Below are 259,967 nucleotides of genomic sequence, written 5' to 3' on the forward strand. Positions count from 1 at the left end.
TATAGGTAGCTGTATTTTTAACTTTTTAAGGAACCTCCATACTGTATTCCACAGTGGCTTTATCTGTTTATATTCTCATTAACAGTGCATGAGAGTTCCTTTTTCTCTGCATCCTCACCAACACTTATTGTTTCTTGTGTTTTTTTTTATTTTTAGCCATTCTGATAGGTATGAGGTGATAACCTCACTATGGTTCTGATTTGCATTTTCCTGATGATGAGTGGTGTTGAGCATCTTCCCATTGTAGGTTGTCTTTTTGTTTTGTAGCTTGTTTCCTTTGCTGTGCAGAAGCTTTTTATTTTGATGTAGTCCCAATAGTTTATTTTTGCTTGTGTCTCCCTTATCTCAGGAGACATATCTAGAAAGGTGTTGCTATGGCCAATGTCAGAGGAATTACTGCCTGTTCTCTTTTCTAGCATTTTTATGGTTTCAGGTCTTAAAGTTAGGTCTTTAATCCATTTTGAGTTTGTTTTTGTGCATGGCATAAGAAAGTGGTCCAGTTTCGTTCTTATGTGTGTGATGTAACAAAGCTGTCCAATTTTTCCAACACCATTTGTTGAAGAGACTGTCCTTTTTCCCATTGCATATTCTTGCCTCCTTTGTCAAAGATTAATTAACCATATTAATTGTGGGTTTATGTACGGGCTCTCTATTCTGTTCCATTGATCTATGTCTCTATTTTTATGTCAGTACCACACTGAAATTTTTTTATTACTACAGCTTTGTAATATAAATTGAAGCCTGGAATTGTGATACCTCTAGTTTTGTTTTTCTTTTTCAAGATGGTTTGGCTATTTGGGGTCTTTCATGGCTCCATATAAATTTTAGGATTGTTTGCTCTAGTTCTGTGAAAAATGCTGTTGGTATTTTGATAGGGATTTCATTAAATGTGTAGATTTCTTTGGGTGGTATAAACATTTTAACAATATTTGTTCTTCTAATCCATTATCACTATTAGCATAGATGTCTTTCCATTTCTTGTGTCATCCTCAATTTCTTTTGACAATGTTTTATATTTTTATAGTATAAGTCTTTATCTCCTTGGTTAAGTTTATTTCTGGATATTTTTATTATTTTTGATGCAATTATAAATGGTATTCTTTTCTTAATTTTTCTTTCTACTGCTTCATTATTGGTATATAGAAATTTAACAGATTTCTGTACATTGATTTTGTATCCTATGACTTTACTGAAATCACTTATCAGGTCTAGTAGTTTTTTGGTGGAGTCTTTAGAGTTTTCTACAGATTATATCATGTCATCTGCAAAAAGTGAAAGATTTACTCCTTCTTGGCCAATTTGGGTCCCTTTTATTTCTTTTTCTTGTCTGATTGCTATGGCTAGTACTTGCAGTACTATGTTGAATAAAAGTGGTGAGAGTGAAGATCCTAGTCTTCTTCCTGAGCTTATAGGAAATGCTGTCAGTTTTTCCACATTGACTATGATGTTAGCTGTGGGTTTTTTATATGTGGCCTTTGTTATGTTGAGGTATGTTCCCTCTAAACCTACTTTGGGGAAGGTTTTTATCATGAATGGATGTTGTTCTTTGTCAACTGTTTTTTCTGCATCTATTGAAATGATCATATGGTTTTTATCCTTTCTCTTATTGATGTGACATATCACACTGATTGATTTACAAATATTGAACTACCCCTGTATCCCAGGAATAAACCCTACTTGATCATAGTGAATAATTTTTTAATGTGTTGCTGGATTTGGTTTGCTAGTATTTTTTTGAGAATTTTCGCATCTATGTTCATCAGAGATAAAGGCCTGTGGTTCTTTTTGTGTGTGTTGTCTTTGTCTGGTTTTGGTATCAGGGTAATGCTAGCCTCATAGAATGAATTTGGAAGTTTTCCTTCTTCTTCTATTTTTTGGAGTAGTTTGAAAACAGTAGATATTAACTTTTCTTTAAATGTTTGGTAGAATTTGCCTGTAAAGCTGTCTGGTCCTGGAGTTTTGTTTGTTGGGAGTTTTTGAAATTACGTATTCAATTTCATTGCTAGTAATTGGTCTGTTCAAATTTTCTATTTGGTAGGTTTTGGTAGGTTATATGTTCCTAGGAATTCATCCATTTCTTCTACATTGTCCAATTTGTTGGCATATAGTTTTTCATAATATTCTCTTACAATTTCTTTGTGTCAGGTGTTATTTCTCCTCTTTCATTTGTGATTTTGTTTAAGTCCTCTCTCCCCCCCCCCCACCTCATTCTCTGTCTCTCTCATGAGTTTAGCTAGAGATATATCGATTTTGTTGATCTTTTCAAAGAACCAGCTCCTGGTTCATTGATCTGCACTATTGTTTTTTAGTTTCTATTCTGTTTATTTATGCTCTAATCTTCATTATTTCCTTCCTTCAGCTGGTGTTGGGTGTTGTTTGTTCTTTTTCTAGCTCCTTTAAGTGTAAGGTTAGGTTGTTTATTTCAGATTTTTCTTGCTTCTGAAACTATTGCTATAAACTTCCCTTTTAGAACCTTTTGCAGTCCATACATTTTTACATGGAAAAGCTTCTTGAAGAAATGGCCTAAGAATAACTCTGTTCATATCCCAATTGCCCAATAGAAAGCATTTCTTTTCCATGATAATATTTCTAGCTATCCTGATAAAATCGTGTTCTTTTTCTGTATTCTTTGCCTGAGATGTTTAGCCAGATATCCCTGCCTATAGAAAAAAAGCAGAGGACTAGAAGTCATGAGTCTAAGTTTCCAGACCCAGCTTGGAACTAGCTCTGTGATCTTGGTCAAGTCACCTACTTCCTTCTGTTGTCATTGTTTTGTTTTTGTTTTTGTTTTTTAATTTTTTTAACATTTATTCATTTTTGAGAGGCAGAGTACAAGCGGGGGAGAGGCAGAGAGAGAGGGAGACACAGAATCCGAAGCAGGCTCCAGGCTGTCAGCACAGAGCCTGATGCAGGGCTCGAAGCCACAAACCATGAGATCATGACCTGAGACGAAGTTGGACACTCAACCAACTGAGCCACCCAGGTGCCCCTCTGTTGTCATTGTTGATTTCACCAGACAAGCACTTGGGCTATTAAAAAAAAAAAAAGTAAAATGTACAAAACTTGTGGTAAAGGTGCTTTTAGTGTCAAGAGCTGTGAAGGGTCAGGGCACCTGGCTGGCTCAATGGTTAAGCATCCGACTCTTGATTTTGGCTCAGATCATGATTTCATGTTTCATGAAATTGAGCCTTGCATCAGGCTCCATGCTGGCAGTGCAGGGCCTGCTTGGTATTCTCTCTCTCCCTCTCTTTTTGCCCCTATCCCCCTCTCAAAATAAATAAATAAAGTTTAAAAATATATTCTTTAAGAGAATTGTGAAGTGTTGAGAGACATTACCATACTTGAAATCCAATGAATTAGCCTGCCACAATTTCATGAATACTGGCAAAAAGACGCACACAAACGCACACACACACACACACACACACATACACACACACGAGACTTCTGGATCAGACACAAAGGACTTTATTATTATGACCTAGCAAGCAGCTTGAGCATCAGCATATTTCTATCACTTGTTCTTGCCCCCAAGTTGCATGGGTAAGACACAGATGGACCCAAAAGGAAGCCTGCACACAGTTGGTTGCATTTCAGGACAGGAACTCTGAATATAGGGTACATGAATCTTTTATAATGAGCCATAAACATGCCTGACTTTGCTCCAGAATAGACACTCTATTTCCTAAAGCTGTTTGCTATATAAATATCCTTGTAAATATAGTACAGAACAAAAAGCAATCAATGCCTTCCTCCTAAGACATGCAGAAATGGAAGAGACCCATGCAGAATTGTCCTCTAGAATTTGGCAACATTTGCATGAAGGAAGAATTATGCTTATCTATCATTTTATTGGGAAAACTATTTCCAGAAGACATACTTAGTTATGATCTTTCATTAGAATTCAAATTTAATGCAAATGATAGCATGCCTTTTCTATAAGCATATAGTAAAGCTTCCCTTTCTAGGAGCCCTATTCTCTCAAACACCAAATATTAGTATTATATCTATTTAATGGGATTTCATGTTGAGATATTAGCATCTACCATTACCTGAGGCTCTAATATGGACCAGACACTGTGCTAGGTAGGTGCTTGACCTGTATTATCTCATTTCATCTTCAAAAAATACTGCAAGATATTTTACTTGAGTATTACTTTAATATTTAGAAACTGAGGCTAAGTAAGTAATCAAAATCTAGGTACTTCTGCTTCCTCAAGCCATGTTTTTCCACAAACCTGTGGTGGCTTGGTAGCCAACCATTACCACATGGCAGTTGAAGTGGTCCAATGCCTGAAGCACTGTCACTGACAATAAAAGTTTCAGTAAGTGCTGCCTGAGCATCAGTCCTTCTCACTAAGCCGGTTCTTCAGTTCTTAGTGTGTACGAGAAATATCTGGGGGAGCATGTGAAGTGGCAGTCTCTTGGGCTTCAACCCAAGATTCTCTGATTCAACTGATCTTTTTTGTGATCCAATAATCTCTATTTTAAAAGCACCTTTTTTTTGATGTTTATTTATTTTCAGAGAGAAAACGTGAGCAGGGGAGGAGCAGAGAGAGAGAGAGAGAGAGAGAGAGAGAGAATCCCAAGCAAGCCCTGCACCATCAAAGCAGAGCCCAATGTGTGACTCGACCTCACCGAACTATGAGGTCATAACCTGAGCCAAAATCAAGAGTTGGATGCTTAACCTGAGCCACCCAGCCCCCCCCCCCAATAATCTCTATTTTAAGCAAATTCCTCAAAATGTTTTAACGCAGGTGGCCCTTGAACTTCATCTTAGAAACACTGTGACCCCAAGCTATAAAGAGAATGATATAAGACAAGGTTGCCACTCTAGAACAGATGACAGATTTCTTTTATGAATATGAGAGTGCTGATGAGTTTGGAGAGTCACTAAGAAGCTAATCAGAAAGGAAAACACAAATCAATCAATTAATTAATTAGAAACACATTATTATCAACTAGATACAGGATTTGGCTATAAAAAAATACAGGTAAAGATAATGTGCAAAATATGTAAATACAGAAGTGATCAGGCTAGTTATTTCATGATCTAAATTAAGGATTCTAGATTCTGGGGCACCTGGGTGGCTCAATTGGTAAAGTGTCCAACTCTTGGTTTCGGCTCAGGTCATGATCTCACAGTTTGTGGGTCCAAGCCTCACATCACGCTCTGTGCTGACAGTGCAGAGTCTGCTTGGGATTCTCTCTCTCTCTCTCTCTCTCTCTCTCCTCCCTCAAAATAAATAAACAAATAAACTTTTTTAAAAAACGGATTATAGATCCTGAGTCAGTTCATAAGGAAAATTTATTTCTCACTTCCCAAAGGTTTTATGAGAAATAGTGAAGATTGCCAAACAGAAATATGGTGAAATTTGCAGCCTCTCTGAGACTCAGCAAAATGGAAAAAGTAAAATCAGCTTCTTAGAGTTGTTATAAAGAGTAAAATTATTTTTCCAATGCCTAGCATAATGTCTCTACTAAAGTTTCATATAGTTTTCGAGTTTGTCTCTAATACAGCTGAATAAAATCAGTGATATTTAATGATTTTGTGTATTTTATAAATATAATAGATCTAATTCTAGAGAAATGAGACATGTATTATATTTTAAATGAAGGGTATAGATAAGAAGAAAAAGTAAAGGTTGCAATGTATTTTAGGTTGGTATTTAAAGGTTACTTGTTGTTCTGTGTCTGAAAGTTGCAATATATAGTCTATTTGCATTTGCTTTTTCATTTTTGCTGTTCAAATCCAGTCTTCAATACAGTGAGCTGAACGATTCCTTTCATGCCCTCTACTGGATATTTGAAGTTAAACGTCAATAACACAGCCGAGTAACCAAAATAATAATACACATGATCTTCAAAACCTTCTTTTATGGCTTTTGAATTTATTTATTTTAATTTTTTAAGTTCATTTTTTTGGGGGAGAGAGAGAGAGCGAGCGAGCAAGCACAAGCAGGGGAGGGGCAGAGCAAAGGAGAGATGGAATCCCAAGCAGGCTCTGCCCCATCAGCACGGATGCCCGATGCAGGGCTCAAACCCACAAACCTTGAGATCATGACCTCAGCTGAGATCAAGAGTCAGCTATGGCCCCCAGGCACTCTACAGCTTTTGAATTTAAAATTCAGCTCTGGTGGTTCACTGGTGTAAGAATTCCTTTTTCTGTGCCTGAGATGTAAATTTCAGAGTCAGCCCTTCCTATTGTGTGGAAATTATTGGGGAAGGGAGTGAGTAGATGTGGTTTGTATCACTGCCACCTTTGAGGAGTCTCTAAAGGGTACTGTGCTGCCATGATATTTAAGAAGGCTCTATTTAATTCCATCCTGGTTTAGTAGTAATATCTCCCAGCCCGTGAAACTTGTATTAGAAGGGCAGCGTGGCAAAGCCAGCCTATTACTAAAGAACTTCTCCCTACCAGCTGTTCGTCGCACACACAAAATCTGTCAGGAGGAAGGTAAAGGAGTACTTTACTCAGTCATCTGGCTGCCTTTGGCCATTCCTACAGAGTATGCCTGGGGTGTGTCTGGGAAGGTTTCCTTCCCACCCCAATTCAGCTCATCCACCCTTTCCCAGGGCTGATTTTAACTCAGCAGAGCCACACCAGTTATTAAATATTGAAATGTTTTTATAGTGGTCGGTCTGCACCCACTGCCCTTGTCCGCTGCATGCTTCTCACCACATTTTGACCTCTGGGACCTCCTCCGGGACTCCCTAGACTTCCCCACAATCAGGCAATTAAAAGGTTACGGGCTGGTCTGCTTGCTTCACGAAATTGCCTGACCAGTCCACCCAGCCCCTTAGACCCCTCTGGCCCTGTGAAGGTTATATGGATACAGTGCCGTCTGAAATTAACCATGACCTTCAAACTTCACTCCCATCGTGTCCCTGCATAGCTGCAATTCAGCAATGCCAAAGAAGAAAGGAGAGCCTCCAGTTCCCAGCTATGTTTTTCTCTCTGCATAGCAGTAATAGGTAAGATTTAGAAAGCGCTTCTGTGTCAGACACATATGCATTCTTTCAACCACTCTTTACCACAGCCTTACTTTACAGTTGAGTAAACCAGAAACAGCCAGTAACTTGCATGAGAGCCCACAGCTAGTGCGTGGGAAAGCTAGAATTTGAAGCAGATCTGACCAATGCCAAAACCAGGTGTCAGGTGAAATTCACCAATGTTGCAAACCCAAGACAGTCCAAAGAATATGCAGCAGGCTCTGAAGAAACTTCCAGCAAAGGAATTCCACAAATAATTTTACACGGAGGCAGGATCACTAGGGTGATTATAGAGTCACCCAGCCAGGGGTAGGGAGCATCACCCTGGGAGATGGACAGTCTCCTGCATTTTGTCACCAGATGGTCTCGGCTAGTCTCAGCAGCACCCTCTTCTCCCAAGAGGGCAAGGGAACTGAATTTCAGAATACCCGTGATGCAGTTCCCATAGAAGCAAAATGGAAAGAGGTCCCAGACTTCTGTTTTAATGTCGAATATTAAAGAAACTTAAAAAACAAAGTACAGTCATAGCTCTAATATAACAAACAGGTAACAAACCTTCCATTTAACTCATTAACTAAATGAGGAAATTAGTAAAATGAGGACCTCAAATAACTCAACAGGAAACCCAGTTAAATGGACATAACACATTGCTTGGTGGTCAAGAGAATAAGGCTTTATTAACAAGTAGTTCAGAGGAGAAGCCAAAAAGCAGAGACATTGATAAATCAGGAACACTGAAATGAATTTGCAAATGGAAACAAAACTCGTGCTTCTGGGGAGGGAAGTGGGAAGAAAGTCAACCCTCCACTGGACAGAATTTATCTGTATGTCTCTTGACATATTTGCATTGCTCTCTGTTATCTACAAGCTGCCTTTCTCCCTCCAGAATTACAAGATAGCCTAGTCAAAGACAAAGGTGCATATTACTGTAGGTGGATAATTCCCCAGTCATTATAACATTCCCTTGAAAAGATACTGATCTTGTTTGCTATTTCAGTGTCTTCAGTGTTTCCTTACATGGATCAAGTGGAAGAAAAAGGAATCGGATTGGTCCGTGAGCACTGTTTGGCCTGGGGAATAGGTAAGAAAAATCAGGAAAATTCACAATCTACTCTTCAGCACCAGTCCCTCAGAGTATTTCAGAAATGGGTTATAAAAGCAAAGACATTTTCACATGCATTCATTCATGCAATCAATTCTTATTGACACATACTATATGCCCCAGCTCTAGGAAAACCACGAGTCCACATGAGTTTCCAGAAAACTACTCAGTAACTGTGAATGGAAACATTTAACTGCAAGTAAGATGAGCTACAAGTCTGAAAACACACTGCGGAAAATCCTGTTTACCTGTTCACCTCTTAGGCAGGCTGTCTGGCCAGCTTGCTCATCCATTTTTTTCCACGACTGATACAACTTGTCTGTGAATTTTTACCATACTCTTCCTGCATCCACTCTTTCATCCCCAACCCTAATTCCAGAACATTCTTGGTCATGGTAAATGTCTATTAGAATATCTCCAGTAAAGTAGTAGTTCTTAAAGCTAATATCCTAGTGGGCTTGGGGTAAGATTTTAATATCAAATCATAGCCCTCTCCAAAAAGAGAACAAGTAAAGGGAATTAGAGGCCTTTATCTTTAGCCATCTTAACTAATATATTATTTAGATTTGATTTAAAGGCTGCAAAACTTCAAATCAGATCTGTATTGATCAACACACCAGGTATGGATGGGCAGGAGTGCCATTGAAGGGCTGGAAGAAAGGTGACATGTATCTACCAGAAGGTGGCAGTGTTGCTTCTCCAAATACCTCACAGATTAGCCAGGCTCTTGAATCTAAGGCTAGAAACAAGGTTAGGCTATTTCTGGACTTTCCGCACTTAGTTCATGTGTATGCTTTACAGAAAGGAATGTGAATTAGCTGTACTTTAAAGTTCACCATCGTAGTAATCCTCAAAATACACAAAGAAGTAAAATATAATAAGAATTTTTTAAAGCATGATATGAGTCTCAGTAGACATGTATTGAACCTTTGTGGAAGTTTCCTTGCTGGGAGTTCTATGTGGAAGACATAGAGAAGCCAAGGGCCTTAATTCTTAACAACTTTGGAATATACTTGGGAAGCAGAACTGTATTCATAAAATCATCAGAATTTCTCTTAGAATTCTGGTCCCGATCTAGATGCTCCTAGATCTTTCCTCCTCTGAGACACAACACTGGTTGCTTCCTGTCTAATCCGTAGGGTCTTTCTCCATCCTTAGCCTATCATGGCCATATTTGCTTTATCACTTCATCTGTTTGGCTTGAAATATCTCCGCACTCTATGTTTGGGACTGGAAGGCAAAGAAAAGAAGTCTTGGAGCAGCCGCACTCCAGTGGAAATAAAGGACATTTTGCAGCGTGTCTTCCCAGACAGCCAAAGAGCTCTGAACCCCAAGATTCTGGATGATTCCTGACTTGAGCCTCACAATCCTCCCAAAGCCAGCATGATATTTCCCGCAAAAACCCCAGCAGCCTGACCGCCTCATCAAAAGTTTAGTAGCCGAGAACTTAAAAAGAAAAAGAAAAAAAAGGCTACTATTGCTTATGCTCCCAACATCAACCATTTTACAAACTGCATTTCAGAATATTTGCTAACATGTTCTGACAAAGAATAATAATTAATCAGAAGCTCCCCAGCTTGCGTGAAGAACAACAACAATAATAGTCATTAAGAGCCTGTTCTGGGTCTTTCTCTCATGCTAAGGCTCGAGTTTGGTTGTGATGAAAAGAAAGTCACTGTAAGAACATTACGTCTACGTTACTCAGCTCTCACTCAGGAAGCTTATTAATCTCAGTGAGTAGATCTGGCACAACTTTGCAGAACTCTAGAAGTCACATAGCTGGAGTAGAGGGAGCGATTCTGTGTATGTTATTTCACCACATTTACAGACCATAGAAATAATGTAGCCAATCGACATGCCCTCGCTGACATCTAGTGCTCTGATTTCTCTCCACCAGCTCTGATTTGAGATGGTTTGACTAGTTAAAGCTCATTGCACAATGGCTGGTGCTACAGAGCCGGAAATGCCAGGTCAGCAACCAAACCACTAAAGTCATAAGCGCCTGCTGCATAAATGCCCATTTTTCATCTTTAGCGGGCTTCAAAGTTAAATAGCGAAGACAGACAATGCAAAGAAAAATATGACTGCGGTAAAACACGGCAACTACACGATGGCTAAAATTAAGTCTTCATATCAATCATGCATTTTTAATGTGAACATTTATGGAAATCTCTCTTAATGTTTAGGCAGTATTTTTCTTCATTGGTTATTTATGATGCTGTGAGCTGCAAGCACAAGCTAAATGGGAAAGCCAGAGAATGGGATTTGCTTAACAGTCGACAACCTTGTCCTACTGTAAATAAAAAAGAGAAAGCCCATCATCTCTTCAAGCGCATCTTCATAAATAAACTTAAAAAGAAAAGCCGTCAGAGTCCATCACATCTCTTTTCCTTCCTAACCTGGAAGTCCCTATTCCATAATGCCTGATTGGTTTCTTTTCTCTACTAGGGGCTCTCCACCATGCGATTTAGTTCACTGTTATTATTTGGCATGTGAATATCAGGGAAAACATTTTTTAATACAATTGAAGAGCTAATAATTGAATGCCTTCAGCCAAGTGAAAATAGCTCAGGGGGGGAGGGAGGGTAGTGCTGGAGTTTAACATAAAATCAGATCTGAGGGTAAAAAAAAAGGAAGGGGCTTGAGAACCCCAGGAGTGAAACTGGCCCCCTCGTTTGTTCGGTTCTTCAGTGTTGATGTTGACCTCTCTTTGAATGCAGTCTTTAGTTTGGAATGTGAGTGTGAGATTCCCTGGGAGAATATTAAAGGTCTGCAGTGGACATTGCCCTGGGACTGAGCTTCGGCAAACAAATTCTCCCCTGTAAAAATGAGTAACCGAGCCCACGTGCTGAGGCTCAAGGCTGGACCGTTGTTTATTTATTTGCACATCCCCCAAATGAAGATATATGTCCTAAACAGCCATCCAAGCTATTCTGCCACCTTTGGAGAAACTGAGACTTGATGCTGGCTCCAAGTCTTGAGAAAATGCATTAATGCCCACTTCATACTCAGAATAATCCCTAGAAATACCATAAACAGACTTAAGGTGCCTGGAGTAAACAGGAAAGCTGGAACCCACCAGAGGGAACTTGTGAGGCAGCTGACTTGTGTTTCAGGAGGTGATCCCGTGAGTCACTCGTGACCATTCCCATGTCTACAAGAGCCTTTCCAAGTTCTGTTTTTACAAAGCCAGGAGATTTTGCCCCCCAGGGGAAATAGAATACAGCAAACAAGATATAATAACTGCACTAAGGAGTTCCACCAGCCCGTTACCTGACAGGCGTGATGGCTTTCCTCTAACCAGACTGTCATGATTCCAAATCTTAAGAGCAGATCTGCTGATAAAGGTGAACTTCACTTAGCCCAAACCTGACAGACTGCGGGCCATGCTGATGTCTACCTTTTGTTGAGCTCATTTCTAAAATAGCACCTTCGGGCAGGGGCACCACCTGAGGTGATGCGTATTGCCAGAAGAGAGCAAGATAAGAGGGAGCAAAGCAAGTTAATGGAAACTACACGCACTGTCAGCCTCTCGGAAATGGCTCCAAATGGGAGCATTAGCTGGGCTGGCCCAACAGGCAGGCTGATTATCAACACAGAAGACGTTTGGATCAAGCAGATCTCCTTGCTGTGTAAACAGAGGGTAAAGACTTCGATTTCTAGAAGGATTTCCATTTCCATTTCTAGAAGTATTCTATAGATTCACACCTAGACTTGGTGCTAACCATCTGTGGGTCAACACATGTGACACCAAGAAGTGTTTTTAAAAATAAATCGCAATTATTTCTCATTCTGAGTTGTGTTACATGAACGTGTTCACTTTGTGAAAAATTATCGAGCTCTCCACTGAAAGTTGTGTATGCTTCCCTATACTTCAAGAAAAAGTTTACTTTTTTTGTTTGTTTTAAGGCAGAGGATTGCTCTAGATATGGGGCCAGCAAATCATGGTCTGTGGGTCAAATTCTGCCACCTACTTTTTTTTTATGACTGTGGGATACGAATGGTTTATATAGTTTTAAATGGTTGAAAAAGAACAACAAGAAAACATCGTGTGGCATGTGAAAATTATAGGAATCTCATAAGCTCATAAGTAAAGTTTTATTGAAACAGCCACATCCCTTCCTATCGCATATTATTTATGGTTCCTTTTATGCTGTAACAACAGAGGTTAGATAGTTGCGAAAGAAAAGTATGAGCTGCAAAACCCAAAATACTTATATTTATATTATTTCTATATTGTAGTATATTATTTATATTACATATAAATATTTGTATTTATATCTGGTCCAGACAGTGTTTGCTGAAGAGGGTCAGCAGATTTAAGGAGACCAAGAATATGAGACAACCAAATACATGATTTTTGACTGGACCTAGATCAGAAAAAAAAAAAAAAAATACTATAAAGGACATTTTGGAAACAATTTGGGAAATATGAGTAAATTCAGTGTATTTTATACACTGTGTTTTTATAACCATGTGTTTTTATAACCATGTGTTTTTATACACAGTGTTTTTATAACCATGTTAATTTCCAGTGTGATGGTGGTACTGGGGTTATGTGGGAGAATGTCCTTGATCTTAGGAGATACTGCAACTTGCAAATGGATGGGAGAGATGTATACACAGAGCAAACAAATGTATCACAAATGTGACAAATGTTAACAATCAGTAAATCTAGGTTAGGGGTTTATCCTACTATTCTTTAAACACTTCTTTTTTTTTTTTTAATGTTTATTGTTGAGAGAGAGAGAGAGAGACAGAATGTGAGTGGGGGAAGGGCAGACAACAAGGGAGACACAGAATCTGAAGCAGGCTCCAGGCTCTGAGCCGTCAGAACAGAGCCTGACGCGGGGCTCGAACTCACAAACTGTGAGATCATGACCTGAACCCAAGCCAGACGCTCAACCGAGTGAGCCACCCAGGTGCCCCTAAACACTTCTATAGATTTAAGAGTTTTCAAAGCAGAAAGTTGGCGAAAATGAAAAATACAAACCTAAAAACTATAACAACTTAAAAAGAAGTCACCAGGCAGGATATAAATGATCGATCGGTAGTCCACGCTGAGGGTCAACCAGTTAACACGAGTGGCTTGAGGTTTACGCATAAACCTCTTCAGCAGTTATACTTCATCTATCAGCCCATGGCTCTCATCCTTGTGGCTTTTCTGAATTCTCCTTTCTGTTTTTGCTGAGCTAATTCCAGACTGCCAGGGGTTTACCAAAGATTTACTTGTTATTCGATCTCCACATTCAATGCAAAAAGGATAGTGTTTATGCTGCCTTTCGAGAAACTAAAAAAATTACCTCCCACGTAAATGTAGTTTATAGTTTTTTCTGGCGGGACGTAGAAATCATCGTTAACTGTCACTTTGCCTTTTAAGAATTATTTAATTCCTTGAGGATTTATTATCTCTTTAATCAGAGCAAACTCAACACACCAGTAATGATCAGTAATGTACCAGTAATTATACACCATTTTCAACCTATATTTCATCTGAGTATTTTTATGGGAGTTTCTTTTCTAAATTATGCTTTTGTCTGTGGGCAGTAATTTTGAGGTTTAGGAACCAGCTGAGGTATAGATTATCTTGAAAGGTTGCATATGGATCTGCAAGGGCTTAGAAATTCCATCCAAAAGCCCTTGCGGGCAGGGGTCATGAAGGATTTGTGGCTCTGGAATGTAATGTCACTCTCGTGACATTATGTCATTGTCACTCTTCAGGACCAGTCCCTCGGCTCCCATGTTAACTTGTAATATAAAATTTCTCACAATTAATTTTGTCTCCGTTTGCCAAGCAGAGACTAGGCAGGTTGTAGCTTCTCAAGGAAACCAAATGTGTTTCAGCATTTGTTTTGTTAATGGAATCCATGGTCTCTTCAAAGCAAAAACGTACATCAGAAATTATTCTTTACCTACTGGCTGAGATTTAAAACAACTCTCCAACTGTCACAGAAAGGAACTCGGCTTAATTCAATGTAAGATGCATGAACCGGTTTCTAAAAATAAAGTTGGAAGTGCTTTAGTTGCTATAACCTTCATTCCAGGAAAGTGAGTTATAGGAGCGTCTTATATTGTTTTATGGGACTTGAAGATTAAAATGATTTTTGGTAGACATCATGTCGGCTTCCTATTTGAATCGGTCCAGAATGAAGCTGAATAGAATTATAGGGAAAAAGTGAATGACTATTACTGGCAGTGAAAGAACCAGGCATTGCCAATGACTTCTTAAGCGCATATATACACACTTTACACTCCCTTCAAATCTTTTATTGGCCATATCCACAGAGACTGAAGGGTCTATACCAGTGGCACCTCTCAGGGCTGATGTCTGATAGCTCAAGCTGCTTTATGGCACGATCCACTGCAAAGTTTGGAAGAAGATAATAGGAGTTGGCTCCTGGTGACCCCATTTCTCTAATTCCCGTTCAAGGGCAGCAACGGGTAACTTTATCTTCCACCTCCAAGGAGATGAAGCTCTGATGGAAATGAAATGTTTAGTGAGCCCTGTAAACGGCTTTCGCAAAGTAAAGTGCAACAGTTAAACCATCAGATGCATGTAATGAGTATAGTATTTTATATCTTTCCTTCTTGATAACTTATGTTTATTCTCCTTCTATCATTTATGCTGAATCTTTTTTTTTTTTTGAGAGACAGAGTGAGACAAAGTGAGAGTGGGGGAGGGGCAGAGAGAGAGGGAGACACAGGATCAGAAACAGGCTCCAGGCTCTGAGCTGTCAGCACAGAGCCCGACGCGGGGCTCGAACCCACAGACCGTGAGATCATGACCTGAGCCGAAGTCGGACACTCAACGGACTGAGCCACCCAGGCGCCCCTCATTTATGCTGAATCTTAAAGCTGAGGCATATTGCCCCCAGGGAAGAAAGGACACCAAAAATGCCAAGAAGAATGAAAGAATCAGATAGTAGTCTCAAAACCCTCTATTGAATTCCAAAACAGGTTTTTAAACCTCTGGCGGAGGCATGTTTGGGAGGGAAAAAAGAAAAGGTTTCTTGAGCTCTGGAAAGGAAAGAACATCAGGTGCTCAGGACATAGTATTTAGATGATAAAGCACAGTATCTGATTACGAGAGTAGTTTTCCTCAAGCACAGAGGGAAAGAGGGAACACTTCAGGGACAGAGCTGCAGAGACGGGGAGGGTGGAAAGACTGAAAGGGAGTGAAGGACGTGTGTCTCTGTAGAAGGGCCCTCGAGCTGCCACCTCTAGGTCCAAATCCCCAGAGGGTGTTGACGGCAAGCCCCAGAAAGATGTGGGAAGACAAAGCTGGAGGGGACTGGTGCCCAGCTCGCTGTCTGAGATGCTGGGAGGAAATGGCCTTCCAGCGAGCCCCAGGCCAACACCGAGTAGCCACAGTAAGACGGGAAAGATGGAGCAGGTGCAGAGAGAAAGGAAGTGAGATGGATCCACTGCGCACAGATGCTACCGTGAGTCTCCTACACCTGCAGCACCTGAAGGAAGCCCTGTGTGATCAAGGCCTTGACCACAGTGCCGGGTTACAGAGGAGGGAGAAGGCCTCCCCCAGTACAGGCTGCAGGCTGGGCAGCCAGCGCCAGAGAAGTGATGGGAAAAGCTGAGTTTCACAAGCTCAGCAGCCAGCAGCCAGAGTTGAATCAGAAAGAGTCAATAGGGGAGAAAGCTGAACCCAGCAGAGCAATTGCCCTGAGGCGAGCCTGTTGTGTGAATAGGCTTTGAGTTACTGTCAACACTGGATGCCAGCAGAGAAGCGATTGTAGCCCAAAGGTTTCTCTTTCAATGCCAAGAGTAAACACAAATCCCCCCACAGCCTCTGACCCCTCCTGGGGAGATGGGAAGGAGAACTGGGAAGAGGCGAAGTGAGGAAATGTGTATGTACCTCTAAAGAGACTGACTTTAAACTGGAAATGGCGATTCCCAACCAGGGCAATTCTGCCCCTCCAGGGACATTTGAAAATGTCTGGAGAAATTTTCTGGTTGGTACAATGGGGGTGGAGAAGTGACGGCTGGCATCTATCTAGTCAGCAGAGGCCAGGGATGCTGCTCAACATGGTACAAGGCACGGGACAGGCTTCCCAACAAAGAGTTCTCCTGCCCAAAATGCGAATAGTGTTGAGGTTGAGAAACCCCAAGTCAAAGTGATTGAGTTACCACCATCAGCAGAAATAAAAATATGAGAAATGTTGTTATATTTTTGCACACCCAAGTTCCTATAACTAAACACACGCCCACTATAATACAGACATGGAGATTAGAAGAAAATGGGGAGCGGAACTTCAAATGGTGAAGTGTAGTTCTGAGAACTGTCAGCATTTAAAGGTTAGGTGGGAAACCAGTAAGGAAGACTTGGGAGAGAGAGTACAAAAGGAACAAAGAGAGCGTACAGCCTCATCAAGGCCAAGGGAAAAGAATGGCTCCGGGACGGAATGGCCAAATGTGTAAAACACTCTGAGAAGTCAAGATATTTAGTAAAAAGTATATTGGTTGAATTCCAACTCCTGACTCTGAGGGCAGGTGGAAAAGGATGAGATCCAGGGAACAAGGGAAAGGATTAGCCCTGGATAGAAGTTCCTCCTTCACTCAAAAGGGGGGAAGAGAAGGGTGCAGGTACAAGTAAGTTTTTTTTTTTTTTTTTTTTTAGTTTATTTATTTTGAGAGAGAGAGAAAATGTGTGGGAGCATGCGTGAGCATGAGTGGGGGAGGGGCAAAGAGAGAGGGAGACAGAATCCCAAGCAGGCTCCATGCTGTCAGTGCAGAAACTGACTCGGGGCTCAAACTCACAAACTGTGAGATCATGACCTGAGCTGAAATCAAGTCAGATGGACACTTAACCGACTGAGCCACCCAGGCGCCCCTATACAACAAAGTTTGTAAATTTCTTTGTGAATAGATTGTGCACTTCGCATATCAGAGGCACAATCAATCATCTACTGAAACTGCAAGGGGACGTGGAAAAGAGAAGACCACGGTTGTGGGCGATTTGAACCAGCAATTATGGAGAGTTGGTGAGTCACTCAAGTAAAAAAACGTGGTAGGGTGCATGAGCTGCGTTGAGTGCCCACTTGAGGCTGGTGATCATGAAACCGTAGTGATAACACTCAGTGTATTATGTGATAATTTCCTAGCTCTTCTTAACTGCCTGGTGCAATCACAGAGGAGAGACAGAGCTAGATGTGCCAGCATTGGGTTTTGGTAGGAGCAGTCGTTCTTAACCAGGGTTTGTGTCATTACAAGTTTTTGGACGCCCTCACACACGTGAGTAGACTACCTCCTGGGCTCCATTAACCTGATGGTTACTCTGGACATTTCTGTTTAGAGGAAGTTCTCCAGTGATGTGCAACTTCCGGTGAAGAACCACTCATCCATCTGGGTGCAAACAAAGACAGACTGGCAAGGGAGTTCACAGGGAGGATTAGAATGATGCGCAGTAAAATCTAAACTAGGTTGGGAAGAGAAGTAGAGACAGTCTCACAGAGAGGGATAATAGATCATTAAAGATGGAATAGAGATCTATGAAGATAGGAAGTCTTCATAAAGTCAAATACCGTGTCCCATAGAGAGAGAGTTGTGATAGCAAGTTTTAGATTAAGCAGATTCAGAGTTTGTTTTCATTCTCACAATAAATTTTAATCAAGGAGAAAAAAATAACCTGCAATTTCCCATAAAGCTGTATTTTCTTATAAAATCCCAGGAATGCTTGTCATTTCTTTGATACTAATTAAACACTGAAGTTTCCAAAGACCAGTTTTGTCATATGATGCTGCCCGCAGGGGCTACAAGCATTTCCCCTACTAGTCACACACATCTTCCCATGGTGGATGAAAGACAAAGAGACAAACACACCATAAGCACTGAAAAAGGAAACCCATGATGAAAAGGGCCGTCCCCACACTGACAACTGGAGCTGTGTGGCCCTTCAATCATCCCACATAAGCCACAGTGTCTTGTTGTCCAAACCGTGAAAAAGTAACACTAAGGGAGAGGAAACTATGTGACTTTCTTATACAATTTGTCCTTCACTATTTCCCTATAAATTCACTTGCATAATCCTTTTAGAGTAAATAAAATGATTATTAAAAAGAACATTATTTAAGGATGGAGGCAGAAAGATTTGAATATCCAGGGCCCTAGGAAATGAATTTAGGAGAATTTTTATCTGTGGTCAGTAAATTATTTGGACAGATCATCTCTTTAAGACCAGTGAATCTTTAAAGTTGTCTGGTTCTAATTCAAGAATATTGGCGATGATCACTGACATTCTTATCCCTTCACAATCCTTCAGCCCAACTCTGCCAATGAGGGATTGTGGGGTAGGTCCAATGTCTAACTCAGCTCCAGTAGGGAGAGAACAGAGCTCTGTACCAGCCTGCATGGCTGAGCAAAGTCCATGAAGAGCAGAGGACACCCTCTGAAAATTGGCCTACTGGCCAGGTCCTGCTCTGACTTTGCTTGACTTCCCTTATTGGATTCTCCAACACTAAAGGGGTGGTTCCTTCTTGTGCCATTCTTTCAAGGACAAGTTGCTATACTAAAATTTAGTGGCACCTCAGAGTTTGGGGTTTTGTTTTTTGTGTTCCCAGGATTGGGTCCAAATTCACTGGAGTGGTAGAAATACTGCTGGAGGGCAGAGGGCTGGATCAGATGATCTCTGAAGACCCCTTCTAGTTCTGCTGTTTTGTGATTCTAATTTAAGTTCATTGAAAGGTTATGCCAGAACTGTGGATGCCTCACAATATCTTATAAATAAAAATTAGAAAAGAGGTGTCACTGGTCTTCATTGAGAAATCTCTCTCCAAAAATGGAAAAAAAGGAATCACTGAAGATATACACGTGGAGACACCAATTTCTAGACAGTAAAGAAGAGGCCAAAGTAATGCATGGCTGCAATATGCAGAGTGGCACCCAGAGATTTGAGAATTATGTTCAGGTGATGATCTATGGCTCTGGAGAGTCCAGGCCTGGGATGCCAGAATGATTTATGACTGCAGAGCTGTGTATAAGAAATTTATCTGGAAGTGGAGTAAAGAATGATGAGCTAGTATCTCAAGTGTAACCCTCTGAGAAATAGCTCAGTCCTTTTAAAGGTTATAACCAAATATATGAGCATTTCTAATCTTGATCAACCTTCTGGAAGTGAAAACATATTGAATGCAACCAGAATTATTGCAGATTTCAATTAATTTCATTCGTTAGGAAATCATCTTTTATTTCTGGAACTCATTTAGTTAGGTAGTGCCTAAACCAAAGCAAAGTACAGATGCCTAGAGATGCCAAAGCCTAGAGATATTGCTCGGGGTCACTTAGATAATAAAAAACTCCTGAGTCAAACTATGCCAGACTCCTGAATCTGGACTCTTACCCATTATGCAATATTAATGTTTTACTAAAGAATTCCATTCAGTCAAATGCTTCTATTGATCAGAGAATCAATGGAAGTTTTAGAATATAATCAGCTTTGTTTTTTAGAAAGCTCACCCTTGGAGTGGAGTGGGAGATGACCTATGTGGGGAAGAGACTGGTGGCGGGGAAACAGTTTAATGTGCTATTGCAGTAGTCCAAGCAAGACAGGAGAAGACCTCCGCTTACATAGTAGCAATGGAGATGGAGACAAGGAATCAAACTTAAATTTTGGTTTTATGATAGAATTAGTAACAGTGTATGCAAAGCAGGATAATGAGAGTTGAGGGAGAAGGAATTATCGAGGATGACTCTGTCCTCTAGCTTGGAGCTTGAGTGATGACATTAATGGAAGTGGGGAAATAGGGAGACAAAAAGGCCAAGAACAAGTTGATGAGGAGACAGCAGGATAATGAATCCAGTTTGGGCGCCTGAGGTTATTCAACTAGGTAAGCAGAGCTGAAGACCGTCATAGGTAGGAGTCACGACCATATGCATAGAGGTCGAAGTCAAGGGAACGGGTGAAACCACCCAGAGACAGTGTAGAGAGAGGAGAAAAAGTTCACAAGCTGGAACCCATGAAACACCAGTATTTACAGTATGGGCGAAAAAAGAGGAACCAGCAGAGGACATCAGAAGCAGAGCACTGAGCGGTAGGAGAACTGTGGAAAGGGTTCCAAGAAGGAAATGACGCAAGGAAGCCAAGCAGGAGAGTTCCAAATATAAATCTTTGGACTTATGGGGCACCTGGCTGGCTCAGTCAGCAGAGTCTGAGACTCTTATCTTGAGGTTGTGAGTTTGAGCCCCACGTTGGGCATAGAGATTATTTAAAAATAAAACCTTTATGGGTGCTTGGATGGCTCAGTTGGTTGAGCGTCCGACTCTTGATCTCAGCTCAGGTCTCGATCGCAGGATGGCGAGTCCAAACCCCACATGGTGCTCCGCGCTGGGCGTGGAGCCAACTTCAAAAAATAATAAAATAAAAAATTTTAAAATAAATAAATAAACCTTTGGATTTAGCCCTTAAAAAGCTATTTAGCACCACACAAATCGAGCAGTGGAAGTCAATGTCATCAAAGCCTGTGTGGAATTAGGAATAAACTACTTTCCTGATAGAAGAAGGTTTGGGGAGTCTTACTCTGGCTTTAAAAAAGTATAAGCCAGACATTTGGTATTCCTATAAATTGGAAAGCATGTGTTTAACTAGATTCAGAACACCAGCATCACTTGACCTAATTTTCTATTTAAATTCCAAGTCATAATAAGAGTGTTTCAAGATAGTGAATGCTTAACATCCCATAGTGACTTTTATGTAAGGAACAGGAGCGTGTTGTATAAAGGATAGATGCCCACAGACTTTACTGAATTCAGTACTCACATTTATTTCAAGACCAGTATTATTCAAGACTAGACCTGAATAGACAGAGCACATATTTTCATTTGCCTAAATGGCTAAAACGAAACTATCATGAGCCCAGCAACAGCGTCAATGATCCACTGAGCCCACCAGTTTTGAAATCAATGCTATTTGTGATACATTTTTAATTTGTGGACTCTCATCTCAATTTCTGTACCTTAAGGAAAACCTTTTAATTTTTATATTGTACTATTTGAATTGAGAGAATTCAAAGTAACCACCCTGTCTATATTAAATGTTACCTTATATATTAAATACCTGGATAGGCTTTTTAGAACTTAACATTTGACAAATTCATTGGAGAATACACTTTTACTTTACCATATTACTTTGTAAGCAAGTTCTATGCAAGTTATACTCGTATTATTTTCATTCAAGTATTAAAGTAATTTAATAACATCTTACTATTTGATACGCTTCTTTAAGAAGCTGAGAGGACTTGTAAGGTGTTTGTGTCACTTTGAACTAATCTCCACTTGGAATGGGCTGCCTACCCCAACCCAGTGTTTTATGTGAAGGACATAAATTACTCTGTTTTACGGTTGAGACACTGGGTCTCTGAGAAAGTGAAAAAAAAAAAAAACTTGAATTATGGGCAAGTCAACGATTAAATCAAACAAAGAATGGACAGATTTCTGTGCTTCCCGGCCTGTTCTTTCCCTCTTTGTTACACCGTAAGTAGGCTGCCTTTAGACCCAGAACCTGCCCTACCAATGTGATGGAATTAATTGCATTATTTGGATTTAAAAAAAAAAGAAAAAAACTCCTTGTCATTTTCATGTGTGTAACTGGTAAGATAACAATCTTACAGTATCTTGAACTAGCAGTATCTGTTACCTTGATATAAAAAAAATGCCAATGATTAATATGTAACAGGTCAACACTAACATGTTAACAAAGTTAACGTTGACGTCGCCTGGGAAAGAATGGCTCCATGAAGTTCGTGGAGCTGTAAGTATCCCATCGTCACAGAAAATGGGAGGGGGCCCTTTGAAGTTGGAAAGTCATTTAGTCTGGAGGCCTCAGAGGAGAACACTTCAACAACAGCAGCTGAGACAAAAGGAAAAACAACAACAACAACAACTTTTCATTCAGGATCTAATTCTGCAAAGACTGAGTCCTGACTGATTAGAGGGCATGTGACAGCCGAACAAGCTTGAATAATGAAACAGAGTGTGTTTTAGGTTTGGAACTAGGGAACTGGAGCCTCGAACTTTCTTTAAGGTCTTGCCAATGACTTGCAGCCTGACTTTACCTTAATTATTTATGCCCCTTCTTTCCCTCCAGTGTTTAGTCTCTTTGTCTATAAGAACAGGGGAGGGGGATCATTTGTAGCATGTTTTGTATGACACACACTGGAGTAACAAACTATGATAAAAAAAATTCTGCTCAGTCCTGGCTGGAGACTGGTAGATATGCTAAACCACCCAGAGCTGACTTAGAGCATGGGTGAATTCCTAAGAAGCCATTATTTTCTTTCCTTCATTTACATTTCAATTTGAAAAATATTGGTAAGTACAGAAAAACAAAAAGAATTGAAATTCACGTGAATCCAGAAATCATCACTGTTGACATTGGGTGTATTTCAGTTGTGTGTGTGTGTGTGCTTATCGCACACTCTTAAGACACACACCATTAAAGATGTTTTCAGTAAATGACAATCATACTACATATGGTGCTTTGTAGCCTGTAATGTTCACTGAATAGATAATATCTACATTTTAAAAAATAATTTTTAAAGATTTTTCATGGGTCCCATTTTATTCTATCAAATGCACCTAACATTATTTATTTAGTCAATCCCGTATTTTGAGATATTTAGGTTATTTTCAACTTTTTGTCATCAAAAAACATGCTGTATTAAATATCTTTGAACGTGAATCCATGTAGCCAAGTTGATTATATGATTAAGATAAATTTTGGGTATTGAAATCACTGACTAAGAGGATATTAACATTCTGGGCTCTTGATATATATATATATATATATATATATATATATATATATATATATATTTCCTAATGGCTTTCCAGGAAGGTTATACCAAATTGTGCTTACTTCAGTATTGTATGGGAGTGTACATTTCCCCGAATTTTCTTTTTGCTTTAATATTTAATAGCTTTTAAAAAGAGTGTTTTGCTTGTTTCAGTTTCTTTGATTATTAATGAGCAGTCTTATTGAAGTACGATAAATATCTGTGCATTTTTAACTGAACCCCTTATTTTTCAAATTAGAAGACACAATCTACCATCTCATCACAAGAATGGCTGGCAGAGCAAACTTGTAGCTTACAGTTAAGAAGGTCTTAAGGGCGGAAATCCCCAGAGGATACTCAGATATCTGCCAGCGATCTAGAACAGGAAAAATTGCGCAAATATATGGTGCCCTTGTTCTCCTTCCTGTCCCTCCGCCTTAACTGGCAGACGTCATTAAATGATCTGGCACCATTTTCTCAAAGAGCATAGATATACTCTCAGCAGTCTCCTCAACACCAGCTACTGTCATTCTGAGGTATTATCCCTCTTAGCTGGTACTTGAAATGAAACCAGTCTGACCTAGAGTTTAGCCTTCAGTTCTGTGGGAAAACATAAAGGCAGGAAACCTACAATGTTACCTGGCTGCAGCCTCTCCCTCTGTCCCAGTCTCCTTCCAAATATGTCAGCTACACATGAATGTTCCTGTTGTATATACACCATTAATGTACACACTGCACCTGTGGGAGTTCTTGCCCCTTTCCATGTCCTCCTTAGTTTCTAGAACAGTACTCTATGAAGTTATTCAATAAATAGCTGTTGGCTATCTGACGATATGATTGTCAGGATTCTTGCTAGATTTCTTCCTGCTCAGTATAAATTCCTCCTCCAAAGTTTGCCTTCACTGTCCGACATCCAGTTATGTTTATTCTCCCTTACTATTCCTTTCATTTTGATGTCCATTTTTATTTACTTTTTAAAGCGTATTTATTTATTTTGAGAGGGAGAGTGCACACAAGCGGGGAAGGGGCAGAGAGAGAGGGAGAGAGAATCCCAAGCAGGCCCCACACGGCCAGCATGGACCCCAACACAGGCCTCGGACCCACAAACTGCGAGACCTGACCTGAGTTGAAACCAAGAGTCAGGCGCTGTACCCACTGAGCCACCCAGGTGCCCCTAATGTCCCTTTTTAATGCAACTGTTACCATTCCCTACTAAAGAGACACCATTTCATGGGATCCCGAATAGCCATGTCCCAGAAGAGGATAAGCCCAGAAGAGGATGACTGCTGTGTGGCATCTTTAGAGATCAATAAAATCATTTTTATGTAGACCAGCCATCTTGGAGAAATGGTGCCCTTTCATTTTGCTGCAGAAGAAAGAAGCAGCTGGTGAAGAGTCAATAACGTGAGCTGCACGTTCGATGAGAAGCAGGACCGAGCCGGAGGAATTGATGCTGAATGACTAGTCAGCCTTTCTCAGAAAGGAGCTTAGCCTGGTCCCCAGTTTCTGCATCTCCCCTCTTCCAACAGCTTGGGCCACCCACAACCAATCCTGACCTTAGGCAGGAAGGCTGTTAAGATGTTCTAGTCCCATTTGAGATTCTGCGCATCTGGCTCTGACCTGGGCGCAAGAATTGATCATGGGACTTCCCATACATTCAATCAGTCATTCAGTTCTTCAACATTTTTGAGTATCTATGATGTTCCAGGCACACAGTGAGCAAGATAGGCATGCCAAAGACAATATAAGGAATAGTTTTGGGGAGCTTTTGATACCCCACAATCTCCATTAGCATTCCTCACCCCAAATAAATCCCCACCCCAAATAAATTTCTAGCCCGTCTTATAACCAGATTTTCTACTCAAATCCACTCTTATGGAAATTCTGGAGCTACTATTTGTCTGATCCCTGCCTTCAAAGAACTTAACATTTTGTGGGTCAAACACCAACAAGTAAGCCGTCAGTGACAACCCAGTACAACAGGTGCTCTGATGGGGGCACTAGCTATGCTGTGGATACTCAGAAAGGACACTGAACCAAGGTTCATGGAAATGGCATTCAAGATAAGACCTAAAGCGTGACACGACTTAGGTAGCAAGAGAGGTAGGGGAAGGAGTCCTCATCAGAGGATTCGGTATCTACAAAGGCTAGAAGGAAATAGGATTTAGTCTGAGAACTCTGAGTTTGGGAAGGTAGAACGTGAGTAGGTGAAGGGTAAGAGAAACAAGGTAAATCACAAGATATGAGGTTGGGGAAATGGGCAGGGCTAGGTGGAACAGGGCTATAGGTTGTGGGGTTTGGATTCTATCCTAAAAGAAATGGGAAGCCATCCTGTCTTTGGGGTTTTTTTTTAAATGTTCATTTATTTTGTTATTTATTTATTTTGAGAGCAAGAGCACGCATGAAGGAGAGGCAGAGAGAGAGAGATAGAATCCCAAGCAGGCTCTTCACTGTCATCGCAGAGCCTGACAAGGGGCTCAAACTCACAACCGTAAGATTACGGCCTGAGCCGAAATCAGTAGTCGGACGCTAAACCAACGGAGCCACCCAGGGACCCCGGGAAGCCAATGTGTTTTAAGCAAGCAAACGAACTGATCGGTTTGTGTTTAGAAAGAGTCCTCTAGCCACAGGGTGGAGAATGAAGGAGAAAAAAACAAAGCTGTAGAGGAGGGTTTCGCCCAGGCTGCAGATGATAATGTGGCTGGAGCCAGGGCAGTGGCAATAGAGATGGGAAGAAGTATGAGGCTTGTGTTAGTTTTCCAGGGGCTATCACAGAGTACCATACACTGGTTGGCTTAAAACAACAGAAATGTATTACCTCACAGTTATGGGGGCTAGCAGTTTGAAACCAAGGTGTTGGCAGGGCCATGCTTCCCCTAACGCCTCAAGCAGAGAAACTTCCTTGACTCTTACAGCTTCTGGCATTTGCCAACAATTCCTAGCCCGTAGATCCACTGCCCCAGTAACATAGCCACGCTTCCCCTGTCTCCATATCATCTTCCCTCCGTATGGGTCTGTCTCTGTGTCCAAATTTCCCCTTTATAAAAACACCAGTTGCATTGGATTAAAGCCCACCCTAATGACCTCATTTAACTTGACTACATCTATAAAGACTTTATTTCCAAAAAAGGTCACACTCCGAAGTAGTGGGAATTAAGACTTCAACATATCTTTTCTAAGGGATAGAGTTTAACCCATAACAGGGATTCTTTTTTTACTCTAAGTCCCATGCTCCACCTGATGCCCAGGGTCAGACAGGTGCCTGGTTCCCCGGGCTTTGTCCACTGTCCTCCAGAACAGCAGTGGCTTGTTCTTAATAGTCCTCATTCCAAAGGCCAGAGACTTGTCTCAGCCAGGGAAACGGGGTCTTTGGGACTTTCCTCCTGCTACTGCTTGCCAGTTCAGCTCTCAGAATATTCTCTGTATCTGAATTCTTCAGCCGAGGCTCTGTCCATCTTCCACAACATCCCATTCCCAGGAGGCAACATTCCTGTTGCCAATTGCCATCCCTGACTATCATCTGTTACCTATTTTGCAATCCACTAGATTAGTGTTTCTCAGAGTGTGGTCCACAGACAGACTACCTGCAGCAGAATCACTCAGGAGTACTGTTAAAAATGTCATTTATTTTGACCCACCCAACCCCATTGAATCAGAACCTCTAGGTGTGGGGTCCACAACTCCATGTTTCTAACTAGCTATCCTTGTGGTTTTTTTTTTTTTCCAACGTTTATTTATTTTTGGGACAGAGAGAGACAGAGCATGAACGGGGGAGGGGCAGAGAGAGAGGGAGACACAGAATCAGAAATAGGCTCTAGGCTCTGAGCCATCAGCCCAGAGCCTGACGCAGGGCCTTGAACTCACGGACCGCGAGATCGTGACCTGGCTGAAGTCGGACGCTTAACCGACTGCGCCACCCAGGCGCCCCGCTATCCTTGTGGTTTTTATGAACACTCAAGTTTCAGGGTCACTACTCCTGTAGGCTCTGCCTCTCAGAGATGGCACTATATCTGAACGCAGATGTTCTTTCCAGTCAGACCCATACTGTCATGGTTAAATCAACCCTTCCGAGCCTCCAGTTTAAGTCTCACACAGAGAGGAAAGAATAGTACTGAAATAAACCATCCCTCAGGAAGAAAAGACCCAAGTATTGGGATTTCACTGGGCCTTTTGGTAAAGATGTAGAATTCCATACAACTCATGAAAATGAGAATAAAACTATTTATTGAAGGACTCTTTAAGAGTATCCCCCGAAATTAAAAACCTGAAACAGTATCCCCAATAGAATCACCTAAAGATTAAACATGGTATAGGGGCACCTGGGTGGCTCGGTTGAGCGTCCACCTTTGGCTCAGGTCATGATCTCACAGTTGTGACTTTGAGCCCTGCATTGGGCTTATTGCTGTCAGCACGGAGCCTGCTTTGGATCCTCTGGCTCTCCCTGGCTTGCTTGCTCTCTCTCTCTCTCTCTCTCTCCAAAATGCATAAACAGACAAAACATTAAACATGGTATATGTATTTATATGTATAAAATGTATATACGTATATATTTTCTGTATATGTATAAAACTGATAGCAGAGATAGATAATCCAGAGCCCTGACTGCTTCTCTCAAGCCCACTCATTCCCCACCCTACTCCAAAAAAAAAAAAAAAAACATGTCATAGCCTGAACGTTTTCTATCACCTGATATTTAGTTTCAAAGAGCAAGTCTGCCTTATTCTTGCTGTTTTTTAAATTTTAGGCTTCTGGAATTTGGCTGCAATATAAGGGAGTTATAGGATAGATGTCAGTATGCAAAAAATACTAATTTTTAGAGTTTGGTTCACAAATGATTTCTTACAATTTTCCTTGAGGGATAAAGGTTCAACTCTGTTTAAGCACCAGAAGAGAGCAGGCATGGGGCCCAGTGCAGAAACAGCAATCCTGCGGGTACTGAGTAAATATTTGATGATGCTGACCCTATTCTTGCCCAAGGCTAAGAGACTGTCACCAACAGAGGGATAGATGATCATCCCTCAAGCGGTTTGGTCTTCTTTGTACATAAAACTCGTATCAGACTTTTACTTATTAATGACATTTTGTGTTGTAATGATGGTGGGATTTTCTAAGCACAGATGCCTACCAGTTATCTCCGTCTATAGAATAGAGTTGAGAAACTCCAAAACGATGCGTGGGTCGGCAGGATGACTGATCTCACCTTTAAAGTAAAGGAAGAACTAAAGTAGTTCTTTAAATAGGTCGAGTCTAAATAAACTGACTTGAACTTCAGTGATACTTCCTGGATATTTCAGCCAAGTTGGGATGTTATTCGCTTCATTTGCTCATTTTATAAAGATGAACCCACCACAATTACACTAACTTTAAAGGAAAGGATGTTTCCATTTATTTTTTTTTAATTCAACAAACTTGCATTTCTAATATCAACAACCAGCGTGTATGTAAACAACATCTGATATGTCTTATTAATCTGTTTTTAACCCTGCTTTCATAATCCAAAAGGTGAACTCCTGATTTTTTTTTTTTCCTGTGTTTTCACATGTGTGTTCTTTAAATAGTTGATGCTAGGGTGAAGGAGTTTTATAGTAACAGGCAAACCAGAGATTGTTGAACCTCTGACTCCACCAGAGACCTGGCAAATTTTACTGGAGTAAGGGGGAGCTTGTCTTTGCTGCGTTCTTGTCTCCTTTTTGACCTGGGACCTGCTATCTTCACAGCACTCTCTTCTGAGTCTCCCCAAGTTGTCTTCTGTTGTGCACAGCCTCTTTTAAAATATCATGTAGGTTTTACTCTCCATCACTCTCCCCAAGTACCCTGTAAAGTGAAAAATATAAAATGCCAGGGCACCTGGGTGGCTCAGTTGGTTAAGTGTCCGACTCTTGATTTTGGCTCAGGTCATGATCTCACAGTTTGTGAGTTCAAGCTCTACTTGCGATTTTCTCTCTCCTTCTCTCTGCCCCTTCCTGCTCTCTCATGCTCTTTCTCTCTCTCTAAAACAAATAAATAAAAACTTTAAAATATTACATTCTCACTTTCCCCATTCTATTTCAAAGTATTTTCCTTAGTTAGGAATTAAGAAAACTTTGCTGATTAATTAAAGTGGCTCATATTGGGTCACCTGGGTGGCTCAGTCTGTTAAGCATCTGACTCTTGGTTTCGGTTCAGGTCATGACCTGAGTGGTTCATGAGTTCGAGCCCCACATCAGGCTCTGCACTGATAGTGTGGAGCCTGCTTGGGATTCTCTCCCTCCCTCTCTCTGCTCCTCCCACATGCACATGTTCTCTCTCTCTCTCTCTCTCTCAAAATAAAGAAACTTTAAAAAAATTTAAAAAATAAAGTGGCTCATATTAATGTTATATTATAAAACAGGAATATGTTAGATTGAATGTAGAAAGAAAGACAATGAAATGGAATTCTCAGGAGCCCTCAGCATGGCTGGCTTCTTCATGGCCTTCCTTCTCCATGACAGAGAAACAGGGGGAACAATTGGGCAGCCCATCTTTGAAAGGATCCCTCCTCATCTTCCTATAATAGTGCATCCATTCCAATTCACTCTTCCCTGGTTAGGCTCAGCCTTTCACATATAAATATGACTATGCTTTGATGATCTTATATGGAAAGCTCAGAGAGAGTTACTTTTTCCCCCACTACCATAAAGCGTTCCTTCCGAAACCCAGAAAGAAGGTATGAAGAAAACTTTGGTTTTCCTTCATTTTGTCTTCTCTTGACACAGAGTCATTTTTCTGGTTTTAAGTACTGTTAGGCAATTTGGGAATTTCAAACTATGTAAATAAACACTCTCTTCTCTAAGTTTCAGTTATACATAAATTAAACTACTTCCTTAAAAGACTTTTTGGAAAGCAGTGGCCAGCTTGGAAACGTGTGTCAGTTTTTCATTGAACTCAATTCAGAAACAGCTCTGTAGCATGTTGTTAGTACTCATTTTTAAGGAGCAGCTCTAAAAGAATTCACTGGGACAAACATTAGGTTGAGTTTTAAAAGGCCAAGGTGAGGGGGCTTTTAGTAGTTGCAGATTTTATAAGTTTAAAAATTGTGAACTAGTGTCCTTTACACTCCTTATTTCTTTTCTAATGAGGCACTTTGAGTTAAGTTCTATTTTTAAATGTATCTGAGCCTATTGAGAAGAAATTTAAACAAGGGCCTAGGATGGGGCACTTGGGTGGCTCAGTCCATCAAGTGTCCGACTTTGGCTCAGGCCATGATCTTGCGGTTTGTGAGTTCGAGCCCTGCGACCTGCGTCAGCTCCTCTGTCCCCTTCTCTCTCTGCCCCAACCCCGCAAGCACACGCATGCATGCGCACGCTCTCTCAAAAATAAACATTAAAAAAAAAAAGTCTTAAACAAAGACCAGGATATTGGTTCCAGTCAAACTTTAACCTCCAAGACCAAAATCCACCCAAGCTGGCTGAGTTTAGCATTAGAACAAACTCAGCTTAGGGACAGTGCCATAACACAGGACAGCAACTGCACAAATCACGTTTCGCCAAGCAGCATTTTGAGTGCAAGTCTAAAGTACGGCAGGAAGGAAAGTTTATGGCATCTTCCCCCTCCATTTTGAGATTTAGCAACCGTGCTTCACAATAGAAGGAAAAATATGACTGTCATTGAATAGCAGAATGCATGTTTACAGAAGGAATTGTGGGTTTCATCATGCAAACAACCAATTCAGCATATAAGCATCTCAAGCTGATAAAAAGGTAGATCAAGAGGAATCCACAACTAAAGCACTCAGGAGGGGAGAGAGCCTGATGTAATACCGCATACAAGTAACATTTGAAGGCATGCTCACTAGTGACACTCTTCCTGTTGTTATGCAATACTAGAAGTCTGCAGAAAAACCTTTATTTATTTCTTAGTTTTTAAAATTTCTTTTCAATGTTTATTTATTTTGGAGAGAGAGAGACACATGGAGCCCAAGCAGCAGAGGGCAGAGAGAGAGGGAGACACAGAATCCGAAGCAGGTTCCAGGCTCTGAGCTGTCCGCACAGAGCCTGACGCAGGGATCGAACTCACAAACTATGACATCATAACCTGAGCCAAAGTTGGATGCTTAACTGACAGAGCAACCCAGGTGCCCCTGCCGAAGAACCTTTATACAGGTAGTGGTGATGGTTAGAATATAGATCAAGATACTATAACCCAACACTACAGTGGCTTAAGTAAGATCGGTTTATTTCTCTCACATGTTATCGGCCAGAGATAGTTGGCCATTCCAGGGCAAGTGGGGGGCTCTGTTTCAAGGTCACACAGGGAGCCAGGTTGCTTTGATTTTGCTGCCCTGCTTCCTGTTAAGATGTTGCTCTCATCTTCATGATTGACAGTGGCTCACTAGTACCAGACCATATGCCAACTATGAAGAGCAAGAAATGACAAAGTGGAGGGCAACCAACCTCTTTTTCAAAGACATGCCCCAGAAATGACATACATCATGTATCCCCGCCGCTGGATACAAAGGTGTGTGGGAAAATCTAAAACTCAATGGCTCTTCTTACTCAAAGGGGAATGGATATTGGCGTTCAATTCAATTCAATTCAATTCAGTTGGCTTCTGAATGTGTGTGTGGTGTGTGTGTGTGAGTGTGTGTGTATACACACTCTCATACACAAGCGTTTGTAAGAATAATTAGGGGCTTACATAGAAGGCAGTATTACCTAATGATTAAAATAGATCCATGGTAGATTTTAAGGCCAGGAAGACCTGAGCTTGAATGTTGGCTCTATCCTTGACTAGATATATAGCTCTTCTAAACATTAATTTTCTTACCTGTAAAACAGAGATAATTCTTACCTCATAGAAAGGTTATAAGGGGCAAATTAAATAATGTGTATTGTCGGATAATAAAGAATTTTTCTGTTCTTTGTCCTGGATTTCTGGCTGGGAGTTTCTAAAACCCTTGGAATTTCCCAAATGTCTTTGTTATTCATGAGCCTTTTGGGTCGCCCCCGAATTCGTGCTATCAAGACAGAGATGGTTCAGGATAGGGGCTGTTACCAAAAAGACCAAACGTGTGATTAGAGGGTTGGGGCTGTATAGCATGGGATATCAGCCAAATCTCCTGGCTTTTTTGGAGACTCCACAAGGAGACTCTGCATTTGGGATCCTCTCATTCCTCATCCATGTCTCTTCACTTGACTGGTCCTGATTTATGTCCTTTGCAGTAAAACTTTAATAATTAAGTATAGTGTTTTCCTGAGTTCTGTGCATTGTTCTAGTGAATTATCAAACCTGCGGGCATTGTGGGAACGCCCAAATTTGTAGCGAGTCTGTCAGAAGCACAGGCCTAGACACCCCCCAAGGTGTGGCTGACCTCCGAAGTGAGGGCAGTCTTGTGGAGAACTGAGCCCTTAACTTGCAGGGTCTGGGCTAACTTTGGGTGGTTAGTGCCAGAATTGACTTCCAGTACACCAGTTGGGGTCAGAATGGGTATATAATGCTTAGACCGTACCTGGAACATGTTAGAGCTTAATAAAGGCTAAGTACTTTTATTGCTTTCAATTATTGTTGTTAAGGTTGTCCCTACTCGACTGAGTTACTGGAATCCTAGCGATGTTGCAATGATATTTAACTATTATTCTGCAGTCCTCATCAGAGTTTCATGAGTGTTTTCCTCGACATGTGGCTGTCTCCAAGCCTCTTTCTCTGAATAGAAAGCTGAAATGAGGGACTTGGATCCTCATCAAGTTCGTGAAGAAAACTGAGTACATCACCAGCCCTTCTCTCAGATGACCACCATCAACAGCACCCAGTTGAAAGGCTCCCACACGAATGCCACTTACAAAGTACACAGGCTTCTGTGCCTTTCAGAATTTGGAGTCACCTGAAGGAGGTATAATTCTAGTCAAACTAGAGGTGACCTCATGTCTATATTCTGAGGGCAGCCACCATATGGAAGGGGAATCCCAACTCACAGCCCCCTGAATGGCTGAGGCCTGTGCTCAAAGCAGAATTACCAAAATTGGACGATGTGGGGAATGTGTTTTAAACACATAACGATGGTAGAAAAAAAACATGGGATCTGCAGTTTGGTAGAAATGTGTTCAAATGTAGTCTTTGCAACTAGCCAACTATATGACTGGGGATAAATGTTTTAATCTCCCTGAGTCTCAGTTTCTCCCCTACATACAATGGAATAACAATGAGTCACTTACGAGGTGGTTGGGAAGAAACAGCGAGACGATGCACGTATTTACCACAGCACCCAGCTCGTAAGAAGACACTGGATGTATGTGACTCCCTCTCCCCTTTGCTTCATGGGGCATGGTGAGAGGGAAATCCTTCCATTTGCTTACTATTTAAAAAGCCCAGTGCGGACAGCTTTCTAGGATTGGGTTACCAGTTATTCTTTTCCTGAAAGGCAAGTCTTAGGTTACAGTTTTATTGTAAACATCTCCAAAACACTGCAGGCAGAAAGATCAAGGAGATTTGCAGTTCCTAGAAGGTTGCATGAAGGTTTGTATTTCAGGGTTGATCTGCTGGTGGACGGGATTCTGTCGTCAGGAGTTTTCTTTCTCCATGTGGCTTCTCAGCAGATCATCTGACCTTCACAGTTTATTCCCCACAATTTGTACCTTTGTACGGGTAGTGTTTTTGATAACGTTGGCATTTAGAGAACATTCCTGTTCAGAATCCATGTATGGGATGGAACTGAACTCTTCCAGTAATGAAGAATCTTTTTATTTAGCCGGGGCTTTCAACTCTTCATCTCTCCTATCTCCCCGATGTGAAAATCCTGCCTGCCTTTATTGCCAAAACAGAAATGACTGCGAAGTTCGAGGTCACTTTCAACAGATAACTATTTATGTGGTGCCCTAGGGAGGGGGGATATGGATCCTTCAGAAGGAATGTGCTTTTATGGCACACAGGGTCTGTAAGTTGCTAGGCTTAAAAACATCATTAGACTGATACTAATCAATGAATAATTAAGTCTTTGTAATTAAGGATGTGTGCAAACATTAATTGCAAAAATAGTCACCCTGGTATTTCTCAGCGTTTCTACCTCATAAACTAATAATTCATTAAAAAGTAGTTAATAGTTATAGAATTCTGTATTAGCCATTAAAAGTGAAGTTGTACAAGTATATTTATTAACATATTTGTACATTAGCAATCTACATGTGCAAAATAATAAAATTAGGTACTATACAATCCCCATTTTGGTAAAAAACAAAATTGCGTATTGAAAATTAAAAACCGAATTAAAAACTACATTATCTGTAGACGAATACTACAAGGAAACTGTCTAAAAGGACATGCACTAAAATGCAAATGACAGAATGAGAGCTGAATTTCATATTCTTCTTTTTTCTGGAATATAGTTTCAATCTTTCTATAGCGAACACACATCACTGACATACTTTTTTTTTTTCTTAAGATTTTATTTTCGAACTAATCTCTACACCCAACATGGGGCTCAAACCTACAACCTGACGTCAAGAGTCACGGCCCACCAACTGGGCCAGCCAGGAGCCCCAGAAGCTGGCATACCTTCTTAAAGCTATTGTTAAAATAATTATTTTCTGATCACCAGACTGGGCTCTGGGAGGTGTAAGGCAAGCGTAATAAGGTTTCACAGTGAAAAAAGAGTTTACGTGTAACTAAAGGGCAGTGTAACTAAAGAGCCAGCCTCAGCTGAGCACTAGGATGCTTGTGTCCATCACAGACTCGCCTCTGCACGAGACAACCTTGGGCAAGCCACTTCTGTTCTCTGTACATCACTTTTTCCGCATGGAAAAAAGCACAATGACTTTTCACACCTTGATGTGATATCACAAGATTGGTTGCGGACCTCATGCTTGCACTGGGGTCGCAGGAAAACCCCGCACACTGTCAGCACCCTGGATTTCCATTCGTGATGTGAGCAATGAGTTTGTTGGAGTATTTATTTAGTATTTCTATTTATTTTTGCTATTATTAGATTATGTTCTGGAAACTTTTCCGTGCATCATGGAGAGAGGCTTCTCTGTGGGGAATCTTGAATTGGTAATCATTTCCATCAGGAGCAGTGAATCTTTGGCTTTTGCTTCTCTGTTAAGTTCGAGGCGCTCTTTTATAAGTCTCTGTACTGTTTGGTTTTGCAGGGCAGGCTTTACTAAAGTGAAATTTCACCAATAGCATGGCCTCTGACAATAGAACTGGGTAATTCAAGGGAAAGGAAGTTAAGAGTCTTTAGTGGCTGTTTAGACAATATGCAGGCCACGAAAGAGAAAATAGATCACAAAACACAGAAATATCATCAAGGCATACAAGTTGGTCTCCAGCTTTCATGAAGTCTTTATAATGTCTGTGTGAGACCCTATGGTTCAGAGGCTGGAGTTTTTGCAATGGCTAATGATATGGAAAAATGTTAATCTAATTATTTAAAAAGAGAGAGCAGGGGGATTGCTACCAATTGTTCCTTCAAATTAAACTTAGGGGCATGTTGAAACCGACTGGGTGGCTCGTTGGTTGAGTGGCTGACACTTGATTTTGATTTTGACTCGTGATCCCAGGGTCATGGGATCAAGCTTTGAGTCGGGCTCTGTGCTGAGCATGGAGTCTGCTTGGGATTCTCTCTCTCTCTCTCTCTCTCTCTCTCTCTGTCTTTCCCTTTGCCCCTCTCCCCCACTCACATACTCTCTCTAAAATTAAAAAAAAATTAAATATTAAACTTAATAAGATAAATCTGACCTTCGGCATTTAAATCAGAATAAATAACAATGTTGGTAAGTCTTTTTTTTTTTTTTAACGTTTATTTACTTGAGAGACAGAGCATGAACGGGGGAGGGTCAGAGAGAGAGGGAGACACAGAATCGGAAGCAGGCTCCAGGCTCTGAGCCATCAGCCCAGAGCCCGACGCGGGGCTCGAACTTGCGGGGCTCGAACTCACGACCGCAAGATCGTGACCTGAGCTGAAGTCGGACGCCCAACCGACTGAGCCACCCAGGCGCCCCCATGGTTGGTAAGTCTTAAAATAGGTTAAGATTGTCTTCCTGAATAGCTCTGTAACATGCACACTTCTACCTTTGGCAGAAAACTGGAATATTGAAATTCTAAGGTCACAGACGATCAATGTCAGGTGGCTGATCATGATTCATTTTTAATTCCAATCTAACCATTAGTTAAAGTAGGTGTCTTTGACTTAACATTCAGTGCAAGAAAAGCTTAAAAAGAAAACGTGACACACACACCCCCTAAAAAACCACCGCATGGTTCCACTATCACCTTTATATCTGCTGTTCATGGTAGCTATAGTAACTAGCATTTAAGACGCAAACACACAAAATCAAAGTCCTAGGCTGATGCAATAATTCTCAAATGGCTTTGTTCCACGTCTAAGATTTCCCTGCCTGCTCTTGCATCATATTTCATGTCCAAATCCTCAAGTGACTAACTTACTGCTTTGGGATGGGCAGGCGAAGGGGGAAAGGGTGGACGGGAGTCAGGATGCATTAGGCCCACCTGCCCTTTCAGAGAAAAAAAAAATGTAGATGCCCAGGGCAGTTAGAGAGACTCAGCCCCCTCCCTGTTCTGCTGGGAAAGAAAGAGGCTGGGCTGTGACAGCTGTTGCATTGTTGGGAGCAGTGCTTGTCCAGCCCCCTCCAGGAGCGTGGATGGGGTCAGCCCTGCCTTGTCCAGCCACAAACTTACCTTGCTTGGTAAGACCTTGCTTGGGGGCAGGGGCTGGAAGGTGGGGTGGGGGCGGGGCTTCCAATTTTAGCCCGAAAAAGGACAGATGATTTTCCAAGGGTTGAATTCAAAGCAAAGAGAGAGCAGAGTGGGAGAGGGAAGTTAAGCTATAAGTAATAATCTAAGCTTTTCTGAAACACAAATTGGGCCAGTGGTTTTTAGTGGGATTTAAATGAACATTTTGGTTTATTTCATCTATTTTTGTAGCAGATACGGGCAACGTGTTTAAACAGAAAAGTGGTGAATAGTCACCCTTCCATTCAGGTGTTTATATTTTCAGCATAAAGGCATCGCTGACAAATTGTATCCAAGACTGGCCTACTATGCTAAAAACACACTTTCCCGGTATTCCTGTAATTAAGAAAAATTAGGGCACTTCCCAAACAGGGGGAATTGCAGACCTCAAAATACCCCTCTTGGAAGACTATATATGACATTACATTACAGGGACATTAGCCTCGGTTGGAATAGTTTTACACACATAAACCCTTAACTGAATGATAAACTAGTAATTCCCAAGCATTTCCTTAAAGGGAGCTTAATATTTTGGTTGGCAAATGTGCCTGGGGAAGTATTACATTAATAATACTTGCTTTTTACACAGTTCCTTTCTTTACGTAGTCAGCATGCTTTATGGTGGATCGGATTCACAAATTGAAAAGAGAATGAACACACTTGAGCTTTTATGACTTACTCTGTCAAAAGAATGCTCTCAAAAAGCACAAAAGTAAAGCCCTGTCTCATGCCTGAGGAAAAGGCTAAACGATTAATGGCTTAAGAAACATAGATAAAATTGCAACAGATATAAGGTAATAATCCATTAATCAGATATGGGAAGATACATAATATTACTTTGTTAATGAAGATTATAACTGTAATCCAGCCTTGGACCAACCCAAATCAGGTTGGACCTAAATCCAAGGCCTGGGGATAAAAAATAGAAACCTATAACACAAATGTTCCATTTCCTCAGGCCCCTAGACTCAATCACATCTGTTGGGTGGGTTCTCTGACACTGCTAAGTGGAGAGATGACTTGGGGAAAAGAGTTCTAGAACTTTCCTGTATGCCTGAAGTGCCACATATGACATTTATGTCTGAAAAGCTCATTTATTCATTTAGTTCCATGGTCAGTGCCCATATAAAGGGTGGGCAAGGGGAGGGAACTAGGAGTCCCATTCCCATTATCTTATCTGCCTTTTCAGGGCTAAGCCTAAAAGAAAAAGCAGCATTAGTGAAAGAGGTACAGCTGTTGGAAATGCTTTTTTATTTCGGTCAATTGGAAGACAAGTACAATGTGATTTCTTAATGCAAAGGGACAGATGCCATTTAATGCAGCCATTACCAAAAGAAGGGTATGTCTTACTGATTGCCGTAGCTAAGAGCCATGCTGATAAATACAAAATCGGCATTAACAAGGCATTATGCCCTGAGCAGTCCAGATATTCACTACAGGAGACACAGGCAACTAAATCTGGGTTTCAGTTACAAGTGACTTAGTAAGGCTGCTTACCCGGCTCTTTTGAAACCTCAGTCTAAAAACACAGCAACCTTCTAAATAAAAGTATAGTGAAGAAAGTAGTCCAGTATCATTCTTTTGCATGTTGCTGTCCAGTTTTCCCAACACCATTTCTTGAAGAGACTGTCTTTTTCCCATTGGATATTCTTTCCTGCTTTGTCGAAGATTAATTGATCATATAGTTGTAGGTTCATTTCTGGGTTTTCTCTTCTGTTCTTTTGATCTATGTGTCTGTATTTTTGTGCTGGTACCATACTGTTTTGATCACTACAGCTTTGTAATATAATTGGGCATCCAGAATTGTGATACTTCCAGCTTTGCTTTTCTTTTGCAAGGTTGTTTTGTCTATTCAGGGTCTTTTGTGGTTCCATACAAATTTTAGGATTGTTTGTTCTAGTTCTGTGAAAAATGGTGGTGGTATTTTAATAGGGGTTGCATTAAATGAGGGGATTGCTTTGGGTGGTATAGACATTTTAGCAATATTTATTCTTCCAATCCATGAGCATGGAATATCATTCCATTTCTTTGTGTCATCTTCAATTTCTTTTAGCAATGTTTTATAGTTTTCAGAGTACAGGTCTTTCACCTATTTGGTTTGGTTTATTCCTAGGTATCTTGTTGGGTTTGGTACAATTGTAAATGGGATTGCTTTCCTCATTTCTCTTCCTGCCGCTTTATTATTGGTGGATAGAAATGCAATAAATTTTTTATTTTGAATCCTACAACTTTACTGAATTTATGTATCAGTTCTAACAATTTTTTGGTAGAGCCTTTCGGGTTTTCAATATAAAGTACCACATCATCTGCAAATAATGAAAGTTTGACTTCTTCCTCGCCAATTTGAATGCCTTTATTTCTTTCTGTTGTCTTTTTGTTGCTGTGGCTAAAACTTTCAGTTTACTACACCCTACACAAAAAAAATAAATTTAAAATGGATTGAAGACCTAAATGTAAGACATGAAACCATAAAAATCCTAGAGGAGAACACAGGTAGTAACTTCTTTGACATCAGTCATAGCAACGTCTTTCTAGATATGTCTCCTGAGGCAAGGGAAACAAAAGCAAAAATAAACTATTGGGACTTCATCAAAATAAAAAGCTTCTGCACAGCAAAGGAAACAGTCATCAAAACTAAACAGCAACCGGGGCGCCTGGGTGGCTTGGTCGGTTAAGCGTCAGACTTCGGCTCAGGTCATGATCTCACGGTCTGTGAGTTCAAGCCCCGTGTCAGGCTCTGTGCTGACAGCTCAGAGCCTGGAGCCTGTTTCAGATTCTGTGTCTCCCTCTCTCTCTGCCCCTCCCCTGTTCATGCTCTGTCTCTCTCTGTCTCAAAAATAAATAAACGTTAAAAAAAAATTAAAAAAAAAACTAAACAGCAACCTATGGAATGGGAGAAGATATTTGTAAATGACATATCTGATAAAGGGTTAGTATTCAAACTACATAAAGAAACTATAAAACTCAAAAACAAATAATATAATTAAAAACCAGCAGAAGACATGAATAGACATTTTTTCAAAGAGGACTTCCAGATGGCCAATAGACACATGAAAAAAAGCTCAACATCACTGATCATCAGGGAAATACAAATCAAAACCACAATGAGATATCACTTCACACCTTTCAGAATGGCTAAAGTCAACAACACAAGAAACAACAGGTGTTGGCAAGGATGTGGAGAAAGGGGAACCCTCTTTCACTGTTGGTGGGAATGCAACCTGGTGCAGCCACTCTGGAAAAGAGTTTCCTCAAAAAAGTTAAAATTAGGGGCACCTGGGTGGCTCAGTCAGTTAAGCATCTGACTTCAGCTCAGGTCATGATCTCATGGTTTGTGGGTTTGAGCCCTGTGTCGGGCTCTGTGCTGACAGCCAGAGTCTGGAGCCTGCTTCAGATTCTGTCTGTCTGTCTGTCTCTCTCTCTCTCTCTCTCAAAAATAATAAATAAACATTAAAAAAAAGTTAAAATTAGAACTACCCTACAATCCAGCAATTGCACTACTAGATATTTACTGAAAGAATACAAAAATACTAATTTGAAGGGATGCATATATCCTGATGTTTATAGCAGCACTATCCACAATAGCCAAATTGTGGAAACAGCCCAAGTGTCCATTGCCTGATGAATGGATGAAGAAGATGTGGCATATATATATATATATATACACACACACACATACATACACGATGGATTATTACTCAACCATAAAAAAGAATGAAATCGTGTCGTTTGCAACAATGTGGATGGAGCTAAGCAAAATAAGTCAGTCAGAGAAAGACAAATACCATATGATTTCACTCATACGTGGAATTTAAGAACCAAAACAAATGAGCAAAGAGGACAAAAGGGAGAGGCAAGCCAAGACAAAGACTGTTAACTGTAGAGAACAAACTGATAGTTATCAGAGGGGAGATGGGCGGTGGAATGGGTTAGATAGGTGGTGGGGATTAAGGAGTGCACTTGTTGTGATGAGCACTGGTGTGATATGAAAGTGGTGAATCACTCAATCCTACACCTGAAACTAATACAACATTGTGTTAACTAACTGGAATTTAAATGAAAACTGTTTTGAAAAAGAGCGTATAAATGCATCAAGGTCAGGTTTGAGAGAATCAAGTGCGCTGGCGAAGGGTTCATTCCATCAGGGTACCAAGAGTCCCATCAAAGCCAATACCCTACCTGTCTCGATCCCCCAGAGACACCCCAGACTGTAGGCTTAGAGGTGCCAGAGAGACTTGATTCCAAATCATACATGTGTGATCGAGGGCAAATCACCCAATCTCTCTGAATCTCAACTTCTCGTTGATTTACGGACAAGTAATAACTTAAAGTACACAAAGTGCTTACTTAGCACGGTGCCAGGAACATGTGAGGCTTTTCCTATCCCTCTTCAACTTCTCTCCCCTGCCATTTCTTTCTCTGCTTTAGACCCGCAGGGCTATTCGAAGGCTATTCTTCTGCTTATAGATACATTCACTTGCTCAGCATTTTGTCAGTTGTCGGTCTTCAGATTTTTCCACAATTGAGAAGCAACCATGAGAAAAAGCAGAATGGCATATATTCTTTATGAGGATAAAAGACGTAATGCAAATAAAGTACATGTGGGAGGTGGGCTTTCCTATATTCATTCTTTTTTTTTTTTATTATTTTTTAACATTTTATTTATTTTTGGGACAGAGAGAGACAGAGCATGAGCGGAGGAGGGGCAGAGAAGAGAGGGAGACACAGAATCGGAAGCAGGCTCCAGGCTCCGAGCCATCAGCCCAGAGCCCGATGAGGGGCTCGAACTCACGGACCGCGAGATCGTGACCTGGCTGAAGTCGGACACTTAACCGACTGCGCCACCCAGGTGCCCCAGAAGAGGTTTACTTCTTTTTTTTTTTTAATTTTTTTTTCAACGTTTTTACTTATTTTTGGGACAGAGAGAGACAGAGCATGAACGGGGGAGGGGCAGAGAGAGAGGGAGACACAGAATCGGAAACAGGCTCTGGGCTCTGAGCTGTCAGCCCAGAGCTCGACGCGGGGCTCGAACTCACTGACCGCGAGATCGTGACCTGGTTGAAGTCGGACGCTTAACTGACTGCGCCACCCAGGCGCCCCTCCTATATTCATTCTTTCTACACGTACTTGCTGTATGTGACTGTGCCAAGAATGGAGCCAGACTTGTCCCCAGCCTCTGTGGGGTGGAACAAGGGGATGGGACAGTGTTGAGGCAGGATGGGACACCTCGACTCAAGCACTACCTCTTTTTTAGAGGCAGTGCTTGAGGGGCGCCTGGGTGGCTCAGTCGGTTAAGCAGCCGACTTCGGCTCAGGTCATGATCTCGCGGTCCGTGAGTTCGAGCCCCGCGTCGGGCTCTGTGCTGACAGCTCGGAGCCTGGAGGCTGCTTTGGATTCTGTGTCTCCCTCTCTCTCTGACCCTCCCCCGTTCATGCTCTGTCTCTCTCTGTCTCAAAAAATAAATAAACGTTAAAAAAAAAAATTAGAGGCAGTGCTTGAGTTGAATCTTGTAGGCGAGAGTGGGGAGCGTGGGTTAGAACGCGGGGAGTGGAGAGGGAAGAAGTACCGGGTAAACACAACACACGTAGAGCTTCCAAGACACTTTTTAGTCTCCTGCTCTCAAACATGAGCAGCCGGAGATTGCCACCCTCTGAGGAAACCTCCTCACATAAAACAACTAAAACTAAAAAAGTAAAAAAACAAAAACAAAACAACAAAAACCCCCACTACTTTGAGGGAGAAGAAATAACGTAAGAAGAACTCTTCCAAAGACATCGTTATTAATAACTTCGTTGAAATTAGGGAAAATATCCTACCCATGAAACAACAGAATTCTGTAAACAATTAAAGAACAAACAAATAAAAAAACTCTCAAATAAAATTCTTCAAAGCAAGATCAAGGTAGATGAGATGTAGAATAAAAACTAAGCAAATGAGAGAATCTGACTTTTAAGGTGGACAAAGATGAAGGCTGTTACCACATTATAGATTTTTTTTTTTCTTCATAAAAGGCTACACACTAGAATTATTTCGAATACCCCAAGGAGCTGACTGTGAGAGAGTAGAAGATACCCCAAGGATAAGGGGCTGCTGAGAAGTAAAATATTTAATTTATATTTCTCAGTCTAGAGAAGGAAATTGATGTCTCCCATCCTGTGAGTTCTTGGTCACAAAACCATGTGGTAAAAGGTGGTGAGACTTTGTGCCTCTTCTGTTAAAGAATAGTTTTTACAGGAGCACCTGGGTGGCTCAGTCGGTTGAGCGGCCGACTTCCGCTCAGGTCATGATCTCACAGTCCGTGAGTTCGAGCCCCACGTCAGTCTCTGTGCTGACAGCTCAGAGCCTGGATTCTGCTTTACATTCTCTGTCTTCCTCTCTCTCTGTCCCTCCCCTGATCATGCTCTGTCTCTCTCTGTCTCAGAAATAAATAAAAACATTTAAAAGATTTTTGAAAAAGAATAATTTTTACACAACGATAAAATAATGCTCTCATATAAATATAAAATAAACACATGTGAAAGGTTTTTTCTCACTAATAATGAGGGAACCAGCAAGATATTATAATGGGTTGAGAAGAAAACTCAAAGTAATACACATTTGTAGTGATAAAAGGAAAGCAGAGATAAATTTGAAGGAAGAAACTCGAAAATGAATTTTATTTGCCTTAGTTTTTAATACCTGAGTCTGAAAAGAAGCTACGAAGTGTGTTAAAAATGTTGGGGCGCCTGGGTGGCACAGTCGGTTAAGTGTCTGACTTCAGCCAGGTCACGATCTCGCGGTCCATGAGTTCGAGCCCCGCGTCGGGCTCTGGGCTGATGGCTCGGAGCCTGGAGCCTGTTTCCGATTCTGTGTCTCCCTCTCTCTCTGCCCCTCCCCCGTTCATGCTCTGTCTCTCTCTGTCCCAAAAATAAATAAACGTTGAAAAAAAAATTAAAAAAAAAATGTCAGTAATATTTGCTCAGTTCTGAGCCTTTTTTATTTGCTTTTTTGTTTGCTGATTAATGCCTTTGCCTACAACATGAAAGGTTATTCTTTACTTTGAGAGTAATCTGCCTAGGTAGTAAAAATCCCGTGCCTTAGGAAAATTTTCGGTGCTCCATGTTCATTTTATTATATCCTTTATTACTTAAGTGCACCCCCAAAGAATCCTCACTTATGATAGAGCTATGGTTCCTTTTTTTAAGTTATTTATTTATTTTGAGAGAGAGAGAAATAGGTGGGGAGGAGCAGAGAGGGATGGAGAGAGAGAGAATCCTAAGCAGGCTCTACATTGTCAGTGCAGAACTCGACGTGGAGCTCGATCCCACAAACCATCAGATTATGAACTGAGCCAAAATCAAGAGCCGGACGCTCAACCAAAGCAGCCCCCCAGGCGCCCCTCTGTGTTTATTTTAAAATGTTTTATTCCCGCTTTGATTAAACAGGTAACCAAGTGCCGTACCACGTGCACCCATAAGCTCATCTTTACTGAATATCCAAATCTTCTCTGATAACTTTTTGGATTTTCGCCTCCTCGGAACGTGGGCTGACCCATGACAAAATTGTTAATTAGGTGAATTCTTCTTCAGCTCCTTCTTATTACATTCTAATTTCTTTTTTTTTCTGGTTCCACACAGTTCCTTTCAAGGACCCAACACCAGGAAGTACACTTCCGGTAGCCCAAGGTATTCCTTTTGTCAAGCAAAACCAACGGTGAAGGTTTTCCCTTCCCCAACTCCTCCATCAAAACCCACGTGCCCTGTGTTTCCATCCCTATAATTCCTGTTATCGCTTCATCTGATGAACTATATTCCATGGTAAGGAGTTATCATTTGCACAGCAGAAGAAAACATTAAGATATATTTAAATAGTGGAGTACATATTGAGTACTGTTGTATGTTGGGCATTATGCTCTACCTACATCAACAGACATGGTCAATTCCTAGACTTGAGAAGCTTATGTTCTATGAAATTAAGTCAATGTGGGACGTGTTACAGTAAAGTTGTATATAAAAAGTCCCAGAAGCCCTCACCTTTATGTTCAAGTAAATTTTTTAAATGTTTATTTACTTTTGAGAGGGAGAGGGAGGGAGAGAGAGCATGAGTCGGGGAGGAGCATAGAGAGAGGGAGACGTAGAATCCGAAGCAGGCCCCAGGCTCTGAGCTGTCAGCACAGAGCCCGATGCAGGGCCTGAACTCACGAACCTCAAGATCATGACCTGAGCCGAAGTCAGGCCCTTAACCGACTGAGCCAACCAGGCGCCCCAATATTCAAATGATTTTTAAGAAGGGTGCCAAGATTATTGAATGGGAGAAAGAATAGTCTTTTCAACAAATGGTACTGGGACCACTGAATATTCACACGTTAAAAAAAAAAGTTGGGTCTCACACACCACATGCAGAAATTAACTGAAAATGCATCAAAGATCTAAATGCAAGAGGAAAGTATAAAACTCAGGAAAAAAACGTCAGAATAAGCCTTCATTACCTGGGTGAAGTGATGGTTTCCTAGATTCCCCCAGCAAAAGCAACCAAAGAAAAAATAAGTAAGCCGAATTTCATCAAAATTATTAAAAACTTCTGTGCTTCAAAGAACACTATCAAGAAAGTGAAAAGACGGCACACAGAATGGTAGCAAATATTTGCAAATCAAATATATGACAAGAGACTTGTACCCAGACTGTATAAAGGACTCCTGAATAGATATTTTTCCTAAGAAGACATAACAATGATGAATAGGCATATAGAGAGATTTCAGCTTGCTTTTTAAAAATGTTTATGTATTTATTTTGAGAGAGAGAGAGAGTGCACATGCAAGAGAGCATGAGTAGAGGGGCAGAGAGAGAAGGAGAGAGAGAATCCCAAGCAGCTTCTGTGCTGGCAGCACAGAACCTGACACAGGGTTTGATCTCACAAACCATGAGATTGTGACCTGAGCTGAAATCAACAGTAGGATGCTTAACTGATTGAGCTGCCCAGGCGCCCCAAGATTTCAACTTCCTTAATCATTAGAGAAATGCAAATCAAAATCACAAGGAGATACCTCATCACATAAGTTAGGACGGTATCATTAAAAGGACAGACTGTAGCAACTGGTGAGAAGGATGTAGAAAAATTGGAACCTTTGTACACTGCTGGTGGGAATGCAAAATGGTACAGGCGCTCTGAAAAAACACCTTGGTAGCTCCTCAATCTGTTAAACATAGTGTTACCCAGACATTCCACTCCCAGGTATATACCCAAGAGAACTGAAAACATGACCACATGAAAACCTGTACATGAACGTTCCTGCCAGCATCGTTCATAACAGCCAAAAAGTGGACACAACCCACATGTCTATCAACTGATAAGTGGACTAACAAAATGGAGCATATCCCTGTGGTGGAATATTGTTTGTCCCTAAGAAGGAATGACATACTGTTGCATGCTGCAACGTGAATAAACCTTAAAAAGATTGCACTAGGGGCGCCTGGGTGGCTCAGTCGGTTGGCCGTCCGACTTCGGCTCAGGTCATGATCTCGCGGTCCATGGGTTCGAGCCCTGCGTCGGGCTCTGTGCTGACAGCTCAGAGCCTGGAGCCTGTTTCAGATTCTGTGTCTCCCTCTTTCTCTGACCTTCCCCTGTTCATGCTCTCTCTCTGTCTCAAAAATAAATAAATGTTAAAAAAAAAAAAAAAAGATTGCACTAAGTGGAAGAACTCAGTCACCAAAGGATAGTGTATGATTCCATTAATGTGAAATATCCAAAGTGGGCAAAACCATACAGAAAAAAAGTAGATGAGTGGCTGCTGAGGGGCCAAGAAGAGTGAGGGAATGACCACTAATGGATACAGGGTTCCTTTGAGGGGTGCTGAAATGTGTGGCAATCATTGTGGTGATGGTTGCAAAACTCAAAATATTCTAGAATATTTAGAACTGTATGCTTTAAAGGAGGGAATTTTCTAGTTTGTGAAATATATCTCAATAGATGTGTGTATGAAAAAAAGTCTCAGAAACCTGAAGTTTGAAGAGAAGGAGAAGGCTTTATGAAGAAAATGACATTTGACCTATGGATGAAAGGCTGAGGAGTAGTTTTCTGCATAAAATTAAAGGTCTTTTCAGCCAAAGGGAAAAGCAAGGGATGGTGAACTACAGCTGACCCTTGAACAACGCTGGTTTGAAGTGCGTGGGTCCACTTGTGCCCAGATTTTCCATGAAGGACAGTAAAGAATCATAAATGTAGTTTCTTTTCCTTATGATTTTCTTAATAATATTTTCTTCTGTCTACCTTGCTTTATTGTAAGAATGCAGTATAGAATACATATAATTAATCGACTGTTGTCAGAAAGGTTTCAGTAAGTTATTAGCAGTTAAGTTTTCAGGGAGTCAAAAGTTATACGTGGATTTTTTTATGTTTATTTGAGAGACAGAGACAGAGTGTGAGCAGGGGAGAGGCAGAGAGAGAGGGAGACACAGAATCTGAAGCAGGGTCCAGGCTCCGAGCTGTCAGCACAGAGACCAATGCGGGGCTCGAACCCATGAACGGCAAAAACATGACCTGAGCTGAAGTCAGATGCTTAACCAACTGAGCCACCCAGGCACCTCTACACATGGATTTTTGACCGCTCAGGATCAGCACCCCTACCCCCAGCTGCATTGGTCAAAGGTCAACTGTATTTGGGAAATATGTGACCAAGTCTTGCCTAGGAAAAGGTTAGTGGGAAATAAGAATGGAAAGGAGGGCCTGGATCAGCCAATTTCAGCAGGAAAGAGAGGGAGTGATCAAAAAGGAGTAAAGAGAATGTGATAAAGAGATGGATGATGGAGGTATGGACAGAGTTAAAAGAACCCGAAAAGGATCATGAAGCTTTCTCAGACCAACAACAGTAGGGAGTTGTCACAGTCCCTAAGCCTAAGGGTCCAATGGTGGGGAAAATGACCAGAACTTAGAGCTATAGCTATAGGAAAGAACCAAGTCAATTTGGATGTTAGGTAGAGGAAGGTAGCCACTGCCAAACCTTGGAGGAAAGAAGCCCAAAGGTGGGGCAAGGGATGGGATACAGTGATTGCCGTCTTTCCCACCTTCCAGTCTCCCGACACCTGACCCGGAAGGCAAAGCACAGAACCTGTTGATACAGTCCCTACAGGGCTGCCTCCTGGGGTGGAGAGCTGGGCCAAGTGTGAAGAGTGAGTCTGGAGAGGAAGCAGCTCAGGGCCAGATCATAAAAGATTTGTGTGCCTTGCCAAGCAGTCTGGACTTTGTCCTGCAGACAGGAGGAAACTATAAAAAGGATTTAAGTAGGGAAGTGACTGCGATGTGATAGTTTGGACAGGGAGCACTTAAAACCGGTTCTCAAAGTGTGGTCCCCAGACCAGCAGCATCCACATCACGTGGGAACTTGTCAGAAATGCAAGTTCTTGGGTCCCCTCACTAAATTACAGGAGGGAGATCCAGCAACCCATATTTTAACAAGCACCATCACGGAGAATATAATCAGATAATCATCCATAAGTATGTGTTTAGTTAATAAACATTGAAAGGACGCTTACCCTCACTACCCATCTGAGAAACTCGATGGAAAACAATAAGCTATATTTCATCCACGACACTGTCAAAGCTAAACATTTTTTTTCCGGTGGCAAGCAATTGTCAAGGTTCTGAAAATACAGATATGTATTGTTGGTAGGAAGCTATCTAGATATATCCTTTTTGGACGACAAATCTGACACTCTTTAAAAAAACCCTATGCTTACCCTGACCCAATGACTCTATTTCTTTGGTGTCTAACCTAGAGAAAAAGATACACATCCACAAAGAGAGATACAGAAGTACATGCATGTCCCTATATTATTTGTAATAGACCAAAACAAAAAACAAAACAAAAAAAAAAACCAAAACCAAACCAAAACCAAAACCAAAAAAAACCCAGAGGAGGAATAGGCTAAATTTCCATGCATAAGGAACAGATAAATAAGAGATAGTAAAGTTATAATATGAAGGATTTCTTTTTGGATTGGGTTCCTTTTTTGTCATTTTTTTTAATGCTTATTTATTTTTGAGACAGAGAGACAGAGTGCAAGTGAGGGAGAGGCAGAGGGAGAGGGAGACAAAGAATACAAAGCAGGCTCCAGGCTCCAAGCTATCAACACAGAGCCTGACATGAGGCTCCAACTCACAGACTGTGAGATCATGACCTGAGCTGAAGTCAGACACTTAATGGACTGAGCCACCCAGGTGTCCCTGGGTTTCTACAGAACTACATAGGAAGAGATTATCAAAAACATCTCTGAATGAAAAAAAAATTCAGAATGATATACGCAGAACAATACTGTTTGTGTAAAAAAACATAAGACTTTACTAAATGTTTTTTTTTTTTTTAATTTTTTTTTTCAACGTTTATTTATTTTGGGGACAGAGAGAGACAGAGCATGAACGGGGGAGGGGCAGAGAGAGAGAGAGACACAGAATCGGAAACAGGCTCCAGGCTCTGAGCCATCAGCCCAGAGCCCGACGCGGGGCTCGAACTCCCGGACCGCGAGATGGTGACCTGGCTGAAGTCGGACGCTTAACCGACTGCGCCACCCAGGCGCCCCACTAAATGTTTTTGATAAATATATGTTACGTATAAAAATGGATTACAATAGGCATCAAACTCATCATAGTTATTTCCTCTGCAGAGAAAGGAGAGGACCAAATTAGAAGACAGTAGCCAAGGGGAGCTTTTATTTTACTTGGAACAGTCTCATCTCTTTTTTTTTTAAAGAAGAATATTTGTATACTTTAAAAATATTTATATACATGGAAAGGCTGAAAAATAATGTGTTGAAACATTAATAGTAATTCATTTTGGATAGTGGGAAATGGGTATTAGTTTCTGCTCTCTATGTTTTTCTTCATTAAAAATTCAAGCTCTTCCCCCAAAGAGATGTATATAAGAAATCTTTACGCTTTGTTGAAGAAGAGGAAGGAGGAGAAGGAGGATGAGAAGAAAGAAGAAAGAAGGAAGGAAGGAAGGAAGGAAGGGAGGGAGGAAGGAAGGAGAGGAAAAAGGAAAGAAAAGAAAAATGGAAAAGCTACATAGTATGTCAGTCTGGCTGCTAGTTGAGGGAGGAGGGATGAATAGGAGGAACACAGAGGATTTTTAGGGCGGTGAAACTACTCTGCATGATATTATCGTAGTGAATACATATCAAGTGTGAGTACTAGTGTAAATTTGGGGCTTTGGGTGATAATGATGTGTCAGTGTAGGTTCATCAATTGTTACAAATGTACGGCTCTGGTGAGGGATGTGGATGGTGAGGGAGGCTCTGCATGTGTGGGGCAGAGGGGTATATGGGATATCTCTGTACCTTCCTCTCAGTTTTACTGTGAACCTAAAACTGCCCTAAAAAAAATAAAGTCTATTAAAAACAAAAACCCAGCTTAAAAGTTCCAATATAGAAGGTTGATAAAATTATGGTATACTGTAGCAGACAGTATCATTAAAAACAATAATAATATGAAGACATTTTTAAGCTTACAAAATTATAAGGTTAAAGTTAAAAAAAAAAAAAACAGGTGCACAGGTGCCTGGGTGGCTCAGTTGATTGAGTGTTGACTCTTGATTTTGGCTCAGGTCATGATCCCAGGGTCGTGGGATCGAGCCCCATGTCAGGCTCCATGCTGAGTGTAAATTCTTAAGATTCTCTCTCCCTCTGCCCCTCTCCCAGGCTTGTGCTCTCTCTCTAAAATATAATAATCGTATATAAAAATAATTTAAAAGGCAAGTGCAACAGAATTTATGTTACAAACCCATTTTGTGAAAACAAAGTGAATGTTTCTGAAGGGTGGATCTCTGAAGAAGTTTCTTTTAGCTTGTTTGTATTTTCTCACTTAATCTGAAGAGAGCCTTATTAATTAAAAAATAAAGTTGACAGAAGAAAAAGAATCTAGCAAGGATAGAGAAGAGAGATAAGTCAGTGGCACACCTAGTATTGCCCTAGGTGATACTTGATTTTTATTGGCTTCTATACATCTTTTGTTATTTTTTTTTTTACATTTATTTATTTTTGAGACAGAGAGAGACAGAGCATGAATGGGGGAGGGTCAGAGAGAGAGGGAGACACAGAATCCGAAACAGGCTCCAGGCTCTGAGCACAGAGCCCAATGCCGGGCTCGAACTCACGGACTGCGAGATCATGACCTGAGCCGAAGTCGGACGCCCAACCGACTGAGCCACCCAGGCGCCCCTTTCTTTTGTTAGTTTTTTAAAAAACACAACTTAGCAGCTCCTTTTCCCAAAAAGACACTGAGAATTTCACTCTGCCAAGGGAAACTTTCTGGTGGGCAAATAGGGTTCAAAACATAATTTCAAATGACAATGCAAGTGATTTATTACGGTAGCCCCTAATGTGGGACAGCTGAGGACACAGCAATGTGTTCTGTGTATAGGAACCTGTGTTCTAGTACCTTCCGTCATTTCTACACTGTAGAGAGCCAAGCCACCTGACTCAGAATTACCTGGAGAGCTTATTGAAAGGAAGCTCTGTACAAGGCCTGATGCTTGGGGCAAAAGGCTCTGTCGCCAGCAGAAGCAAACCCCGTGGAGGATGTCCTCTGCACTCCAAAATTCACAAAACTTTGCCAGAGACTAATCACCAAATCACTGGGATTTTTCAGAAACTTGGATTTGTCATCAAAGTGCCGGTCCTAACAGTTGCGGTGAGGATAACACACAGTAGTGTCTTTGAGCTTTTGCTTTGAAGAGTCCAAATACTGGGGAGGTAGAAGCTATTGTTATCAGTTTCCACTCCCGTGGAGGCGGAGCCTTGGCATTTTAGGGACGACCAGAGACAGAAGGAGATACCTCCAGAATGAATTATCTTTAGGTAGTCCCAGATAGGAAAGATAGTATGGGTCAGGGATTCCTCTCGACACAAAGCACAGAGGAACCATGCAGGAAGCTGGGGCCAGGCCTATCTCATAGGCGATGGTGTGCATGGACATATATCAAACTTCCTAGAATGTAGAGAATTCTTCTGATGCATCACAAAGAAAGTCTGCTTTTGACAGAGGGCCCTCTTCAGTCCCTAAGTACCTCAGGATGATAACAAGCTTTGCTAAATATTCCTGAGAAAACTTGAAAAATGATTTGCCCTATCCCTTTCCTGCCTCCAACCAATTTCTGGCTATAGGATATAGAGCTAGAACAAGAGAGTAAGATGTCTCCTTCTGGGTAAATATGAATTTTAGCACCCATAGAGCACCCTCTGGAGTGGAATGTTCTAGACCGACACTGTTCCCTAGGTAACCACTGGCCATGTGTGACTACTGAGCACTTGCAGTATGGCTTGTATGAAATGAGATGTGGTGTAAGTGTAAAATGCAGATTTTGAAGACAGTGTAAAGAAAGAATGTAAACCACTTAAGATATTTAGGATACATTTGGTTAAATAAAATATATTATTACAATTGATTTCACCTGTTTCTTTGTACTTTAAAAAAATTTTTTTTTAACGTTTATTTATTTTTGAGACAGAGAGAGACAGAGCATGAACGGGGAGGGTCAGATAGAGGGAGACACAGAATCCGAAACAGGCTCCAGGCTCTGAGCCATCAGCACAGAGCCCGACGCGGGGCTTGAACTCACGAACCGCGAGATCATGACCTGAGCCGAAGTCGGACACTCAACCGACTGAGCCACCCAGGCGCTCCTCTTTGTACTTTTTTTTAATGTGGCTACTAGAACATTTTCAAGTATCTGTGTGTCTCGTATTTCTGTCAGACAGCAGTGCTCTAGGACAAAAAAAGTAAGCAGTTGCTGCCTAGCAAAAAAATGTAAGTGGCAAGTGGGTACTCTCTTGCCTTTCAGCCTAGCCCAAACAGAAGCGTGGCTTCCATTGCAAAAGTGTCTCTCTCTGATCTTCTCTCAAATTGCCGAGATTTCTCTCCTTTCCTTTGGTGAAGTTCCTTGTGGTGAAATGAGAGATGTACTCTTACTTTCACTTTTTTTAATCTCTCAGTTCCTCAAGGTCAGGGGCCACGTGGCCTTCTGTGTTTTGCATGGCTCTGCACCCACTATGAATGCAAGATAAAGGATTTGACCCACAATGATCGCCATCTGTGCGGGCTCCCTTCTATTATTTACACCTGATGGATGTTCATCAACGTTCGTGGTTGTTCATTAGTGTTCAGGTTTATAGATGAACAACTATAGCTAATTGATGAGACTTTATTGCTAATGAGTAAAGGCTGATTGAGAGATGACTGAGTTCTAGTTAACTCTGAATAGCTCAAAAGGCAATTCAAGCACCAGCAGACACCTGCTTTGTGCAAGGCGTAGGTGAGTAAGTATAGATTTAAATAGGGAAAAAAAAGAGGCAGTGAGATTAGAATCATACACAGAATACACACTCAGTAACCACAGCAGGAAGACCTTGGTCTGAGAAGGGAAGAGCTGGGTAGAAGGACTTTTAGACTTGAGTTTAGATTCTAGAGCTGATTGAGACATGTCCCCTAAACTGGGCAAAGCTAGAATCTGTTGCAGCTCTTTGTGTGTTTAATTACACATTGACCTCTTCTTACAAAGTGATAAATAGCTTGTGCAAGTGTGCATACATCTACTCCAGTATACGTGTGTGCACATGCACACACATGTGCTCACACACTTGGTCTCCCGCCATCCCCCTTCTGTGGCTAAAAGCTCCACAGTTCCCACAAAACCCCCTCATGGGAACTGTGGAGCTTTTCAAGTATGAATCTGAAAAATTTAGAGGATTGTAATGTTTAATCTTAAGACAGTTGTTATTCTGGGGCTGCTTGTACCAGTGGGCCATTACCAAAACAAGGATTAGCTAAAATCCGACTCTGGCCAGTTCAGGAAAATCTATGGGTCAAAGGGTGGGGTTTGTGAAAATCACAAACACATTTTAAAGGATTAAGCAACTCGCTTGCAGTGTTTTTGTGGGACCTGCCCCATTCCCTCCTATTCTAATACTCTCTCCCCAACTCTTGCTCTATCTTGGTTTTCATAGTTTGTTTGTTTTTAAATGTCACAACATAGTGTCAATTAGAGATAACCCGTGTTGGCAAGATTCATTTCTAGAAATTAAGAAATGACTCTCGAAAACCAAGGGCTATCAGCCATTCTTACATTGTGTAAACCTGTTCAATGACACCTCAGACCAGCTGTGTTGGGAAAATAGATGGAGGGGCTCTGATGGAGGGGAGAAGAGGGCAAGCAATTAGTGGAACTTGGAGCACTTTTGGAATTCCAATAGAACTTTGAAGGTACCATGGTGGAGAACAGAGTGCCACGAGGCAGTGGAAGCCTGGAGGGAAGGGACACAAGCTACTGAGAGAGCCAGGTGCTAGGTGAGGTGAAGAAGTGGATGAGGACACGTTTCACCCGGTTCAGATTTTCCTAGGGTCATCATCCATTGGCTCAGGGTAAGGAAAAGGAACGGTCTTTCTTCTCTTCTACCCTCTTTACTGTTGCAAAGGCTGTCCCCTTTCCTCACGATTCAGACTTCAAGCCTATAAGATTAATGCTATGACTAACTCTATTCTGTAATGTGTTTGCTTTTTTGGTCTAGCTTGGGAACCTAAGCACCATTTAAAACATTATTATTTTTTTTTTTTTTAAGAAAAAACACGTGGGGCACCTGACTGGCTCAGTTGATTGACTTCAGCTCAAGGCATGAGCTCACAGTGTGTGGGTTCAAGCCCTGTGTCGGGCTTTATGCTGACAGCACAGAGCCTGCTTCAGATTCTCTGTCTCCCTCTGTCTCTGCCCCTGTCCCCTCCCCCGTTCTCTCTGTGTCTCTCAAAAATAAATAAACATCAAAAATCTTTAATAATAATAAAGAAAAAAACATGTATTCTCTATTGCAAGCAGGTGAAATGAGCACAAAATGGACTTTTGGAACAAAATAATTTTTAAAATATAAGCTATCCATATACAGTAAAACCTTAGTTTGTGAGTGTAATTTGTCCCAGAAACATGCTTGCAATCCAAAGCACGTGTATATCAAAACGAATTTCCCCATAAGAAATAATGGAAACTTAGATGATTCATTTCACAACCCAAAACAATATTCATTAAAAATGATTACAATACCGTAATATAATGCAAAATAATAAAGAAAATGCAAAATGTAAAGAAAAATAAACAAATTAACCTGCACTTACCCTTGAAAACCTTTGTGGCTGGTGTGAGGGAGACCAGAGAGAGGGGGGTTATTGTGTAGAATGACTTTCACTATCACTACTGGACTATCTATTGGCTCAATGGAATCTTTTTCTGCATGGGGGCACAGATGTTGACCACAGTCCAATATTAATAAACTCTTGTCATACTGTATTTAACGTAACTAACAATAAGGCAGCAGAGGAAAGGGTCTATATCTGCAGGCAGGCTGACCTAGAATGAAGCAAAGCATTCCTAAGCCTACTCTTGGGTGGAAAAAGCAAAGGACTGTCCATAGGTGCTTTGAAGTGACAAAAAATACACTAGTGCCGGTCGTGGGCTCCTTCCAACGTTCTGAAAATCACTGATTTCTGCCAAACACCATGGCCTGAGACGGAGCATTCAAGCATGGGAGATGATCACCCACAATCCCACAGCAAGAGAGAGAAAGAGAGAGAGAGAGAGAGGAATGATTGACTCAGTTGTGAGCAGGTGACATTCAGTGTCAGGTACTACTCATATGACAACATATTGCTTATTTATCAAGTTAAAATTTATTAGAAATGTTTGCTTGTCTTGCAGAACAGTTGCAGAACAAGTTACAATCCAAGATTTTACTGTATATAGTTTGGATAATAGCCTCTAATGAAGTTGTCTTTATACTCTTGAGATGACTAATCTACGATCCCTTAATAAAAAATGGTCTTTAATGAAAAAAATTGATTCCATAAAAACCTCACTACATCATCTTTTTAAGGTTATTTTACCATTATTCTGCGGACTCGTGAAGATAGTTTTAAGAACAGCATGTGGGGCCCTGTTCTAAGCTGCTGTGTAATCATGCACTAGTGCAGTTTTTCCAGAATTCTCTCTGGAAAATGATACCTACAACCCCACGCTGACTTCCTCTCTTCCTGGTTCAAAACCATTCCCCGCTGCTAAACCTATCACCATGTTTCTCTTTCCTGCTTGAGGGAAAAGTGCTCAGCTTCCTGCAACCAGTGCAGAATTGGTCTCTTCTGGGCTCAGGATCTGATGCCACACTTCTGCCCAAGCTGAGTAAAATGACGTATGCACTTCATTTCTGGAGCTCAGTAGCAGAATGAAGCCACAGGAGAAATATACAGAGCATTGCATAGCATTTTGAGGACCATTGTTCTCTTTTATTACAAATGCAGGGGGTGGAGTGTGCAGGTAAATGGCTGACAACTGGATCTGTGGGGGAAGCTCTAATCGGTAGCATTTGCAGATTTCCATGATGGAACTATTCCCACCATGACTGATTTCTAGCTACCAATGTGCTGTCGCTGACTGGATTGACTGGGAAGGGATGTGCAGCAGTATACCATGACTTAGTGTTTCCACCATTCAGATTCAGGTGGAATCTCAAGATCATAGATAACTGTAAAATGTAGTAACAATTAACATGCAATGAGTTTTGAGGGTTTATCACCTTTGTTTTTAATATAATTTAAGTGTAAGTTTGTATGATTAAGTTTTAATATTAACTGTGTTTAACAACTGACTCACAAAACCCCTGAAATCTAACAATGGGTTTTTATGAGGCAGTTCCATAGGGCTTTGGCATCCCACTGATGTGCATCTGCCTTGAGCAGGGGACTCTTTAAGTCCCTTTTTTAAGTAGGGGATATGTATCAGTGAAAAGGCTTCCTGAGATGATGGCTGTAGGGATCTGCCCCTAAAATTTTAGGAATACAGTCAAACATATTTAAAATCATATATTCCTCTCAGAGACATCTGGGTTTTCTTTGTAGGTTCCCATCCTAGCGTTGACCTTACTCAAAGCTACTCAACTTGCAAATTCTAGCAGGCTCATAGCCAGAGGTGGTATAGCTTCCCGCACAGTTAACTTCCATGCGTAAGTCAAGAGGGGGACGACCCTGTTATTCAGAATCACTGTTACACGTGAGTGAAAAGTAATGGGGTTATATTTTACTTGCTTTAACTATGTTTAGATTTAAATGAGTATAATTTCCTAAAACAATAACATAAATCCCAGAGAAGAAAACCTGTCACTCGCAGGAAAGCAAAGCCAGAATAAAGCATTTCAATATCTCCTTTTCTACTTTAGCTGGGTGGCTAGTCTTCTGACAACCCAAAATATTATTTTAGGAGTTTGAGACACAGGGAGAGGGCACAGACAACCCGAGAGAAAAGGTTACAATCACAGTTTGGTGAAGAGAAAACACTCTCACAAAGATAATATGCCATGACATATTGTATTGAAGTGTGGCTTTTCATGAGAAATTCCACATCACAAGGTTCTCATGTAATACAGGACTAAAGTCGCCCCTAATCTCCAAATCCAGTGCCTAAGTGCTAGCATAACCTGCTGTGAAACAAGGCTCTTACATAAATCCTCCATGCTGTAATATTTCAGCTACAAAGGAGATTGTATCTGCCAGGATAATTCCCAATGAGGAAAGTTACAGAAAAAGTAAATAAAATTCTCTCTCTCCATAGAACACCCAGCCCATCTTTTACATGTAGATAAGGTTTTGCCACATGTAGACTGACCATTTTTGGGTTAAAGGGCCCACGCGGAGATTTGATGTTTAAAGAGAAAAAGAAAATGAAAATTACGTGACATACTCGGTAGGGGATATTTTGAAAGCTAACTTGGGATGGTTTATCTAAAATGCAGGGCCAGGGAATTTTTACCAATGGAAGGTCGGTAGAGTCTCCACATGAGAATTCCTGATCAAGAGTGACAGGACTGTGTACCTGGAGGCAAGACTTCAGCCTTTGAAACCAGAAACAGTCAGTCTTAAGACTGCCATGTTAAGCCAGAAGTACTTGGCTTTTTCTGTTTGTTATTCTTCATAAGTTTCAGGTTGCTATCTTCAGTTGTTAGTTCCTATCTTTAATTCCTAATCAGATGTTCAACTGCTTTAAATTTATGTGACTATAACATGCTGGTGTTGAGATCAACAAAGTCAATTTTCTCTTGTTTGGGTTCACCTTGTGTTCTGGGTTGAATTTTGTCCCACCCCCTACTTCCACCTTACCCCCACCCCACCCCCAAATTCTTATGCTGAAATCCTAACCTCCAGTACCATAGTGTGCGACCTTACTTGGAAATAGGGTTTTTAAATGGACAATCAAACTACAGAGAGGTCATTAGTGTGGGCCCTAATCCAGTGTGACTGGTGTCTTTATAAAAAGGAGCAATTTGGACACAGAGACAGCCACACATGGAGGGAAGACTGTGGGAAGACACATAAGGAATGAAGGGCCATCTGCAAGCCAAAGAGAAAGGTCTGGAGCAGATCTTTCCTCATAGCCCTTGGAAGAAACCAACCCTACCCACACTTTGATTTTGGATTTCTAGCTTCCAGAACCGTGACACTATAAATTTTTGTTCTTCAAGCCACCCGGTCTGTGGTACTTTGTTATGCTTCCCTAGCAAATGAATACACCTAGCATATCCTAGAGGGCCAGATAACTACGGAAAACAGAAGGTGCTTCCTTTTCCCTTGGACATTCTTTCTTATCTGATAGTTCCTGCAACCATCCCATTGGCATTATTAGAGTTCGTTTCTACCAGTTTAAATTCCTCTCAGGATATGCTTCAATTCTCTTAGGGAATACCAGACCTATGTGAGCTCATAAGAAACAGCAACTGTAACATCTACAAACAATAAAAACAAGTATGTGGGACATTTGGCAATAGGTATCAAAAGCATTAAAAGCCTTTCTGTCCTCCTGTGCTGTATTTCTGCTTCTAAATACATACTCATGTATGGGCACCAACATTGAACTAGGAAGTACCAAGGAGTTTTTTTTTTTTTTTTTATTGTTTTAAATTCTGAACTTCATAATGAAACAGGTGAAGGGTTTTTTTTCTTTTAATGTTTATTTATTTTTGAGAGAGAGAGAGCAGGGGAGGGGCAGAGAGAGGGAGACAGAGGATCTAAAGAGGGCTCTGGTGACAGTGGAGAGCAGGATGTGGGGCTTGAACCCACAAACCATGAGATCATGACCTGATCTGAAGTTAGACGCTTAAGCAACTGAGTCACCCAGGCGCCTTATTTTTAATACCAAAAAATTAAAAGTGACTTATTGTACAATCAAAAAATAGTTATCTTGACATAATAAAATACTGGCAGCCATTAAAATGTAGATGGAACACAACTTAGTTACATAGAAAATTCCCAAGATATATTTTTAACTAGTTAGTCAGTTATAAAATAAAGTGATCCCAGGTTTGAAAGAGAAGGAGGGCAGGGGAAGAAATGTTAATGCTTTTCTCTGGTTTGCAGACTTATGGATGATTTTATTGCCTTAAGTAGTAGCATTTTCCAAATTCTCTACAAAGAACAGGAATTCCTGTTATAATTATGCAAAAGAAACAAAACAACAACAACAAAACTTTGGGTATAAGAATTTATAAGATAATTCTTATGGGCATGATCTTGAGATGATTTGGCCTACTTTTAAATTTATATAACTATTTTATTTTCACATAATGTACAAACATAAAAGCATGCAAATCATAAATGAACAGCATGACGAATTATTGAAGTGAAATACCCATGTAACTAGTGCCCAGATAAAAAATTTGAGCAACAGTACCACCCTAGAGACCTCCTTCATCCCCTAAAGGTAACTACTCTTCTAACACCATTATTAGTTTTCCCTGTTTTTTAGTTTTATGTAAATGAAACCACACTATATATTCTTTTACTCAAAGTTATTTTTGTGGAGACTGATCCATATTTTTACAAGTAGACATGACTCATTCATTTTCATTGTTGGATAACAGGGGTTGCCAAACTATGGCTCACAGGTCAGCTGCTGATTTTGTAAATAAAGTTTTATTGGAACACAGCCATGCTCACTTCTTTACCTCTTGGCTGCTTTCATGCTACAATGGCAGAGTTGAGTAGTTATAACAGATCATATGGCCCACATGGCCTTACTACATAGCCCATTACAGAAAAAGTTTGCCAACTCCTGCTATATAGCATTAATTATGTGCCGATGCCACAATCTATTTATCCATTCTACTTTGCATAAACACCCGTGTTGTTTCTAGTCTGGGGCTATGATGGGGCTGCCGGATACAGTAAGTAAAAATACAGAATTCTCAGTTAAATTTGAATTTGAGATAAACCAACAATATTTTTAGTATAGCCCAAATATGGCATGGCCACCCTGGGCTATAGGAATAGCATAGCTATTCACATTGAATATGTGTCTTTTGGTGAACACATACACTCAGTTCTGTTGGGTATGTTCCTGGGAGTGAATTGCTAAGCTGTGAGGTATGTGTATGTTCACATTTAACAGATACGAATAAAGACTTTTCCAAAGTAGTTATACAAATTGATAGTCTCACTGGCAGTGTATGATTTAGTTGGCAATCATTAATATAGTTAGTCCTTTTAATTTTAACCAGGCTGATGGGTGTGGAGTGGTATCCCACTGTGGTCTTTTTTGTTTGTTTTTTTTTTTTCAACGTTTATTTATTTTATTTATTTATTTTTTTTTTTTTGGGACAGAGAGACAGAGCATGAACGGGGGAGGGGCAGAGAGAGAGGGAGACACAGAATCAGAAACAGGCTCCAGGCTCTGAGCCATCAGCCCAGAGCCCGACGAGGGGCTCGAACTCACGGACCGCGAGATCGTGACCTGGCTGAAGTCGGACGCTTAACCGACTGCGCCACCCAGGCGCCCCCCCCCCCCCACTGTGGTCTTTATTTGCGTTTCTCTGATGACCAGTTAGTGTCAGCCCTTTTCACACGCTTATTGACCGTCTGGTTACGGGATTTGTATGTGTGTATGTGTACTGCCTATTTAAAATTTTTGGTCTTTTTTTTTTTTTTTTTTTTGATTGTTGGGCTAGCTGTCTTTCTCATGGCAACTAATGATTTCTGGCATGATCTGGCTTAAAACGGTGAACTGGAGCAATCAGATTTTTGTGTGTGTGCCTCTTTTTTCTCTTTCATTTTCTCTCTCTCTCTGGAATTTGACCTGGAAAAGATGTTAAAAAAAAAAGATGGGCTTCAGCAGGACAGGATTTGAAAATTCACAAGGTGACAGAGCAGCACTGCCCAACAGAACTTTCTGAAATGACTTTCTCAAATCTCTGTATCTGAGATACTCAATATGGTAGCCGCTAGCCTCATGTGGCCTCATTGTTTGAAATATGGCAATTGTTACTGAGGAAGTGAACGTTGCATATTATTTCATTTTAATTAATTTAAGTTTAAATAGCCACTTGGGGCCTGCGGCTACAGAATTGAACAATACAATTCTCATGGATTAGCCAAGCATAAGCCAGTTATGAATAAGCTAGTATAGGGATCCTAGTTAAGATAGTCAAAGAGATTCTTTTCTTCTTTTCTGTCCTTTCTTTTCTTTCTTATTAAAGTTTTTAGTTAAAAAAATTTTTTTAATGTTTATTTATTTTTGAGAGAGAGAGAGACAGAGTGCGAGCAGGGGAGGGGCAGAAAGAGAGAGGGAGACACAGGATCTGAAGCAGGCTCCAGGCTCTGAGCTGTCAGCACAGAGCCCAACGCGGGGCTCAAACTTACTAACCATGAGATCATGACCTGAGCCGAAGTCGGATGATTAGCCAACTGAGCCACCCAGGAGCCCCTAAAGTTTTCATTTTTTTAAGTAATCTTTACACCCAACATGGGGCTTGAACTCACGACCCTGAGATCAAGAGTCACACGGTCTTCTGACTGGGCCAGCCAGGTGTCTACAAAGGAAAGTATCTGTGTCTGAATTCTCAGGAGCTGTTCTGAAAAGTTGAGTGGCTGGAGCTGTTTTCATGTCCCCTCTTAACTGTGGCCTGATCTTACTATAACTGTTCTTAGATTTTGGTAAGATTGCATCTCCCTTATACTGCCCCGATGCTGGTTTTTGAGCTTTTCTGAGTTCTCAGTTAAACACGATGAAATGAATCTTTTCCAAGTGACTTTGCTGTGACTAAATTGATTAGTTGGCTCCGAATATTATAACGTCCTCTCCCTAGGGAAGAACCAAATTTTACCGTTAAGACCCTTACAGATTTAACCAGCTTTACTCAACACCTCTCGAGGTGGCTACCAAGTTCATAACACTTTCTCCTCTCGAGGAAGACTCCCAGACACATAGTGAGAGGTCCTGAGTGACCAGATCTAAGAAGGTCTTGTAATCTTCTTTACAGAGGAGTGGTTCGAAAACTCTCCTGTATATCTGAATCAGCTGCAGGACTTGTAAAAACACAGACTGGGGGGCCCATTCCCGCAGTTTCTTTTCAGTTAGGTCTGTGAGTTGGGCCCAAGCATTTGCATTTATAACAATTTCTCAGGTGATACTGATGCTGCAGATCTGGGGCCCACATTTTAGGAACCACTGCTATAGATAATCAGCTTAGGGGTAGATATCTCAGGGATATCCTTGAGATAGGGATATCAGCTTCTCTCAGGAATTTGTGACTTGGAACAAAGAGATGTGGAGACTGAGCCCTCTGGAGACAAGTTACAAAAACTACCCCTGTTGTGATTCCCTGAGCTGGTGGGTTCCTGCTTGTGAGTGGAGCCTGGGTTGCTTAATCCTTTCACTTAATCCTATTTCTTTATTTTCCATAAACTGGCCATAGACAAGTTTCTGTTGCCTGCCCCTAAAAGAACTTGAACTAAGACATGAGCGTATCAGTTACATGTTCCACCACAGAAACAAAAACCGTTCTAAGTATTTAAAACAGATATAATACAGCACAGGGAATTGGTCGTGGGGTGACAGAAGGCCCGAGAAGCCAAATATGAAACGAGAGATTAACAACATCAGGAAGCTACCTCCACCCCTAGGCTGGAGGGACAAGGGGAGAAGGTGGCATTAACGGAGGCTGGGGTGATCTAGAAGAAGCCGAGACCACAATGGACCAGCCCAACATGGGAAATGCTGCTGCCCTTGCCAGAAACCCAATGCCACTCTGCAGAAGTGGAAATAGAAAAATTCCCTGGCTTCATTCTTCCTCTTGCCTCCAACCTCTCATCAGTGCCTCTGTCTGCTCAGAAATCTGGAGAACATGTCCTGTGATAGGACAGCTTGGGGCACTGGTGGGATACAGATCTGAAAACAAGCCAAGGACCAACACTGTTCTATTTGGATTTTGTGTGTTTTTTCTTCAAAGCACACTTTGCCTCCTTGCAAAATAGTGACATAATACGTGCTCACATATAATTTCTAATAGTTGCTTGTTAAGAACAAATGTTTTATAGCTTTTTATTGTTTCATAATTAGGATTGACGTTTGAGACCATCTTCAGGGGAATATTGCAAACGGTAAGAAGAACTAGCATGTGAATTTTCAGCGTCAGAGGTGTTTTTATACGTCTCATCAGATTTAATGCTCAAAAACCTCGTGAAGTGGGTTTTACTGTTAGCTCAATTTTAAGAATAAGGAAATCAAGGCTCAGAAGGAGAAAGCAACACAGAATAAGCAAAGTCACATTGCTCAAAAGTGGTAAAATGGCTTGATCCCAAACCCGTGCTCAGCACATAACCTCAATTGTTGCAAAACACCAAGCTATTGTGTGAAACCACATGCAAAGCTACAAACTTAAAATTCTTTCTCTGTTGATATCTCATGTCCTCTCTTATCAAAAAAAACCCCAATGTGTAGAGTAAAACTGTGTAACCAGAACTGGGAGAGGTTATTTTGAGAGATCAGCAAAATACCCCCAAAGCACCTTCCCTCCTCCACCACCTGTGGATGGTCAATTAAATCTATTCTCAGTGGTCCCACAGTTTCCTAATTAATAGGCAATGATTACGGGGCAAGGCAGGGTCTTTCATAAGCTCATTCTAGAACAACAGCAATCATTTTATTTTTTTTTCAATGTTTATTTATTTTTGGGACAGAGAGAGACAGAGCATGAACGGGGGAGGGGCAGAGAGAGAGGGAGACACAGAATCGGAAACAGGCTCCAGGCTCTGAGCCATCAGCCCAGAGCCCGACGCGGGGCTCGAACTCACGGACCGCGAGATCGTGACCTGGCTGAAGTCGGACGCTTAACCGACTGCGCCACCCAGGCGCCCCATCACAGCAATCATTTTAAAAAGAAAAGGAAAAAAGCAAAGAACCCTTTGGCTGAGAATATAAATTAAGCTACACATAGTGCGTGTTTTTGATGGCTCCTGAGACTACTTAGTCACCTAGAATTAAATACAAACACACACAATGAGTGTATGTGAATGTATGTGCCTGTGTCTCACGGAGAGGAAGAGAGAGAGTTCCCTTCTGTATCATAGAAATTGTTAATCTTCCTCTAGTCCCAGGTCTACGGGCTGCATTTCTGATGCTGAAAAGCCATCTTTGTTTCCCCTGGTTACCAATGAAACTGTGCAGGGATCAGTTCAAATCCATCACCATGTACAGAAAAATGCTTCCAAATACAAATCTTACTCTCTGTATCTGTTATCTATATCTATTCAAAAGGAAGGACAGCTCACATGTGCACACGCACACATTTCTGTGCTTACAGTGTAGGTACATGATGTCCTATATATATGGAAATGAGCTATGTAACACGGCACATCTCTATAATATTAATTGCTATAGAGAATGGGATTTTTTTCCACAGGCAGGCTCCATCCTCGCCTTCACTGCTTGAAGACCCAAGAGAAATTGCTGTAAAGTGATTTGTCCTATAAAGTTACTGCTCAGAATGTACCTCAATAATATACTTTTATCTATAAGGATAAGCCCTGCCTTAGAGAGAGCCCTACACCCAATTTATTGACTCAATAAATTTCAGGCTCACTGATTATATTTCCATCTAAAAGCTTTACACCGTTATAAAACTGGAGAGCCTTTAGTATCATTTCAGGTCAAGTTTCTTTCTGAATATTTTTCCACAATGAGCTGCAATACATTAAGCCTACCCATTAACTAGAATATCACTGATTATACTCTTGATCTGATGGCCAAGGGACCATTTGCATTGTCTGGGTTCCACTTAACACAATATTTGAAATGGATAGAATAGCTTAGAACCGGAGAGCAACATTCAAGCCATCTTCCTTCAGTGGAGAAAAATGTGTCTGGTTTGTTAAAAGAAAATCAGAATTCGGAACTAAAACTTCTCTCTGCAAAACAAAGCATTTGTCTCTGCTGATATCCTCAACCAGTTCCATGAATATTTTTTCTTGAACCCAAGTTAGTGCTGCATAATGAGATGAGAAAGTAAGAGTGATAAGATTTCCAGTAATTAGGTGCAGTTGTTTGAAATCTTAATTGTGAACTTCCCCCCTCCCCCAAGATGTACAGTCTTCTAGAGATTTTGCTAGCAGAAATAAGGGTGTGAACTGATCCTTATGCGTGATTGAGACACATCCAGTGCCATTATAATTTACCTTTACAACTGGAATAACTAGATACATTGATTCTTTTTTCAGTTAAAAAGACACCTGAAGAACTGCTCTCAGTGTTAATTTTTCGTAATACTTGAGATCCACTGAATAATGAAAAATGTCACATAAAAATTTTACATATTGAAAATAAAATCCTCCTAAAGGGTCAGAATTCTGCCACGCACTTTTTGCTTTAGTTAAAATTAAACATTCAGCTGTATTAAGATCACGGCATTCTTGAGCAGCACGATGCTGTTTGGTTTAGGTCATTTAAAAAATATTTTAAGAGAAAGGCATGGAAAAGGAGGGGAGAGTGTTGTGGATTTAAAAGTGCATGTATGCATATGTGTCATTTATCAAAACTTTAGACAAGGACGTCGTCTTCCTGGGAGTTGAGAGCCGTCAGAGCGGGAAGTCCGCTGCAGGGAAGAACAAAAGCATGGCTGCGCGATAGTACTATCTCTGCAGCAGCAGCAGGCTCCCCGAAGGAGGGTTGCAGTGACTGTCTATTATTACACCGCATTTTTATTAGTGACAGCCTCCGTTATCCTGTCAGCTCAGCCAACTAAGCTGTTCCCTGCGTTCTGGTTGGTCACCCGGACTCCGTTAAATGGGAAAAGGAAAGAGGACAGAAAGGTGAATTGTACTAAGTGGGGGCACACGGGGATTTCTCTTCTTCGCGGCGGCATCGCCTCTTCCTCGGGGACGTGGGGGGAATTCCAGGACCGCTTTTAACCCAGAAACCAGTGCGTCCTATTAATTAGTTTCTAAGCGCAAGGAAGGCAGCGAAAAGCTTAATCTTCTCCCTCCAGCTGGGGCCAAGAGCCGGGATGGTCAGAGCTGCCTGGCCCGTGCGCACCAGCGCCCGACCCCTGGCGGCCCTCAGAGCCCTCACCGGGCAGAATGGAGGTCAAGTCAAAGGTCACGACCGCAGGGTGCCCTCCCCCCACCCCCCTCGCCGCGGTGTCCGCAACTCAGCTTCTTGAACGACCACCACTAACACTGCAAGGCTGGAGGGCGGGGAGGGGGCGGGTCCGGCGGGGGGCGGGATCAGGGGGCGGGGACGAAGCGGCCGAGGAATGCGACGGGAAGTGTAGTTCCATGAACCCTGGTTAGCGTAGCTACTCGGGCTGTGCCTGTGAGATCGAGACTACAACTCCCAGGGGTGTGCGGGCCCGGCTGGGGAGTCCATGCGCAGTGGGCGCCACATTGTATCCTATCAGGCGAGGAGAGGGTGATGTCACCTGCGAGTTGGTAACCTACGAGCGGCTGTGAAGGAAACTGTTTAACCGGATCCCATTGTACCCGGAGCGCAGAGCCGCCTTTCCAGCATGCAGGGGCTGCTCAGGTAAGGGGGACGTGCCGCCTCGCCCGCCGCACTCATTCATTAAGTAGCACCGCGCGGTGGCGTGGGGGTGGGCGCGCTACTTCGGGCCGGGCGCTGGGTTCGCGGCGCGCCCTCCCGCTGCCTCCCCGGAGCCCCAGGGCCAGTAGGTAAATATTAAACCCGTCCTTCAGGTTGGGTCTGGGTGGGAACGGGACCTAGACAGCTCCCGGCTGCCAAGCTGGGTTTGGGAAAATGGCTGCAAGCGCGGCGAAAAGCAAGGCAAGCCCGGAGGAAGGCGCCCCCGAGGACGGGGGTCCCTCCCTCCTTTCTTTCTGAGGCGCTGGGATGCCAAAAGAGCAGGCAGGGTACCATTTGCCGCCTTGCTGTAGGCTCTCGAGGCTGGGGCTTCGGGGCGCCGGGGGTCGTGGCCTCGGCTGGGGGCCCTGCCCGCGGTCGGGAGCTGCTGGCCCGGGAGGCTCCGAGGCAGGCGTGGTGGACTCGGAGGTGGCAACTGGGAAGGAGGGACTCGTGTGCCCGCCCGCGTCCGAGCAGAACCCCAACCATCCCTGCAGCCCTCGCTTCGAGCTTTATTTGAAAAAGGGACGAGGTGACTGTAATTCCGCGAAAGTTGGAAGCTAAAGGTCTCGCAGGAGAGGAGGGAAACCCCGCGCTGCGGAAAGACCAAGGGGTGTTGGCGGACAGCGGGGAGCGGAGCCTGCGCCGCCTGCGGAGCGGGTTCGGGGCGCCGCAGGGCGCTCGCGCCTCTCGTCCCCCTGGGAAAGGTGCATCTTGTTTCCCCTGTCCGGATTGCTCCCTCCACAAAGAGCACCTGAGCTGGGGCGAAGCGTCTGCCCGGAGCCTTGGGCTGGGAGTTGGTTAGGCGGTGCGGGGTGTCGAACAATCTAATGATGAGGCTCGCTGTGGGGCAGGAGGGCTGGGCAATAGGAACCATCTGGTGTCGAAAATCCAACTGCTTGCAAATGGGCTTGCCCTCCGACTTGAGACGTGCTTGGGGCCCGAGAACTCTTTATAAAAGTCCTCTGGATTTCCTTTCCTAGCACCCTCATTCTTTCGCATACTCACTCACTCATTCATCAAACCCAGCTAATGGCTCTGTTCTCCAGTCGCTCACAGCCTGGTGATGGGATGTTCTGGTTTTTTGTTTGTTTTTTTGCCCCCATAAAATATTTTGGTGGGCCCAGGAATTGATACTTGCGCTTTATTTCCTCTAGCTTGGTCCCCTACCCCATCTCCACCCGCAGGAGAGCATCAAGAGCATATGCTACCCGTGACCGTTTTGCGCTTAATGAGTTGGTAGTTGCTTGAGACTGGAGAAGGACCTAGTGAATTGAAGCGGAGTTTGTCTGCGAGACGAATCCCGTTGCCATGGCGACTCCTGCCGTCGGAATCTTAACTGCTCCCACTGCTGTTTCAATTCGTTGTGGCTCTGCGGGCAGCTGGGAGGGCGTGGCCAGTGGGTGTGGTCAAATGCTCGTTCCGGGCCCAGCTGCTCTCTCTTCTTCACCCTTTCCACAGCCCAGGCCTCCATTCTCTTGGAAATAGCTTGGACACAGTTCTAGACCCCTTTCCCTCTCGTGTGCCCATACCTTGGACCCTCCTCTCTCCAGAAGTAATGCTGGAGCCTTTTTCCTGAGGCATGCTCTTTCCCTTTCAGGCTAGATGCATAATTTCCCTAATAATGTACCTGACCCGAGTTGGAGGCATATTTCTCAAGGAGGGCGTGTCCTCTGTTTTGCATGAAGAGAGAGCTCTCTGGCCACCAGTAAAGGGCCTCGATTTGCCCTAGGTGCAGCTCTCTGGAAGTTTATAGGAACAGTTAATAACTGAAATTGAATTCTGGAAGTCCATGCCATGCCTTGTGGTTCCCATAAAATCTAGAAGCCTGCCGCCTGCCTAAAGGATGCAGGTCCTTGAGAATGAAGCAGGCTGGGCAGGGATCTAGGAGGCCTGGGTCATTCTCTAGCTCTGTCATTGCTGGCTACCCCACTCTGGGGTAATTCTTTACTTCAGGGGACTTGGGTCCTTAGTAACGTGGGAGAGGGGCTATAGAGGGTTTCCCAAAGTTGATTCTAGGTATAAAATCTTGTGACTCTACAAAGGACTTGGTCATTGTCTTTTCTCAAAATAATCTGAAGATGAGTTAAATTCCACTTCTGACACTGTGGCATTGGGTTAATATCTCTGAGCCTTACTGGTATGACTCACTTGACAAACCAGCCTGGCTCTTCATGGCAATCCTTCAAGGTAGGCAAGGCAGCCATTTGACTAGTTGTGATGATATTTCTAATATTACTAGTGTTATCCCTGTATCTGGACTTCTATTTATCCTTTTGTAGAATTAATTGTTCAGGGTTTGTCTTTTTATAGATTCTTGATGAATGCAGTTATTTGTAATCTAATTGCATTCAGTGTAATTGAATTACACAAATATTTTGTTTACCTTCTGCTTTTGTTACATGCCAAAGTGGATTATCACAGACATTGCAGTTAAGGGGGAACAAGGCTGTATCTGTGAATGTGTATGCATGTGCATTCTTGTGCAGGTAGATGCTTGGGGACATTGACTGCCAAGTGGTTGACATTTCATCGTCTTGTTTTAAGTAGGCGGTTGCATCCTCATGAGGAAACAGAATCAGAAATTGTCACTGTTTTTGTCCTAGAACTTATCATTGACTGAACATCTCCTTCGATTGTCTGATTTTTCTTGTGTCCCTGTAATTCTGACAGCAATTCTAATGTGTTCCACCCCCCCCCCCAACCCCCAAGGTCTTTGAGGGCAGGGTCTTTGTCTTGTCCTTCCCCGTCTCTCTAGCAATTAGTGTTTGACCATTGGTAGGTATTTAATAAATATTTGTTGAGTCAATAGTAGAGCCATGATTGGAGATTCAAGATTGCATTCTTTCCACTGGTAGTTCTGGCATCAATGGTAATACTCCTTTAGCTCTCTGTGAAGTAGTTTCATCTCAGCATAAATGAAAACGCCTATGTAGCACGTGACCTGAAGTATAGAAGGCCTTCCATGTGTCTGAAATCGATGTATTTTGTAATTATTTGCTGTTGGAATACATTCACTCACATAGACTTTCTTTTTTTTTTTTTTGTCTCTAAAATTCTTGTTACAGGTCTTAATGCAATTCTTATTACCCCACAGCCGGCATTTCTAGATGTCTCTTGCTCTCTCCCTGGCCCAGATAACTTTCCCAGGAGGTGTAGGAAAGGAGAGAGAGAGAGAGACTAAGACAGAGATAACTAGAGGCTTTTGCCAGGCCACCCATGGCACCGGAGGCACCATTGGGGTAGAGGAGCTGGACAGTGGCTTTCTTATCTGTGGAGGAGTTTTCTCATAAACAGGATCGGTTGTCCCAGGCTGGCTCATGTGAGAGAAGAACGGAGTAGGAGAGATTTGTCCAATATTTGTAACGTTGTGTTATCATCCACTAGTCAGATTCTGTGGGTTTTCAGAAGTATAAATTAGCGAGGAGGCATGATATCAGCAGTGGGTCGTGTCCTTGGGTGGTGCTTACAGGAGCTTAGTAGGTGCCAAGGAATTTGAATCCTGGCTTTCTCTCTCTGTGGATAGGCTCTGGGTGTCACAAATGCCTGTGTGTCTGTGTGTGGTTTTATTTGAACTACTTTGTTTAAAAGCCTGCTTTTAGTGTTGGTATTATGGTCATCAGAACAAATAAGCTGTTTACAAACAAAACATGGTTAAGATTGAAAGTGTTTCATCGTGTAAATATTTTGGGGATGTCATAAAGAGTGGCTTTGGCTTGAGAATCTTGAGGTCTTCTGTGAAATCACTTAAAAAGTTACAGCTGTTGGATCAGGGAGAACCAGCTTTTCCAACAAAGCCTGGTACCACTGAGAGCCTTAGGTGTTTGGTTCAGGAAATAATCACAGAGTTGTAACTTCTGTCGGGCCCTCCCTGGCTTCATGTCATACTCCTGGTATTTCCAAGTTTTAAGCCTATCCTTATATTATTGTAGGAAATAATTGCAGGCACCTTTGCCACTTTAGGTTAGCAAACTTGCTTAAACTCCAGAGGGGGCACGGTCAAAATGAAAATTCTTATATTTCATTTTGTGATTTTTCTTCTTTGCATCAGGAACGTGGACTACTGTCACTTACATTGGCATTTCGAGTTCTAACTTGGTAATGGAGGAAATCTTCCAAGTGAAATGTATTCTAACACTCACAGCATCTGTTCTTAATGGTTTCCCTGAGAGCTCAGTTTAGAGGCAACTGATACCACAGTTACTATTTAAGAAATCGGTAAGCTCGGGTGATCTCAGTTCTTGAGTTCGAGCCCTACATCGGACTCTCTGCTCTCAGCACAGAGCTTGCTTTGGATCCTTTGTCCCTCTGTCTGTCTCTCTGCCCCTCCCCTGCATGTGCATGCGTTCTCTCTCTCTCTCTCTCTCTCTCACTCTCTCAAAAATAAATATTAGAGGCACCTGGGTGGCTCAGTCTAAGTGTCCGACTCTTAACAGACGCAGGTCATGATCTCACAGTTTGTGAGTTCAAGCCCTACATCGGGCTCTGCACTGACAGTGTGGAGCCTGTTTGAGATTCTCTGTCTCCCTCTCTTACTGCCCCCTCCCCAGCTTGTGCATGCTCGCTCACTCTCTCTGTGTGCCTAAATAAGTAAATAAACACTAAAAATTAAAAAAAAAAATTAATGTTTATTTTTGAGAGAGAGAGAATGTGTGCATGAGTAGGGGAGGGGCAGAGAGAGAGGGAGACACAGAATCTGAAGCAAGCTCCAGGCTCCGAGCTGTCAGCACAGAGCCTGACGTGGGGCTTGAACTCACAAACCTTGAGATCATGACCTGAGCCAAAGTCAGCTGCTTAACCGACTGAGCCACCCAGGAGCCCTAACCCTAAAAAAAAAAAAAAAAAAAAAAAAAAAAAAAAAAAAAAAAAAAAAAAAAAAAAAAAAAAAAAAAAAAAAAAAAAAAATTAAGTAAATAGACATAAAAAAGAAGAAATCTGTAAGGAGGGGAGTTTCTGTATGTGGCTTGAGAGTAACATCTGGTGGATGGGGCAGGCTCGGGTGGAGGATACCTCCTGTGAGGTCACATTCACTGGCTTCTTCAGTAGGTTGTGTTTAGAGTGGCTGATAGAGATTGGAAGTGAAGGATGGATCTGAATTGCCTCCCATCCCTCTGATTCCTCCAAGCCACCACTTAGTAAGTACCACCACTGAGAGCGGGATGGATGCAAATGAGATACAAGTTGATTTTGGTGACCTACATTCTACTCTAGCAGACTATTTTTGCAGGAAAAAAAAAAAAAAAAAAAAGAGTTTACCTTTTTATTGTCTGGCATCCTTTCCACTGTTCCGGGAGGAGAGAACTGAGCATTTCAGAATGAGTTTGCGTTCATAGTACACACATCCAAAAATTAGTTAAAACACGGAATCCAGGAGCACTGCAGCAAGTATACGGAGGCCTCCCCCCTTCCCCGCGGTTCATCTGAGGTCGCCAAATACATATGCAGCTTTGGTAAGCATTATTTTCCTTGTTGATGTTTCAGCACTCCTGGTTTTTACACCATCTGTGACTTTGTCCAGTAATGGCTCCACTCATTTGGAATGTGTGCTCCTCTGAGTTTCTAAATTCTCCTTGTGCTCTCAGATCCATCTTGAGTGCCACAGATGCCAGGAAGCCTTCCCTGCCTCAGCTTTTACCACCCCCCTCTGTCCTTCCTCCTCAGAGCCCTTAGCCTGACCACAGAACTTAACATAGCTGACACGATGCTGATAGTCAAGGTATGTGAGGTGCTTACCTTGAACCAGGACTTTCCTAATACTTTACATGGGCTTAACCATTGACTCCTCTCACCAATTGTATGAGAAGGTACCATCATCACCATTTTACAAAGGAAGAAACTGAGGCATGAAGAAGTTAAGGAACTTGCCTAGCTCAGGTCCTGCAACTAGTAAGGGGCAGACTAGGTTAGGGACCTAGGCAGCCTAGTTCTCTGCACCCCTACACTGTTGCCTTGCCTCTGGTTTTCCTGTGTGTTCTTTTCTCTCCATCGAGTTAGGGGGAATCATAACTTCCTTTGTATCTCTTACTTCTGAAACAGTGCTGGGTCGGTAAGTGCTGGGTTCATTGAGAGTAAAAATGCTTCTGCATTTAATGGTTTCTTTTTTTTAATTTTTTTTAAGTTTATTTATTTATTTTGGGAGGGAGAGTGAGCACAAGGTGGGACAGGGCAGGGGGGTGGTGGTCAGAGAGAAGGAGAGACAGAATCCCAAGCAGGCTCTGCACCATCAATGCAGAGCCCAATATGGGGCTTGAACTCATAACTGTGAGAACATGACCAGAGCTGAGATCAAGAGTTGGATGCTTAACCACCAGAGCCACCCAGGTGCCCCTTCATTGAATAGTTTCTTAAAGTCTGACTTTCTGGAGCAGAAAATGTTGCAGAGGATTAAAAATGTTGCATCTGTGTATTTGAATGATAAAACTTTTGAACTCCCTCCTTTTTGCTGTGTGGGTGATAGGCAAATTATTTGAAAAAAGAAATGCTCTTATATGCCATCTCTAAATCTATTTGGAGCCTGTCCAGCATTAGACTGTATTTGTTAACTGAGATAACTTTCCAATAGGTTGAATCTCTTATCTAAAAAAAAAAAAAAACCTTCTCACCCAGAACAGAGCTCCAGAAGCTGACTCCCATAACTTCTTAGCTTTCTTCCTCCTTGTTGTCTTTTAACATAAATTGTAAAAGCTCTTTTGAAAAGAAAATAATGAAAACTTGAGTAGTAGTCAGACATGTAATCTAATATTGGTTTATCCTTAGATATTAAAATAAGCTTTTTTATTTCTCACCTCAGAAGAGAGACTTTTATTTATTTTTACAGTGGAGCAAATTTGGTGCCAAATATACGATTGCAGTTCTTTTAAACCTTAGCCCCTATTGTGAATTAAATGTGGAAACCCAGGGAAGCAGGTTCAATTTTTAATGCAGTTGGTACAATTTCCTAACTTACAATAGATCTTTTCCTTTTGGCTTAAAACTGGATATTTTGCCCCTTTGACAATATTTAATGAAGACAATTGAGTAAAACTCAAAACTGTGTCATTTAGGGAAATAATAGAAAAGTTATGCCCTAACAGTATATTGCCAGGAAAAGGAAATGAAAACAAGAGGTTTATTAGCTGATAAGTTGTTCAAACATAATATTCATTCATTCAACAGACATTGATTTCAGAAGCTTTTTTTTTTTCATTCATCTTCTTACACTTCCTAAGTATGTCAGTCACCGTTAGTAATAACCTGAGTTCATTCTGTTCTATAAATTGCACCAGGATTGGAATTGAAGGTACCTTTTATTCTGCCAGGTACATAATTAGGGTCAACTATTAAACTGGTCTTTGTCCTTTTCATTTCTGAAAGAAAAAAAAAAAAAATCTGTGCAATTGGCAAATATTGCCCATCTGATGGGCTTTCTGAATTTAGGCTTCCAAGAGTAGATAGCCCAGATCTGAGCTTTGAGCATTGTCTGGGCAATAAGAGATGCCCATCTTTTGTTTTTTGAAATGGGTTCTATATTCTGGCTTTTTGGCTATGCTCAGCTTGTTAGTGACCTACAAACCAGGTCAAGGCCATGGGTTAGTTTTGTCTTGTTTTGGAGCCACAAACTGTACCTATAATCTTAGCTTTTAAAAAATATATATATATTTACTGTATTTTTTTTTTTTTTTTTTTTTAAGTAGGCTCCATGCCCAATGTGGGGCTTGAACTCACAAACCTGAGATTGAGTCACATGCTTTACCAACTGAGCCAGCCAGGGCCCCTCCCTCCTGCCCGGTTTTAGTTCATCATGCTCCTTCTTGGCAACAGAGGAGACTAGATAGTACACTGTGGATATATTAATGCATAGCCATCACTTCAAGGGGCAAAAGATGGGGGTCTTAGTTTTTTTAGACTCCATAGGTTAGAGGTAAAGCTTTGCCAACAATTTGCCAAGGAATTGTATGCTTCTGACAGGTGTCCTTCTATGAAGAGTGGGTCAGAACTAAGAGCAGCTTCCTAAATAAAACTTTGCCAAAGCCCCGTAGCCTTGGTCTTTTCAGTTTTTTGGGGATGTGACCCAAGTCATTAGTAGATGTTTTTGTGCCATTTCTTGGCTTCACTCTTCTTCCCTAAAACCCCTGCAGATTTGCATCCTAGGAGAAGAGTGAGGGATAGTGGTCAGCATCATTCACCAGGTTAGATTGTTCGTATGTATCTAAATGTATTTGTTTCATAGAGATCTGCAAAACCAAGCAGTGAAATGATTAGACATGAGTTAGTTAATTAGAGCCTGTAGTTCTGCAACAAGAGGATTACACCAAGGGCTCTTCTAAATATTGAGAATTTATTACAAAAAAATATTGTAAAAAGTTCAAGGAAATGATGTAGACAGTTTAAACCATTTGAAGGTCCCTTTTGCATTCTCTCCTCTCGAAAGTTGGTGAAATTGTGGATACAGAAAATGTCATACAGTTTCGCCCTTAGCATTTCTTTTTTTTAATGCAGCTACAGTTACTCCATATTAGTGGCTATTTGACTTAGGATGATGATGGCAGAAGAAACAACAATAACATTTGGCTTCTTTCCCATTCTGTTTGTATGCAATCCTGTTTGCATTAGCAGTCCTCAACCCTGCTACTTGCACTCAGTGGTAATTTGAAGAAGTCTGAGACAGTGTGGAATGAATTGGGCTGGAATTGAAGGCGATGGCCGAGACTGCATCATGTTCTCAGAACGTTAAATGAAAGGCCTGTTATTATATTTTCATATTTTAAACATTAAGAATAGGGATTGGATTGGACTAGAAAACCTCTATGACCCATTTAGGGCTTAACAGTCTGTGTGTAGGTGACATTTCCAACTATAGAAGTTCCAAGAACTGTGGCAAGAAACTGCCGTGCCTCTGACATTTTCTGCTAAGGGACTGGTTTGAAATTTAAAAAAATAAAATACTATTTTTAGTTTGACCCAGTTTCTTTTCAGGCTGTGACTGAAGCCACCTTTCTTCCTCACTCTACCTTTGCCTACTACACTCCTTGGATTGTAATTTGAGTCTGGAAGAGCAGTGAATTGCCTCCTTGTCAGTCCTGTGCTCATAGCCTCCTTGTGGGAAAAGGACAAGGTTGTCTTCCATGGGCCAGGTTTCATGTGAGGGGAGCCACAATCACTGACCTCACCAAGGAGCACGTCTTACCCCTAACCCCCTAATTGAGAAAAGGGAGCTGTGTGGTAGCAGAGGGTGGGGGCTGCTTACATTTGAATCCTCCCGAGCTCACATTGTTTTTCTGATGGAATATGTTGGGGGAAGTAGGTGGAGGGGAGGACAGAGGGAGTTATTGGGTCTCACTTATCTTATCATTTGTTTCCCTCTGGATCGCGTTTGTTTATACTGTCTCCTCGGGCCAGGAATTCCTCCAGCAGAAAGCATGCATACACGTGGGGATATTCAGATCTGATCCGAGCTTCCTTCTTCTTGTGTTCCATTTGCTGACTTGGCTTTCCTCTCTACAGCCTGATCTGAAAGGAGGGCTGGAGATATTTAACCTGTTTTCAATTCTTCTGTTATGTGGAAACGAGATCTTAAAACGGTGACTTGGGGCAAACATGTTAATGTGTTTTTGATGAGAAAAGAGGATGGTGATGAGTAGGCTTAAATCTAACATTTATGTAGAACTTACTTATGTTGGTAGAGTTTAGTCATGAGTGTTTGACACCTTGAAATGAAATCTCGTCACCATTTGGTTGCTGTGTTGCAATTACACAGAGAAAAAAGACACACCAATTAATTTTAGGTTCAGATGTGGGTAGTCTTTGCAATTCATTTGAAATTCCCGGGCCTCAGTTTCCTCATCATGAACTGTTGTGAAAATTCTAAAATTTCGTGTGAATGGTGTCATTGTTAAATAATGACCTTACTTGTATGGCATTGTGTAATATTGATGATTATAATAGCTAGTGGATTTCCCTAGAATGGAGATCAGTGAGGGGGGGGGTACCTCCATTTTCTCACCTTCAGAGTTTCCAATATTGGCCCCTGCTCTTAGCACTAAGAGACTCTGAAACTAAACCCTTAAAATCTGATCCCTCTTCTGTTCTTTTTTTTCTTATGTTTATTCATTTTTGAGAGAGAGAGAGAGAGAGACTGAGCAAGAACATGGGAGGGGCAGAGAGAGAGGGAGACACAGAGTCTGAAGCAGGCTCCAGGCTCTGAGCTGTCAGCACAGAGCCCAACGTGGGGCTCCATCCCACGAACTGTGAGATCATGACCTGAGCCCAAGTCAGATGCGCAACCGACTGAGCCACCCAGGAGCCCCAGATCCCTGATCTGTTCTTAATTGAACAGCTTCTCGTCCTGTTCCCCAGCTTGGGGGCTCAGGAAGTTCCATAGGGTATAAGGGACAAGGCTAGACAATGTCTTTGGGTGATCATCCAGTTCTGTTTAAATTGATAAACTCTTTAAACCAGAGTTTGACTACCAGTGGTATACAGGATGGATGTAGCCAGCTGTCATGTTTTGTTTGACTAACCCAGTGTTATTTTAAAAAATTGAATGATTTTAGCGAGTGTTTACGTTCTCATTTGGCACAGGCCTCACCACACCGTAGTGCCTCATACACAGCCACTTTGTTTAATGTGATATTTCTTTATCTCCTTGGACCTTGAAGGCATTTGAGTTTGTGATCCCTATTTAATTTAATTTATTTATTATTTTTGAGAGCCCCCTAAGTGGGTTTTGTGCCGTCAGCAAACCTGATGTGGGACCCGAACTTGTGAACCATGAGTTCATGACCTGAGCCCCCAGTTTGTATTGTAAGCTACTGGTAACAAGAGTCTCTTCAAACCAGTGGTCTGGTAAACAACTCAATCCAGGGTATCTGAACCTCAGTGCTATTGGCATTTTGGACAGGATAATTCTTTGTTGTGGGGGCAATACTGTGTACTGTAGGATGTTTAGCAGCATCCTTGGCCTCTACCCACTAGATGCCAGTAACAACCTTTCCTCCAGTTGTAACAACCAAAAATGTCTCCAGACATTGCCAAAGGTCCCTGGGAGGGCAAAATTGGCCTTGGTTGGGAGCCAGTTGACAGATTTTGGATGGCCTGAGAACTTTTAAACATTGGACCAGGCTTAGATATTTAGGGATAAATTGGAATTCATCTGGGAAACTAAGCTACCCTGCTGTTTTTATTTATTTGGGCAGTTGGTGAGAGCAAAGTAAAGGTCAGTGGATTAGACCCTGTGGGGTCATTTCTCCATTCTTCCATGACCACTGCCTGGGAGGCCAGCCACATTTTAAGGACATATTCTTGGTCACAACAGGGGACTCTGTGAGACACTGATGCTGGGTCAGGGCAAGCCTACCAGAGCTAGTGGGTAAACAACTTTGAAGCCCATGGCCTATGTTGGTAGGTCAGTAATGTTATCTGTGGATAAGGAAGATGAGGCTTTGGGGAAAGAAAAGGTTTGCTCTGTTATTATTGTCAAAGGCCAGAATGCTTAGAAAAGGGGAGGGGGGCTTCAACCTTTAAAAATGACAGCTTATCTCACATTAGCAGTGTGGGAAGAACTCTGAAAAAGATTAACATAGTGATGGGTTTTTTTTGTTTTTTTTTTTTTGTTTTGTTTTGTTTTTTCCCCGCCTCTCCCTCAACCAAGAATGTCTTTAAAACTTGAGTCTAAAACTTGAGCTTTGGCAACACTCAAACTTGACTCTCAGAAAAGCATCGGTAAGAATTTCAGTGTACATGGGGGGAATGTTGTGAAGTTTTAATTAACCAACCCAAATTCAGTTCTTGAGCAACTAATGAGAAGATAACGCTTAGGGAAGCACACAGTTTCAGTTAAAAGAGAAGCCAAAGTCCTTTCTCAGAGGGTTGGGTAGGACTTCCGAAGGCTGTCTGTTGGTTCTCCACCCTGGATGTGAGTCAGAATATCCTCTGGTGGGTATAAAAAGATGCCTCAGGATTCTGATTTAGTAAATGTCCGGGTTTGGACCCAATCTCCAGGATTCTTGAAACTCCCCAGGTAATTCTGATATTTAGCCAGGACTGAAAATGAGTGGGAAGAGCAAAAGATCTGAAAAACTTGAGACCTTATCTTCTTTTCAAGATGATTCCCTAGGAGATTGAATTTGCACATTAACCGGTTGTTTCAAAGAAAAGGAAGCAGAAACCACCCTATTACAAATGGCCAACACCAGGGTGCCTTTGCCCGAAAGTGGGTGAAAGTAGTAGTCGGTGTTCTTACTAGCTTCTGTTCTAGAAGATCCAGGTCGTAGAGAGGATCTAGATATTTCACAGCTAGATTTCACTCAGTGAGTTTCTCATCAGACTCTTTTGGCTTCATAAACATAGGGTAGATTTGTTTGTTGCAAGTTTCCTTCCTTAACCTATGTCATGTGCCACCACAGAGCCCAGACTACAAAGTTCCAGTGTTATAACTACCAAAGGTGGGAAATAGAATAAAATGCCTCCTTTTACTTGGATTCTGCTTAGAATTTCAGATCCAGATTTCTTTCAAGCATTGCAGAGGCAAGGGAGTAACTAAGTTTCAGGGGGGAGATATTATACTGGCCATTTTATGGACTATGTCATAAACCATGGAAGCAACACCTTAAAATATCATTCATTCATTCGTTCATTCATTCATTTGGCTTGTAAAATATGTTTTAATGTTGGGTGTGAACCCTTAAGAATGCTATTTTAAATTCCAGATTTTTTCCCTTGGAATACAAGAACTCTTGTTTTACTTAAATAAAGCTCAGATCATCCTCTGTCTTCTGCTCCTGAAATAAACAAATTACATTGTGCAATAGGTGAAGAGTGTCTCCAATGAAAGATTTTTTTGCTTTCACTGGCAAGTAGTTTCATGTCTTGTGTATTCGGATCATGTCCGGGTTTTCAAAGGAATGTTCATAGCATCAGTTATAGGAAGCAGTACTCTACAATCCCAAATCCACAGTTTTTCCAGTATTTGTTATGCCTGTAGATCAAGTCTTCTGCCCCCCAGTTCTTTTCTTCCCCAAGTGCTGATTTTGGTGTTCTAGGTGACCAATGTTTCCTGTGCTAGAGAAGAATTTGTTAGCATTACATGCTTTTAAAGGGAGAATGACTAATAAAAAGAAAGAATACAGTTTCTTTCTAAAAATTGTGGAAATGGTTACACAGTTTGTAAACATACTAAAAACCACTATACTATACATTTTAAATGGATGAATTTTATGGCATATGATTTTTATATCTCAATAAAGCTGTTAATTTTTTAAAAAGGCAAAAAAAAAATCCTAAGTGCAACCTTAGAAACAGAATTTTAGTCCTTAGGGATAATATCTATGATGTATTTTCCCATTTCTTGTAACCATGAACATCTCAAATTTTTCCCTCTAAATAAGTGGATATAAATGCTGACAAAGGATATTTGTGATCATTCCTTAATATTTATGGACCATCCAAGACATTGGAAACTTTGTTATAAAGAAATTGTTGTATGGATTCTGGCTCATATTTTTTTCACACCTCCTAATCATGAGCTAGGGCATTAAAGGGTAGAAAGCTTTGTACTGTTTTATACTTACTGTGATGATAGGCTAAAGGTTTTGGTCATACATTTGGCTTAGTCACAATTTACTTTAAACTTGTTCCATATGATTATTTTGCAGGATTTTTCTGCTATAGAAGTCTTCACACTGTAAAAAGCAGTCAAGTATGTAATCTTGCCTATAAAGCTAACTGTGTGTGTTGGAAAAGGAATATTTCATTTATAAGGGATTATGTAGCTCAGCGTTTCTCAAATTTGGATTCATGATCCTTTGAGAAACACTGCATTAAAAGTTAAATTGCTGAATGTTTAGGTACTCACTTGGTGCCATGGGATCATAAACTCATGTGCAGAAGGTGGGCTCTGAGATTCTGTGATGTACTCTTTGGGTATAAGATGCTTATCCAGGCATATTAGTTTTATTGCTAGGTAACAAATTACCACAAATTTAGTGGTTTAAGACCCCACCAGGTCAAAAGTCTGGGCATGCTGTGGCTAGGTTCTCTGCTTAGGGTCTCAGCAGGCTAAGAGTCACGTGTCAGCTAAGGCTGCAGTTCTCATTTGGGGCTCAGGGATTCTTCCATGCTCTGTAGTTGTTGGCAGAATTTATTTCCTTGTGACTATAGGACGGAGGACTGCTAGTTGTTGGCCAGGGACTGCTTTTAGCTCCTAGAGGCCACCCACATTCCATGTCATGTGCCCACATTGGCAGTTCACACATGGATGTTTCCTTTCTTCCAGGCTAGCTGGAGCACATCTCTCTGACTTCCTTTTCTGCCCTCTGTCAGAGAAAAGGCTAAGTTTAAGGTCTCACCTGATTAGGTCAGACCCACCCAGGATAATCTCCCTTTAACCATACAATGTAACATAACCATGAGAGTAACGTCTCACCATAATTCATAGGTTTCACTCAAAAGGTAATGGGGAGTGTCATTTAAAGTTCTGCCTATTGTGGCTCCTGGGTGGCTCAGTAAGTTAAGCGGCCAATTCTTGATTTCAGCTCAGGTCACGATCTCACTGTGAGTACGAGCTCCTCTTAGGGCTCTGCACTGACAGTGCTGGAGCCTGCTTGGGATTCTCTCTCTCTGCCTCTCCCCTGCTCGTGCTTTGTCTCCTGCTCTCTCTCAAAATAAATAAAACAACAACAAAAAGTTAAAGTTCTGCCTATCATAACAGATAACAGAAATTATGCCAATATACTGTTGATGATTAAGGTGAAAATCCAAAAACCCAGAAAATAAAGACACGTCACAAATGTGCTTCTGGACTCCCTTTCCCCTTTGTCTTCCTAAAATATCTCCTCCTCAGATGTATTGATGTATTGCTTTCCTTTCCTACTTTTCTTGTTTCAAATTGAGTGGAAAATGAAGATTAAAAAAAAAAGTTTTATTATTGAAAGTTTCCTACACACACATACCCGTGTAGAATGACTAATATTGCTATTAGGATAATTTTACATATACTCACAGCTTCATCAATTATCCATTCATGGTGAGTTTTTCATTTTGACCCCCAACTACTTTATGTCAACTCTGGGTTTATTTTAAAGCAAATTCCAGACATCTTATAATTTCATTTGTAAATATTTTTAGTACTTCTGTCCAAAAATACCAGGACTCTCTTTAAAAATGTAACTAAAATACTATTATCATACCTAAAATAACTTATGTTATTTCTTTGAAGTTATCAAACATCTCATCAGTTTTAAAATTTACACTTTTTAAAAGTTTGTTAACTCGAGATTCCAATAAGTTTCATACATTGCAGTTTTTAAAATATATATATTCATTAAGCCTCTATGCATCCTGTGCAGCATTTTTCTTGGCAACATGTGAAAAAAACTGTTGTTTGTCCTATAGAATTTCCCACAGTGTAGACCTCACAGTACAACATCTCTCTGTTTCCTCCATTTCCTGTAAATTAGTTAAGATGAAAAGAAGCGATGGACCTATCTGATCATTAGCGGTAGAAAAGCTTATTTGGTAAAAGGAATGTATAGTAAGTTACTCGATTCATGTTTGTATAATTAGAAAAATATTTGGGAGTAGAGCAAGTATGTTAGGTTTTTCAGACTCCTATTACTGAGAGCAGGCTAAGTGTTATATACTTATAGCGCATGAATTAGTGCCATTTAAATTCTTGTAGGAAATATACAGCATATAGATTCATTAAGTGATACCTAGATTTGTTTAAATTTTGGCCTAAGTGTTTTTGTTAAATTGGGTTTTAGCTTCCATAAAAGGAGAAAAATTCTTAAGGAGAAAGGTATTTCATTTATGAGTTCTGGAAAATAACCAGATTTTAAAAATTGTGAAGATCATGAAACAACTGCTTTTTAATCATAGGGCATTGCTAGTTATTTCTTATCTGTAGGCTCTCCAAAGACATGTCCTTTATCCTCAGAGAACATGATATATATTTAAAATTCTTAACCTTGAAATATTCTATTTTAAAAAATGCAACACTTAATATTATTTTAGGAGAACAATTTCATTTGACTGTCACTGAAAGAAAGAAGAGGTTATCTAATTTAAATTTTGTTTTGGAGGAAAAAATAGCTTTGGGTTGAGGTAAGTAACAGCTTACTTAGAGCATAATTACTTAGAAGAGGGGATACAGAACTTTTTCTATACAGGGACAGATAGGAAATCTTTTTGGCTTTGTAGGCCACGTTGTTCCTGTCAACTATTAAATTCTGCCATTATTGTAGGAAAAATAACCATAGACAATATGTAAACAATGGGTGTGGCAAGTTGGGGAGAACTGATGTCTTGACAATATTGAGTCATCTTGTCCATGAACATGGAACATCTCTCCATTTATTTCATTCTTCCTTGATTCATTCAGAGTTTTGTATTTTCTTCATATAGATCTTGTACACATTTTGTTAGACTTATACGTAAGTATCTCATTTTGAGGGGTGCCTACTGTCAATGGTATTGTTTTAATGTCATTTTTTACTCTTCCATTGTTGGCATGTTGGAAAGCAGTTGACTTATTAACCTTATATCCTGCAACCTGTTTTTTTTTGTAGATAGTCTTTATCAAGTTGAGAAGGTTCTTTTGTATTCCTAGTTTATGGAGGGTTTTTATCATAAATGGGTGTTGGATTTTGTCAAATACTTTTCCTGCATCTATGAATATGATCATGTGATTTGCTTACCTGGGACAAATCCCACTTGACTGTAGTATATAATTCACCTTGTACGTTGTTGGATTCAATTTGCTAATTTTTTTGAGGATTCTTACATCTGTGTTCATGAGAGGTACTGCCCTATTTTTTCTTGTAATATATTTTTCTGGTTATGAGCATAATGCTGGTTTCATAGGATGAGGTAGGAAATATTTCCTCTGCTTATATTCTCTGAAAGAGATTGTAGAGAATTGGTATACTTTTTCCTTAAATGTTTGATAGAATTCACCAGTGTACCTATCTGGGCCTGGTGCTTTCTGTTTTGTAAGGTTATTAATTACCGAGTTCTCTGTTTTTATTAAGGCCTGTATGCAGAAACTGATCTGATAGTCTATGCTAAAGAATAATTTTCAAAGAGTTAAAAAAATAAGATTCTCAAAATTATAAAATAAACACATCAACAACTTTGTTTATTAGAAGGAACCAGAAGGATGTTAGGACCAGTTCAGAAGATAATTTAAAAAAAAAATTAATGTTTATTTATTTTTGAGAGAGAGACAGAATGCGAGTGGGTTGGGGCAGAGAGAGAGGGAGACACAGAATCCGAAGCAGGCTCCAGGCTCTGATCTGTCAGCACAGAGCCCGACGCAGGGCCGGAACTCAAGAGCTGCGAGATCATGATGAGCTGAAGTCGGACGCTCAACCGACTGAGCCACCTCAAAAGGCACCCCTCAAAAGATAATTTAAAATACAGATATATCTCTGTCTATCCATTGATCCATCCACCTGTCCATAATCAGAAATGCTGAAATAAATTTGTAATAGATACAAAACTAGTTAATATCCTAAAGGACTATAAAAATTCATGTTTTCTTTTCTGCATGTATGTAAATCAGTTGTATCTCTGCCAGGCAAAACCTCTTTGCTGTGTTATAGATAAGGGCCATTACATTGTTGTATGTTTTTTTAGGAGTTAATTCCTACTCCCACAAAGCTGTGAAATAGTCTGGCCCAGTGGGTTCTCAAACTTGTTTGTTTTAGGGTTTTTGATCTTTTTTTTTTTTACTCTTATAATTAATTTATTTTTTATAATTTACATCCAAGTTAGCACATGGTGCAACAATGATTTCAGGAGTAGATTCCTTAAGCCCCTTACCCATTAAGCCCATCCCCCCTCCCACAACCCCTCCAGCAACCTTCTGTTTGTTCTCTATATTTAAGAGTCTCATGTTTTATTTTCAGGGTTTTTGATCTTATGAAGTATTGAAGAACCCAGAGAAATTTGTGTAATGTATTAATTAGATTAGAATCAGAATTGAGAAACTTTAAAACTGTTCTTTCATTAAAAAAAATAATAATGAAACCTATTTTATGTTATCATCTGGATTGATGACTTCATCATGAGTATTGAAAGTTTTGGAAAATCCCCCTGTGTACTTGTTGAGAGAATGAGAGAGAAATGGCAAATAACATCTTGATATTATTATGAAAACAGTTTTGAACTCATAAACACCCTGACAAGGCCTGAGGCTCTCCAGGCCTTCCCAAACCACACTTGAGAGAACCACTGGCCTAGTTAAAAGGAAAAAAAAAAAAAAAAAAAAAAAAAGGTCAAAGATAATCCCTGTAGGACCTGCTAGACCACAAATAGCATTCTACTGAAAAGATACCCAGTCATCTGTTTTACCCCTTTCTAAATTTTAGGTTTTTTCTTAACAGTAGTCCCTCCTTTGACAAATGTTATCCTGCCCAGCATGGGCCATTATCAAGGCTATTTTGAAACTATTACGTCGGAAATTTATTTTATTTTTTGATTAGAAAAGTAATACAGGTTACTATATGAACCCATATGAAAGAAAAAAAATAGGAAGTATAAAGGAATAGAGAAGCATCTTACCAAGGAGTCAAATAATGTTAACATTATGGGCATACATCTTTATGAAGTTTTACAAAAATTTTTTGATTATTATCTATGCTTTTTTTGTTTCCTTCCCCCAACTAGATATTGACATAAGCATTTTTCATGTTATTAAACCTTTTTGAAAAAATTCAAGTATAGTTGACACTAAAACTCTTTTTTATTGTGGTAAAAAACACATGATGGAATTTACATCTTAACCCTTTTTAAGTATACAGTTCCATAGTGTTAAGTATATCTGCATTGTTGTGAAACATCTCTAGAACCTTTAAGCCGTGCAGAACTGAAACACTGTATCACTTCAGCAACTCCCCTTTTCTTCTCCCCCACCCCCACTGCCTCAGCCCCTGATAACCACCATTCTACTCTCTTTATTAATGTGACACCGTAGATGTGTTAGGGAAGTGGAAGCATGCAGTATTTGTTATTTTGTGGCTGGCTTCTTTCACTTAGCAAAAGTCTTCAAGATTCATCCATTTTGTAGTATGATAGGACTTCCTTTTTTTTTTTTTTAAAGCTGCATAGTATTTCATTACATCACATTTTGTTTATCCATTACAGCTATATCCATTTTGGACATTCAGGTTGCTTCCACCTCTTGGCTATTGTGGATAATGCTCCTATGAACTCGAGTATGCAAATACCTCTTTGAGACCATGCTTTCAATTTTTTTGCGATATACCCAGAGCCTGGTTCATCTGGTAGTTTTCTTTTTAATATTTTGAGATCCTGCCATACTGTTTTTAATAGCACCTGTGCCATTTTACATTCCCACCAACAAAAATGTTTTTTTTTTTTTTTATGGTAGTTATCCTAATGAGTGTGAACTTATTAAAATTCTTAATAAACTTCTTAGCTGGCTGCATGTATTTCTATTTTATGTGCTGTGTAGGGTAATCATTTTCCTAATGTTTTTCCATTAAAAACCACTTGAACATCTTTTTTATGTCTCAGATTTTTTTTTAAGGATGCATTCTTAGATATGAAATAAATGGGTCAAAAGATACAGAATTTTAAAGTTTTTTATAAGTGCTGCCAAATTGTCCTCAAGAAAGGTTTTGCCAGTCGACACTGAATGAGGGTATTAAAGGATCTTTCATTTCACACATGTTATGCTGAGTGTTGTTATCTTACAATTATCTGTGACTGAACAACTGGCAAATGCTATCACATTGTATTTTAACTTGCGTTTTAGAAATTTGTTCAATAGAACTTTTTTTTCCCAAGGCCATTTGTATTATTTCTTTCTCAGACGGCCTGCTTGCCCATGTATCTATTTAAATCTCAGTGTTTTAAACAGATAAGAGATTAATTAGCAATGCAAATATGAAGCTCCCGGAACTTTTCATAAATGCGGTAAACCATCATGGAACCCGTTAGAAGGAAACTTATGAGAGCTTCAGGCACATTAAAATGACCGAAAATATTTCTCTGTGATTAAGGGTCTCAGGGTGCAGATTTACATAATTACTTATCTCAACAAGCCCTTTCCTCATTATGTGAAGGAAAACCTTAGGTCAGCTCCTGTCATTTTATGGCCCATTTGCATTTCCTGGAGTTGGCCCCAGTTGTTTCTTACTATATGCGCTTTTTCTGCTGACTGTGAGGCTGTGCTGCATAGAAGGCATTTCTGAAGGCAGAGGGGACAGGGAGATGATATGTAGTTTTTCCATTGGACTGCACATGTTTGGAAGAATAGGAGGTAGAACAATGAAATAATCCAAATATTATGAGGAGGGAGGCAGAAGTTTATATTAGACTGGTTTATGTGATAAAAGAAATGTTATACCCAGTGCTTTTTGTTTATAAATCGTATTGTAAAACAGATATTCACATGCTTAGCTAAAATATTTAAAGCATTTTGCCTATACAACACCTAATATTACCAAAAATGCTGTATTTATCACAGTCCAGTTGTCTTCATGTCAGTGTGTCATAAGTCCATATTGTGGGGGAAATTGATTTTCTCCTACCTCAAGTGCTCTAGGGTTGTTCTCATTTAAGCAGAAAATAGTTCTCTTCCAAGCAAGGAGGGAGGTTCATGTTCTAAAACTAATTTTAGATGGTTATGGTAATTCAGTAATAGAATAGAATGCAGTGTTTACCAGTATACTTTAGAGAAGACAACTTAGTGTTATCATGGCTCTGCTCACATCCTTTTTTTCTGGGACTCTGTTCTGAGGCACCGTGGCTGTCTGTCCTCCTTCGCGAAGTAACAAAATGCGGAACGTAACCCACGGAGCTTTCTGGTAAGGCCAGTGTTGACAGATTCTCCCTGTGTATTTGTTTGGGAGACATGGTCTGACCCCGTGGTGTAGAGGCTTTTGAGAGGATTCTCCAGAGTAAGGGCCAAGATCCTGAGGAGGAGTCTCCTTTGGCACTCTCCTTTCTGAAATGTCAATTCATGTCTTCCTAGCCTGGAAGAGTAGATATTTCTCCCCAGCTGATTCGTTAGTTCCTAGGCATCATTCAGATCACAAGTGGCTTGACTCATTGTAAAATTGGCTGATGGAACAGAATTTCCAAGAGTACCAAATGCAGTTGTAAGTGGGAAACCAGACACTTTATTCACACATTCTGTGGACAAATGACATCTCCAATGCAAAATGGACTATGAAATATTTTATCTTAATTTTCCACAACGCTTTCTTGATTTGCAATGGCAAAATCCTGTAGGAAATAGAATAGAGATTATAAAGTCTTTTATTCTGTGGCTGATAAAAATCTGCATTAAAAGAATTGAAACGTACTTTTCTTGTTAATGGCAAGGAGTTCCATATTGTTTTATGAATTTACAAAAAAAAGATTAAAAAAATGTAAAACACTGAGGCCCTGTCATTTTCTGATTTAGCCAATCCCAGGTAACTCTTATTATAAAAGTTTTAAGTGGAATATATGACTGATAGAGTCACAGTTTGTAGCTTTATGTAGGTTTCATTATTTAAAGGGACTCGTCCTAAGCATGCCAAGCTTTGACAGTTTGTAAGATAGACCATCATTAATTTCTACCAAGATTGGCAACTATCATTTGGTTTGTGTTTACTGAAATTCTCAAATGTGTAATTTATCTTCTATTGAAGAAACACTTTTATTTTACTTTATTGTTATTTTTTAAAAAGATTTTATTTATCTATTTATTTATTTAACATCCAAGATAGGTAGCATATAGTGCAATAATGATTTCAGGAGTAGATTCCAGTGATTCATCCCCTAGGTATAACACCCAGTGCTCATCCCAACAAGTGTCTTCCTTAGTGCCCCTTGCCGATTTAGCCCATCCCCCACCCACAATCCCTCCAGTAACCCTCTTTGTTCTCTGTATTTAAGTCTCTTATGTTTTGTCCCCCTCCCTGTTTTTATATTCTTTTTGCTTCCCTTCCCTTATGTTCATGTGTTTGGTCTCTTAAATTCCACATATGAGTGAAGTCATATGATTTTTGTCTTTCTCTGACTAATTTCGCTTAGCATAATACCCTCTCGTTGCATTCACGTTGTTGCAGATGGCAAGGTTTCATTCTTTTTGATTATTGAGTAATACTCCATTGTATATATATACGCCACATCTTCTGTATCCATTCATCCGTCGATGGACATTTGGGCTCTTTCCATACTTTGCCTACCGTTGACAGTGCTGCTATGCACACTGAGGTGCGTGTGCCCCTTGGAAACAGCAGACCTGTATCCTTTGGATAAATACCTAGTAGTGAATTGCTGGATCGCAGGGTAGTTCTATTTTTAATTTTTTGAGGAACCTCTATGCTGTTTTCCAGAGTCGCTGCACCAGTTTGCTTCCTCCCAGCAGTGCAAAAGATTTTAGTTTTTAAAGTAATCTCTGTATCCAACAAGGGGCTCGAATTTAACAACCCTGAGATCAAGAGTTGCGTGCTCTACTGACTGAGCTATCCAGGTGCCCTGTAAAGAAACATTTTTAATACCTAGGTCCATATTATGGCAACAACACTATGGTTTATTTAGTATAATCATCTAGTTGGGAGGGATGAACTTTTTTGAAGTGAGAATTTAAAAACAAAATTTTTTTTTAACGTTTATTCATTTTTGAGAGCCAACGTGAGTAGGGGAGGGGCAGAGAGAGAGGGAGACACAGAATCTGAAGCAGGCTCCAGGCCCCGAGCTGTCAGCACAGAGCCTGAGGCGGGGCTCGAACTCATGAACCGTGAGATCATGACCTGAGCCGAAGTCGGACACTCAACCGACTGAGCCACCCAGGTGCCCCGAGAATTTTTTTTTTATAGTATCAAACAGAAAGCCCTGATTATTATAGTAGGATAACTAATACAAGCAATTAAGTCAAAATTTCAAACCACATTATGATGGCTAATGTAGTAAAAAACTCTCCTGTGGGGGACTGCAAATTCTTTAGACTGCTATCTGCTTATGTGACTTTGGCCAAGTGTTTTGGGCTTCCATTTCCTCAGATGTAAAATGGTGAGGTTTGAATTAGCTCACCAGTTCTGTGACAGTTTTGTTGTCTCCAGTGGCTTTTAAAGGAGTATAACAGTCACTGTCTGAGTTGGCCCTGAGTGTTCTGCATCAGAAGTCAAGATGACCCCTTTTTAGACCTAGCAAATTGAAACCTGGAGTAAGTGATTTGCCTACTAATAAATTTAGTATAATGATAGAGTTAGAGCTCAGGTCTCCAATAACCTCTTAGATACCTATCTGACACAGTCTGGATGTCACATGCACATGTCCTTTCCCCCACTTTCTCTTCCCCACACAGCCATGGCAGACAGTGTTTATCTAATGCTTATCTAATGTGACATTTCTTTCCTACTCAGCCTGGACATGGCCTCAACCCTTCTCGAAGCAATATTCTAACAGCCACAGCTAACAGACAAGGGGATCTAACTGGTTCGACGTTGTAAGTAGTAGAATCTTTCAAATAAAAAAAAGTCACAGATGGTTTTTTATGGAGATTTACTTGTTTAATTCAAGTGGAATATTGTGGCCTTCTCTTTCGTACCAGTTCCCAGCATGATGATTCCTTTTTAATTAAAGGAAATTCTAGATTCCCACATGACCTTGAATTCAGTAACATTTTAAATGAATTTGTGATGAATCCCAACATACAGATGCATTTGGAAGATGGCATACATATCTGTGTGAGACATTTTCGTGTTTATGAATTATTGCCTTTGTTCACCACCCCACCAACCAAAAGACAGGCATTAGAAACCATTACTTTATACCAGTTTGTCTTTTTTTCTTGGTTTCAGTTTAAATTTTTATTTTATTTATTTATTTTTTTAAATATATTTTTTTTTTAACGTTTATTTATTTCTGAGACAGAGAGAGACAGAGCATGAACGGGGGAGGGTCAGAGAGAGGGAGACACAGAATCTGAAGCAGGCTCCAGGCTCTGAGCTGTCAGCACAGACCCCGACGTGGGGCTCGAACTCACGGACCACGAGATCATGACCTGAGCTGAAGTCGGACGTTTAACTGACTGAGCCACCCAGGCAGCCTTCAGTTTAAATTTTTAAAGTAGGATTGAGTTTTCATTTTAAGGGATCTCATCAGTGGTTTTCATACTATGTGCTGTAGAGTCCCAATTCTAGGAGGTGGGGAGAGTCCCCCTTTCCCCACACCCCTTCCGGCTCTAACCAGCCTGTTTTCATTCAAACTCTTCTATATATTGAGGTTCTCCATGAGATTTCATTTGGATAAAGGGTTTCACAGCTTTAAAAAAATTGAAAAACACTGATAATCCCACCTTCCCATTTTACACAGAATGGTTTGGAGTTACCCTATTAACACTGGAGCCAGGCTGAGGACCCCGATGGTCCAATTTGCAGGTCACTCTTCAACCCCTTACCTGAGCTGCTGCTCAGAGGACCAGTGGATGATGTAAACTAACACCACTGCCAGCTGAGTGCAGCGGGCACTTATGTGGAAGGAGAAAATGTTTACTTTATATGGAAAGAAAAATTGTTTATGTTATAATGCCAGGGGAGGGACTCACATCTATTTTTATTCCACCCTTGAATAAAAGGTTATGTTGTGTACATATTTGTAAATGTTTGTCTTGTTTGGGTGTGGGCTTCTCTTACTTATTTGGGCTGGGTGGCGGGATGGTGAAGCTTTTTTTTTTTTTTTTTTTTTTTAACCTTTATGTTAAACCAGTAGAGAGCGATGCCACCGGCAGAAGAATGCTTCCCTTCTCTTTTCTCCCAGTGCTGTTCTCCTTCCCATGCTGTGGCGTGCTTTCCCGTGTCCTGGGTTTAAGCACTGTCGAAGCAGAGTCTTTGGTGTCTTTCCTGGATTTTGCCTTTGATAAAGGACGGTCTCATTTCAGGACTCATTTCTCTGCAGTGCTCATCTATTGCCATTATTAAAATCAACATGCCCTTAAGATCCCAGCCAAATAGGATACTTACCATACCTGGCCTGGGCTACCCTTTTCTGCCTCTGGCATTGGCACAAAGCCAAATGTCCCTCTGAAGCCCGCTGTGATTTCTAGGACTTGCTTTCCTCGTTGACCTTGGCCGTTTGGGGCTGTAGGTGATCCAGGATACCTGGAGTGAATGTCTGGTGACTGATTGCAGAGGGTGGGCCCCATACCTGGCTGTGGGATGTTAAGTGCTTCTGGTTCCTCCTCTTCCTGGTTGGCAGGAAGTGCTGACTGCTCCCACAGACCCCCTGACAGGCCACTTGCTTTCTCGCCCTCTTGGGAAGGTTCTTACCTCTCTTGTGGAGACGTTTTCTTTAAACTGCAGCAAAGCCAAAATGGTTTGCTTTGGCCAGTAGTCTCAACCTCTTCCTTTCCCATATGTTTTAACAGATATGATGAGAAAGGGAAAGCACTTTTCTCTGGCCCAGGTCACTTTTTACCAAAACAGTGGAGGGAAAAGTTAGGAGGTAAAAGGAGAAAGAAGAAAAGCACATAGGAGGATGTTACATCAGAATACTGATTCTTAGATAATTGAGTGGTAATTTTTGTGCCTGAGTCGTGAAGCTGAACTGTAAAGGAAGTTTGGGGAGCCTAGTGGAAGACCTCATTCGAGGAGGAGTCTCTTCGTGCCATTTTCCACCCGGAAATTAAAATAGCTATCTGCTGTCTTATTCTTTCCACCGTCAGCTCTCCAACAGACCGTTTTCTCTCAGGAAGAATTAGGACGGCGAATTACAAGTTCTTGGTCCGCTAAGGACAGGCTCTCTGAGAGCTTTAGTTACCTGAGCACTTCACCAGCATCACTCTAGAGAGAGACTCACTGAGCAGCCTTCTGGGGCAAAAGTTTGGTGAGCAACAGGACTTTGAAGGGCCTGTCAAGTATATATGGACTTAATGTGCTTTGGTGGAAATATTTTTTACTAGTGGTAATTTAGTCTTCTTAACCAGGGTGTGTTAAAATGTCCACCACTCATCTCTTTGTCACTGGAATTACTGATTAGTTGGCTATAATCTGACCAGAATGACTGGTAAAAAGAGTAGGAGTATAACCTCACGGATTATTACCCAGAAGCTGTTTTTAAAAGGCATCCCTGGGGGGCGGGGGAGGGGGGAGACATCCCTAGAAATCTGAGTAAGATCTATAGTCTAGTTAACTGTGATGTTCCCGGTTTTGATAATATATCATGGTTATGGTTATGTAAGCTATTTCCGATGGGGGAAGCAGGGAACTTTTCTGTACCTTTTATTTATTTATTTATTTATTTTTGTAACTTCTTGTGAGTCTGTGGTTATGGCAAGATAAAAAGTTAAAAATACCCTGAGAAGAATAATTATCACTCCAGGTAAGACATTTCAGGTCTGACTTTGTTTGCTTTTTGCTTCCTGTCCCTGCTACCTCCCTTCCTTCTTTCTTTTAATGTTTTTTTTTTTTTTTTAAATTTTTTTTAACATTTATTTATGTTTGAGGCAGAGAGAGACAGAGCATGAACAGGGGAGGGTCAGAGAGAGGGAGACACAGAATCTGAGACAGGCTCCAGACTCTGAGCCGTCAGCACAGAGCCCGACGCGGGGCTTGAACTCACTGACCATGAGATCATGACCTGAGCCGAAGTTGGCCACTTAACCTACTGAGCCACCCAGGCGCCCCTTTCTTTTAATGTTTTATTGAGAGATATTTCACATACAAAAATCATGTATTTTAGAGTAAATTTAATGGTTATTGTCCCAGTTCATTGGCTTATTCAGAGTTGTTACAACCATCACCACTATCTAATTCTTAAACATGTTCTTTCTTTTAAAAATTTTTTAAAAGGTTTTTTTATTTAAGTAATTTCTTAATTACTTGGGGCCGGAACTCACGACCCTGAGATCAAGAGTAGCACGCTCTTTGGACTGAGCCAGCCAGGCTCCCTTGATCCTAGCACATTTTCAACTTTCCCAAAAGGAACATCATAGGCATAAACAGTCATCTGTGACTGTGGACATCCTTCTCGTCCTCCCATCCCCAAATCCATCCCAGGCAACCATTAATCCTCTTTCTGCCCAAATAGATAGATTGGCTTGTTCTGGACATTTCATATAAATGGAGTCATACGACATGCGGCCTTTTTTGACTGGTTTCTTTGATTTAGTATAGTGTTTTCAAAAGTTCATCCATTCACCACATGTACCAGCATTTAATTCTTTTTTGTTGCCAGATAATATTTCATTTTATGGATATACCACATTTTGTTTATTCGTGGACATTTAGGTTGCTCCCATTCTTAGGTTATTACAAACAGTGCTGCTGTCAATATTTGTGTACAAGTTTTTGCATGAACACATGTTTTCAGTGTTCTTGGGTAAATACCTAAGTATAGAATTGCTGGGTTATATGGAGACTCTATGTTTAACGTTTTGAGGAACTGTCAAATTGTATTCCAGAGTGGCCATACCATTTTCTATTTCCACCAGCAGTGAATGAGGATTCCAATGCCTTTACATCCCAGGTGTTTCTTAGATACTATATTTGTCTATTTTAGTTGTGTTTATGGAAGGCCTCCTGTTGTCTTGGTGGGTATGGGAACCGGGACCTGAATGATGATTTTGGAGGAAATGAAACAAATGAAAATCAAGTAAATTATTTTCAGACTGGCTCAGTGTAGTGCTGGAAACCTTTCAGCCCTGAGCGTACAAACCTTCCTGTTTGACTGGATATGACATTACCAGGAATTTTACTTTCCTGCTTTCATTCTCCCTGAGGAGAAAAAAGAAATATGTCTTTTCCTCAGCTAGACGTGGAGGGTTCAAACACACATAAAAGACCCCTGAGTTATTAACAATTCCACAGGAACATGTACTTGGTTTATGCCCAGAATAGTTTCTCTCCAGTCATTCTCTCGGTGCTTCCTCTGTGCTGTTCTCCGCCGGAGCGTAACCTAAGAGCTGAATCAAGGTTTGTTCAGTCGGTGTTTGGAAAAGAAACGGTGACTGGATGCTGGTCAGCTGGCTCGGGGCTGCTGGCAAGACTGGCCTAGACCATGCTTTCTGCAGGCCGCAACCTCTCAGGCTTGTTAAAGGCCTGTAGCGGGCGGTGGCTGTGTTTGCCATGTCTGAGGTCAGGATGACAGGACCTTTCATAATCCCCCATGGCAGTGAACAGGCAGGTTCAGAGATCCTGGAAATGGCCAGTGCACCGTCCAGAGACAAGATCCCAGATCCTTTGCTCTGTGTGGGACCTGCGGAGCAGGCAGGGAAGGGAATAACAAGCAATGTTGTTTCTTAGTTCTGGTACATAGATCTAACTCCCGCTGTCTTCTGGCCACTGATGGTTACTTTTGGTTATACGCTGGCAGTAAGCAATCGGATTATTTTGCTGCTGAAACCACACTGTGGCAGAGAAGGCCTGCCTCTTATGATTGCTTTTCTTACGTTCCCTATTTCTATGCTTGTGGAAAAGAACTTTATGAATGTTTGCAATCTGGTGGATTGCCTCCAGATTTTCATTCACACACCAGTGTGAGTCTCTGTGACACAGGGCAGGTTTAGAAGGTGAGTGTTGTTCCCTGGGGCCTCTCTAGCCCTGTTTTAGCTGGTCTGCTCTTCTGAGAGCTGTATAGTCATACCTCCTCTGACTTGCCAGAGTCCCTCCCTGAAATGACTTAAATCAGGACAAGACTTCATGATCCTATCTCTTTTCCCTTAAAAACTGTCCATCTCAGACACATGCATTCAGTGTCCTGTATTATCTCTGTCGAGTCAATATCTTTCATTAAAATGAGGTTGGGGGATGGCACCTGGGTGGCTCAGTTGGTTAAGCCTCTGACTCTTGATAGTGGCTCAGGTCATGATCTCAGTTTGTGGGATCGAGTCCTGTGTCGGGCTCTGTGCTGATAATGTGGATCCTGCTTGGGATTGTCTCTCTCCCTCTTTCTGCCCCTACCCCCCTCTAAGTAAGTAAACATTAAAGAAAAGTTAAAAAATAAAATGATGTTGGGCGTGTATATATATATGTATATGTGCGTGTGCGTGTGGGAGGGTGTGATTTTTTGGATAGCTGCCTATTTATTACACCCATTGCAAATTGCCTATGCATTTTATTATGCCTCTATTTCATAGATTTGCACCCCCCCCCCAACAAAAGATTTTAGGTTTAGCCATTTCAAGGGTCAATTTCATATCACCGTGAAGTATTGATATACTTTAAGATTAGAGTAACAGTTGATGTGTTGTCTGTTGGCTACCCTATTATGTAATTTCTACAGTAATTAATGTATTTGGCTTAATTACTTCAATTGGAACTTAAAGAATTGAATTCTAAATCTATACATAATGTATTTCTTTTGACTTACTGTGGTCCAGCCATGACTGGGTTGAGAGTTCATAATACCTTCCCATATTCCCCCAAATAGGAGTTTCCTGCAGTTTAAAAATGTTCTAAGCAGATATTTGTCCATCTGGCATTGTGTTTGACCTGGTCTTGGGAGAAAGAAAACTGTCTGAAAAAGGCTGGTTGTCATGTGGTGGGGGGCAGAAAACTGGTTCCTCCTAATCTGTATATGTGCCTTTTTTGTTACTGGCCCCAGTGAACTCAGAGAGGCAGACTGTGTGATCTGCCAGGTCTCAGGATTAGCTCCCTGTGAGTGTCTGTGACTGATTTCGAAGGCATCAGTCACCACAGCATTTCATACAGCTACATCAACCTGAGTACTGTAAGTGGGTTTATCTGTGTTACATTTTATCCAGTGTAAATCCAGTGTTATTCGATAAACGAAAATCATCCTTTTGTCTCTATGTGACATTTTCACCTTTGAGGTCTTCTGATTACGTCATTGTTATGAGAGGTCTGAGGTTTGATTCTTCTAAATAAAATATGTTCTATGCTGTCCAGTATGGCAGCGAGTAGCCATATGTGACTATTTCAATTCTAATTAGTTACAATTAATTACAAATTGCATTTGTCCGTCACACTAGTCACATTTCAGACCTCCACTAGCCATACATGGCTAGTGGCTACTCTTTGGGAAAGTGCAGAGATAGAACACGTCCATCACCACGGAAAGTTGGCTGACTGTAGACTTTTCTCTATCCTGTAAAATCCAGGCAAGACATTAATCACAGCAAAGAAGTAAATTCAGGTGCTGGTAAACTGTTGCTGCTTATTCCTAGCCTAAAATGAGAGAAGTAACAGGATGTGTCATTCATGCTTTACTTGTTTCTGGGCAGTGTTTCCTTACTATGGTTTGGTTTCCAAAGGGCTGTGTATGTCCAGTAATCAGACTTGCTCATATTCCAGTGCAAGTTAGATGTTCTGAAACAATATATAAATACATTACTGTTTACCATCCCTTACATTAGAAATGAGATCTCTAACTCCATTTCCAGGAGTGAGTTGTGGGTAAATTAAAATTTTACCAAGATAGGGTTGTCACTATTGGCCTGTTTCCTAAATGGCACAGGTATACAGGCTTTGTCTCGGGCGGGGGAGAGTGGTTAGGTTTCATTTTGGTTTAAATTTACGTCTATTGGCTTTTAGTTGTTAGGAGATATTTTTAAGACTGGATATTTGTTAACCGTATTTATCCACCTTGAAATTCGAATTCACAAGCTATAAATTTATGAACAGAAGAATTGGGTGTAAGTCCTCCCCTCCTTTACCCTTCCACATATGACTATTAAGTTCTTGCTGCTTTTGTGTAACTGATATCCAAGGGTTGAGACTGCATACAAGCCATAGAACATGGACATACAACATGTTAGCTCTCCAGGAAGGTTCTGGTAAATGGACAGAGAAGTGGCAATTAACTGAAAGACCTTTCCTAGCTAATGTGAACCATTCTCTCTTTAATTTTCATTATCTTGAATAATTCCCAATTGCTTGAGAATATATACCTGTGTTCTTTCTAATGTGTGCATTTGGTGGTGATGGTGTATACACCAAAATTATATCTAAATTCCTCTTAGGGCAAGGGTGTGATACTGAAGAGGAATTAAACACGTTCTACCACCAGCTCCCCCACCCCCATCACCAGCCTATTTTCAGAAACATTGTAGGTGAGGTTATGTGAATTTTTATTTTATTTTTTTATAAATAATATTTTCCCAAGGGCTGGAAAAACTCCATAGCAAGTAGCTAGCTCTTGGCATAACCCCTTGGGGAAACCATTGCTGTGCCATGGTGTGAGGATCCTGGTTCTTGTTCTCTGCTATCTTCTGGGACAAGCAAGAGCACTTTTTATTCAGGTTCAGCACTTCAAGATGTAGCTTTTATATTCTCTCTTTCATGAAGAATCACTTATTTTCTTTATTCTTTTGTTTCATGCCTGCTTATCTATCATTGGAAGTACTTTCTTTTTCTTAAGCCCATGGTAAATTTGTATGTATCATCTATACATATATCATAATAGAATACTTTTTCTTCCAAGAATAGAACCTCGGCTAACATGTAGAAAACTGGAATTGCTACTCTTTAGAACTGGATCTTAATCTGGTTAGAAATAAATGAAATGAAATGAAATGAAATAAATAAAAAAATAAAATAATAAATTAGTGTCAATGTCTTTCATATATTCATGAATATGTAAACACATAACGTTTGGTTTGAACATGAACTTGGCTGTCATGTGTTGTGATTCATTGAGTGCTTCCTCTAGCTTCTTGTTCTCAGGGCCTTGCTTTTCTAGTATTCTTTTGGTGCCTGCTCCTTTGCCTCAGGGACCTTAGCACTGCATCTAGCCATGCTGTTATTCATTCTTAACTGTGGGCCAATATCTTGCTCCAAATGCATACATTTACCTTGGCTGGGTGTTAGCCATAGATTATGTTTGGACCCAAGAGTGATTCCTGCTATGGATGTAACTTTTAAAAACACAGAATGTCATCTATATTGCCCATTACTGAGCCACGTTGAAAAGTATTGTCTTGCATTTAGTTCTGGATTTTAAGCATTTGATCCACATTTCAAGCCTCTCCTTCTGTGATTTTGTTTTACCAGAAGGTTCTGGCAGGAGATAGAATGATTTGGAGAAGAGATTCATGGAAGTCAGAGAATCGATGGCTCTATTCTCTGGAAGTCATGGAACTGGACTAATTTTAAGCTTCTGAAAGGGAAGGGCAATATGTTTATTACCTATATTAACCTGTATTTAATCTATAGCACTTAGCCTATAATTGACTGATTGATTAACTCTAGAGCAAACATGCTCAGTGTGTTGTTGTTTTTTTTTTTTTTTTCATTTTTAAAGTTTATTTATTTTGAGAGAGGAGGGGGAAGGACAGAGAGAGAGGAGAGAGAAAATCCCAAGCAGGCTCCGCGCTGTCAGTGCAGAGCCCCATGTGGGACTCCATCTCATGAACTGTGAGATCTTGACCTGAACCGAAACTGAGAGCCGGTCACTTAACCGACTGAGCCACCCAGGCTTAACCGACTGAGCCCCTGTGTTTTGTTTTTGTTAATATTTAAGTGCTAAAATTGAATATTGTGTATCAGAGATGTTTGCCTAGTTTTGAACGATGATCTGGCTTATTCCATGGTTTCTTTATTAACCACACTCATTATTGTTTCCAACGATACTTACAGTGAGTACATTAATGATAATTAATAGCTTTCATGATGAAGCCAAAAAATGAATGTGGTTAGTGAAGCAACACTGCTGAAACTGTTTTTTTCCCCCACTAACACAGGGTAGGGCGTGGGCTCTTTCTTTCCCAGTGCTTCCCTTCTCTAGCTTACTCCACAGATTTATTAGCTCCATTTCTTCCGTTACCAGTGAGGACCCCTGGGAGTAAATACAGTGTGGTTCTAAATTCTGGATTTGTCAGGGTGTGCAGTTGAGTACTGGGTTTGTTGGGCAGAGATCTTGATTTGAGCCTCCTTGGGCCAGATTTGCCACCTCTAGCTCTATGATTCTGGGCAAGGTTTGATCTAATTACCTCTTTTGGAGAATGTGTATTAATGATACCTGGCTTCCCTGCCTGCTTAGAGAGGGCTTGTGAAGATCAAAGGAGAACCAGTACATGGAGTCATTTGCACAGTACTATAAAACGTACGATCTCAGTATTAAAAAGGGTAATTAGAGTCCCTGGGTGGCTCAGTCCGTTGACTGTGTGATCTCAACTCAGGTCATGATCTCACAACTCGTGAATTCGAGCTCCGCGTCGGGCTCACTGCTGTCAGCACGGTGCCTGTGAAGCACCTGATAGAGCAGGATCCTCTATCCCCCTGTCTTTCTGCTCCTTCCCCACTCACGCTCTGTCTCTCACAAATGAATGAACATTTATTTTTAAAAAATAGTAAATTGCCTGTGTATTGATATTTCTAAACTCATTGAACCCTCTTCTTCATGTGTTAAGAAACACAAGCCTGGGCGTTGGGGCAGCTAAAAACAACTGCAAGGAATCCAATGGAATATATGCTCAAAATGTATTTTAGTTGCCTGATGATATTTTTGCATTTGAATTATCAATGTGATACTTGTTATTTTTTTCCAGTAGTTTGAGAATGGAGCTTGGAACATTTTTCACTGGAGTCCGTTTGGTAGACTGTCCCCTGGGACATTCATCTTAGTGGAACAGTATTGAACTAATGCCTACTTTCTTGGTTTGCTGTTCTCTGGGCTGACTTGGTTTGTACCTCTGGAAGATCATAGGGAAGCCACCAAGTAGCACCAAAGTCTCTACTTTATTCTTTTTCTTTTAGTTGTTGCATTGGAATTATTTTGAATGTAAGCAAGAGAAACTAAACTTAGGCAAAAAGAAAAAGAAAAAAAAAAAAGAAAAAAAAAGAATTTTCCTGAAGAGTATGAGGTAGCCCTTATACCTACAGGAAAGCTGGAAAGCACAGGTACCTGTGGAGATTTAGAATTCTGGGGAGAGGGGCACCTGGGTGGCTCAGTTGTTTAAGTGTCTGACTTCGGCTCAGGTCATGATCTCACGGATCATGGGTTCAAGCCCTGTGTTAGTCTCTGTGCTGACAAGTGAGACCCCAGAGCCTGCTTCAGATTCTGTTTCTCCCTCTCTCTCTGTCCCTCCCCTGCTCGTTCTCTCTCTCCCCGCCCCCCCCCAAAATAAACATTAAAAAATATATAAAGGGGCTCCTGGGTGGCTCAGTTGGTTAAGCGTCCAATTCTTCATTTCAACTCATGATCTCACGGTTTGTAGGATAGAGCCCCATATGGGGCTCTGTGCTGACAGCACGGAGCCTGTGCTCTCTCTCCTTCTCTCTCAAAATAAACATTAAACAAACAAACAAAAAAAGAAATAAAATAAAATTCCAGAGAGAAAGCCTGCTTTGCCTATCCTAGGTCTTTGCTCAGCATTGACACATTTTTCATGGGGTTGGAGGGGTAGGGGCTGTGATCCCAAGAGTGCAAAGAATAGGGATAGGTGATTCCCTATAAAATCTGTGTGCTAGATAGGCAAAAATGACACTAGCTTTCAGCAAGATTCTCAGTTCTCTGAAATTGGGTGGGAGGGGGGGAACTTAACATCCTTTGTCCATGTATCTGCCAGCATGGGTTAAACCCCCCTTTTACTAATAAGAGAAATTGAAGTTGAGAAACAGCAAAGGAGGAAGGTATCTTCATTAGAAAGGGAGGCACTTGTCCTGCAAATACAATACAAGGGCCCTTGCCCTAGAATCTAGGGATGGGCCATGGCACTCAGTAGCAATAGCATTCCTGTATCATTTTCAGGGCCACCATGTGTCTACTTAGGGTGGCCCTGGCCAACTCCACCAACAGAAAGTAGTGTGAATGGTTCCCCTGGAGTTCTACAAAGCCATGGTCTCTGGTCTTGTTTCTATCAGATTCTTTTTTCACTTCTATATTTTAATTAAAAAATGTTCAGCATAGGTCTGTAGAATTTTCAGTGAAACAACGAAGTACTTGAGTCAAAATATTTATTTCCCCATAGTCTAATTAATATATGAAATACTTTTAACATATGTTCTAATTTTAGCTTCTAATTCTTTATATGGACTCCATTATAAATACATTGGGTACTTTATGAACCACCATACAGAAATGGGTTTATATATGAGCAGGAAAGGTGTGGTGTGCCTTTCATTTCCTTCCTTCTGTCCCTCACTCCTGAAAATGTGCTTTTAGTGAAAGAGAGGGAAGTCTCTCCTTTTCCATTATAGACTACCTATGTAGGTCACTTTCTTGTTTTTTAAATTGTTTAACCGAAACAACTGGCCATGAGATTGAGATCTAGGTTTGTGTGAAGGTCTTGATGGACTTGTTTGGGATGGCTAGGTATCAGAGGTGTGATTTGCAAGTTTAATGTGTTCCAACTCTGAACATCCCTGTAAGTGTCCATCCTATGCTGCATAAAGTATGCAAAAAAATTATGTATACATGTATGTATGTATGTATATGTATGTATATCCGTATATACAGATATGTATGTATGTATATCCGTATATACGGATATGTATGTGTGTGTGTGTGTATGTATATATCCTTCCAAGGATCTAATGTTTCCCCTGACATAAGTTAGGTATTAAGATGTTTTACCTAGAGACAGCATCAGCTTATCATATATATATATGATATGATATATATGATATGATATATGATATTTTATATACACACACACACAGGAAGGTTTGCACATGGGCCTGGATTCTTGGGAGGTTATCTATAACCACATACTTGTGCAGATTTCCCCAGTGTCCCAGACCAAATTTGGTGCTCCTGAGCACAATTAGGAGAAATTGTTCGCACTAAAGTTCTTCCACTAAAATTTGACTGTCCTTAAGGGGAGGGATGGGGTCTTATTTTCGGTGATGCCGCCACTGCTGGGCACCCATGTACACACCCAGGACTATCGGGTGGTACTTGTTGCTCCTGAGGCAGGCTTTCGCAGTGGGACTTCGTGACTTCTTATGCCCAGTCACTACCACCAAGCTCTATCTTTACTTTGTACTGAAATAGAGTAGGACCGTTATTCCTGTGTGACCAAAGGACAGACTCCTATGCCTTCTGTTTTATGCTCTTTATATAGTGAAATACGATCCTTTGGTACTCCATTTCTTTCTTTTTTGCACCACCATTGTAGTTATCTAATTTTAAAGTGTGGGGGAACAAAAGTACGGCTGTCTTTTTCTAACTGCCATTGGGGAAAAGATTGATTTCAAACAGGGGCAGCACAGAGCATAGGATGTGATTACTAGTAGTTACCCCTTAAATATTTTTTTGAAGTGCTAGAGTTACATATGTCAACCCACAGTTGTTTTGTATTTTTTAGCACTTTTTTTTTTTTTTTTTTTTTTTTTTTTTAGTTTTAAGGGGGGAAAAAACCCACCCTAGGCAGTGATACTGAAATCTTTTAAATTTGTGGCGTGATAGGAAAATGTAATCACAGTGTCAACATTCTGTCATCTTCTATTCATCTTTCTTTATGGAAAAAAATAATTATAGTGGTTCTCACACAATTCCAAGGATCTAATGTTTCCTGTGACATAAGTTAGGTATTAAGATGTTTTATCTGACAATATCAGCTTATCATGGAATTTAGAAATGACATTCTTGCCCATTACTGGCCTTTGTGTCCCCCTTGCCCCCCCCCCCCCCCCCCCCCGCCAGAGAAAACTAAGGGAAGGAGAAATTGCATTTTTACTATTGGTCAAATATGGTTTAGAGCATCACTTTACTTGATAATATCTGGAAATTCACTTAAACGGTTTTGTCTTCCCACACATTTCAAATAAATGCTAACAGGAAAATACCTCTGTAGAAGCAGAAGGGTTATTTTTAGATCGTGCTCCTATATTTGGGCTTCATTACTCAGATTTTTTTTCCCCAGGGCCAGGGTCATATTTATGTAGGCTGTGCTTGATGGCTTTTCCTTATTCTTGTCTTTACTCAAGAACCACCTGGAAGCCAGCACACTCAGTACACATGTTCTTTTGTAATCTGAATAAATCCTGTCTTCCTTGCCTACCTTTTCCCTCTGTCCTTCCCCTAAGTGTTGTAGATCAAACGGTTACTTTGTTTTAGACTTACCTCTAGTTTTAAGTAACTTATTTTTTCCTAGTTGCAAGTAGCAGTCCATTGGTAGAATGAATACCCTCCCCTTTTCTCCTCTGAATTCTAAAACACCTTAATTTTTTTTATTGATTTTTTTATATTACATTTAGAAAATGTTAGAGAATTCGTGTGATAAGATTTTTTCTAATGAGGATTATATTATGAGGATTGTAGCTGTGATGAGCCAACAAGTATTGAAACTAAGAAACATTTAGTGGACTGGTTTAAAAGATTCCTCACAGGGTGTTTCTTTCTTTTCCTTTCCTTTCCGTTTTTTGTTTTTTGTGTTTTTTTTTTAACGTTTTACTTTTTGAGAGAGAGTGTGAGCCGGGGAAGGGCAGAGAGAGAGAGAGGGAGATACAAAATCTGAAGCAGGCTCCAGGCTGAGGCAGCACAGAGCCCAACATGGGCCTGTGCATTGGGGCATAGGTAGCCATGGTGATTTTCCTGCCTATAAATAGTTCACTAGGTTGAAATGAATACCAAACAAGTTTCTCCCCCACCACCCATTTTAATAGCAGAATGTGTGAGACAATGGAACAGCATTGGAGTAAATTTAGTGCTGTCAGCTTATTGGTATAAACTGTAGTGGATTTTGACATTTAAGGCCCATTAACTCTCTTTCCCTTGCAAATGGAATTTCAGCTGAGATGTAGATAGGGCAACCCACATGACAAATCCATTATTTCTCTGTGAAACAGCAGGTATCAGGGTGGGCCTCCTACCATTTCCTTACAAATAAGTCCCCAACAGAGCCACAGTGGAATTAGACTTAGGTAGTAGTCAACTTGGGAGTCTGACTGGGGTAGTATACTGACTAGCGTAGCTGGAAGCTAACATTGCAGCTAAGCAAGCAGGGTGGTGGTGGTGGTGACAGGGGGGTTGAGAGTACTTATTTTCAAAGAAGGGTCCCCTTGCCCAAGGAGGTAGTAGTGTTCCATGGGGTAACATGGAGCCTCTTCCTGGGGCTCAGTTTCTTTCTATCCAAGCAATATACACTTAAAAAAACAAAACAGATATTCAATTGACTAGAGACTTCTAAGTCATATTTAAGAAGCATTGTTCTGTGGCAGGTGGGACTCCTTCCATCATCCTGTTGACAGAATTAAAAGTTTTCTCTCTTGCACAGCTGTATACTTGCTGTCAACATGTCTTTTGCTGCTTATAATGATGTAGAGGTTAAGACAGATCAAATTCAAATGTTTCTAGCAGGTAGGTAATGCAACTGAGCATGGGAAGGAAAGCAGTCATTCATTTTGCATATTAAACACAGAAGAATCTTCATGTCCACTTGTCTCCCATTTTTCTTTGGACATGTGGCTTACTGTCTTCTATTTACCACTTTTGATAGAAATGCAAGCCTGAGAATTATTTTACCTTCCTCCTAATTCTTTTATGAGAAAACAAAATGCAAGCAGTAATGATGAAAAATGGCAGCTGGCCCCTCGTCTTGGTGTTGGAGAAAGAGTAGGGAGTCCTGGGACCATGGCAAACTGTGTGTCAAATTGTCGTTGCTTGGGAACGAAAGTTCTGTGTTAATAGGATATCCAACTATTTGGCAATTAATAAAACTGTATTTTAAAGCGTTATTACTTTTTAAGGAGACTGTTTGGTCTAGTGGTTAAGAGTTTGGCTTTGGAACCAGACAGCCAGAGTTCAAATCTCAGTTCCACCATTTATCAGCTATGCGACTTTGGGCATTAGACCTAATCTTTAGTTCTCAGAGCCTCACTGTAAAACAGTGCCAATAATAAAAGCCACATCATAAACTTGCAGTTAGGACTTGATGAAAAGAACTCAGTGTCTGGCATACAGTAAATGCTTAACAAACATTAGCTGCTACCATGGGATTAGTCAACACTGAGTAGGTCTAAGAAAGTGTGTCTGTGGACCACCAACAGGCAACTTCTGTTGCATGTAGACTTTGGAGCCATCTGGCTTTGGATCTAGGTGCTGCCATTTGCCAGCCGAGTATTTTGGGGCAATTATATAACCCCTCTGAGCATCTGTCTCTGGTCAGTTGTAAGCATGGCACAATGGGACCTATTTCGGGGTTTAGTGAGGATTCAGTGAGGTAAAACGTGAAATGATTGGTGCATTTGATGAGCATACTGCTTATTGAGCACCTAGTAAAGTGTCCACCACCCTGAAGGTTACTACTATTTTATGCCTGCTTTATGGTGAGGAAACTGATTGCAAGTTAATTCTCTGGGGAAGTTGTCTGCTGGTTCTTCTCTGGCTTTGCTGCTGCTTTTGAAGGTTCACGCTTCAGCATACTTTTCAACAGCGCTCTTCTATGGCCTGTTCAAGTCTGCTTATGAACGTCCATGCCATACCCGTCATCACACAGTGTTCACCAATGAGGGGACCTTGTTCTGCAGATCTGTGCCTCATTACATCTTAGTGAAGGCCAGTTGGTTGTCATCCCTCCAGAATATCCCATAACTACTCGTGCTTCGTAAATTTGGCTGTTCGCTGAGAGTCATGGTTTTATCAGAGCACCTCTGTCTTGGCCTTTCTTCCAAATGCTCTTGACTTCTTATATTTTGGGATCTAAAAATGGAACGTTGTTTTTTCAGATTCATAAATCCCTTAAAAAATTTGAAAGGGAAAGGGCATTAAGAGAGGAGATTGAGGGACCCTTGGGTGGCTCAGTTGGTTAAGCATCCAACTCTTGATTTCGGCTCAGGTTATGATCTCATGGTTTGTGGGTTTGAGCCCTGAGTCAGGCTCTGCACTGGCAGTGTGGAGCCTGCTTGGGATTCTCTCTCCTCCCTCTCTCTCTCTGCCTCTCCCCTGCTCTCGAGTGTTGTTCTCTTTCTGTCTCTCAAAGTAAATAAACAAATATTTAAAAAAAAAAAAAAGATTGATTTTTGTGGCTATTCAGCAATACGTTGAAATTCTCTACAGTGAAACAGTCCTCCATTTACTTTGACGATGGCAAACCAAGCCATATGGTATATCTTTCCAGACTTTCAAGGAATATTACGTTTTGTCCAAACCAGCCAACTGCTTTGAAAGATTTCTGGTGGAACATGCACACAGCTGCTACTCAGAGATGGTGAGGAGACAGACCTCACTTCATTGAATGAATAGCCTAGTAGACTTGGGAAAATAGGCTTAATTATGCTTAATAACGGGAAATTCTCTTTCTTTAAAAAAAAAAATCCCATTTGAAATGGTCACTTTATGTCTTTGCAATGAGAACAGTCAGTCTTTTTTTTGGGGGGGGGGGGTTGCAGTATATGCAGGGAGAGGGAGTAATTACTTCCTTAGCAGAAACTGTCTCTAACAAAGTGTTCTTTCTTAGGCTGCTAGACATTTGAGCTTCAGGTAATTTTCAACAGATCAAAAGGAAGAAGTTGTGGCAAAATGAAGTAGCCAAAGCAATCCTTATACTCTGATTAGTTTTTTTTTTTTTTAATCTAGTAGTGTTTATTAATACCTAAGCAGCTGAAGATGGAAATTTACTAGTATCATGATTTTGCTCATTACTCATCATACATGGTCCTTGCTGACCCCTTGATTTTACCTTGTGCCTCTTCAGGTGCATTAGTCACCTTTTTGTTTTTTGAGCAGGCCTAGCATTTCTTGCCCTGGAGCCTTTGTTATTCCCTCTGCCTGGGTCAGTCTTCAGATTTTTGCATGTTTGGCCTCTCGCCATTGAAATGTCAGTCCCAGTGGCATCTTCTGAGCTGTCATCCTCATGATTTTGCATCTCCTAAAGAATCACCACCCTTCAGAATCCTTGACTGCTGTCTCTATATATCCTGTTTTATCTACCTGGAATTAAAGTAGTTATGTTTGTCTGTCTCCTCTCACTAGAATATGACCTCCAAAAACACAGGGGCCTCATCTTTCCAGTTGATTAATGGGTTTCCAGCCCCTAGAACAGCTTCCAAAGATGGTTAATATATACTTGCTAAATGAATGAATAAATTCTTTTTCTTTCTTCCTTTCTTTAAAATGCTTATATATTTACTTATTTTGAGAGAGAGTGAGAGTGTGTCCGTGCGTGCAGGGCACGGGCAGAGAGACAGAGAGATCTCAAGCAGGCTCTGCATTGTCAGCACAAAGCCCTCTGCGGGGCTTGAACTCATGAACCATGAGATCATGGCCTGAACCGAAATCAAGAGTAAGATGCTTACCTGGCTGAGTCACCCAGGAGCCCCATGAATGAATTTATTTTTTATATAAGTGTTTTGGAAAACATCCCCAAACTTCTTTTGTTTGGTGTACTTAATATAGACCAGGGGTCAGCAGACTTTTTCTACAAGGTACTACATAGTAAATGTTTTAGGTTTGAGGGACCCAAATATCTGTGACAACTACTCAGAAAGCAGCTACAGACAGTCTATAAACCTAGGTGTGGCTGTGATCCAATGAAACTTTATTTCCAAAAACTATTGGTGAGTGGTGCTTGGGTGGCTCAGTCAGTTAGACATCCGACTATTGGTTGCAGCTCAGGTTGTCATCTTGTGGTTCATGAGTTCAAGCCCTGCGTCTGGCTCTGTGCTGACAGTGTGGAGCTTGCTTGGGATTCTCTTTCTCTGCTCCTCCCCCATTCTCTCTCTCTCTCTCAAAGTAAATAAACTTTAAAAAGAACAACAACCATCGGTGAGGAGTGGGGTGCTGTATTTGGCCTATAGGCTGTAGTTTGCTCATGTTTTGTGTAGCGTCCTTCAGTTGTAACCTACATATTTTGGAATATATATGAAAAAGTGGGATTTGAAGAGTAGCTGCCTTAATTGGAGGTTCAGTTCATTTGGTTTACAACTAGGAGAATATGATGAACATCTGTTCTTGTTTCTCTAGGAGAGAACATATAGTGAAACTTATTTGTAGCATGATAGCAACATTCCAAAAGAGACCTCTCACAGGGGATGGAATACATATTCAACACTGTCGTAACAGAAAAAATGAGTACTGATCAACATGTCGGTGAAAATACCAGGAGAAATATTTATTTAGGAGAACTGAAAGTTGAAAAAGTTTATTTTGACCACCCCAGGCCAACGTAGGCTAATACAGATAGGGTTTAGTTTAGTCTAATGCAGCATCCTATTTAGGAAATAGAATGATCTGAAATTATGAAGTACTTTATGTACTTTTCTTCTGAAGGAAGAATACACTCCAGGATACCTATAGGCCACTGGGCATACTTTTGAAAACTGGAATTTATAAAATGTTTTGTAACAGGATTGACATAGGCCCCATTGTCTAGTGAGACACTACCACATGTCTGAACTTTCCTAATAGTCAAGAAAACTGTTAATCCTGGACCTTCTCCCTTCTTTCCACCCTACTCCCCAGAGCAGGAACCAGCTGGTCAGTGGGGAGTCTCTGTAGCTCTTTCTGTTATTTGAAGGATTACAGATTCTTAGAGAATAGCGGCATAGTTTGCTTCTGGAATTGGGTTTCTACTTTTGTGACGGAAAGAGTTAAAGAAAATGCAATCAAAGTTGACTCGTTCTACTGAGTAGGAGAATTAGATTGTAAAAATCTTGTCAAAAGCTCAGTGTTTAAAATAGCATCATTAACAAACCAAAAACATTTGTATAGGTTTTTGTTTATTTACCTACCAACTGTTTTAAATTGTGGCAAAAAAAAACTCCCACATTTGTGTGGTATTTTGAGATTAATTTGCTAGGTCAGACTTCCCAGTTATTAAGAATCTATTTAGAATCACTCCTTGAGTCTTACTTAACTGCTTTGTCTTTAAATTAGTGTGTGAGCTTGAGGAAGTCATTTATTTATTTATTTATTTGTTTGTTTGTTTGTTTATTTATTTAAAGTTTATTTTGCGAGAGCGCCAGTAGGGTGGGGGCAGAGAGAGGGTCAATTCCAAGCCGACTCTATGCAGTTAGCACAGAGCCCAATGCAGGGCTTGGACTCCTAAAACTGTGAGATCATGACCTGAGCCGAAATCAAGAGTCAGACGCTTAACTGACTGAAGCGCCCAGGAGCCCCTTGAAGAAGTCATTTAATCTCTCATAGTCTTGGTATCTGTAAAATGGTCTCTCAGGTCTCTTTTCTAATTTTTAATGATTTTTAGTTGAGCACGTATGCTAGTGCCAGTTTTGCTGGAAATGGGAAAATGAGTGAAACCCATATATCCTTCTGATGGTATTAGCATGCTTTTAGGGTGATGCATTCATAACTTGTTTCTCCTTCAAAACCAAATGGACTGGTTAGAATGATTTGTGAGAATGTAATTGACAGTCTTGAAGAATAAGATATTCTTTACGTGGCAATCTTCCCATTATTGGGTATGAAGGCAATTTAGAGAGAAATATTGGAGGCACAAATGATTCACGTTTTTAACGTAATGGCTCTGATCCTACAAAGATGAGTGTCGTGGATGTCTTTCATCAAGTTTGTTTGTTTGTTTGTATATCTTTATGACCTTGTGAATGAGAGAGTTCACGGGAGTTCAGCAGCATCATTGTCCTCAGCTCAGTGGTTGTCATAGGCCAATATGGAATCTGGAGCTTCTCAGGATGTCTCTACAGGGAGCAGGCAGCTGGCTTTTGTAGTCTTTGCCTTATGCTCCACTAAGATATAACAGTTCTCTAAAGGCCTATTCATATTTAATCTTTTCAAAAAATTTCTGAGGTCATCCTAATTAGAAGTGCCCTTTATGTCCTCTGAACACTTACATTACTTAATACCTCTTTTGTGGCATTTATATCTATTACTCTGTATTTTGCTGTGTTCATGAGTCTCTTCTCTGTTAGATTGTTAGCTCCTTAATGACTGGAACCAAGTGTGATGTTTCTGGTTTCCCACTCTGGAGATATCATCTTGGATACAGGTCTCTTTCCTCTGTGTTCTTATAGCATATCTACAAGTCAGCCTCTCCCTCTTATCTATTTGATTTCTGACAGGGACAGAGTATGGTGTGTTCGATTTTGTATTCCTTTTTTTTTTTTTTTTTATGTTTATTTTTGAGAGGGGAGGGGCAGAGAGAGAGGGAGATAGAGAATCCTAAGCATACCCTGAGCTGTCAGTGCAGAGCCCGATTTGGGGCTTGAACTCACAAATCGTGAGATTGTAACCTGACCTGAAACCAAGAGTCAGATACTTAACCGACTGAGCCACCCAGGTGCCCCCAATTTTGTATTCCTTAATCCTTTGTATATAATCCCTGACAAATAGCTGGTTAATTAATGTAGAGATGAGACGAGTGAGTAAAGCTGTAGCTGACCCAATAAAACACTGGAGTATCTTCATTTGTATGATTTTTGCCACTATAAACACCTCCTAGAAGTATAATGGACTGCCCTCTAAAACATCGCATATGTTGATGACAGATAATAATAACTGTTTGAAACGTAATTTAAATGCTGTTTCTTCCGTCAGAGCCTTTCAACAAAAGAGCCTGAGACTATTCTTTGTTGGATAATTCTAGGATGGTCAGGCTGGCAATTCAGAATATTGGAAGAAGGGTGGCCTGAATTCAAGTCCCTGCTCTGCTACTTAGGAGTGGTTTGGCCTTGTGGAGGTCATTTTAGTGCTCAAAGATAGTTTCTCATCTGTAAAGTGGAAGTGAAAACAGTATCTGATTGCCTGTGACTCTCTTCCTCTCAGGGTTGTTGGGAAAATCAAATGGCACAGTGTATACACAAGTACTTAGAAAACTAAATTACGTTATGAAGGGAATATACTATTACATGTTATGAAATAGGGTGACACCCTATGGTTTTAACATTTACCTTTTTCTTGTGGTTATGTAAAATAAATAACCCAACCTATAATAAGGGTAGTTGGCCATTACCCAAATAGGGGCCTCAACTCCACCTGTTAAACCCAAGTCCTACAAAAAAGGATAGTAATGACTAGTTAGTTAAGCATAGTTTCCTTATTGCCATGCTAGTTCTTTTCCTAAATGTTAAAAGAGATGTAGCTAATGAATTTTATGCCTACAGCAGAACACTGAATTCTATTGACCACACCTTTGCCTGTTCCAGTTTCTCCACCCCTTCTTTCTCACCTCCTTCAATTGGTTTGACACCTTCACCTGTGATATGTTCTTTTGCAGGCCTACTGGTGGAATTTTCAGACCCTTGATACTTTTCTTAAATTTGCCTAGTTGTGTGCTACCCCCCCTTGTTAAATTCCTTTCTTGCTACAGTCTGTCTCTCGCAAACTCTACTGCTGGGGGCAAAGTTAGAGATGAATGACTAAAATTTTGGATTGTGGCCTGTCTTTGAGAAAGGGGGGTGGTGGTGGTTATTTCTGAATGCTTCCTGCTTAGCTGTGACGATGACTTCTATGTTCTAACTATGTCTTTTTCAACACCATACACCCCAAAACTTGTGTTACTTCCAAGCTTCAAAGAATAAGTCCCTCCAGGCTTGTTTAAGATTCCTGGAAAGTCAGCCTGGCAAAATTTGTTTCCAAAAATAGGATTCATTTGAGAAAAGAGGTGTTACATTATTCATATTGACTTGTGAGCAGCAAAGTCTTAAGAGCCTTCCCTAAAATGAGACACTTGTGTTTGGATTTATGGCTTGATTGTCAGCTTGATTATTAGGTTGAGTCTTAGAAAATGATGAAGTATCTTGAAAGACACAGGTTTGTGGTTCGAGGAGGTGTAGTTGGTAAGAAGTGAATGGGCTTTGGAATGAGACAGGCAGGGTTTAAATCCCTGAGGACACTTCCTAGGTCTCTGGATATCCTTGGTAGCTTTCTTTATTATAAAATTGTGACATTTGCTTCCCAGAATGATGATAAAAATTAGCTAAAATGATACATAATTTTATTTATTTTTGAAAGAGACAGAACATGAGTGGGGGAGGGGCAGAGAGAGAGAGGGAGACACAGAATCTGAAGCAGGTTCCAGGCTCTGAGCGGTCAGCACAGAGCCCGACGAGGGGCTCAAACACATGAACCGTGAAATCGTGACATGAGCCGAAGCTGGATGCTTAATCGACTGAACGACCCAGGTGCCCTGCTAAAATGATGCATATTGATGTTCCACGTGGTCTCTGACACTTGGGAGGCACTCAATAAGTGATAGTTTTCACCCCAGTTAGTCAAGTGGAGCATGAATCAGGTTTTTGTTTTTGTTTTTGTTTTTGCATCAAGGGACAGAACCCACTTAACTTGGCTGGTGGGGGCAGTAGTTCATTGAAACATGCAGTGGGGAGTTCTGGGGATATTTGACTTGAGGCTTAGCTGGATCCAGTAGTTAAATGATGTCATTTAAAACCTCCTCATCTCCCCATGCCCCTTGTCCCATCTCTCAGTTCTGCTTTTATCTTTGCTGGCTTCATTCTTGGGTTGTTTCCAACACATGGTGGAAAAGTCAATTATTGTAAATTGCAGGTGTTTATGGTCCTATCTCATGATTCTAGGATGTGTCTACAGCATTGACACACATAAAGATGTCTGGTTTTCTTTGTGTTGGGTGCCCATCTCAAGATCAGTTACTCTGTCCAGGGGGTAGAGTGCCTTGATTGGCCAAGCCAGTGCCATGTGCCCACCTCTGTTGATGAAGGCATATGATCACTTGGTTGATTACCCCCTTTAGAATCACAGGGAGAAGGAGATGAGGTAGTTCCCATAGGTGTTCAAGTAGACATATAGGTTAGAAACGTGTCCATCTGAGGTAGCAATGGCAGGTCCCAAGACAGATACAGCATGCTCTCAAATTTTACTCTGTGTGTGTGTATGTGCACATGATGCGAGTGTGCTTTAAGGACTCCTTTGATGCGTTTTAGTTGTGTGTTTAAAGTTTTGGGGCTAAGGCTGATGGTAAACTGCAGGGGGTCTGGGAACTACCCGTAATGATACATAGCATATTATATATACGTACAGAAAAATATTTTTTCCCTGGAGTTAATGTTATGCAACATGTTCTCTCCAATGAAGTTAATAGAAGCTCTTTATAAAATTCTGCAAAATCTTTGGCTCATCCTCTGCAACATGTTAGGAAAACTTTAGGAAAGTTCCTTTCACAACTGTTTTTGGAAGATCAGACAGAGATTCATTCTCTTAGGGTTCCACCACTTACTATTTCTTCCAGTGGAAACTTTACCTTGAATGATGCTTATCAAAAAGGAAAATATTGGTTTTTGAGACTTGGCTAAAATTAACTATATTTTGTAAGATCGGAACCAGTTGATTTTATGGGAGCTTTTGTGTTTGTAATTGATAGCTTACCAATTGTGGTACATGCTGGTATAAACAACCAGTAGAAGAAACTAGCTGTTGACATATTTCTTCTTTTTTCTCTGGCGTAAGGAACTTCCACAGCGTACTACCATTTTTCTTCTCAATTCTAGAACTGTAGACAGGAGAGAGAATTCTGCTTGTTTGGAGCCAATTCAAACTCTGGAACCAAAAGGAAGAGCTTCCCTGCTTCCTCTAATTATATTAGCTTCTCAAAATCAAAATGGTGGTTTACCCAGCAGTAGGTGGGAGTGACAGGCTATTGTACTCCTTCGCATTTTTAGGGAGATGAATCAGGTGGCCTTGGTTCTAGGTTTGGGACTTATGTGCAGGCGTTTATATTAATCCTAGATTTCGAGTTTATTTCTTATAGCTTTCTTAAATCACAAACTTCCCTTCCTCAAAATTAATTGTTTCCTATATGGGGATTTGATGCTATGAGAATTAAATTGCTCAAAGGCAGGAGCAACATGCTTCTAAAATGGATCCTCTGGTTCATATCATCAGATGTTGGGACTGGAAGGGATCCTTGAAGATTCTCACCTACCTCTGTAAGGATAAACTGAGTCTCCGACAAGCGCAATGATGTAACCGGGGTCCCAGGGCTACTTGAGGAGAAGAGCTGGAAGTGAGGTCTAGGGATCCCTTCACACTAGTATTTCTCCCCCAGCTATCCCACATTTTTCTCTGGCAAAATTTTAAAAAACTATCCCCAAAGCATTGTTTTCATTATCACATAGCTCAAATATGGAATCTGAGGGCAAGAACCAAATTGGTCTTTTTAATGATCATATGCCCAGTAGTAACATTAATTACCAACAGCAGCAGTAGTAGAAATAGTCATAATAATCTCATCTGTAAGAACTTACTCTGGCCAGACATTATTCTTTATACTTCACATATATTTACCTACTGAATGGGGCCAACAACCCCTTGAACTGGGTACTATTATTATTTTAATTTTACAGATGAATAAACTGAGGTCCAGACATATAAAGCCTAGAAATGTGCATAGAAGGCACTTGGTAAATCTTTGCTCAGTACTCAGAATTTCCAAAGCACATTCATGGTCATTATATAGTGTGATGACATTTCAAGGGAGGGCATTTTTCTGAGGAAATAATGGCCCAGAGGGCTCTAAGAGACTGAGGTTAGGGGGACAGTTAGTAGTAGAGCTAGGACTCACTTTGATCCTGACCTTCTGACCCCGTTAGTGTCATCTGTGGATTTCTGCAAAAGCACATCCTAAAGGTCAGTGGCTGGGAAACTCTGAGGCAGTGTCTGGTTTTCTATTTACCCAGAGGTTGGCCATTTCCAGCATTCTTCTTTGCTTTGTGTAGATCCAAATTTCTATCTGGTATCAATTTCTTTCTGCCTGAAGGACTCCCTTTAAAGAGTGTTGGCCTTTGTTCTGGCACATGGTTAAATTACTTGGGATCAGCGAGACCCTTTTGAGGCGGCTTTTAAGCCCTTTCCAGAGCAGGCTGTGTCTAGGACCCTTTTGGAGGCTCTTCCTGATATTTTATGTAAACCAGCTCTTTCTACTCAGGCTGGTGGGAATGCCGCTTATTCCCAGCCCCATGTGAACCCTAGGTCCTCGTGCAGAGTAGTACTCAGCCGAGGATTGGAGGGGACCCCCTTTGCAGATTTCCAGAGTTGCTCACTGCCTCATTCTCCCCGAACTTTTATCTCTGGCTCCTCAGCTTAGCACGACCCCTGAGCTTGGCTTGGGTTTCCCCTTCCTGCCCTACTGCCTAGAGTAAGTTGGGGTGATAGTAGGGCTTATCTCACTTGGAATTTCCTTGTCTCAAAGATCATGGTCCTGCATTGTCTTTGTCCAGTAACTAGTACAGTTGTTTCATGTGTTTTGTCCACTTTTCTAGTTGTTTGTAGTGGGAGGGCAGTTCCTGTAGCAGTTAATCCTTCGAGGACGGAAGTGGATGCCAGTGTCTTGTTTGAGGTCCCAAACCTTAGCAGGGTACTCTGTGCCCCCTATTTGTTAAGAACAGATATCACCCTCTGCTTCCTTTTACTTCCTCTCCCAAGCTATATTCAAGGGAACATGGAAGTTACTGGGAGACTGTGTTATTTGAAGCAAGTAAAATCTGCTCTTGCCTGTTGAAGATGAGGTGAAGAATTGACCACTCCTTCTACTTACTTCCTGTGTGTCTGCTCACAGAGCCAGAGTCTAGACTCTTGAGTTGGCTTAAGGAGCCAAGGGCTCATGTGCCTGTGAACTAGCTGTGCAAGGGCAAGGTCTACATCTGTTTCGGTCATCTTTGTATCCCAAAACCAAACAGAGTGGGCACATGCTGGGTCCCTGAATGAATGAATGAATGAATGAATAAAAATGTATAAATGATCACACAGAATTGTGAACTTGAGATTTGTGTGTAGATATGTGGGGTGAGGGGTGATTCCTGACTGTCTATGAATTGTCCCTATGAGGAAAAACCAGTTTGACACCCGTATGCGTGTGCGTGCATGCGTGCGTGCGTGCGTGTGTGTGTGTGTGTGTGTGTGTGTCTGAGGTTGATTACCTGTGGGCATCTCTGTCCTGGTTGCCTTTCCAGTCTGAGCAAGTACAGTTGTTAACCAGCGTGTTTTCCCACAAAGAGGCTGGCTTTTACCTTTTACGTGCTACTACCCAATGAGGTGGGTGGTGTTTATAAGAGGAGTAACCACGAAGGGGCCAGTTGCCAGGTTAGCTAGAACATCTGTCATAGCTCTGTTTTCTGCTGATGAATAGAAGGGAGACATACCGAAAACAGATTGTCCTGGTTGATTATTTTCATGGAATGGAAAGTGGTGCTTGTAAGGTAAATGATGATTTTAGGTGGGGGGGGGGGGGGAAGAAATGTGGGACAGAAGGGAAAGGTGGTGGGTGGTATATATTTAGAAATCATGAATAAATAATAATTAAGCAGCTTTTTAATCATGACTTCATGTAGATTGCATGTTCCCTTGAAATGCATAGCCTATCGTTTTTGTCTTTATTTTGGGGTCTCTTTTAGTGTTAGTACCATCTCTTATTTTGACGTTAAGTTTCTTGTCCTTCTTTAAAAAATAGTTACCAGTGTTTGCCTTCCTCTTTTGTGATCAGCTGTTAGGCTTCCATCTGTGCCCTTTTGTAATTCAGACTTCCCATTATGGTATTTGCTTGCTTATTTAAGATTGGGTCAGGAGCCATGAATGTAAGAGGATACACTGTGCTGCTACTTCAGTAGCTTTAGAACTGGGCTTTAGAAAGCAGGACTTTAAAATTACTAAGCAAATTCATTCCTTCTGGGTCAAGCTTCCTAATAAACACCTAACAAAAAATTCCGTATGTGGTGTTCCTGGGGCTGCCACCTGGAGAGTGGATTTTCTGAAGATAAAGGTAGCAATAGTTACTTCTATAGCAAAGAGCACGGTGGATTTCAGCGGATTCTGAATTGTGCTATTTTGGTGGAAGCAGTTATGCGTTCTGTTGCTATGGTGATGAGATGGAACTGTATTGATATATACAGTATTGTCTTCAGTAAATGGTTTGGTAGCTGCCTCTCCTTTTCTTCCCCCCTATTCTAAATTCATTATAAGTTTAAAGGAAACAAAGTCACTGTTCGTATTGGTGTTTTACAGTTGAACAGATCGTTTTCATTTTGAGAACTAACAATCGCAGAGGTGGGTGTGGTAAAGTGGAAAAGTGCAGAAATTAAAGCAACTAAGGTCAGAGCATAGAGATTTGTTGACAGTGGACTGTGTTCTCAGGAGGAGACACGTAAGGATTCACAGTTTATCTCTTTTATTCATTGAGGTAACAAATGGATGTAAAGCACAATAAAAGTGGCTGGCATGTTGAAGAGGGTTGTTAAATGAAAGTCATTTATTTTATTTTATTTATTTATTTATTTTAAGTAAACTCTATCCCTAACATGGGGCTTGAACTCATGACCCCGAGATCAAAAGTCTCATGCTCTACTGACTGAGCCAGCCAGGAGCCCCAAAAAGCCACTTAATTTTTATAAGATCTAATTACTTTCTAAACATTTGGAAACAGCTTGATAATCAAGGGGAAAAAGTAGTCTAAGCCTATGTTTAAAAAAAAAAAAAAATGAGAAGGAACCGAGATGCAAACAAGTTTCCTTCCTTTTCCAATGTCCATTTTATTCTCTAGAATAGGAGCTACTTGATGGGTTTTTGTAGCTATTATTTTATCACAGGCTAGATACTTTGTTTCCATGCTTAAGTATATTCCTTTTACATTTATGATATATCATGTTTATACTGTAACTTGGAAACTTAATATACTTTAGACCTCTTAACAATAGAAAAGGTGTCCCTTTCTTTTTAATGGCTGTGTGGTATTTCACCATACAGAGGTACCCTAAATCATTTAACCAGTCTTATATTGATAGCTTCCCATATTTAGCCACTTGATGACTTTTGACTGTTTAACAATATTTGCAGAATATGAAATCCAAATATTAACCTCAGTCCAGCTACTGTAGGCTTCGTAAATGAGTCAAAGTAGTAATTTACAACAGAGCTTTTCTTGTTACCGCATTTAGAATAAATTTTGCAAGAGAAGCAAATGTCTAGTCTTCTTGAGTTATGCAATTAAGCAATTACTGTTCTCACCTAATTATATAGAAAATTACAGAGTTGGGTGGAGTGGGCACTGGCTAGTATCAGCTTCCTTCACACTTCCCCCTTGATGACTGTGGAATGGCTCTGTTTTTTGGCCTGAGTTTAAGTCACGAGTGTGGTAATCCATGTATAGTAATTAAAATTCAGTAAAGATCTTTCTTCACTATTTGTTTGGCTCATGCAGTTTCAGAATCATTTGTTAAGCTATGTGAATAACTTCCCAAGGATGTTTGTCACATGGAGAGAAATCACCAATGAGGAAACACTTTTTATTGTAGCTGCTGATAGTTTCTATTTTGGTTGATTGTTAGCTTTATGAAAAGAGATGATATACATTCACCAGTTCACTTATTCAACGCACGTGTTCTCCTGTCCTTGGCAAAGCCTGCTAGCTCTCACAACTTATCCTATCTGTCTCCTCAATTGCTTTTATTATGCATAGGTTAGGCAGTTTTGAAGCCCATATTAAAAAAAAGGAAAACACTTTTTCTGACAGCACATGCCTCGACTTTGTGCTTCCTTAAGACTCTACCTTTGTATGACTTCTTAACTTTCAGGAATGGCATCATTATCCGGTTCTTCCAAGGTCATCTGGGATTTCTGGGAGTGACTTGGAACTCACTTGCCAAAGAGCCTATTAACTCAATAGGTATCAGATGGAGTTCCTTTAATCTTTGATATTTTCCCAAAGCTCGATAGGCATACCGCATTGACTGATGGTGGACCATTTGTTCAGACTTGGTCATCATTGTCCTATGGGCGCTGTGTACTCATTTTTTATTAACTTGCGAAGAGCTCAAAAAAATACATTTTACTTCCTCTTTGACAATGTATGCTTTCCAGTGTATGCTTCCAGTGCATTGCTTCCAAAGTAATGGTAACTGTGTTTCACTGGGACCGATACTAGTATACTGGAAATCATTTTGCAGTTCTGAGAATCATAGATTTCCTTTCCAGCTGTTTGCAATGAATATTTAGTGATATTTGAAGGAATTGGGTTTCAACTACATAAACTTTGGGAGATGTAGCAAGGAAATAATTAGTCTTAATCTCATAGGAATATTGTCAGCATTCAGACCTCAAGTTCATAAAATTCCTTGATAAAATCTTGGTCCAGGAAAGACCATCTCTTGCCTCTTATGAGTTCATACGATCACCATGTTTTCATTTGCTTCTGTAAGCAGTGTGGTGACTTAATGATTGATAAAGAGGACCCCACCTTTATTTTTATTTACTTATTTATTTTTGAATATAATTTATTATTAAGCTGGTTTCCATACAACCCCCAGTGCTCATCCCAACAAGTGCCCTTCTCAATGCCCATCACCCACTTTCCCTTCTCCCCCACCCCCTATCAACCCTCAGTTTGTTCTCAGTATCCAAGAGTCTCTAATGGTTTGCCTCCCTCCCTCTCTGTAACTTTTTTTTCCCCTTCCCCTCCCCCATAGTCTTCTGTTAAGTTTTTCAAGATCCACATATGAGTGAAAACATATGGTGTCTGTCTTTCTCTGACTGACTTATTTCACTTAGCATAATACCCTCCAGTTCCATCCACATTGCTGCAAATGGCCAGATTTCATTCTTTCTCATTGCCAGGTAGTATTCCATTGTATATATAAACCACATCTTCTTTATCCATTCGTCAGTTGATGGACATTTAGGCTCTTTCCATAATTTGGCTGTTGTTGAAAGTGCTGCTATAAACATTGGGGTACATGTGCCCCTGTGCATCAGCACTCCTGTATTCCTTGGGTAAATTCCTAGCATTGCCATCGCTGGGTCATAGGGTAGATCTATTTTTAATTTTTTGAGGAACCTCCACACCGTTTTCCAGAACGGCTGCACCAGTTTGCATTTCCACCAACAGTGCAAGAGGGTTCCCTTTCTTCCCATCCTCGCCAACATATATAGTCTCCTGATTTGTTCATTTTAGAGAGAACCCCACCTTTAAAGATAGAAACTTAGGAGCATGTACTTGGGAGAAAATTGCTGGAATCCAGCTTTAAGTTGTTGTAGTCAAACATTCAGTGCCCAAGTAAATGTGGATGATGCATACCTTTTTAAAATTACCTAAAATAGAGAAGAATTTTGAAAATTGTACTAAATTCATTTTTATAAAAATATAGTTTTTAAATATGTTTGATTGCATCTTAAGACTGTACCACAAGCTGGGGCGCTTGGGTGGCTCAGTCGGTTAAGTGACCAACTTAGGCTCAGGTCGTGATCTTGCCGTTCATGAGTTCGAGCCTTGAATTGGTCTCTGTGCTGGCAGTACAGAGCCTGGAGTCTGCTTCAGATTCTGTGTCTCTCTCTCAAAAATAAGCAAATGTTAGGGTGTCCGACTTTGACTCAGGTCATGATCTCATGGTTTGTGGGTTCGAGCCCTGTGTCAGGCTCTGTGCTGACAGCCTGGAGCCTGCTTTGGATTCTGTGTCTCCCTCTCTCTCTGCCCCTCCCCCGGCTCACACTCTGTCTCTCAAAAATAAATAAACATTAAAAAATATATAAAAATTAAAAATAATCATTAAAAATGTTTTAAAAAGAGTGTACCACATACTAAGTTTTATTCCATGTATGGGCATCCTGAAGCCTCTTATCCTGGGCTGTATTTGTGATGCCCTTTGATTTCTGATCCACAATAGAAGTGTAATTGAAACAGAGCCAAATAAAAAGAAAAAAATAATAGAATCTCCCAACTTTTCTTCTAACTGGCCCTGTGACTATTTGAAGGCTTCAGGGAACCAGAAATTCTCCACTAATTGCCTCTTGGGATATGAAGAATTTAAGACCAAACAAAACATTTTTCTAAAGTTTGTCACATTGTCATCCCTGGGGCTTTAACACGTAGCCCTGGGAATATTCTTCCTCTTTGTTCATCAAGGTGGCATCTAGCATTACGTTGTAGTTTTTAGATTTGTTAGCTGACATAGAACGACTTGTAAATGGGCCATTTTGGTGGACCTACAAATCAATATGATATTGACAATGAATCTGCCTGCATTTTTGGGCATGGGTTTCGTGTATACACAGAGCAAGCTGTAATTTTAAAGGCTAATGAGTTATTCAGGTGTATACTTAGAGTTTTAATGGGGTTATTGAGAAGCTTGCAAACTTCCTAGTTTCAGTAGAATACTGTCTGGTGCACTTATAAGAAGAGTTCACTATCCAAGTATGAAACCATAGGTTCCAAAAACTTAGATGCACGTGGAAGTAATAGCCTCTATTTATCGAGCGTCTTCCATGTGCCAAGCATTTGGCTAAGTTTTGACCAACTTTACAGTTTATACCACCAATTCTGGAAGGATTTCTATGCATTCACATATATAGGTGTGTGTGTATTGTTACAAACACAGGGTTGTTTTTAGTTTTAACATAAATGGTGATACATATGTTTTGCTATGCAACTTGATTTCTTTTTTCTTCTTTTCCTCCTCTGAATATGTTAGATCTTTTTCATGTCAGTATTCATGGACCTAGGACATTCTTTGAACCTGGGCATAGGATTCTGTAGCACTGGTTCTCAAACTGACCTGCACATTGGAATTACCCTTGGAGTTTGGAAAAATACTCATGCCTGGGCCCCCAATACCAGAGATTCTGATATAATTGGTATGGAGTAAATAAAGCTTGGGCATCAGAGTATGAAAACCAGTGTCTTACGGCGCAGGGGCACAAACATTTATTAAAACATTCACCTATTGAAGGTCACTTAGACTGATTCTCTATTACCAATAGTGAATGGGTTTTCTATTACAGTGCTGTAGTGAACATCCTCGTTAATATATCTCTGTGCTCATGTGTAAGTATATCTATAGGTTAATCCCTATATATGGAATCTAGGAATCCTTAGATGTGGATCAAAGGGCCAGTACATTAAAAACAACAATAGATATTGCCATTTTGCACTCCACTGAGGCAATACAATTGACTTTCCCATCCATAGATTATTAGATTGCCCACTGTGGGGCTGAAGTTCTCCCCAACCTCACCCCCCGTTAAGAAAAAAATTTGTTCTGATTTTGGATGGTTGTATATCTAAGTGCTTATGGAGTTTCCTAACACGAAGGGAGACTGGGGAAATCCCACGTCAAAGTTTTATTTCTCTTGGTCCTTTTAGCGCTTTTTCTTTTGGAAATTAGTTTTAGAGGCTTACGTGACAAGGTAATGCCTTCACTTCTCATTTTTTAGAGGGTATGTGTGTCTCTCATGAAGGGCCGGGGAAGTTCTGATCGAAGAGCAACACCTACCAGAGCCACACAACATCCCATACTGGTGGGGGCCAGAAGGCCTCTTTACTGCCTTATTTCTGCACCTGAACTCGCTCGCATTCAATTGGAACTTTACCGGCATCTTTTCATAAGCCTCTCTTGAAGGTTTATTATGTAAAATTTGTAGTTAGAATTTTATGAAGGGCAGGGTCCTTCTTTCCAAGGGAGTTCCAGTTTTCATAATGTGACTCCATCATCTGTCCTTACAGTTTCTGGGTGGCTTCTCCCTGCCTTGTCATGCGCAGGACTCATTAGTAACAGCCTGAGCATAGGTGTGGTGCTGGCCTTGCCCAAAATGAACCCCTCTGAGCAGCAGGTGTTGTAGAGAGGCTCAGGATCTAGTCAACAACTCACCACACTGTAATTTTAAACCCAGGAATCACCATGGACTTAGCTTTCTATAAACATTTTTTACATTTGTAATGGCAAATGGTGGCTGTGTCCACACAGGTTCAGAATGACCTCTCTGAGGCAAAAGTGTGAAAGCCTCTGGCCGTGGCTGCTGACAGTCACGTTGTCCAGTTTGGTGACCAATTCAGTGATTTCCCTGGATAGACGAGATGCCTTCAGAGGTACAAAGTAGAATAATAAGTAGGTGAGGTCAGTGCCTGAGTGAAATGTGAAGGGGAATCAGGTCAGTATTGCCCATGTCAGCGTCCTTGCAGTGACTCAGTTGGGTGTGCTATGTGGTCGTTCTTGTATAAGTGGTTGGGTTGAAATACCAAATCTGTTGAATGCTTCAAAATATACAAGAAAGCTAAGACTTTTCAAAGTGCCTTTTCCCACACGGCCCCTAAAACTCTCAGAGAATTTCCCACAATTTGCAGATAAGCTGACTAACCTGCAGAGCCCTTGATTTAGTGATGACAACTGCCCTGTAGAGATTAAACCAGCCTCGTTCCAGGAATTTGTTCTGCTGATACACAGGAATGTCAGAGAAAGGAATCTGGTTAACACATTTCTACCAAACAGTAGTTAACAAATACAAATCCTCCTTCCAACTCTCTAAGGTAGTTCTCCGTTCCCTTTGTAATGTCCACTTAAAAGCCATCACACTTTTAGAGAGGACGTAGGGTCTTGAAGCCTTTCCTCCGGTTCCTCCAGGAAAGAAGTGGGTGAGCTGCTCTTTGAACCTGGGTCAAGTCTCCACGGCTGCCTATGTCATGTTGTGTCTGTTCATTAGTTTTTCCCTCACTGAAAAGCACAGACATTTTCCATGAGAAGGATGGGGTTTCTTAATAGTTCCCAGAGAATGAGGCTAAGCTTAACCAAGAAAGTTTGTTCTACATGGTGTTTCATTTTCTCTTGCTGCAATTGTATGAATCTTGGCATGAAAGTAGTCAGAAGAACATGAACAGAAGAAGGTAATTAGTGAGGTTTAAATTTTCTTTCAGTAAACACGAACATATAAAGCCCCCCAGGCAAGGTTTTATTTCTTTATTTTCAGTCCAGGGAACTGTAGTTTCCCTAGGATGCCAGTGGACATTATTCTCCATAAAGGCCTGCACACAAGTGGAAGTTGTACCTACTTGGCAATAAAACGCCTTGATGAGAAAATGTTGTAGTATTTGGGAGGAGTAAGGTCGAGCAGCATCTGGTTTGGGGGCTGGGAGGGTTAGTAGCAGTACTCACTTTTCAAGGGACCATGTCTTATGGCCTCACTGGGAAGAGGGACTAGATACTACTTTGAGGATGGCATTGCACGTCCTCGGCCCAGAGTACCTCTGGTTTATCTTCTCTAAGCCGTATTAGACTCTACTCCTAGATCTGGAAAGCACAGTTTTTCAAACTAAGCGTATATCTATTCAACCTCTTCTCTCTCAGGATTTGCCAGAATTATTTCAGTTGTGAGAAGGTTCCAAAAAATGAGTAGTAATCTACTTATTTTTAGGCAGTGTCTTTTAATGTCACTTAAATACTCTGTGTGGATCGCCCCAACGTGTTGGCTACTTGTTTGGAAAGGTCTGAAACCTAACACCCCTGAAGTGTGATCATCGTGGTGGGGAGGCATTTCAAGAGGCACCACATCTGCCTGCAGGGGTGAAGACTCTGACTTCAGGGGTTACTCAAGTAGGGTCAGCAGAGGACTGGAGCCACAGGGTACAGGCAGCTGTTGGTGCCCTGTAGGGTACTCGCGTTCTCCTCTGGTGACTGTGATGTCCTATTCTCCTGTTCTTCCTGAAAGAGCTGCTAGGTGATTCAGGAAAGTTGCTTGTTTTACATGTTTGTTAAAGAACAAAACTTGGCCTCTTGGAAGAGTGAGAGCTTTGATGTGACAGAACTGGCCATTGAGTTGTAACTTCCTATGTTTGTGTAACCTCTCATTGAAATTTGTCCTTGCACATCTAAGTGGATCCCTTAGAGGCAGTGAAGATGGAAACCTAAAGGGAGAAAACGATTTGCATTTCTTTCGGCTTCAGCTTAAATCTGTTTATTGACTTAACTCACAGACTAGCAACAGGTCGGCAGGCCCAAGGGCACAGGCTGTCTGGCAAGGCTGTGCTTTCTTTGGTGGGGACTCCAATGACACTTTTGGTTTGGCTCTTCTCCCAGATGATCGAGACGAGATGTCCTGGCTTCCAGACTGGTTTCTGTCACGTGAACAACACAAACTCCTAACTCGAGAACCGTGTTGTATTGGCTTTAGGGATTTATGTCCCAAACCTGTGGTTAAAGTACTGAGTCATGACAGAAGAGTCATTGCCAGCTTTTTAGGGTGAGACCTGGAGGTCCCCCTCCTTTGCTCTTTACATGAAGAGCAGGTGTTTTCTGGCAGGAGTCTATGACTTGGGCTTGGAAGAAAGAATTATGTGCTGGTTGAGGCTTGGTCTGGCTTGAGGGTGTGCATGGACTTCGCTTGGGTTCCTTCCTTATTATCTAGGGAGGAAGAGGGGAAGGAATGGGACAGGTTCTGGCTTCCACTTTGCACCCCCCTCCCCCCACTGATGCAGAGAGGGCACACAGGAAGGAGTGTGTTTTGTGTGTACTGCCCTGTTTTAGGGTGCCTGGTGCCTATATTGTTTTCCTCTTGCATCAGGAAAGTCAGTGAGCTGAAGGGACTGACTACAGGGTGAATTTCCAAGACCCACTTCCAGAAGCGCCCCGTTCGAGCATCCTTTTGGGACTTGAGTGTGTGGGAAGGGCTGGCCCTCCGCTGGACACACTGAGAAACGCCCTTTCCGTTTCCTGGTGGAGAGGATGTTGAAACTTGCGGGGAAAACACATCGCCTTTCAAACGTTTCTCCTGCAACCTTTAGACTGTATCCCATGATTTTTTTAAAGCTCCAAATAGTACTTGGCATCTGGTGTGCTTGGGAAATGAAACCAGACATGAGGAATGCGAGAGGGGAGAGAGATGGCCAAGGAAAGAAGCGAAGCAGTTTTTTCTTTTCACATTCTTCTTGATAAGAGAATTTGGGTTAACATTATCGTGCTGTTGAAACCAAAACTGCATGTCAGGGCCCATTGGAAAATTGCAAAATGTGGGGTAAACTGCATCTCTGAAAATAAGAGGTATGGCACTAAAATGGAGGGTTCCCTGGCCATTCTCTTTAAAGTTGCTCTTACGGTATAATTTTTTTTTTTTTTTTTTTTTGCTTGTCCCTCTTTTTAAGTCTGTGACATTGTTTCAGAAATTCCGGAGACCATTTACAATGAAGGAACAATGCCAGTATTTTAGTACTGAAATTATAATTGGAGAATTAAACGCAAAATACTGTCTTGATTAAAAAAATAGACGTGGGTTACGATATCGATATGAGTACATGCAGGAGCTCTCAACTGTCTGATCACGTTGGTGGCTGGCAGGAAATCATGGTCTCTCCTTGTCTCTCTTCCTCCAGCATCTAAGTTGCTTCCCCCGTGACCACTTTGGTTAGAGGACAACCGTGGTTACTTAGCCAGTGAGCGTATCCTTCGGTCTGGACAGCCATCTTACCAACGTGTGGCAAAAGTCCCTGATGAAGCAATTCGAAAGTTGTATGCATGGGTGCAAATCTGTTTTGTCAACACTGCTTTCAAGTTTCCCCTATTTATTCGGTACAGATATTGACCTGCTTTGTGGAAAACAATGCTTACGTATCACATATGTGTTGTGACCTGGCATTATCAAAGGAGAGTGTTAGGGAGGGTCTTCTTGTGGACTGTAAGTTCTCCAATGTTTTAGATCATCCTGATCATCATCATCTATATTCCCCAAAATTTGGCCCTCATTTGTTGACTGTTACCATGTTGAGAGTCTTGTTTGTTTTGTTAAAGAGCAGTACAAATGACTCTGACTTCGAGCTAGGCCACAGATGGATTAAATTTCTTATTCTTTGCTAAGCAGAATGCACCTGCTCCAGAATCTTAAGTAGCTTTTTAATTGCTTCCTTGTGCGTGGCATAGCAATAGTCATCTGTAATGTTATAGATGGATTGCATTTTGGATGTCGCAGAAGTGACTTCTTCCCCTCTGCAACGATGCCAGAAGCTGAGATTAGAAGATGTGTTCTGGTTGAGGGCCCAGCTGTCATGGTGGAATTAGTCCTTTCCCTCAGGCTGATCTGATTAAAAAGGGGCCAAGATGTGGAAACACAGGTCCCAGGTTTCAGTAACTCTGTATTCCCTCTTCACTGGACAGAGTTAGCAGCTTCGCCGCTCCCTAAATGTCCCCACTAGTCTGTGGTCTCCCTGAGTCTGTGGACTTTCTTCATCTGTGTCTATAGCACCTAGTGCTGTGTCTGGCTTCTTGAGGTTCAGCTATGACAGGTGAAGAAGTGAATACTTTCTCGGGCGAGGTGTTCATTGAATGTAAGGAATGGGGAAAAGTCTAAAAGATTCTCAGTGGGTCTGTTTCCCATGGATCTTACTTTTGAGGCTGGGTGGAAAAAAAAGCATGAGCTAATTCAGCCAGAAAGAAGCTCCTTGCTTGAGGGAAGCTGCAAATACCCAGAGGATGAAGTCTGTTTGTGAGGCTACTGCCAGCATCAGAAAGCTTGACAAGTGGCTAAGGAGCACTTGGTGATCTGGTTGACTTTAAATGTCTTGGCATTTGTGAAAAAGAGATCTGCAGGCAACTGTGGGAAGAACACCCAGTCACACAATCCTGAAGTTCAGAAACAAGCCATCTGTTCACTTAGGCATTTATGCTTTTGCATTCAACAAACATGTATTGAGAATATACCATGTGCCAGAGACTGAATGAAGCATAGTCCCTGTCTTCAAGATCTCATAGTCTGGTGGGGGAAACAGACGTGAATTAAAAAAAAAAAAATCCAGACAACCAAAAAACACTCAACTATACACACACACACACACACACACACACACACACACACACACATATACTGCTTGGGATGTGGAAAGAAACGTGCGACCATCTCTGGAAAACTTAAGGCCCATTAAAACATTGAGTGGGTTTTGAATGGTCAGTGGAACACACTTAGGTTCATAAGGAAAAGAGCACCTTAGGCTGAGGGAACTGTGGATGTGTGGGCTCAGAAGTGACTCCTGTGAAGGTCTGATTACTTCGTGCACGTGGGGGGGGGGCACATGGATGGACAGTGCTCATGGTACTGGGAGACAAGGATAGACAATAAGTAGCCAAGGACTAGACCACGGAGGGTCTTATGGTCCCGGCCGGAAGCTGTACTGTATCCAGGAGACATGACAGAAGTCGTGATTGAGTGACACAATCACATTTATGATGTTCCCAGAATAAACCCCAGACTCCTCACTCTGGTGTACGAGTCCCTGGAGTCTGGGCCTCTCCCCTCTCCAGCTTCTTCTCTCTTAACACTGTCATTACTCACTATGCCCCAGCCATACTTGTCTTCTTCCCTGATCCAGATGTGCCAAGTTGCCCACCTGCTCTGGGCTTCTGCACACACTCCTCCCACCTGGAATCATCTGCCTCCAACACTTTGCAGGACTGGTCCCATTCATCCATTAGGTCTCAGCTTAAATGCCCTCTCTCTGGAGAGGTTGTCCCGATCACACTATTGAAAGTCGCTGTCTCCACCACCACCATCACCACCATTTTCTTTCACTTGCTTCTTGCATCCCCTCTAACCCTAACCAAAATTAATATAGTTTACTTGATTTTTTTTTCATGCCTTTTCCAAAACATCTTTTCTAAAACTCCCTGAAGGGCACATCATCTCATTTTCATCTCTGTTTCCTCAGTGCCTAGAACAGTGCTTGGCACGTAATTAGCATGCAATAAATTCCACACCCCCCCCCCCGCAGGTGCTTTTTTTTTTAAGTAAACACCCAACGTGGGGCTCGAATTTATGACCGTGAGATCAAGAGTCATGTGCTCTTCCAAATGAGCCAGCCAGACACCTCAGTACTCAACAGAATTTTGACTTAATGAATTAAATGATGAATACAATGAACTAGGGCAGCTGTTGGTGACCTTCAACCCCTGGGCCTCCATGCACACACCACCTATTTTTATATGGCCCATGAGCTCAGAATAGTTTTCACATTTTTAAATAATAAAACAAATTTTGAAAGAGAATATTCTGCGACATGAGAAAGTTCTGTGAAGTTCAGATTTCAGTGTCCACGGTGAAGTTGTATTGGCATATAGGCATGCCCATTTTTTACAGATGTCTGTGGCTGCTTTCAGAATAAAATGGCAGGGTTGACTAGTTGTGATAGAGGCTTAAGAGCCCACAAAGCTAAAAATATTTACTATCTGGTCCTTTACAGAAAAGGTTTGTCAGCCCCTAAACTGGAGAACCACAGGTTAAGGAGAAGAGTTAGGAACTGTTGTAATTATACAGATGAGAGATAAGGGGAGGCTGAACTAAGGTCATGGCCTTGAGGTTGGAGAGGGTGGGGATTGGATTCCCATTGGATTAAGCACTCAGGTTCCCTGACCTCTGCCAAGCTTCCCTGCCCCACTCCGAACCAGTTAGGCTTCTTCCAGTCAACATCCCTTTACGTTCTACAGCAAAGCAAGTCCCTCCCCAACTTCTCTCTTCCTAACTTCCCCACTCCCTCCCAAGTCTCCCTTTCAGTCTGATATGTGAAATAAGGATGATAAAATGAAGTGTTGGGTGTGGATGTGCTTCATAAAATTACATACACAGCTGTTGGGATTGTTCATTAGCGAAGTGCCAGGGCGGTTAAGGAGGGCTGACCAGAAGTGTCTACTGCCACTGAGGGATCATAGGATGATTACTTATGCTTCCACTTTGGTCTATATCTAGGAATCTAGTCTCTTAACACTGAGTTCCAAGTATGTGTATTAAAAATGGCAGCCTGGGGGCGCCTGGTGGCTCAGTTGATTAAGCCACTGACTTCGGCTTAGGTCATGATCTCATGGTTTCAGAGTTTGAGCCCCGCTGTGCTGACAGCTCAGGGCCTGGAGCCTGCTTCGGATTCTATGTCTCCCTCTCTCTCTGCCCCTCTCCTCACACTCTGTCTTTCTCTCTCTCTCTCAAAAATAAACATAGAAAAAAATGGCAGCCTGTTGGAAGTCTCAAAGCTTTGCCATCATCTACAGTTTAAGGATGGGTTTAATGGAAGACCTTGTATTTGGTGTCACACACAGGAGCCAGCATAAAAACTTGGCTTTTGGGCGTTCGTGAGGCTTTTAAACACAAATCACCTGTCAAAGGCAATATTTTGGTCCTTATTAAAATGATTTCAATTAGGTTCTTAAACGTAATAGACTCTGTATCTTATCACCCATCTTAGAATCTAGCCAAGACCCTCATTTTGTGTTTGTTTATAGAACTGCTGGCTTAAAGAAAAAAAGACTTAAATGCTTTGGGCTGATTTTTAGATCTCTGTGTTTCTTGTGCACACCCTCCCCCCCCTCAATACAGCCAGAATGTAATAAAACTTGGGTTTAAGTGAAACAACCTATAAAGTACAAAAGTAAAGTTGCTCTCTATTCATTTCCCAAATACTTGGGTCGTGCTCCTATGTGTGTGAGGCACTAAGTGACACAAGCTGTGGGCACTTTTTCTCATGGAGTTGACTCTTCAATAGGGGAAGTAAGACCCAGACCACAAATTACCATAAGTGTTGGCTCTGCCTCATAAGGGTCACAACATGCTAAGAGGGCCCAGACCACATTCAATGGGATAGGTTAGCAAGACTGCCTGGAAATAAACTTGAAAGCTAAGCATGGACCATATGACCTTCCATGAGCTGGGTCTTGCCCATTTTTTGTTTTTTTTGTTTTTGTTTTCTCCCGTCTTAGAGTAGCGTGAATGCTGCCTCCTTACCCCCATACGGAGGTGCTTAGTCATGCAGACCTTGACACTAATTCCTGAACGGTCTCTTCAGTATACTTACTGACAGTTGAGTGACAGGGTGTGCAGGACTCTGGCCTGGCTGCTGAGGGGGACACGGCTGGGTCCTGAGGACATACATCGGAGACAGACATTCACAGTTGTCTTTTAGTGAACTAAGTCTGAACTCCCATCTCCTCGTGTACATCAGTGGTATTTCTCCTTCCCCATGCTGGTTAACAAAGAATACAAGAATTGCACTCTTAGAGAAATTCTTCTAGCATTTTGCCATTGCTGAAATAGTTGTACTCTATTTTACAAAAATACATTGCTAACAGATTGGAGGGAAGCAACTCATCCTTCGCCTCAGATAGTTTGGGACACTGGTGTATAGATCACCATAACTTGGATATTTTTGATAAGAACATTTTTGCATACACATTCCCCTCCTTCCATCTGTCATATAAACAAATGATCATACAGTTGTTTTTTTTTTTTTTAAATCTCATTTTCATTTGATTGTGAAAGTAGTATGTCTTCATTGTGACAACAACTTGGGAAAGTACAAAGAAATTTTTTGGTGTTTTTGACACAAGCTTACTGTTGGCTCACATTGTGCTGTTTCTCTTATCCTTTTTTCCTTTTATCTTTGTCAACACGCTCCCATCCTGACAGCTCATATATGTACACTTGTTCGTACATAAATGGGACACTGGATACCTATTCTTTATTTTACATATAAAATGCGCATGTCATTAAATATTCTTTTAGAGAGGACTGCTTGGTCATCTGTCATCTAGTTATACCATGATTAACCTTTTCATATAGTCTCCTATAACTAGAACTTATTTTATGCCTTTGTTTATTGGTTATTAGGTAACGCTTTGAAAATTGTTGTGACCACATTTTTGATAGTATCTCAGAATATTCCATTGGGATATATTTCTAGGAGTAGAAATACTTCAAGTCAAAAGTATGAGTGAAAGGCATCAGTAAACTGCCCTTCAGGAACGTTGAAACAAATTTCAGTTTTCACCAGCCGTGGATGGGCTCACCATGCTAAGTACTGTCAGTGTGGGTGCTGGCAGGATGGGAGCGTGTTGACAAAGATAAAGGCAGAAGGAATGAGCAGACCACTGGGATGGAAGAAGAGAGGAGCGTGGGATGTGAATGGGGCGTGGAAAATGGTCTGTTGGCTAAAGTGAAAGATACTTTCAAGGAAATAGGAAAGACAGAGAAGTTGAGTTGGATCTGATTTGATGGAGCACTGAAAGCCAGTTTAGGTTGGTATCGGAGAGACGTCAGTGGGTTTTGATCACGAAGATGAGAGCCCCAGGGTTTTGCTGTGGGAAGGCTGTGTTATATAACACAAGCTGTGCCACACCACTGCTCATTCCCTATGTACTCCATGCCCCTTCCCACCCCATGCCTTTGCTTGCGCTGTTCCTTCTGCCAAAATGCCCTGCTTTCCATAATCTATTGAAGCTCCACTCATCCATCAGGGACCATACCCACATTCTCCCCTATGTACTTCCTGCTCGATTACGTAGCATCCACTGGTATAATATACCATATTGCCTTTTTATAACTGTTTGGTGTACTATTCTCTCCCACCAGATTATAATCTCCTAGTGACCCATTTCCTTTATGTATCCTTCAGTGCTTATAGTGCCTGGTATATAAGAAGTATTAACACACATCTGCCAAAGGAATCCCAGGCACTGCACATGTCTCCTATGACATTGAACAAGTACACTTTAGGCCAGGAGATATATGCTTCAACAGTTTGGGATATTGGATGTCTCGGCCAAGTTGTTATTCCAGAGCCAGTTGGAGTATCACATAGGGCTACATGAGGGACAACCTGCTCTTAACATTTACCTTCCCTTCCCTCTAAAGACTTCTAGTCACTGGCTTTTAGAGACCACCATCCCTTAAGTGAGCAAGATCTTGACTCCAGAAGTGTTTGTAAATCATAGTTATTTATGAAAACTTCTACTGGAGCTTGTAATGTTGTATGAGATTGGTTTTTTGAAAGCCAGTATGGCATCATGTTGTACGTATCATTCTTTGATTTGCTTTTTTCAATTGACAGTGTAACTTTGGAATTTTCCCAAGGCAATACATATAATTACAAAAAACTATATAATAATTAAAAATGTGTTTTTTAAAAATTTCTTTTAATGTTTATTTATTTTGAGAGAGAAAGAGAGCACGAGCAGGGGAGGGGCAGAGAGAGAGGGAGATGCAGAATCCAAAGCAGGCTCCAGGCTGTGAGCTGTCAACATGGAGCCTAACGTGGGGCTCGAACTCAGGAATCGCAACGTGAGGTTATGACCTGAGCCACAGTTGGACACTTAACTGACTGAGCCACCCAGGTGCCCCTAAAAATGTATTTTTATGGTAAAAATTCAAATTCAAGGGACACCTGGGTGGCTCAGTCGATTAAGCGTCTGACTTCGGCTCAGGTCATGATCTCACAGTTCATGGGTTCAAGCCCCGTGTCAGGCTCTGTGCTGACAGTTCAGAGCCTGAAGCTTGCTTTGGATTCTGTGTTTCCCTCTCTCTCTCTGCCCCTCCCCTGCTTGCACTGTCTCAAAAATAAATAAACATTAAAAAAAATTCAAATTCAAAAGGGTACCAAATGAAAAAGAATAGTTCTCCAATCCCCTGTTTTTATTTTAGAGGTTAGTGCTATTTGCCCTTTCTTACTTATATTCATAAAAACATATATGCATTCTTTAAAACATGTAATCCTGTAATACGTACAGTATATCATAAAGTATCTTGAACATGTTTTCATATCTACATATACAGATGCCATGTTGTTTTTAAATGAGTGCATAGTATTCTGTTATGTGAATATACTATGACTATCTCTGTATTGGTGAACTCCTTTGATCTTTTCTGTTTGGAAAGCTCATGTGAAATCACTCTTCGTTTGTTATGAATTTAAATTATTCAACATGATAAACATGAACTGAGTGCCTCCTTCCTTCCTGGCACTGTGCAGGGCACTAGGGCCAACAAGGTGTTTGATAGTCCCTTCCCCTGACTTGAAGTTATTGGCTGTCTAACAGGACAATACTCTCTTAACGAACTTAGAATATGATATGAGCTGGAATGGGTAGATATGCCTTAGCATACATATTAATTCTCCTTTGGGAAGGTGAAAAAGAGGACGTTGGCATCAAACTTTAAAGGATAAGAGATCCTGGATTCCTAAGGGGTGAGGAAGAGAAGGTCATTCTTTCAGGGGATGTTAAAGAACAAGATGGGCAAGAAAGAGCATGTGATAGGCAAAGAATGGCCAGTAGCCCAGTGTGACTGGGGCATGTGCCGTGGTGTGGAGGGGGAGAATTGTACTGTTGGCTCAGCAGTTGGTCACAGGAAACATTCAACAAGTGAATAGAAGGATGTGCTCTTTGTCTAACTGAACTCCAAACCACCTTGGGGTTGTCCTCTTTATGCCCTGCAGGCTATCAACTGCCTCCAGGGCAGAGGGTCTTTCTTGAATTGGTCTGGCTTTAAAAAAAAAAAAAATCTTTTATCCATTTTTGCACCTTTAACCATGTCATGTCTTGTTTTTGCAGAGTTTAGTCACTTCAAGAAATAGAGCAGAAATCCGCCATGGCCCCAAGGAAGAGAGGTGGACGGGGGATTTCATTCATCTTTTGCTGTTTCCGAAATAATGATCACCCAGAAATCACCTATCGGCTGCGAAACGATAGCAACTTTGCGCTTCAGACCATGGAGCCAGCATTACCCATGCCCCCTGTGGAGGAGCTGGATGTCATGTTCACTGAACTTGTGGTGAGTCTCCAACTTGCTTCCTGCCGGTGGTTGGGAGCCAGGAGGAAGAGGAGAGGGTGTGCCTGGTTTCGTTTGGTTAGCCATGGGCTCGCCCTTCTTCAGTGCAATGACCCCTTTGTATTGGCACCCCAGCTGTGGGCACTGAGCCTCTGGAGGAAGAGAAAGAAGAAGGTAGCTTTACTACATCAGAGGGCTTTGCTTTAAGTGAAGGGATTTAGGCCCTTAGATCTTTGAATATGTGGCCGAATCACATCCCAAGTTGCTTCTCCTGTTCCCCTCCATCCCAGCGTGAGTGTATACCTGTGTCCTCTGCCTCACAGCCCCCCAATTCTCTAATGCTTTCTCCACCCCTACTCTCAGTGTGCTGTATGAATGTCTTCTTAACAGTTAGTCCTACTCCTCTTCCTGTCCCAAATCCTTTGATGAAAGCCATTATTACTTAAGGCATTTAATTATTTAGCCTAATGATCAGACTGTAGTAATAAGTGTTGTGGGAAGCTTTTCATGGATCCTGTCATATTTTAGAATCCACTGTACTGAAGTGAGAGAGATATCTGGTGTAGGACCTCTTCTCAAAAGATGTAAATGATCTCTTCAGCTTAGCTTTTTAGGTACCTCTGAAGTAGTGTTTCTTTCCATTCCATGTTACAGAGGTATATTATGGCATAGTTCAAAGAGTCCTGGCATGTGGATTAGGAAGACGTTGGTTCAAGTTACTATTCTGAATTTATTATCTGTGTAAGTATGGAAGAAGCATATGAGCCTGTTTTCTGGAAAGTGAGAAAAAAAATAAGTCCGCCTTCTAGTGTGATGTAGTGTCGAAGTGAGAGTAACACATAGTGGGAATGGCCCAGTGCCTGGCCCTCATTGGGTGCTCAATAAATGTTACATGAGTACTCTATCCTCCCTCGATCATTGCCGGCATTTTGTAATGGAGTTAGTTCTAATCGGACGAATCAGACCATTTGTATCATTCAACAGATACTCGAGAGTGCTATCATTTTGCATGACTCTTAGGTCAGAAAGTAATGTAGGCTGTGTTACTGCCCTCCAGGGGTAATATCTGAAGCGATCAGTCCACTCCAGCTCTTCCAGAACAGAATTTACCTATAGACTTACCCTATAAGATAAGCCAATATGAGAGTATTACCAAGCCTGTTACCAACCAGAATTGGTTGGGAAAAAGAAGAGATGGCTGTTGGCAGCATGTTTGTATTTTACGATGTTGATGAATATTTTTGGTGTTTAAGGAATCTCTCCCCTCTCCCACCTCTGCATGCAGAGATTATGTTCTAGGTGTTAATGGGGAGGTTCGAAGTGGGAAACTGGAACCTTCTCTGAAACAGCTGACAGTTTCAGTAGCAAAAGGGGATTGATAAAAAAGTACAATGCCACTAGAGGAAGAAGCACAACCCACCTCTGCATGGTGTGTAGATGTGTTGTGAGGTATAGGACGGTGATGAGGAGGGTGGTCAAGGAAGACGTTCTGGAGCATGTGAGCTGTGAGTGATTGAAGGTAATAAGGGAAGTGGAGGGGATCGGTGTCAATGGCTGTCTCAGTCATCTCAGCTAGTTCATCCTGTGACGGTTACAAACTGCAACAGCTTATCCCTTGCTAATGCTGCATGTCCCTTGTGGGTCAGGTGTGGTTTTGTTCCTCACCATCTTTCATCCAAGACCCAGGCCTGATGGAAGAGTAAGGAGGGACATGGCAAACTGCTAGTAGGCTCTAAGCTTATGCTTGGAAATGGCATGTGGCACTTCTGCCCACATTTCTTTGGCAGGTGAAAATCACGTGGCCACTCCTGAGATCACAGGGGAAGGATGAACCATCCTTCTGTAGAGACTGGCACCACAAGTCGCATGGACAATCCTGAGGTCACTCGGGCAGCGGAGGACATACAGTCCTCTTCCAGGGAGAGGCAGTGAATCATCTACCACGATGGCTATCAGGAAGGGCAATAATGTATTCACGGGCTTGGTTTTATTTCCCACGTAAAGTATTTTATGACCCAGTATGTGATCTATCTTGGGGAATGTTCCACGTGCACTCGAGAAGAATGTGTATTTTGCTGCTTTTGGATGAGAAGTTCTGAATGTATCTGTCAAGTCCATCTGGTCCAGTGTATCCCATTTAAAGTATTTGAAAACACAAAGCCCACCTAAGGAGATAGATGTTGCTGATAGATGAGGGCCCACTTGGTGGTAGTTGGAGCTGGTGGGCAGAGTTAGTACCCTCACAGCCTCTACATCCACTGTCTTTTCAATTGTGCTCTATCAGACTCCCCAGATGAGACCTAAGCCAGAGCCTGTGGGGTGGCAGCTCCATGTACATCTTGAAGGCAGCTCATTGTTCTGTATTCATAAGGGAGAAAATTCCACTCCTCTGCCTTATTGATGTCTTTATTCTGTGTGGAAATTGCCTACAGCTGTTAGTTGTTAAAAAGCCAATGCCAAACCAGAACTTTAAGCCGAAACCATTGGAAAACAAATTATATTGAGGTTTGTGTCTGTCCCGGTGAATGACGGATGGATTTCTGTCCACTCCTTACTTCAGGGACTTAGACCACAAACCCATCCAATGGCCAGGGGTGTGCTGGGGCAAGAGAGGTGGGCTCAGAGCCATGGGAAACCTCTGTGGGTTCTCTTGAGTGTTTGCAGAAGCGCTTCTGCCTCTGCCCGTGCACAGGATAGGGAGGCCAGGTGGGGAACGGGAGCGTGCTTGGCCTGTGGAGTCAGACTGCTCTGCAACCCGGGGTGACTGCCTTTAAGACGGTTTCTATTGGAGTTTAAGTTTATTGCCTTGCCTATACAATGGGGACAATACCGTCTCTCTGATAGGATTGGTATAAAGAAGATAACTTCTTTAAAAAGGGGGGCACCTCTTAGGTGCTTTATAACCCACATCCTAGTGCAATGAGAAGGATGGGAGATAAGTATTTCCTGGGCACAACACTCTAAGCACATATCCCAGGTTTTTCCTTTTCTTGAAAGCTAATCTGCCCGCTGTGAGTGAGCCAGTGTGGGTCCTAACTTGCAGGGCATTTTACCTCTGTATCTGTTGGAAAGCATCTCATCACAGCCGGTTGGTGTCAGCTAGTTTCCTTGGCCTCTTCTGATGACACACTCATTTAATGTTTTTAAATGAGCGGTACCAAATAGGTTGCCTTCAGAATTGCTTGCTGCAACCTTATCATCTCATAAATAAAGCAAGCCTGAGCGGGAGGTCAGCCACGGGAATCTGTAAGGACGGTGGGCCGTGAGGAGTGTCTGCCATACCATAGGCAATGGAACCAGACTCGTTCCAATTTCAGGATGTAGTGGTTCCTGGGGGTCCCAGTCCAAAACCCTGCCGGTTTTTTTTTTCCCTAACAGCTTTATTGAGATATAACTCACAGACTATAATCCACCTATTTACCGTGTACAGCTCAATGGCTTTTAGTTGTGCAAGCATCACCACAATGAATTTTAGCATGTTTTCATGACCTCCAAAAGTAACTCCCTTACCCATTAACTGTCACTTCTCATTTCTCCCCAGCTCGCCATCCCCTGGCTACCTCTAATCTACTCCTGTTTCTGTGAATTTGTCTATTCTGGGTATTTCATAAAAATGGAATCGTGTAATATGTGGTCCTCTGTGACCGGCTTCTTTCACTTACCGTAATCTTTTCAGTGTATCCATGTTGCAGCATGTATCAATACTTCTTTTCCTTCTATGGTGGAATAATACTCCACTGTATGGACATACCACATTTTGTTTCTCCATTCATCATTGACAGACATTTGGATTGTTGCCAGTCTTCAGCTATTATGAATAATGCCACTGTAAACTTTATTCATACCCAAGTTTTTGCGTGGAAATAGATTTTCAGTTCGCACGGGTGCAGACCTAGGAGTGGAATTTCTGGGCCATATGCTAACACAATGCTTAAATTTTTAGGAATTGCCAGACTGTTTTCCAAAGTGTCTGCACCATTTTACATCCCCACCTGCAGTGTATGAGGGTTCCAGTTTGACCCTATCTCTGCCGACACTTGTTATTACTTCCTACCGATTGACCTGCTGCTTCTAAAGCTGTTCGATGGCTCCTGGAGAACTGAGAACATGTAACTTGGGAATTTTTTAACTATCTAATTAATTTATTTTTGTGAGTTGTCACACAGAAATAGTCTCTATGCTAACAATGTTAACTGATTTGGTATATTTTAAAAAAACATTCAGTTGAGAGTTTGTGTAATTTCTGCCAACTCTGTATTTTATGCCTTTCGAGCATCAATCCTTTTTTTCCTGTATTACCTCCCCCACCTCCTCTCCCCACTTTTTCTGCTTTGTCCTTTGCTTCAGCCACACATCGTGAGCATAACCAACCCAAGAGTCAATACTGTTCCCATAAAATAAGATTCAGCTATAGTCTTGCCTTTTCTACAGGCTTCTAAAGGTTTTAGATTGTTTTTGCTGACCTATTTGAAGACCCCTAGGCATCATGAATCTGTAAGTTGTCCTTATTCAAATAACTTTTTCATCTCAATGTTAGCAAACAGAAGATTTCCTTTGGGATGAATAGAAGGATGTGTCACTAATTGAACGGTCAGTTCTTTCAGGGTGTGTGCGTGTGATGAGTGGCTGCTGTGTGTCCTGAGATAACTGGTGAGCAAAGCAGCCATGGTTGTTAATGAATTTATGGGACCAAAGGTCTAGCGGGGAAATAGGCAAATACACAATCTTATCCAGTGTGCCCCAGGATTATGAGGGGCTCTTCTAGCAGTATATATTGTTGGGGAAGAATGTTCATTCGCCTTTTTTCACAAGGAGGGAGTTGCACTCACAGGTTCCATATCTATAAACCTAGCTCTCTTGCCCAGTAATTCCTAGGTTCTCTTCCAAGTCCTCATGGGAATATGCATCCCTCAGTCCCTTTCTCTGTCGATTTCTCTGTCAATCAACCAGCTTTCAGGAAACACGTTTTGTGGCCCGTGGTACTATAAATTTCCTAGCAGCGAGCTCCCCTTGGGGAGTTCTACAGTTGTCCAGCTGACCCTACCACTGGTAGGTGAGTGTCTAATTCAGCCTTGAAATCTCAGCAAGGCCACTTGTCCTCAGATGAAAATTGAGTTCTCCAACTCAGCTTACGTGAGTGAGAAAGAAGGTACATATTTTGATTTCCATTTGCTTGACTCCTTAGCTTAGCTGTCAAGTTAATAACAAACTTGCTAGATTCTAAACCCCACAGTTTCCTAACTTAGTGTGGAAGGGTCTTGGAAGGCTTTGTGGGAGAGGTTTCATTTAATGTTAAGACATGAAAATCTAGTAGGAATATCAGGGCAAAGAGGAGAGATTGTTACAGACCTTGAGAACAGCACAGTAGGGGGCCAGGAGGTGAGAGAAAGTGTGGAAGGCTCAAAGAACAGAAAGCTCAGTGTAGATGGAACATGAAATAGGAAGCTGGGAGGACTGGGGCTTCTGAGAAGCGGTTCTGGAAAAGGGGATGGGGACGGTTGTGTTATTGATTTAATTCTATATCTCAGATTCTTATTTGAATGAGAGGAAGGTGCCTCTGCTTTTTTACAGGTTTTCTCAGCAAACCAAATATAATAAAACCTTGGTTTGCCAGCATAATTCGTTCCAGAAGCATGCTTGCAATCCAGAGCAGTTGTATATCAAAGCGAATTTCCCCATAAGGAATAATGGAAACTCAATGCTATAATATAGTAACAAAATAATAAAATACAAAATATAAAGAAAAATAAACAAATTAACCTGCACTTTCCTTTGAAAACCTTCATGGTTGTGTGAGGGAGACCAGAGAGAGGAGGGTACTGTGTAGGACGACTTTCACTATCACTGATGGAATCACTGCTATCTTTTGGCTCCATGGAGTCTTTTTCTGCATGGGGGCCATTGTATATGCTCGTACGGATGTTGACTACAGTATTAATAAACTCTGTCATATACTGTATTTAATGTAACTGGCAATAAGGCAGCAGAGGAAAGGATCTATATCTGCAGGCAGCCTGACCTAGAATGAAGCAAAGCATTCCTAAGCTTACTCTTGGATGGAAAAGCAGGGGACTGCCCCTCGGTGCTTTGAAGTATCAAAAAATAGTGCCAGTTGTGGGCACCTTCCAATGTTCTGAAAAATCATTGATTTCTGCCAAACACCTCAACCTGAGACCAAGCATCTGAGAAGGGGAGACGATCACCCACAATCCTGCAGACAGACAGAGAGAGAGAGAGAGAGAGAGAGAGAATAACCATTGGCTCAGTTGTGATCATGTGATATTCGGTGTCACCTACTACTCCTGTTGCAAGACATCGCTCGTTTATCAAGTTAAAATTTATTAGAAACATTTGCTTGTCTTGCGGAACACTTGTAGAGCAAGTTACTTGCAATCCGGGGTTTTACTGTGTATGAAAGTACGGCAAAATATATTGCTATTTGATTACATTTACAAAAATGACCATTGTTCTTTGCAGTCTCTGTGAAGTGTTGGTAAGTTAAGCAAAAGGTTTCATGTCTTCTTGAATAGATTCTGAGTATGTTTTCATTTGAATCCACTTGTTGAGATGAGATGCTATCTTGCTGTAACACATACCTCCTCAGGGCACTTTAATTTTGAAATAAAAAGGAAATAGAGAATTACTAGGAGCCCCCCTTCCCCCTTTCTGCCCTTCTACCCAGTGCATAGACTCCTGCATCCACCTGGATTTGATGGGCTAAGTGTTCCCTGCAGAATATTCCACAGCAGCAGTGAAACTGGAATTGGTATCTCCTAACGAGTTCCCTCAGCCCTCTTGCCTTGTAAAATGTGCAAAATAGCCCTGGGTGAGATTTTAGGTGAGAAACCAGGTTTAAGACAAGGCTGGCTATTATTTTTGAAGTGTTTTGCACTAAATCTCCACTCTTCTAGTACACACACTGTTTTGTGTATTTGGAATCAGTTTCATAGATTGATTAGAGGAAAACTTTCATTTCTAACACAGTGCATCACTATGAATTTATGGCTGGTTGGGAATATGCAGTATGGACCCAAGTTTTCCTAAATCTGAAATATGACCAGTTACATTTTACACTGTTTTCTGGTTAATCTGTTTTCTTTTGAATCCATTGCTTAGTGTCCCATTTATTTGGCCAATGGGTCTAATATTTTAGGATAATAAACTATAGAGTGCTGTGCCTTCCAGGAAATGTAGCATATTTTAAAGAAACTTATTAAGAAAATCATTACTGATCATAAAACAACCATTTATACCACTGAGGATTACCAGTGAAAGTTAAATCTCAATGGGGAATGTGGTGATCATGGATACCATAGGTTGATGGGATTTGTATCCTCATAAATGTAATTATAATGTCAATTACTTACTATAGGTCAGTTTTATTACTGCTAATTACTGAGGACATTAGTAGCCAACGTAGGATATGAGAAATAAAGATAGCAGGAATGGGAGAATTTAGTTGGTGTATCAGAGTCAGATGAATTCACAGTCAAGTTAAGCTGTGCCAAGTGAATTCACCTGGGAATTTACATCAGTAATCTCTTCATTTTTCAATATATTCTGAAGTCATTTTGGTATGAAAGGAGCTACAGGAATCCAAAGTTGTCTTACAGACTTAGCAGTATACAAATTTTGTTCTTCCCCTAGCTACGTGAATTGTTACTCATCTCCCACAGGCTGCCAACATAATTTCTTTTATTACTAGGACTGTCTTAAGCTCTTTTTAATAAAAATTCTTCCAGTATCACTACAATTGATGAAAAGTTTCAACACTTTTTATCTCTTTGTTTTTCAAACTCACCATTTACACTGAAGGCCATGACTAAGAATAGAAAGTTTCTTACAGAGGGAACCTGGGTGGCTCATTTGGTTAAGTGTCCGACTTCGGTTCAGGTCATGATCTCATGGTTCGTGGGTGCGAGCCCCACATCAGGCTCCATGCTGACAGCTCAGAGCCTGGAGCGTGCTTCAGATTCTGTCTGTCTCTGTCTCTGCCCCTCCCTGGCTCTCTCTCTCTCTCTCTCTCTGTCTCTGTCTCTGTCCCAGAACTTTATAAACAAATTATTTTGGCCCTGAGAACAACTGACAGTTTGTGACATAGGTGATGTGACATAGGTGGTTTTGCTTGCTTACATGTGTTGTACTTCTGAACAGAACATTGTATTCTAAGAACCAAAGAAGGATTGGTAGTAGATCTTTAACCCAGTTGACAGTGTACATTTCTTTGTGCTGCTTGGAGGCCCTGTCTGCTTAGAGATAGTAAGATGGTCAACATGGCTTCTTAAATTTCCTTCTTGTCTTCTAATTTACTAAACAAACCCAGTGAAGCTTAAGGTAAAACTACAAAACCAGTTTGCTCCTTCTGGTGCTAAATTTATGTTTTGTCTCGCCAGATTCATTCCAAATGTCCTTTCCTATAGGCTGTTAGGTTTCGTTTTTTGACTCCATGTTAGATGCTCTGCTATAAATCAATACACTTATTTATGGGTGCTTCTAAATTTATTCATTTATTTTTAACGTTTATTTATTTGAGAGAGAGCAGGGGAGGGGCAGAGAGAGGGAGAGGAATGATCCCAAGCAGGCTCCGTGCTTTCAACGTAGAGCCCAACATAGGGCTTGATCCCATGAACCGTGAAATCATGACTTGAGTGGAAATCAAGAGTCGGATGCTTAACTGACTGAGCCACCCAGGCGCCCTTCTGGGTGCTTCTAAATTTAGATTCCAGGGATTGAAACGGGAGAGTGCGGAGAGGTGGAGGAAAGAAACATGAAAACTTTTTTTTTTTAAATACAAATAATGCAAAACCATGTCTGAACTAATGATGTTAGTGAAAAAATGGTTATGAGTCCCCTTGGCCTTGATGATTTTCATTACTATGAATTGTAAAGAGACTCTGAGCAGTATATACCTACTTAGCTTTTGACTACAATTTAAAATATGATTATTTAACTTAATCCTCAGGCTACCATGTGCGAATTACACAAAGTCAACACACTGTACTGACTTGCCAACTCTCTGTATGTCCCCAAATAAATCAATACGGGTTTTAAAGGACTGGGGGAAATAATTTCATCTCCATAAGTCATGTGGTTTAGGTAAGCTTTCAAGTGTAATTTTGAAAACGTGTTTCAGTAATGGCTAGAACAGTTTGGTAGTTTGTATAAATAACTGCACATGAGAATATATATTGTTGCATTGGGAATCATCTAAACATCATTTGCTCACATAGAACATATGTCACATGGCCTCTGAGAGGTAAATGCACAATAGGCGGATGGTGTATTTCAGTTCTAATGGTCCTCGGTCATTTTATCCGTTGTACTTGGAATCCTCCCTTCCCCCACCTTCAATTCCCAAAATTACTCAGGAATTTCAGGCTGTTTCTTGATGCGTGTTATAGGAGCTCAGGACCAGTTACATCTTTTAGTTATGATTTTTTTGGCTTATGGATGAAGAACCATATCTATATGTATTTTTTTTTTTTAAATAAGATCCCTGAAAATGCAGCATTTCTTTTTTCCTTTCCTGCCCAATTTTAAATGAATCCACTGGAAACATCCTACAGCTGCTATTTATTTGATTACACAATGGGATATTTAAAAACTAAACTAAGGAGGGCACCTTTTGGGATGAGCACTGGGTGTTGTATGGAAACCAATTTGTCAATAAATTTCATATATAAAAAAAAAAAAACTAAACTAAACCAAATGAAAGCTCACTTAGAATGTATATACAGGTTGTTTTTGGGAAAGATGGGCATTTTTTGCATATGGAAGAAAAAGTCATCAAGTCTCTTGCCATCTTTGAAATAATCAGATGCTTTGAGTTTATTCCCATACGGACACTCGTTATGTTAAATCCTCTATGGATAGACACCTTTGCACTTTCAGAGAGCAGAATGACATACAAGCGTTGTATTTGGCTTCTTTTATCCTCAGGACCCCCAGAGCCTAGAGCAGGGTGTGGCCCAGAGTGGGTGCTCAGTAAATGCTTGTGGTCCAGACGAGTAATTACTGAAGGTTAATGCTTGAGATGCTCGGTAACTATTTGCATGCATGCAATCCTCCAGCAATTGGGTATGTATTCTGAATTATTCTCAAAGTAGAAGTATGGATTCGGGCTGATCCCTGCACCCTTCCTGTCCCCCATCCACCTCTTTGTCATTCTCTTTACTCATCTTCTTCATTTGGATGTCAATTACTCTGGGAGCATGAAAGTGGGTGGCATCAACAGCAGATTGAAAGGATAAGTTGATAGGGTTTAAGAATTATTTTTTGTCCTTAACAGTCGCTATCATATATGACATGGTAAAATACATAGCTGCAATATGGGAGAAGCGACCTATTGTGCTAAATATCTTTTGACCCAAATAAAACTTAGAAGTGTCATCTGAGCTGCCTAAAAGTCTCTGAAGGGCATGCTGAGCAGGTGTGAGAGGGGCCCCGGCTGGCAAGAGTCATTGAGGGAGGGGGCTCATGTGGAACTTGGTTTCACGGTTGCCCACAGGGCCTTAGCGTGCCTTTCTAGGAGACAAAGCCCCTCCATTTGGTGAGGGAGATACTGCTAAGCAATTCTCCCAATTAAGCCTTGTCAACAGAAGTTGTACCAGGTTATAGGTATAAAAGCTGGGTATTTGGCTGGGGTGCCTGGATGGCTCGGTCTGACTTCAGCTCAGGTCATGATCTCACAGTTGGTGATTTCAAGCCCTGCGTCAGGCCTTGGGCTGACAGCTCAGAGCCTGGAGCCTGCTTCAGATTCTGTCTACCTCTCTCTCTGCCCCTCCCTCATTCACACTCTGTCTCTCTCTCTCTCTCTCTCAAAAATAAACAAACATTAAAAATATTTGTTAAAAAAACTGGATATTTGGGTGGCTGGGTGGATACTGGGAGATGATTATGACATATATTTAGAACAGATTTATTTATTGTAGATTCCTGGAAAACTGCTGGTGATGTATACTAATAAAAGTTAACATTGCTCCGAGTTTCTGGTTGAAATAACACAAAGAAGCTAAATAAGCCCCAGGTTTAGCGGCAGATTTTTTCTAGCAAACTGGATATAGTTTTCATTGTCTACTCTTAAAGGAAATAGTGTAAAACACTTAACCATTGGTAGTAAGAAACTAAAAATTATTTCTATTAGTCAGCCTTTGCTTGTAGGATCTCACTTCTTATTTTTATATATCGAGTGAAAACATGTCTGTCAGACACAGAGAACATTACTGTGTAGGTGGTGGTGAGTCATATTGTGGTATTTCATGTAATGACTAATAGGGTTTGCAGAAATCTTACCGGCCGAAAACCTTCAAGGTTCATTCTCTGTGTGTACACATCCATTTTGGGATTTAAAGCATGCAGTTGTTTCCATTTATTTTTTTTTCCTGACCAATTAGGAGCAGGTAATAAGTCACCGAATATACTTTTCTTTCTTTCTTTCTTTCTTTCTTTCTTTCTTTCTTTCTTTCTTTCTTTCTTTCTCTTTCTTTCTTTCTATCTGTCTGTCTATTTTTGAGGAGAAATCTACAAAATCCTTTTTAAAATTTTTTTAAATATAATTTATTGTCTAGTTGGCTAACAGACAGTGTATACAGTGTGCTCTTGGTTTTCAGGGCAGATTCCCGTGGTTCATCGCTTCCATACAACACCCAGTGCTCATCCCAACAAGTGCCCTCCTCACTGTCCATCACCCATTTTCCCCTCTTCCCCACCCCACATCAGCCCTTAGTTTATTCTCTGTATTGAAGAGTCTCTTATGTTTGCCTCCCTCCCTCTCTGTTTGCAACTATTTTTGTCCCTTTCCCTCCCCCCATGGTCTTCTGTTAAGTTTCTCAAGTTCCACATATGAATGAAAACCTATATCTGTCTTTCTCTGACTGACTTATTTCACTCAGCATAATACCTTCCAGTTCCATCCACATTGCTGCAAATGGCAGGATTTCATTCTTTCTCATTGCCAAGTAGTATTCCAGTGTATATACAAACCACATCTTCTGTATCCATTCGTCAGTTGATGGACATTTGGGCTTTTTCCATAATTTGGCTATTGTTGAAAGCGCTGCTATAAACATTGAGGTACATGTGCCCCTATGAATTAGCACTCCTGTATCCTTTGGATAAATTACTAGTAGTGCTATTGCTGGGTCATAGGGTAGTTCTATTTTTAATTTTTTGAGGAACCTCCACACTGTTTTCCAGAATGGCTGCACCAGTTTCCATTCCCACCAACAGTACTTATATTTAAACTGACAAATATGGTATCTAACTTTCAGATTTCAAACCACCACAGTGAAAGTACAATATTGTTTCTCATGGTCATTATAGTTAAATTTTAAGAGTTGAATTGGCAATCTGTGACCTATGGATGTGACGGTCACTTTCTGTGCTGGTAAAGGACATTCATAAATTTGATGAAATAGCTCAGCCTAATAGAACATTTTTTTCTATACATGTGTAAAATTGTAATTTGGCCTTTTCCCCAAGGTGCACTTATCACCATGTCATATGACTTAAGGCCCAGTCACTTGTCCCTCTGAGTGTTTGACTTATTTCTGGTTATATTGAGTTATGGGATGGAAGGCGAAGGTTAAAAATCTAGAAAAGACACCGCTAACATAGCGTGTATGTGAGGTGAACTTGAGGATTGCTGCCTACAGGGCATGTGGGGAAACCTTTTGTGGGTGGGGCTAGGGTGGGCGAATTGGGTCTACATGCTGTGGGCAAATACCTGAAGTGTGTAATCTGAAGGAGAAAACTTAGCTTTGTCTGAGTTATGGTTAGAAATTCTGTGAGGTCTGTACATTGAGTCAGAGGGTGGGTCACCTTGTCAAAGACTATTAAAGAGCAAAACCAAACACAAACACAAAAGAGTGAGTTGATTGGCAGGGTGACCCCAGGGACCTATCTTCTCGTCTCCTCACTTTTTTAATTCTCCCTTCTCCACTGCATCAATTGCATGTCCTTCTACCTCTGCGGGAATATGTATTAGTATGTATGTAAAGAGTTAGCTTAACTCATTAGAAATAGAAACCCAGAATTCCTTTATTAGAGATTTCTCTGGTTAGCTGGAAACTTACTTGTTGGCTCACTGAAATCTATTGATTTGGTGGATTTTCAAAGAATAAATGCTTTCAATACTGTTTTGGAGGTTTTATAAATAACTCCATATTTCAGTTTAGCTAAATATCTGGTAAAGCTCTTTCAACCCATTCAAGACCCTTATTGTATATTATTTCAAAATTCCTTCCTTTGCTTTATCTAGCAAATCAATCCATTTCCTTAGATTTATTTATACTGTGCCAATTGTTTTGTGATTTATGTAGATTTCTGTATAGTGTTGCCCGCTTATGCAGAGTGTAAGACTGGTGAGATTTCTTTGTACAGAACGTTTTAGAAGTGGGTCTTAATTACATGCTTTGTTAGGGAACTTTAGTTCCCACAGCTGGGCTTCCCTCAGAGGTCTTTTCCTCTTAAAATATATATAATATTTTTCATATATATAAAAATATATAATTTATACCTTTTCCCCAAGATACTATATGAAATACATATAAAGATATTAAAAACATAATTAAAATGTTCTCTAAGAAGAAAAGCCTAGAGGGTTTTGTTTGCTGGTTTTAGTTTTCAAGAAGCTTGAGCACTGTGGGGAGAGGACTGATGCTTGGTGGAAATGTTTCTTCTTTTAGCACTGGCCAAATTATTTTCCTTCAGTTAACTGAAAACTCTGTCCAACAAAGAATAATGCGAAAGAATATTCTGTGGCCAGTGAAAGGAGCTGGGCCATCCGGAGTAGGAAAGAAGTTCGTTCTATTTGTCTTGGCATGAATTGCAAAACAGTTGTTTTGGGGAAAAGAGTATGTGACTTAGCATGGTTGCAACAAAACAAAACAAAAGCAGTAAGGTGATCTAGAAGCATCTGGGATGTTCCCTGGAACTGGGCTAATTACATTTATTAATCTTAGTGGAAAACTTGCTTATTAATTCACAGAGGCCCAGAGGAGCAAGTACTCTATAGCACCACCAGTAGGGAAAATTGGGGGGAAAAAAACCCAAAACTGAAAAAGTTCTTGAAACTTTATCGTTACATTTAACACATCATTTAATTTGATATTAAGGGACTTTAAGGTGGCTCAGTCGGTTGAGCGTCCAACTTGGGCTCAGGTCATGATCTCGTGGTCTGTGAGTTCGAGCCCCGCGTTGGGCTCTGTGCCGACAGCTCAGAGCCTGGAGCCTGCTTTGGATTCTGTGTCTCCTTCTCTCTCTCTGTCCCTCCCCCACTCATGCTCTGTCTCTCTCTGTCAAAAATAAACATTAAAAAAAATAATAAAAAAAAATATTAAGGGACCTTAGGGGAAATACTATCTCTTGGTCTAAATGGAATGCATATTAATAGAATCTATATAATTCTGATAAAGATATTTCATAGAAGTGATCTTTGGTTTCAAACAGAAGTTGTGTGTGAAATTTTAACAGTTCCCAGAGTGAGCTGCTTATCCTAAAGGAGAACACACTTTCCTTCTCTTCACATTTCTTTGCAATCCGTTTCTCTTCTAAACCAACTCCTTAGTTTATCTAATATTCAATCAGAAATTTCTTTCTTTCCAGCGTACACAGACTATATTTTCTCTACTCTGAACTTTTTGTTTTCCTCGGGGCTCCAACAAGCAAGCTTGACTTTGTTGTTGTTGTTGTTTAGCAGCTTAGATGTAATTTACATGCTATGGAATTCACCTTTTGTAAGCGAACAGTCCAGTGAGTTTTAGCAAATGTATACAGCTGTGCCGCTATGACCACACTCCTGCTTCAGAACATTTCTAGCACCCTGCCCATCTGCAGTCAGCCACTGCTCCTCCCTCTAGCCCCGCACAGCCACCAATCTGCCCTCTGCCCCATAAATGTACATTTTCTAAAAATCTCCTGTAAAGAGATACTGTCTGAGATAAAGTGATCCTAACTGTTTTGTTTTCCATGATTGCCTCTTTCAGTCTTTGAATTAAGTATAAAAATGAAAAATCTCTGTAATCTGTAATATTGCTTTGAAGTAATGGCAGAGCTTGAAGGGCCTAATATGTCAAGATGATTTGCCAATTAGTTTGCATTCCATTCTTTTTCCTTCTTCCATCAACTGTGGCTTAATTCCCTTCCTTGTCCAGCAGTATATCTAAATGAGTACAAGTAGCTGGAAAAAAGAGAAGGCAAAAGCCATCCAGCTTTTTTGTATCTAAAGAAGGACCCCAGGAGTCCGGTCTAGGAGATGTGGAGTAAGATTCAAACATAGAAGCTTAAACTACAACTGGGCAGTTTCCATGTGGAACCACAGAATACTTTTTTGACCTGAAAGTTGCAAAGATTTCTCAGAGAAGACAAAAAGCACTAACTCTGAAAGAAAAGAATATTAATCACTTAGACATCATTAAAATTAAAAACACCTAGTGATCAAAATAGATTGTTAACAAAGTAAAAAGGCAAGCTACAGGCTAGGAGAAATAGTCTCTCTTCTGTTGCCAGACTGAAAATTGTATTCTTAAGATCTGTACATTTCACCGTATGTACATTTTACCCACCAGAAAAGGTGAAGGGGGCATTAATCTTTGAAATACATTGAGCATTACTATACATACTATAGTTTATTATATATAAACTTATATATTATATATTATATAATATATGCATACTATATATTACTATACATACTATACTATACTGTTCTTACAATAGTCCCTTCTCTTCCTCCTAGCTTCCTCAACTTCCCTCACCTTACGTTTTTGGGGGGCAGGGGGTGGGGAATCCAGCTATGTCAGGTATTGTTTCAGGCACCATAATTACTTAATAGCGACAACGAATAGAACAAATTCAGTTCCTGCCCTCTGGGAATGAGTCCAGAATGGGAGTCAGACGTGCCAATAATATAACAGTAGCAATGTGATGAATGCTGTAAGGATAGGTGAAAATAGATGAGCTGCCCTCTCTAGGAAAGTGAGGATAGGCTATCTGGAGGGGAAAAGTTGACACCTTGTAAAAGGTTAGATGAATAGGACTGATCCTTAGAAATGGTGGGAAGGGCTCTCTGAAAAAAGGGAACAGCATGTGGAAAACTTTCAGAAGTGGGCAGCTTGTGATCAGACCTGCTAAAAGGTGGCTGCTGGTAGTGGTGGAGGGGGAGGGGAAGGAGAGGAGACAAGTCAGCCTATCACAAAGGGCCTCTACCTACCTCCTGAGGAATTTTGGACTTGATCCTGAAAGGAAAGGGAACCATTGAAGCTTTCTATCATCTTTGTCTTCCTAACTAGATTCTTAAATTCCATGAAATCGGGGTCTGTTATTCATCTTTGTATTCTTTATAATGTCTGGCCCTGGTCCTGGAATGGGTAGGACAGCGAGTGTTGATTGATCTCTAAGGCTGTAATAGTCTTGTAAGAGTTTCACATGCTTGATTCAGCCATGTTATGAAAATGGAATGAGTCAGAGGAGAGATACTTTTGGAATGGAGGGATGGGGGTCTTATTACACTCTGGACATTGTGCTTAGGCACTCCCAGTCATTATCTAATTTAATCTATGTCATTCTTACTCAGAATCTGCCAGTGACCTCTGGTTGCTCCTAAGAGAAAGACCAGAGTTCATATTGTCCTTCAAGGCTACTGTTCAGTGTCCCCTCTGCTTGTTACCTATTTGGTTCTTAGTCATCTGAACTTTGACCTCACTTCCTTGGGACAGCCCTTCACTGCTCTGCCTTTCTGCACAAGTGGGCTGTCAGATCTCAGCATCTTGTGTGATCATACCTCAGTTCATGTGATTATTTGATTTCCCTTCTTACTCAAGAATTTGAGCTCTGTGATACTTTTTTGTCTCTTGGATGTAGCGTAATGCCTAGCATTGAATAAAGCCTGAAAACAAGTTGTTGGCTGCATGAATGAATCCTTGAGAGGACTCTCTCAGATAGATGCTGTCATTCTCATTTTCCAGGTGAAGAAACTGAAGTTTGGAGGTTAAGTCACTTGTCCAAGTTTGCATGACCCATAAGAGCCAGGCCTGGAACTCAGGGGTGTCTGACGACAACATCTTCCTCTCTCTGCTAACGGAAGTTTAGTAGGCTGTGAGTGCAGCAGATGGATACATTTTCATATTTGCGTCAGTGCCATGATTTTACCTACTTGTCGAATGATCAACAGAATGAACGGTCTAGTGGTTAGGAACGTGGACTCTGTAAACAGACAGTCTAGACTTCAGTTCCTTCTCCACCATTCGCTAACTTTGTTACCTTGAGCAAGCTATTTAATCTTTCTATGATTCAGTTTCCTTAAAAATGCGGTAACAGTGCCCACTTTATAGCATTGTTGTGAAAATAAACTAAATTAATTCCTATAAAACAGTACTAAGCATACAGAACGTGCTCAGTAATTGTTAGCTATTACTATTACCAGTATTCATTTATTTCTTCCCCATTTTTTTACTGTAATCCAAAGTTATATCGAGACCCTATAGCAGTTTATTTTTTATTTTATGCAAAGTGTCTTCTTGCATAAAACCGTCTGCTTCTAAGTCCTATTCGACTGTGTTCTCTCAATTCAAAATTGGTCATTTGTGTGTCTCAAAATTGAGGGAGCATTTTTCTACCTCTAACAGCAAAATGTAGTAATATTAATACTCTTTGCTGTGAATCTGTAGGTTTTAGGACTCACATGTTTGTTCACACCTCCGCCCAGTTAGCAAAAACAGTGCTGTAGTATAGTAAAGGATGCAACACAAGGAGTGCTTTTCTCTCCTACAAATCACAAACCTTCTCCCCAAACTAGGCACCATATTATCGAGCTGTTTGGATAACCAACCTGGCCATCCCCTGCATCTGCCCCCCAACCCCAAGTAATTTATGTCACCATTATTTTCCCCATTCATCAATAGGTGAGAGCAGGTGTGGCTTCTAGGAAATTAAAAAAGGAAGTAAGAAAAATTCTCACTTCACATATATAATAGTTGCATGCCAAAATTTTAACATTTTAGCATGTTTCCTCATAATGCAATTTTCGGTAAATATCTTTTGTCCCTTCTCTGGTTGTTCATTGCCAAAATTCGTAACTAGTTTCTTGTGGTTAGGGTGTAATATGTGTGGGTGTGCATTTAAGTGACTGAACTGTTTATCTTGCTCTTAAAAGAAAATAGCACCTGATTTATGTTTAAATGACGAAGGAAATAACAACACTGCAGCTCCTCAGCTACCCGCCCTGTGCTGAGCTTTATTCCATACCTAGCTGATGTTGCTAATTTCACAACAGCCCTGCAAGAGAAATGATAGGCCCATCCTGGAGACGAGGCAGTAGGTCTTAACGAGATTGAGAACTTCCCCAGGAAGCTAGTAGCACATATCTGGGTATGCAGCCCAGAGTGGCCAGGCCCTGGAGGTGCGGGGTTAACAGAACAGGGCAGAAGGGATAACCAGAAGCAAGCCTGGCAAAGTGACTTGGGGCTTATAAATGGAAGACCTGAAAGGCGAGCTGAGGAATATGTAATTACTTTTGTAGGCATGTGGAACTAATGAAGTTGTTTGAACTGGGAGCTCAGGACAGCACAGGAGCTCTATTTTTAAGGCAGTCGTTTTAAAATGTGGTCCCCGGACCGGCAGCATCAGCACCACTTGGAAACTTTTTAGATACTCACATTTTCACACATCCTCCTACTGACTCAATCCTTAACACGGGGTGATCAATGATTTCAGGAGTCCTCCAGGTGATTCTGATGTTCTCTCAGGCTTAAGTACCACTGCTTTAATGAATTCTGGATGTGCCATTGGAAGGATTGGAAAGGCAAGGAGGAGAAGTGGGCAGGCTATTGCCAGGAGTCGAGGGAGCAGCTATTAGAGTGTAAGTTTGGGTGGCTTCATTGGAAATTTTAGAAAGGAAAAAAGGGCACCTGGGGGGCTCAGTCTGTTAAGCATCCAACTCTTGGTTTCATGTCAGGCCGTGATCTCTCAGTTCGTGAGATCGAGCCCCGTATTGTCAATTCTCTCTCTGGGTTCTCCTTCTCCCTCTCTCTCTCTGCCCCTCCCCCACTTGTGCGTGCGCATTCTCTGTTTCTCTCTCAAAATAAATAATAAACTTTAAAAAATCCTGACACTTCTCAAGAGAGAAATAACAGGGCTTGATGATAAACGGAGGTACAAGTATGAGATATGAAGCTAGAGTCTACAAGTGGCAGAATTGCAGATAAATACCAAAGGCATTCAGGCAGGGGATGAGTTCCTACTCCTCAGGGATCTAAACCTTATCGTGCCTTAACTTACAGCATCTTTTTATGTGTCCTACACCCACCAGCCTCTCAACTAGATAACTTTCCCTATGTAATAAAAATGTACCAGACGCTCAATGCCAGTAATAAGGACCAGGGATGACTGAGTTATTAAATGCCAAGAACTTATGTCTAAGCACTTTATATTTGTTATCCTACTGTTGTTATTCAGTAGTTACGGATGTTTGTAAATTGCTCTCCCTTAGTGTCCAGTCTAAGCTTCGCTCCACTGTAAAATTCATGTTTCCAGGCACTGACCTGAGAGGCTGAGTCTGGGTCCTGGAGTCTGACAGCTATAGGCTGAAAACCAGCCCCATCATTTACCAGGTGCGTGGTCTGGAGCACGCTCCTTGCCCAGTCTCCCACCCAAATTTCCCCCAGTTGTATTACAACAGGCATTGTTATTACGAGGAGGTAATAATGAATGGAACTCCGAGTTGTCGTGGGAACTGAGAAAATGCCTGCATGGTGCTTGGCTCCAGAAGCACTGAATAAACGTTAGTGGGGCCTGTGGCAGTGAAGACGCCACGCCCTTGTTCACAGCCGTCATTGGCTCTCCTTGGTCAAGAGAATAAACTCCTTATTCTTTTTCCTAAGACTTTTCACAGGGTGCTTCAGCGGCTCAGTTGGTTAAGCATCTGACTCTTGGTTTCTGCTCAGGTCATGATCTCACGTTTCATGCGTTTGAACCCCACATCGGGCTCTGTGCTGACTGTGGAGCCTGCTTTGGATATTCTCTCTCTCTCTCTCTCTCTCTCTCTCTCTCTCTGTCTCTCTCCGTCTCTCTCTCTCTCTGTCTCTCCCCATCCTCTGGTCTCTCTCTCTCTTTCTCTCTCAAAATAAATAGACATTACAAAAAAAAAAAAAAAAAAAAGACTCTTCACAAACTGATCACTCCCAATCTCCCAAACCTTTTATGTGATGATTCTTTGCATAATTCTGCTGTTTCGGCTAAGCTGATCTCTGTCCCCCAAACACACCTAGTCTGGTCTCGCACCCTGCCTTTGGTGCTGTTGCTCTCCTCTCCTTGTCATGTGCAAGTTCTTCAGGTCCAGCCTGATACTCAGTGTTGGTGGAGCCACCCCCAGGAAATCCTCATCTATAATATGAGTAATCTTCCAAACTCTGGAGCTTTGATGGCCTTTACTGCTCAACAGACCACCCCCCCCCCCCAAGCTGTACACACTGGCTCAGGATGATTCTGTGTGTGCTCAGCTCACTTTCCCACACCCTGCAGTAAGTGTAGGCTGAGCCTTGTCCTTCTTGCCATGCTTGATACTCAGCCCCATGCCAGGGACGTGCCTTCTTAATGGTGACAACATACACCTTACAGTCCCAGTCTTTTCCAAGTTCATTGAATTCTGTGTTGGTTTCTTTTTTTTTTTCCCCCCTCTGTAATGACGCTTGATAAACTCTCCTATAGGAATAACATTTAATCTCTGAAATACTAATTATTATTTTTCTTCTCAGGATGAACTTGACCTGACAGACAAACACAGGGAAGCCATGTTTGCACTTCCAGCTGAGAAGAAATGGCAAATATACTGTAGCAAGAAAAAGGTAAGAAGTTCATTATGTTTATGGTTAACTGGAAAATTATCATTGTTGATTCCCTTTGCTCTCTCGTTTCGCCACCAGAATTCAGACAGTTCTTTATAATGTACAGACCAGATCGTGGCCTTGTTGCTACATGGGGCAATGTGGTGATGCCTCAGATGTCGTTTTTATCAACACTTCATTGGACACCTTCCCATATCTCCTATACCTGTACCTGCTATTCACAGTCTTGTTATGACTGAGACCCAAAATAATATTGGCTTACACCAAGATCAAATTTTCTCTCTGTTTTTTACATAAAAGTTGGTATCTCGGTAGGTTAGGACTAGTATTCTGGGGTCTCACTCCTCTGTTCTTACCTTCTAGCAGCTTTCCGTTTCAGCATCTCTAAGGTGTGGCCTCATCCTCATGGTCCAAAGTAGCTGTCTGACCATTTCATATTCCAAACTGAGGATGTGGGAAAGGGAAAGAAGGCACAAACTTCCCCACCTCCCCTCTTAGGGACATGTCCTAGGAGTCATCCACCTGAATTCCCTCACAGCCCACTGTTATATGGCCCCAGCTTCAAGGAAATCGATCTTTATTCTGGGTTCTGTTACCTTTGGAGAAGGGGAGAATGTCCTGTCCTGTGGTGCTAAGCATCACCACATGGACTGTATCTCCTGCAATAAAGTTCACTCTGCTATCTTTTACCCTGTGGCAAATTCTGAGACCATGCATGCCCACCCCATTTTTGGAATTAATCAAGTTCATGACCATCTTTTGCCACTTTTTTCTTGTGTTCAGTAGAAACTTGAATCACAATGGGGTAAGCAGGAAGGGCAGGCTAGCACCTAGGAGAAATGGTACCTCTCTCTCTAACAGGCAGTAGACACTCGAGTTCCTCACTCTTGCCACAAGGAAATAAGAACAAACTATAGCAATCCAATTTCTTTTCAAGACACAGTATCAGTCAGAGAAACCTTTTCCTATGTGACTAGCGTGCATTGTGAGACCTCCATTTACCCATGTGAGTGTCTCTGGGCACCACTGCCCCTTTGCTGCCTTGTCTGATTGCTGTGCTGTCCTTCCAGAAACATGTCTGCAGTAGTGAGGCTGCGTGTGCCCCTCTCCAGCCAGACTTTGTGCCTCTGGGGGCGAGGCACCATGTCCTAGCTCATCTTTGTAACTCCAGCATTGGACACGCTGAAATGAGTGCATGACGAGTGAACCACTAAGTTGTCATGAGTGTTATGCTGAACTGTCAAAAAAAAAATTTAAAGCACAATTAGTTTTCCACCTGAGCAGTTACAATTGCTAAAACTATGTGTGGGGTTTGGTTCCAGGGGCCTTTGCCGAGAGACGTATCCAGCTCTAACCTCTCCGTATGATTTTCTGAGCTGTTACCAGATCAGACCAAGTTGTAGACCTAAGGATTCCGAATCTAGTAGTAACTAGGAAGATATGTTTGTGAATGATTGTGTCTTCTTCTTTTTTCTCTTTGTACTGTCTCTCTCTTATTGAACTGATTGTCATAGCTCAGGGACCAGGTATAATACACTGGGAAAGCATTTTGAAATTAAAATATGTTCAGTTCTGAAAGTGATGGTATTGTATGGTCTTTGAAAGCAAGGGAACTTTCACACAGCCATCTCAGGACCTGGCCCCTGGAACCAAGAAGGAAAAATCTTCAAGTTCCTTATGTGCACAGAGGACATGTCTGTCTATTTTGGCTCATCTGAGTGCAGAGTTTTTTTCTCAAAATTAGGAAACAATATGAAGTGGGGACTGAGAAGATACACTGGAGGGAAGGAAAGGGCAGGAAAATGGGAGCAGCTTACTGAGGGGAAAGTTTTCTTCTTTCCCAGATTTTATTACACCCTTGACAGCAATTGTAAGTTAATCATGGAAACTGCTGCCCCTTAGACTAGAAAAGGCAAATCCTGGAGGATAGTAATGACCTTGGACTTGGCAGCTGTTGCTCATTTTTCAATTTCCAGGCCTATCAAATCCCCTTGCAAACCCTGCCTCATGTGCACATGGTGAGGTTGCCTTTTTGTAGGAGGATAGATAGGGATGTGGCCCCTGGCCTCTGAGTCCCATTTCTTGATGGATGGGCCCTTCCTACTAGTACCTGGCCAGATTGCACAGACCTTTGGAAATGTGGTTCTCCTGCAGGCTTCAGCCCTGCAGCCTGGATTCCTTACGTGACAGCCAAGTTGTGGCTGAGTGGGAAAGCCATTTGAAGTCTTTGGGGATTCCCGTGGGGTTATAGATCTGCCTCACTTTAAAATGTATGATGGGAGCCTGGGTGGCTCAATGGGTTAAGTGTCTGACTTGACGTCAGGTCGTGATCTCCTGGTTTGTAAGTTCGAGCCCCACATCAGGCTCCACGCTGACAGTGAGGAGCCTGCTTGGGATTCTCTCCCTCCCCCCCTCCCCCCCACCCCGCCCCTCCCCAACTCGTGCATTCACACGTGCTCTCTCTCTGTCTTTCTCTCTCTCAAAATAAATAAATAAATAAACTTTTAAAAATGGTTTTAAAAAACTGGATGGGAGTGTTGCTAAATGTAGGTTTTTCTTGATTAGAGCTTCTCAAACTGTTAAGCGTGCTATGTGATGGATCTGAAACTGACCTTTCTGGGGCACTGTAATAAATAGGGAAATAATACAATGAGTAAGAGAACACAAAAATTTAAGTGTGAAAAGGGCATAACGTTTACCTCCCATCATATAATGCGATCCCCTAACGGACAGTTTGCTCATTCTCAAAGTGGAGCCCATGGTGGCCATCCATATTACTACGAGCAGATTGTTTTCCTTGGATGGTATCTTTGGTCGCCTTTTCAAATCAGGCTTGTCACCAGCAAGTCAAACCACATCTATTTCTCGGGCCAAGGGAAAGCTACATACTCACGGCTTTTTAGATTTTCCATCTCTCAAGATTAGAACCCAGCACATTACAGACATTCTCACACATAGTGAAACCATAGAGTAAGGGCCCACGAAAGCCAACAGAAACAGACACATGAGTTGGTGAAAAGCAGGCTTTCTGTGTAAAAGTGTACAGCAGTTGTGGAGGCAAACGAGACTGGGAACTGAGGATGGGGCCAGGCCTCACTCAGCCAAGTGGCTCTTTTCCACCCAATAGTGACTTGCGTCCCAACAGCGGCTGTCTGCTTATCAGGCTCCATGCTCATTTCTCACACTCGTCTCTATCTAAGTCTAAGTCTCCGGTTGAAAACCCGTTTCCAGAGCCAAAATGAAAGCAGCAAAAGTATTTCTGGGGCTGAAAGAATTGGAGAGAAATTAATTGGAGGCTTGCCTAATTGAGTAATCCGGGGGAGAGTAAGAGATGGATGTTGTGGCCTTGTTGAAAGTCCAAACAAATCTGTAAAAATGACGGGGCTGGTTGGGCAGCCGTGGTTTGTCATATGCAGCAGTCCACTGTCAAATTATTTTCACTTCTGTGAAAGGGCCAAAAAAAGGTCCTGTTGGTGGGGCTGGAGGTATTTTCGAATAGGAAATGTTTGTGGTTCTTATCTTTAAAGGTAATTCCCTTTTTAGTTCCAATCACAACATACTCTTTTGTTTAAGTGAGGTTTTTCCCAGTCTCTAGCCAGAAACTGCATCTGTTAACAATCTTTTGGATTTTAAACTGAAACTTTTTAAACAATGAACCATCTGACCACGAAAGGCATCTGGCCATGCTGTATTTGCTTATTGTTAACATGATTTTTAAACCCTGGGAAAAGCAAGGAGAGGGCTGCGGAGAGGAGAGAATAAAAGGGCGTGTGCCCCGTGTCACGGTGGCAGCGATCTTATCGGCACCGGCAGGAATCTTTAATTGCAGTTTTCCACGGGAGCGACTGCACCAGTTGCCTCACTTAGCCAGTCCTTGTAAGTCTCCAAAAAATACCTGCTTCCCCTCCTGGAGCTTCAGAGTTTGCCAAGTAGAGGAGTGGCGCTGGACACTGTTAGCGGTAGTGTCATCAGGTATTTGAGGCGAAGATCAAGATTTGAGGAATGTACGAATTGCCCTCCTTCTGTCTCCAATCTCTAAAGCCACGGCTTAAGTAAATGGCTTTGGATTCTCCATATTGCACTTCTGCATCTTTTCGGGTCTTCTGTGGAGGAGGTGGATTTTTACTGCGCCGCTGAGTGTGTGTTTGACTGTAGTTCAATTAAATCCCTTAAGAATCGTGCCCGACCCGGCTGCAGCGGAGTTGTTGTGATTTGTGCAAAGTGCTGATCTGGTGCCAGGTACATTTTGGAGACCTCTAGGAAAAGTGGCAGAAAATTCAGCTGGTACTTTTCATTCACTCCCGCCTTTTGGTTCGCATATCCTAATTGGATCGCTTCCCCACTCCTCCCCACAAAAAGCAATTCTCCTTTTGCCACACACCAAAAAAAGATTGAAGTTGTGTTGTGTACAGTCGCCAGGGTGCAGTTTCAGTTCCTTGAGAGCGGAGGCCCTCTTGCGTTCAAAGGAACGTAGGCTGAAGCGCTGGAATTAAGACCAAAGGAACCACCAGTTTTCCGCACAGCTGTCAAACAAGCCAGGTATAAAACGAGGGGGCGAGATGATAGTTCGCCCTGTAGTCGTTTCCAGTATCTGAGAGGCTCCTGTGGGGAGGCTGGGACAAGAAGCAGTGGTTGGGCACTGGACCTGGAAGACGTGAGAAGGAAGAGAAGCTAGATATCCCTCCTTGATGGTAGTTTAAATGTACAGTAGAGTGAGCTTTGGGTTTTCAGGCACTCACTGTGTTAGCTGTCAAGATTGGGGAGAGGGAGTCCAGAAAAGGGAGAAAACCAGATTTCAGTAAGTATGTTTCTAGACTTTTAAAGAAGTACTTGCGTTGGTTTCCTGCCATTGAGTTTTCACCTGATAATGGATTCCAGTTGGGATTTGTACTCCTAAGGGCTCAGGGGTTGAGGAAAGTAGCAGAAGTAGAAGTGAACAGAAATAAGATCGGGCTGTCTTTCCCCCTCTGCTTCTCTAAAGAAAATGAGGGAAGCACATAAGCTGGAGGACAGTGGGCATCCTCAGGCTCTGTAGGCTCTGAAACTCTCTGCCTTGTCTACATATTCCATGGCTCTGAAAGGGAACATAATTGCATATAATGCCAGACTGAACCACTAAGGAACAACGAGCTTTGAGTTTCTTCACTCCATGCAGCAATACAGTTGGCGGAGGGCAAGCTGGTTTGTGACTCACCTGATGTGTATGGAGTACTTTCTGTAGGTCAGAAAGTACTGACTAAACTCTTGGCTAAACTCTGAGGATGATTAAACAAATAAGTCAAATTTCCTGCAGTGGGTGATCCTGGTAGGAGAGGTAGATAAAATCAAATAGTTACCAAGTCTTGTCATAAGCTCCGTAACGGGGTAAGCAAACAGGCTCTGGGGCACAGGGGAAGGAGCCACCAGGCTTTGGGGGTGGGTGTGTGTGACTCAGACAACAGCTCCCTTACCACTCTGACCCCTCTAGCACTTGCACCGGGGAGAGACCTGACACTGTCATGCTTTTGTCCCGTCTTCTAGAAACTGGCCCCTTTTTCAGTAGTTGAGCGATGTTCACATCCACTGTCTATTTTCTCTCTTGATTAGTACTTTGTTCTCTGTCCCTTTTCCAATACTGAAAAGGTCAGCTTTAGACTGTTGGCCTAATCCGATTGATCTTCGCTAAACACAGTTTGTAGGGCTTGTTAGGAAATCTGTAAAGAGGCTTAAACTTTTGAAAAAAAGACACTGGGGGAAAGACTGAAATAACTGAGGTTTGTTCAGCGTGGAGAAGAGAAAGTCAGGTAGAAATTCTAACATGAGCTGATGTCCACTGGGTATACCCCAGTGAAACTATGGTATCTTGTCAAAATATTGCCAACTTAGAGTTGGTAAAGAGCGGCTGCCTCAAGCCCTCCCAGTAAAAATCTCCATGCCAAGCTGACTTTTTTATTTTTTATTTTTTTTAATGTTTATTTTCGAGAGAGAGAGAGAGCGCGCGTGCGAGCAGGGGAAGGACAGAGAAAGAGGGAAACACAGAATCCAGAGCAGGCTCCAAGCTCTGAGCTGTCAGCACAGAGCCTGATGCGGGGCTCAAACTCACGAGCTGCGAGATCATGACGTGAGCCGAAGTCAGACGCTTAACCAACTGAGCCACCCAGGCGCCCCTGACAGTCTGACTCTTCTCCCAAGGGTCCAACAGTTTTCTCCCATGATTCAAGGACTGAAGGGTTAAGTCCTGGCATGGCAAAAGAGGGGACTCCAGGACCCTGTTCCCACATTGCATCATTGGTTCTGATGCACTGACACCCTTCACTGACTCCCGTGCTATACGGGTTGATAAATATTTTGCCCATTGGCCTGAGTATGAGATGCCGATTGACCTGAAGATGGTGACCAAAACCTTTTGATAATATGTATTTGGAGCCTGAAACGTTCCTCTTCTAGGAATTGACTCCACAAAAGTGATGAGAAATGAAAGCGAAGACCTATACGTGAGGCAGTTCTTTGCAGTGTTCTTGAAAGCCCAGGATTATAACCAACTTAAAGGGGATGGTTATATTATAGCACACAATCCTGACAGTATCTTGTAGCCATTGAAAAGTCATGTTATCAAAAGAAAAAAAAATGTCATGTTATCAAAGAAATTTTAATGACCTGGGAAACTAATGATACAGTGTTAAAAAAAGGTGTAAAGCTATAATTGGTACGATCAAAAGTTTGCAAAAAAGTATATAGATAGAGGTAAGCAGACAGAAACAGTTGTTTGTTGGGACTGTGGGTGATTTACTTTTTTTTTTTTAATGTTGATTTTTGACAGAGAGAGATACAGAGTGAGAGTAGGGGAGGAGCAGAGAGAGAGGGAGACACAGGCTCCAGGCTCTGAGCTGTCAGCACAGAGCCCGACACGGGACTCGAACCCACGAACTGTGAGATCATGACCTGAGCCAAAGTCGGATGCTTAACTGACTGAGCCACCCAGGCGCCCCGCTTTTTTGTTTATAAAGATATTTCCCAGATTTTCTACAGTGCGTTATTCTCCCTCTTACCTAGGAGTATTTTTTTTTCCCCTGATGATAAAAATAAAATTGCTCTTTTTAAAATGTGCGTTCAATATATTTTGTATCAGTCGGGTTTCAGTCAGAGAAGCAGGACTACTGGGGGAGACACAGAGCTAAGAGATTCACCCTGAGGCCGGCTAAGCACTCTTTGTCAGGCTGCTGTCTTTATTTCTGTTGCGGAAGCTTCACATTCTGGAGCAGGCAGTTCGGAAGAAAGGTGGGTGTAACTGGGGGGGAGCAAGGATAGGCTGGAGCCCACAAGGACACACAAGCCAGTGTCCATTCTCTCGACCTCTGGCTCTTGTGTGGGTGTCATGCAGAAGCCTGAACCATTAGTCATGGACCTCAGCACACACACACCTGGGCCAGGAGAAGCTGAGGGAGGATCCAGGGGAAGGTGGGGCAGTTGCAGACCCACCTGCTGTTCCACACCAACCAGGTGAGCCAGCCGATAAAAGACAAGTATGAAGAACAAAATGGCTGCTGCTTTGCCTCTGGCCTCTATACCTCCTGTGAGAGCCTCTCTTTGTGGCTCCCCGTACCCAGAAGCCTCCAAGAAACGATATCGTTCAGCCTAGCCAAGTCGAGCATTATAAAGCCACCACATACTTGTATTGAAATGAGGAGGAAAAATAAATATTATTTAAAATGCAGCCAGTGCTTGTGTTGTCAAGGCAACCCTGGCTTTTTTTTTTTTTTTTTTTTTCCTTCTTCTTCCTTCCTTTGTCTAGCTCAGGGACCTGTTTTGTTTTTTGTTTTGTTTTGTTTTTCTCCCCTCCATCACCTCTTTTTTTTTTTTTTTTTAACTCTTCCTTTGTGACATTAAAACAAAGGTGAATCTATAAACCACCCAAAGGTTTTCAGTACCATTTATCTATTTAGGCAGTGACTGTGAAAACATGGTGATCTTGGCCCTGGTGAGATTTCCTGAGTTTTCTGCCCAGAAACGCACTGAAGCCATGTTTCTCATTGCCCTTTCTCCCGTAAGGAGTGTAATCTCAAAGCTAATGACCCATTTCCTTTCTTTAGTTTCATTTATTTTTTTTTTAAATGTTTGTTTCTTTATTTTTGAGAGAGAGCAGAGGAGGGACAGAGAGAGAAAGAGAGAAAGAATCTCAAGTAGGCTCTGCACCGGCAGGGCAGAGCCCCACGCAGGGCTCAAACTCACGAACTGTGAGATCATGACTTGAGCCAAAATCAAGAGTCAGATGCTCTCGACTGACTCAGACTGAGCCACCCAGGCGCCCCTTTCTTTGTTTTCTTTTAATTGCAAAAGCCAGTGCCGTCAAAATGAACACCAAATTGTAGATTTGGAGTAGAAAATTCAAGGACTCTCTGCCTCTGGCAGCCCTTGAACCAGTGTTGAAATAAAGGGTGGTTGGTTCATGAGTATTTATGTGACTCCTATTCCCGTAATCCCTCGGTTCAATAATGTCAGTTTGGGGCTTTTTTTTTCCTCCTTGTATTAACCAATTCTGCCATTCTAGCTGTGCCTACTACCACCCTTGTCTTGAAGTCTGCAGAATGGTCCTGAGCTCATAGTTCTGTATTGCCACCTGGTAGGTGGCCAGCTTCATGAATGAAGAAAGCAGTAAGCAAACTTGCCCACAGGGTGAACCAAAACATATCTATCTTCCCCGGTGCTTGGAGAAGTGAACAAATCTAAAATATGGTGGGCAAGTTCTGTAGTCTTTCAATGGGGTTCTATATTCTGGGTCAGGTACAGGCCTCTGTTTTTCAGGCTTCACCAGTAAAAGGACTTCCCTTGGGGTAGATTATCTCCAAGAGCCTTTCAGTCAAGAGGTCTGTCTACAAGCTCCCTACATTATGTTTGCCCCTCATAATTGTTCTAAACTGTATTGTAATGTGATTGCCACTATTTTTTCTAAGATAAGCAGAAGGCAAGTAACAGCTATGAGAAAATATTTTGCATAGTTACAGGCCATCTGAAGGGTGACCAGAGAAGGGAGGATACCATTCACTAGGAGATATTTCTGAACCCTTCTGATTTCTCTCTCCTCTGTATAATGAGATCAACTTCATAGGGTGGTTGTGGATATTAAGATAATATGATGTCAGAGTTAACGGAGAGCTTGGGACATGGTGATGACAGCTGTTGACACTGTCAATGTCAGTGATGGTGACTATGATCAAAATAGTAGTATGGACTCACTTTCTGTTTGTCCACACTCATGCTAGTCTGGGGTTCACGTCCATATTCTTAAACAATGATACCTGGTTTTCACAGAACAGTAGTGAAGATTTTAAAAGCCCTCTCTCCCAGTTGGACCACAGAAACTTTTGGAGGCAGAAATAGTGAGTTAGGAGGATAAATTATAGATCAGGGAAGAAACCAAGACGGTCTTCACTGTTAGCACCAGAAATGGGCAGGAGGCCCCTTTTGTGTCAGAAGTTCTAGGGCAGTGGCAATCAATGTGTAGTTCCTAAGCTCCTGGGCGGAGCTCTGAATCTGGTATCAGGAGCGCCCTTAATTGGTACTTGGGAAGGTTGGGACTCTGAGAACGTCAGAATCTATCCCACTTCTTCTCACCCACCTGCCCACGGCAGTGCTTCAGTCCCTGCTGACCAGCTGCAGCCCTTGGAGATGCTCCCATCATTGGGCTTGCTTGGCAAGCAGTTGTGAACACCAGCTGATCTCTGGGAAATGGGTATGTGTGTGGATCAAGCCAGTTTTTAACTAAAATTCCTCTTTGGCTGCCTAGGAAAGGCAAGTGGTTGAAAGATCTTCAGTTTTTGAAATAAGAGCACTAAAAATAGTTTTAAACGAAAACATTACTGCTATTTTTTTTGCAGTGGGGAAAAATCCCGTGATAGGACACAGCACCAAGAGGTTCCACGAAACAAGTCAGCTTTACAAATAAGTGATTTATTGGGTTGAAGTGAGCTAGAATTACCCCCTGTTCAACAATAAAATTTGTTCAGAGTTGCAGCATTATAATTCAATAGTGCATTCTAGCTGTGTGATTTCCAAAATCCATCTAACAAAACAAAACTTCGGCGTTGAGGAGATCATAAAAGAATGTTTTAGGGACACTGGGTGGCTTTTGGCTCAGGTCACAATCTCATGGTTCTTGACTTCGAGCCCCTCATCAGTCTGTGTGCTGACAGCTCAGAGCCTAGAGCCTGCTTCGGATTCTGTGTCTCCCTCTCTCTCTGCCCCCCCCCCCCCACCTTGTGCTCCATCTCTCTCTCTCTTTCTCAAAAATGAACAAACATTAAAAAAAAAAAATTAAAAATGCTAAAAATAAAAAAGAATGTTTTAGCACAGATACCGTTATTGGTAGAAATTGTAAACCTAATTACCAGAGCAGACGTTCTGGGTACCGATAAATTGGCATTCTCTAAAATTTCTGAAAAGAGGGGCGCCTGGGTGGCGCAGTCGGTTAAGCGTCCGACTTCAGCCAGGTCACGATCTCGCGGTCCGTGAGTTCGAGCCCCGCGTCGGGCTCTGGGCTGATGGCTCAGAGCCTGGAGCCTGTTTCCGATTCTGTGTCTCCCTCTCTCTCTCTGCCCCTCCCCTGTTCATGCTCTGTCTCTCTCTGTCCCAAAAATAAATAAACATTGAAAAAAAAAATTTTTTTAAATTTCTGAAAAGAAAACAAATTTCTGATAACTTTCCCCTCCACTCATGGGATAAACTACTATATCCTGGTTGGTGATATGATTTTTCTTGTGAAATTTTAAATATACAAAAAAGTACAGAATATAATGAACACCCGTGTTTAACAACTGCTGACATTTTATAATCACCATGGATTTTTTTTTTAAACATTTATTTATTTTTGAGACAGAGTGAGACAGCATGAACGGGGGAGGGTCAGAGAGAGAGGGAGACACAGAATCTGAAACAGGCTCCAGGCTCTGAGCTGTCAGCACAGAGCCCGACGCGGGGCTCGAACTCACAGACCGCGAGATCATGACCTGAGCTGAAGTTGGCCGCTTAACCGACTGAGCCACCCAGGTGCCCCTCACCATGGATCTTTTATTTTATTTATTTTTTTAATATAATTTATTGTCAAGTTGGCTAACATACAGTGGATACAGTGAGCTCTTGGTTTTGGGGGTAGATTCCTGTGATTCATCGCTTACATACAACAGCCAGTGCTCATCCCAACAAGTGCCCTCCTCAGTGCCCACCATGGATTTTTTAAAAAGAAAGGAAACATAAATATAGCTGAAGCCCAAAGGTGACCTATTCTGGAGGTGGTACATGTTTTCTTTTCCTTGCCCAGGTATTTATGACTTTATTCTGCATGTATATATTCATAGACAATATATGGTAGTTCATTTTAACTGCAATATGATGTTCCATTACATGAACACACCACAGTTTAATTATTTCACACCCCTTTGGATAATGCTTACTTGCAGTTTTTCATTATTTTTTAAAAAGTATGGCAATGAACAGCCTTGTGCATGTGTTCAAGAATTTTTCTGGGATAAACACCAAAACATGTAATTCCTGGGTTGTTGGCTGTGAACATTTCCACCTTTAATTGCTCTCTGAAGTTGTCGTAATAATTTAGACCTGCAGCATATTAATTGCCAGCCATCTGAGGGATCTGTACCCTCCGAGGGGAGAGAACTGATACTTTGTTGCCCCGATGAATCGCTTTACTTAAGTTTGAATGTTTCAGATACAAGAAGCTGTCATTCAGTTTTCAAATCGAATCAAACTTAAGTAGCAAATCAAACTTGAAGTAAAAATTACTGAAGTAGAAAGTGCTCATTTAAAGAAGAAGAATCCAAGGTTTGGAAAATGAAAAGCTTTCCATTCAAATACCCATAAAGCCATAGAAAAGTACAAAGTGTTAGAAGTATATAAAAATGGACAGTTCACTCAGCATTATGTTTATTTGATTTGACTACAAAGGAAACTGCTCTGTGTGTGGTTCACCCTTACTCTCCTCCAGACCTCTTTACACCATTAGTCCCAGACACAGGCAAATTGTGTTTCCATCTTTAGCAGGCTCTTGACTGATATATGTATGCAATCACCCAACACAGGAAGTCCCTCTGAGGCATCGGCCACTTCCCTGATGGACGACAGCCCGGGTACAGGTGCAGGACCAGCACATCTGCACAAGCAGGCAGGCAGGATGTGGCTGGAAATGCCATAATTGGTTTCTTTCTTCCTCTCACCAAAGTACCTTTATCTCGAGCATCGGTAAAAATTGTGAAAGCCTCTCTCCTTTCCTTTCTTAGACTCTTTGATTCCTTTGAATGTTAAGAAATTGAGACGTGTACTTGCTGTGTGTCTACCCCCCATGCCTGAATTCTGAACCAGTTTCTGGGTACAAGTCAATTCCTGGATTTGGGGGTTGTTGATTTTTTTTTTTAATGTTTATTTATCTTAGAGACAGAATGTGAGCAGGGGAGGTGCAGAGAAAGAGGGAGACATAGACGCTGAAGCAGGCTCCAGGCTCTGAGCTGTCAGCACAGAGCCCAATGCAGGGCTTGAACCCATGAGCTGTGAGGTTGTTACCTGAGCTGAAGTTGTGTGCTTAATCAGCTGAGCCCCCCAGGTGCCAGGGGATTGTTGATTCTTAAGTCTGTAAATACTTTACTCTGCTTGGTTCTTCTTGACAGCCTTGTAAAAAAAAGTGCTTGTGTATCTACTTTGTGGATACCATCTTCCCTTTGTGCTTCCTCATACTTGCATTGCTCCAGTGAGTAACTCTGTTATCCAAGGCCTTGCTTTCACTGTAAATAAGAAATACCAAGTTGGAAGAGGGGGGAGAGAATGACCCTGCATTTGCGTTCACTTACAATCATTCGAACAATAAAAATAAGCCATATAGAGCTGGGGAAAAGTAGGCCATCTTGGTTGGACAGATCAATGAATGTGGAGTCAGGGAGAGAGTGGGTGTCGCTTGTCCTGTGGAGCTCTATCTTTCCCTCTGGAATGGGGGCTAGAGAAGCAACTCTCCCCTCTTTCATTCTGTGCTTGTCACTCATGCCTGTGTCGGTGCTACACTATGGAGAGAACACTCCAACTTCATCTCTGGTCACTGGAAAAGATGTGTAGCTTTGGGTTTGCATGGAATCTCTGGGAGGGCAGTGGTTCTCAGCTCCCTTTGACAGCTCTCGTACATAACAGATTCCATCATGTGTTGATTGCAGAGTTAGGAGTACATGACTCTCTTGGAGCTCTCAGTCTTTGCCATAGAGTACTCGTCAACAGTGCTGTTGTGGAACCAAGGTGCCAAATGTGTCTGTGTGCGGCCCTTTGAACCCCGTGCCTGTGTGTGTTGAAGCACACAAGCACAGGCCCATTTCACTTCCAAAATTCTGCAATCTGCAGGTGTAGAATTACACATTGAGTGTCTCAGTGATAGCTGTATCTCTGTTGGAAAGGACATCACTATATTTCAGATCTGAGAGTCCAGAGCTAGCTGCCCTTTCTGATTATTGCCAGCTCATTGGGTCCCTTAGGGACAAACGGCACAAGAGACACTCCAGACTGATGCACATCCTTTGATTCAGGATTCCTTAGGACTGTGGCCCCCTTCCCTGGTTGACAGAGTGTGCACTGTGAGTAACCTCAAGCAGAGATGACAGAAAGGTTTATCTTGATTACCAGCTCGGAACAGTTGGGGGTTGAAGCCTGGAGCACTTAAAGAACCATTCAGAGGTTGTGAATGGATTCAGTAAGAATAGTGTGGTAATTAATTAGCAATGTCTGCCATGAGACTTGATGGGAAAAGGTGGCATATGTAGCAAATTCTCCCATCCTTGCCCTTAAGGGCTTCTCTTGCTCCTAAATTGGAGTTGGACGTTAAGTATCATATTCCATGCTTTTTTCTCTCCGGGTCTCTCCCTGGTCTTCTGCAGACTCTCTAAGTGCCGTGGCACCTACTTTCATAGAACGAATACCCCAAGCCTGCCTGATTTCACCATCTCCTGGAGATAGGTCTATGAAAGACATCAGCAGAAGGAAGTATCCACTTTAGAAGAGGGAGCGAAGAACAAGAACCACTTTTCCTGAGATTCTCCTGTATGTGTATTTATTTTTTTCACCTCACTAATAGCGCTGGTGCATCTAATGCCTTGAATCCATATTATGCTTGGTGCATCTCAGAGCTTCATCCCCTCGTGAAGTAGGAAGAAACTTTGAGCTTCCAGCGTAACTTAGAACATACTGCTAATACTTCTAATTTGGGGTTCTCCAAATTCCTTATACTCCAGGAACCTAGTAATTTGTGGAACTAGAAATGGGTTACAGTAGAAAGTGTACTAAAGAGTACCAACTTTAAATTACAGTGTCTTAAATCCTCTTGTTCTTCAACGCAGTATGGGAACAACACTTGCCTTAAGCATTCTCCAGATAGTATCCTTTTATCTGTCTTCCTATGTAAGGAAAAACATGTGATGCTTCCTCAGTTTCTAAGATGTACTTCCCCATGTCCTCACATTTGGGCATTTCTTAGATGGTGACATCTTCCAACTGATGCTTTTCTTTTTTTATTTCTTCTGCCAACAATTCTGTCGTTAATTCAATAGTATCCCTTAATGTAAATGATCACTTAAAATGAGAAATACGGTTATGACTCCCCTTCTAGGGGACAATTAATCCTGTCCTAGCATTTTTCACAGTCGTCCTGAGAATGCTTCTCTGAATGGAATATGCCTTTATGGGCTTACTGTTTCCCCTGATTCTCTTCTTAGTTTAATTACTGTTTTCCAAAGCCCTCGCTTTATAGCCTCGTGTTAAGCATTATATTGCAAATCATAAACACACTTTGATTGTTTTCCCAAGAGCAGGTTACAGAACATCAAAACCTGCTTTACGACATTCTGAAAGGCTGGTCTGGTAGCAGCAAATCTGGTAGCAAGATGTGAGGCAACAAAGGCCATTGACACCACTGATTGGATTTCCACACTGCAAACGGGTTTAGTGATGTGTGTCTGAACATGTTAATTTACCAACCAGCTGGACTGAATTGTACCTGGATCTGTAGCACTCCAAGGTGGCATGTGGGTCAAAGACTTGACTCTTAACACACTACATAGAAGTAATTTGTTTTATGTCATTGTATACCTTTGTGTCCTAAGCAACAGGGGAATGTGGGCTTGTATCACTTCTGAAAATCACAATTGGAGAATGTTTCTTTCTCTTTGCCATGAAAATGAGGGGGAATTGTCATCTAAAATTGGCTTCAGATGTTGAAGTTATACTGATTGAGATTTTTAGGCTCCAGTCATGTTCCATGCTGTGAAGTGCTTTGCCAGAGCAATGACTTGTTAAAATAAATAAAATAAATGTCTTGTAGGATAGGAAGTGGACTGTAAAGTCTCTGCTTTTAGTTCTAGGTAAGGATTGTGGCTATTTTCTTAGATGTATCAGCACATTAAGTGTGTTTCCCCCCAGGAGCCTGTAGCATATATATAACTTTTAAGATTTGGGTTCTGTAAAGTCAGCCAAGGCTTTTTCAGGAAAGAACAGGGTGTTAGAACAGACTGAGCCCCTTAGCTCTTTCAGAAATGCCGTTGGTCTCTTTATTCTTGGAGTCATGTTGTTAGTCTTCTGTCTGTTCTATTGCTGCCGTCCTTGGACAGGGACTAGATCTCTTTAAAGTGGCATGCTGCTCTTGCTTTTCTGGGGTTTGTGATTTGGGGGAGAACAAAATGGTAGATGGCTGAGAAGTAGCACAAGCCCAATTTTTAATGGGCAGTGTTTCATTTTAGCTCATTCAGAAATATTTGATCATTTTTACCAGTATAAGTAAAGTTTGTGACATAAAAATATTAATGTGGGGCACCTGGGTGGCTCAGTCAGTTTAGCGCCCGACCTTGGCTCAGGTCATGATCTCACAGATCGTGAGTTTGAGCCCTGCGTCGGGATCTATGCTGACAGCTCAGAGCCTGGAGCCTGTTTCAGATTCTGTGTCTTCCTCTCTCTCTGCCCCTCCCCCTCTTGTGCTCATGTGCTCACTCTCTCAAAAATAAATTTACAAAATATTTAAAAAATATTAATGCAACATTTTGTGCGATGAAGAAAGGTTTCAAAGCATTTTTCCCAGTTGAGCTTAGGAATGCTTACATTTGATTTATATTTTGAAGTTAGAAGACACATTGATGAAGACTGGAGATTAGTGAAAATACAAGAGTTAATAGTACTGGACTGTTTCTATCATGATGAGAAAAGGGAGTGAAGTATACAAATGGGTACAGTTCTTTGTAGCTATCCTTGTCCTAACTGAGAACCCGTAGTCAGAAGTTTGTGATGCTGTAAGAAACTCTCGGTGCCAAGGTTTGAAAGCATATTGTCACCAGTCTCCTATATCCTGTATTTATGGATCCCTAAAAGGAAAGCAGTAGCTTTGTTCTTTTATTCATGTGTTCTAACACCTAGAATAGTGCCTCGGCCATTATAAAACTCAACAGATATTTACTGGGTGAGTAAATGAATGAGAAGAGAAGCCAGTGATGGAGTTCAGTACTGTGAATTTTGGGGCATGATGAGCAGAGGGATTCTGCTCCTGTCCTGCCCTTGAGAAGTCCTGTGTTCTACAGTATAGTGTCAGCACTGCTCTCAAGTTAGGTTATGTGTTACTCTGAAATGGCGTTGGGGTCCAGCGGTTGAGTGAGGCTTTCTTTCATCCAACAGATTTCTGGGGAGGATAGAAGACTAGGCGTAACTCTGGGTCTAAGGGGGACAGGGTAGAGAGGTCTCAGTGGTTTCAAGTCAGAAACTCAGTGACACACAAATAGAATCCATGCCACACAGCCAAGGCAAGGGAAACTGGCAGAATTGAGATGAGGCGAGTGGTCAGGATAGGTTAGGTGTTCTTGAGCAAGAGCTTTGGGCAAGCCCAAGCATCTGGGTAATTTAGGTGTGAGGAGCCTAGAGCGGTGTTAGTCATACAGCTTGGCTTCTACATTACACCTCTGTAGTTGTGTCCTCTTCAACCAGGAAGTGCTAGTCATGTATCTGTTATTCTGGTAAATTGTAGTTATTATATTAAGGTGGGGGGTGGGGGGAATGTACCGACTGTTCTGTCCATAGCACTCTTCGGAGTGATCTTCACTTTTTACTACCTTTGAGCTGTTTAAGAAATCCGAAAATTGTTTTTGTTAAAAACTAGTAGCAATGCAATCGATTATGTCCTGTTGATCATTTTTGTATCTATTTACACATATATAATCATATACGCCTTTGCTCTTTGGATTCTCTTTTGAACCTGTTGTCACATCCTATTAGTTCCTGCAAGAGTTCAGCAAAATCTTTGACATGAGTTCATGCCATGATTTTAAAATTATCCTCTATCTGGGGCGCCTGGGTGGCGCAGTCGGTTGAGCGTCCGACTTCAGCCAGGTCACGATCTCGCAGTCCGTGAGTTCGAGCCCCGCGTCAGGCTCTGGGCTGATGGCTCAGAGCCTGGAGCCTGTTTCCGATTCTGTGTCTCTCTCTCTCTCTGCCCCTCCCCCATTCATGCTCTGTCTCTCTCTGTCCCAAAAAATAAATAAACGTTGAAAAAAAAAATTAAAAAAAAAATAAAATTATCCTCTATCAATATAAAATTTTCTCTTATTTTTTATTTAACTCCCAGTTAGTTGACATATAGTGTAATAATGATTTCAAGAATAGAATTTAGTGATTCATCACTTACATGTGACATCCAGTGCTTATCCCAATAAGTTTCTTTTTAATGTCCATCACGAAGAATTGTTTGAGAAGGGGTAGCTTATTCTAAACGAGCTGAGATCTTTAATAATATTTTACACTGGAGTACAGGATATGATAGCAGGAAGCTCTCTGGGAAAATGTGCGTTGTTTATCGATTCTAGTAAGCTTGATATATATATATATATATATATATATATATATATATATATATATATCTGCAGATATATATATATATATCTGCAGATATATATATATCTGCATAAAGCAGAGAAGGGGAAAGAGCAGAGCTTGGGGGTCAAAAGAGGTGTTAAACTTCACATACATTCAAGGAAGAAATTCCTGTGATGTTTGAAAGGGTGATGTACAGGAGAGAAGCAGGGGCAATGTAAGTGTAATCCAGAGACTTGAAAAACAGTGCTCTAAATGGGTCTTAAACTTCCCACAAAGTTTCTTGGCTAATGAGCCTAGGTTCTATTCACCCAGTTTTAATTTTGTTAACTTGTATTGATGTTTAAGAGATAAAGCATCCTCAATCTTATAATAATACGACCTATTTTATTATTGAGTTTATGGCCAATGTTGTTACAATATGTGTACTTAATAAGACAGGAGCTATGCATGTTTATGCTTCATGAGACATGGATCTTTTATTCTAAATCATAAATGTTATTTGTTGTGAACATTCAAGAAAGCAAGAACTTGTTCTGTTTCATCTTGGGGAGATATTTTGGTCAGAAATCTTCCAGATGCCCTCCTAGTAGAAACTGTCTTAAGTTATGCATCACTGGCATGTGAGAAGATCCCTTTCATAGGGATCTAGATATATTTGTTGGAGTTATTTTTGCAAAAAGTGGACATGAGGGTGTGATAAACTTACGGAAAATTTCAGATTTATTTATGGATTGAAGATAAACTTATGCTATACAGCCAGTGGAGAATTTTTTGCTTGGTATAGAGAAGACTTTGGGTGGACATAATAATTTTATTCAACTTGTTTTGAATATTTGCAGAGTTATTGCTCAGAGGAGAAATTAGACTCTTCCATGCAGTTCCTGAGGGCAAAACTAAGGCCAACAAGTGCTTGAAGTTTTGAGGAGACACCTGTCAATTCAGTCTAAGGTGGATTTTCTAACAGTCAATGAGGGTTATGGTTCTTGGACTCCTTGAAGCCTTCTCTCAGAGAACATACGGTCACCTGCTGGCAGCCTTATACGAGGGACCCCTGTGAGGGGAAACTTGGACTGGGGTGTCTCTAGGGTCAAAGGCCTCACTGTATAATTATGATGGCTTTCCTTAGAAAACATACAGATGTTCTGCAGCACCAGGAAAAAATGGGGAAGAGGATTTGCTGCTCAGACATGGCTGTAAGTGCTAAATATGAAAGCCATTGTTATTGCAAGTCACCCTCCAGTCTTTCCAGAAAATGACTGACATTCTGAGGCTTAGGAGGAGGTGTTGGGTTTCCTGCCAGACGCAGAAGCCGCTGTTCTGTAATCATTCTTCGTGTGGGCCCAACCGGATTTGGGCAGCAGATGCACTTGATGTGTAATTGTGGCAGTGGCCAAAAATGTAACCAGGATTGGCAGCCCCAGGGACCACATGACTATCCTGAAATGTGACAACATAAGAATTATTTTTTGAAACCAACTGCCTCCCTTTGGCAAGTTTCAAATGTGGGGTGTAGTTTTAGCCCCACTGATAGGGGTTACAGGGAAGGGCTGTTGGAGGGACTGAGGAAAGCAATAGTCTCGGGAACCCAGGTTTGTGGACCTGCTGGTTCTTCTCTTCCCAGTGAACAGTAAGACAGAAAGATTTGGAGGCAAAAAAATCAGGATTTAAAAGACCGAATGATGCCATGCGGTTTTTAAATTTTTTTTTCAACGTTTTTTATTTATTTTTGGGACAGAAAGAGACAGAGCATGAACGGGGGAGGGGCAGAGAGAGAGGGAGACACAGAATCGGAAACAGGCTCCAGGCTCTGAGCCATCAGCCCAGAGCCCGACGCGGGGCTCGAACTCACAGACCTCGAGATCGTGACCTGGCTGAAGTCGGACGCTTAACCGACTGCGCCACCCAGGCGCCCCGACATGCGGTTTTAAAAATGAGGATTAAACCACTTTCAAGGTATAGTGAGCTTGGTAAGAAGGTGGACTTTTCAGGCAGGGCAGGTCCTGCCTCTTCGCTAGACAACAGGGCCAGTTCCTGGGCGAATTCCCCATACTTGAGGAGCTGATCCTAACTTAGAGCCAGGGTTCACTGCAGATGGAGTGCCTTGAAGGAGAGGAGAAAACCTGGAAAATAATTGATGACCAACTTGGAACGGTGATGCACCCTTGCCCTCTTGAGAGCCAGGCTTATTCTACCACAGGGGGTGACAAACTATGGCCCGTGGGCCAAATCTAGCCACTTAACTGTTTTTGTAAATAAAGCGTTACTGACACAGGGCAGTGCTCCTTCACCCGAGCATAGTTGGAGCTGCTCTCACACCGTACAGTGGCAGAACCGAGTGGTCGCAACAGACTCCGTGGTCCCCGAAGCCTGAAATCTTTGTTATGGGGGCCTTTACGGAAGAAGCTGGCCAGCGCCTGGTCTGTCAGGTTATTCCACCGTGACCGTCTTAGGAGAGGATGCTGATTACGCTGTTACTGAGTCAGGAGGGAAAGTTGGCAGAAATTATTAGCAAGGTCTTCCACACAGTACTTTCCACCTTCCATCCCACCTGCTCTTCCTTCCCTGTTCCTCGGACCTGTTTCCTGTCGTTCACTTGAGCTTATTAGAGGACATACACATTGGGGAGTCATACCTAATAGGATAAAATATCTTGGCCTGTCTGCCCCTTTCTCGTTAGTATTCTGTAAAAATTCTAGGTGTAAATTTATTTAACACCTGTTTCATTCATCAGTATATGGGGCTGGGTCCACGACATCCAAAATAGTAATGACAATTTAATGCAACAGGTAACTAGTTTGATCATTAACAAGGGATAGGATTTCTTGATCCTATATATAATCACAGTTAACATGTTTTCTAGTAGTGTCTTCTTTATAAGTGGAACAAGCTTTGATTAGTATTTAGTTACCTTTACCTATGATAAAAATGACCAGAATGAACTCTACTCTGTATCATACCGAAACAATGCCTTTCTGCTGTTGAAGTTCATTTAGTTAAATCTTAATACGTCTCTCCTATCGTTGAGTCGATGGTACTCGTATACGTTGTTAGAGGATTTTTAGCCAATATAGTCAGTGAAAGAATGTGTCTTTCACAAGTATTCTCTAAGAATCTCAGGGGTTTGTAACAGTGAACGTGGAGATTTATGGCTTTAGTTGGCCAAGTGCATATTCTTCAGCCTGTGATTTGTGGTCTCGTGAACAACCACAAAACACGTCCTTTGCAATTAATTGCCCTTTGTACAGCCTATTTTGGGTCTTACTAACAGCATGCGAAACTGAAGAAAAACTCTACCAGTTCTTACATATTATTACTTGGAAAATGATCCTATTAAAAATTTGCCCGGTGGTAATTTCAAAAGAAGTCATTCTTAAAGACTTAATTTTCAAACTGTGCTTTGAGTCTCACTGAAAGACTTTAGGTGCTACTAAGAAATTGTTTCACACCCAAAAATGAAAGTGTGGAAATTTCAAAAATTTTAATATCCTTCGAGTACATAAGTCTTAGTCCAAATCATAAAATTTCTTTGCATAAACATTTGATATTAGGGTTGTAGTGTGTTTTAGAAGTAGAAAATCCTGTGAGAAGACAGTAGCAAAATGTTTTTATTTTTTTATTTTATTTCTTTGTCTGATAAAGGAAATTTTATTTATTTTATTTTTTATTTTTAATTTTGCTCTTTGATTTCTTTTTTTTTTAAATTTTATTAATTTACATCCAAATTAGTTCACATAGAGTGCAACAATGATTTATTTGCTGTGGGGAGCAGGGTGGTGCCCCAGGTGTAGAGAACAGAGACATCCCAAATGTCACGGGATCTTGTTGACTTGATGATGCATTTCATGTTACATAGAACATCTTAAAAAGCACTTGTCTTAACAGAACATACAGAGCTTTAGTGCTTCTATTTTAACTGTGAAAGATAGTGCATATACTCGGCAAAATAGAAGTTTAAATTGTACAACAGTTTAGAGTGAAAGACCTTTCTTATTGCTACCCAAAGGTAGCCATTGTTCAATTTTCCTGTATATATTTCCAGAAATGTTTGTATGTTAAGTGTACATGTTTTTTCTACAGATGAGAAATCATATTCTGAGGCATCCTCCCCCCTTCCCATACTATATTTGGCCATTTTGAATGTCATTACATAATTCTACTTCATTCTGTGTTACTGCCACAAAGTAATTTATTCACTCATCTCCCTTTCCATATATTTGTTCGCTTTGTTATTTGGCTGATTCAAACAGCGCTGCAGTGAAAAAGATCTTTGTAGTATACATCTATGCAGTGTAAATATACAATTGTGGGCTGACTTCCTGAAAGTAGACTTAAAGGAGGGTCAAAGGCTGTGTGTGTGGTTTCCAGTTTGAACAATTACTGCCAAATGTCCCTCCGAACCGGTTGGTCTGATTTTTACAGTCCTAGCATAACAAGGACTTAGAATGGCCATAGCTGCAGCACATTCACAGCGTGGAGCCTGCCTGGGATTCTCTCCCCCTCTCTCTGCTCCTCCCCCTCTCGTGTTCCCCTGCTCCTCCCCCTTGCTCACACATGTGCTTGTATGCACTTTCTTTCTCCGAATGAATAAAACATTAAAAAAAAAAAAAAAAAAGAATGGTCATAGCTGGAGATTTTGGAACAGTATCCTTACCATCCTAGCTAACATTTATTAAGCATGTTCTGTGTGTACTGTTCTCGGTGCTTCCTTTACTTGTAATAACCTATTGAATCTTCACAATGACCCTGCGGAGTAGGCACCCATTTTACAGATAAGGAAACTAAAACTGAGTCATACAGGAAGGTTACTTAACTAAAACGGAGTCATATAGGAAGGTTACTTAACTTGCCTGCCTATACATCACCATAAGTAGTGAGTGGCTGAAGATTCGAATATATTTCTGTTGGTGATGGAAGACGAACACAGCCAGCTTGGATTGGTAGAGATGATTCACAAAATGAGAGACAGAAGTCTGGGACATATCTGTGAATGTTTACCTCAGGAAGAGTACAAAGAAATAGTGCAAAATTTATTCTTGTGGGCAAAGTGATGTGGAGAAAAATAAATGTACTCTTAGGCCTTTTAAGAGAATCGGGGAGGCCCTCTTAGAATTTTTTTCACTAGCCACTGACCAGAGATTTGGAATAAAAAATTGTACCAGTTGAAAATGAGGCCAAGTTAGAAAACCGATGTGTGTGTATTTTTTTTTTTATCTTCTAAATGAGTTGGTTAATTAAAGCCTGGTTTTTTGAAACGTCAATTTCTTGGTTGTCCCTTGTGCCATACCAGTTTCGTTTTCTAGCCAAAGGGTTTTTGTTTTGTTTTGACAATGGAAGAAAAGTAGATAACAAGAAAAGAGTTTAATGCTAGTCAGGCAGAAAGCAAAGCTCGGGGTGTCCCTCCGGCAGGTCTTGTCTATCAATGTCCTCTAATTCATGGTGTCAACCTACCAAGGAAACAGAGTGAGTTGGATTAAAGAAATAGTAAAACTAGTGTTGGGCACCCCCCCCCCCCCGGCCAATTACCTTATACAAGAAGTAGCTGTTGAAAGTTAAGTGTTTTAAATAATTGGGTCACTGAACAACATAAATTTTAAAAAATGATTTGTTTTAAGAAATTGGGCCCTCAACCTGAGTACAGTACACTCTGGTTTTCTGTGACCACTATTAGAATTCCATAGAAGCTTACAGCTTATGGGGACTTTAGAAACAGTCTTGTCTTACCCTCTTGATTTGGAGAGAGAAAAATGAGGCCCAGAGATAATTAAACTTGCCAAGAAATACTGATTAAGTACACCAAAAAGTAGGTTTTGGGATCTCATCTTCAGATGGCCAATCTGGGCATTTTCCCACCATACCATCGCTCTGAAAATAAGTGATGTTTGCAAGTATTATCTAAATGTTAAATTTTCTGATGATTACTAACATAAAATGTTGATATCAATTTAGTGCTAATTAATAGACCTAAAGATAGGCATAGAAGCATAAATGTTTGTAACACTTTGAAAAGGAATCAAAACTAGATTTTAATATAAATTATCCATTCTATGGGTAGAATAAAAAAGGATTTAATGTGATTGCTAGAATTTGTATTCTCATGGGGCAAACCTTCTCTAGGTGTCATTAAGTGCTACCCACAATATTTTAATTTTTTTAATTAAAAAATTTTTTTTAATGTTTATTCATTTCTTGAGAGAGAGAGAGAGCGAGCGAGTGTGAGTGGGGGAGGGACAAAGAGAGAGGGAGACAGAAAATATGAAGCAGGCCCCAGGCTGTAAGCTGTCAGCACAGAACCTGACACAGAGCTCGAACCCACGAACCATGAGATCATGACCTGAAGTCTGACACTTAAACAAATGAGTCACCCAGGCGCATCATACCCACAATCTGTTTTAAAAGGGGAAAATAGAACTTTTTAAAAGAATATAGAATGAAACCAATAATCTCGCTTATTAGAGAAAATTTCTAATGGGATCAGTCAAGGCAATAATCAAAAGCAGGGTTAGATGTATATGGTTTAAGGAGGGATTTGTTTGCAATTCCAGTGTCCAGAACTGCTCTGTGCTATCACAGCTCATCTTCACGCAGTCTTGAGAAATCCCCATGAAGGCGGCTGTTAGACTGGTGGATAATGGAACAGGAGAACAAGTTAGGGAAAAGCTTCGTAAGTGCTGTCTGTATGCATGCATCTAAATAGATAAGGCATTGATAAAGGGGCCAAAGAGTTCCCGCAGAAAAAGTCTAGAGAGAGGGATCAGAGCTAATCCAAGCAGGACATCAGACCTTAGAATAATGTTCAGAATGAGGGTGATATTCAGAAATGTTGAATATAGCAAAAATAGCAATAAAGATTTGGGGAAAAGCAGTCATTTCTGGCCACTAACCATGTTTGAGTTTCTCATACAATAAGGTGGTTAAGAGTGAAAGGCCAGGGGCGCCTGGGTGGCGCAGTCGGTTAAGCGTCCGACTTCAGCCAGGTCACGATCTCGCGGTCCGGGAGTTCGAGCCCCGCGTCAGGCTCTGGGCTGATGGCTCAGAGCCTGGAGCCTGTTTCCGATTCTGTGTCTCCCTCTCTCTCTGCCCCTCGCCCGTTCATGCTCTGTCTCTCTCTGTCCCAAAAATAAATAAACGTTGAAAAAAAAAATTTTAAAAAAAAGAGTGAAAGGCCAGTTTCTCACTCAGTATGTATTGCTTGTGATTAATCTGAGGTCTATTCTTAGGAAAGAGGTTGCCCTGGTTTTTTCTCACTGGCCCTGAATTTCTAGTGGGGGGACCTTTGGCAACTCACCCGTCTTCTCTTTGCCCCTGTTTCCTTCTCACTAAAATGAGTGCGGTGACTTCCTGCCCCACCCAGTAGATCACATGAAGAGCACAGTGTGTAGAACGGTTTTTGACACAATAGGCTGTGCATGTGTCATTACTGCTGCTGCTTCCCTTACAGCTGAGACAATTTATGCAATCTTGTTTATTTTTCCACTTGTTTCTCCATAACAAATAAAAAAGAAGGGAGGCAGATCGTTCAAAGAAGAACACATGTCAGAGGCTGGTAACACCTAGGACCCAGTTGCTTCCCAGGAACATCAGACATGTACTTTCATCAGCAGTTTCTTTCACGGACTTCTTAGGAGACAGTCTTCCCTTCGGCGTGTCTCAGTGTCCCGTGCTCTTTTGGGGGGGGGGGGGGACTCCCGAGAACAATTGCATGCATCTCTTCCCGGCCTGTGTCTCTGCATAACAGCAGCCGCACGACATAGGAAGAGAGAGTTGATTCGCAGATGTGTTTCACTTGGCTCCTGGAGCACACATCTGTGTAGAAGAACCAGGATCGCACAGAGGAAACTGGAGACACGTTGCCAAAATGAAGAACTCTGAGGATCACCCCCAGGAATATAGTGATAACAGTACTTTTACGAGAAGCTTTTATATACGTTAGCTCATTTGATTTTCTCAGCACTGAGGCATGTGAAATAAAAATGAAGCTGTCTTCCCCCTATTTTGACTACAGTATCTAGGTCTACTCTTAATATGTTTACATTATTAAAGCATTTCCAAAGTGTAAAGATTTCTCTCCCTATGCTAATCTTCAGCTTCTAAAATGGTCTCCTGCTCTGTTAACTGTGACTATTAAGCTTACAACAGATGGGCTCTCGTGGGACCCCAGACAGGGGACAGAATTTTGTTGTAGTTTTGGACATTTGCCCTAGTTTGAGGGACTAGAAAGACCTGGCACCTTCTATTTCATTTTATAGGCTCAAATACCGTTGGCTACCACTGTGGGTTTTGGCTTGCTGAATGCACTGGTAACTGGGGTTTTGCTAACTTTAATTCTCCATTTTAGGAGGAGAGAAGGGTTCAGCATTTACACTGCCATTGTAACTATTTTGTTAACATGTTAAATAATAGTCAAGGACTGTTCTAAAAACTCATCAGATTTCTTAAGCTTTTTAAAACCGTGCAAGTGTAATACAGTCTAACTTCAAAGCTGCTGCTATAGCCTTTGTCCCCATCATCTGGCTTGTTCAGTCTCCAGATGAGTTCCGATATTCTTTACTGCCAGCCTTTAAGGCACCGTAAGCACTGATTACTTTGCCTTCTTTTTGTGACTACTTAAAGAATAGTTTTGAGAGGCACCTGGGTGCCTCAGTTGTTAAGCCTCTGACTTACGCTCAGCTCATGATCTCACAGTTCTCGAGTTCAAGCCCCACCTTGGGCTCTCTTCTGTCAGCCCAGAGCCTGCTTCGGATCTTCTGTCCCCCTCTCTCTCTGTCCCTTCCCCTTCTCAAAAACAAATAAACATTTTTTAAAAGCACGGGCGGGGGGGGGGGGGGCTGGTGGGGCGGCGCCTGGGTGGCTCATTTGGGTAAGCATCCAACTCTTGATTTCGGCTCAGGTCATAATCTCACGGTTTTGCCGGTTTGAGCCTCACGGGGCCCTCTTGCACTAACCTCACAGAGCCTGCTTGAGATTTTCTCTCTCTCTCTCTCTCAAATAAATACACTTAAAAAAAGAATAGTTTTGAAATGACATTTCTTTTATCTCACCCCATAGACCTGCCTCAAAAGATTTGCTTAGAAAAAGTGTTTTTGAGATAAAGTATAGGACTGAAATGAAAAGTCCCACCTTGAAACTGCTATCTCAAGGACTGAGATTCTTGACATCAGTTAATGGGTAGTGACTACTTCATTGTCTTGTAGCAATGTACCTGGCCCAGCACCTTCCCCAAGGGGACAGGGAATAGCAGTTGTACCAAGGTGTTCTCTGAATGTGAAGCTAAAGACTGAAATTGCCCTCTGAGTCTGTTTGATCACACAAATGACTTACAGCCACATAGGTTTGCAAACATGCCTGGAAAGCCCCAACTCCAATGCCGTCTTCTGATGAACTCAGTGTTGCCGTGGAGCCGAAGCCACAGCCCCCTAATTTTGGGGGGAGGTGAGGGTTCAGGCTGGCAGGGAGCTGCCATCCACAGAAGCCCTGAGGGCCCTGGTGCTGGCTTCATGTCACCCTGTTTTGTAAGATGAGTAATGTGTGTTCATTTTACTACTTTCCATCCACTGTCCGGCTTTGTTCTACCTTCTCATCTGAAGCAGTACCTAGTTTTGGTTACATCAAATGAAACCCTTCAAAATTTTTACTGTCTTCTGGAGTCTGAATAAACTAACTAAAAAAGTTTAATTAACAGCTGGCCAAATCCTGTGGTCATTTTTTAAGACAACTTTCCTTCTTTTGTGGATTTCATCCAGACATATAATTGAGCAATACTGTCCTCAGTGTGACACAGAGATCCTTTGTGAGATCCTTTGTCCTCACAAAACACACTGTGCCCTTCCCAGTACTATTGTGTCCCCGAAGGAAAGCAGTATCATAACATGGTGTGGCTGAGTTCCCACTTCAATCCTCCTACAGTCAATAACACCGTAACAACTTTTGTGGTGACAGATGGTAACTAGACTTACTGTGGTTGCCATTCCGTATTGTTTATAAATGTCGCATCACTACGTTGTACACCTGAAAATAATACAGTGTTTTATGCCCTTTGTTCTACAGTTTTTAAAACATATATGCTACAAAAGTGATTAAATAGTAAATTTCTCTTGATGCATGGTTCAGAAAATGTCCCCTTGTCACCCCTAACTCTGACTTTCGCACTGTCTTGTGTCTAGCCAAGTGGACAGTCAGCTGATTAAAGCCAACATTTGAAGACAGATATCTTCGATCTCGTTGTCTTCTAATGTCTTCTATGTAGGCCACTGCCTAGATGCTGTGAAAGTCAGATGTGCTTATGGCCATTGTGTGTACATATCTGGCTGTGTGTTACTTTTTTTTCTTTCTATCTAGGACCAGGAAGAAAACAAGGGAGCAACAAGTTGGCCTGAATTCTACATTGATCAGCTCAATTCCATGGCTGCTGTAGGTATACTTTCTGTTCAGTAGCATAATTTAAAATGCAAATTTGTCACACAATTGCGCCGGAAATTCTCTTGAGTAAGAACTACCAAATGTCATCATCTTTCCAAACTCCATTCCAAACACTCAGTGTTGGTGGCGGCTGCAGGGGGCAGGGGAAAGGAGGGCAGAAGTGGTACTTGGCAAAATGATTTTTTTCCAATATGTTTTACATAAAATCAGCACACACTAAAATACAAGTGAGTTTAATGTTATAAGAGGAAATGTAATCTTAACTCTGGCTTATGTTCAACTTTAACTTGCAATTGCTCTTACTGATCATCTGGAGCTTTGTTATAGCAGCACTATTCTACAAGTTAATACCATTTAAAGGTAATGCAATGAAACTATTCCTTCTCTCTTCTCCCATTCTCTTTTCACTGAGGACTTGCCTACTAAGTTCCTGGATTCTTGATTTCACAGGGCAGCCAGGTACTCTTTTACTCTGTTAAATTAACAAAAGGAGTCTATGGAATAGGTGGCTGAATGAAGAAGCACACTAATTATGCCGAGATGTCCGTGGGAAATCTTTGGTTAAATAATTGCTTGAAATCCATTCTCAGTATCTGAAATACGCATCTTTATCACACGGACGTCTCTGTGATACCAGCGTTCTGAGCAGCTTGAAGGGCACCTATCGATCCCAGCTAAGATACGCAGCAGAAAACAAGTCGTCAACTTCTGAGTGTTAGCAGCTCAAATCCTGCTCATGTTGATAAAAACCGGAGATTGCCCACAGTGGAACAGTCTCATGATTTTAAGAGTCTCTCTGTTAGATTCAACTTTGAGTTTATAATATCCAAGCAAAATGATAGCTTCCATGACAAATACTTTCCTCTACCTCTTCCTTTCCTCCTCCCGCTGAGCCTTTTTGGAGAGTTAGCTTCTTAAGACTTAGGGCAGACATTTTTAAAAACATTGTCTAATATTTTGCTGCTGCTTCTGCTGCAAACGTTAAAAACTGGCTAGAATATATGAATCACTCCCACTTTTACTAAACTTTCAGAGGGCTTCACTTTTAGTAACTTCCTCTTTTCTAGTTTTTCCTTTGAAGATACTTCTGCTGTTGCACAATGAATAATAAACAGCCTGGTAAATGTGAATGGGGCTGTATAAATTATAGAAGAAACTGCTAAGCTTTTGCCCTGAGGATTTCTAGTCTAAAAGCAGAAAATAATCTCCACAGCCATCCAGGATAAGGCATCTTGCACAGTGGCAGAAATGAGAAAAGGGTGATCTCAGCATTTGTATGAATATGTTAGCAGAATGCGAGGCTTGTGGTGACCATCAGGGATTTTCTGTGTATCACCTAAGCAGTAATAATTTAGAGCCACTTACATTTCCTTAGTGTGAAGATTGTATTCTCAATTCTTGTTCCTGGCTGTTAGAGTGGGGGAAAAAAAAGAGCTGTGGGCAGGCTGTCTTTCTTTCTAATTAAGTCAGCATTGTTTGATGTAACAAGGGAAGTTGCTTCTTCGTTAATGAATTCACTTCTATCAATGGAGAAGTACTAAGTACCATGGCATTTTCTTTCCTTCAAATTTTGGGGGCAGTTAGGTTAATTTGTCCTTTAGTGACTTAATCCATGCCTTGTATGGAGTCAGCCTGGCTCATTTCCTGCACTAGAAGGTCTGTGATGTGCCAATATGAGGCACTTCTTTAAGAGCCTCCTTTCTCCCTTGGCCAGCTCCTTGGACAACCTTTTGCTACATTCATGAGTCATCTACATTTTAATTATATTTGTTTCCTAATCCGAAGTCCTCTCCAAGAGTGTCTCAAGGCAATTAAATCGTCAGTCACTTGGCTATTCTTTGTGTTTAACAACTAACAAAGCTTTCTAATGCTCCTTTAAGAACAGAGCTGGCATCTGTCTAGGGTTAAAGGCAAAAAGCAGTAACAGCTCATGAGTCAACGAGACCTTAGAACTCCTGCATATGTAAAGAACAAGGAGTTCTGATGAGACCAAAAACCCTATGCTGAATTTTCTGTCTTTCTCACCAAATGTGTTGCCACCACCTCCTCCTATAGTTCTGGCTGATCTCTCTGATAACTGTATTGGAGAAGTCCCAATGACACCCAGCAGAAATCCCGAGACATTGTCCCTGGGGACTGGAAACACATACAGCTCTTCCATATCCTTTCATGGCCTGGCAGCTGGACTCGAGCTCTCTAGCTTAGAGATTTGTTGGAGGGGCATTATCCACATTGTTATCATCCATTGTCTTCGGCATCAACAGCACCTACTGCCATTGAGTGTGAAGCTTGTGACAGGCAGTATAACAGGCACTTTATATGTTGTTTTAAATCCTTATAAGCACCCGGTGCTATAAGTGCTGTTGATAGATAAGGAGTCAGGACTTGGAGAAAGGTTACCTTGCCCAAGGTCATCTAATTAGGAAACAGTAGAGCTGGAATTTAAACGTATCAGTCTGAGCTCACAGATTCCTTTCTAATTTGCCTTTCACTAATTCAGTTTTTAAAACCCTTTGGCAAGTACCAGAGGCCTGGTGATCCCACCCTCCCCCACCCCCACCCCGCCTCCAACTTTTCTGAGGTGGGGCAGGCATCTGTTTCCGTTAAGGCCTCCAGAGTCTGATGAACTGTCCAGGTCGAGAATTGCAGCACTTACTGGTCTGCGAAGCCGTTTGTGGAACAAGTTCAGTTACTTTACGTAAGCCTCTTCACAAGAATGCTTTGTTCTTGAAAGGACCCCTGAGTGATCCGTTGGCTTTTAAAGAGTGAAAAACAGTGTAATAAAAGTACAGCCCAACAGGTTCGAAAGGACCTGGCCCTCCTTTGTATGTGGCTTCTCCTCTGCGCTCTCAAGGAGGAAGATGTGAGGTGAAGTGCAGCGTGCTTAGCCGACTGGCTTATTGACTTCACACCAGTGAAATGTCTCAAACAGGAGCTTGGTTCCAGACTCCCAGCCAAGAATGATTTCTGTGCTTGGTTTGTCCTTCTTTCTCAGACTTGCATGTTCCAATGTAAGCTTAGTAGCCTTCATTAGAACATCCTCTGTCAGCACACTTTGTCTTTTGCCCACCTCTCAAGTGAGCAGGGATTTGGTAAGTGCATAGAGCACCCCAGGAGGCTACCACAACCTGGGCTGTGTAGACCAAGGTGCACGCTAGATGTTTAGCCTAGCAGCCATCTTTAGAAAGGTGGGCATAGCTTCTTTTTCTACAAAAAGCTGCAAACCAAGCCTTCTTCCTACATGTGAAACTTGAAAACTTTCGACTTTATATAAATCATGTTGAAAAGTCACATTACAGCGACACGTCCATATACATATCCTCAGTTTTCTCAGTACAACAAACACAGTCTTAGAATCAAGTCTAATTGCATCACATGCAGAAAAGAGTATGTCACCTCTGTTTTGAGAGGAAGGTAATGGTCCTTATACTGGGAAAGGAAATTCCGATTTAATCTTCTTGACTTTTCATAAATCTCCCAGCTCTACTAGGGAAAGACTTAATGTAGTCCGTCTTGATTCAGATGTTTCACCCTCTCCAAGATTGTTAAAAGAGTAAATACATACATCTTTCTTTAGAATTAGTGAACCATAATAAGAAATGTATGTCTCTGTGTGATTAAGTTTAGGAACGAGCGGTGATGTTCATGAACGGCTTTATTCTGAGCTGCAGATTCAAAAAGTGATTGCTTAAGAGTCTAAACAAGTTCAGCTTTGCCTTAGGGGATTAAACATACTTGGCTGGATTCATGCTGAATTTTCCAGGGAATACGTCTCCTAGAGCTCTGAAGAAATTTATTGGCTATTTCTGCACATAGCCTCTTCCCCTACCATCCATTGGTCACAGCTGTCTAGGCGCATCACCAAGCAAGAGGACAGTGTCAGCAGAAACAATAACCAGTTTGAAAAACAAGATTTTACGGATTTTTATTTCAGTTGCCTTAAATGATACTGATACATTTGTTTGTTTGGAGGTTTACCCCCTCCTAGTCATGAAGTCAAATTTAGGCTTCAGTTAACATTTAGTTACTCAGTGCTGACACTATTAACTTAAAAGAAGTAAGTAAAGCCACCCTTGGATGATTTGTGGTCCTGAAAGAAAGGGAGAGACTGGATCATTGAGACACATGATTAAGAGCCAACCCCCCGCCCCCCCCCCCCCCAAGCAATACTCCAGACTGTTTCCCAGCCATGCACTTAATCAGAATTAGAAACAGGTAGGGAGACTGAATTAGAAAAGCACATGTTCAGAATAGGATGAAGACAAGGAACCAGTGGTTCTGTGGGTGGAGTATACCTGAGGCCATTAAGATTTGGGGATACTTTTAGTACAACTAAGTGATCATGGACTCAAAGGACTAGAAAAGACTGTTCAACAAGTATAAAATTGACTGGCATCCATGGCCGTGATGTCAGCCGAGGCCTGCTTCCTTGTGCCTCATTCTTCAAAGTGAGGTCCATATATACCTGCAGCATCAGCACCACATGGAAACTAGTCAGCAATGCAGCACCACGGGCTTCACTCCAGACATACCATGTCAGAACCCTCATTTTAACAAGGTCCTCGGATAATTCGTGTCCACGTTAAAGTTTGGGAAGCACTGCTCAAAAGATCCCTGTGTAGGGAAAGCGTAAACACACTCCTCCTCCTCCTCCTCCTCCTCCTCCTCCTCCTCCTCCTCCTCCACCACCACCACCACCACCACCACTCACCCCCCCCACCTACCCACCCCCCCCACCTACCCACCCACACACACTCTGTAGCCAAATTTCCAAATGGCGTTGAATCATTTCTAAAGCTTAAATCTTAGTCTGAAGGAATTGTCCAACTTAGTATCGTATCGGAGTTCATTGCCCTTCTTAAATAATTTAATGTAACAAAAAGTGTAAAAGATTACACTTTTTGGCTTGAGGATTACACATATTGCCTTGGTTTGATAGTGTGATAATGTTACTAACTTTAGTTGCCAGAATACTGTATTTAACTGCAGGCCCAATCCTCTTTCTATAAAATATAAATAGTTATATCTTCATTAGAGTGTAGTTGCAGAGTCATTAACAACTATAGTCAGACAAACTGCAATCTGTACCGAAGATTTCTAAATGTTTCTTAAAGCTTTATAATTTGAAAGAACCTCTGGCAGAGATAATAAATCTGAAATTCTTAGTACTTTTACTCCATATTTTGGTTTTGTAATTATCTTGATTATAGATTTATTACTTATTTATTTGTCTTAAAAGTGATAATAGCATGTAATCTGTAGGCTTGTCTTGCTTGTACCCTAATTAAATCATAGAATTTGAAGAGGTAACTTCGATTTTCTTTGCATAGAGAAAATCTCTCCTGGCTTTAGAGAAGGAAGAGGAAGAAGAGAGAAGTAAAACTATAGAGAGTTTGAAAACAGCACTGAGGACAAAACCAATGAGGTAATTCTTTTCTGGGTAGCATGTGCTACTTACCACTCTTCTTTTCTCCCTTCTTTTCTACCCTTCTTTCTTCTTTTTTCCTGAAATAGCCAAACTTTCAAGGATGTCTTAAATGCATGCAATTGAACATAAGTGAAATACTTTAATCGTTGAACATTGAATGAATTGATTTTCTTCAATTAGAAGATATGCAGACAGCTGTAAAGATGGTAAAATAAAAAAAGAGACTAGCAAGTATTCGTTGCAGGTACACTGCTGGTGGGAATGTAAAATGGTTCAGCCACTTTGGAAAACAGTTGGGCAGTCGCTCATACTGTTAAACGTAGTATCGCCGTATTACCTGACAATTCTATTCCTCAGTATATAGCTAAGGGAAATGAAAACCTGTCTCACAAACACCCATGCAGGAGTGTTCATGTTAGCAGTATTCCTCGTGGCCAAAAAGTAGAAACAACCCAAATTCTATCAGCTCATAAATGGATAAATAGAATGTGATATATCCGTACAATGGAATATTATTTGGCCCTGAATACAATAGAATATTGAAATAGAATAGAATATTGATACATGCTACAACATGGTTGAGCCTTGAAAATATTTATGCAAAGCGAAAGAAGCCAGATATACAGAAGGCAACATAGTGTATGATTCCATTTATACGGAAGATCCAGAAAAGGCCAATCCATACAGACAGAAAGATTAGTGGTTGCTTAGGATTGGGGTGAGGGGGAAATGGTCTTTTGGGGATGACTAGAGTGTTCTAAAATCAGATGATGTCAGGGCGCCTGGGTGGCTCAGTCGGTTAAGTGTCCGACTTCAGCTCAGGTCATGACCTCGCAGTCTGTGAGTTTGAGCCCTCCATTGGGCTCTGTGCTGACAGCTCAGAGCCTGGAGCCTGCTTCAGATTCTGTGTTTCCTTCTCTATCTGCCCCTCCCTTGCTCATGCTCTGTCTCTCTCTCTCTCTCACTCTCAAAAATAAACATTGTGGTGCCTGGGTGGCTTAGTTGGTTAAGTGTCTGACTTCAGCTCAGGTCGTGATCTCACAGTTTGTGGGTTCCAGCCCCACATCAGGCTCTGTGCTGACAGCTCAGAGCCTGGAGCCTGCTTCTCAGATTCTGGGTCTCCCTCTCACTCTCTGCCCCTCCCTGCTCGTGCTCTCTTTCTCTCTCTCAAAAATAAGTAAACTTAAACAAAAATTTTAAATAAATAAACATTAAAAAAAATTGGGGGGGATGCCTGGGTGGCTCAATTGGTTAAGCATCTGACTTCAACTCAGGTCATGATGTCACGGTTCGTGAATTCAAGCCCTGCATCGGGTTCTATGCTGACAGCTCAGAGCCTAGAGCCTGCTTCGAATTCTGTGTGTGTGTGTCTCTCTCTCTGTTCCTCCTCTACTTGCGCTCTGTCTCTCTCTCTCTCAAAAATAAATAAAGATTAAAAAAAATTTTTTTAATTTTTTAATCAGATGATGTCAATGGTTGTACATCTCTGCATATCACTGAATTGTACATTTGAAAGTATGAATTTTATGGCTTGTGAGTTATATCTCAATAAAACTGTTACTAAAAAATGATGGGGGCACCTGGGTGGCTCAGTCAGTTAAGCGTCTGACTTCAGCTCAGGTCATGATCTCACAGGTTTGTAAGTTCCAGCCCTGTGTCAGGCTCTGTGCTGACAACTCAGAGCCTGGAGCCTGCTTCAGATTCTGTGTCTCCCTCTCTCTGTGCCCCTCCCCTATTCTCGCTCTGTCTCTCTCTCTCTCAAAAATAAATAAAAATTAAAAAAAAAAAACAAAACAAAACCATGATAGGTAGTCAGCCTTCTCTGTGTGTCTCCCACGCCTTCATTTTCCATTAATTAGGTTTGGTGAGATGTTGGGTGCTTCTAGTTACATTTCATTAACATAGGTGCTATGAAAGAAGCCAATTGATTCAACCAATTGGGCTCCATCTGGGTTGTGTGATTGCATGAAATGGCTGGAAAAATAAAGATTTCATTTTCTTTATTTAACTATAAAATATTAAGAAAAACCTATTGACTTATCAAAAATTCTGTGTAGTTGTGTGACACAGGTTTTCTAGCCAATCCTAACTACATCAATGTTTCCCTATTTGTGTGTTTTGCATTCTCAGATGTCAATGGGTATCCAAGGCAAAATAAATTTGGAAATTTCTGCTGCAGTTGTATAAGCAAGTTGTGTTACTTCTGAAATTTTCAGAGACTTCAAATGCATATGCATATTGTGAATTACTCTCACTGACTTTACAGTAAATAAGCACTATAGATGTCAATTAAATTAATGAGCAGTGACAAAGAATTGCTATTATTTTATATATTGGGATTCCAGCAGCATGTCCTACAAAAGAAGAGTTTTGCTGCAGAATGTTAATAATATAGATTGTCATCTGTTTGACAAGCAAAAATTCTAGAATTTAAGGATGCTCTTTGACATTCATTGATATGGGTCAGGGGTTAATGTAAAGGTATCTAGGGGCTGAATGCTATAACAACGCGGGATCCGCAGATGACTTTAACTTAAGACACATATTCTGAGTGTCTTCCTGTTCCTGAGTTTCTATGGTTGTATGATCTGTTAACTGGTTCTTTGTATCAGCTGAGATCTTTGTATCTCAAATCGAGATTTTTTTACCTTTCTGAGAGACCTGACCATTGGGTTTGTGCAGAGGAAGAGGCCAGGAATTAAGAAGACTTCATCAGTGTCGATCTTTGGTGCTCAGGACTTAGGTCTTCCTTCCTCCTGTCCCTGCAAAACTTTTCTATTAAGGGCTATTAGAAAATTCCAAATAAACTTAAGTCTGATACATTTTAACCTTCTTCTCCTGACAGGTTTGTAACCAGATTCATTGACTTGGATGGCCTGTCATGTATTCTCAACTTTCTAAAGACCATGGACTACGAGACCTCAGAGTCTCGAATACATACCTCTCTCATTGGGTGTATAAAGGCGCTAATGAACAACTCTCAAGGCCGGGCTCATGTCCTGGCTCACTCTGAGAGTATAAACGTGATTGCTCAGAGTCTGAGCACAGAGAACATTAAAACAAAGGTGGCCGTGCTGGAAATCTTGGGCGCCGTGTGCCTGGTTCCCGGGGGTCACAAGAAGGTTCTGCAGGCCATGCTGCACTACCAGAAGTATGCCAGTGAAAGAACCCGCTTTCAGGTGGGCGTGCTCCCTTGCCACTTGGTCACTCACCCCTTTTGACAGCTGCCTTCCTGGCCCTGAAGGGGGAACATGACTTATTTCCCCCTGTGATGATTACTCACACTATGTCTTCCAATCTTTCTGTCCTTTTGGGTTTTAGTACCAGAGTAGAAGATGCTTTCTATAGTTAATCAACCTGGGATTTTAGATTTACTGAACTTGAAAATGTGGCCCTGCTTTCTACACATCATGTAGCATATATCTTTTGATTCCATGAAATGCAGTGTTCCCTGAAATTTTTATAGGTTACCATTCTTGATTTAGTATTAATATATACAGTGGGATTATGTCACCATATTTATGCTCAAATATAAAGAGCTGAGTTGACAAAGCAGACAAAATATGTATTGTGTGTGTGTGTGTGTGTGTGTGTATACACACACACACACATACATACATACATATATGGATGTATGTGATGTAGGAATTTTGAAAGGTTTTTGAACTAATGTTAAGAAAAATAAAAGATGGCTTTCTATAGATCCATGTAATTCTGACTAAACACAAGATTTTTAAAAATTGACTTCTGAGTATAAGGATTAATAAAATGAATGTACAATTAGTGATTCAGTCCTTTGTTTCTATATTTGTGTCCTTGGTAGACATTAATCAATGACTTGGATAAAAGCACAGGGCGGTATCGAGATGAAGTGAGTCTCAAGACTGCCATCATGTCCTTCATCAACGCAGTGCTGAGCCAAGGCGCTGGGGTGGTAAGAACCTTCCATACTGCTATTGAAAACATGTATTATTGAAGAATAATGTTAAAAAAAAAAGATTACTATGTAGTCCAAAAAGCATAAATATGTATTTTATCACCCTTTCACTTTCAGGAAAGTTTGGACTTTAGACTTCATCTTCGCTATGAATTTCTGATGTTAGGAATTCAACCTGTAATAGATAAATTAAGGGAACATGAAAATTCAACATTAGATAGGTAAGTCAGACTGTTCTCATCTGAGATCATTCTCAAGCTTTTTCCGTATGTGTAGTGCTAGCCTGTGAACTACATGTGACCTTTGTGTAGCATAAGGAGCTGGCCCCAGACTGTTAGTTCAACTATGATGCTTTTATATTAAGACTTTCTCCGTGAAGGAAGCAGCACATTGTGTGGAGAACCTCATGTGGGTTCTGGCATCAGGCTGAATCCACATTCTTGTCTTACCTCTTTCACTTGCTATATATTCTGGTCAAGTTACTCAATCTTTCTGAATCTTCCTGTTGTGTGTTTTTTTTTTCTTTCCTAAGATATATGATGATGATGACAACTATGTTTTATGGGCTATTATGAAAATTGACTATAAAACTTGGAGGCACCTTGATAGGCATTAGTTAATTTTCACTTTCTTGTTCATTGGCTCTTGTTTGCAATCATTTTACCATTTCTAAGATCTCCCACCAGCTCTCAGATCTCTCCTACTGCTCTCCTACCTCGTTCATGCACTCTTTGATATTCTGTGAACATGTCAAAATATTCTTGCCTCAGGGCCTTTGTACTTGGTATTTGCTCAGCATTAAAAGATCTTCCTACAGATGTCCAAATTGCTTATTGCTCCCTGCCAAGAGACCTGTTCCAGCCAGTGTGTGTCCACCACTCACCTTACCTCCCATTATTTTTCATTCCCTTTACTCTGATACGTTTGTCTTCATAAAACTTATTATCCCCAGTTGCTAAAATACATAGTAGGGACTCCATAAATATTTGAATGAGTAGGTGAATGGCATGAATATTTCTTTGGTGATCTTAATTCATCAGTCAGGCAAGTGGATTTGCTTTTTCCATAAAAGAAGTCTGTGAGCAGAAGCTGGACTTGGTTGTGTTGGAATTTGATAAACATTTATTAATTATGTGTACTAGGCATCCTAGGCTTTGAAGCCTGTCTCTTACTGTGATCTCACTCAGAGTATCTTTTTTCCTTAGAACATAGTTAAGCAAAGGCATTCACAATTTTGTCTTATTTCTTTTAGAGCTATCTCTGACAATTTTGGAAAGGCCTTAGTATTAATGTCCTAATTCCTATGTGCTTGTGTTTGTAGGACATTCTACTTTTAATAGCTTCTCTTTTATTGGATTTCAGGCATTTAGATTTTTTCGAAATGCTCAGAAATGAAGATGAACTAGAATTTGCCAAAAGATTTGAACTGGTACGTATGGTCACAATTATTCAGATTTAACTCATGAACTCATGGACTTCCCTTGCCGTAACGTGTGTTGAGTTGACGTGGACCGGTACAACCGAAAAGCAAAATCCGGGTTTTGTTTTGCTACCTAAGTGCAGGATTAGCCGTGCGTGCCTTGGATTTGCTTACCTTGCGTTGCAGCTATTGAGGATACCGGGCGTTGACTTAGATCTCTTTTTCATACGGAATAGGTTCACATAGACACAAAAAGTGCGACTCAGATGTTTGAGCTGACCAGGAAGAGGCTGACCCATAGTGAAGCTTACCCTCACTTCATGTCCATCCTGCACCACTGCCTCCAAATGCCTTGTGAGTGTGTTTGTGACTTACATGTGTGTTTTTGAATGTTTGGACATCATCCAAAGGGCTCTGTCTTCTGAGCAGCGCTGATTAGCTTGGGTGCACACCAGGGATTCCAAACCTTGCTTTTGTGACAGTCCAACGTGTCTCCACACAGCTTAAGGGGTATTATGACATTCTAAAAATGAAATGAATTATAACTTACTTTGATTTTAAAAATAAATATATGCCTTGCAACACATTTAGAAAGGGGTAGAAAGTGCCTCTCAATCATGTAAATGATCATCGCATGTCAGAATTCCAGAAACTTTGGGAAGTGCTGGTGCAGATGTTATAAACATCTCTGGTTCTGTGGCTCTGGCGGGTGACCGCTGTTGAAACATATTCATCCTAGTTTAGAAACAACATGAAGTATTTTTCCACCCTTCTTTTCTTTTTTAGACAAGAGAAGCGGCAACACCGTTCAGTACTGGCTGCTACTAGATAGGATTATACAGCAGATAGTTATTCAGAATGACAAAGGACAGGACCCTGACACCACGCCTTTGGAAAACTTTAACATTAAGAATGTCGTACGAATGTAAGTTTCTGATTTTGCTGTCTGTGAGATGATAGTCACAATGTAAGGCGTTTACTTTATCCTACTTTAAAATAGCAGCTGGGAGAACCGAAATGTTCTAGAGGTCAAATATGAGCGCCTATATATACATATGTAATGTATCTGAGTAACATCTGGGTTTAAATGGGTTTCAAGCATGCTGAGGATTTTTCTGCAGAGGACTATTTTTGTACCTAGAAGAGCATGCATTTTGGCAACGGTCCTTTTATGTTTTTGTAATGAATGCTCTTTTGACTATCATACAGGTTGGTCAATGAAAATGAAGTTAAGCAGTGGAAAGAACAAGCGGAAAAAATGAGAAAAGGTAAATAGTGAGGACCCGATGAGAGAAACGGCCGTGTATTTGGTTATTGGGCAACTCTGCTTTCTGTATATTTTAGAAACTTGCACTGATATTTCTTACTGACTTGAATGCATCCAACAGCCTTTCTTTTTCTGTCTCTTAAGGGCATTTTGCCCTGTTTTCTCTCGAATTCAGCTATTTTAATTGTCATGCTGATTGCCAAATATTTTATCCTTTTATTATAATTATGTAAATTTTTTTTGAAAAGCTTGTAGCATTTGCTGTTTGGCATTCATTAACTCAAATTTTCTTAACTACCACTCATGCCAGCCCTCCCCCCACTCTGTAACTGCTCTTTAAAGCACACTAGGTTTTAAGGGGGACTACCCAGAATTTTAACAGAAACCCAGACCACCTGGTTTCAGCAGCCCAATTCTCCACATGACCTTAGTTTGGCACCCGTTATAAAAAGAGAAATCATATAGAAAATCACCGATCATTGTAGATACAGGCATTATGAGACGTAACTAGGCCAGCTCTTGGTGAGTACTTGAGCATGTCTTTGGTCTTAACACTCAGCATCAAGTGATAGGAAAGTCATTTGTACCCATCACTGTGCCAGCCACTCACAGAATGGATAGAAGTCACCCTCTGCCTTCCAAATGCTTGCAACTTGAAGTCGGCCGTCTTATGAAAACAGTCCTGTTCCCGGCCTCTGCTCTTTCACTCTGCTGGCCGACTGACTTCCTTTTCCTTGTCCAACTTACTTAGTCACAGCCAGTGACACACAATAGCACTCACCCCCGATATTTAGTGCGTTGAAAAGAGGGTCTAAGAGATGCCAAAGCATTTCCTTTTCCCTCATCACATTTGTCCTTTTCCGTGGAGCAGAAAAGCAGGGCCACCACTGGTAGCAGAAAATACCAGACACGCAGTGCACCTATATTAGAAGTCCCATATATGAATTCAGATTGCTCTCACACAGGTGAGGTTGCTGTATACCGTTTTATAAATAGATTCCAGAAGCTGCTGTAGAAAGAATAGAAACACTGACCAAAAGTTGGGGTGAAGAGAGGTGATACCGAAGAGAAAATGGTCAGGTGATACTTTAGGGGCAAACGTAGAGCACAGGGATGTGGGTGTGCAAGCTAAGGAGCACACCCAGGACAGAAGCTTTGGAGTCATTCAGGCGGTCACTCAGTGCAGGCTTGTTGAACTCCTCTATGTGTCAAGGCCCTGCACTGGGCTCTGGGTCTGAGTCTCAATTCCATTCCTCACTGACTGCATGCGTAGGCATGCAGACTCCTCCTCTCCACCCTCCCCCTCTATAAGCTGAAGATTATATCTAACTTGCAGGGCTGTTGCAAAGATTAAAGGACAAAACAAATATAAGGACTTTAACATAGTGCCATATTGATTGCACTATAAATGATAGGGACTATGGTAGATTTAGGCGGCTGAGGTGGGATGAGAAATAATGGCCAAGGTCAGTGGGCAGAACAGGACGGTTTAACGTGAGGTCACAGGTGGAGTGTAAAAGAGGAGATACTGTAGATACAATTAATTCTTTTCTGAAGTCTTCAAGTAGCAAGGCTGTATCAAAAAGGGCACCCGATGATGAATCGGAGGGTGGAGGCTGTGAGGAGATGGGAGTTCTCTGGCCCTGAAAGGTGGAGAATTTCTCTACTATGGCATAGTCAGTAGTAAGTGTTCAAGAAGATCTTAGCAAATGGATGGTAAATGAACGCCTTTGTAGGGAGAATCCTTTAGGCTGCAGCTTCCCAAACCTGGCATTACATCAGAATCATCTAAGGAGCGTTTGAAAACAAATCCCTAAGCCCTGTCCCTGACCTGTAGAAGACATTCCCAGAAATGGGGTCTGGGGCTCCTGAAATGTTAAAATCTCTGAGGTGGTTCTGAGGCACAGCAGGATTTGTCAAAGCTTAATGACCGGTCGTAAGAGTCTCAAGTCTTAGAATTGTGAAAGAAGAATGACGTGGAGACAGAAGAAGGAAAATGGGATACAGTGAGGTGGGTTTCAGGCGCGTCGCCGAAGAAGTCAGGGATGCATTCATTCACAGAATGAATAGTGGTCACCTTAACTTCAAGACTGGTAGAATTCAAGGCTTTCAGTGGCGTGAACTCTTCTCTGCAAACTCAGGAAAGAAAAAGTAAGAGGTGGAGAAAGCGAGAATTTAAATGTGTTATCAGATTCAGAAATAGAGACCAATTCTGTGTAGCTCAGCCCCAGTGGGTTATATCTCTCGTGGGTTTACTTTATGAAAAGAGTAGGAATTGGGGCCAAGTATTTGAAATAAAAACCTGCAGCCTCAACTTCATTAGTCCTCTTTCCCAAAGCTCCTCACTCCCGCAAGGGCTGGAGTCAGCAGGCATATTGGCAATGTAAGTAAACATTGGGCTCCATTGGACGCCTCGTTCCATTATAGCAGGATTGGGAAGTTAGTAAAACTACAGCTGAGAGCTAATATTTTTCTCCCCATATTGTGGCGATTGTCATGCTCTGCCCTTAAAGTCTTTAATGCTGAGAATCTGATAGCATTTGCTTTCACAAGTTTTAAGGACTATTTGCCAGAAGCATAAAATACTTCAAGTCCAGGTAGCCTTCCGAGAGGAGAATGGGAGAGAGGACTCGGTGTCAGGACAGACGCGGTCTGGCATCAGCATATCCCCAGGGAGCAAGATCCTCCCTCTCAGCCCTCTGCTGGTTGGACACAAGCCAGCAACCTGGCTAACAAACAATGGCTTCTCTGGTTCTCATTTCTAATTTGTCAAAAGAAGCCTTTTTAATATTCATTTTCCCTAGTGTGGCTAAAGGGCCATTTTTATGACAGGATCCTGAATTAAATACCAAACGGGCACCATTATCCTCCACAAATAGGTGCTCACCCTTGTGTTCCATCTTCAGGACTGTGACTTCAGGGTCTCTTCTTCAGTATTTTACAAGATGTAGTTAACCATAACGTTGTTCACCTAAAGACCCCTCCAAGCACGAACACCACTGAGTCCACAAGTCACTCCCTCTGACGGAGAAGAGGAATAATATTTACCTAATGAAGAGCCTCACATCATCCTCAGCCAGTTTTCTGTTTAGAGAAAAACACTTCAGCTTTGAAGAGTCCCGTTTTCACGTCCCGTTGTTTTCTTGTGTAGAGCACAATGAGTTGCAACAGAAATTGGAGAAGAAAGAGCGCGAATGTGATGCCAAGACCCAAGAGAAGGAGGAGATGATGCAGACCTTAAATAAAATGAAAGAGAAGCTCGAAAAGGAGACTAGCGAGCATAAGCAAGTCAAGCAGCAGGTGGCGGATCTCACAGCACAGCTCCACGAGCTGAACAGGGTGAGGGCCGGGGCCACGGGCCGGGTCTTCGTTTCTGAGCAGCTGCTGGGCCTCGCTTACCCTGGAGCCCCTCTACCTTAGGCAGACAGCTTCTGCCTGGGTATCCCAAGGTGATCTCTCCCAATGGTTTTAAGACTTCCTCCCTCTGCCATCGTGTAAGTCAGGCAGCAGAGGGGGGTTGGGGGTGTGTGTATTTAAATAAATGCAGATTCTCTAATAAGATCAAAGGAGATTACATTAACTTTTTTTTTTTTTAAGTTTTATTTATTTACTTTGAGAGAGAGAGAATCCCAAGCAGGCTCCGTGCTGTCAGCATAGATCCTGATGTAGGACTCGAACTCACCAACTGTGAGATCATGACCGGAGCCGAAATCAAAAGTCAGACGCTTGACCAACTGAGCCACCCAGGCACCCCACGTTAACTTCTTAAAATGAAAACTGATTTCATGAAAACCAAACTCGGATGCTATAAGAAGTGAGGGATACGTGAGTGCTATACAGACAAGCACTAACGTGCCACATATAAAGGGCTGACTCAGTAGTCCACGAAGACCCTAAAGCCCATTTGATTTATTGCTCCTTTTAAACCCGTCTTCTCAGAAATGTGAATTTCTCTGTAACATACGTTTTAGGCAAAGTTTCAGACTCCGAATCATCCAGTGAATTTACTTCTTCCACTGACCTTCTCTTTTCCTATTTTTACCTTTTCAGAGAGCTGTCTGTGCTTCGATCCCAGGTGGACCCTCCCCTGGAGCCCCAGGGGGGCCCTTTCCTTCCTCTGTCCCGGGGTCCCTCCTCCCCCCCCCACCACCTCCACCCCTGCCAGGTGGAATGCTTCCTCCTCCACCCCCTCCCCTTCCTCCAGGCGGCCCTCCTCCTCCCCCAGGGCCTCCTCCCTTAGGGGGGATCATGCCACCTCCTGGTGCTCCACTGGGTCTGGCACTCAAGAAGAAAAACATTCCTCAGCCCACAAATGCCCTGAAATCCTTCAACTGGTCTAAGCTGCCTGAGGTAAGCCATTTGTTCTGATTTTCCCCTTAATGGATAACATTAGCAGCTCACTGTGCTGTCACTGAAAAGGGAAACAGCCCTGACTGTTAAGTGATTTCATTTTCTTAGTATGGACTCGGGTTCTCACTAGCTCTGATACTTCAAGTGTTAAAGCTGAAATAAATGACATGTTGTTTGAAGCCAGACCACTTTGAGCATCTGGTAGAATGAAAAATTGGGGGTGGCAGCACTTTTTAAAAAAATAACCACGTCTGTTCTTTTTGTATATAACCATAAACTCTAGTATTTATTACTTATTAACTTGATGTTTGCAGAATAAACTGGAAGGAACAGTATGGACCGAAATTGATGATACAAAAGTCTTCAAAATTCTAGACCTCGAAGACCTGGAGAGAACATTCTCTGCCTACCAAAGACAGCAGGTAACACTGTGTGCTCTCCAGATGAGACAAAAATAAGAAGTCCTGTCCTCACGCATGGTCCCCGTGCTACCTGCCATGCCATGAGGTGATGGGCGTCTTGGTTTGAGGCTGTCTGGTCTACCCTGCTCTGTTCCTGCAAAGCAGCATGGTGTGCGTGTGTTCACATGTGTGTCTAAGTGCCTGTCCGTGTATGTGTGAACGTGTTGAAGCTGCTTGTTAACTTCATACCCTGGTGTGTGTCCAAGACCTTATCTGCATTGGTGGAAGGAGTTTCGTATGTTAATATCTCTTGTGCTTGGTCCAAATGGGTCACCAGGAGCAAATATTAGTAGGAGAGCTGCCTAACTTGTAATTGTCGCAGGGTTCGTTTCTTAAGCCATTTTAGTTTATCTGACTTGTAAAAATCTATATATCTGTTGGTTATTATCAGAAATGAACTGCTTTTTGAAATAGATGGAACCTTTAGACATACAAGGGTTTGTAAATAACTATGATTTGACGGTTAACCAGAACCTTAGAAGTTTTTACTATATGTCACGAACACGGTCAACTCAGAAGTGGGGCTGGGAAGGCTGAGCAATTTGGAGGATGGCACTGACAGAAAAAGGACCAGAGAAGCTTCTGAAACAGGAGCCAAACTTCTGTGACGCTAGTGGGAAACGTGTGATTTGGTGCTCGTTGGCTATCCATGTTGATATAGCCAGCAAATCAACTTTATGCCATACACTCCAGTTACATCTGATGGTACCTCTCACTTCTTGAGAGGACATCTTAGGAGATCCTCCTAAGGGTGGACCAGAAGAGATCACAACAAAGATCCCAAGCAGACAGTCAGAGACGTAGGAAGGGAAACGTGGTGTCCTGGAGTGAGAGAAGAAAGATTCTTCAGGATGACTGAGAGAGATGATGGAGAGAGCAGAGTGCATCTTACTAGGAACACAAGCATGCCAGGCATCTGCATGGGGGCTTTTCTTGGGCTTTACTGGGAGCCCTTTATCTCCTACGTGAATCATGTGCTGGCTGGAGCATCCTCAGAGCAGCTGCAGACTGGTTCCCAAGAAAGGGTGTCTCAGAACAGAACTACCAACCATCAAGGGAGAAGATGGACTGAGGCTGGGGAGAAACCGAAACTGTGACAGGTTTTTATTTTAAAACCTTTGATACATCTGAAACTGAAAAGGTAGTATGTCTTTTAGCCAGAATATTTTCACTCAGAGGGAAAGCTTCTCTGCATTGTATTCTGTGCTGTTTTAGTAAAGTACAAAATTGCTGGTCGTTGTCTGCCATGGTAGCATGAACCTAAAACAGGAGCCCTCAGCTGGGGCCCCTCCATAAGTATGAAGGAAAACTTGTGCAGTGTTGTACCCACAAAATAAAGGAAAATGAAGGGGAAAAAAGATAATGTCCAGTAGAAAGCAAGACACTTTATCTTTCAAGGGACAAACAAAGGGTATGTTTAGGGCCCTCATATGGCAAGTGCTTGGGCCAGACTCATTCCTGATTGGCTGCAATGGACCTCCTCTCTCGGTCTCTTTGCTGCTGACCTAGGAAGGTGGTCTCTGGGCCTTGACATGAAGTCGTAGGACATTTTAGCAAATTTCCTAGTAGATTCAGTAATCTTCTGACCTCATTACACATCCAATTGATTTCCCACTTCAGTTTCAGTCACTAATTCTGGTCCATTCGGGTTGCCTAAGGTGAAGGTTTGGGAGCTTAGAAAAGTAAAGTAAGTAGAAAAGTAAATTAAAGGGGTGCCTGGGTGGCTCAGTTGGTTAAGCATCCGACTTCAGCTCAGGTCATGATCTCACAGTCCGTGAGTTCAAGCCCTGTGTCGGGCTCCGTGCTGACAGCTCAGAGCCTGGAGCCTGCTTTAGATTCTGTGTCTCCCTCTCTCTCTATGCCCCTCCCCTGCCCACACTCTATCTCTGTCAAAAATAAAATAAAAACATAACAAAAATTTTTTTTTTAAAAAGTAAATTAAAGAAAGGGAAAACAGCAGTCAATTCCAAATGATGTTATTCAAGTCTGAGCATGTGGGTTGCGTTGATCATGAAGGCAGGTGGTTAAAAGACCCGACTTTACAAGACTCATAATTAACTGGCTTTCAGCAGAAGGTGCAGAAGGATGCTGCCAAAATGCTCTGGGACAAATATGTGGACAGTTCTCAAGAGCTCTGGGAGACAGGGTTGCAGAAAGCCTTGCAATTGGGTAATTGTCTCCTAGCAACCGATCCCTGTTTAAGTAATCAGTAGTCATTCCAGTCAGTGTAGACCAGAACATATCAGTTGTACTTAACGCTAAGGAGACTGGTAGATTCATTTGTGACATTTTCAATGGCACTTTCTGGAAAAAGATTTCAACACACTTGGCTCAGCTTGATTGAAGTAGGTTTCCCCTCTTGGCGCACAAATTTGAGATGAGATTTTTAAACCATAGATATATTTCCCAAATGAAGGTAATTTTATCTATTTTATTGAGTTTATTGAATGTTGAGAGACCAAAAAAAAAAAAAAAAATCTAAAGATACAGACATTCTAGTAGGAATTTGTAGGACAGAGTATAGGAAACGGGGTGCCTGTCATTGAATGTTCCCTATCTCCTTATCTAATGACAATGTCAAAGACCTGTGTATTTTCATTTTAGTCTTGGCAATACGCTGTATAATTATCATCACACTTGAACTGCTCTCCTTTCCACTCCCCAGTGAATAGTGGGAACCTATTTTTTTTTTTTCTATAGTATCTCCTCTATCCCTCCAATTATAAAACCCTGGTCAAACTCCCTGAACTTCAGCCAGCTGTTTGAACAAGTCAGTTTCTCAGAGAGGCAAAGGAACACATGAATACCATTACCTGTGTGCATGTAACAAGAACACTATACAGAGTAGGATTTTGAACACAACCTCAGGTATAAGATTAGTAACTTTAGACGAACACTGATTAATGATATTTAGGAGAGATTTTATATAAATATGCACACATATGAAAGGTATGCCCAATTGATTTGAGAAATATTTTTATCATAAAAATCAAAACAGATATTTATACTATCTGCTTTGTATGTGAAATGCTTCAAAGGATACAAATGTATTGAATGGTTGCACAGGCTTTTGATGCAACTTACAGTGTAAAAGCAAAGACAAAGACAATCTGTATAGACTAAAAAAATGATAATCAATATTAAGTATCCATTACCTTTTTGGTGCTGAGAACAATATACCCAGTCTCAATCACATCAATTGAAAAATTTAGTTCTCAAGGCACTCTTATACTTATTTTTTTTTTATGTCATCCTCACACCAGCTCTATGAGGTATTATTCCTATCTCATAGGTAATAGAAATATGGCTTAGCATATATTCAGTGTCTGAACAGGTGGCACAGCCAGGTCACAAGTGGCATAAATTCTCAGTTTCACTTTGTTCTTACACCACAGTTTCATTCACTATGAAGGTCAGGCTTTGTAAAGGATTTTCTGTAACTCCAGTTTTAAGAACAAGACCATTTCTATTCAGGATTTTTCTTTTCCAGTGTGGATATCAAAGGTGTGCGGACCTGATTATGTAAGCTTATGTGCCACATGAAGTGGAATTTAATAGCGTGCAGTTACTCCCCTGCTTACATTCCAAAAGTTCATTTGAAAGTCAATTTCTTGAATCTCAGAACCTCTTTTCCTCATTGAAGCTACATTATGCATGATTTCCAGGCCAACCACAAAGGACTTGTTTTAATACATCACATGCATTGCATAGTAGTATTACTTGAGATACACTTAAACAATATTCATTTTGGTTTTGTGGGAAATTTTCACCTTGAGATGTTATAAATTCATTCTCCCTATCCATGCAGTTGGATATAGGAAGATGAATTTTACATTTACCTAAAGGGAGTCATATCTTTGTAGCAGTAAATTTACAGCTCGTATCTCCATTCCTTCTCCCAGTTCTTTGCCTGAGGGCACCCCTTCTTTACAGGTCCTTTTATCAGCGTACGGTAGAACATTTGAAAGCCTCTCTGCTCTGATGTAGGGAACAAAGGCTAACTGCAACGCCAGACTCCAGAATCTGACCTCTTCCTGTTAATAACGTAATATAGAAGTCATTCTTGGGCTCCCATTTGGAACATTCTCTGTTATCTTCTGATTTTTTTTTTCTTAAATAAATGATCAAAGAATTTTTTGTTATTCTTTTCACATTTTCAGTATTCTGGAGATCTAGTTTTTACATTGAAAAATTATAATTTAGGGTATTTATTTCAATAATCTTGGCCCTTCACCATGGCATGTGAAGGCCGAAGAGAAAATTATGAATGATGGTTTTTCTTAGACCAAAGTATAAGGTAGAAGTTCTATTAATTGACTCCATGGTAAGAGTTAATTAAAGGCAGGGTTTTATATAAATATTATGCATTTAGGGGCGCCTGGGTGGCTCAGTCGGTTGAGCATTTGACTTTAGCTCAGGTCATGATCTCACCATTTGTGGGTTTGAGCCCTGCATCGGCCTCTGTGCTGACAGCTCAGAGCCTGGAGCCTGCTTCAGATTCTGTGTCTCCCCGCCTCTCTCTGCTTCTCCCCCTGTTCATGCTCTCTCTCTGTCTCAAAAATAAATAAAATTTTAAAAATATATTTTAGTATTATGCATTTATATGAATAGTATGCATTTTTCTGGAGAGGGATCCCTACCTTTTGTCAGATTTGCAAAGGGATTGTAACCTCGAAAAAATTAAGAAATATCCAGGTAAGGATTATTATTACCTATAAACTGTTGAATCATTATGTCATTGAGGAACCTTATCCCTAGGAAGCTGTCAGCATTGGTTCCTGAAAATTCGAGTCCCAACTTTTATTTTCCAAAGCCCTACACCAAAAATCATCTGGAAAAATCAGACGTCCTGTTAGGTGATCCTATGGTGTTTGGCCCAAGCCAATTAGTGAATCATTTAAAGTTTCAAAAAGAATGTTAACTTATTTGAAAGAGGCCTGGAAGCATCATTATTTTTAACATGCCCATCTAATAAGCTTTGTGATTTTATTTTAAATGTGGTTAAAGGACTGTTAAAGAAGGGAAACCTTAAGGCTAACAGTAAACCATACTCTCCCATGGCATTCCTCATCATCACCTCTGCAAAGATAAGATGCATTACTTGGCTATTAACGGTCACTTACTTCTGCTGCTGGCAACAAACGGGAGATCTTGACCAGCTGTTCTTCAACTCAATTAAAAAGAGAGCAATAGGGGCGCCTGGGTGGCGCAGTCGGTTAAGCGTCCGACTTCAGCCAGGTCACGATCTCGCGGTCCGTGAGTTCGAGCCCCGCGTCAGGCTCTGGGCTGATGGCTCAGAGCCTGGAGCCTGCTTCCGATTCTGTGTCTCCCTCTCTCTCTGCCCCTCCCATTCATGCTCTGTCTCTCTCTGTCCCCAAAATAAATAAACATTAAAAAAAAAAAAAAAATTAAAAAAAAAAATAAAAAAAAAATAAAAAAAAATAAATAAAAAAAAATAAAAAGAGAGCAATAGGAGAAAAAAAATGGACTTGACCATCAGCTTGAAAGATAGTTGTATGATACCTTCCAAGTATTGAGCTCATAAATATGTATGAGGTACTGTGCACATTGCTTTTTTACATGAATTACCATGTTTAGTCGTCACAGTAATAATCCAGTTGTTAATTCCATTTTGCAGATAGTAAGGCTGAGCTACAAGCCTCACACCTAATTATTGATAGTTGCCTGATTCCATAGCCCACTATAGTCAAGGTCAGAAGTCTTAATTTTCTGACAGTGCAAACTTACGGAGAATAAGTTGCCAGAGAGCTTTGTAGAAGTTTCTTCTTTGAAGGCCAGACAGTAATAGCTGGATCTAAATTCAACTAGCAACTTGCCTCAGTAAGAGAGAAAAGTGGGATAAGATGACCTCACAGAGTTCACTTTGCCATAGTTCTTTCTGCCCTTGAAAGGAGAGGCTACTTTTACAGGGAAAGTGTCCTAAGGAGTTTGAGAGTAGAAAACCTGGCTGTTGCAACTGGGACAAAAGAAAACTGTGATGTCAGAGTAGAAGAAAAGTTTCTTGTGGTTATCAACTTATTTTTAAATGCCGTTCTAGAAAAGCAATCCCTCCTTGTGTGGGAGGAGCAAAAGGAGGACACATTTTGTTTCCCACTGGAAGAATGATGTGAAACAGCTCATCTGTGTAAAATTGGCCTTGGCAGTGCTGCCAGGGCCAATGAGGCCTTAAGGAATCTGCTGAGCAACTGCTGGTCGTGAAGCGGTTGGCCTGAGAGCTGGGGTGTGTTTTGCACCCTGAAGCTTTCTTCATTCCAGCATGGCAAAACCATGTAAAGAAGGCTGTAACTTTCTCTTAACATGTCAGTTACTTCTTCCTCTTTCTCTTCTTCACTCCAGATCTTGTCTGGAGTATTTCAGGAGGAGGCCGCAGGCCTTGTATCCTTGAACTTCCCTGAGGCAGTTGGGACAGGGCCACCAATGGCGGCACACAAACATGAATCACTTATTGTCTCTTAATTGCATGTTCGGTCTTTTTTCTCATACCTATCCATAGCACTGCCAGGCATTGTTTGGACTCTTGAGGGATACTGAGGGTTAATATTACTGACCTATGTTGCTGAACTTGTCTTTTGTCTTTTCTTAATCCTTCCTTATGACATAAGAAGACAGATTATTCCTGCCCCCATCCCCCCAAAACAGCATATTTTGCTGGTAGGACATGACCATAGGAGTAGTTTCCTCAATTTGATGGAATTGATGGATATTTTTCTGCTTCAAGTGAAAATTGTCATGTTGAATAAATGGAGCCCATTCCTCTTTCAAAGAGAGTGTGTTCCTTTCCCAACTTGGGTCTTTCTGGGGTGTTCTCAGTCCTTTCTTTTCCAAGTTTGATTTGCCGCCATTGGAAATGGTGCACAACACGTGTCCTCTACCCAGAATGCTTCGTACCGTGCCCTCATTGTATCTTCAGCCAGGCTCTCCCGTCTTCATCAACTCTCATTGCTCATCCTTGGGGCATAAATCCTCTCTTACCCTGTGTCACTGAGTTCCTTGACTGCTTTGACTTTCTCCCGTTTGTTGCTGTGATTTCTGAACTGCATGTATCTGATTTGCCTTTTCCATGCCTCTGCCATGGCTGTAGGATTTCTTTGTGAACAGTAACTCCAAGCAGGTAAGTGAGCAACTACCCAAACCTTGCTTAGTATAACTTCTTGGCTCACTGTAAGCTCAGAATGTCTTGGCCATCCTTTTTTTTTTTTTTTTTTTTTTTCCAGATAGTGTAATGCAATGCTTAGGTAATTCCACACTGGGTTTCAACTCTTAACTGATAATTAGCGGTGTGCTTGAAATCTCAGTATGACAGGAGACCGTTGAAGTTTGATCACCCAGTGCCTCTTACTATAAGCTCCATATTGTCTTTGTTTTTTCCCAAACTGTTAGTTCCAGAGCTCTTTGCTTACCTTACATATTTAAAATGCCATGATCCATGTTTAAAATTGATCCTGACCTCTAATAAAATCAAACTTGCTATTTATGAAGTTAGTCTGTATTTTCACCTTGATGCCCAGTTTACTCAAACAGTATTTTATATAGAATTTTTTTGTGCCTCTTCCACCATAAATTATGACTGGCCATCATTGCTTACAGCTTTTTGTACAGCGGCAGAGTATGGAAGTAGTGTTTTGTTGTTAATTCAAGTAATTGAACTAATGCCTTGAATTGCCCCCTCTCTGTTATCCATCAGGCTCCAGGGTAATGAAAGGTACCATCTGGGCTTGGGACCTTTCTGTTGCACATGAGGATGTTTGGGAGGATTTATTGTTTGGCTTTTTGAGTGCTCACGATGCAAATGGCTCCGGAGTGAATGGGCCCTGCAAATGGCCAGACTAGCAATGGCAAGCCTCAGCCGAGCTTGATTCATAGTGACAGTTCTTCTGTCTGCTATCCATAGGGATTTGGGGGACAAAAGGAGGGCACCACTCACTGATAATTTATGCACGCTTAGCATCTTCAACTTAGATGCACTTTGTTCTTCCAAAAATGCTTTTTCAAATGTGGGTGGTCAGCGTTTCTTATTATTTCCCTTTGTCAACTAGATTTTAGCCCTTCGTTTCAATTCTGCCACCTCCTTACACTCCCTCCCTCACCATCTCAGCTTTGCCTGTGTGTGTGTGTGTGTGTGTGTGTGTGTGTGTGTGTGTGTGTGTAAACAGAAAATATAAAGGAAAAGTGTGTGTCTGAAGTCAGAATGTCCCTGTTTGACTTTGATGGATTTCTTCCATGCTCTTTATAGAAAGAAGCAGATGCCATCGATGACACTCTGAGTTCCAAACTTAAAGTCAAAGAACTTTCGGTGATTGATGGTCGGAGAGCTCAGAATTGCAACATCCTTCTATCGAGGTATTGTTGAAGTTGAATAAACATTTTTGGTAGGACCAACTTTTCTCTCTGGTGGCTCCAAACCATGTGTTTGTGCTTGTTCTTATAATCGGACTCTGCCGAGATTCAGTTCTTTGGATTCTCTTCCGTCTGAGGTGAGGAGAATTCGTGGTGCTTACTTTCCCTGAGCAGAATGTATCAGAGCTGGTTGCCTACTTTCTTAGTTTAATTTCCACAGACTTCTAAAGTTAAAGAGTGGAACGTCCCAAATCAATGTTTTCTTTTGTTTTGTTTTCCCAGAGAGCCTGTAAAATGGATTTTACCTTTTTGTATATTTCCTGGCTTTAGAGGTATTTTGTGGGGTTTTTTTTGTTGTTGTTATTTATTTATTTATTATTTTTTTTATTATATGAAATTTATTGTCAAATTAGTTTCCATACAACACCCAGTGCTCACCCCAAAAGATGCCCTCTTCAATGCCCATCACCTACCCTCCCCTCCCTCCCACCCCCCATCAACCCTCAGTTTGTTTTCAGTTTTTAAGAGGTATTTTGATTAAGTAACATTGCCACAGAATCAGCAGCAACCATGAAAGCTCTTTGTTTTATTTTGCTTTTCGAAGTCACCTTTTTATACTTAGAGTTTATGTGATTTCATGCTCTTTTTGAGACATTTTTATGACTAAACAGATATGTAAATCTCAAGCCCCAGTGAAATGCTAATTTACCCATTTCAGCCCTGTTCAGAAATCTTTCTCATAATTAGTGAACCATCACGGCCTTGGAACTTGAAAAGAAGAAAGGAAATTTGGGAGGCTGAAATCTGCTTATAGCTTCAGGCACTGTGTCTGTCATCCCGGGCATTTCAAGTAGCTTTTCTGTATCTAATTTCTTCTTTTCTCTAAAAGGAACTTTTATGTCACGCAAAGATACCTAATGCTTTTGAGGTGAACGAAGATCTAAAGAATCCTGGGTTGGGGGGCATTAAGTATAAGTCCCATTGGTCACGTTCTGGAAAGAATGTCGTGTATGTGTTAAAGCTGGCACGAGGTGGCTGCTCTTTCAGGGAGCGCAGGGAGGGAGAGTAGCAGTCTATTTTTCAGATGATCTTACAGTGAGTTTCTTTTAACACAAAGTGCTGCTGCTTGGTTTACAGCACGGAGCTTGATTATTAGCCAGATATATATTACTTTAGGGAGCAAATGTTTCTTTTGGTAAAAAGAGAAACTGAAGCTTAGTGAGATCCCTGAATTTTAATACAACTAGGAAGGTAACATGAACCCTCCTGTTAGCATTTCATTTCTGCCTCTGGCTGGAAGCTATGTAAATGTCCAGGCCCTGTACTTAGCCCCCCTTTTTCTCCCTGAACACATGCTGATGAAGATACCAACGAAATAATCTGAAGGTCTACTTATTTCTCTTCTACAGTATCTATAATCTGTTTTGTTACAACTTCTTTTTATAAATAACATTCTTAATAGTGAAGTTAAATGAAAATTTGGGGAAAGGTTTTTTTTGTTTGTTTTTTTCCTAAAGCCTGGAATTTCTGCCTATATCTTGTGCTTTTGCAGCCTGGAGGAACACTTTTTAAACAACTTGACAAAGGGAGCTATCACTGAATTCCTATAGTATTTAAGTGCTCGTAGGAGCAAAATCTGTGACCTAGTTCCTCACAGATTATTCTCAGTACGAGATGTCAATGAGGGTCATAACACTAACACTAGCTATAGATTAGGTTCCAGTTCTTTCTGGCAAACTTCCCATCCCATTATTGAAGGAATTATTTCGTATTTGTGGTATATAATTCCCTTGTTACCTTAAAAGTGTCAGAGCCTAAGGTGACTTAGAACTTGAGCGTATCTAAACTCTCTCTGGAAGATAATTTTAAGAAATTGCCTTGTATCTGTTAAATTATCTATTAAAATCCAATTTAATGAATAAGTGTCATTATAACGAGCATAATTAAAAAGCATATTATACGTAACAAGGTAATTTTGAGTCCCAGTTGACCTTATGGTAATTAGACGTTATGGATCAGGTTCTAAAACGTTCTTTCCCACAGAGGATTCAGCCCCACATGCTTTTCTTTTCCGTGATCAATAGTTTTACTCTTGCCAGGAAAGCAGAGGACCGACCTGTAATGTGCTGTGTGGCAAAGGTAACAGAAATAAAGCAGATTGAGTTCTAATTTGGGTTGTATCTAGCTGTTTAACCAGTCAGTAGTTCACCTTGTTTTCATTCTCCCGTTTTCGCTGGCAACGCCTTACCACACGTGAAAGGAGCTAGGGGCGGAAAGGAAGGAAGAGATCTTAGAGTTACCACTTTGGAGCACTGACTTGCCTGGCACTATGTGGGGTGCCATAGAACGCACCACGACTTTAGGTAGCACTGCTACCTTTGAAAGCTTGTGGCTCTTTGGAGAAGAAAAACAACACCAGCAAGATGACTTGTGAACAGTTCAGGCCCGGACTGATCCAACCAGAAGGAGCCAGGAGCTGAGCCGAGTGAGGACACCGATGGGGCTCAGAAGAGAAAGTGGGTCTCAAAGGGTGATAGCAATTACATGGCATGGGGTCGAGAGGCAGTTCCAAGGAGGCGCACAGCAGAAGCCAAGGCACCGGGGGTGGAGGGGTGGGGGAGGTGCAGGGGGTCGATGCACAACTAATACAGAGAGCCCTGCAATTGTAGCAGTCATCAGTCATAACAAATGGGACTGGGCAAGAGAGCCTGTGATCCATGCCGCATGCCTTCGTTAAGGGTACCAGTCAGCCCAAGCTCCAGCCGCACCCTCCTCGTCTATAAAATGGAGATCGTGAAAGTGGTGGCCTTGCAGTAGGCCCTCTCGATGTGAGAGAGCTAGACCCAGCGCATGTGCAGTAGCAGCAGAGAACCTGCATGGAGTAGTTGCTGGTTTAGTGGCCTGTTAACGTGCCTGTGGGATCGGGAATTGGTGCAAATTGTTCAGGACGACACTTTGTTTTAAGAAGGTTTGAAGTTTGCCCTCTGCGGTTTGCAGGACAGGTTGGAAAGGGTGGCGACCTGGAGGCCACAGCGGCCGGCCACTAGATGGGTTCTCCCTTATGGCCAGGTGCGACCCCGCGAGAGAATTGAGAGACCGCCCTCAGCAGTACTTGGAGACGGTTTTGTGCACGTGGACGATGAACAGGAATGTTTCCAAGTTGATGTCAAGATTTCCTGCCTTTCCACACTTACTTTCTCCTTTTCTGCTGATTTCGTTCCCCAAGACTGGTGACCCTCTCCATTTCTTACCTTGCTGACAAGAAGTTTAATCCCCAGCAACACAGTCATCACACCAGATTCCACCATGAGATAAGCCTGTGACGCATTCCGTGGGGGATGTTTCATAAGCACATATGTCCGCAGCGCTTGGTTATCCTTAAACGCTCTTCCTTACTCCCACACCGCAGAAGTTAGCGGACCCTTTGGTCAGGCACCTGCCACAGCCCTGCCTGGAGTGGAGAAGTCAGTCTGGAGGAGGGCCCTCCCTGCCCCACAGGCTGAACAGGGAAAGGAAGTGAGGGCCCTTCACACCGGGCTTGCAGCCTCGGTGGCCAGGGTCACTTGCAGCTCCCGGAGGGGAGGCTGCCTGGAAGGTGTGAGTTTGAAGCAGAAGCTCCAGGCCACGAGGGACCCTGCCTTCCCAGACTGGAGACGAGAGTGGCGGAATGGACAGGACATTCCTTAAACTAAGAACGCTCACTTCAGGCCTGGGCAGGGTGAGCAACAACCTACTGGTTATCTATAGGTGACATGTGGCAATTTAAAATTCGCCCTGCTTTATTCCCTGAAACAGACTTCTCCCTTCCGAAATAAAGAAAGAAACTTGGAAGCTGGTTTATATTGCCAAATGAACCCACCTAAAATACACTTTTATGAAGTGTTCTGCCGTTCTTTTTTTTCCAGATGCTCACTTAACATGGCAGCCCGGGGTGCAGTAAAGCACAAAAAGCTACTTTAAAGTAGGGGGATTTGGCTTAAATCCACTGAAGCAGAGCTAAGGCTGATCTCGCCATCCATCCCTAACTTATTTTAATTACGCCTGGATGTTCCAATTCTCTTGGCAAATTTTTTAAATACTTGAGTGCAGCAAGGTAGACTTAAATACTGTTTTAAAATGGCCGATTTGTTTCCTGCCTTGTAAAGAAAGTTGAAGTGGATGTCTCAAACGTTGCCACCCTCCAGCACTCCAGAACACTGCCAAGCTTTAAAAGCAATTAAAACGTTAGGATTGGTAGGGTCCTTAAATTACAGAGATTAGCGACTCATTCTGTGGATGACAGATGATACTAAGAACCCGGGCAACCTACAGAACCATCCCAGAGGGCGGAGTACCCTCTCCCCTTTCCCCAAGGGTACAGTTTCTTTGTCTGCTCCAACAGGCCACGTGCAAGGCGGTATGTTGACAGGTAGATTTTCTTAAGTACTATCCATTAAAGTCTCAAGTCTCTTTGTGGGACACATAAAGAGAAACCAAAATTGTTATGAATTAGAGCTAGTGTTTAGTCCAGACAGCCTCTGGGGGTTGAGAAGCATAAATATATACAATTTCAAAAGCAAGGAGTTCTGCACTCCATATGGGGAGCTAATGAAATGCAAATCTGATACTTCAAGTATTGTTCTCACTCTGATTTTCAACTCCTTTTCTTTTAAATGTAAAACAGAAGGACTCAGCAGAACCACACCATAAAGTAGTTTCTTCAGCTCAGTGTGAAAAGGACACAGAACTAATTTATTTTTTTCTTATAAATGGAGCTTTTCTCATGATGCCTATAGATGTTTCCACGGCCGGTTGGTTTTCATTAGTGGCAGTTTCAACCTTCCTTAGCATTCCTCTCCCTTGGCCTTGCATGGCTGGACTGTGGTGTTCGCTCTTAACTGACTCATGAGCCTTTAGTGTTCTGGAACTGAGGGCTACCCAGAGCCTGTACGGTGATGCCAGCATTATGGTTTTTACCCTATCATATGTTTTACCCATGCCAACTTAGCTAGATTGTTCCAGTTAAAGTTTGAGGGTTTTCCATCATGATGTCCTGGTGAAAATGTTTGTGGGGCAATGATTGTCCCAAGAATGACTAACACAATCTAAAGAAGTCTGCCCAGGTCTAGGGAATTATGATGGCACCCTACCTCAAAGTAGGCGATAGAGTGGATCTCATTTTAGAACATGGGCAATTTTCTCCTGTTGCCTACATGCTATATTTGGATTTGAAAACATGAGATGAAAGAGAATGGTACTACTGGGGTACCTGAGTGGCTCAGTCGTTTAAGCTTCTGACTTCAGCTCAGGTCATTATCTCATAGTTTGTGAGTTTGAGCCCCACATTGGGTGCTACCAGCAGAGAGCCTTCTTCGATCCTCTATCCCTCTTTCTCTGCCCCTCCCCCCCCCCAAAAAAAAACACAGTACTAGTACAATAGGATTGACAAATTTGTTCCTTCCCTTTCCTACTTATTGGCACACGAAACAATATTCAGCATAAATAGCAGGATAGATGGTTTTAATGAGATCATGTCAAAATCTAGAGAAAAGGACAAGCCAAGTTGTCCAAAGTGAGGTGTGTGTTATCCAGCTCTACCCCCAGGGTTCTTTCCTCCTTCTGTGGCCTTTGTGTCCCGCCCCCTTCCCCACACTCATGCTGCCCCCTCGTTTATCTGTGAGAGTGGCAGTAGTCATGTGTGCTTTCATACCCATGTGTCTTGAGTGTTTCACTTACCATTTGATTCTCCCAAATGTTACAGCCACCTTTAAAACAAGAACCCTATCTTCTAATTCTTGTTTAACATTTCCGGGCCTAATGGATGTTGTGTACAGAGAGGAAACTCCAGTGAAATAATGGCTGTGGGAATGCTTGGGGAAGTGTTCGTAATAACCCTACTAAGCGCTGTGTGAGAATGTTTAGGTTACAGAAGTACTGCTGCTTTTTTGTCCCCAGTGTAGAAAAGTCTGTTGGAAAGTGAGACACCTAGTTTATGAGCTTTATCTATGGACAGGCAGTGCTTAGTGCTTTACATGCATTATTTCACTCCATAGATGAGAAAACTTAAGGCTTTTTTTTTTTTTTTCTGAGTTATTTAATTATTTATTTATTTTGAGAGAGAGAGAGAGAGAGAAAGGGCATGAGTAGTGGAGGGGCAAAAAGAGAGAATCCCAAGCAGGCTCTGCACTGTCAGTGCAGAGCCCAATGCAGGACTCGAACCCACAAACCGTGAGATCATGACCTGAGCCAAAACCAAGAGTAGGACACTTAACCAACTGAGCCACCCAGGCACCCTGAGAAAACTAAGGCTTAAGGAGAACTTGACCCGAGGTCACACTGGCCAGGAAGCGTCACACAGGACTGAGGCCCAGTCTGATGCCAAAGCTCCCGCCTTCAAATATTCCGTGTGAAGGCTTCATGTCTTGCTCTGTATTTGTGTGTTTATGTCTTCATCTCCAGGCCAAAATGTGATTTTTCTTGAAGATCATAGACTAGAGGAACAGACAAATAACGTTAATATGCCACTTTAATAGTAGCTTAATAAAGAAGTAAGATATTTTTAAGTAAGTCTGGATCTAATGCTTACAAATAGAACAAAAGAATGGCTCTATTTTTCTAGCTAATAATCTGGTTAAGATTCCCCCCCCCCCCCAGTTTAGACTATTGGTTGTGTCTAATAAAAACACATTTTTACAAGTACATTTTAACTTCATGACTTTCTTCATAGTCAACACTTGTTGTCCTGACATAATTAAGCCATAAGTTCTTAAATTAGTTAATCATATAAATTTATGGTGAACAGAAAACATATTTGTGGTTTTGCTTAAATTCTTCCCTATTAGATATTAACTAGATAAACAGATTTGTAAAAGGAATTGGGGATTGGGAATCAGGAGTTTCAAGTTTGTGTTAGGTACTGCCACTTTCCATATGTTTGACCTTGGGCAAATCAGCCATTCCGAGCCTCAGTTTGTCCCTCCGTTAAAAAAAAAAAAGAAAAAAATCATAGTTATTTTAAACCTCCAATGAAATATTATATGTGAAAACTCCTCAACCATGAAGTGCCTTACACATTCTATTCCATGTATTAACTATTCAACTTTTTGACAGTAACAGATTCCAACCTTTTTTAAATCCATTTTTAATCTGAAAGCAGACTTTGAACATTCCTGATGAATAGTCAAGAATTCAGTTTTCCTCTTCTGTCTAGAATTCATGGATGCTGTATATTAAAGAGATAAGTTGGATCTAGGTGTTTTCCCTATTTCTCATCCTCCGATCCCTTACATAAGGAAACTAAACAATAGAACATAACAGCTTTGTTCTCTTTGTCAGCAGAGCATTACAAAGTCCTGAAAGAATGTTAAAGCAGTTTCAAAATACTATTTTTAGGTGCAATATTGTCAGGAAATAAGCTTTCACTAAGAGATTTTGAGAAGAATGGTTCTTGAAAGTCAGCAGCTGGAGTAGCAAACTGAATGATCTTGCATTAAATTTTAATACCCGTGCCAATATTGTTAACAACAAGATAAAATACTCTTTCTCCAGGTTGAAATTGTCCAATGATGAAATCAAACGGGCAATTCTAACAATGGACGAGCAGGAAGATCTGCCCAAGGACATGTTGGAACAGGTGAGCTGCCAGACATATTTCAGAGCGTAAGCAACGACTGGCTTTCAGCAGGGAGTGGGATACTGAGAAAATCTGGTTGCCGCTGGTGGACAGTTTCCTCATCTCTGAACCAACGTTGAATGTGGCTCTCTTAGGAGATTTTATTCTCCCATTGCCCCTCAAAATGATGGGTGAGAAGGAAGGTCACGAGTTTGTCAAATGCCTGAGACCCACAATGCCAGATTCGGTCCCTCATGCTGCAAGTAAGGTATTATGCCTTCAGAGGTCATGCAAATCTACTAGCTTTTGGGAAGTGTTTGACAGGAGTATGGAGAATCTCACTCACATTATGAGGTCACAGACTGCTACGTAAACTGATTCATTATGGAATCCTTAATACAGTTTGTGTCTTGGCCTTGACTCACCATTCCTACACCACAGGAGCTACCGTTACACCCCCAGCTCTGTCACCTGCATCGAAATCAGTAGTGCTAGCCGTGGCCGGGCAAGCTGAATGTGGTGACTTCACGCTTTCCGTGCAGCCTTTCTATATCATGCTCTGTTATATGCAGCCATTCCAACTCGGTTACGTGTTTCTCTGCAGCTTTCTTCAGTTGTTACCCAAATGACAATGTTGTGGAACTAGCACATGCTTCCGGGGTTATTACCTGCTTCTTGGTCTAGACCTAAATTTTTCTGTGCTTTGTGGAGATAGCCTCCATGCTCTGAGAATGTTCTGTCTGCTTGTCTCATTGTCCATAGGACATAATCCTATTTTGAGTGATTTCAGTCAAGAGGTCCACGTCCCTTAGTGCCAGGTCCTCCAAAGGTTAACTGTGGATGCCGGTGATGGTGATGCCAGGCTGGACTGGGTGTCTCATCCGTAGGCAGACTCGGCTCCCAGAAGCAGAGGAAAAGTCTGTTTGCCGTTACTAACAGTGATCCTGGGTGGCATGGCCGCTCCGGGTGGAGTGCCTTTTCTGTCGTGTTCTCACTGGTGTCCTAAAATGCCTCAGACGCAGAGCAGGGAGTGATGGCTGAAGGGTCGCCACACCTCCGTGCACCAGCCCCACCTGAAACCTGCAACTGGAATTGTCCTGGGGAAGGCCTCACACTTGGCAGTGGAATAACTTTTCGTGCTGTCCTTTGTAATTTTTTTTTTTTTTTACATTTATTTCTTTTTGAGAGACAGAGCGTGAGCGGGGGAGGGGCAGAGAGAGAGGGAGACACAGAATCCGAAGCAGGTTCTAGGCTGTCAGCACAGAGCTTGATGCGGAGCTTGAACCCACGGACCATGAGATCATGACCTGAGCTAAAGTCGGACGCTTAACTGACTGAGCCACCCAGGTGCCCCCATGCTGTCCTTTTTGAGGTTTGACTTAGTTATCAATACTTAATAACCATATACCGAGCCTATTGGGATACTTTGTGTACAAATAGTTTAAAGGTGATTCCTAAACCAAAAATTAATTTTTAGAGCATTTAACAGCTTCTCTGCACATACTTTCTCTTCTTCTCTTTCTCCACCTAGCAAGAGTCTCCACCCAGAGGTGCAGCCCAGCTCCCCTCTGCCCCTCTCTGGCCCCCAGGTGACCCTGCATGCTAGTTGCCTGCATCAGAAGCTGCTCACACAGAGGGAAGAACCGTGCAGAAAACTGCTTTGGTCCTTAGGCCTTTAGCCCCTATTGACAAGGTCGTATGTTTAAAATTCCACAAGATCTGTTTACTGTGAAATTGCATCCAGCGAAATTCCTCCTTGAGGGAAGGGATTTCAAAATCTTGCCAAAAGGGCTTGCAGTGCAAATAGAATGTACTTCAAATAAATACAAGTAAGAAAATCAATGTACTGATGCAGAATCTGGCCAAGTGGGATACTTTTGACCTGGTCTCCCCCGATAATTCTGTGTGTGTCTTACTCTCTGGTCTTCTACCACGCTCTTTCTTCTCCTTCTCATTCTACTGTTCTTCCTCTGCTTCCTCGTCCTTCACACAGCACTTCTCCCAGACAAGCTCTGAAGCTAACATCGCTTTACTCTTAATTATGACTTGCATTTGAACCACATTCATTCCTTCCTTTCCTTTTTTAGCTGCTGAGCTCAGAACTCAGACGAGATTAATACAGTCTTTCTTGGAATACGTACCTTTCTCCTTATTCCCGGGTGTTCGTCTAACTCTTCATTCCTCTCTTAAAACTATCCACACACAGTCTGTCACTCGACTCTTCTTTGGGAAGGACTGAACCTTTAGCAGGTGCCTCTTAACAGTGTTCTGTACAAAAGAGAGCTAGTGGTTGTGTTATTGTGAACAGGGCTGTGGACTTTGCACAACCAATGCGTGTGTCACGGGGGGAGGGGGAATCCCTGACACTAGACCTGAGTTTCCTTGCCCAGTAGATAAAAATCCAAACTGAAGGGAAAAAACAAGTCTTTGTCTCTCTCTTCCTTCTCCCTTCTCCTTGTCTTACTACCTTCCTTCTGCCCTGAGGAAAAGCTAGAAGATACTTGTCCTGTCCACTGGCACCATTTGAACACAGGAACACAAATGCCTAGAAGCTATCAGGCCACCAGACCCATGAACGCACTGGCATCCGCATCCACTACATCCCACTAGGAAAGAGGGGGTGTCCCTGGGCTCTGCTCTGGCCCAGCCCTTTCTTCTGCTCAGGGACCCAGCCAGATCAGAGAACTGCCCTTCTCCTAGATCGTACGCCTTTCCCTCTTGACTCTTAACTTGTTCGTGTCTCAGCCCTCCACAAAACAGCTTTTAATACCACATTCCACGTAGCCACCATCCTCTCTCTTTCTCAATATAAGCAAAGTTCTTGAAAGCTTGTCCACACTCGCCTCCTGTTCACTCTTCCTCACCTCCCTAAAGCTGTTTTCACTAAGGACTCACCACCTCCTTATTGCCAAAGCCAGGAGGCACTTTGCAGTCCTTATCTTCCTTGATTTGTTGGTGGTGTGCAACACCAATGGCCACTTGCTCCATGATGAAATGCTTTTCTTTGGCATTTCATTGTCTCCTCTGAAGGTTCCTCCTCTTGTCCTCATTCCTCAAAAGCTGGCTTCTCTCCAGCCCTGCTTTGTTTCTCTTGGTGGTTCCCCTGGTTACCTCACTCCCATCCATGCATGTTACAACCAATATCAATGCTTTGTCTTTCAAATAGATCTCTTTAGGATGTCACACCCATTTGTCCACCTGCCTAGGAATCACTCTTGGTTCTCTTGCCAGTATTGCAAGCACTAAACTCACTTTCTCAAAACCCACCCTCTCTCCTCCAGCCATCTCTTCCTCGGTTTCCTGTTGCACTCCGTGTACTTTGTTGCCTAAGCCAAAAGTCTGGACCTCATCCTTTTGACCCTCTACCATAAACCATCCATCAGCAAGTCAGGCCAGTTGTATGCTATACACATATACCTGTATGCTATACAGGCCAGTCAACCCCCACCTAAATAGCTCTAGAATCTACTCACTATCCAATCCAGGCCTCTGCCCTCTCTCACCTGGACTACTACAGCAACAGTCTAATGCCAACCCCCTAATACTTTTGATCCTTTCTAGCTCTTTCTCCATTCTATGAGCATGGTGGTCTTTTTACAATGCAAATTCACTCTCCTACCTAAGATTTTAAGCTACACCCCAGTGCCCACATAAAGACTGAACTTCTTACAAGGTCCTTGCTGCTACCTGGCCTTGACCCCTGATGCCATTGCAGCTGTCCTTCTACTTGCATAAATGCTGTGCCACCCATGCCAGACCCTGCCACTTGATACGCACCCTGCCTGGAATATATTCACAACCGCATACCACTCACCTGGAGTTCTAGTTCTTTCTCTGCTGGTGGCATCCAGACTGACTGCCTTTTCTGAGGTCCCTTATTTAAATCCAACAAACTTTGGAAACCTACTAAATGAACCATCCAAATGCCAGCTTCAAGTTATGGGGAGGATCTTGGGGTTCAGAGGGTCAATGTCATTAAAAAAAATGTATATATCCAAGGGCATTTGATCCAGAAAATAGCACACATGGTCAGGGCTGTGGGTGTATATACATCTATTTGTAACTTTAAAGGAAATCAGACACAGAGTACTTTTTCAACTTTAAATATTATTGTTATTTCTTCCACATTCCATGCTCATTTATTCCTCCAAAATAAAATAATGGAATCAACAACTTCAAATCCTGATGTTTTTCTCATCCATCTTTTTTACATGGAACAAAAAATGAGATGGAATTAGATAAGCCAGAGAAAGAAACAAAATTGAATGGAAAATACACATAGAATTACTCATTCTAGCATGATGTAATAGAAAAAAGCATTGAGCTGGCAGTCAAGAGACCTAAGTTCTATTTCTGACGAATACGTGAATTTTCTTTGTAATCCTGGGTAAGTGGTTTAATCTCTCTGGACCTCAGTTTTATCATCCACTTGATGAGAGCATTGAATCTCCGAAGTCCCTCTAATGGTCTATGCAAAGCAGATACTGCTACAGGGCTTACACAATCTGATTTGAGAGACAGTATAGAACAGAAAGGTGCCATAAACGAATCTTATACCAATAAGTAAAAAAAGGAAAGTGTTTTGAATATTTGAATAATATTTCATTGAAATATTATTGACATACATCACTATAAATTTAAAGTGTATAGCATAATAGTTTGACACTTACAAATGTGAAATGATTATCATAATACGTTTAGCATCTGTCATGTCCTATAGATACAATAAAAAAGGAAAAAAAGAAAAACATTTCTTCCTTGTAATGAGGATGCTTAGAATTGACCTTCCTAACAACTTCCCTATATGTTATACAGCAGCGTTAGCTATCATCATGCTGTACATTCTATCCCTAGAACTTAATGTATCTGGTAACTGGAAGTTGGTACCTTTGAACCACCTAACTGGAAAGATTTAATCACGTAGCATATCTTAACAATGACCCGGAAGTAGCACTTCTAAATGAAACCAAAGTTACAGTCTTGTCTTAGGGCCAATTAACGGAAAGAGTGAAAAATTACTGCAATAATTCCGTTATAAACTTCAGTTCTAATACTTGTGTGTACTTTTTAGCTCTTGAAATTTGTTCCCGAAAAAAGTGACATTGACCTATTGGAGGAACATAAACATGAACTGGATCGCATGGCCAAGGCTGACAGGTTCCTTTTTGAGATGAGCCGGTGAGTTTGGAAATGCATAAAATGTGAACATGCCCTCTACCTTTCTAAGGAAGTTAAACTTTCAATCCTGGTTGAATTATTTGGGCCAATAACCTGGCTTAACTTGAAGCCTTTTTAAATTGCAAAATCTTCTGAAGCCTGAGTTGTGTGGAATTTGTTTTGTTCATGTGAGTTCTTGCCCATGGGCGAACCAGGGTTAGGGCTTCTTCACAATTACCTCTATTTCTGGACCTAAACAGGTCATAACTTTTCCTGGTTCCTGTCGGGGTTATTCTCTTTACCACTTTGACTTCTTGGAATCGTATCTCACTCTTCTCTGTACCTCAGCATCTCAAAAAATAGACTCAGCAATGTCGACCTAGAGCCCACATTACTGAACAGCTAGGGTCTGCATGTCAAATCCTGACCCATGCAGACATCTCTAATCAATCATGGCATACTTCCCGTGAAGCCTTGGCAAGCATTTTCAACCCCTCTCCAGAAAGCCCAGAGGCAGCCACTGCTTCATAATTTTGTTTGGCATGTGAGCTGAATCTCTTTGCCATCCCCGGCCTGGAAATTTGATTCTGCATTAGACAAGGACCAGTGGTCCTGAGACTCTCAGTCACCCCCAGGGCAGCACTCTTCCCCTGAATATCAAAGGCCTACGAGTGTAGCTCAGGTGAACATATCTCTCGCTGTACGTTTCTACCATATCCAGAATTATTTTGTTGTTTGTCCATCCCAACTTGTCATTTTGTATATATACTACTGTAGGACAAAGGATGGTTTTAGAATTTTGACAAGTGGGCCCAGCAACCCTGTGTATCATCAGTAAGTAGATGGTCACTTGCGTAGCTGCCATTTTGTCATTGTCTAGCTCTGTGCATGCATCGTCCCACTTGATCCTCTCATCTGCCCTGCCAAGAGGGCTGGTAAGTAGGGAGGTATTCTCTTCCATCTAATGGAGGAGTTAAGTTACCTGCCAAAGGTCACCTAATAAGAGGAGAACCTGGACTGCAAACCCAGGTCTGCCTGATTATATGGTATCATTTTGGAGGAGGGGCTACTGAACTGAAGTTTCCACTAGAGAGCAGGTAAGGCAGTGGTTTGGTTTCAGAAGACCTTGGCAAGAATGCTCTGCCCTCGCCCCTCAGCAGCAGCAACCTATCTTACTGATGACCAGGCCGCTTTGCACCCTCTTATCTTTGGTCACCAGTTGCCATCTTGAAGGCACAGCCTGCCAGCCCTGAGGGGAGCAGATAGGGAGCTAACTGTAAAGAAAGAGGAAGGTTTGGGGACATGAGTGGGGAGATGAGGAGAGAATGCCGGAGACAAGTTTTACTCCACAGCTTTGCCAAAGGCAAACTTTGTGGAAAGTTAAGTATAGGAGAGACACAGGAAACAGCCCCTTAACGTGCAGCAGAATGGGGAGGTTTTGCATTCTCATTCCTTTTTATCTCTTCTGTCTTCACAAGAGCTGCTGGGCCTCTGAGGAAAGGGAGGTGGCAACTCTCCTTTTCTTTTAGCAGTTGCCTGACCTGGTTAGAGCTAAGGACCCTGCTGCCATTGCCCAAATACCTCCTGTTGGTCAGAGGGAAATGGGCTTTTCAGGCGAAGTGACCTCATTTCCTGTCCAGCAGGGGAATTGTGCAGGCTTGTGTGTGTGTGTGTGTGTGTGTGTGTGTGTGTGTGTGTGTGAGTGTTGGGGGGGTGGTGCTCGAAGGCACCTCCACCTCCGTATCCATTAAGTGAACATAGATATATTAAGTAGATGTTCATTAGTCCATGCTTGCTCTTACAGCATCAATCATTACCAGCAAAGACTGCAATCGCTGTACTTCAAAAAGAAGTTTGCAGAGCGTGTGGCAGAAGTGAAACCTAAAGTAGAAGGTAAAGTCAGGCCTCCAGATTGAAAGTGATGTTCATCTTAAGTGCCCATTTGCAACTGCAACCCAAGTGCAGGTAGTAAACAGGATCCCTTGGGTGATTTTTTTTTTTTTTTCTTAAAATCTTTTGAAATCGTGATAAGTAATTACTTAATGTCTGCCCTTGGCCCTGTGGCCCAGCCTGGGTTCTGGAGCCCACAGCACATCTCCTGAGCTCCTCTGTAGAATCAGGCTTTTAACATCCTGGATGTTGGTGAGAACGTATCTGACCGCTACTAGCATTAAACCTGTAGCCAGCTTTATTGCAATGGTGCCTTACTAGATATTCTAAGGGAAGATTTGAGGCTATTAAGTTTTTAAGTGTTTGAAAAAATGGGCATCTGAAGAACACAGCTACAGAATGCAGGCTGGACTCAGGACCCTGCTCAAGCCCCAGTCCCTGAGGACACCTGCAAGCTATAACATGAAACACATTTGGCCAGTTTTTCTGTCAATAGAATTGATCAGTTATCCTCTCAGTCTTACTCATACCAGGCAAGAAAGTGTTTGCAGAGGAATGTGGGAAATGCAATCACTGTCTCATATATCCCTGCTTACAGTTGATGAGCCAGTCAAGAAAAGGACTAAGAAAGGATAGGCTTGTGCGGCTGTGGGTCTCTTGAGCAACGTGAGCTGGCTCTCCCTGTCCCCTTGCTCTTTGCTTCTAGGTTAGGTGTTTTGTAAGTGCTCCCTGGTAGTCTAGTGACCCAGGCTTACATCGTCCGTGTCTGCTCCCAAGTGTGTGGATTTAGGCTGGGTGTCCCTGGAAAGTCCTGGTGGTAGTAGTTGTGTTTATGTGTGCTTTGTTTTGAAGCAATTCGTTCTGGCTCAGAAGAGGTGTTTAGGAGCAACGCCCTGAAGCAGTTGCTAGAAGTGGTTTTGGCATTTGGAAATTACATGAATAAAGGCCAAAGAGGCAATGCGTATGGATTCAAGATATCCAGCCTAAACAAGATTGCTGACACAAAATCTAGTATTGACAAGTAAGTATGGTATCTTCCAACACTTGGAGGATCCAGGAGCTTAGGTCAGGACCCCTCTGGGCCTCCTGGGCCTCCCTGATCCTGCAGCCTCTGGTTTGCTGGTCTCCTGCTCATGCTCTTTCCTTCTCTCCAAGAGAGAAGTGACCTCTCTCCTCTCACAGTTATAAATATCCCTAAATTCCCATTGGGCCAATGATCCTTCATCCATTTTCAGGCCCCAGGGATATCAGCTAGTCTAAGTTTTGGGGTTTTCTTGGGTAAACTTTTTGTTATAGTATAATACACTAAGGACAAGTCCACCGGTCTTAAATTTCACAAATTGGACACCTCTGTATAACTAGTCCCCAGAACAAGAAACAGAATGTGACCCACATGCTGCTGGTCTCCTCATGACCTCTCCCAGTCACAACCCCTCCGCAGAGAACTGTGTTCTAGGGGAAAAGAGAAAACTGACAGCCGATGATGGGAAGCTTGTTGGGCTTTTAGGGTATGTCTTCCTTTATACATTGACGCTAGCGGCTATAAAAACTGATGGGGTCTAAGTGCATTTTGGCTGTTGGTATTAAGCCTCTGCTCCCAAGACTCCTCAGAATGCTTCCTAGAAAGTGTAAAAGTGAACAGATTCTTGTTAGAAACACTGAGAGGTGGAAATGCTCTGGTGTCATTAACAGGATCGTTAGGCATAGTAACACCAGTTTCCCTGAGAGCCCTGTTTCTCTAAGGCTCTTACTGACTTCAAAGCAACTTGCCCAATTGTCTCTAAGGGAAACTTCTCTGCATCCAAATTCGTTTTAAAAATAGGCTGTTCGGGGCGCCTGGGTGGCGCAGTCGGTTAAGCGTCCGACTTCAGCCAGGTCACGATCTCGCGGTCCGTGAGTTCGAGCCCCGCGTCGGGCTCTGGGCTGATGGCTCAGAGCCTGGAGCCTGTTTCCGATTCTGTGTCTCCCTCTCTCTCTGCCCCTCCCCCGTTCATGCTGTGTCTCTCTCTGTCCCAAAAATAAATAAATGTTGAAAAAAAAAATTTTTTTTTAAAAATAGGCTGTTCATCCTAATTATTCCTAACTAGCAAGGGCTTTTTACTCTATATTTTCTATAAGGTTAGTGATGCATAGCATTATGGCAACCCTGAATCCATCCTATAAAGAAATAAGCAGGGTGGGGAAGCCTGGGTGGCTCAGTCGGTTAAACATCTGTCTCTTGGTTTTGGCTCAGGTCATGATCTCATGGTTCTTGAGTTTGGCCCCGCTTCAGGCTCTGTGATGGCAGCACGAAGCCTGCTTTGGGGATTCTTTTTCTTCCTCTCTCTGAGCCCCCCACCCTCACCCCCTCCACTCACACTTGCTCTCTTTCAAATAAATAAACTTTAAAAAAAGAAATAAGCAGTGAGTGTGTTAAGTTGTAGGGCTAAACCTTATTTTTTGCATCATGTAGAGATAGATTAACAAAGGGCAGCTGTTCTATCACCACCTTATTTTTAATGTGAGCACTTGATCCTTCCAGAGCACTTTCATATTTGATTGTGTGAAGTGCACGGGCCAAGTGCTACATTGCCTACTGTCAGATAAAGAAACTGAGGCAATGTCAAGTGGCTCATTTAGTCTGCCTAAGATCACAAGCAAGGTATTTGGTCTCACAGGTATTTGACACCTGTCCTATTGTCCCCACCTCTACTCTAACAACAGATGGATCTTATTTGTAGGTTGTAGTAGGTAACTGCAACATCTCACCTGCATATAAGCAGCAGTCACCTTTTTTCTTTTTTTCTTTTCTTTTTTTTTTTTTTATTTTATTTTATTTTAGAGAGTCCATGCAAGCAGTGGGGTGGTGAGGGGAAGAGAGGGAGAGGGAGGAAGGGAAGGAGCAAATCGTAAGCAGGCTCAGTGCAAAGCCCAACATGGGGCTCGATCCCACAACCCTTGGGATCATGACCTGAACCAAACTGTAGAATCGGATGCTTCACTGACTGAGCCACCCAGGCACCCAAGAGCAGTCACCTTTTTTGAGGAAGGGTGTTCTCTTCAACTGGGCTTGTAAGTTGGAGAGGAAAGAGACCTTTACCACCATTTAGGTCTTCTCTCTCTCTCCCCCCCCCACCCTCCCCTAATACCTTCTGCCATTACCTATCAGCCATTACTGATAACCTGGCACTTACTATGTGATTATCTGCTTATCGAAGTTACTACAGAATTTATCTAATACACAAGCCTTTTCAAAACAATAAATTAAAAATATTTCTGTTCTTTTTTTCCCTCTTCTTCCTGTGAATATTTGGTCCCTGGAAATAGTACCAGTGTCTTCTAAACCCTTAGTGCCTAAGCACAGTGCCTTGTTTATAAGCAGTCACTCATTAAATGTCAGTTGAATCTTATCAAACTGCACAAGGGTGGGACAGTGCGCATGAGGGACACATTGACTCTGCATTAAAGGCTTGTTTCCAGTTATACCAGCGAAAAATCAAATGTGTGGCTGTTGAGTTGTTTTCATTCTTTAAGAACTTACATTCAGTCGAATTAGGTGTTACTTGGATAGCACACAAATGTGAGTGCTCTGATCTAGGTTGAAGTCTTTCTACATGAAGAAAAGTATATATGGTTAATTAAGTTCCCTCCGAATCACAAAGCATCTCTGTGAAACAGTGAAGAGAAATGGCTCCGCTCTGTCTCGTGACAGTCGCTGGGATTTTACTTCCTCACACAGCAGGCACATGGGCTGATGCTCAGCTTCTGGGAGCAGCAGAATTGAAGTGGAAGGATACCAGCTCAGTGTCTGCAAAGGAAATGGCCAGAATATTAGCCACCAATTTACTTGGCTGAGCTATTGTTTTCTAATTATTTCTTGAGAGCAAGAAAAATAGAAAAAAAAATTTTTTCACGTGTGGGTCAGTTGACTCGGAGGAATGGGATTGCCTTGGCGTCTATGAAGATGCAAGGGTAACCATAAGTGGAAAGCATTTCGTTGTTGTTGGAAAGGAGATGGTTTGACAACTCTGCTTCATGGTAGTTGGGGGTGGATGGGACTGTTGGGATGTAGCATCGTGAGTTAACAAATTGCCTACAAATTACGGACATGTTTTTAAAGAATTACATTTGTGTCCTCCTGATTATGGTAACTTTCAGTAGACTAGTGGTTCTTGATCCTGGCTCTTAGAATTACCAGGGAGTTTTTAAAAATACCCATGCCTGGCCCCACCTCATTCCAGTGAAATGAATCTCAGGTTGGCCCAGGCATCCAGGGCCCAGGTGACTGTAATGTGCATTGGAGTCAGGGACAACAGGACCAGACTGCTACAGCTTTGCCTAACAGACAGTGTTATCAGACATCCACTTTTTCAACCCAGGTCAGTCAGGGTTCAGTGCTGTCACCACCAAAGAGGGAGCTGGGTCGTACAGTTAGGAGGTCAAGTGTTGCTAAAATTAGGAAATGGATTTTTGGCTGCAAAGATATCATAGCCATGATGGCACAGTCCTGGTCCATTTCCAGGACCAGCCCTAAAGCAGGAGGCCTTCTAACTTCCTGAACGTCCTTTGCTGCAACAGCAAAACAATCGAGTCAGAAGGGAAAAAAGCTAACAAAGTGAGTCAGAGGATTGGGGGGTGGGGGGGCAGAGGGAGGGAGTTATCGAAGAGTTGAAAAAGCTTAAATGAAAATTATCAATAAATTCTTATCAGTGAGTTGCTGCTCTGTACTTTGAGATTTGAAAAATAGCTATCCTTTTCAGTGAATTAAACATCCCTCCGTCCCCACCCTGGCTGGCCCCATCCCGTTGTCATGAACCTCAGGCACACCTTGTCTTTGGGAGGATGCGCTGTGAAGCTATGTCCCCACTGGCAGTGGTTCCAATTCATTTCTGTCATCCAGATTTTGAAGGATGTTTCTTATGAGCCAAAGTAGTAATTCTTATCCCCTTCCCTTTTAGAAGAGATATGCTTCCTTTCATCGTAAGTTATGTAAATCCCATGTAGGCCCTCCCCTTATCCCCTTCTCTTGAGAATCCCTGCCTTAAAGGAATCTCCAAATTTTAAAATGAATGCAGGAGTATAGCATTCTTGCAGGTTCAGCCACTTGGATATGCAAATCATATGCAGATATTAACCATGTTTAATACTTTTTCCTCCTTTATTGTAGGAATATTACACTTCTGCACTATCTCATAACCATTGTGGAAAATAAATACCCCAAGGTCCTCAATCTAAATGAAGAACTGCGGGACATTCCTCAAGCAGCAAAAGTAAAGTAAGTATTTCCCGTGAATTGTTTCAGTCTTTTAAATCACTTGGACTGTGCTTTAGCCATTGAGGTGGTCAGCTGGCATCGCGTGAAGAGGGTCCTTCTGTTTGCTTTCCCCTGAGTAGCATATGAAGTAAAGTTTGAATCCTATCCAAGTCACTGAAATAAGTTACATACTTTTGAATATATATGTATATATATGAATACACACACACACACACACACATACATGTTTTGTATTTCCTTTGGATTACTCCTGCATGCAATTTTTAACTGCCAGGAAACCCAATTTTCTGGGTTATTAAGAGTATAAGAAAGGAATACAGTTTCACTAGTACTTTTAAAAGGTAGTTCTGTTACATACAGGTAGGAGCACTCTTAGTTAATGAGGAAACATGGCTAAGCAAATAGAACGTAAATGTCAGGGCGTTGCTAGTAATTTTCACATGTGCACACACTCTCAGAAACCAAGGCAGCCTTTTAATGGAAAGCAGTCTTTATGCAAATGAAGAAACTAAAAATAAAATGGAAAGTTGCCAAACTTTCACCACAGACTTCACACCACTTTTCAGAGACTGAAGAGCAGGCAGTTTTCCTTGTTGTTCTTCCCTCCTGCTTTTGGCCCTTTAAAAAAAAATAAATGCACAGGGGCGCCTGGGTGGCTCAGGCAGTTAAGCATCCAACTCTTGACTCCGGCTCAGGTCATGATCTCGCAGTTCATGGGTTTGAGCCCCACGTCAGGCTCTATGCTGAGAGCACAGAGCCTGCTTCGGATTCTTTCTCTCCCTCTCTCTCTGCCCTTTCCCTGCTTGTGCTGTCTCTCTCTGTCTCTCTCTCTCTCTCAAAATAAATGTACTTAAAAGAATTAAAAAAATAGGGGTGCCTGGTGGCTCAGTCGGTTAAGTGTGCGACTTCAGCTCAGGTCATGATCTCGCGGTTTATGGGTTTGATCCCTGCATGGTGCTCTGTGCTGACAACTCAGAGCCTGGAGCTGCTTTGGATTTTGTGCCTCCCTCTCTCTCTGCCCCCTCCTGCTTGTGCTCACGCTCTCTCTCTCTCTCTCTCTCTCTCTCTCAAAAATAAACATAAAAAATTTTAATAAAAAGAATTAAAAAATAAATGTGTGTGTGTATTTAAAACTATCTTTTGCAGTGAATTTGAAAAGTATGATGAAGAGTAGGTTAATTTTTTTCCCTCTTTTTGTAGACTTTGGTAGAAATGTGAGACATGAAATTAAAATGTTAAAGTAAATGACATTTTGGTGAATTTGCTTACATCTGAATTATCCACAAGATTTATGTTATAATCTCTGAGGTTTAAAAGCCTTCAGATAGAAAGTTTTATGGGAGAAATCCAGGAAACTTTTTCTATAAAAAGAGACAATGAGATCTAGTTAGTACAACTTGAAGAAATACCATTGTTGATTGAAATTTAAGCCATCACCTTGTAATACTCACATTACCAGAGCTTCAGTGAAAAGCAGTGCCCTAATTATGAAGAATACAATGTGAGCATGATTGTGGATAAGGCGGTTTCTTTTACTTGTTCGAAAGGAGCTACGTATGGCAAAATATTTATTTCTACATGTGATAATTGGCCTAAGTGAGATTTTTGTGAAATTGAAACATGAATTATTTTTGTAGAGATGACAGGCATTTCTGCTCTTTTTAATCTATAAAATGTACCTACTGGCTGTGGAAAACAAAAACCATAAGTCCATGTTTAAATTGCTTAAGTTTAAAATTTTATCTTCCTGTGAGATCTGAGCATGGAAGGGAATTTTGAACATTGAAAATACACTAGGGTGGACTTCCAAGCATGAGATATGTGACCCCATTATTTATTTAATACATACAAGTCGCATGTTGGTTACTAAAATGTTGCTATTTACAACAGCATGACTGAGCTGGACAAAGAAATAAGTACCTTGAGAAGTGGCTTGAAAGCAGTAGAGATGGTAAGTACGTGTTTCTTCTGATTCCCAGTCTCGCCGCTGCTGCGAGTGCTGATGATATCCGGCATGGTGGTCTGCCCAGCATAAACATTTACTGATTAAAAAAAAAAAAAAAAAGGAAAAGGAAAACAACAGCAGCAACGAGGAAGCAAAGGCTGGCTGTGTTACCCTGGCGACTCAGCTGCAGGATGTCCTGGGGTGTCACCGGAGCAGGAACTGGGAAGCTAGGGTCACACTGATTTCCTACCTGTAAAGCAGGACTCATTAAAGTGGGTTTGGCCAGATAAGGATACCCTCAGTGTCCATGTTCTGTTAACAAGTGATGTTCAGAAAATGGGTGATGGGCATTGGGGAGGGCTCTTGTTGGGATGAGCACTGGGTGTTTGTATGTAAGCAATGAATCATGGGAATCTACCCCCAAAACCAAGAGCACACTGTATACACTATATGTTAGCCAACTTGACAATAAATTGTATTAAAAAAAAAAATAAATAAGGAAAGGAGGCATCAAAGGGAGGGAAGAAGTTAATGGTCATTTTTGCAGACTACCACACTATAACAAAAGCCTTGAAAATGTGTGTCACTATAAAACCAGTGATGGTATTTGTAAGGATTGTTCTGAGCATGTGATTAAAGACATGCCAAAGGAAAACAAAACAAAAACAAGTGAGTGATGTTCACTCTCAGTAGAGCAGTGGAACACCTCTCTTGTGTTGAAGTTGGTCCTTTGGGGAGTATTTATTGAGTAGACACTTGGGCGAACGGTCCGTTTTCTAGACGAGGGGTCACGATGATTCCGACTCCTTCCCTCCGGGTGTTGAAATGGCCAAGAGCAGTGAGTCCAGCTAACGTTCACAGTTACTCAGCCTGGCCACGTCCAGATAAGCACAGTGGTTACAAAAATGCCTTGAGGAAGAAGGGTGGACTTGGCTAGTCCAAAACTTGTGGAATGACCGGCATTGATTAGAGGAAGGTTCTCTTCTGGAAGAGATGAACTTCGAGCTGTGGCTTAGAAGGAGGGTGGCGTAGGAGCACCTGAGTGGTTCATTCGGTTATGCTGCCAGCTCTTGATTTCTGCTCAGGTCATGATATCACAGCTCATGAGTTCAAGCCCCGCACTGGGCTTTGTGCTGACGGCACAGAGACTGCTTGGGATTCTGTCTCTCTCTCTCTCTCTCTCTCTCTCTCTCTCTCTCTCTCTCTCTTTCTCTATTTCTCCCTCAAAATAAATTTAAAAAAATTTTTTTAATTCTGAAAAAAGGAGGAGGGTGGGGTAAACTTAGTTACATAGGAGTGAGGTTGTCCCTGGTGTGCAAAACTACCTGGGCCGGGCCTCCGTGGAAGGAAAGCAGGCCACCCTGCTGGAGGCAGAGGAGTGGGTGCACTTAAACGTGACTGTGTGGGCACAGTGCCACATGGATACCACACAGCACTGCCACCAGTGAGGAGGGGCCGGTCAGGACAAGAAACCTGCTTAGGAGAGTGATCCTCCCTCCGGTCTGGTACTTGACAAAGGAGACTGTTCTTCAGGCAGCTTAGCAAGGTGGCCCCTCTCTTAAGTATCTTTCAGGTCGTGTATCAGTAATGCCATGAAGAACCTCCTTCCTTTCTCCTGCCATAGAAAGCAGTTGACTTCATGGAAGACATAGCTCTAATAAAAGTTAAAGTCACAATATCTAATCTTTTCCTGTTTTTTATAAATCGGAAGCTTGTAAGGCTCCCTCCCGCCCCCTTTGTGGCCGGGCATGGGGAAGATGCTCTTTCAAAAGGAAAGGGAGATGAACTGAATGAAATATTTCTGCCAACCCCAATGGGTCAAGACACTGAGTGAGCGAGTAGGATGGTCCTCCTCAGATTTCAGAGGCCCAACGGGCTCAGGGCAGTTTGAGGATAAGGCTTTTTTTTTTTTTTTTTTTTTTTTTTTTTTTTTTACAGCCTTCTCTTCATTCCCATTTCCTCCCAGTGGAAGTCTTTCTTGAGACTAGTGTGGCAGTGATGACACAGCCCTAAAGCCTGATAATGGATCCTCTGACCTTTGCATCTAAACTAGTTCAGCACAAGACATGGAGGGGGGAGGAGGGTCCAAGGAGGTTTTGTGTTTGGGGTTTCTTAAAGGTGGTTTTGCTTGAATCTGTCCAGCACCTGGGTCATGTACACTAACACACTTCTTGTAGGAAAGGGGCTACAGGAGCCTTCCCCTCCCCCTGGCAGCATGCATGTCAAGATGTAGCCCTGGAAGGAAATATTGGGAGGCAGACCTTGGCCTATCTAAATATTCATGTATCCCGGTTGTGCTTTACACAATTCAGTTATACTGCTTGAAGATAGCAAAGTTGGAATTCATCTTCTGCCTTTGAATGAAAGAGAATAATACGTTTATGAAATACTTTCAAATTACTCTATCTCTGTACCTCACATACATACATGTTCACTTGCAAGGCCAAAGTCCTAGAATCATGGCAGTTTATTCCAATCGAAGCAAGTTCCATGCTTTCTAAATTTGTACTTGTTATTTCCTTGATTCTCACGATGATATGGATATTGCTTGCCTTTTGTCAAAGAAGGAACTGAGGCCGAGGCCACTTGTCATGGACAAGAACCAAATCCGTGGTGGAGCTGAATCAGAACCATAGCCTGTGACTTCTACACTCCTGCTTGGTAGTACCTCCACCAAAGCACGTATAGAAATAGAACCAGATTAAGTCATTGGTAGGCAAGATGGTTGTTACTGAGACTGTGCAGAGTCAGACAGATCTGACCTCAAATTCTGGCTCTATCGTGTTTCAGCTACTAGACTATGAGCCAAGAATTTAATCCCTCCACACCTGAATTTATGTGTCTGTACAATTAGAATAATAATCCCTCACTCATAGAGGGTGAGATAAAGTGCATCTGGCAATGGTTGAAATTAATTACGAAAATTAGATTTGAATAATCTGTATGTTCATCACCCTGGTAATGGAGAATATGGATAACTAACAAGGCACTAATACTCCTGCCTGCCTGTTCACAAAAAAAAAAAAAAAATGGTGTAGACAAGAATAAAAATGGGAGACAATTATGGTGCCAAACATGACAGTTGAAATCCCACTGACCCAGATATCATCATGTAGCCTCAATATAGCCAGAGGGAAAGAAGGAAAAACCAAGCAACCAGAATTCTGAGCACAGAGTATCAACAGATTAAATTCTCTTGCTTTCAGTCACACACCCTTTGAATCTAATTTGCTGTTTATTTAACTTCTATTAATTGTATCCCAGTGCTAATCTGCTTATATCCTAAAGCTGGGATATGAAATCTCAGGGGCACCTGGGTGGCTCAGTCAATTGAGCATCTAACTCTTGGTGTCTCAGCTCAGGTCATGATCCCAGGGTCATGGGATTGAGTGTTGCATCGGGCTTCACACTAAGTGTGGAGCCTGCTTAAGATTCTCCCTCCCTCCCCCCACCCTTTCTCCCCCCTCTGCTCCCCCTCTGCTTGTGCTCTCTCTCTAAAATAAAAAAAAAAAAAAATCACACCAATAAAGGGCTCCAACGATTGGTACATTGCAGTTTGCAAATATGTGCGCGCACAGGGGCACGGCTTGGGCATGGCTCAGGCATTGTGGGCAGAGGGGCAGAGGGAGCTAGGGCATCACAAAATGGTTTGGAGTAGGTTCTGATGTGTTCACCATTCAGACTTGCTACATTTGAGGCATATGGAAAATTAGACAAGGTGTGTGTGCATCTGCATTTGAAGCCCACCTTGACATTATCCATTTCCTGTGTCGAAGGAGCTGGAATATCAAAAGTCTCAGCCCCCACAACCCGGAGATAAGTTTGTGTCTGTGGTCAGCCAGTTCATCACAGTAGCCAGCTTCAGCTTCTCTGATGTCGAAGACCTTCTAGCAGAAGCTAAAGACCTGGTAAGTTTCCCGTTGCATACCGAGTGTTGTTTGACAGGGCTGACACTTCAGGTATTCTGTATTTTCATATCTAGGACTGTGATCAATTGGAACACACCCCTTTTTGTCTAACCTATGTTGCCCTTAGGTTAGCAAGACCTCGAAGTATCTGGATGGTATAAAACCAGAAAATATTCTGCAGTTTTCTCTTGGTTGATATTGGTTGTCTTGTTGTTGATATTGACTTGTCTCTGGAAACCAGAAAAGAGTCGATTATGAAAACCAGAGGCCAGATAAAATGTGAGATCAGGTGTGACCAAGGCCAAGTGTCTTAGTAGCTGTAAGTTATATGCTCTCCTGAGATAGAGACTTCAGGCAGGATATTCCCTCTTGAACTCTCCAGCAGACCTTATTAAAGGAGATACACTTTAATTCACAGCCTCATTACAAGAGGCATATGTTTTAATAATACGGTGCTTTTTATGAGTTTTGCTATTTAAAGTGCTGTTTGCCTCTAAAAGAAAAGTTTTCGTTGGCTAATAACCAAGACCTTAACTCCTCGTTATTTCCTCTTCCAAAATACATACCCATTTATATACATGTACACATTGTCTCATTTTTCTCTCACCCCCCCCCTTTCTCATAGTTAAATAAATCATATCAGGCCCCTATGCCACCCTGTTGAGTTCTTCCTCACTGCTCATCTCTCAGTTGCCATAATACTCTTTTGCTTTAACTTGATCTTTCCTTTGAAACTTGAGTAATGGATGTCATTCCCTGTAGCCACCTGTTTAGTAATAGATATAGATGATTGTTTATGTAAAGTGCACACACAACTGCTTAAAGTTCGGAAGAAGATCGTATTAGGATATGTTAGCTAGTCTCAACAGTAAACCTGACCTCCAACATTATTAAATAAATGGAAGGAGAATGTATGTTGAGATGACTGCTGTTAAAAGTCCCATGACTGATGCCAGCAACCTCCACTGTGATAGTCCCCACCCATGTCTTATGTGTGCCTCCTGTACAGGAGGGAAGGGACCCTTCCCCGTCCCCCACTCCAAGCCAGGCAGTACAGAATCTACTTCATTAAGGACTCAAGAATTTTTATAAGAATCAACTCTACAGTTAATTTTTGAGGTAAAAACACATGCTTGTGCACAACCTACTTTTAAAAAAATTTTAGTGTGGGAACTTTAGTCTGGGAACATTAGTCTGGGACTAGTTTTCTTCAGATTTTTAAGACTAAAATACACATGACTTCATCATCACTAGAATTCCTAGATAAAAAGATCATTCAGGATGGCTTGAAGTGCATGAACTTGAGTGTTTTAGAAACTCAGTTGTAGGCTGTCTAATGCCATTTTGCTCATACCAGAACTTTTAGAAATTAGCTTATAAAGCCATGAAGGCAGGCTAGAGCTCTGTGCGTGTCATGTGAACAATGTATTTTTCCCTAAAGAACTCTGATGTCTAGTAGATTATTTCCAAATAAGTAAAGCATTGAGAACAACTCAGTGAAGAGAAAAATGGTAAAAGCACATTTTTATTATACATTTAAAGATGTGAAATAACAATTATAAAATGTCATGTGCACACACATCTATTACTTCATAGTTTTATCTCAGAATAAACGTTGAGGGGGAATTGGAGGAAGGTGATCAAAAAGTACAAGCTTCCAGTGATAAGATCGATGAATATAGGGGTTGTAATGTACAAGGTGATGACTCTAGGGAACAGTGCTGCATGCCCTTCGTGAAAGTTGTTAAGAGAGTAGACACTTCCGTGTGTGTGTATGAGGTGATGGATGTTAACTTATTGTGGTAATCATTTCACGATATATGTAAGTCATGTCGTCATGCCATACACCTTAATTTTATACAGTGCTGCATGTCAATTATATTTCATAAAAACTAGGGGAAAAGAAAATACTGAAAAGGTTTCCTTTAGGGAGATAGTACTAGCAAAATATCAGAAGAAAAATATAATAAAGGCAAGTAATGCAAGAAAAATAAAAGCAATTAGAAATTCATGGGTTGGAGGCAGTGCATAAACACTTCATATGCTAAATGAAGAAAATTAAAGATCTGGAAAATGTTAAGTAGTTGATGAGGCATAGGGATTAGGAATTCATTTGACTCTGAAGCTGTAAACACCATCCTTAGTAGCTCAGGAGTAACGGCATCGGATCCTTACAGGGGGAAGAAAAATTCCAGTAAACAGTATGACTGGCATTGAGCATTATTTAGATAGTCATGATACCGCTAAGACTCCTGAAAGCATGCGATCTTGAGTTCCGAAGATAACTGCCAGAAGAAGTAAAACCAGAAGAGTACAACACAGGGAACAATAACGTTTGGTGACAGATGGGGACTGCACTTTTCCTCATGAGCACTGACTACCGTATGCAATTGTTGAATCCTTACATTGTATACCTGAAACTAATATAACACTGTATGTTAAGTGTACTTCACTTTAAAGAACTAAAATAAAATGTTAAATAAACTGACACATTCACCAGTCCAAAAAAAAAAAAAAAAGAAAATTAAAGAAAAGAAAACTTGAGGTGTTGAGGTGCTTGGATGGCTCAGTCGGTTAGGCATCCAACTCTTGGTTTCAGCTCAGGCCATGATCTCACGGTTTGAGTTCGAGACCAACTATCAGTGCAGAGCCCAGTTGGGATTCACTCTCTCTCAAAATCAATAAATAAACATGAAAAAAAAATAAAAGAAAGAACTGAAGAGACTGGTGATACTATTTTGTTACTATATCCATATGTTTGTATTGACTTTTTTAAATTCTCCCTTAATATTTTGCTCTTACGGTGTTTTAAGAGGATTTGTATTGAAAGGGGTTGCAAAACAAAGGATTTGGAATAAAATTGTATTCTCGGTCCTAAAGTAGGGGTTTCATTAATGATCCCATAGTCAGTTGTTTTCTAATTGAGACCCAGGAAATATCACAACACGAGCAGCTACACAACATGATCAGGGAAAGCAGCTAAGAAGGCCTGGATCCCATTTGTTTTTGATATTAACCATATGGCACCAATAAATGATATTAAACTACTTCAAAGAAAAGTTGAAAGTACAAGTTTCCCTACCCCTGCTGAGTTTGCTATTAGTTTTATGTCTTGAGTGCTCTGCCCTACGATATTTTGCTTTCTTGTTTTTACTACTGTTTAGTTAATAAAAAGTCATAGTAGGTAATCATTGGTGTTAGGCTGAAATGAGGTGGAAACGAATAAATGGTTTCAAAAGTTGAGGAGTATTATTTTTTTTTTTACTTTAGACATGAGTGATAGGCTTGTTCAGCAGCCAAAGATAAATACAGGCTCACTAAAATCCAGCAAGTTATATTTGACTCTTCCTGCGCTTCACTCCTTCTAGAGAGATAGATTTCTATTTGATCACAGAATTCTCTCACAACACTGAACTTCTTAAAACCTCCTTTCTTCCAGTTTACTAAAGCAGTGAAACACTTTGGAGAAGAGGCTGGCAAAATCCAGCCGGATGAGTTCTTTGGCATTTTTGATCAGTTTCTCCAAGCTGTGTCGGAAGCCAAACAAGAGAATGAAAACATGAGAAAGAAGAAGGAGGAAGAGGAACGCCGTGCTCGCATGGAGGCTCAGGTAAGAAAATGTTGAAACTGGCCGTTTCCAACTCCTGGAAGTTCAGTGCTGCGGCTCCTTGGTTTGTAGACCGTGCTGCGATGTACCAGCAGGAGGGAGGGCATTTTATGCTTCTGGGAGCGTAAATCGGTGTAAGTTTCTCTTGGGCAACCTGGCAGTGTATATCCGAAGCCTGAGAAAATATATCCACATCCTCAGATCTGGAGTTCCATTTCTTACAAATTATTCTAAAGAAATAATCATAAATTTGCACAAAGAGAATAGTAGTCTTTACAGTAGTTTGACCTGGAAACAACCTAAATGTTTACCAACGAGGCAGCAGTTTTAAATGCAATAATAGCTACATAATGGAATATTTATGCAGTCCTTAAAAATCATATTTTTAAAAAATATTTAATAGGGGCGCCCGGGTGGCTCAGTTGATTAAGCGGCCAACTCTTGGTTTCTGCTCAAGTCATGAACTCACAGTTTGTGTGTTCGAGTCCTGCATCGGGCTCTGTGCTGCCAGTGCAGAGCCTGCTTGGGATTCTCTGCCTCCCTGTCTCTCTGTCCTTACCCGGCTCATGCTGTCTCTGTCTTTCTCAAAATAAATAAACTTAAAAAAAAATAATGATACAAAAAAGCTTATAAATGTATTTCTATATGAAATCTTTTTCTTTTTAAATAAGGTAAGTTTTAATAAGGATAAATGCTAGTGGTGGGCTGTACCCCCAAAAGGTTCCCAATGCTTTATCTCTTAACAGTAGGATTAAGAATGATTTTCCCTCATTTGTTTATATGAATTATCTAAGTTTTCTAAAATGCACATGTATAATTTGGCTTTTAATAGTAGTAAATTGTATGGAGCAGGCTCCAGGCACCCACAGGAAATTCAAGCTAAGCCTTTGATGTAAGGAGAGTGGCCTAATGAGCATTTGCTTTGGTGTCTCATAGAAAGCAATATCTGGGGTCTGTTTAATAGCGATAACTTTCTGGTTCCGTTATAGAAATATGAATTGCCTCGACTGCTCTTGTTTTAACTAGAATATCATGAGGTTTACCTAGATTCTAGACGATGAGTGTCTAATCACAGAGTAGTGGTCATTTTTCATCATTATTCATTGCTTCTCAAATGAGACCTCATGTCCCAATTACCCCTGTCTTGTGACGTCCAGGGGGCTTAGCAGCCATAGATGCACATGGGTTGATGTGGCTGAAGCAACGCTATATTTCAGACTTCCTCTCCACCGAAAACAAAGCACAACATTTTGACTCTTCTCTAAGAGGTTGCTTTCTATTTGCAGCTCAAAGAACAGCGTGAAAGGGAACGTAAAATGAGGAAAGCAAAAGAGAATAGTGAAGAAGGTGGAGAGTTCGATGACCTGGTTTCAGCTTTACGCTCAGGAGAAGTGTTTGACAAAGACCTTTCTAAACTGAAACGGAACCGCAAGCGTATTACCAACCAGATGACGGACAGCAGCCGAGAGAGACCCGTCACAAAACTTAATTTCTAATTTTCCTTGGATACTTTTTTAGGAAGCTCATTAGCAGCCCTTTGAAGTGACTAGAACTTTTCATTACACTGCCTTGCAATCCAAACAGTGGCAATTTCTTCCTTCATCTGTGAGTGAATGCGTGAATGTGTGTGTATGTAAATGTATGTGTACATATATATTAAAAAATGTATATAGAAGTCTGAGTGTTGTCTGGAGACCTATATGTATGGTTAAAAACAAAACTCTGTGTTAATGTATGTGCTCAGAAACCCTTTGTGTATGCATTCATATTGAGTATGGCTCCTTTTCTTCCCCTGAACACCATGGCTGTTCAGAAGCACAATGCTGTCTCCTGAAAGAGATGACAGAGACATTCCCTAGAGTAAAAAAGAAAAACAAAAGCAAAAAAAAAAAAAAAAAAAGAAAAAAAGAAAAAAAAAGGCTTGAGAAATATTTTATGGTTTCCAAGCTTGGTATACTTAGAAATTATTTTCACTGGGGAAACTGGTGTTGGAAAAATATAGATTTAAAATGGTTTTTGATAGTTGACGATGTGATGCTGGTGTAGAGCATCAGTAATTAAGAGGAACCAGCTTAGAATTTCTGACATTGGTGTGGGGGTGCAGGCTGTAAATGTTTATTGAGAATTTCTCGCACACAATCTGAATTATGTAGAATATCAATCAGACTCTTTTTTAGGAATTTACAACTCGGGCATCAATTTTGTTTCCTAATTTCATCGCGTTCTCTGCCAAGCGCTCTTGAAGATTTCTTTACATGGCTTTTGAAAAGAACACTATTTATCTACATGCAATTCACGCTCTTGTTAAAAAACAAGATCGCCAGAATGTGCTTGTTGTTCTAACAATGTAGATATATAAACTTTAAAAATAAAATTTCCCACCCAAGACCTAAAAGGAGGAATTCTCTGAAGGGATAAAAAATTATTTAAATTTTTTTATGGGGTGCCTTTTTTTTTTCCTTTTGTATCTTCTATTTTGTAGGACAAGGGTGCATCTTCTGTCAATATGAGTCTGGACTAAAGGACACTTAGCGAATGCACAAAATGCCAACAACACCAACAGAGATGCCAAGATCTATTTATCTCTATGTTTGAAATGGTTTGTTGTTTATATGTTGTCATTTTAAATTGTGTGTCAGTAAAGCTACCTGTAAAATTTCAGTCCAAAAGATAAAGCTCTCAGGGAGAAATGAATAAAAACAATGAACATTAGAAAATAAAATATAGATGCTTACCATTAACCTACCAACTCTTAATATCCTTAAATTATATATAAAGAGGACTGTTACTTTTTTGTTTTTTTGGGGTTTTTTTTTTTTTTTTTTTTTTTTGGCTTTGCTTTATTTATTTGTAGTGGGGGAGGGAGGGGCTAAGATTCTCTCTTTTCTTTCTATCAATCCTGTTGTGGTTGGGTTTCCTGTGGAGAGAGTAGTTTGTCCTGTTGCACTAGAACATTATTTACTCACGAAATTGAGTTTTTCAGTCAGTTAACAAATTATTTATTAAACACCTACTATGTGCCAGGCTTAGTAGGGCTACAGTGATAAGCAAGACAAAGTCCCTGCCCCCAAGGAGCTCATGTTCTAACGGGGATAAAGGGGTGAATAGAATACCAATAGGCGCTGTACAGGAATCATGCTATTTAAAAATACTTTGTATAAACTTTAATGCTTGGTGCAGACGGCGAGGCCCTGCACTGCGTGAAAGCTGTGAAGTAGTGCTCAACGAGTTGTCAAGAGCAGTGGTTTTACGTTTTGTCCCCCTTCATTGCGAACTTAGAGACTTTCTACACGTTTTATGGAAGTAAATGACTCTAGCACATGAAACAGTCATAAAAACACAGCAGAGGTTGTGTTCCCCAGCCCCTAGTTACCAAGGTCTGCAGATACACCCAGTTAGAGGTGCAGACAGAGATTTGCTCCAAAAGGCTTGGAGAGGAGGAGTGGGATATGATGAGGGATGTGTCTCTTCCTTAACTAAAGTGCCTCTATCTTCTTTTCTATTCATAGCAGGAGAAATTTGGTCTGGCTCAATTTTGGAACTGTATTTTGAAAATGGCTTTGTTTTACAGTTTAAGGAATGGACAAGTGGATGAAGTGTCACCTAAAGGAGCAAGTTCGCGTAGCCTGTCCCTCTTGCCCTTGGTAATCATCCTCATTTTGATACGGCCATCCTGGTAGGCCTCCTTTGCCATTTCCATTCTTGGTTTCTTTTCCCAAAAGCTTTGTGCAGGTAATTCCATGTGCCATTGTTGGAAAAAAAAAAAAAAATCTACTTTTTAGATTGGTGCTGGTGTAAGTAGCCACTTTTCTCTCTTGGGTGTGTATTTTAAAGGTTTTTGTTTGTTTTTTTAAATTAATGCCAAAAAGAAAGCATTATAATTTGTAAACTTAATTATATGTCTTGTATCTTATTAGCTTAGTAGTTGGAACCACTTAGTCTTTAGGTGCAAGACTGTTGTTACAGTACCAAGAAAAAAAATGTTGTATGTGTCATGAGATTGTACATTTTTTTTTAAAAAAGCAATATGCAATAAAGAGATGAATTCATTGGGTGTATGTATATGCTTTTGATGAGTCATTAGAACATTGCCAAACGTCTTTTTACTTTGCACTATTAAATATTGCAAATTGTTTAGTAAGTCAAAAATACATATTTTTAAATTTGTACATCCTGGCTGGACCTAGAAGGGTATAGTTTTCTGCTATGGTAGCATCTGATATGTCCACAGACCTATGCTACCTCTTTCTGTCACTTTTCTGTAACCTCTCTGTATGACTCCATAGAGTTATACGGTTGCCCAGTAGGGCTACTAGTGAATAATTCAACTTGGGGTATAAAAAAGAATGTCTAGTCTCTAGAATCAAAGCCTTTTTTATTTTGAAGTGTTTCCTTTTTTAAAATTAATTTATTAGGGGCACCTGGGTGGCTCCCATCATGATCTCACAGTTCTTGAGTTCAAACCCCATGTGGGGCTTGCTGCTGTCCGCACAGAGCCTGCTTCACATCCTGTCCCCCTCTCTCTCTGCCCCTCCACTGCTCACGCTCTCTCTCAAAAAATAAATAAAACATTAAAATATATATAGGATACACGTCAGTATCAGAAGTGTCACCTGTATAGAACAAGGGATGTGTATCGTATCTTCTGAAAATTGGGCTTTTTCTTGGCCACATCACTTGGGCTGCCTGGCCATCCTCAGCCCAATTTGAAGTCAAGCTGAAAACAAATTGTCCTGGTGGTTGATAGAGGACCTAAGCCCTTCTGATCTTTGGAATGGACTCATGATGGTCTAAACATTGCCATCCATCTTGCATTTCTTCTAGTCAATGCATACTGCATGGTATCCAAAGACTACTACTTTTCTCTTATGCTGGCCTTCAGGTGGGAGAGAGCCTTCTGCATGTTAGATATTTTATTGCAAACTACAAACTAATGTACAATTATCAATTTATACATTTGAGGGTGGAGCTACATACAAAACCATCTAAACCTCAGTTGTTTATGGAGTATTGCATATGGAAAAAAATAGGAAACTTTTAGATCACTGTGTTTCCTTTTATGTCTTCAATTTATCCTTAAAAAATAACTTCGGGGTACAATATGTTTCTGTTAGAAGGATGAAGCTATCTGACCCCTCCAAGATTTTGCCCATTTTCTGTAATCTACCGTAGGTTTATGTGAGGCAAAATGATAATCTTTATTAAACCAGTTTAGACAATTATTCAAAGAGTTCTGAAAGAATTTTCTATGATTTTTTTTTTTTTAATAACATCAACTGTTGCTTACCAAGTAGTAAACCTAAAATAGGAACTACTAAGGCTTAACAGCTACTTGATAACATTCAGTTCCAAAAACACTAGATATCTTCAAGAACCTTTGGACTATGTGTAGGTCTAAGTCAGGATTCTGGGGCTTTTCACACTGGAGTCGTTTATAGATCATCACTATGTTGGTCTAGGTGCCCATTTTCTCAAAGTGTCGTGTACGTTGGTTTGTTTCTATAGCACTGTGCCCCTATTAATATGAACTCTACTGAAGTTTAAAAGCCTGGTGAGTCTATAATTAAGAGATGGCTTAAAATCTCTCATTCTTTACCTTGGAGAGAGTTTGGAACCCCCGGAGGAAAGAGTTTCCTGTTTATAAGGATTTTCATGTTTTCCATAGCAAAGACCAGTCACAATTATTTTTCACTAGTCTTGGGGGCGGGTGGGGGAAACCTCAGATCTAACCTTTGGTCTTTTCCCTGACACGCTTTTGTCTACTCTGCTCAACTATGTTTCCATGGTGCCAAACAAACAACACAGACATAGGATTGCACACTAGGAGTTTTTGACAAAGGAGATCCTTATTTTTAATCAAACCTTGATATGTCACCCCCCCCCCCCCCCCCCCCATGGGAAAAGGAGAGGTTCCCAAGTATGAATTTCTCATTTACATAAAGTGTTTTTTATGCTTCTATGCCTACAGTTTCATTTACTGGAAGGTGGAAGAAACCATTCTGTACTGATCTTCGATGCCATCTCCCATTTCATTTACACCCATTACACTGCTGTGGCGAAGGAATTGCAGCCCCTCCCCACCCCGCCCGACCATGGGATGGTGAGCATCTCTTGTTAGTGTCCTTGCCCCATTCCCCTACCCCCACCTCCAGTGTGGAGAAACTTTCCTGAGTCTAATCAGATTTGGGAAGCACCCTGACTGTCCTGGGATGAGAAGGGGTGCCCAGAAAGGAAGTGATTGTAGTGCTGAGCAATGACGACTCAGGAAGACAGACACAGGGGAGAGGAGGTGTCTCCACCAGCTGCATAAAAAGAGAAAAGCCCGTGTATGGATGGCCAAGACACTTCCCTACCAAGTCAGGTCAAGTTGCCCTACTCCCTTTTACATACCCCCTTTGCTAAACTCCCTTTGATGACTTATCGTGCCCTTTGACTTCCCCCGGTTCATTCACATCTGTGTGTATCACCACAAAAAGCCCAGCAGAGTAGTTTCTCATACTTTCTTGGACTTCCATTCAGACCACTACCCTTTGAGACTTCAGCCCTGTCTCTAAAACCTCCTGAGTAACTCTTAGACCAATAGGATCTTTGTGCCCATTCCTTAACTCTACTTGAGAAGCAGAGGGGTGGAGGGGAGAGTCAGAAAATAAAAGGAAGGGCTGATCACTAGTGAGCTAATCAAGCTTAGGCAGTTCTGATTATAAGCCTTTAGGATTTCCAGTTTAAGATGGTTACTACAAGCTGACTGTCATTAGAAGGCTCACAAGAAGAGCCTGTCCTTTTTCCCCTCCCTGTCTTTCTTCCCTCGAACCTCCACCATAATAAAGGCTTCATTATTAAGAATTCTCGTAAAATGCCTTTTGCAGAAAACAGTCCTCTCCTACTGCCTTGAATGTTAGCTATTTGACCCTGAAAAGCAACAGCTGTTTAGTGACCTGACATTTTTATGGCTGGTGAGTTCACACTAAAAGCTTGGTCTTCTAACGGCTGTTAGAGGCGCTGCTAGAAATGGGGTCTCTGGAAAGGATTAATGCAATTAAGAAAGGAGATTCTCTTACGTGATCTGGGGCAATGATGCTCCGAGGACAATTAGCATTGACTTTGTCTCAAAAGAAAATAGCAAAGGTGACCCTCATCACTGACTTTCCCTCACAAGAATGTGGCAGAGGTGAGCCTGATCCATCAGCCTGATGAGTCCTGAAATTATCTGTAGTCATTAAAGTCTTTCTCAGAGAGGATTACCCCCAACTTCCCTTACATGGATTTCTAAGCAACACTAGAATCTAGGAACTGAGTTCCAGAGTTTGTCTATTGCCATCAGATGGGAGCTGTAACCCTAGGCGAGTGCCCTAAACCTTTTTGGGAAGTTCCAAAATGTCCCACCATAGGGGGTTGTAGTCCTGCCTCTGAGGCTCCAAGTCCCCGGATGCTAGGGATTCGCTGCAGCCGAGTCACTAAAATTAAACAAATTCTCCCAGTTGCACTGTTTAATGACCTCTGCCCTGGCTGTTTGAGAAGGGGAGGTGGAAAGGCAACTGCTTAGAGCAGATTCTATTTCAGCAGCAAAGAAACTCACTTGAGGGCTTCCTTTCGTTTTACCAGGTAACGGCAGTAACGCTGATCTCAGAGCCCCACTGGGGCTGCACCAAAACCACTTAATGTGTTGATTTAGTCACAAAATCAATGTCTGTCATTAACATGGCTTTCCCCTGTAGAGGTTGTGGTAACCTAGGATGAGTGTGGTTGGAAGAGGAGGAAAGGACAAATCAAACGAAGTGAAGGGGCCCAGCTGAATGCTGTGTTCTCACAGACACTGCATGTTAAGAGCAACTCTGACAAAAGAAAATGCATCCTGGTGAGGAGGAAAGGACAAATCAAACGAAGTGAAGGGGCCCAGCTGAATGCTGTGTTCTCACAGACACTGCATGTTAAGAGCAACTCTGACAAAAGAAAATGCATCCTGGTGAGGAGGTTTAAAAACTGACTCAGAATCATCCACTGACAAGAAGCTTTAAGCCTGCAGAACAAATTACTAAGGAGATATGACAGCTGGCCTCGTCTTTGAAGAAGTAGAAGACTTATTCTGTATTTTACCAGACAAAAGGGCTGTAACCAATGGGGTGAAAGTCACCTAGACTGAGTTCATTTCTCTTAGCTTGTAGAGAACTTTCAGACTCTGTTAGCTGACCAGCCATTGGACAGGCTACCTCCTAAGATACTGAATTCACTCATCCTTAGAGGCATTCAAACCTATAAACTCAGAAGTTTGGGACTAAGGGACCGATTGGATAGATGATTTTAAGTTTTTTTTACTTGGAAATAATTTCAAACTTAACAAAAGGTTGCAAAAGTAGATATAGTGCAAGGAACACCTTATTGCCTTTTCTCAGATTCACCTATTAACATTTTGCCCCATTTGCTTCATCATTTCTCTTGTTCTGTCTCTGTGTGTTTATGCACACGTCATGTTTTTTCTGAACCATTTGCTTACGCCATGGCCCTTAATTCCTGAATAGTCCGGTGTGCCTTTCCTAAGAATAGGGATATACTCTTCAATAACCTCAGTACATTGATCAACCTCATAAATATATTGACACTTTTATCTAAGTAACCACCCAAGTTCCAATTTTGTCAGTTGATATAATAATGTCCTTTGTAGTATTTCTCCCTTCCAGAAAAGGATCTAGTCCAAGGCCAGACAGTGCTTTAGTTGTCCCCTCTTTCCAGCCTCTTAGACTTGCTAGTCTTTGTTGGTTATGATGTTGACGTTTTTGAGCATTAGTCCTATGGGAGGCAGAATAATACACCCCCCAAAGGTGTCCATGTCCTAATCCCCAGAACCTGTGAGTATGTTACCTCACCTGGCAAAGAGGACTTTGCAGGTGTAAATAAGATAAGGATTTTGAGATAGGGTATCCTGGATCATCCAGGTGGGTCCAATGTAATCACCAGCATCCTTATAAGAGGGAGGCAGGAGAGCCAGAGCCAGAGAAGGAGATGTGAGGACAGAAGCAGAGGTTGGAGTAATGTGATTGCTGGCTTTGGAGATTGAAGGGCACCACAAAACAAGTAAACAAGTCCCCCGCCACCCCCACCCCCACCCCCGCTTTTTTAACTATAATTTTCCTCATGTTAGTCTGATTTTTTCTTTCTTTCTTTTTTTTTTTTTTTTTAATTCAAATTAGTAACCTAACAGCGTAGTCTTGGCTTCAGGAGTAGAACCCAGTGATCATCCCAAAAAGTCCCCTCTTTAATGCCTATCATCCATTTAACCAATCCCCCCACCACCTCCCCTTTAGTTTGTTCTCTGTATTTAAAAGTCTCTTATGGTTTCCCTCCTTCTGTGTTTTTATCTTATTTTTCCTTCCCTTCCCCTATGTTCATCTGTTGAGTTTCTCAAATTTCACATGAGTGAAATTATATGGTATCTTTCTCTGACTGACTTATTTCACTTAGCATAATACACATTGTTGCAAATGGCAAGATTTCATTTTTTCATTGCCAAGTAGTATTCCTTTATATATGTATATCACATTTTCTTTATCCATTCATCAGACAATGGACATTTGGGCTCTTTCCATACTTTGACCATATTGATAGTGCTGCTATAAACATTGGGGTGCATGTGCCCCTTTGAATCAGCATTTTTGTATCCTTTGGACAAATTCCTGGTAGTACAGTTGCTGCGTTGTATGTAAGATAGTTCTATTCTTAATTTTTTGAAGAAACTCCATGCTCAGAGTGGCTGCACCAGTTTGCATTCCCACCAACAATGTAAAGAGGGTTCCCCTTTCTCCACGTCCTTGCCAACATCTGTTGTTTCCTGAGTTGTTAATGTTAGCCGTTCTGACAGGTGTCAGGTGGTATCTATCTCATTGTAGTTTTGATTTGTATTTCCCTGGTGATGAGTCATGTTGAGCCTCTTTTCATGTGTCTGTTAGTCATCTGGATGTCTTCTTTGGAAAAGTGCCTGTTCATGTTTTCTGCCCATTTCTTCACTAGATTATTGGGTTTTTGGGTATTGAGTTTGGTAAGTTCTTTATAGATTGTGGATACTAACCCTTTATCTCATATGTCATTTGCAAATATCTTCTTCAATTCTGTCAGTTGCCTTTTAGTTTTGTTGATTGTTTTCTTTGCTGTGCAGAAGCTTTTTATCTTGATGAGGTCCCAAGGGTTCATTTTTGCTTTTATTTCCCTTGCCTCCAGAGACATGTCTAGTAAGAAATTGCTGTTTTCTCCTGTAGGATTTTGATGGTTTCCTGTCTCACATGATGTTTCTTTTTGTTATTTTAAGGTTATGCATTTTTGGCTGGAATGCAGCATAGGTGACACCAGGGAATCACATCCCGAGCATACAATCTTTGTTTCAAAATCACTTCTTGCACAACAATGTAAAAAACTAACCTACAAGAGAGTGCAGAATTAATACTTCCTTCCTCTTCTGCTTCCCCTTCCCACATCCTACTCTATTCCATGTTGAGGATGTATTACCAAAAACTGTTCATAAATTACATGGGTTGGTTTTTTCTTTCTCTCCCTTCAGGATGGTTATAGTAATCATTTGAAATGCATTTTGATCCATTTGTTTCCATTTTCTTTTGGTGTTACTTAGGTTTTTCCTCCTTCTCAATGATTTAATTTTTATTTTTGAACATGTAGGCTGCTAACATAATTTTGAAGCCAAAACTATATGAAAAGGTGTAGTCAGAGAAGTGTCACTCTCTCCTGTATCCCTTTTCCTCCCTTCCCACCCCCACCCTTCCTTGTAACTATCCAACTTTAGTGCTTTCTGGTTTATCTTTCCTTTGTTCCTTTTGTAATGATAAACAGATACATGTGTGTTTACTTATTTTTCCCTTTTTTGCACAAAAGGTAGCATGCTACATGTGCTCTTCTTCAGTGAGTCCTTTACGCTTAATACCTGCTGGAAATCACCCTGTGTCAATTCATATAGATCTTCAACCTCACTCTTTTTTACAGCTGCTTGCTACTCCATCGTGTACAGGTAACATCGTTTGTTCAACCAACCTCCAGTATTTTCCAATTACGTATGACGTTGTAGTGCATAACCTTTTGCATCTTTATTTGCTACTGTTGAAGGTATATTTCCAATCTAAAATCTTAGAAGTAGGATTGCTGGGTCAAAGAGTAGACACATAGTTATTTTGCTCAAGATTGATAAATTCCCCTTATAGGGATTGCACCATTTTGTATTCCCACCAGCAATGTGTACAGGTGCCTGATAAATTCAATCAGCTCTCACAATCTCCACTGTTCTCACAATCTCCACTGTTAACATCCCGGACACAGCACCATCCTCTCTCTTCTGAATTATGGCAATGGTCTCCTAACTGGTCTCTTGGCTTCATCCTTCCCCCAACTCTCATCACCACCACCCACCCCCCCCCCAACCCCAGTCTATTCCCAACACAACAGCCAAAGTGATGCTTTCAAACCGTATGTAACATCATATCACTCTACTTAAGCTCTCCAAAGGCATTCTATCTCACTTAGAAGTCAATGTGATAGTTCTCACGGTGGCCTCCTACACCCGGAATGATCTGGACACTTGCCAGCACCGTTACCCCTCTGACCTCATCCTCACTACTTTCCCTCTTCCTCCCTTTGCTACAGCTGCACTGGCTTCCTCTTCCTTGATTGTACCAAGCAGCGAGCTACATCTGAGCTTTTGTGTTGCCTGAACGACCCTTCCCTTAGATATCGCATCACTTTCTCTGTCATCTCCTCCCCGCCTTCCTTCCAACTTAACCTTCTCAGTAAGGACTTTCTTGCCACTCATTTTACGATCATCATCTACACCCATCCCAGCACCTATCCCTATTCTCTGCTCTATTTTTCTTCATAATACTTACATGTTTTGTGTATCATTGATTATGTCACCTGATCCTACCCTATCCCTTAGAATAAAAGCTCCATAAAGTCAGAGATGTGTATTGTGTTCGCTGAAGATTTGCAGCTCCAGGAACAAGATCTAACATACTAGAGAGGATCTCAATAAATACTTGTTAAATTGAATGAATCGCTTTAATATATCACTCTCTTTCTTTGTTAAATCAAATATACCAACAAACACATGATATTAATGCAATTGACAAGGTTGATCAATAGATACATTTTAAACAAAGATACAGTTTAAAAGATAAACCTGCCTTTTCAAATGTTAATGGTAGCGTTTCTCAACAGTGTTATATTTTGTGCTAAATAAAATTCTTTATCGCGAGGGCTGTCGTGTGCATCCCAGTCCTCTACCCATTTACACACCTCCCCAACTTGTGACAACCAAAAATGTCTCCAGACCTTGTCAAACATAGCCCTGGGGAGTAAAATTGTCCCCATTTGGGACCCACTCACCTATGGTTACATTCCCGAAAATGAAACACACATACACAAAAAGAATAGAATTTAACAATAAAAGTTTAAGCAAAAAAGATTAGGTCAAAGTTAACCAAAACTACCATCTAAGATCTATTTATAACAGGGTTTTCCAGATAAAATACAGGACACACAGTTACCTTATAAATTCAGATAATAAATCATTTTTTTTTTTTAGTGGTAAGCATGTTCTTTGCAGTATTTAGAACATACATGAAAAGTTTGATGTTTGTCTGAAATTAAAATTTAGCTGGGGATCTTGTATTTTTATGTGCTAAATCTGACAAGTCTTATTTATAAAATAATGAATATAACATCATTACATATAAAAATATAGCCACTACATACAGAATACAGCAAAAACTGTACTCCAGGCAAAGGCATGTTTGCGGATGCCTTCATTTCTTAAAAAGAAATGACTAAAACTGAACTGAAAGTTTAACTTAAAAATGAGAAAACAACCAAAATAAAACAGGAAAAAAAATGAGTGCAGGAATATCACAGCTCAGTTAATTACAGGAATATCTCACAGCTCAGTTAATGTGAAGGAGGAATCTTGCCCATTCCTGCCTTGCCAATGTGACAATAACACTCCAAGACTGGTGCTTCTTGACAGTGCTGGGTACATTCCAATGATGCTTTATATCTGCTCATCCTTCTTCTAGGTGCTTTATCAATATCTTCTGTTGATGTCCTTTAAATATACTTCATATCTCCATCATCTTGTGTAATGTCCATCAGATTTTGTTTACCGCCCCCTAGAGGAAGCTCTGTAGTCACAAGTACAGATATTATTACTTAAGCTCGTGGCTTCAAGAAAAGGCCTACTTCATGCCTACTTAGTCGATTAAGTTAGATTAACTGAGACCTAGAGAATCTTACTGTCACGTTTATACATGATCCCTCGGCATCTTTACGGAGGAGTCAAGTATTTTCCAGGCATTTCCCCTCATATACCCTTTTAGACATTTACAGGGAGATGGTAATGCCTCCCTAAAGGCAACAGCACTCAAGAGACATGAACCTGTGAGTGACTGGACTCCCCGAAGGAAGTGATTCTATCAGCCAACTTTGAGAACCAGGATGGAAACAAAGAAGTAAGCCCCATTGTGTTCAGTCGGGTATCACCATATTGTCATTTCCTGAGCAACGTTCTTCTTATCAGCCGTTTCTCTGTTGCTAAATTTCAATTGGAAAGAGCATTACAAGGGGGGAGGGGGAGGGGGAATCCAAATCTTTATGTAGTATTTCCTAGGTAGTAAACACAGGATTTCCTGTATCCGAACTGACTTCAACAAATTGCCTGTTCCTTCAAACATGACCTGGTGACAAATTTGGACACTGTTTCATTAAGCAGAGATAAGCTTGCTGATTGAAATCTCCAGCTGAGCAAGGGGTTTTGCCAAGTGTACAGGAGAGTTCACAGAGCTGCCCGGACCCACCAGGACTGTGAGCCACAAAAATGAGCCTACATTGCACACTGCTCTCTACTTGGTCCTAGTATTTCATGTGTTTACATGTCTCCCCAGGTAGAGTCTAGAAGTACCAAGTCACCCTTCTCTTCTGAGAGCACCAGTGGGCAACATGGTGATGAACAAAAAGGTAGGTAGTTGGTAAACAAGTGCTTTTGGCTCATCGCTTTTAGAAATAATAAGATGGGGGAATTCTGGAGAACTGACATTGAAATTTTGAACACTGGCATTCGCAGCTCTCAACCTCCAAAGGAAGGAAGGGTGCTCTGTCAATGGAGGGACAGGAATCTTTCCCTCTCCAAACCAGACCTGGTCACACGAGGATGATTTATAAATCTGCATTAGAAACAGTTCCTTTCCTCATTTCCCATCCCTAATAAGGTGCTTATGATGAACTGAGTGGCATTCTCTCCCCAGACTTCAGTCCCTCTGTTTTAAAAATCCTTTAGGGAGTTGCTTCTGGAAGCATGTGGTCATAACTCCCAGTACACACTGCTGGCCTGAAACTCAGTTGTACTTTAGTCACCACGGTGATGTGCCAAAGAGTCCTAGCAACTGCTCCAGTTTGCCAAGTGACGGAGGCTGTACAGATTTTGATTGCATGAAACTCCTACAGAAATGGGGAATCCATGCCATTATGAGGAAGTTACCAGGCAGGAAACTGTTTCAGGACAAGTCAGGGTAACTCTTGGGCATGAGCATTTGTAATATTCATTCTACAGTGTTGACCCAGTTGAAACGCTAGCTGTGTCCCTGGACACAGTCTCTGTGACAGGTCCCTGTGTTCCTGGAATACAAATCTGCATCTTCAGCGTTCACTTTGTTAGTCTCCTGGGCTCGGTTGCTGAGAATCCGAGAATATCTATCTGTTCGTCCTGTCTCCAAGCTCTAATGAATTTATGAAAATGAACTCATTAAAATGTGACTATAAATATTCATGATTAGCATTTGAGATAAAATTCCCTTTCGGGATAATGACAATAACTATCGTTTATTAAGGCAAGGCATGGTAAAAAGCATTTCCCATAAAACAGCCCAGTAAAAACCCAATGACTCACATTTTACAGATGAGGAAACTGAGGCCTGGGAAGATTAAGAGATTTACCCAGTGTCACACAAATTCAAGCATGATCTGACCAAAAATCTGAGCCCTTAATACATATTCAATAAAAAAGCAATTGCAAAAGACATTGCTATTATCCCCATAATTTTATTTTACTTCTATGTTGGTGCTGCTATTTTCTGAGATTAAAATTTGAAATTAGAGGCTCAGCTAGCTCTCTGGGGCCACCTTGATTTGCTGTTACTAGTGAAAATTTAATTTTCTTTTCTTTTCTTTTTTCTTTCTTTCTTTCTTTCTTTCTTTCTTTCTTTCTTTCTTTCTCTCTCTCTCTCTCTCTCTCTCTCTCTCTCTCTCTCTTTCTTTCTTTCTTTTGGCAGGGGAAAGATTGGTCAAATATTTCTCCATCTTAATCAGTGTCTTAGTACAGATTTTTAATTTTATAAAACATTTTCTCTTTTTTTGTTATTTATTGAGATATATTTGGCATACAGCATTATATTAGTTTCAGGTATACAGCATAAATGATCCAATGTGTTTACGTATTGCAAAATGATCACAAGTCTAGTTAACATCCTTCACTATACATAGTTACAGAACTTTTTTTCTTGTGATGAGAGCAAGTAGGAACAGCAATGGAACAGTAGTCATAGAATCCAGGGGTTGGAGGAAACCTCAAAGGACAGTAGTGGACATATTTTAGTTTCCTACAATCAACCCCCACTTCTGCTAGCCATCCTCTTGCACCTGAAAATGTTCCCATCCCTCTGCATCAAGGGATGGACATGGGACCCAAACAAGGCAATCAGAACCAAGGAACACCAAGTGTGGTTCCAGTGACAATCCCTGAAGAGACTGTCCTTTAGTTCTTGCTACCCAGAACTCCAGAGCATGCCTGATTCCAGTCCTTTCTGAAGTTTGTTTCTTTAGCTTCCCCAGCAATCTGAAAACTGGCCCAAATCAGGTTCTGTTGCTTGGAATTGAAGAATCCTAACTGATGTAAATGTCCCAATCTGATGTCATCAAGGGTCGCCAATCTGATGCACCAGGCTTCCACTTCTGTAACAGCAAAGGACTGTTTGAACCAAGGGTTTTATTATTAAAATCTGAAACATCACAAATCTAGTCCAAACACCCTCAGTCCTCAGTAGCTCAAACTGACCATTTAGCTCAGCTCTTGGGGCCTTTAATTGGGGCTTTTATATTTATTTTGCACATGAATTAAATATGAGGACAGGGTGGTATTTTAGGAGTTTATTTATTTATTGGAGCTTTTTTAATCTCACCACTGTTTGCACTCGATCCAGACAGACGTGGAAACAACTACCATCCCAACTCACCTCTTGTTGACAACTTTCTCAAACACGGTTCCAACTCACAGCTGAACTTTCTTTTAAACAGCTTATTATTACCATCAAATTGTAAATGTGCAACAGTACTTTTGCCTGTGTACATATCCAGCATTGGCAGTTTTCATTATTTCCTACTCCATGCCTGTCAAAAGAGATTTGTTCAATAATTTATTCTTTAGAGTTAGTGAATTTGGAATTTGTAGAATTTTAAGGGACCATTCCAAATTCAGAACTAAGAAAGCTGAATGGAACTTCTAAGCTATATCCTTATTCCTCATATTATCCTTCTCCAAAAAAAGGCAAGAATCCAAAATTCTTTGTAAAAAAGAACATAGAGGCTCAAATCTGATTTGTAGTGTTTTGTTTTTAACTTGAGATTGGATGTAATCAATCTTTTTTTTTTTTTTTTTTTTTTTTTAGAAAGGGAGAGAGAGTAACAGAGCATGGTGGGGTGGGGTCAGAGAAAGGAGACACAGAATCTGAAGAAGGCTCCAGGATCTGAGCTGTCAGCACAGAACCCGGTGCGGGGCTTGAACCCAGGAACCATGAGATCATGACCTGAGCCAAAGTCGGACACTCAACTGACTGAGCCACCCAGGCATCCCTTAATCTTAGATTTAATAGTGGCTATCTGTCCTTTTTTCTCAAAAATACGTTTATCTTTTTTCTATTTTGATAAATGGGCCAAAGTCAATGTGAAAAATTGAAGGGCCTCTAAATTATTACATCAAAGTTGGGGTGGTTTTCCAAGTTCTGGTTGGGAACCTGGTGGTATGGAATTTATAACAGATAGTTGCCTATATGGGAACAAATTGAATCCCAAACGTTCAGATGGGAATTAGTTGTTCAAACTTGAAACATGAAATCAAGTTGTTCAAAACTTGAAACATGGGACACTTGGGTGGCTCAGTTGGTTAAGCATCTGACTCCTAATTTCGACTCAGGTCATGATCTCATGGTTGTGAGATCAAACGTTGGTCAGGCTCTGCACTGGGCATGGAGCCTGCTTCAGATTCTCTCTCTCCTTCTCTCTCTTGTGCGCTCTCTCTCTCTCTCTCTCTCAAAATTTAAAAAAAAAAATGTTTAAAACTTGAAACATATTTTCCACTAGATATCATGTTTAAAATGATAGCCATGTTCTCAAGTTTAGCTTACAAAGTGCTGTCAGACTATTCAGTAGTCCTATTGTAGTAAACAGTCTTTTATTTATATGGAAAATAAAAGAACGGTGTTCAAGTTTGACACCTCCTTTGCCCTTCCTCTAGCTTCCCAGTACCCTTTGCTTCCCCAGGTCTCCCCTAGGGATCTCTCTCCAGCTACTCCCCCCAGACGCTAATACCCTCAGCTTCCCTGCAGCAAAACTATATCAGGGGATCATTAAAAGATGAAGATATCAAGTCTCATCTCTTACATAGAAATTTCTAGAAGTAGGGCCAACGAATCTGCGTTTTAGCTAGCTTTTTTACACACTGATCCTTTTACACACTGAGGTTTGAGAGTCCCCGCCATAAAGTGTTTCGGTTTCTAATTGCCTACTTCCATCTCTGCACAAAGCCAAATTTCTCTTCTTCACTCAGGCTGGCTGATCTCAGCTGGAGTGAAAATGAAGCAATAAATTAATGTGAGTTTGCTGAAGATTTAGCTTACGTTGTCCTCAGGGTTCCTGTTCTTTTCTCTCTTTATGGAAGCTCCTGATCAAAAGATAATCATTTTTAACTACTAGGTATATTTCTCTTCAGACAGAGAAATTTGGGGGAGGGGGATTTGGAATTATTATATATAGAGATTTTCATCTTTTAAAAAAATCCATAAAAGTACTTTTTAACTTTTAGGTATTTTATGACAGCAGAATTTTTAATGACTACCCAATTTTTTAATCTTATGAATTTGACAAGTTCCCTATCTGTTAACCGTTTATCACTATTATAAAGCAAGGCTCTGATGAATATTCTTCAATATAAGTCTTTGCCAGAATCTCTCATTTTCCCTTGGCGTTCATTTCTGGAAATAGAATTCATAGTTTCTCACTACAGATTGCCAAAATGCCCTCCGGAAAGGATTGTACCCGTTTACACTCCCAGCATCTGAGTGTGAGTATCCCCTTCTACTAACCACACCATCATCAACATTGAGTCATCTCAGGATTAGAAAACTTTTAGGTGCTTTTTTTTTTTTTTTAATTTGGGGTGATCCAAGCTGTGACTTCAAAGAACAAAGGGACAGGGAAGAGAGATAAATGAGAGTTGCGGGCAGAGCCCTGGAGGGGGTGAATTGGGAGCTGGCTGTATGGTACAGGGACTTGGTGACTGTCAGTCTGTCTGAGTCTCAGTGAACCACACCCATGGGGAGGCTGAGTGGATCATGAAGCCACAGTCCAGGCAGAACCACGCACCTGGAGGTGCCTCTCCTACATTTCCAGGCGGTTACTAAACAGTGATTTGGACATATCAATTTGGATAAAAATTACACAAGGCAAGATTAAAACTCAGATTCCTAGGTCCGCCCAAGGATCCTGACTCAGTTAGCATGAGGTAGTACATAGGAACTTATATTTTTATTAAGAACCCTGCATGGGTTCAATATAGGTGGCTGGGGACCTCACCTGAAGACATATTAAACTGAAGGAGAGGAAGAACATCTCTGGCGTGTCAACCCTGTAAACCCAAGTTTATTTTGTCTCCAGAAACGACTCCAGTATTGCTCTTTCCAAGAGGAATCTACTCTGAACAGCTCCACAATAGTCTAATGATTCTGTTGTATATTTTTGAAAAGGACATCTGTCCTCGAAGGCAGAGCTCCTTGAATGATATTCTTCAACTGGCCTACCTTGCAGTCTGGCACTGGGGCTGGATTTCTTCAGCTGTATGCAGTTCTGGTTTGTAAGCCTTCACTGGTCTTCTTTCTCTCTCCAGCCTCATGCACAAGCCCTAACCTTGTTTGGTGCTAGGTTGGCGCTAACTAGAGAGCGGTTACAGCAAATGCTGGCATAGACTTCCAAGGGCACACTCATTTGTGGTATAAAAGCAGTCTGTGAAAGTAGGCTGCAGCATGTAGAGCCAGGGACCAAGGACCTTTTGACATCCTGCGGAAAGGGTCCCCAGGCCTGGTCCAGCCCATGCAATACTGCCAAGAGGGAGAAGAGAATCTGCATTAGCATCCAGGCTCCACACTGCCAGCTTCAATTACCATCTAAATGCGTGTTTAAAGGCGCTCTGTCAACATTGCTCAGATCTGAAGATGAGTTCAAAGAAGATAAAAAGAGTTTGCAGCACTGACTTATAAAACAAGCCTTAACCCCAGGCAATGTAGGTAGTTACCCACTGTGATGGGCTGAACTGCATCTCATCAAAATTCATACGTTAAAGACCTGACCCCCAGTACCTCAGGAAGTGACTGTATTTGGAGATAAGGTCTTTAAAGACCTTAAATTAAGGTTAAATGAGGTCACTAGGGTGGGTCCTAATCCAAAAGGATCGGTGTCCTTATAAGAGATCAGGACACAGAAGCACATGGGAAAGAAAGACCATGGGAAGATGGCGGGAGAAGGCAGCCATCTACAAGGAGCCAAGAAGTGGAGCCTCAGAAGAAACAACCCTGCTGACACCTGGATCGCGGACATCTAGCCTCCAGAATCATGAGAAAATTCTGTTTAAGCCACTCAGTAAGCACTTTGTTATGACAGCAGAGCAAACTAATACACTATAGTATGATTTCAATAAATCTTTCTCCCGTTGGTCCCTGGAATACTTCCATTCAAAACCGGTGGTCCTTTGGCTTTGGCTGGTCCATTTAATCATTTCTTACTTCGTTTTAAATGTTTATTTATTTATTTTGAGAGAGGGAGAGAAGGTGAGAGAGAGTGGGTGAGGGGCAGAGAAAGGGAGAGAGAGAATCCCAACTAGGCTCTGCACTGCAGGATGAAGGGCTCATTCCCATGAACCGTGAGATCATTACTTGAGCTGAAATCAAGAGTCACTTAACCAACTAAGCCACCCAGGCGCCCTTAGTTTCTTACTTGATATTAATCATACACACGCACTCACACACAGTATTTGTTGTTCCTTCCGGACCAGGCAGCAGCTGGCTTACTCATCTCTGTTGTCTTAGGCAACGTATCAGGACCTCAATGTAATGGAATTCAACAAACATTTATTAAGTCCTTACTATATTCCAGACATGCTAAGTGATAGTGACTGTAAAATAGAAGATGTAATCCTTGTATCTGAGATACTCACTGTCTGGGGAGGGAGAACCATGCACAGTTTCCAGGCTGTGATGGAGATAGCTTTAGGAGGATAGACCTGGAAATGACTGACTATGCCTGAGGCAGCTGGGGAGGCTTCGCGGAAAAGGTAAGATTGAAAGGATGAGTAGAAGGTTTCCAGAGAAGGAAGAGGGAAATTCTGACTAAAAGGAACGATAGGTACCCAACCACAAGAGTATCAAACAAAATATGTTTGGGAATGATGAGAACTTCAGTGGGGCTCAAGGGTAGGGTTGTTTGGAGAAAGTCAAGTGGTAACACATACCGTCCTCAGGATGGTGGGACAGGAGAAAAAAACACTCTGCTTAGCACATGTCGGTCAGGAGGGTTCTCCAGTCTCCTCAGACTTTTTCAGCATCTGTGGAGCAAGTGGACAATTGCCAACCAGAAGCAGCCAACGCCACTCCCGTGCGTTTGGCTTCACAGACACAGGGAGCCCAGCAGAAAGGCAAAGTCCTACGTCTCACTTTCAAGCAATCTGTTCTCAGACCCCAGTCTCCCCTTCAAGAGAGCTGGAAAGTAACCAAAATCAGAGAGAAAGCTTAAGCTAGCCCCTAACATCTGCTCAGGAGAACATGCTGTCTTTTTTGCTGTCCTTGGGTCCAAGGATCAGTCAGCTTCTCAGAAATCCTAATGGCGTCCCTACTCCTTTCTGTGTGGTCACACCAGAATCTGTGTGTTTTGGCAAATAACTGATATTCTTCCTATTTATAGACTATTTCCCATGTTATTCACTTACGGGGTTTCTGTGGTCCAGCATTCTGTCCAGTCCCAGCTGGCTGGGAGCGTGTAACAGTCATTAACACTACAGCTGCTCATTTTATGGTCTCCGTGGACAGCCTGTTGTTAAATGTTCCTAGATAAGTTTGAAACTGCTGGTGTTAAGACACATATATCCAGCTGGGTAAAAATGCTTATTTATGTTAAGTGCCTTTCACAATTAATATGAAAGCCAAAATCAAAAGTCCCCCTTTATCCAAATGATAAACTATCCATTTTTACCTTTGCAAGATATAGAACAGTAAAAAAAAAAAAAAACTTCTTGAAAAAGTGTTTCCTGACTGAGCTAAGCCAAAGCAAAATCTTTTATTAACGTAAATGTACCAGGGGACTGCGCCAAGAACCGAATATCTTTTTCTTTTGTATCTCGTCTTTCTCCTTAT

At 41.4% G+C, this 259,967-nt stretch overlaps 1 protein-coding gene and 1 non-coding gene across 4 annotated transcripts; one reads left to right on the top strand and one right to left on the bottom strand.

Moving 5' to 3' along the window:
- Positions 1-66,295: 66,295 nt before the first annotated feature.
- Positions 66,296-242,314, top strand: DAAM1 (dishevelled associated activator of morphogenesis 1). 3 transcript variants are annotated; one of them, XM_030319227.2, is made up of 26 exons: positions 66,296-66,418; positions 89,833-89,915; positions 134,353-134,572; positions 155,320-155,409; positions 183,607-183,678; positions 189,018-189,112; positions 191,961-192,294; positions 192,939-193,049; positions 193,170-193,273; positions 194,415-194,481; positions 194,709-194,826; positions 195,259-195,397; positions 195,682-195,740; positions 198,891-199,078; positions 199,790-200,089; positions 200,404-200,511; positions 208,805-208,911; positions 216,436-216,520; positions 221,571-221,677; positions 223,461-223,549; positions 224,399-224,567; positions 228,693-228,800; positions 230,691-230,751; positions 234,522-234,653; positions 238,093-238,263; positions 239,547-242,314. In XM_030319227.2, the coding sequence occupies exons 3-26, from the start codon at positions 134,390-134,392 to the stop codon at positions 239,754-239,756; spliced, it is 3,207 nt and encodes a 1,068-aa protein (XP_030175087.1). In that variant the 5' UTR covers positions 66,296-66,418; positions 89,833-89,915; positions 134,353-134,389; the 3' UTR covers positions 239,757-242,314. The 3 variants fall into 3 exon arrangements, with proteins under 3 accessions (XP_030175087.1, XP_030175088.1, XP_030175086.1); XM_030319228.1 differs by lacking the exon at positions 89,833-89,915 and adding an exon at positions 207,653-207,682 and having other exon boundaries at positions 66,309-66,418; XM_030319226.1 differs by lacking the exon at positions 89,833-89,915 and having other exon boundaries at positions 66,309-66,418.
- On the bottom strand, positions 117,539-117,611 carry TRNAK-UUU. The gene has a single exon. It is a non-coding gene; the product is annotated as a tRNA-Lys (tRNA).
- Positions 242,315-259,967: the final 17,653 nt, after the last annotated feature.

The sequence above is a fragment of the Lynx canadensis genome, chromosome B3, assembly GCF_007474595.2.
Source record: "Lynx canadensis isolate LIC74 chromosome B3, mLynCan4.pri.v2, whole genome shotgun sequence".
In the NCBI taxonomy this organism is placed as follows: domain Eukaryota; kingdom Metazoa; phylum Chordata; class Mammalia; order Carnivora; family Felidae; genus Lynx; species Lynx canadensis.

Bases quoted from the DNA above. Each gene is read 5' to 3' on its own strand.
- DAAM1 (XM_030319228.1), top strand. From the start codon at position 134,390: ATGGCCCCAAGGAAGAGAGGTGGACGGGGGATTTCATTCATCTTTTGC. The intron at 189,113-191,960 runs GTAATTCTTTTC...TTCTCCTGACAG, and splicing joins CTGAGGACAAAACCAATGAG to GTTTGTAACCAGATTCATTG. The intron at 208,912-216,435 runs GTATTGTTGAAG...CTCTTTCTCCAG, and splicing joins TGCAACATCCTTCTATCGAG to GTTGAAATTGTCCAATGATG.